Below are 288,358 nucleotides of genomic sequence, written 5' to 3'. Positions count from 1 at the left end.
TGGCCTATGGGGCTGAGATGAACGTCTTAGGGTTTCTTCCCCCTTGAAGGCTGGCGCATTACTCAGCATATCCTGGACATCCAAGTTCTCCTGCACTGGAGAGTCAGCAGGTGAGCTCTGGCTGACCATTTCTGGAGGACCCACCCCATAGACAGACCCTGTGGCCGGGTTAGCCCCGCGGTCCTGGGAGGGTTGCTGTCCAGGTTGATTGGGGTCCTCCTGGTCCTCCTCAGGCTCGGCCGCAGTTGTTTGTTGGTGGTGCTGGTGGGGGGAATGTGAGCTAGCTTGTGTGCCAGCTTGGAAACTCCATGAGGGGTAAATTTCCCCATGGTCACTTGTTGACTGTTCTGGAACTCTTTTCCTTACTTGGTCTATGTGCTGTCTGACACGGCAAACCCCCCCTTCAAAGTTAGGCAGTACAACTTCATAATGGCAACATCAAGCTTTCAACCAAGATTAGGTTAACCACTTTAATGAAGGCTTTCTGGAGAATGCCCAAAACTAAGCTGGTTCAGACCATATTCCAACTACATTCACAAGCTCTTCCATATGTATTATTATCTTCACTTTTATGTTGTTTGTTTTAATTTGGAGTTCTGATTTTATAATTTAGCCATTTGAACCTGTGACCTACCATGACTATTTCAATGTTCTCATATTGTATAAACCGCTGAGAGTCATCAGATGGCAAGAGGATATAAATTTATATTTATATAAATTTATATAAATTTATAAATGAATAAACAAAGGAATTCAATTATGAGGCTGCTGGGATCAAAAGAGCACTCTAATAGCAAAACTGAAGAAAGCTTATCAGAAGAGGCAATGAGAAGCAAAGAGAGGGACATCCCACCTGAGCTCTCATTTTTCATATTCAGACCAGGTACAGATACAATAAATGATATTCTGATATTTTAATGTGTCTAAGATTTAATCAGAGGTCATCTTAGAATCCAAAAGATTCAAGCCACTGGATTTTTTGCAATCAGATAAAGCTATCCTCATAAATAACTGAAGCCAAGTGATGCAAATTAATGTTACGAATTTTGAAGAGATTGGTCCTGTTCTCAGAACGTGATGATCTGGCACTAGGAATCTTCAGCTTCTTTATATTATTCTTAATCAGCCACTGAAAATGCTCAGTTAAAGAGGTTAAGCCGGCCTTGAAGCCACACTTTCTCAAGAAGGTATGTCTACCTGTACTCTGCACTTCTAAATTATACTAACATCACCTCAAAAAAACTGGGCAACCCTTCTTTCTAAGGCCTTCCTTCCTTCCTTCCTTCCTTCCTTCCTTCCTTCCTTCCTTCCTTCCTTCCTTCCCTTTTTTATTTTTGAATCTGTGAAAGGAAGTAAATAGGTGTTTGCCTTCATTTTCAAAGGAAGTAGTCCTTCTATTATGACAGTTCATTTAGTGAACATTCAAAGTTACAACAGCACTGAAAAAATTGACTTATGACCATTTTTCATACTTACGACCATTGCAGAAACCTGATGGTCACGTGATTAAAGTTCAGATACTTGGCAACTGATTCATATTTATGATGGCTGCAGTGTCCCGGGGTCATGTGATCACCTTTTATGGCCTTCAGATCAGCAGAGTCAATGGGGAAGCCAGATTCACTTAACAACCATGTTACTAACTTAACAACTGCGATGATTCTCTTAACAACTGTGGAAAGAAAGGACATAAATGGGACAAAATTCACTTAACAACTATGTCACTTAGCAACACAAATTTTGGGCTCAGTTGTGAACATAAGTCAAGGACTACCTATAGTCTTCATCAAGACTACATATAAAAGAAGGGATCTGTAGTCCCTCAGGAAAAAGGGGTTTTACCTCCTTGTCCACAGTGGTGGTATGCAATTCTCCAACCTTTTCTACACTCCTGCAATCCCCTCCTAGAATATCACCACATTTATTTTTCCAACACTGTACACACACTTCAAATTGCCCATTCATCTTCTCAAAATTCCCAAGGAAGGAAAAATGGGTCTAAAATCCCCTGTGCATTTCAATGCCCCAATACTGCAGCACTTGTTGTTGTTTTTGTTGTTGTTGTTGTTATTGCCCCATTCCAAAAAGCTAACTATTTAATTTAATTTAATTTATTAATATTTCTATACCGCCCTTCTCCCTGAGGACTCAGGGCGGTGTACAGGGCAAGAATAAAACACAGAAATGTACAAAAATTAAAAGATAATTAAATGCATGCCCAATTAAAATACAATTAATACATAGTAAAAACCCCAATAAAAATGATAAAAAACCCCACCAATCCCCCTCATGCCAGGCCGGCTTGCTCGAACAAGTATGTTTTCAGATCGCGGCGAAAGGAGCGCAGATCGGGCGCCGTCTGGAGCTCAACCGGTAACTGGTTCCATAGCTCCGGGGCGCCCACAGAGAAGGATCTCCCCCTGGGGGCCACGAGACGGCATTCTCTGACCGGTGGCACCCTGAGGAGGCCCTCTCTGTGGGAACGCACAGGGCGCAGGGAGCTTGATGCCGGCAGCAGATGTTCCCTGAGGTACTCCGGCCCCATGCCATGGAGGGCTTTGAACACCATTACTAGCACCTTGAATCTCACCCGGAAGACAACTGGCAACCAATGCAGCTCACGGAGCAGAGGTGTCACATGGGAGTATCGGGAGACTCCCAACACAACTCTCGCGGCTGCATTCTGTACCAGCTGGAGCCTCCGGGTGGTCCTCAAGGGAAGCCCCATGTAGAGAGCGTTGCAGTAGTCTAGACGAGAGGTCAGGAGCGCGTGAGTGACCGTGCATAAATCATCCCGGCTTAGATAGGGCCGCAACTGGCGCACCAGGCGAACCTGGGCGAAAGCCCCCCTAGTCACGGCCACCATGTGATCTTCCAAGGTAAGCCGCGAATCTAGGAGGACTCCCAAGTTGCGAGCCCTATCTACGGGGGGTAATAATTCACCCCCCATAGAAAGAGATGGAATATCCGAATGGACCCGGGATGAAGGTATGCAAAGCCACTCGGTCTTGTCGGGGTTGAGTCGAAGTCTGTTCCTCCCCATCCAGACCCGAACCGCCTCCAGGCAACGGGACATCACGTTGAGGGCATCACTGGGGTGGTTTGGGGTAGAAAGAAAAAGCTGGGTATCATCAGCATACTGATGATACCCAACTCCAAAGCCACGAATGATCTCACCCAGCGGTTTCATATAGATGTTGAACAGGAGAGGCGAGAGGACCGACCCCTGAGGAACTCCACAAACGAGAGACCTCGCGGTCGACCTCTGCCCTCCTGTCAACACCGACTGCGAGCGTCCCTGGAGATAGGAGGAGAACCACTGTAATACCGTGCCTCCCACTCCCAATCCCCTGAGACGCCGCAGCAGGATACCATGGTCAATGGTATCGAAAGCCGCTGAGAGGTCTAATAGGACTAGAACAGAGGAATGACCCCTGTCCCGAGCCCTCCAGAGATCATTCACCAGCGCGACCAATGCCGTCTCCGTGCTGTGCCCGGGCCTGAAACCCGATTGGTACGGGTCTAGATAATCCGCTTCATCCAGGACCAAAGGGAGCTGATGCGCCACCACACTCTCAACAACCTTCGCAAGAAAGCGAAGGTTGGAGACCGGACGAAAGTTGTTCAATACATCTGGGTCCAAGGCAGGCTTCTTGAGGAGGGGCCTCACCACCGCCTCTTTCAAGACGGCAGGGAAGCTATCCTCACTCAAAGAAGCTGATATAACTGCCTGGAACCAGCTGCGTGTCCTCTCCCGGGCTGCATAAACCAGCCAGGAAGGGCACGGGTCCAATAAACATGTGGTGGAGCTCAGTCTCCCCATAATCCTGTCCACTTCCTCCGGAGTCACAGAATCAAACTCCTCCCAAATGATATCGACAAGACCACCCGCGTCCTGATCGCCAGACTCTGCCCAGTCGGAGTCCAAACCGGTCCGAATCCGAGTGATTTTGTCCAACAGATAATTGTTAAACTCCTCGGCACGACCCTGCAAGGGTTCCTCCCTCACCTCCTGATTAAGGAGGGAGCGAGTCACCCTAAACAGAGCGGCCGGGCGATTATCTGCGGACGCGATAAGGGTAGCGAAGTGATTGGACCTCGCCACCCTTATCGCAGCGAGATAAGACCTAATATGGGTTCTTAGTCGCAATCGGTCGGATTCGGATCGGCTGGACCTCCAACCGCTCTCTAGGCCCCGTCTCCGGCGCTTCATCTCCCGGAGCTCCGCGGAGAACCATGGAGCTCGACGGGATCTGCATCGGGTCAGGGGCCGCAAGGGTACAACTCGGTCAAGAGCCTCAGTGGCTGCCCTTTCCCAAGCTTCCACTAAGGCATCTGCCGAGCTGTGAGTGGGGGAGGCAGGTGGGGACCCCAGCGCTGCCTGGAATCTCGCGGAATCCATTAAGCGTCACTATTTCACAATCCTAACAATTGCTTTCTCTTCAATAAGCAAGTTCACTGCATTTTGGCTACTTAACCTGAAAAAAAAAATACATACATACATACATACATACATACATACATACATACATACACACATACACTTTTTGTCAATGATTGAAAGAAACTTTCTAAGAAAGATGAAATGACTACCCTGAGTCAGTTACACAAAATTTCATTTTTATTTTATTTTACTTTTGATGGGGGAATGTGACTGAATTTGCACCAGCAGGAGCAGAGGAGGAGATTTTTGGTAACACAGAGCTTTCCCAGAAAAAGACCCAAATTAAGAGACTGCACAATACTGAGCTGGAGGTGGGAGGATGGAAGAGGAGAGAGAGAGAGAGAGAGAGAGAGAGAGAGAGAGAGAGAGAGAGAGAGAGAGAGAGAGAGAGAGAGAGAGAGAGAGAGAGAGAGAGAGAGAGAGAGAGAGAGAGAGAGAGAGAGAGAGAGATTTTAATCTGCCAAAAGAAATAGCACAGCACTGCCTACTTTGAAACACCACTCCCTCATCCCCATAGAGCAGGGGGAGACCTCCCCATAGAACCTTTGAATTTGATCAAGAGGTAGAAGGTTACCTACAATTTTAGCAGAATTTTCCACAGATAGGTACTGGTTTTGAATCTTATCCAGACTTTTTAGCCAAAAAAAAAATAAAGAGCCTAGTGCAATCTTTTCTACTTTCTGGGAAGTTTCCTGATTCTTAAATTGATTGCTAATGACCAGGGTTGTCTGTCTGTATCACTGTGTCGATAGAAAAGATAGTATTGCTGATGGAATACCTCAATACAATTGATATTTGTATTAAACGCTGGCTGTTACATTGTTGTCTTTACAAACAACTCCATCTTTAGGACAGAAATGGACAAAAGCATATTGGAAGCAAAATGTTATATTCAGCAAGTATTCATAGAGTCTTGACAAATATCATTCTTGGTATTTTCATAAATTATTTCAGTCTTGTTCAAGGATACCCATAAGTCATAAGCTTCACTAAGCAAGGATCCTGTCTCACTAATCAACTAGAGTTTTTTGAGGGTGTTAATAAACAGGTAGAATACAAGGGAGCCAGTAAATATCTTCTACTTTGATTTTCAAAACATCTTTGACAAAGTCCCACACCAAAGACTTCACAGTAAGTTTTACAATCATGGAATAACAGAGCAAGTCCTCTTGTACATAAGCAACTGGGTAAAGAAAGGAAAACAAAGAATAACTGTCCACAAATTCTCTACCCAAGTTACTTGTGGATTCAGGATGACTGATGTCACTGAAGCCTAAGCCTTGCAAGAGGTAGGTTTGATAGGGGGGCAGGGATAATGGCAGGTTAAAAAAACATGCCGAGATAACTGGAAATTATTCAATACCAGCAAAATAACTTTATTGCTTTCACAAGATGAGTGATATTGAAAACATTCAAAGGCCTACAACCTTTCCAGCTTGGCAGCCCAGCGGGGTGGGGAGGGAGGGGATGGTTCCATTTGAGTGGTAGGTGCACACGATGCATACACACACATGCAACTCCATTTGCACAAGCAACAGGTACACATGCCCGCTACTCACAAAAATGGAGCTTCACGTGTGAGCATGAGCACCCATCTCTTCCCCAAGTAGAACTGTGCACACAGGCTCAACCACCGCTCGCATGGCCTGGTTCTGAATGGGCTGCGGCCTACTAGTGGTTGGGGACCTCTGGCTTAGATGACTTGAAGCAATGTCTCCCAAAGATCATCATATTCCATATGGATCACATTTAGTACATCTGAGCTACCTCTGCAAAGTCAATGGGGAACTCAGATTCACTGAACAACCATGTTACTAACTTAAAAGCTGCAGTGATTCACTTAACAACCATGGCAAGAAATGTTATAAAATGGGGCAAAGTTCACTTAACAACTGTCTCACTTAGCAACAGAAATTTTGGGCTCAATTGTGGTCGTAAGTCAAGGACTATCCGGAGATATTCATGGAGACAGAGCCTTTCCTGTAATGGCACCTCAGCCTTTTAACGTTGTTTGCACTATAAGTGATGTTTAGCAGAAGGATTTTTTTGTCCCTTTTAATTTTGGGGGATTGTTCTCCATTGTTCTTCTTGGCTTCTAGCCTTCTGCTTTGAAGCAAGATTTTATTTACTGTAACTATTTTTCATTTTGCTTTTGTACTGCAATCTGCTCTAGTCATTTACTCTAAAAAGGCAAATATGAAAGATTTAAAGGAATGGATTAAATTGAGAGCAGAGCTGGACACATTTTCATATACCTGGGCAATTAAAAAATAAAATAAAATTAGCTTCCTTGTTGTTTATCCAACTGTATACTGCTGAATGTTTTTCTTTCAGTTCTGTTCTGTGAAAGGATCAAATGCCTACATTCTCCACACATTTCCTTACTGATTACTGTAAAAGACTGAGATCATTCCTCCCCCCCCTTTTTTTTCTCTTTTACACACACACATGTTCTTTTGTTAAGTGCACTGTTTATATATCTGAACAATAGAAAGTTAATATAGTGAGTTTGTTTAACAGGAAATATCCTTTTTTTTAATGAAGAAAGCTGAAATTTCTCCAACTCCTCCAGCATTTCCGATGATTCTGCAGAAAAAGCCTATAAGTTTGCACCCCAGTCCTGTACACATCTCTTTAAAATACAGATGGGAATGGGATAATCTCAGGAAAGTGAGCATCAAAACATTTTGATGGATTTAATTTTAATTGTCTTGATTTTTAGTCATGTCTAAGAGTATGTTGTCTTTGTATTAAACAAATTTATACAGCTGCCCACTCACACACAGTGCCACTTGACCATTTATGAATTAATTACAGGTAGTCCTCGACTTATGACAGTTCATTTAGTGAACATTCAAAGTTACAACAGCACTGAAAAAAGTGACTTATGACCATTTTTTATACTTATATGACCATTGTAGCATCCCCATTGTCATGTGATCAAAATTTGGATGCTCGGCAACTGACTCATGTTTATGACGGTTGCAGTGTCCTGGGATCATGCCATAATCTTTTGCGACCTTCTGACAAGCAGAGTCAATGGGGAAGCCAGATTCACTTAACAACCGAGTTACTAACTTAACATCTGCATTGACTCACTTAACAGCTGTGGCAACAAAGGTGGTGAAATGGGGCAAAATTCACTTAATGTCTCACTTAACAGCAGAAATTTCAGGCTCAGTTGTGGTCATAAGTTGAGGACTACCTTTATTTCATTAGTTAATTGACACTGTGCTTATTCCCAAGTAAGGTTTTTAGCATGAGGGCACCTGTGGTGGAATGTAGTGAAGAAGAGGGTCCCCAGGAGAGAGGGGGATGCTTCCAGAGGAGTAAGAGGCAACTCAGCCCAGTTATTATGTGTTATAGAAAGAGGGTGAAGAGAAATCCTGTCCAATAGTTCACAGAATATATGGTAGAGGCAGATAGTAAAATCTTCAGTCTGGCAAGATTTTGCCTATGGATGTAGCACAATAAAGAACTCAGCTTGAAGGAATTGCCACATCTCATTCTTGGGCCTGACAGCCCAAAAAAACTTTTCTGATATAGCCACAATGGTGTAAGCTAAGTCATTTCAAAACTGTACAATATCACATTTGTGTTTTTTAAAATTCTTGGTCAACTTTTTTTTCTATTTTTTTCTGAACTTAGAAATAATTATAAAGCATGAAATGATGAGTACTGGGGAAATAATGAAATATTACTCCAATATAGATTTCAAAATGAGTTCAAAACCTAAAAATTTAGCTGTGTTCCTGACATCCATGAAGATTAAGAACTGTGTATGTCCACAAATGGGTACTGAATGCACATATTAATTAAACCTGGAGCAGAGTTTGTAAACACAATCTTTAGCCTGAATTTTTTTTCCTGTATTTATTTATTTATTTGGGGAAGGAATTAGACATTCCTTTCTGACCCAAGACATAATTGATACTATCAGAACAAACAAAATAGAAATAGCAATAGCAATTAGACTTATATACCACTTCACAGTGCTTTACAGCCCTCTCTAAGCAGTTAACAGAGTCGGCCTATTGCCTCCAACAATCTGGGTCCTCATTTTACTGACCTCAGAAGGATGGAAAGCTGAGTTAACCTTCAGTTGGTCAGGATCAAACTCCTGGCAGCGAGCAGAGTTAGCCTGCAATACTGCATTCTACTGTAACCTAGGGGATCTAGGGGAACAATGGGTAGATGGAAGAAGCTGAGGATTTGGCTAGCTCATCAATCAAAAGCATACTATAATAGGATTTATTTGCTTTTAATCTAGCATGATGTTCAAAAGAGTTGTTTTAGTTTATAAACTGTAGTTTGTGGATTAGCAGTAATTTGTGAACCAGGACATTCTGTTTTCTTTAGGAAATCATGGGTAAAACTAGCCACAATATGGTATGACCTAAGAGCCATGGTGCAATTTTATTTGAGTTATTTATTGACATTCTTACTTGGATACAAAGATGTGACTTCAGAGTTCCAATCTTACTGAGAAACATAGGAAGGAATCAGCCAGCTAAAAATATCATTGACAAAAAATCTGTACAGAATGTAATGCTACTGTCATGCATGGGTGAGTTGGATCTAGTGGTGGGATTCAGCCAGTTCTCACCACTTTGGCAGAACCAGTAACTAATTTTTTGTTGCCAAGACGTAGAATGGACTTCCGGAAGTGGCATCCACAGAGAGAACTCGTTGTTCACATATTTGAATCTCACCAATGGTTGGATCCCAGGCACTGTCCTGCTTCAGAAATAAATAAATAAATAAATAAATAAATAAATAAATAAATAAACAAACTTCTCCACAAATCTATTTTGTCTCCCTAAGATCGTTAAACCTTCTGGAAATGAGCCCCTTCTTTCAAATATTGGCAGATTTATTGTTGTGGACTGCCTGCTTTAAGGAAAATATCTCAATTGATAAATCCTAGCTGTACCATTTGTTTTCAAGGTCCCTGCAACATTATCAATATTTGGCACTGTTTTACATCCCTTGATCCTATACAGAACAGAAAGAGTGCTGTAATACTATATTAGCTACTTCTAAGAAGATTCCCCAGTCACCCCAATAAGCTTAGAACTGCATTTAAATTAAAATACTAGGTTTTGTTTTATTTTTGCTTGTCTTGGTCATTTTTGCTGCATATTGAACACTTACAGTATGAGAAAAATAAAGGCTGAAACACACATACTGTATTTCCTATGATTATTCTGAAATTCATTAATCTATTGCCTAAAATGAAAGTAAATCAATGCTTTGAAATTTGTTGAAATTATTTCAGCAAGTTCTCGACTTACAACAATGGACACTTTGTTTAGTGACCATTCAAAGTTACAACGGCACTGAAAAATGTGACTTATGGCCATTTTTCACAGTTATGACCTTTGCAGCATCCTCATGATCATGTGATCAAAATTCAGATGCTTGGCAACAGATTCATATTTATGACTGTCATTGGATCCCAAGGTCATGTGATCCCCTTCTGTGACCTTCTCACAAGCCAAGTCAATGGGGAAGCCAGATTCACTGAACAACTGGATTACTAACTTATCAATTGCAATGATTCACTTAAAAATTGTAGCAAGAAAGGTCATAAAATGAGGCAAAACTCACTTAACAACAGAAATTTTGGGCTCAATTGTGGCCATAAGTTGAAGACTACTTGTAGTCTCCACTACATGAGACTCTAGGATAAATTGCACAACATACAAAAGCTGGCAATTGCTGCCAAACATCTATCATGGCATCATAACACAAGCTTTTATGCTGTGTTATCACACAAGGCATATTTTGCCACTTGTCTTACCCCAAATGGATGGTTCTTTTTTGAAGATGTTTAAAATGTTTTTAAAAGGTTTTATAATTTTGTTCTGTTTCTAAGAGCCTTTAGTAAATGATAGCCTTGGTGATATTTACATTGTTTGTTTTGAGAGTTACACAAGATGATGGCTTTCAGGAAGATATACGTACAGTATTTTATTGTATTTATTTTACTGTATTTATTTTATTGGACAGCTTCTAATGTTCATGAAATCTCATCATGACATATTATCGTATTATAATATTGTTTTGTTTGCTGATGTACATGACTTGCCAACCAACTAGGGTTGGTCTGAGTGAAGCAGTCTAAAAGTTAAAATAAGTAAATAAGAGAGTGAGTACAACTTCTACTCATGCTTATGAACATCACACCACCCCAAAACTGGACACAGTATCCCAACTAGTCTGTTCACTTTACACACCTTGAAAACAACACATAAGAGCTATTCTAAGTTAAGTGTGGTCTTTCCATTTCTCATATAGCCCTTTCATCTCTCTGGTATAATAGGGTTTCTGGGATGATTTCCAAATCATTCTAAAAAAGTAAGTTTAGGACATGCTGTGTCCCAAAGTAATGGAAGCTCATCCTTGCATTATGCTTTCCAAGGAACATTTGGCTGTTTTGTAGATTTTCACTACAAAGAAACAAAGAGAAACATTTTCCCCCCAAAATTGGTATCTGCAGGAAAGCACAACCAGAAAAGATAAACAGGAACAGCCCACACACCTGACATCGGTGAGGAATCCTGGCTCCAAGCACTGCACAATTAGCTGACATTTTTTATGGGATGACAGCTGCATGACTCACTTATACATGGAAGGGTGGGCCGTTTTGTTTTTGTATTAGGTGGGTATTTTGCCTGCCTTAGCAGTAAGAGGACTATGTAAATAGGAAGTGGTGTGGGAAATCAATTCAGAGCGAAGTCTTTTTAATATTATTTTTTTCCTCAAGGATCAAACAGGAAAAGATAGGAAACCCAGAAAGATACTTGACAGATATTTAGCTCAGTGAGAGAAAAAGGAAGTCAGCATGTTGAAGCGCCCGGGTGGTTATTTTTGAGTTGTTGAACGGAAATGGGATGCTGTGCAGAAAGGATATAGACAGCATCACCACCAGATGGACTTGTAACTGGCTGACAAACCATACTCAATGAGTGTCCTTAACTGTACTACATCTACATGTAGGGAAATAAGCAGTGGGGTACCACAAGGTTCTGTCCAGTATTCTTCAATATCTTTATAAAAGACTTAGATGAGGAAATAGAAGGGAATCTCATCAAATCTGCAGATGACACTAAGCTGGCAGGAATAGCCAACACCCCAGAAGATATTTTGCAGACTTAAACAATTGGCCCTAAATAAAATTTAATGTGGAGAAAAGCAAGGTTTTACCCCTGGGCAGAAAAAAACAAAGGTACAGGTACAGATTAGGTAAAACCTGGCTCAAAAACAGTAACAGTGGGAGGAACCTTGGAGTCCTAATGGATGATCACTTAAACATGAGCCAGCAGCGTGCAGCCGCCGCCAAAATAGCTAATACAATCCTTGGTTGTATAAACAGAGGCATAGAATCAAAATCATGTGACATATTAGTACTGCTTTATAAAGCCTTAGTATGACCACACCTGGAACACTGCATGCAGTTTTGATCACCACATTAGAAAAAAGATGTTGAGGCTTTGGGAAAAGTGCAATGAAAACCAATTAAGATGATTAAAGGCCTGGAGACTAAAACATATGAAGAGTGGCTGGAGGATTTGGGTTCTCTAGTCTAGAGAAAAGAAGGACTAGGGGTGGCATGATAGCAGTATTCCAGTATTTAAGAGAAGAGGGCCAGCTTATTTTCCAAAGCAGGACAAGAAACAACGTGTGGAAACTAATCAAGGAGAGAATCAACCTGGAATTAAGGAGAAACCTCCTAACAGTGAGGACAATTAACCAGTGGAACAGCTTGCCTTTGGATGCTGTGGGTGTTTTGTCACTGGAGGTTTTTGAGAAGAGACTGGGCAGTCACTTGTCTGAAATGGTATAGGATCTTCTGCTTGAGCAGGGGGCTGGACTAGAAGACCTCCTTCCAACTCTATTCTGATTCTGATATGGATTTAATGCCTAGGATGGCACAGCAATGGAAAGGAACAGCAGGGCCTGGACAAAGTAAAGAACATCTGTAGGTCTGAACAGGCAGGGAGGAACTTGCAGATCAAAAGGCAGAAAAAGAAGAAATACAATGCTCCTTGAAGCACTGCCCTCAAGTATTTATTGATAAATGATATCCAATCTGACCCATTTTGCCACGAAATGTCACCATGTCTAGGATTTTCCATTTTACCTCCTCTGGGCTTTCCGTAGCAAATGAAGACTATTCTTTCTGTGCCTCTAAAGTAGAGATGTCCAAGCTTGGCAACTTTAAGATTTGTGGATTCAACTTCCATGCTGGCTGGGGAATTCTGGGAGTTGAAGTCCAGGAGGGGGTGCTTTCTAACGAATTGTTATATTTCTTTAAAACATGAGCTTCTCTGCAGGCCTGCCTAATATTCCCTTTTACGTGTGAGGATGATGTTTGATTGATTAGATAAAGTACAGGTAGCGCTCAGCTTACAAGTATTTTTTTGTAACCATTCAAAGTTACAATGGCACTGAAAAAGGTGACATGACCAGTTCCAGCGCCTTAACAACCGTTGCAGCAGCCTCATGGTCATGTGATTAGACTTCAGGCACTTGGCAACCAGCATGTATTTACAACAGTTGCAACATCCCTGGGTTATGTGATCACCATTTGTGACCTTCCCAGTTGCTTCTGACAATCAAAGTTAATGGGGGAAGATGAATTCACTTAACAAGCATGGCAAAAGAGGTTATAAAATCAGACCCGCCTCCGTTAATGACCATCTTGATCAGCAATAGAAATTCTGTCCAATTGGGGTCTTTGCGAGGACTAGCTGCATGCAATGGCTGTCTAAGTCTGGCCATTGAAAATAGAAGGAGTTTAGATCTAATACCAGGATTCTGGTACACACATACTGCAATCCATGCTAGGAACATGCTGGCTACAACCTTCGTTATTCATTGCATGTGATTTGATTTCCCTAAGAGAACAACCAATTACCTTAATGAAAATACCAACTTCTTCCGTATTCATTTATCCTCCAACCAATGCAAAAAAGGTTACCTTCTTCTAATTCCCATCCCTGTGGGGTTGTCACTTAATAGACCTCTTAAGAAAATTTATGTTTTTATGTACAGGTAGTTCTTGACTTACAACCACAATTGAACCCCAAATTTCTGTTGTTAAGTGAGACATTTGTTAAGTGAATTTTGACCCATTCTATGACCTTTCTTGCCATAGTTATTAAGTGAATCACTGCAGTTGATAAGTGAGACACCCAGTTGTTAAGTGAATCTGGCTTCCCCATTGATATGGCTTATGAGAAGGCCGCAAAAGGAGATCACACCACACTGGGACACAGCCACGGTCGTAAATATGAACCTGTTGCCAAGCATCTGAATTTTGATCACATGATCATGGGGATGTTGCAAAGGGCGTCACTGTGAAAAACGGTCATAAGTCACATTTTCCAGTGCTGTTGTAACTGTGAATGGTCACTAAACAAACTGTTGTAAGTCGAGGACTACTTATATATGGGGTTCCCCAATGTTATTTCATTATTATAATATTGTTAATCACCTAGATTCTACAGGAATGGGCAGCATTCAAATACATAAAAGTTTTTGCAAACTCAAAATGTTTCTTCTGTTCAAGAAGATTCACACTTTTCCTGTTAATCACTCTCTGCTCTGGCTTAGCTTCTTCTGGAAAGTAACTAATTATGATGGACGGATCTCTTGGCAGTATAAAGGCTTCAGGTAATCACAACACAATAGTGGAATAATCTACTGCAAGTTTCAGTCCTTCCCGAGTCACTCTTCATCTCTGATTCCTTCAGTAACTACTTCCTGTGAACATGACTCTGTGATGTCATGTCCATTACATGATCCTTGATTGACAGGAAATACTCTAAGGAAGGACTAAGGTAGCATCCAAAAAAATTGTAGTTCCCAAAGTTTGAAAACAGATGTGGCAATGTCATTCAAGGGTTATCCTTCCCCAAATATATTTAGAATGCTGCATTTGATGTAGTTCCAGTTTAATGCTTAAAAACATGACTGAGCAAGATATCATTTAAAACATTTTTCCCAAGGAAACTAGAGTCACTCTAGATTAGATTGGCAGCCCATCAGTCTAATAAACAAAGAAAAACGAAGTAGAATTTTGTTATGGAGTTTGAGAATATCGTAGGTTGTGCCAGATACATTTTTCTACTTTGTTCTTCTTTGAACTGAGGGGACCTTGGTGCACCCTGAACTTGCTTGTTTTCTTGCAGACGTTTCATTACCCAAAATAGGTAACATCATCAGTGCTAGAGATGATGCTAGTGATAGTTCTTTGAACACTTTCTAGTTTAGATCCCTTGCAAGAGCTACTATCTGAAAGCTATAAGAGCTTCTTGCGAATGCTCCTAATTGGACGCACCAGCTTCCTAGTCATTCAAAGAAAGAAGGGGAGAGTGTTGAGGCTAATCAGTGTAAATTAAAAGAAGGATTCAGCTTAAGCCACACAGGCCAAAGCAAAAGCAGTGATACCACTATGGCAAAGATGTGAATAGCTCAATCCATCTTCGGGCTGCAAAAAAAAAAGAGAGAGTGACTCACTGAGTCTCTGTTTGAAAAACAGCTTCTCCAGAGGTTTACCAGGAATCAGCTGGGTCCTCCTCACCACCATTTTCCCCTCCTGTAATTCTAAGTATTCTCTAACTAAAATAACACTGCTTTGATAAGATTTCAACAATCGGACAATACTATATGTGTATAGGAAAAACCGTTTTTTCCCCAAAGGCATAAGCCTAAAACTATTCTTAGGAATGGGCAAGGGACAATTCAGTACATAAACAATTCAGGCACTTGTTGAATGAAAAGAAAGGGCCAAGGTTTCCAAGCCAAATTTTTCCACCTGGAATCCCTATAGTTAGAAAATAAAAACATGCCTGGCACCAGCACAGAGAAATCAAAGCCGCAATGCTGTAAACTTTTTCTGTGTTTTGGATTCAAGTTCAGGACGGCATATTTAGATATCTATTTTTGTAGGTGTCAAAGGAAAAGGATATTAGAAAAACAAATTGAAGATACAAATGCAAAGATTTGGTTCAAACTCCTCATATTACTGTTAATATATAAAAAGGAGTCTTCATACTTTTAATCATAGTTACAATTATTAGTTCTGTAAGCAGAAATTGTTACATCACATTATTTTAGCCTATTCTGATTGTGTGTTCTGAATATTTATAGAGAGGGGGTGGTGGTATAATACTGCAAAATAGCATTCATATCATTCTGATTTTCAAAAATGTTTTTGGGCCCTACAAAGACCTCAGTGGAATTCCAGAGGTTTGGTAGCCATGTCCTAATGTTCTTAAGAAAGTCTGCTTGCTAAACATAGTGCACACTCAAGTGTCTGGTAGGAATTAATAAACTTCTTTAGTTACTGTAATGTATTGGGCTTTCTCTTGTTAAGGGAACATCCGTGGGTTAATTGCTGGTAGGTTGTTTAAGCAGGGAAGCTGGCTAACGGCTCCCAGCTCCTCAGACAACCTGTCTCCAGCGCCACCATTGGCTGCCGCTAGGGTGGCAACTGTTTCTCAGTTCAGTTCCTGCAAGCAATAAACAATGATCTTTGCTGAATTCACTCGCCTCATCTCGTCATTGAAGCAATGAACCCAGTATCTAACAGTTACCATGTTTACTAGAAAGTGAGGAAAGAGTCCCAACTCATTTTTGTAATCACAGTTGTAGATGAAATTTTAGAATTTGTATAGAGTGGTTAAGACTCCATTTTATGCAACCAGGCTGAGTTGTTGATGATGAAGAATGAGGAATGTTTTCTTTGAAAATTATTTTTTATGCTGAGCAGCCAAGATGAGATGAGCAGCCAACTGAAGAAGGAAGAGGAGCAGGGAGGAGACTTTGTCAACCATTATACTGCAATAAAAGGGCAGTTTTGGGTTGTTCAGTTTTTGTGCCAAGGTTCACTTTTGAAATAAGCATTCAGCTTGTTTTAAATGCTGGTGCTTATTATTACCCCTATTTTTAGCTACTTTTAAAAATCTCTCTGATGTTATAATTGGTTGTGGAAATATTTTTACTCTGAAAGATACCTAGAGAGTTCAGTTTTCAGGGGGTACCTCTTCAGCCTATACTGCAAGAGCAGGGCAGAGAAAATGGAAGGGAAAAAAATTCATACAGACATGGAACATATTGATCCAGATAAAGATTGTATTGACTGGGTAAGAGGTACAGTATTACAGAACATACCCCCCCAAAAAAAAGAACCCATTATAGAGAAAGTTTGATTTTAAGAAGAAAAAAGGGGGGATATTTTGTTTTTATTTTCAGAAGCTGCAAAGAATTGGAAAGAAAGACCAGGGGATGTGGGCGAGGGGGGGGCAGAGACAAACTAAAGGATATCCAGCCTGAGGAAAACTTCCTGACCCACAAATTCCATCTCTTTTTCTTCCAATGTGGCATTCTTGAAGGTGAAATCAAGCCAATTGTCCACCTCTTGCCCCTTCCTCCACACCCTCCCCATTTCTTATAAAACAATTTCCAATGAGTGTACAGCTAAGCATAAACAACCAGTATGCAATTATTGAACAGATAACCATAATAAATGTCCCTGCAAATTTATAGCTGCCCATTGTGTTGCACTGAATGGCTCGTAGGTTACGTTAACCAAGTTCCCTCTGATTGCTTTCTTCATCAGACTGTAATGCCCCATGAACAAGAGGTGAAGCTTATCAGACTGATATGTGACACATGCTGTGTCGAGTGCTCCAAGAGCTGTCATTTTTATAACCTTCCTGGTTCTTGTCAGGCAAGTTTAATCAACATAAATTGCTTTCTTCTTCAGCGGCAAAGGGTGCTTTTTATGTTAGGTAAACAGTCACGTGCATGACAACACTTGTAGACAAAGGGAATCCATAGGACTTTTAGTTTAGCATGGTTTAACATGAGTTACAGTAAGATGTTGCTGTATCAGCACATTTTGATCTAATTAGTACAAAAGGGGCCCCAGCAAAGGAAAATTGTGCTTTGGCTCTCCTTCCTTCTACTACAGGGAAATAATTACATGACTGAATCTTTTCCTGAGAAAATGTAGTGTAACAGAAGAACAGAGATGGAAGGGACCTGGGAGGTCTTCTAGCCCAACCTCCTGCTCAGGCAGGAGACCATATACCACTTCAAATGAATGGTTGTCCAATCTTTTCTTAAAATCTTCCAGTATTAGAGCACGCACAACTTCTGGAGGTAAGTCAATCAATTGTTCTGTCAGGAAATTTGCTTCTCTCTTTGATTAGTTTCCATCCATTGCTTCTTGTCCTGCCTTCAGGTGCTTTGGAGAACAACTTGGCTCCCTCTTCTTTGTGGCAACCCCTGAGATATTGGAACACTGCTATCATGTCACCCCTAGCCCTTCTCTTCATTAAACTAGACATATCCAATTCCAGCAACCGTTCCCTATATGTTTTAGCCTCCAGTCCCCCAATCATCTGTGTTGCTCTGCTCTGTACTCTTTCTAGAGTCTCAACATCTTGTTTCCATATACACATGCATATACATACACATCTCTATAAAACAGGACATGTTTTATAGAGCCTTGGTGGAGCAGTGGGCTAATGCCTCCTTAAGTAACATCAGCTGCGTGCAATTAGTGCAGGTTCGCATCCCACCAGGCTCAAGGTTGACTCAGCCTTCCATCCTTCCAAGGTAGGTAAAATGAGGACCCAGATTGTTGGGGGCAATTAAGCTGACTTTGTAATAATGCCGCTTGGGGCGTGTGTGAAAGCCCTAATAAGCAGGCATATACATAGAATGAAGGCTACTGCTAAGCTTGTAAGCCGCCCTGAGTCTTCGGAGAAGGGCGGGATATAAATGGAATTTAAATAAATAAATAAATAAATAAATGTTAAATAACTAACTGAAAATATTTCTCTGTTAACTTACACTTGCTGTATTTGCTTTCTTTTTAATAAAAACATTTAATTATATCATCCTTCCCCTTGGCATCCAAAAGCTAGCCTTAAGGAAAATCTGTGTTCTGCTGCTCCTGCTGACTTTAACAAAGGGATGGGCATGAGACCATAATAAAGCTCCACTGAAATTAATCCAAAGTGGATTTCCCCCATCTACTTCCTTCATCTGGAGCTTTGTGTTCTCTTACACATCATTCATAATCTCTAGTCTTTGGACTCTAATCATAAACAAGCAGATTAGAACAATAAATATCAAATTAAGAACTTTAGCAATATATAATCTGGTCTTTAACATTTACAGCAATTCCACTGAATTCCCTAAAGTGTGCTCTGTTTTCAAGAGCCGTGGTGGTGCAGTAGCTAGAATGCAGTACTGCAGGCTAACTCACTGATCACTCCAGGAGTTTGATTCTGACCGGCTCAAGGTTGACTCAGCCTTCCATCCTTCTGAGGTTGGTAAAATGGGGACCCAGATTGTTGGGGGAAATATGCTGACTCTGTAAACTGCTTAGACAGGGCTTTAAAGCACTGTGAAGTGGTATATAAGTCTAAATGCTATTGCTATTTTGTTGCTGCTGATGTGGACCTTCAAAGCTACTTTGGATTGAATGTAGAAGTAGTAAGCAACACTAACATTTCATGCTACTAATCCTGTTGTATTCTTAGAATGTATAAGATATCTTTTTTAAAAAAAATCAGATCTGCAACAAGATCCCAAAAGGGAGAATCTGGCTCAAGGATGTCAGCCAACCACTTTGTCCTCTTTCAGCAAGGCCATTCATTCCCCCTCTCCCAATCCAAAATTCACATTTTTTCTTTTCCCAAGTTGCAGTTAATATTCTTTGGCTGCTGCATAACCATGGTCTTCATTGGGCGTTATTGTTATTGATTCCTTGAACAATAAAGAGAATATAGCACCACAAATATCAAGATCTCTCAGCCTTGCTTCTCAAGTTTTGCTATTTTGAGTTTGCTATCAGAAAGAATTACATTAAAGGAATTCTATAACAGTTCATGCAATTACTTGCTGGGGAAGGTAAAGAATATATAATTTGAACAAAAAAACCAGTGGTATTATGGAGGAAAGGAAAGAATAAAGAATGCATGTTTTCCAATGCTACTGTGACAGTGTAATATCTAAAGTTATTTTAAATCACAACTAAATGGTGTTGATTGTGCCCATGTTTTTTGATTTGCTACTGATTTGTTGCCCTGGCCCAAAGGAACCATTTTACATTAAAACGTACATAGTATATAAGGTAAGCATTTCTCCACCCTATGACTGCAATGGGACTTTAAATTACGCAGTACTTAAACATAGCCAAGGTGTGTGGGTAAGAAAGAATTGCTCTGATCTATGTAAGTAGCAACACCTGCAAATGTACCAGGATATTAAAAATGGAAGTGGCTAGATTTCCAGCTGCATAAACAAGTATAATCTGATCTGATTGGCATGAGAAACGTTTTTTTACGTTTCTCACAATCTTCAGTTAGAACTTCGGAATAATTCTGCATGCTCCCTCATCCCAAACCATATGGTTATTTTCCATGGACAACAGCATGTAACTGATTCTTTGCCAAGCACTACCTGTTGGAGAGTCAAAACCTCTATACATGTCATCTCTATGTTCCAGTGAATATATAATTCTACCAATCAATTGAATCAGAAAAAGAAAAAATACACGGTCTATTTATTATTATTTATTTATTTATTTATTTATTTATTTATTTATTTATTTAATATTCTGCCTTCATTATTTTTACAAATAACTCAAAGCGACAAACCTGTCCAACACATCTTCCTTCTCCTATTTTCCCTACCACAACAACCCTGTGAGGTGTGGTTGGACTGAGAAAGAGTGATTGGCCCAAAGTCACCCAGCTGGCTTTCATAGCTAAGTCAGGACTTGAAGTCATGGTCTCTTGCTTTCTAGCCTGATGCCTTAACCACTATGCCGAACATGTTCTCCTCCCTATATTACCTGCACTAAAGGATTTAGCCCTTGCTCAATTTTCTGCATAGCACCTTAACAATAGTTTAGCTGTGGAACAAAAGTTGCTTTTAACAAGATTTAACTCATTATTTGTCAACTTGAACTGGCTTAATCCAGTTCGTGGGTGTATGGAGCCAACTAGATGGTACCGCCCCAGGCGCTTAATGGATCCTAATAGGTTCCAGGCAGCGATGGGGTCCCCACCTGCCTCCGTTGCTCACAACTCGGCGGATGCCTTAGTGGAAGCCTGGGAAAAGGCAGCCACGGAGGCACTTGACCAAGTTGTACCCTTGCGGCCCCTGACCCGGTGCAGATCCCAGAGAGCTCCATGGTTCTCCGCGGAGCTTCGGGAGATGAAGCATCAGAGACGGGGCCTGGAGCTGTTGGAGGTCCAGCCGATCCGAATCCGACCGATTGCAACTAAGAACCCACATTAGGTCTTATCTCACGGCGATAAGGGCGGCGAGGTCTAATTACTTCTCCGCCCTTATCGCGTCCGCAGATAACCGCCCGGCCGCCCTGTTTAGGGTGACCTGCTCCCTCCTTAATCAGGAGGTGAGGGAGGAACCCTTGCAGGGTCAGGCCGAGGAGTTTACTCAACATCTGTCGGACAAAATCGCTCGGATTCGGACCAGTCTGGACTCCAACTGGGCAGAGTCTGACGATCAGGACACGGGCGGTCTTGTCGATGTTATCTGGGAGGAGTTTGATTCTGTGACCCCTGAGGAAGTGGACAGGATTATGGGGAGGTTGAGCTCCACCACATGTTTATTGGACCCATGCCCTTCCTGGCTGGTTTATGCAGCTCGGGAGGGGATACAAGGCTGGTTCCAGGCAGTTATATCTGCCTCTTTGAGTGAGGGTAGTTTCCCCGCTGTCTTGAAGGAGGTGGTGGTGAGACCTCTCCTCAAGAAGCCTGCCTTGGACCCAGCTGTGTTAAATAACTTTCGTCCGGTCTCCAACCTTCGCTTTCTTGCAAAGGTTGTTGAGAGTATGGTGGCGCATCAGCTCCCTCTGGTCCTAGATGAAGCGGATTATCTAGACCCGTGCCAATCGGGTTTCAGGCCCGGGTACAGCATGGAGATGGCATTGGTCACTCTGGTGAATGATCTCTGGAGGGCCCGAGACAGGGGATATTCCTCTGTCCTAGTCCTATTAGACCTCTCAGCGGCTTTCGATACCATCGACCATGGTATCCTGCTGCGGCGTCTCAGGGGATTGGGAGTGGGAGGCACAGTTCTTCAGTGGTTCTCCTCCTATCTCCTGGGATGTTCGCAGTCGGTGTTGGCAGGGGGCAGAGGTCGACCGCGAGGTCTCTCGTTTGTGGAGTTCCTCAGGGGTCGGCCCTATCTAGACTGGGATGCCCTGTGTACGGTCACTCATGCGCTCGTGACCTCTCGTCTGGACTACTGCAACGCTCTCTACATGGGGCTTCCCTTGAAGACCACTCGGAGGCTCCAGCTGGTACAGAATGCAGCCACGAGAGTTGTCTTGGGAGTTTCCCGGTACTCCCATGTTACACCTTTGCTCCGCGAGCTGCATTGGCTACCAGTTGTCTTCCGGGTGAGATTCAAGGTTTTGGTAATGGTTTTCAAGGCCCTACATGGCATGGGTCCGGAGTACCTCGGGGATCACCTGCTGCCGGCGTCAACTTCCCTCCGCCCTGTGCGTTCCCACAGAGAGGGCCTCCTCAGGGTGCCACCGGTCAGAGAATGTTGGCTGGTGGCCCCCAGGGGGAGGGCCTTCTCTGTGGGTGCCCCGGCTTTATGGAATCAGCTGCCGGTTGAGCTCTGGATGGCACCTGACCTTCGCTCCTTCTGGCGCGATCTCAAAACCTGAAGACCTATCTATTTGAACAAGCCGGCCTGGCCTGATGGGGGATGTGTTGGGGTTTTTATTGTGGATTTTTATATTACTATCTATTGTTTTAGCTCGGGCTCCTATTTAATTCTTTTTTAATTTTTGTACTCTGTATTTCTATATGTGCCCTGTTCACTGCCCTGAGTCCTTCGGGAGAAGGGCGGTATACAAATATAATAAATAAATAAATAAATAAATAAATAAATAAATAAATAAATAATCCATACATTTTTTGTGTACTGTTCCAAGTGGCAAAGTGAATCTTCTCCCTTTTGCAATATCTTTAATTGTTTTGTTTCCAGATTTTCTATTATATTTTTAGGTATTATTTGATTGCATTTTTTTGTGCTGCTTATTGTTTAATGTTGCTAATCACCGTCACCATGCTTCATACCTTACATGTTAAATTACAATTCCCATATTCTGGGGGTTTAAAAGAATAGTAACCCACTGTTCTTAGAAGGCAGGATGCTGGTCTAAAACAACAAACAACATAAATAATCTTCTTGATGACCAGGGCTGTTAAACTAACACTCCTGGAAGACATTGGATGACTTAGGCTCTTTCTAATATTGATCACTTTGAACTTTTAAAGAAAGTCAGAGAACAAATAAGCAAACTAGTTAATATCTAACCAAAGAGATAACCAGCAATACCAATATGGCATCATTCCCAAAGCAGGGACTATCTCCATAGGAAAGTTAATATCCAAATCTGCAGCATGAAGGAAAAGTTTAAACTTTGTATGGTTAAACTGCATGGAAGAATGGATGAAACATAATATTTCTTCATTTCCCCAAAGGACCCTCCCCCCCCCTCATCCCCACAGATTCACAACTAATAGCTTAAGGGAGAAGAACAATTATCCATTGGTTCCAATGATGATTTCGATTCCAAATGCAGTTAAGAGAATGAAAAAAGCACACAATCGCCCTTCAGATAATGTTGAATTTATAAATAAACTTCAGCTCCCAGCATCCCTTACCATTAGCCAAGATGACAGCAACTACGGTCAGCAACTTTGTACGGTTTTTCTGTATTCCGATTTTGGAATAGGCGCCAGCTCTGTTTCTTGGTTATTCAAACACATACATGCATGTACAGTACTACACAGCCCTACAATGAATTCAACCACAAAAATTACATAGGTGTGAGCACCGGCCCCTAGAGTTGGAAACGACTAGCACGCATTTGCCGGGGAACCTTTACCTTTATTAGAGCTACTTATTTGGGCTTCAGAAATCGGGTAACCACCAGGTGGCAAGAAAAACATACAGAAAACACACTGTGTTACTATCTAGTGCAGGGATAGGGAAGCATGGCCCTTTTATGACTTGTGGACTTCAATTCCCAGAATTCCTGAGTCACTTCCCAGGAATTCTGGAAGTTGAAGTCCAGAAGTCATAAAAGGGCCATGATTCCCTAACCCTGATCTAGTAGATATCTGAATTATTTCAACCCAGGTAGGGAAGAGATGGCACATTTTTATCCTTCATACATGGCACAAAATTGGATACCTTAAGTATCTTAGCTTTGCTTTAAAAAAAATTTGACTCTACTCCTCATGGCTGGAGAGAGATTTAAATGTATGTACGGAAAGAAGTTACTTATTACAGCCCCACAACAGGGCTCAGAGGGAAATTCACTGCTGCTGGCAGAATGAAAGTGGTGTTGTCTGTGCCTGTCTACGTAAAAGGAGCTGGAAAGATATGAGAATGAATTATAGCTCTTCACTTCAGGGTAGAGATTGTAGCTGTCTGCAAAGCATAACATTAGACAAGATTTTAAAAACAAAACATGACCCTATATTTTAAAAAAACAAACAAACCACTATCTACATGTCTGTAAGGTGTGCTATACATCCTTAAACCGTATCAGTGATTTGAAGTGTTGTCTGACCATTACGATCTATTCCATCCATTAGCAGCATCTCGTCCAATCTGAAAGTCAGATAATCTTTTGAGAAGAAAAATCAAGAAAGTCACCCATTTGTTTTGAATAACCTGCACAATCAATATTATGCATGGAAACTCCCTCTCCTATTAAATGCCCTTAAATGTCCTTAGAAATATTATAAATAATTTTATTCTTGAGTTTGATTATTAAAACAGTCATAAAGAAATACTTCAGTGAATGAGGTTTTTTCCATCTTTCCCACCTTCTCCTACTATGCATTTTTATCTTCTTGGGTGATTATGATTGTGTGATTATATTATCTATTATATGCCAGCCTATAAGTATGTTATTGTTTACTATGAATGCCATTGTTACCTGCTTTAGGAATATGAAAAGTAGTCAACAGCGAAGAACAGGTAATGTAAATACATTATAGGTAGAGCATGCACTGATTTGCCCTGCTAGAAACAAAATGTTGGACTAATCAATATTTATTAGATCATTACTATTTTCTGTTGTGCATAACTCAAAACACAAACAATCAGAGAAAATTGGTAAACAGGTAATAAAAGACAGAAATAAAAGGAAGGAAAGACATTAGACTAACAATGAAAAAGCATGGGTTTGTGTTGCAGATTTATACCTTTTATAAATATGTTAATCAATAGTTATCTGGAATGTATTAATATGCTGATCCATATTATATATATTAACATGCTGATCTATACTAGCATAACCTAAGAAGAAATGAGCAGATGATAAATAATGAGATTTATTGACAGCTTTATACAATTTTTGCAATTAGTTCCACCACCCCAAGGATTACCAACTGACCATTATTAATAATGCAGAAAATAATTATTCATTATACAAATACATTATTTTTTAAAAAATTGTATGGAACAGGAATAAAATAGAATAGAATAGCTTAAAAGAAGTCACCATTCTTAAGGAGACTGAGGACTAAAGTTCCCCATGAATTTGGATTTATACTAATTGGGATTAAAACTCATAGCTCATTCCAATTCTGTGACTATAAGAAATTGTGTGCCTCCATCCTCAGAGGAATGAGCAGTGTGATGTTGAGAATTTTGTAATTCCTAGCTTCCCATAGCAACAAGAAATAATTTTTTTCCCTGAGTAAAAACATTAGCATTTACATTAAATCTGAGGTTCTGAAAGTTCACATGCCAAGTTTTCACTCCGGCATCCTTTTTCCCAGCCCAGATAAAAGTTGGGCAGTGTTCTTATTTTCCTCATGTGTGAACTCTCAAAAATACTCAAATCAGAGAAGAAGCTGTTTGGAGAGAAGTGATTTCACAGGTAAGATGGTTTTAAATCCCAGCCCAGAAGAGACATTTGTGACCAAAGATGGAGAACATGAAGATTAAAAAGATGTATATCGTGTATATTTCATTGACAAGTATTTGGATAAGTCCAAACAAATTACAGTTGCCCAATATCTATGGACCTAAAATTAATTATATCAAACATTGGCATCATTTCTTTTCTCTCATGAGAATATGACTAATAAGCTTCTTAATACAAGAGTTAAAAGAATGAGTGGCACAATCTGGGAAATCTCAGATGCTCAGCCAATTTTGCAATAGTCAATACACATTTGCCATGTAAAATCTAAATTAAGCAAGATAAAACCGAGTTCAAAAATCATCAGATTTTTACATGTGTTTGGACAGCTACAGTAGCCAAATTTACCAAGTAGAGGTAAATGTTTAAAACAAAGTAACTTTTTTAATTTTAAATGAATGTTACCAGCTGAATTCACTACACCTTTTAGGAGTGGTGAGTTAATGTTGACGTGGAAGAACTGCTAGTCAATGATTGAAAATTATTTCAGATCAATATATGAACTTTGCTTTCTTTTTCTGCTGCTTTTTTCCTCCCTTCCATCCACTTCAACTTTCTTCTCTCTCCCTTCTAGCTCTCTCTAACCTTATATTTCATCTGAATTAATCTCAAACTTTCTTTTCCTAAACCCATTTTGCATGATTTACCTTTCCAAATTCTTATATTCAACTTTCAAATCCCCCTATTTTTTGTATTCCATTCTCTCCTCCATTGTTTTTTTCTAAAATCTTATATCTTTTATCACCACTGTCATGTAGAAAAATCTCAACTTGTTCCAATTGACTGATACTACAATAACTCAGCCAATCATAATCATTTCCACCACGTTTAATGTTTCACAATCAAAATCTTTAGATGTTCACCAGTGGGACATATGATTTAAATTTTGGAAATAATGATCTTGTTGAGGAAAGCCCCTTTTAAAATAAGTTAATGAGTATTGTGTGTTTAGGGATGTCTGGCTCATTCTAGTGAGTTCTCTAAGTTCATTTCTACTGACTCTTTAGACTTACTACTCTATAGTTTTTAACCAAAGAAAAGAAAATTCTAATGACCTTGTTAAATGCCACAAGCTGATTTTAATCTCATCAAGAAGTAATACATGTACTTCCCTGTGCAGAGAGCAATAACAGAGGAGAAAGTATAGACTTCATAATGCTTTCTCATGCACTAACAAAGCTAGGTGGAACTCATCCCAAACAAACTTGAAGTACAGATGTAATCATACAGTTGATTGATGGTTTTAAAGGAAATAATGCTTTGCCTTCATGGCTTGGTTGTAAAAACATTATTTAGCCACAAATATTCTTAAAGCACCATAAAAAACAATCTACTTGTGTAAATCAAAGAGTAAACCTTGCAGAGCAATAACACTGATGTCTATTATCCCAAAATGATTGATTATTCGCTTATCCAAAGCTCATCTAAACACCAATCTCCAGTGCACAGTGCAAGCAGAGCTGTTTCTATAAATAAATGGAAAATGACTTGGCTGAATTTAGTACCCAGGATGCACTTCAAAAATACACACTGGAACTAGAAAGCTTTTTATTTATACAGCAGACAAGCAGGTTCATATTTAACAATGTTTCTTTAAAAATCAATAATCCCTTGCCCAAAAAAAATGGATCAAGGAAAAGAAGTTAAGTCACACTGAAAACCAACAGGACAACTTCAGCTATTACAACAGAATTTTCCAACCAAGCAGACAATTAAGGCAGCCTGTCTGTTTGTTTGTCTAACATCTCTGCCTACCACTACAATCAAAAGTGAATCTCAGTGGCTCACATAGAAAAATGTAAAGCAAAATTAGTTCTGGTCAGAGGGTTCCAGGTACAACTAATACAAACCTATTGGTCATGCTTGGATCTTTTTAGTCACTCATATCCTGATCATCTCTTGGATGGACTACTTCAGTGCACGCTACATGGGGCTACCTTTAAAGGCTATCTAGAAGATAGCACTGGTGTAGAATGCAGTTGCGTGAGCAGTTCTGGGCACCCCCAGGGTTGCAGATGTAACACTTCCTGATACACAAACTGCACTGGGTGCCAGTTTCTTTCTGGATCCAATTCAAGGTGTTGGTTACCACTTTTAAAGCCCTTCATGGCATGGGAACCCTCTCGTCTCAGTTGCATTGACCCATCCCATCCGATCAGGCAGAGAGGGAGGGCATGCTGCAGATCCCTCTGGGTAAAGAATATCAACTGGCAGGATCTAGGAAGAGAGCTTTCTCTGCCGTTGCCCACACCTTTGGAACACCTTACCCCCACAGCTAAGGTGAGCCCCCACCTCACCTCTGACTTTTCAGAAGAGCATTAAGGTTGACTCTGGCAATTATGCAACACTGGGCGTGGCTCATGGCATGAGGGTGCCCTTCACTTGGTTAACTTTTTAGCCTTAATTTTTATTTTTATTTTTAACTTACAACTTTTATCCTTTTTAACTCTGTTTCTAACCTGGCTTTTTCGTTGTATTTTTTTATTATAGGTAGTCCTTGACTTACAATAGTTTATTTAGTGACTGTTCGAAGTTGCAATGACACTGGGAAAAGCGACATATGACTGTTTTTCACATTTACGACTGTTGCAGCCTCCCTGAGGTCACATGACCAAAATTCGGAGGCTTGGCAACTGGTTCATATTTATGATGGTTACAATGTCCTGGGGTCATGTGACCATCTTTTGCAACCTTCTGACAAGCAAACTCAATGGGAAAGCCATATTCATTTAACAACCATGTTACTAACTGAACAACTGCAGTCATTCACTTAACTGTGGCAAGAAAAGTCATAAAATGGGGCAAAACTCACTAAACAAATGTCTCACTTAGCAACAGAAATTTTGGTGTCAATTGATGTCTTAAGTCAAGGACTACCTGTATTTTAGGATGTTTGTAAATTGCTCAGAGTCACTCAGGTGAGATGGGCTATACAGAAATTTGAAAGACAGACAGACAGACAGAGACACCACTATTATTTCTTCCTTTACATTACATTAATCCAGGGGTGTCAAACTGCTGGCCCACAGGCCAGAGGCATTATGCCAAAACCACTCCCACCCCAGCTCCGGCAATGGGGGAAAAGTCATGATACATTGTGACACATCACGTGACGTGGCAAGTTTGACATCCCTTCATAACCAGATATATATTCTCCAGATGTATTGGATATCAAGTTCCATAATCACCAGATATCACAGTCATTGGTGGTGAGGCTGATAATTATGAGGGCCAACATAAATGGGTGCACCAGTTTGAATAAGGTTGAACTTTCAAATCACAAATTTCAAAATGAACTAAAGCTAGATAAACTATAGCTTTATCAGAGTTCCCAAAACAATAACACTGTGAATAAATAACAAACTGTGGAGTTCACTGAACATTAAACTACATCTTGATCACTGTATCCAGAATTGTGCACCAGCTACAGCAAAAGGCAGAAGGACCTCACAACAATAACTTATGCCTTTGCCCAGTGGTGGGATTCAAATATGTGAACAACCAGTTCTCTGTGTGGACGCCACTTCCGGCAGTCCATTCTGGGCCCGGGCAACAAAAAATTAGCTACTGGGTCTGCTGAAGTTGTGCGAACTGGCTGAATCCCACCACTGCTTTCACCACAATGTGCCTGCACTAGAGCAAGGGACAATGTCCTGAGCGTGCCTGGATGAGGAATTCTGGGAATTGAAGTCCACAAGTCATAAAAGGTCCAAGTTTTAAGACCCCTGCTATAACCCCTGCACTGCTTCTGGTGGCTTCTAATTGCAATTCAAGGTGCTGATAGGTACCCTATTTCCATAATAGAATACAATTTCTGTGACACTACCTATATTTTGGAATAGCTTCCCATTTGAACACTTCTGTGATGTATTTCTAGGATAGATTATTTATTTAGAATTTATAGTTCTATCATTTTGTGATTTTAGGGTTTTTAAAATGTTTCATTACTATAAAATGCTGAGAATATTAGGATTGCAATGGGTAACAAATCTAAAAACAAATTTAAAAAATTTAAACCAATGAATAGATATATTTCTGTCTCACAAATTAAAGAACTATTAAAATAGTACTGATTGTCATGCATACTAAAAGAGCTCCTAAAAATCTGGGGGTTGTTTGAAACACCAAAATCTACATAATATCTTGAATATAATATTCTATTGTATTCCATTTGTTATTTAAAAGTCTTCTTTTTCATAAAAATATCTTATGATAAAAAATAAATATTGTTAAGAGACATCACAGCAATTGTAATTATTGTAAGCCACCGCAGATGTTAGTTTCTGGGGACTCCAGAATGTATTAATCAATTTAAAATATTTTGTTTGTGATTTCTCTCCATTTTGCTTACTGCAGCCTTTCCTTCTGGTCTCTTCAGATGCAACCAGCAATTTTGTTGTCATGATAAATGACCCTCATAGGTAAGTCTCTCCTTTTTACCTAAAAATCACAATTTGCTTCTTCCTTTAGGTCACAGAATGATTCTCCCACCCCTAGCCCCAGGTGATAGATTGATTACTTTCTCACAGGGAAAAAATTGCCCAGCATTGAACAAAGCATCATTTTAAAAAATGTTCAGTTTTAGCCCCAAAAGCCTCACAATGTCAGATTTCTTAAATTAATTTGGACAATTCATTCAGACACATCTAACGTCTTTTCTGAGACATGAAGAAATAGTTAAATCACTTAAGAAAAGTTGTGGCATTCCAATGTTAAATTTCAAAATGAAGGTTTGGAGTAAATTATTATTAAGATTATATATCTTGCTGGGTGTTAACTGAACATAAATAAGTTATTCTATTAAAATCCTTCTAAACCTGGCTTAAAATGGAAGACATTTGGCATCATTAACTAAACTTTCTGGAAGCTAATAATGCAATTCTTGTCCAGAATGGTATAGGGTCTCCTGTTTGGGCAGGAGGTTGGACTAGAAGACCTCCCAGGTCCCTTATAACTCTGTTATTCTATTATTCTTCTATTGCTTCGCTTAAGATTGCAAGAGCCATGGTGGCACAGTGTTTAGAATGGAGTACTGCAGGCTACATCTGCTGACTGCGGGCTGCCAGCAGTTTGGCAGTTTGATTCTCACCAGCTCAAGGTTGGCTCAGCCTTCCATCCTTCCGAAGTCAGTAAAATGAGGACCAACTTTGTTGGGGGCAATAGGCTGACCCTGTAAACTGCTTAGAGAGGGCTGTAAAGCACTATGAAGCAGTATATAAGTCTATTGCTAAGTAGACTTGTTCACTTGATTGACTGATTGATTGATTGATTGATTGATTGATTGATTGATTGGACACTTTTCATTCAGATCCAAAGCAGAGTTAGCTTGGTTCAATTCTTTTTGCTTGTCTATCACCAAAAGGGACCACTCACCACTTCCTGAATGCAGAACCAGTGATATTGTCTTCACTCCCAGCCCATTACAAATGGAGCCTGCACCCATGTTTTCCATCTTCAGGATCTTCAGAGCATGGGGTACCAGGTGCTTCTTCATTTCCCATGCCTGGACACACCTTTAGCAGCTGCTCAATGTCTTATATAATCATTTTTCCCCCATGGCTTGCAAGACTGCTACATCCTTTGCTGATCAGCAGTAGTTATTTATTAATAATCTTGCAGTTGACCCAACAATGGCCTGGTAGGTGTATGAGTTATCTTTGATCTAAGAAGCTCCCAAATAAGCACACTTTTCCATTCTGCCCAAGCTGAGTGAAACATGTTCCCCTTGTTCCTCACCCCCACCCCATTGCTCAAAATATTTGAACACCTCCCTTCTTTTTTCCTTGATTTTTTTTAATGTTTAAATTGCTCTTTAAGAGCATTGCTCCTTTGTTTCTATGAAGTCTGTTTTTCTGCAACATTTCCTTGGACCTATACAGTATAGGAATGAAAGAACAACCTGAACAATATTGTCTTGATTACTGTAGCATTGGAGCTATGACGCACCGTCCAAGGGAAGAACAAGAAAAAAGAAAAAATGCCTCCATTGCTGTCGAAAGCGGTATATGAGGGATAGGAATGTGAAGGCATTCATGGGTGCAAACATCTGGAAAAAGGAAAAGTAAAGGCACAGGAGAGAATAATCCCTAAAAGGGGAAGGGCAGGCATTGGTATCCAGTCCTCACAGGACCCAGCTTGTCTGCAAGGATGGGAAAAACAAGAAGGGGAATGACCAGTCGTGTCCTACAGTGATTGTAGGTAGACTGAGCACCAGCTTTGTCCCTGTTGCCAGCGCACTGCAATCCAGAATTTGGAATTTCAGAAGTTGTCTTAGAAAACAGTCAGAAACAACATGAGAGAAAAGCAGTTTAGACTGCAATGTAGAATTATCCATAGTATCAAAAACTAGCTGGTTTTTCTCCATTGATTTCAATAATAGGAAAGTCATCAAATGCCTATAATTATTTTTATTTGGGGTTGGGGTTGAACGATATTGGCAATTATAGACCCTTTTCCAAAGAATGAAAGGGTCTGTCTCTATAAAAATAGCTGCAGGAATCTGTGGGCAAAGATTTCTTAATATTTATTTGGAAAAACAGAGAATGAATCCAGGTACTGGGCTACCTCACAAAATCTTCCTTGAGGATACCCGAAACATTGCTATGTTCCTGATTAACTTTTTGACCTTAACATTATTATGTTCCTGGAAAATAATTATTGCCATCTTTGAATGCCCATATAGAAATATGCTGAATTAATGTTTGTACAGAAAACTTCATAGAAATTAGACACCAGAGGTTCATGATGCACAAGCCTAGAAGATGTCAAAGCAATGATATTGCACCCAACAGTGGCCCACCAGCAAAATTAAATTTAGAATTAAACACATTTAACCCATTTAAAAAGCCAAAATCTCACTAGATGGTCAAGATTTCAGCCATCTCATGAATTTTCACACAAGAATACCAACAGCACATGAGATCATGCACAGAACTACTGTGCTTTTATTTGAGATCTCATAAGTTCATTGGGTAAGATCACCAAAATCTCGTGAGATTCAAGGGAATGTTTAGGACACTAGATTACACAGATGGTAGCCAGACTGTGGAAATGTTGCAATGTACAAATATTTCTTATCCAGAAAAATAATTATACAACCAAGTCATCAGTCAATATTTGGTTGACTAAGGTTGACATCTCATATCTAACCTTGGCAGGACTATGCTCTATTCAGAACCAGATTTCTCATACAGCAGTGCGGCTTGTTGCCACAGGCAATAAATCAAAGGTGTGGTTAATCAGAACCAGCATACCACACAGATCACTACAAACCTTCCCTCCCATCATCATCATCATCATCTACATTTTCTTTTTCCTTCTCCTTCTCCTCCTCATCATCATCCCACTTACTTCATGCACTTTTCTTACCTAGTTGCAGCTATCTAGGTAGAACATTTACCTGTTATGTCATAATTACAATTTATTGAAAAACAAATAACTTCTATATTCCGTCCCATAAAGCAGTTGTTGATAATGACCTCCAGAATTCCCACCCTGCTAAATATCTTGCTCAGAGACAGAGATCCTTCACTAGGATCTCTTCACTACCCACTATTAATGGGTAAGGTGACCCACCTCACTCATGCTATTATAGGTATAACATCTGAACATCAACAACAAAAGAAATGAAGAAAAAAGGAAGATAAAAAGGGAAATGAGTTAAGAATATACAGTATCTCACATAATGTGGCTACACTGAATACAGTGGACCTATTTCTGAGTCAGAATGCATAGATTTCCTATGTAACATATAATCTTTATGCAATCCTATAAAAACTTCCATATGAGAAAATCCCACAGCAGTGTCTTTGTCATAAACCAACATTCTGAAACCCATGACTGCTCTTTGGAGAACATAAACTGTCTAAAATGCTTTTTTGATAGTCGGCCATTTTGTCGATCTTAAAAAATAAATAAATCTTACTTTGACCAAGCGTCCTCCCCAAATCTAGAAACCAGCACATTATATGCCTTCCTCATACTTGGCTTAGAATAGCTACAGCTGATAGGGAACGGAATGCTTTTCTGCCTTAAGTGAAGAAGCGGGTCAGAGAACAACAAACAAAAACAACAGAAACTTGTCATAGTTAAACCCACAACTGATTAGATTTACAGATTATACAAGCATACACTAAATAACAATGGCTAGGCTTTATTTGCACTCTGTTATTAGGTTAATTCCTCAAATTGTCCCAGATTAGATTAAACAGAAAGATTAGGGTGAATATTAAGATGGAATCTTTTACCTCTGAACACTCCTATCCTGATTTTTCCCCATCAATGCTTAATTGTTCCTCACTAATGTCAAGGAAAGGGAATTTGGGGGAGCTTCTCAGCACAGTGGGAATTAACGTCTCTATGAGGATCATCAGCAAACCAAATGGCAGTCATGAAGGAGCATATCTCTTCCCAACGCGACATGGTTTCCATAAAGGCTCACAGGAACAACATCCAGCCATACTAACCAACTGCCATATTGCAAAAATGATTTAATGGGATTTAAATTGGGTTTAAATAGCTGCTTTTACACATGCATATGCATGGACTTACAATGGATAGCAATCTCCAGCTGTCATCATTCAACTTGCTTTTTTCTCAGATTCACAGAATCATCTGTTTGAACCTCCTATCATTTTAACACAGAGTGGGTTCCCCTTTCTTTTCACAGGAGTTATACAATTGTAAGGAATTTCATAGGTTTACATATATACATGCTTTACATATTTCATAAGAATTGCCTGCCTACGAATGTCCAGCTTTCTTAAGAGCTGCTTATCTTTATTGATTCACAGTGAAGTCTATTTTCTCTAAGATCCTTTCAGGACTGTTGAAAGAAATAGCTTCTCTCTCTCTCTCTCTCTCTCTCTCTCTCTCTCTCTCTCTCTCTCTCTCTCTCTCTCTCTCTCTCTCTCTCTCCCTCACCCTCACCCTCACCCTCACCCTCACCCTCACCCTCTCTCCCTCACCCTCTCCTCCTCTCCCCCTCTCCCCCTCTCCCCCTCTCCCTATCTCCCCATCTCCATCTCTACCTCTCCGTCTCTGTCTCTCTCTCCCCCTCTCCCTCTCCCTCTTCCTCTCCCTCCCTCAGCCCATGATTTGCAAGAAAAGAATATAAGATCGGTGATCATTAGCCAGTTTTTATGTTATTTAGCAAGATAAGGTTTACAGCTCTGCAATGTCCCTCAAACCCCACCCATCTTAAGTCCTGCTAAAACAACTTTTTAACACAAATACCAAAATGCAAGAGGATGATGTCATTTCAGAAAAAGATTCTGCTATTGTTCAGAAATGAAACTGGACTAATGACAAAAGAAAATGTCTGATTTGCCTCTGTTAGGCACCTTCACATAACAGGACACAGGCGTATGAGGCACAGTGATTCACAATATTTTCAGTGAGCTTGTCATTGCTCCAATGCACATATGGAAACCTCACTGCACATAGTCATGAAGCCGTGTCAATTTAAAAAAGATTTCTGTGAAATACAGTGACAGTCAGCCCAGTCTCACTGGAGACCCTCCCTAGGTGGACTCCTCTGCCTATATATTTAGTTGAAGTCAGGTCCCCATAGCAAGAAGCAATAGCACTTAGGCTTATATACTGCTTCACAGTGCTTTACCTCCCTCTCTAAGCAGTTTACAGACTCAGCCTATTGTTCCCAACAATCTGGGTCCTCATTTTACCAATCTCAAAGGGTGGAAGGCCGAGTAAACCTTGAGCCGGTCAGGATAGAACTGCTGGCAGTCAGCAGAATTAGCCTGCAATACTCCATTCTAACCACTGCACCACCACGCAACAAGAGTTGTTTCTGAGTAGCTTATTGTTGTTCACCTACAGACAGAAATCTTGTCAGACTAAAGCAACTATTTGCATAATTATCAATATGTTCTGTGAACTGCTGGGGAGGGTCCATCCTTGCCCTCTTCCTGCCCATCAGACATTCCAGGCTCTTCTCCTCCTTTGCCCTCTGGGAAGCAACCCCTCCCTCCTGGGTCTCCAAAGTACAATCCTCCACACCTGCCCGCACTTATCTAGCTCACAATGTTGTCGCAAACTGGGCACCAGATATTTATGAGAAACCCACAGACAGACCATTGCAATAGCTCTCAGACGTAGGATATAATCTGAATCAAGCATACACCAAAGCAATTTAGGATAAATTTGCATTCACTTTAGATGAGACCACTACCTCTAAACTGCTTTGACTTGATTCAAAAAATCTTTGCAAAGCTCAACCTACAATTTGTCGTTTGGGACTTCTACTCTGCTACACATGATTCGTGCTCTCATACATGTATCCAAATGGAGTGAGAAAAGAATTAAAAACTTAAAAGCATTTGCTTGGATATGATGATAAAAAGGGGGGCAGGAATATTGAACTCTTGCTCCTCTTTATTATTAATTTGCAACCCACCCTTCTGTTCATACTGATACTCAAAGCAGATTTCAATAGCAAATTACAGAATTGAAAACAGAAGAGTAAAACAGATGCAATTAACATCAAAACCAGGAAACTCAAATCAATTTTATTAATATAATTAACAATTAAAGGCTTTTTGTGATTTTCCTATAAGCAAGGAGAATGAGATGCTTTTAACATTTTGGTGAAAGTCTTCCATAGTCTGGAAGCCACAAAAGGGCCCTGATCTTGCATTCCAGATTGCCAAGCTTCTGAAGGGGGTCTGTTTGTGTGTGTGTGTGTGTGTGTGCGTGTGTGTGTGTGTGCGCGTGTGTGTGTGTGTGTGTATCTTAGAAGGACCTATTTTGCTGATCTAAGAAACAAAAAGTTTCCTAGCAGAAGAGAAAGTCTTGCAAATCACCAAATTCTAGGCCCAGCTATTCCATTTCTTGCTCCTCTCTTTTCAATTGCCTTGCCTCCAAGAGAGAGGGAGAATTTCTATTTTTTGTTTCTAATGTTGAATGTTGTTTTTTATTGTCTTGGGGAGCAATGAAGCCACAGAGCATCCTAAGGTTTAGAGACTTCAGGACTGGCAGGAGGGCCACTATTGGAATATGAATTTCCATGAATATTCCATATCAATCCCTAATGTAATCCATGCACACATAGACTGCCTTCATAGTATAAGTTCTCTGGTGAAAATACAGTTAATGGAGGTAGGAGATAATGTACCTTTGATCATCCCTTGATTCACATTCATACTTGCAAAAATGTCTTCTGAATTAAAGATTTCCAATCCACTTACAACTGTAATTAATTTAAGTTTGGCTTTTGCCAAAATAAGAGTCACACCTCAAGACTCAATGGGGACATCAGCGAGAAAGATCTGTGTTTGCATAAAATGCACCCTGGGAAATCTTGATGCAGTTTCTCCTTCTGGTCAAGTTTACCTCAGAAGTGCATGGGTAGGATACAATTTGGGGGAAAACTGATTTATTCTGTCCTGAGCACCTTCCGATGAAGATTGGATACAAACGTAATAATAAATTTCCAAACAGAAAAGGAGGGGGACAACTAACAAATATAATAAAATGAAAGTATTTATCTCTTTGTCGCTAGGCAGAAGCTGATCTCCCTTGGGCAAAACTAGAGAAAGAAATTCGTTTGACAAATGTCCACTTGATTGATCAAGTGAGAAATGTCAAGATCAATATGAAGCCTCTGATGTCATGAACTTACTGATGGGATTCCAGTGGAGATTCCTTTGAAATCAATACAGTCATTTTGACTTTTTGCCCACAATTCTAACAGCAGCCTCCAACCTTTTGGGTATCAGGGACCGGTTCCATGGGGAGAGATTTTTCCGTGGACTGGAGCGGCCGTGGTTTTGCATGTTGCCTGCATCCCACAGATGGGGCTTCTCATGTTTGCGTGGACTGGTTTCCAGCATGCTGCAGCCCACTGCCTGTCCATGGACCAGGGTTTGGGGACGCCTGCTCTATAATGTCTGCTGGCCACTTCTAACAGTTAAAATTTGTCCATCCCAGTCTCATACAACTGCAGAATTTTACCTTGTTGTGGGAAACACCAACTTTCCTTTGCACTCTTGACAATGCAGTTATTAGGACAACACTTAAAGAGCTGAGACCCCATTCGGAAAATTATTGATTGGAGTAAAGTTAAATGAACGATATAAAAGAAGCAGAGAGATAAAGTGGGAGATAGGACTATAAAAGTAACCCGTGGAAAATTTATGTGCATGTGAAATAAGTAGACTCTAAAAAACAGAATTCACCACAATACAGTTGCCTGTATTGGATGGAGTTTATTCATAATTATTTATCCTGCTACCAAAAAAATTGCTGATTTTTATGTGCAAGTTGATTCATACAGTTGAGTAATACAGGCAAGAACTGTGAACTTTCAGCTACTCTCTAAATACAATAATGGGGAAGTAAGCCACATTAGAGAGCCAGTTTGTTGTAGTGGTTAAGGCATCAGGAGTCTGGGAGTTATTGTTCTGTACCAGCCTGCTACCGGCCCTGCAAAAAAGGCAGGGACAACCCCTTTACAAGAAGGCAAGAGGCTGGAACTAAGCCTGCCAAATTTATTAACATAAAACAGCAAACAGAGCAAAGAGAGCAAACACGAACCATGAAACAGGAGCTATTCAAACGGTTGCCTTCAGCAAACCAGCCCTCCCACAAATTCCCCTTTTAAACAGATCAGGGCGTGGCTTCTCTCTGCCTCCTTCTGAGGTGCCCCATTGCCTTCCTCTGTTTACTCCTGATTGACTGCCTCTTGCGTCGGGCGTCCTTGAACAGGGCCAGCTGTGGGTCATCTTCATCCACGCTGTCAGGCTCACACAGCTGGGTCTGCATCGTGACCAGATGGGAGGGGCCTGGCTGAGGGCTCTGTGGAGCCTCAATATTATTCTCAGCAAGCTCTCCAACACCCCCCTCCTCCTCCTCTGAATCATCCGACCCAACTGCCGAACCCACAGGCCTGACCCTGAATCACAACAGTTATAGACCCACCTTAGACACAAAGCCAGCTGGATTACCTTCAGTCGATCACCTTCTCTCAGCTCTAGGAGGGAAGCAATGGCAAACCACTTCTGAAAAACCTTGCCAAGAAAATTGCAGGGAACGTGTCCAAGCAGTCTCTAAAAATCGGACATCACTGGACCAAAGAAAACAACGTATTGAGATCCATGCTTTGGTAAGGCCACACCTGGAATACTGCATCCAGTTTTGGTCACCACGATGTAAAAAAGATGTTGAGACTCTAGAAAGGGTACAGAGAAGAGCAACAAAGATGATTGGGGGACTGGAGGCTAAAACATATAGGGAATGGTTGCTGGAATTGGGTATGTGTAGCTTAACAAAGAGAAGGGTGAGGGGGTGACATGATAGCAGTGTTTCAATATCTCAGGGGCTGCCACAAAGAAGAGGGAGTCAAGCTGTTCTCCAAAGCACCTGAAAGCAGGACAAGAAGCAACGGATGGAAACTAGTCAAGGAGAGAAGCAACCTAGAACTAAGGAGAAACTTCCTGACAGTCAGAACAATTAACCAGTGGAAGAACCTGCCTCCAGAGGTGGTGAATGCTCCAACACTGGAGGTTTTTAAGAAGAGACTGAACAGCCATTTGCCTGAAATGGTATAGGGTTTTCTGCCTGAGCAGGGGGTTGGACTAGATGACCTCCAAGGTCCCATCCAACTTATGATTATGATTATGATTATGATTATGATTATGATTATGATTATGACTATGACTATGACTATGACTATTACTATTATTTCTAGATAGATAGGCTTAAGTTAATTTTACCCATCTGCGGAATGCATATCAACCTATTTTTTTTCATTCATTAATTTTGATCCAAGAAAATTAATGAACATTACAGTTTTGTAAAAGCATTCTTATTTGACCTAACAGTCAATTAATTTTATTTGTAGTTACATTCATCAGTCATATGCTGCCTTTCAAATATACACCATAGCAAACTAAGGTAAGCATTGTTCTCCTTGGTCAAACTGATACACTGGGGACTTGTTAATAAGCAAATTAGCCCTATATAATTGATCAATTGATCTATCAAACACACTCCAGAGGTTAATCAATTACAAATCTTTAATGAGTTACAATTTTGTTAAATATCAAGCTAAGCAAATAAATTAACACATTAACAAAATGACACATTTACTCTCTTTATGGTTTGTTTTTACATTTTTCTCTATGAACTTTAAAGGTCCATTTTGTATTTTTAAATTTATTTTTTTAAAAGAAATAATAAATTGGCCTTTCAGATTTTCAGAGTTCATACACTTGTGAAATGCTAAGTTATATATTTAATTTCTTTCCCTCTTGGAACTATCATTACTAATTGTATATGCCTAGTTGTCTAAGTTATATGACAAATTCATATTAAATGATTGAATATGTTATATTTTTCTTAACATTTTCATTCATGCTATATAACTTACATTCTCCAACTAGGAACTTCCATGTGGTTGGCTTCTAAGGCTTTTCAAATTATAAGAGGTATAATTAACTTGAAACAGAAAAAAATGTTATAATAAAAACTTCAGTCTGAAAAATTAAACTCTTTTTTGGTAGTCGGATTATAGGATTATACAAAGTAGTAGTATATGTAGTATGATATATTTTTTCTGTGACTCATGTTTAAGTGTTTTATTTTAGCCCAAACTATCATCTGATTGAAGCCCACCTATCATCTGATTGAAGCCCAAAGGATCATGGTGTCATGGTTCCGACAGATGAGATCAGAAGAAATAAGAACTCTGAGGCAATTGCTTTCCTCAAAGAATACTTTTAATTGCTACATAGTATTGGCACGATCAAAGGTGAAACCAAGACTGAAAATCCCGCCCCCAAGGTTACATGAGTTGAACTTCCCACCCCTGTAATACGTCATAAATCACGATCCCCAATTAACTATTTTTGTGGGCTTTCTAGCGAAAGTTCCAGCCCACCAAAACTTAGGTAGCTTGACCTTGGTTCCCATAAGAAAGTTATTGTTATGACTAAACCAGAAGAATGCATCTCCTTCTTCCATTGCTGTGGCAACTGAAAACGAAGTGATGATGGCTGTAGCCAGACTTGTTTGAAGGTTTGAGACATGGTTCAAAACAGATGGAGTGAACCAAGCACTTATCCAGTGTTTTAGTCTCCTTCACTGGAAATAACCAGTGGTCCTACAGCACTTCTCCATAAAAGCACCAGTGACAACATAACTGCCTCCTACAATGATCTTAGCTCTGCATTCCTCTACTTCAGTATCATCTTGTACCATTGGAAAACCAATGCAGCTGAGGCTGACAATGTATGACAACCTGCGTCAAGCAAGTCAGTTTTACTGTCCATAACCATAAAGTCATATCTGAGACAGCAAGAACTAAGTCACGGGTATTATGGTCACACTCACCATATCTGTCAGATGAACGAGATTCAGCAGCTTGATGTGAAGCATCACCCACTTATTCTTGACTCTTCTGTCACAGATATGCCCAGTGTGTGCTAAGGAAAATCTATGACACATACACTTCACTTTGATTAGATGGTCAAAGATAAATAAAGTCTTGTGCCAGCCTCAGAATTTCCATGTTGCACTACTGATAGAGGAAGGCAACCCCTGTCTGATGAAGGTGGCACCAAAGCAGTCAGAGGCAACTGGATGAAGAAAGTGCTGAAATCCAACTTCCCTCATGTTGAAAGGTTCATCATCAAAAAGTCTTGTGTCTTCTCTAAGCTGAGTCTTCTGAGAACTGCAGTTCCAGTTTATCTGGAGACATCAAAGTTAGAGGAAATTTGTTGTAGATTTTTTTCTCTGATTGTGTATAATGGCACATTAGGATGCCACTTACTTCTCTTTATGTGTGCACTGAATATACTAAATGAATACACCACTTCTGAAAGATATTCTGGCATGGTTCCAGTTCACTTCTAATATTTTAAAAATGCAGGTTTTAATTTGGTTCAGTTCTGATTCTAGAAGTAAATTAAAGAAGCACTCTATATCCCATGAATTGGGGCTAGCTTCAGAATAATCTTGCATAAAGTGGCATTTAACAGTCCAATCATTATTTACTCAAAAGTATTTTTACCCTAGTCTGTCGGACAAAATGCTCCTGGTAGCTACAGCTCAATACAAAAAGCAAACCAAATTAAGATAAACCCTGCAACCCAGCCTTTCTCTGGGACACTTGGAGATCAGCACCCAGTGCTAACCAGGAAGAAGGGGAATTGAAGTCTGTAGATGGATAACAAAAGCTCTTAAAAAATCCCCTTTATGTTACAATTAGTTATTGGTGAGGTAGGTTTTCTTTTCTGATGTCCAATCTGTTTTTGCCAGACAGAATCCATCCAATACTGTTGAAAATGAATAATAAACCAAAAATTACACGTTTCCATCTTTATGCAATGAAATGGCATGCAATACAATTTAGGTATTATTTGTATTACGTATCTCTACAATGCTCCCCCCAAAGTTTCCATGTTTCCATATTATTCGTATGTGTTGCACCTTCTTATGAAGGGGCTTGTTCCTTGAGGTGATCATACTAAACAATTTTCACCCAGTCTCCTATCTTTTCTTTTTGGAAAATTTTGAAGAAAGTGGTGAGATGGGAACTATAGAACATCCTAGTCCTGTCCAATCAGTACTAATCATATAGTGGATTAAGCTTGGGCCTAAAAAGGAGCGAGTGTGCCCCTTCAGCTCCTGTTAGCCTTTTAAACATTTTCAGTACCATTAAACAAGTTACGTATCCTTCTACACCAGGCATGTCAAACTGCCAGCCCATGGGCTGGATGTGTCACACCAAAACCACGCCTAACCCATTGCTGGCAATGGGGAAAAAGTCATGATACGTTGCGCGATGTCATGTGACATTGCGAGTTTGACATGCCTGTTCTACACCAACTATTGGGGCTTGACAAAAGGGCATGATAGGCCAAATAGGCTCCTAGTCCTATTAGGAGCCTTGGTGGAGCAGTGGGCTAATGCCTCCTTAAGTAACACCAGCTGCCTGCAATTAGTGCAGGTTCGCATCCCACCAGGCTCAAGGTTGACTCAGCCTTCCATCCTTCCCAGGTAGGTAAAATGAGGACCCAGATTGTTGGGGGCAATTAAGCTGACTTTGTAATAATGCCGCTTGGGGGGGGCGAAAGCCCTAATAAGCAGGCATATACATAGAATGAAGGCTACTGCTAAGCTTGTAAGCCGCCCTGAGTCTTCGGAGAAGGGCAGGATATAAATGGAATTAAAAAAAATTAGGATTCTCATCTTTTTTAATACATCACTCAAAGCAGCATAAATTCAGGTAGTCCTCGACTTACATCAGTTCATTTAGTGACCATTCAAAGTTACAACAGCAGTGAAAAAAGTTATTTATGACCATTTTTCACAGTTACAACTTTTGCAGCATCCCCATGGTCGTATCTTTAAAATTCTGATGCCTGGCGACTGACTCATATTTATGACAATTGCAGTGTCCCAGAGTCATGTGATCACTTTTAGCAACCTTCTGACAAATCAGGTCAATGGAGAAGCCAGATTCACTTAACAACTAGGTTACTTTTGGAGATCCAGCCGGTCTGAATCTGACCGATTGCGACTAAGATCTTTTACTAGGTCTTATCTCGCGGGGATGAGGACGACAAAGTCTAATTACTTTGCTGCCCTCAACGCGTCCGCAGATAATCGCCCGGTTTAGGGTGACTTGCTCCCTCCTTAATCAGGAGGTGAGGGAGGAGCCCTTACAGGGTCAGGCCGAGGAGTTTAGTCAGCATCTGGCGGACAAAATTGCTCAGATTCGGGCCGGTTTGGACTCTGACTGGCAGAGTCTGATGTGGAGGAATCAAGCGGTCTTGAGAGTAGCATTATCTGGACTGAATTCAATCCTGTGACTCCCGATGAGGTGGACAGGATTATGGGGAGGCTGAGCTCTACCACCTGTTTATTGGACCCGTGCCCTGGCTGGTTTATTCAGCTCGGGAGGAGACACGAGGCTGGTTCCAGGCAGTGATATCTGCTTCTTTGAGGGAGGGTGTTTTACCTGCCACCTTGAAGGAGGCGGTGGTGAGACCCCTTCTCAAGGAGCCTGCCCTGGACCCGGCTATTCTGAATAACTATCGTCCGGTCTCCAACCTTCGCTTTTTGGCGAAGGTTGTTGAGAGTGTGGTAGTGCATCAGCTCCCTCTGTTCCTGGAGGAACTAAGCTTGTAAGCCGCCCTGAGTCTTCAGAGAAGGGCGGGATATAAATGGATATAAATAGAATTAAAATAAAATAAATAAAATAAATAAATTATCTTGACCCATACCAATCGAGCTTCAGGCCCGGGTACAGCACGGAGACGGCATTGGTCGCGCTGATGAATGATCTCTGGCGGGCTCGGGACAGGGGTTGTTCCTCTGTCCTAGTCCTATTAGACCTCTCAGCAACTTTTGATACCATCGACTATGGTATCCTACTGCGATTGTCTCAGGGGGTTGGGAGTGGGGGACACTGTTTTACGGTGGTTCTCCTCCTACCTCCTGGGCCATTCACAGTCGGTGTTGACGGGAGGGCAGAGGTCCACCCTGAGGCCTCTTGTTTGTGGAGTCCCTCAGGGGTCGGTCCTCTCTCCCCTCCTGTTCAACATCTATATGAAGCCGCTGGGTGAGATCATTCATGGTTTCGGGGTGTGGTATCATCAGTACGCTGATGATACCCAGCTTTTTCTTTCCACCCCGAACCAACTCAGTGATGCCCTCAACGTGATCTCCCGTTGCCTGGAGGCGGTTCGGTTTTGGATGGGGAGAAACAGGCTTCGGCTCAATCCTGCCAAGACTGAGTGGCTGTGCATACTGGCATCTTGAGTGAACCATTTTTCTCCATCATTAACAATGGGGGGTGAGGTGTTACCCCCTGTTGATAGGGCTCGTAACTTGGGCATCCTCCTGGATTCAAGGCTCAGTTTGGAAGATCACATAGGAGCCGTGACCAGGGGGGCTTTCACCCAGGTTCGCCTGGTGCGCCAGTTACAGCTCTATCTAGACCGAGATGCCCTACGCACAGTCACTCATGCACTCGTAACCTCCCAGTTAGACTACTGCAACGCTCTCTACATGGGGCTGCCCTTGAGGACCACTCGGAGGCTTCAGCTGGTGCAGAATGCAGCCGCGTGAGTAGTAATGGGAGTTTCCCAATACTCTCATGTAACACCTCTTCTCCGTGAGCTGCATTGGCTTCCAGTTGCCCTCCGGGTTAGATTCAAGGTGCTGGTGATGACCTATAAAGCCCTAAATGGCATGGGTCCGGATTACCTTAGGGAGCACCTGCTGCCAGCATCAGCTTCCCATCGTCCTGTGCGCACCCACAGGGAGGGCCTCCTTAGGGTTCCGCTGGTTAGGGATTCCCGGCGGGTGAGTCCCAGGGGGAGGGCGTTCTCTGTGGGCACGCCCGCTCTTTGGAACGAACTGCCAATGGAACTTCGGACTGCCCCCGACCTTCGCTCATTTCGCCAGGACCTAAAAACCTGGTTGTTTGAACTGTCTGGCCTGGACTGAGGGGTTTTAAATTAAATTAATTTTAAATTTAAATTTTAACTTTGTCTTAATCCTGTGGGCTAGTATTAATTTAATTCTATTTTATCTTTTCTTTTTCCATTGTTTTAACTTGCCCTGTGAACCACCCTGAGTCCTTCGGGAATAGGGCAGATATACTGCCCTATCAATCAATCAATCAATCAATCAATCAATCAATAAATACTAACTTAACAACTGCAGGGATTCAACTGTGGCAAGAAATGTCATAAAATGGGGCAAAACTCACTTAACAAGAACAGAAAATTTGGGCTCAAATTGTGGTCTTAAGTTGAAGACTACCTGTACCTCATACTCCCACCTCCTATTTTCCACACAACCATGTGGTTGGCTTGGACTGAGAGAGTGACTGGCCCAAAGTCTCCTGACTGGCTTCATGCCTAAGGGAAGCCTAGAACTCCCAGTCTTCTGGTTTCTAGGCCACTACACCAAACTGTCTCTCATTCTCAAATGTTTCCTCTCCTTCCAAAACAGATGGTTCCAGGCAATAATTTGGGGTAGGAAAAATGGTCGTAAATGACTTGCCAAGCTAATGGTTATGGGATGAGCAGTATATAAATAAATATATTTAAACAATTATTTACATGCACAGGTGTGTTGGCACAGTGGTTAAAATGCAGTATTGCAGTCAAACTCTGCCCACAGCCTGGAGGTCAATCCTGATAGGGCTCAAAGTTGACTCAGCCTTCCATTCTTCCGAGGTAGGTAAAATGAGGACTCAGATTTGGGGGTGGGGAAGCGATATGCTGACATTTATAAACTGCTCAGAGACTGCTATAAAGCTCCATGAAACAGTATATAAGCCTAAGTGCTAGTAGTTCTATCTATGCATACAATTGTCACGTAAATACATTTATAGAGAGCAGGTAATCTCTCGGACTGGTTTCAACTGACAAGGTGGAAAAGCATGTTTGTATTTATTATTATTTTTTCTACCTCTTCAAAAAATGCCTAAAATTGATATATGAAGAGAGACTCAGGGCAGAGGGGGCTGCTGGCTGATAATCCAGCAACATTGGTCTTCATGAACTAGCTGAGCAGTAAATGTCCGGTGGGAGAGCCTTGGCTGCTTGGTAGAGTTTAGCCACTGTTGAAAGCTTTATATGTCTCAGTTTGTCTGACTAATATGATGAAATAGCCATCAATGTATCGCAGGTGCTCAGGAAACCCTGCTGCCAAGCTGGTTCCTCCACAGTAAGATTAAATGAGCTCAGTGTCTCCATATGTGCCTTCTATATTTTCTCATGCTACTAACTTGTTTAATAAAAGCAGGGAAAATAGTTGGCAAAAGGCAAAAATAATTCGCACTTGAGCTCCATGGAGATGTTGGCTATTCATAGGGGGAAAAGAACTAGGAAGTCACATATTGAGAAGATATCAAGATTACTCAGGAGATAAATAGTTCTCATTTCCATCACACTGGACATATTATGAATACGTCTGCTTCAGAGAAAGATAAGGAAATGCTTACAAATGGATCTATTCTCTTAATTCCAGTTTTATAGCCCCCAAATTAGGCCTAGCCAAGGTGTTGGTCTTCCCAGGCAGCTAAATTGCTCAGATGAATAGTTATGTTTCAAGAATTTTACAGATGGATTTGACATTAGAACTCTATATGCTGCTTCATTTGCATTGGTTCTGAAAGGGTAAAGAATTTGAAAATTTCCAGATCAACTGCATCTTCCAGCATACCTCACCTTTGGTCATAAGGACTAGGGCAGTAAGGACCTCTGTTGATCACAGGTGCCCATCCCTAAAGCCATTTGCCCAAAACGGTAATTGATAAGGCGAATACCCAGCTTTCCAGGTAAACCAGACAGGAAACATGACCAGATGAGCTAATAGAGTTCTATTGTAAGGCTATATTAACCAACTCTTGCAAGTCTGAAAGGACAAACTTCCCACCTTCCTAAATTTCTTCCTCTGGCCCTTAAGCCACTGGGGGCTCCCCCCTCTCTTATATGATCATTTCCTAGGCAGCATCTCTTTCCCTCCTCTCTCAGGTCATTCTCACATACCATTATAAATGGTACCAACATCTCTTAAAAATATAAATATCTACCATATTTTTCCATCTCTAAGACACACCCTTGTATAAGATGCTTTCGCATGCGAGTTTCCCTGCGCCGATCAGCTGTTCAGCAGAGCGCCAAACATCTGAGCCGGCAAATCCGGAAGTTCAGCCCACCGATGATCTTTCCCCCTCCCCGCTCCCATTAGTAGCAAGCCCACAGAGGCTTGACACCTGCACCAGGTGGCATGGCAACCCACACAGGCATGCCCTGGGCTGCAGAGGTTACCATTATTTTTCCATATATAAGATGCTGCACTTGTATAAGACACACCTGATTTTTGAACAGGGTGTTTGCAGGAAAAATAGTGTCTTATACACGGAAAAATACGGTATATATAAAGTAAAGGTAAATGTAAAGGTTCCCCCACAAATGCGTGCTAGTCGTTTCCAACTCTAGGGGCCGGTGCTCATCTCCGTTTCAAAGCCAACGAGCCAGCGCTTGTCCGAGGACGTCTCCATGGTCATGTGGCCGGCATGACTAGATGCCAAAGGCACACGGAACGCTGTTACCTTCCCACCGTAGTGGTCCCTATTTTTCTACTTGCATTTTTATGTGCTTTCGAACTGCTAGGTTGGCAGAAGCTGGGACGGGTAACAGGCGCTCACTCTGTTATGCGGCACTCGGGATTCGACCCACCAAACTGCCGACCTTCTGATCGACAAGCTCAGCGTCCTAACCCACTGAGCCACCACGTCCCTATATATAAAGTAGCATATATATAAAGTTATATATAGTATATATAAAATTGCAAAAAATCGTAGGATAAATCTAAAATGGCATAGAACCTGAGGACAAGTGGCAGCTCTGCTCCAATCTATACATGTAACTGACTGAAGCCCTTCCACAGTGGCAGGCCTACCTGGTTTGGGTGGTAATAATCAAGATGATAACAGGTTTTCTATACTGTATCGCTTTGCTGCCATCTGATGCTCATCCAGATTTATGCAGCTCAGATCTGGCTGTTCTGAACATTGCCAGTGGGTAAGGCAACGGAACAGCAGATTTGCATAAAGATGTCTTTATGAAAGACCACAAAGTCCAAGGCTTTACTCAGTTACAATTTCCCATGTCTCATCTCCATATAGGTAAGGAAGGGTGGAATCTTAAAGCAGACCATTGTCACCCATTGGAAAGCTATTGGGAATGAGGCCATTAGCAGCATCTACCAAAAAACATGTGCTTTTATATGGGAAGGGGTGCATTTTGGTACTGTTTAATATATCTAGTACAGCATTTAAAAAGCTGTAAAAATTGGACTACCCGCCCCCCTACATTCCCCTATAAGGACAATAAGCAGTTTGTGTATTTTAGGTCTGTAAGCTTAACTTATGCCATCAGTGCATCTCAAAAACACCCTAAACAGCTCATCAAAACAATGGTGTTGAAGCGATAGAGGCTTAAGTCAAAGTACAAAGTACCATCACGTAGCAGCCACTTTCAACATTTTTGACGATCAAATTAAACAAGATAAAGCAGAGAACACCTAAGTCATTATCATATCACACACAGCCCTATTCTTTCAGGGAGATTCCCTAAATCTTTCCTCACTTTCTGTAAACTGAAGACTGCATCATGATCCTAGAGGATGAACACTCAGATTTGTTGCATTCCAAGTGTTGCAGAAAAGGATTGAGACTCACAATGGGCTGGCTACAGAAAAAGATCATTGCAACTCTCTCTCTCTCTCTCTCTCTCTCTCTCTCTCTCTCTCTCTCTCTCTCTCTCTCTCTCTCTCTCTCTCTCTCTCTCTCTCTCTCTCTCTCTCTCTCTCTCTCACACACACACACACACACACACACACACACACACACAAACTTAATATCCCACTGTGGGAACATTGCTGTCTGTAGCATAAATTTATGCCTTTAGGATTATCAGCACAGAGGTATCAACGTTTGTGACTCTTTAGGAAATGATGGTTAGATTCCTTTTTTAAAAAAAATTAAAAGGGCAAATGAACATGTTTAATGGGGTTGAGCACTCTTTAAAATTATGTTGGTCACAAAACTCACACAAGAATTGAACCCGTTTGAAATATTTAGTTTTCCAATCTCAAAGGAATCCTGGGAATTTGAATACTATGAAATCATATGACAGTTTACTAAGTAAATTATCAGACTCATCCAAAATCCCTGGGGCCTTTTACTGATTACACAAATTACTCAGCTGCAATATGTCTAAGTCCCACATTTGAAATTACTAGGGCAAGGCACAAGCATATAAAATGTGCCTGATTGAGCCAAGGGATTTTAGTAAAAGCTGGTGGGATATTAAAACTTATGAATTCTTTATTTCTGTTTCCAACCATCTTACCTCATTGTACTGACATGAAGATTCATGTTGGATGCCTGTAAGCAATCATCTTTTGAAAGACTAGACTAGAAGGATCTAAGAAATATCTGAGCCAGTGACTTTCCTGTCACTCTTTTCTTTGAACCAAAATATGATTCTTTTAGACAAAGTCTCTTAATTCATGAATCTGCAATCACAGAAAAGCTGAAATTTCTTCCCTCCCCACCCCACCCTCCCATCAAGCATTGCTATGAAAAATGAACAACAAGAGAACTCAACATCGTGAAGTTGAGATGCAAGAAAGCCAAGCTACAGTATCCTGAAAGTGCTTCGGTGGATAATTTTTGTTAAATATTCGGTTTTTGAGGCATTAAGTGAGACGAAGTGTTGAAACAGCAACAGAACTACAACAGCAACAGAACAGAAGCAACTAATAGCTGCTGCGCAGCTATTTATATGGTTGGCCTCTAGGTTGCAACCAATAGGTGTAAAGTAGCAGTTTCCCACCCCAAACCTAATTATCAGCCTGGAGACAGCAAGTCTAGCTCTGCAACAGCAACCATTCATAACACACAGAAGTAGGTCAGACATTAAGCAAGCAGTCACACATTAAGCAAGTGAATTAAAACAGATAAGGCCAATACATTACAATTTGTATCTATTTGCTGAATTTATATGGCCAACCATTTCACTTGCACTTGGGGCAGCATACATAATTAAAACAAAAACTAAACCATCAATGTATCTCTACCTCATTATCCCTTGTAGAAATTGCCTTTGAGAAACTATGAATAAGATCATACTGTTAATATGCAATCATATACTACATGACAATAGTAGAACCTATTGCAAGGAAACTTGTAGAGAATCTATCTGGGCAACCACAATTTTGAGTACTAATTAGGTGTCTGTTCTATTGAATCTTAAACCTGGTCAAGATTAAGCTGCTTATCTCATAGAAAATACAGGTCTTAAATTGCAATCTGGTAAATATTCCAAAGTGTATTTACTCAGATATAAGTTGGATTTTGTTTGTTTTTGAGTCATTCTTGAGTCCTGGCTTGGAAATGTCCCTGTAATTTTACTGGCAAGATTTTTAAGAAATTGTTCACTATTGCTGTCTTCATAGGGCTAAGAGAGTGACCGGCCCAGGTTACCCAGCTGACTTTGTGAAAAAGGCTGGTCTACATTACATGAATGTCCTGGTTTCTAATCCGGTACCTAAACACTACATTAAAGTGACTCTTGTCAGATTTACTCTGTATTATATTAGATGAATTTCCTAACAGAAATATGTTGTGATATATCTTTTTTTCTTGGCAATTACAACAATATTCAATTAACTGTTTCTTTCTCTTCCATCATCTTTTAGAGCAGGAATGCACAACTTCAGTTGGTATGCTGGGTCTGCCGCTTAGAAAAGGTCAAGTAGAAAAATATAAGCAAACCCAGGATAAAGACTAAATCTGGTTCCATTTCATTTAAATAAAATTTAATTTAACACCATTAGCTTATTTGTTGGATTAAAACTTCCAATTTAGTGTTTGGTGTCAATACCCAAGGACAGCATGTGTTCTCAAGTTGTATACTTCCATGTAGAAGATTACCCTTCTTGTAGAACATTACATGTAGAACATTCATATCCATAAATGTTCTATGTGATCTTCCGATGGGAGACAATGAGCTTTTAAGCATGTTATCATCAACTTAGTGGTAAGACTCTTTCTGAACCTGCTATGCCAAATGAAGTTCAGTCAATGGGGTATGGAACTAAGGATTCATAGAAATAAGAGACAGAAGGTGGTTTCTTATACCTATGTGTATGCTGCATGTTAATAGACAGAGTAGGATCCTTACCCAAAGAAAGCATTGGGGGGAGGGGGAGGTGTGTTTCTATCCCTTGCCTTCTGATACAGTCATAACCAATGCACCTGTTTTAAAAAACTAATGAAATCATAGCCATTTCACCTTCATTGTCACTTGGGAAGGGGGAAAAGGTACATTTCACTGGGTGAAAATGGAATGTCAGCTACCAACCCAGAGAGAGAATGTCAAGAATGAAAATAAAACAAGCTCCCACTGGAGAAGCTCATTAGCTCAGTACTAAAAGCTCACTCGAGCCCAAGTATACACTTTGCTTTCATTAAACCCACAGCTATTTATTGATTGTACTAAAAAAAAAAAGCAGAGGTGTAATTTCATGAAGCCTTCAGCAGAGTCTTCAGTAAAGGCAAAGGTGTTAAATGAAAGCATTGGAAAAACGAATGCAGTGCTGATTCCACATTTACAATGAGCAGAACCACATTCAGCTTACAATTCCTCTTGCAACTTCCAGAGGAACACCCTGTAAGATTATGCTGTCAAAAGAGTGGCAAAGGGGCAATATTTGGTTACAGCATTAACACTACCAAACAACTCAATATCTTTCTATTTGCAAAGGGAAGGAAAAGAACAGTGGGAAGAAACATATATTTAGGGCATGTGTTGCTTATCATTATCTCATCACTCTTCTAGTGTCAGAGCTTGCTAAACCTCACAGGGTTGTTGTCTGGGAAGAAATTGACCCAGGGGAATGAGTGCCATTTGGAGTTCTTCAGCAAATATTAGGTTGTACATCTAATAAATAGCATGAATGCTTATGTGAGAGTTAACAATTTAACCACAGAACATTGAAACCATTACCTATTTTGTAATGTATATCTCAGTAACACTAGTGATATAGATTTTTTCTGTTATTTTTTTTAAAAAAATATTGATTTCAAAGAGAAGATATAAGATGTAAAAAAAATACATTTCAAAGAGATGCAGCAAAACAGGTAAGGTGGTCCTTGTCCGTGTGTAACGTTCTTTGAAGTCTACAATCTAGAAAAGTACAAGCAGTTCTCGACTTACCAGTTCATTTAGTGACTGTTCAAAGTTACAACGGCACTGAAAAAAATGTCTTATCACCATTTTCCACACTAACAACCATTGCAGCATCTCCATGGTCATATGATCAAAATTCAGATGGCAACTGGTTCATATTTTAAGACAGTTGCAGTGACCTGAGGTCATGTGATCAGCTTTTGTGGCCTTCTGAAGGCAAAGTCAACAGGGAAGCCAAGTTCACTTAACAATCGTGTTACTAACTTAACACCTGCAATGATTCACATAACAACAGTGGCAAGCAAGGTCATAAACTGGGGCAAAACTCACTTAACAAATAAGATTTGTCCCGTGTTTGGGACCTAGCAAGGTATTCTAAATACTTAACAAACACTTAACACATATCTCCCTTGCTTCTCATATTACACAAATATGAGCTGTCACTGCTGTGACTACTGCCTGTGGATGGCCTTGGGTTAGGCTGAAACAGAAAATAAGATCTGTCCCGTGTTTGGGGCCTAGCAAGGTATTCTAAATACTTAACAAACACTTAACATATAATAACAGTATTTAGTGCTTAGTAAACAGCATGTTGTCTGGGTTCACATATTTAAAAAACAATCAATAATAATTAATTTATATAATTCTATAACCAATATATTAATTAATGATATATTTCCTTGATCTTCTCTTCTTACAGTAGTATTCTCCTTTTGTCAACATTAAACAAATATAGTTCTTAATACTTTCAATACATACAAAATTGGATATATACTTTTTTCTTGTATTTGTACAAATAACAATAACATCAGCATATAACATCTTTTCTGATCAGCTTATGTTTCAATTGTATTTGCAAAAGTTATCTTATTGAGTCACTATATGTCCTGTTTTTAGGATTCTTATTTAAGCTTAATTTCCCCTCTGTATTCAAACCATTCTTATCAGTCATGATTTTCTCAAAGTTAATTACCTTTAAATATCCAAACTTCCAATTCACATACACCATCCCAATGTTTTTACATTTCATATATTATATACTACTTGTATATCTTATCCCTCTTACTATAGGGCCCCTTTATATCCATAATTTATCTATTCTTTTAACCATATTCAAACAAGTGTTTAGTCATATAGTACTCCTTCTGATAAGTTGAATCAAATCTCTTCATTCAAACTCTAGCCTTCTTCTTTTGCCAAGTAGCTTCCCGAATCAGTGTGTTCAGCTTGCCAGGGGATTCTTCCTGTATTTTTGTGAATGTTTGGAGTATGAAAGACACGTTAAGTAGGATGTGCATTTTTTGTCTCCCAAATTCTAATGATTTTCCTGGCTGCTCTATAATCATTTTGTTAGATCTTCTTGCTTATCCTCAAGTTTGTTTTGAAGCCCTGAAAAATAAAATATCTTTTTTATTTCCATTGTTGTGGCAAAAATTTGCAAGCTTTCTTTTGCTTATATTAAGCTGTAGTTATCTTCATTTGTAGCTTCCCTCTTGGGGTCACTGTCCTCTAGTTTATGTTCTGATGTCTGGTTTGTTTGTTTATTCCTTGTTGTCGTTTTCTGAGAGTTTTTTAATTGTAAATTTAGATTAAATATGTGCTCATTTATATCATCAAAGTTCTTAATCTCATCATGATTTGAAACATTGTCATTTGAATCTGTTGCAAAATTGCATACATTTCCTCCTGGAAAATATTTGCCTTGTCTTAGAGTATTGCTCCTGTAGATCTCTGATGTTCCAGGCTGGGGCTTTCAGAAGGAAATATTAGGTGTGGTTTCCTGCCACTTTTAGATAGGTATGCAACATCCATTTTATCTCCCCCCTCCAGATAGTCTTTCACCGGTGTCATAATCTCTGTGATTAGCCTTGTGGAACCAGCCAATCTTAAAATCCAAACCACCAAATCTTATATAATTCTTATCTTTATATATGGTTTTTATAATCCATCATTCCGCGATCATTGGGGGGCTCTCCTTCTTCGTCGCCTCTCCATGGCGATTTTACATCCATTTAGGGTCCCCTGGCAGGGCGAAACCAGCCATGAGGTGCGGAGCCCTACAATCTATTAGCTGTGTCGCTACGATGCAAGACCAGAAGTTCCTATATGAGGATATTTTCTTTCCCTGGCAATTATTGGTCCTTCATGGGAAATCATTCAAGGGGCAAGTTTTTCAGACCTCAATGATCTGCCTCTGGGGGCAAACTGATGATATTCTAGTTGCTTCTCAACTTTGGCACTTCAATTCAAGAGTTGATAGCAATGCAGTGTGCTTAAAAAGATTTAAAAAGAAGCACAACAGCAGATGCTATGCTATGTTACACCTTCAAAAATAGGACCAATCTGCCTTGACCAAAGACTCTTAACTTCTGTGGATGCCAGGGTAAATCCAGGTGAAGCAGAACAGCCAAAGGGAAGAAACCTCTTTGACCAGAATAAATAAAATAAAATATAGACTCCTTTTCCCCAAACAGATCTGCTTTGATTAGACACATTCCTAATATCAAGTGTACAACCATAGAATTATAGCATTAGAGTGGGTTTTATATCAAATCACATATAAAGCTCCTATTGTTTATATTCTTGTTCCATGCAGGAATTCAGAGTTAGAACATTTATAATGAATGCCCATCAGCCTCTGGTTAATGATTTTCAGAAAATAGGAGCTTCTAGATTATCCTTCTAACTGGCTGCTTAAATCTGCTGTCCGACAATTTAATTTCTTAGCTCAAGGCTGGGCAGCCTGCAGATTCCAATTTTTGGATGACTGTGACTGTTCCCTCTTTTCTATTTTTCTCTAAAATAAGATTCAGCTATGGTTCTGTAAGCCTTTTGAGTTTTCATATATCAGTTTTACTCCTGATCAACTCTTACATAATCCCACCCCCTACCCTACCCCATTTTTTTTAAAAAAAGCAGTACATTACTATTATTCTGCTTAATGATTAGTATGTTCCAGTTTCTTCCTGGTCAAGATTAGAACTTTGCACAATTGATTATCTTTCATGCCAGGTGCTGAATTTCTCACCATTTCAGGTAAAATGCTCATAAATCTAATTGACATAACTTTCAGATTACCTACACCTCCTCAATATTAGCTACTCTGATATCTCTTCTTGAATAAACTGTTTCCTCATCTGCTCTTCACCAACTATGTTCTGGTATCCCCTTATTCAAATAAACGGCTTATATATGGCAGTAAACCTAACCCACTGGTTAGTGGTAATTCATTGGTTATTGGATACCAATAGGCTTCCAGGCACATTTCATGGTGCAGTGTTTTAACATTTTGCATGGCTTAACACTAAGCAGGATTATTTCTTCTAACCAGAATCAAATTGGCCTGTACATTTAACTTAAGAGGGCCTGCCCAAATTCCCAACTCAAATGAGATAAAAGGGGTGTGAAGACAGAGAGGTAACTTTTTTTTTGGTGACCCTGATTTGATGGAATACTTTTCTCCAAAGTTACTAGGAGCTTTCGTCATGCTTGCATTTCACAAAGCTATGAAAACCATTATCTTCTGACAGACTTTTCTGATAGGCCCTGACAGACCTGGGCTGCAGGGTTAGCTTTTCTGTATTCCATTGAGTTATGATAATGTTCTATTGTATAAAACATCTAGAGTTGTTAAGAAGCAGAGCACTATAAAAAAGGTTGTAATAAATAAATATTTTCCTGCAGCCACAAAGATACTATGGTCTTTCCGTATGACATGCCCATTCAACACATACCTTCTCTCTTCCCAGTTCACTCTGCTGTTCCTCTCAGGTTAGTTCACAAATAAATATGCTTTTAATATCCTTCCTTTCATTTCTAACCAATTGGTAACTTGTCCTTTGACAATGGATAATTCTATGTGTGTGAGCTTTGGGAATGGCTGGCATATAAATTTATAAATAAATACAAACATGGACACACATACATATATACTATGCACATTCTTTATAACTGTATGAATGAAATGCAATCCCAGTAAATGTGTAACAACAGTCATTATTGACTTTTTCAGGTGTTATCCTTAAATTCATGAAAGACCAATATGATGTTAGATGCCAGAGTTGTAAAACAGAGGTAGAAAGACTGTATCCTTCCCAGATATTACAGTGCTATAAACATCAGTAAACTGGCCACAGCTGTCATTGTATTACAAATGTCTGAGAACACCTGGAGGTTGATCATTTTACTCTAGCATAGTTTTAGAATAGGAACTGAAAAAGACATACTAAGACCTGCTCTGCTTTTTGTCATTGTATGTAGATCTGTATTTTATTTTTTGGCTGAATATGGCTTCTTCATTTCCAGCATTCAGACCTACCGAAGGAGAAGGAAGCATCTGTAACTTGTTCCAGAAATGCAGGTTCTTTCCCACCCACCCCCCTGCCTGTTTAATGACTAAAAAAAATCTGGCATTTTCTCACAGTATGATCTGCAATGCTATCATCTCTAGCAAATGAGCCTCCCAGATAAGCCTTAATGTAGCTAATGTAACTCATTAATATCATTTTTCTTAGTGTGCCAATAAGTTAGATTGAGCAGTGGTTGAAAAGGCTTTAGGAGCTGAGGAAGGGGTGCTTGTTGTAGGTTATTTGAGCAATCTTTGTCAACTCAAATTGTCCATTTTCTGGCTAGCTATTCAGGACCTTAAGCCTGTTCATTCCTAAAAGCTGCCAATGCTCTTATCATTAATTATAGGTTAAGTCCTGCCTTTATGAATGAAAAACATAATAGAAATAGTAGTTCTGCTTAAGAATTTATTTCCTGGAAGGATCACGTGGGTTTTCCAGATGTTGTTGAATTCCAGCTCCCACCAGCTAAAGCCAACGTGGATAGGAATGATGGGAATTGTAATTTTACAAAGTCTGGAGAGATTCAGATTGTCCATCTCTAGTCTACGTGGCTGATGTTACCAGCTCCATCAGATAACAACCTATAGTTGGTCAGCAGAAGATAGATTACCACCTAGTAGATGATTTCCATGAGAATCCAACCAGGAATCTGACTTCCAGTTTGTCTAACAATCGCAATAAATATTTCCCCTTCCCACCAGCACCTCCGTGTCTGCTGCTGTGTGTTTAATCTAAGTGCCTCTGTGCTCAATGGGACTTACTTTCAGACAAAAGTACACTTAGGAGACTGAAATTTAGAGGTTGAAGAGAAAATCAGAAACAGATAAGCATGTGACAAAAGTCTGAGGATAGTGCTAGTCCTGAAAACAGCTTCAGCCAAGCATGCACTGAAAAACATTTTTCCTCCATATTTCTTAGGACATTTAAGGGATTTACTGTGAGTCATTTAATTATTTCTTAGAGCATCTTTTTAAACCTGTTAATATCACAGCATCGCCCCAGGCAATAAATCTCCTAACACACCATTCAAAGATTAGAGTGACCCTGATACAATGAAATTGTATTGTCCAAGCATACCCCACTGACTCACAACCATGCATAAGAATACAGATAGTCCCTCAACTTACAACAGTTTGTTTAGTCACCATTCAAAGTCACAACAGCACTGAAAAAAGTGACGTATGACCCTTTTTCACATTTATGACCGTTGCAGCATGCCCATGGTCATGTGATTTTCATTCAGATGCTTGACAACTGGTTCATATTTGACGGTTGCAGTGACCTGGGGCTATGTGATCACCATCAAGCAAAGTCAGTGCGGAAGCCAGATTCACCTAACAACTGTGTTTCTAATTTAACAACTGCAGTGGCAAGAAAAGTCGTAAAATGGGGCAAAACTCACTTAACAAATTTCTCACTTAGCAACAAAAATTGTGGGCTCAATTGTGGTTGTAAGTCAAGGACTACCTGTATAACTTCACCCAGGTGAACTTCACCGCACCTCTAAGAATGTCACTGAAATGTTCTTCTATGGAAAAGCCTAAGACAATTTCTTTTTCCCCCCACAATAAATATGATTAAAAACAATGCAGAATAAATTTTCACCACAGCACCATATTCCAACAAATGGCAGGGGCAGGGGAGTTGTGGCAAGAAAAGATAGCTGGCCAAGATTTATGAATCTTCCCTGGCCAACGTGCAGCTAGAGGAGAGGGCTTCAGTTTGTTGATAGTGGGATTAAGTAGACTCAACCTGTATCCTACTCAAGAAAAAGCACCAGAGATGAGCAGTTTCTCCACAGATGAGTCAGCATCAAAACACCTCAGGAGATGGAAAACATAAAAACCGCTGATAAAAGAATAAAAGAAATAAAAGAAAATGTCACAACAGAGAGAAGAGAGAAGTGGGCCTGAGAAATATGAGAATTATTAAATAATTAATTGTTTAATTATTAATAGTAATTAATTTAATTACTAGTATTAATAATTAAGTAAAGCATCCTAAGAAATTTGCACTGAAGGTCATATTTCTGAAGGTTTCTCAAAATACCTTGCTTTCCTCCAATAAATATGAACCGATCACGTGCAATGTGATTTTACTACATGCAAAATATTTATACAAGAAAGCCTTCAAAGGTATTACTTTCTATCTGCTCCTGAAGTGACTCGAACCTATCGTTCTTGGCACCAATGGTAGTTTTTCTAACTGAGAATTTGTTCACTTGGAGGAAAGGAAGTGTAGGATTAAATCTCTCCTTCCAAGAACTATTTGAGGATGGTACTTTTTTAAAAAAAAATGGAGCTACTTCCTGCACATTGAATGTCAAAAGCAGACTGAATGTCATTTGGCTTGAAAAGTATCGTAAATAATGCTAAATGCTAACTTATGCATTCTAACTTCACACCTTCTAGGTTCAGTTAAAATGTTAAATTGTAATTATTATGATCCCTGCTTTTTATTATTTTTATTACTATGACTACCCTACGTGTTAGAATTACAGCTGATTGGTAAATGAGTCGCAACCAGTCCATGAATGTATTGCCTCATTGGCAGCAATGAATAATCTGGCAACATGCCCTACAGGTATGAAGTGGTAATTTGGGAAAGAAGGATTACTGCATAAGAATCTGCCTTCTAGGCCTGAAAACCCTTATTTATCCAACCCAGTTTTATCTACCTGGGCAGAGTTTTTCTCTAATCCTGTCTGGGCTGATATGAAATTTAGGAAAAGTAAAACAGAACAGAACAACAGAGTTGGAGGGGACCTTGGAAGTCTTCTAGTCCAACCCCTTGCTCAAGCAAGAGACCCTATATCAGGGGTCTTCAAACTTGGCCCTTTTATGACTTGTGGACTTCAATTCCCAGAATTCCTCAGCCAGGTGCCTGGCTGAGGAATTCTGGGAGTTGAAGTCCACAAGTCATAAAAGGGCCAAGTTTGAAGACCCCTGCCCTATATCATTTCAAACAAACAGTTGTCCAACCTGTTCTTAAAAACCTTCAGTGTTGGAGCACCCCTAAACCACAAATGCTGTTGCTGGGATCTCAGTATAATGTTTGAGGTTTGTGAAATAGGGAAACTTATTTCATTCAGCTCAGATAGCCAAACAAAGAGCAAAAGTCAATGCAACTGTGTGGGTGCCATTATTTTCTCTGGAAAATGATATTCAAGCATGCAATAAAGGATTTTAACTTATTGGGGGAGGAAGGAGGAGAGAGTTTGTACATTTAACTGCCGGCCATCAGACAAACAAGCTGGGATTAGTCTCCTGTCTAATGAATAGGTACAATAAAATGTTTGTGTCAGACAGAAAATCACCATAGGTTTACTCCACAGTATAGCTTTGGAATACAGGGCAATAAATGTTGTAGGCCCAAGTTAAGGCAGGAATGTTTGCTCGCTCTGCCTTCCCCAGATATTTACAGAAGCCTAAAAAGCTGAGTGTTGTTGTCCACTCTGTAAAGAAATGATGACATCAAGAGGCCACTCACCAACATGAGTTTATAGGTGTTACCATTTAAATTGGGATGGAAGCGGGGGAGGTTATCCACTCGGTATGATCTTCTGACCCCCCACAGGTTTACAGCCTTCCTCTCTCTGCTTCATAGCACCTCTGCAACACAGAGTTAATCATTTCTCTGCTGCTATCTGCCAAGAGTTCTTATCTCTTTCTTGCTGTCACTTTATAACAGGGTCTGCTTATCAACCTGTTGGGGGGAGGTCATGTGATCAAGCCCAGCCTATCCCAGCTCCTGATTTTCCTGATTAGAGACCATCACGAAATGGGATGGCTGGTTTACAGAGGGTCACTAATGCTGGAAAAAGTACAGAGTCCATTGGAAGCCTGGCCTGTTACTTTCTGAATTATTGGATTTTTCGTTTGCGTGTGTGTGTTTGTGTGTGTGCGCACTGTTGATGGACTGCTTCCTGACTTTCACTGAAGGTTACTGTAGCCGCTCTCCCAAGGCCAGAGAAGTTTACAAGCCTCACCTTTTGCTGTGTTCAATGCTGTATACCTGCAACCCAAGGGCACTATATATTTGGGCTTAATTATGTCTTCTAGTTCGGATACCAGCAACACTCAGGAACCTATAAAACATGGGCTTCTTCCAGGTGGTAAGTCAGACTTTTTCCGACTGTATTGATAAACCCTATCAGACAGAACTGAATCCAAGGCTTACTGGGCATTCCATAATGGAAAATAATCATTGTGTAATATCTTCATAGTTAATAAATTGATGCTTCAAATGTATTCAGTTGCAATAAATATATTTAAAAAGAAACAGCAATTATATCAATGATTAAATTAGCCTGTTTTTCTTCAAATGCAACAGATTTATCAAAAAAAAACCAAAAACCCTTGAAGTCCCGGTTATTTCAGCAAAGGAGTTGAACATATGCTGAAATCTCTTGTCATTTAGTAAATAGATACACATGTTTTAAACCAAAGTTCAGAGATTTTTAGTGAGATGAAGTAGAAAGAAAAACATGTATATACTGGATATGCTGCATTTATATATAAAGTTCTAAGCCTATAGCAAAATAGTTTCACAGCAATTTGAAAGTCAAGCAGACCTTTGAAAAAATGCACTAGACAAAATCTAAGTTTGAATGATTTTGTCTTTAAAGTACAACATTGTAAAATAACATAAACCAATCAAATACTAAACGGGAATGAGGAAGCACCCCAAAAAGATTGTATAGTATCATTTTAGATTGTCATATTGCTGTATGTTATTTTTTATCTTTCATGTGCAATTTACAACCCACTTTTAGTTCTTGCTAAACATTCTATGCTTACAATTTATTTATCAGTTTAATCAAGGGAAAAGCTCTGTATACTTTCAATTCAAGTTGGGTATATTTGAAAGGAACATGGATAAATATTTTCTAGATTCATTTCATTGAAGTGAAATAGTACTTTCATGTAGTGACAGTTTATCATATCATGGTCTTTGGCTGGAAATGTGTGTGTTTGTGTGTGTGCATTTGATTGCAATGCTTTTGGGTTTGTGGTCCAAAAATTTGCTTTGTGTCAGTTTCCTATATATGTAAATTACAGATGAGCTGCAATATAACAAAATTAAGCACAATAGATTTATCTTGATATTTATTCCTCTCAAAAAAATTTACGATTTCAATACTAAACATGCTTTCAAGTAACATATAAAGAACTGCATTCTTTGCCAGCTAATGCAAGATATTTGATTATTACCGGTAATTTGTGCCTCAGTACAGGAATGATCTTTACACAGTTGGATTTACTTTGAGTAAACAAGCATAACACTGCTCTGATAGGGAAACTGTTTAAGTCATAGGTTTTCTTCTTGCAATGAAAATCAAGGCACGTAATTGTTCAATGTAATATATATGTAATACTTTGGAAACAAAACAAATGGAATCATTCTCTTTTATTTCAATGAAAAACAAGTATTTAGGATTTATTTTGGACATGGATATTTACAAGAAGGCTATTACACTCTCCTAATCAGGCCCAATCTTCCAAATTTTAAAACTGAAATTCCAATCTTGTTTTAAAAGTCTTTTTTTTCATATTTTTTTGCAGTCTGTAAACATTGGCATTTTTATTCACCAGTCTTTTGCACCATCCTCTAACAGAGTTGCAAGCAATTGTCCTAATTGTAGCGTATACTTATTGGTGGACACCTTATGTTTAATTTCTACAAAGATTCCACCATCACTGTTGCATCAGCTGGAGATATGTTACAATGAAAAATGGGTTGTAACAAAATGAGCAGGAACACAGATATGCCGCTCAGTCTGTGAATGCTATGTGGAAATAAACCTGAATGATCAATATATGATCAAGGGTTTTTTATAAATAATTTATCACTCTCTCTCATTCTGAATGAAGCCTATTGCAACCATATTATGCACTGTAGTTGAATTTACATATATAGATTTGAATAATGACTATTACAAATAATGGCTATTTATAAATTATGTCAGCATATGTTATTTACAAATTTCAGTTGACATTACTCTGGGAAGTTCTGAAACACCCTCTAGCCACGCTTTTGATGGCAATTGAAATGCACAATATTATTGACCAACTTTATTCGAATTGGATACCAGGTTTGGATTTCAATCTTGTGAAATCTTAGAAAATAGTCATGCCAGGGAATTCTGGGACTCAGACATCCGTAGGCCACCCAGGCTGGGAGGTTGCTCTTAATTGTCAGTTTATTTAGCCACCTGTTTTTTGAATACAGATCAGATTCTCAGTGGAGTGTAGGCATGGGTGTGGGTGTGTGTATTGCAGTAATAATGTACAATCAGTAGCCATTTCACCTCCACCCAAATACCTTCATTGGAACCTGAAAAAGTTCTTCAAATGTTGTCAATGAGTTATAATTTTAAATGAGTCAGGATGGGAAGATTGAATAGAAACAGATTAATTTTATTTGATTTATTAGATTATATCACATTTAGTTTTTATCATTTTGCCCACTTTCTGGAGTTATTAACCCATTAATTGCAGACCAATTGTAACCTTGGACCAAAGATTTGACTTCTCATTCCAGATATAGAAAATAATTCAGCAATTTGTTTGGGGGCAGAATGATACAAGTGAAGAAAATACAGATTGACTATTTTCTCATTACCCTTGAAGTTTTAAAGTGATAAATTTAGTTAAATTAAATTCTATATTAAACCAACTGATATAAAACTTGGATGTTCTTTTATCACAACAAAAGAATGGAAGAAAATATGGAGTAAATAGAATGAGTTTTATTTTAATTGTCTTAATGTACATTCTCATAATTATTTTTATTTTTTATTTTTATTTTAATCCCATTTATATCCCGCCCTTCTCCGAAGACTCAGGGCAGCTTACACTCTAAGCACAAATCAATGTGCTTAGCAATAGCCTTCATTCTATGTATATGCCTGCTTATTAGGGCTTTTGGGGGCTCCCCAAGCGGCATTATTACAAAGTCAGCTTATTGCCCCCAACAATCTGGGTCCTCATTTTACCTACCTCGGAAGGATGGAAGGCTGAGTCAACCTTGAGCCTGGTGGGATGCGAACCTGCACTAATTGCAGGCAGCTGGTGTTACTTAAGGAGGCATTAGCCCACTGCTCCACCAAGGAGCAATAGAACTTAGACTTATATACCACATCATTGTGGTTTACAGCACTCTCTAAGTGGTTTACAAAATCAGAATATTGCCCGCACCAATCTGGGTCCTCATTTTTCTGACCTCGGAAGGATGGAAGGCTAAGTCAATCTTGAGCCCTGTCAGGATTGAATTCCAGGCTGTGGGCAGACTGCATTCTAAACCACTGGGCACCAGGGCTTTCTCTTATTTATATATCTCAACAATATCATTTTTATTAGATTTAGACCTTCATAGGAAGTGGCGTTAGAATTAACTAATGGATTTTTTGCAGTTTCAAATAGAATTGCTATTGCCACTACTTAACATATATCTAATTTCTGCACTATGCAAGATGTGGCAAAAATCGTAATCATTCTACAAACTGACTTTGATTGGGGTTGTCCAACAAATTTTCACTATGGGTTTGGCAGGTACACGAAAATTATATGATTTTGTTCATGGGATAAGAATTTAAGAGTTCAATCGGATCAAAGTCCACCTAATTTAGAATTCCAATTCTAATACTGAGCTCTAAAACAATAGAGCAAGTTTCCCAACTTTGACAACTTCAGGACACGTGGACTTCAACTCCTAGAATTACCCAGCAACACACCTCTAGTGGGAACTTCTAAAACATTGAATCTATTATTTGTTCTTTTATTTCCTCAACCCTTATAAAATCACATGCTTTCTGGTAAAATATTTGTAATATTAAGGAATGCTGACTGTTTGGCTAACAGGGTAAACCCCAGCACTGTCAAAGGAGGAGGAAAGAAAATCAGGTAGCAATAAAGTCAGCTAGCTAGGGAAAGAAAACAAACCAGAGTCACTTTTGCTGTGAAATTCTACAGCTTGCATAAAGTTTATGGCCACCCAGTCAATACAAATGGCCGCTTAAAGCATTTGCCTGTTGCCAGGAGACTTTCCAAACAAGTCCACTTAAATAGTAAGTGCTTGAGAGGTAGTGCTTGAGCAAGGATTTGACTTCATTTATGTATTTGCTTTAAATCACATGCATTGCATTTCTCCCAGAAATGATTTAAAGTGTGGTGATATAGACGAGGTGCAACATTATTAATTTTTTATCCTAAAACTGCTTGCCACTGATAGGCAGGTTCTAGGCTACCTTTGTAAACAAAGGGTTGATGATTAGCACTAAATATAACTCAGTCATATAAATAAGAGAATTATTAATTATACTAATAAATGTCAGGTCTTGCTGAAGTTGTGGACATGTCAAAACATGTCTAAATCAATGACAGGATTCGTGCTCCATGCTAAACTGTAATGTGGCTTGCACGCAGTATTAAAATCATAACCTTTCCTACCAAGATAAAGGTTGTACTAAGGATCCAAGGTAGTTTCAAGAGCTGTGCCTTCCAATAAGTGTGATGTAAAAGATGTTTCCCAAACTTCTCACTCACTATGCTTATTGCCCATATATACTGCTTCGTTGCAGCAATTTGAAGATGGATAGGTTAAAATTCCTTACGATTTTCCAGTCTCATCAAGGCATATTATATCTGGGTTGTAAAAATTCATACAACCAACAGAGAGCAGGAAAGAGATACAGGAAACTGATCTTTATTGTTATGGAAAGCTCAATCTTATGAATAAAGGTGCATTTTCAATGGGACTTCCTTGCAAATAAAAATGCACAGGATTGTAGTTGGGCATTTCCACATCAACTGTGTTTGGCTGCTTCCAAATCAACTTCACACAAGTTACCCCTTCCTTATATTATTCCTTTTCAGAAGCCAAGCTAATTTACTTTTGGATCAATGGAAGCACAAACACTTACAGATGCTAGAGCAGCTGGAACTCAAGTGTTTGGAGATGGGTTGTTGCCATTGGAGAAAGGTTTCCCTACCCACCAGGTCCTAATTCTAGCAGATCCTTAAGGGGACTGCTCTAATTGCTGGCATCCCCCACCAGTGGTCCAAAGAGACCTGACTGACAAGATTCCTTCTCTTGGGGAAAATCTTTCCTTCCCTTCCCGTCACATCCTGTAACTTCACAGATTTTCACAGCTTCTGTTTAATCACAGCTCGGTTTTCCTACTGCTTTTAAGGATCGCACTGGAAATAACTTAAGTTGCAAAGGAGAAGGGAGAGAGAACTTGAAAATAAGTTTGCAAAGCCAGCGCTAACACCCACTCTTAGGTCTTCAACTGCCTTTGCCTCCACGTTTCAGGCTTCATAACTCTTCCCGATTATCCAAGGAACAAGTGCCTTGAACACTCTGTGCCCGAACCACCCTTTGCCCCTCTGCCCGATAGCAAGTTTTCCACACTGCCAACGGGGCTCAGGCTCATTTCTGAGGAGACATACCCTCATTTTAGGATTGCTTTTGGAGCTTGCGCGTTTTTAGGCTGGAGCCAGGGAACAGAACTGTTTCCCTGACAAACCGACTTGGGTGCAGTTAAACGCAAGTTTCAAAGGACCAGCTTGTCTTTGCATTTGCACCGGAGAAGCAACTGGGCGATCGGGCAAGGTGTGGTGCAGGATCTTAGGCGGCGGCGGAACAAAAAAACCAAAGACCCCGTAGTAGTGGCGGGCGACCGCCTTTGCGCTTTCCCCGGCTTTGTTTCGCTTTCTTAAGGCGCCGGCGTGCTTACGCGCCTCGGCGGTTTCGCTTCGCGCCGGCGTTTACGTGGCCGCTCAGAGCAGGTCAGCTCCGAGTGGAATGGCTGGTTGTTGTTGTTTTGCTTCTTTTTGAGAGAGGCGGACTTTCAACCAGGCGGGGAGGGGCGGTGGAAGGGAGGGGAAAAAAAAACCCTTCCACAATCGGAGGCGGGGCCTTTGAGGAGCCGAAGTTACTCGGAGCTCCTAGTTCAGGGGTCTTCAAACTTGGCCCTTTTGTGACTTGTGGACTTCAACTCCCAGAATTCCTCAGCCAGCCATGCTGGCTGAGGAATTCTGGGAGTTGAAGTCCACAAGTCACAAAAGGGCCAAGTTTGAAGACCCCTGTCCTAGTTTTTTTTTTTTTTTTTTTTTTTTGCTGGGCTGCCGTGTGCTTCCCCAAGCCTTCTCCGGACCCGAGCGCCGGTTTTCTTGAAGGAGCGCCGGGGAACGGAGCAACGGAGTAGGGCTTCCCCGCACGCGCCTGGCCGACGAAAAAGGCGATCTTCTCTACTCCACCCGCCGCGCGTGTTTTGTGTGCTAATGTGATCTTTGAGTCTTCTTCGGGGAAATTTAGCGGACTCCGATCAATTTGGCAAGCCGATTGTTTGCGGTATGCCCGAAATGCCCGATGGAGGTTGGGGGGGGGGCGAGAAATGCCTAGTGATTCAGGAGAGAAGGAAGGAAGGAAGGAAGGCGCGCGCGAGAGAGATTCTACTTGTAGGGGGAAAGGTTGAATAAGGCTGCAGTCCTAAGTATTATTTTTTTTATACCCATATATGTCTTACTGAATTCTGTAGTGGAACTTTGAAGTAAAGAATAGATAACGCATTTTTGCTTATTTAAAGGGAGTAGATAGATGGGTTGTCAAAACTGTTTTAGAAAGCCGCAGCCGCACTTCTTTCGGTCTGAAATGTTGTGCTTCTAATGTGGCGCCTTTTTACAAAAGCCCTGGGAAGATAAGTCACCAGTATCCAAGTGGACAGCAGAGGTTGAGAGATAAGGTGACATAGCCAAGGCTGGTTAGTAAATCCAGAACTCGAAAATGCTAGGATGCCATCACAGATCTAATGAGTTCCGATGAAACTCACCGAAATTTTCTTTCTGAGAACTGTTTACTATTTATTTTTGATTAAATAAAATGTCTTTCTTCCACTTTGCAATAATGCTCTACTCAGAAGGAAAAATGCTGTCCCCTGCAGTTTCTCATTTATGCCCATCTTTGTTGATGTAATAAAGAAACCAGGGGAAATGGTTGCTTATTTCACATCTGAGTAATATCAAACCTGATCAGTTTATGAAACAAACTCATAGGTGGAAACCAAACTCGGCACTATTCAGAGTTGACCACTGAATTCAATGGAACTTGATCTAAGTAAACTTATAGACAATTAGGGGAAATGAGGATTATAAATTCCTTGGGAGCAGAGAATAAAATGCAGACATTACCTGGATTGAGTATATCTATTATATTCAAGAACATTGAAGTATTCAATGTTTTCATAGGCTACTTTCCATAGAATTATCTAGTTTTCATCCTCCTGTCCATGTACTGTATGTTTACCCAGAAGTAAAGCACACACTGACCAAATCCAGTCATGTTTCTTTTCATGGAAACACTATGTGCTCAGGAGCAGTGCTTTAGCCAGGAAATTGCCCTCCCTGGACTTAATGATTTTATAACACCTCCTCTCTGAGCATATAGTACATATCAAACTCGCTTGAGTCATCACGGGCCAAACCCCCCCCCCCATGATTTGGCAGCTCTTCTCTGATGCTGAACCCTCTTACTTGAGAATCACCTGACATTCAATATAAGCATGGTTTAATTTAAAGATTAATACAATAGAGTATTTGTCACCATAAATAGTCAATAGGGGAGGAGGCATCTTGCCACCCCTTCCCCCCTCCCCCCTTTCTAAAATAAGAGAAATTTTAAAATGATATGCTGAGTGGGGTCCTGATGCTGATGCTGCCAGTGCCTCTTCTTGCTGACATTTGGTGTGGGGCAGGGGTCTTCAAACCTGGCCCTTTTATGACTTGTGGACTTCAACTCCCAGAATTCCTCATCCAGGCATGCCAGCTGAGGGATTCTGGGAGTTGAAGTCCACAAGTCATAAAAGAGCCAAGTTTGAAGACCCCTGGTGTGGGGAAAGAGGTTTATTTGGGGCCATCTTAGGCTCTCATCTACTAAAGTCCAGTCCTGGCTGTTCCATTGCTTGAAAATGGGCATCAGTTCCATAATTTCTTAATGAATGTAGCGGGACATTGCTGAATAATTACATGGGGGGGAGGTGCAGAGCTACAAAGGGTGGCCATTTGGTTACTGAATCACAATTTCTACAACAACCGGACAGCAAACTCTTAAAACATTTGGAGGCATAGGGATGCTTGCTTCCTCTTGCAACAGCCCAATCAGGTGAATGGGGTAGGGAGTGAGCCTGAAACTGGATCACCCCACTTACGGTTGGGCATCTGTTCTAGCATGCTGATAGCACAATCAGCTATAAGCTGAGTTTCAGGACTTTGGTAAATAACAAAATTTGGAAACTCTTAGGAGGTGGGAGTGTTTATAAGTTCACTGCTTCCACTAAAAGGCACCCCAAAGCAAAAGAACTCAGTTTACAAGTAGAATGCATATTATTCACTTCAAGAGGGATCTTTACTTTTAGTTGGGGGTTTTCTGCCTAGAGAGGAAAGGAGAATGGATCCCTACTTTCTCTTCCTGGTAAAAGGCTTTCCAGCCTTCATTTTTTGATCTGCCATACAGCATTTTTTTTTTGAGTCAGGAGTCAACCAACCAAGTCACAACAGGAAGAAAAATTTGAAGAGGTGGGTGAGGAAAGAAGCACCTTTGCAAGAATAATAATAAATATTGCTTGAATTGTAGAAGTTGTGGGAAAGTTCTGGGTTTCAGTTAAGGCAGCTTTGAAAGACCCTCGTGCTGCAAAACATCTTTGCACTAATGCATCTGGATAAGCTGGTGCATAAAGTGTGTGGTCTCCTTTCCTTTGAGGCCTGAAAGTTGGGTAGCTATCCCCCTCCTCATCTTCCTCACTCCCAGTTAGTTAGCTATTGGATTAAATAAGGTGCCCCATATAAGTCTTAAGTACTTTGAAAAGATTAACAATGATATTGGAGTGCGGTTCTCATTATCATCTCTTGCCATTGGACATGCCAGGCTGATGGATTAGGAGTTCACACCTTATCCATTCAATCTGTGCCTGTTTCATGATGCCTGAAAAACAGGGTGTGTGTGTGTGTGTGTGTGTGTGTGAACAGATAGTTGTAGCTCACTGCAAAGGTTGGGAAAAGTTGAAGAAATGATTTTGGGGATGAGTGAAACCTCATGCTGTGGACCTTAGTTCAAAGCTCTTTAGAATGGCAGCCATCCAAAAAAGGTAACCAAAGCTACTCAGCCACCCCTAGCCTTTTCTCCCAGGAAATCTTCTTAATCTGTGGGAAAGATGCCATTGTTAACTGTGTTAAACCTAGCTGATCAATGCAAGTCCCACTGTGCCTGTTGGTGCAAATTCCCAAATTAACATGTACGGGGCTGTTCACTGAGAAACTCAGTGCTCTTCTTTCTTGGCACTGGGCACAAAGGTTTTACAAAATTGTATCAGCGTGTCCCTGGGAAAAGTAAGAGAGAGGTACTAATTGTGGGCCTGAAATCACCCAGGAGAGAACGCTAGACATTTAGAAGATTAAAGTCTCCACCATCCTGTAGAGTCTGTGATTTTTTCTGGTTGTCTAGAGCTATGCTTCTGTCTACAATCCTACAGATTTTGCCTGCTAGGGAAAGTCTTTATGACCTCTGTTCTGGAGCCTCTCGGCAGAAACAGAGAAACACCTCCCGTTGGATGACCTAGAAATAAGGTTGACTGTCAAATATACTCACCCCACAGATGGTGCCACTGCCCCTTTGTGAAGGGAGAGGAGGTAACAAGATCACCGTCTTTCTCCAAAGATTTAGGATTTAGCTTGTGTAGAGGTTCTGCACACATGTTCTGAAGATTCCTTGTAACCTTTAGGAGCTGACTGTCTACACACTGCCATAGTTCAAGCCTGATGTATGCAGTGATCACCAGCCATACTGTTCCAAAGATGAGGATTTAAACCTTTTTGATTCAGGCCAGGTGATTCGGTATGCAAAACGTGATAAAAGTCTTGTTGGTGTAGCATGAGAGTGTATTTTCCAGTTGGTGTATCCACAGCCCCCTGTGGCATTTTTTTCTGCTGTGACCCAATTTTTAAAGATTTATTTGAAGCAAGGCGGGGGAGGATGTTATAAACTGGATCCATGCTTGTTAGCCCTGCAATGGCCAAAGAAAAAAATGCTCTTAGGGAGAAAGGCCATTTAACACAAATACACCCGAATTGGGGCAATGCTGAATAGTATTTCTCTGTATGTACTTATGCTGCAACCATAGCCAGTTTGGCCTAGTAATTAAGGTGCTGGTCTAGAAAGCAGGAGACAGTGAGTTCAAGTTCTGCCTTAGGCATGAAAGTCAGCTGGGTGACTTTGGGCCAGTCAGTCTCTTTCAGCTCAACCCAAAGGGTTGTTGTTATGGGGAAAATAAGAGAAGGAAGGAGTATTATATATACTTGCTGCCTTCAGTTATTTATAAAGTAATAAAAACAGAACAAAAGTCTGAAAAAAGAAAGAAAGAAAGAAAGAAAGATAGAAAGAAAGAAAGAAAGAAAGAAAGAAAGAAAGAAAGAAAGAAAGAAAAAGAAGAAAGGCAGGAAGGAAGAAAGAAAGAAAGAAAGAAAAAGAAAGAAAGAAAGAAAGAAAGAAAGAAAGAAAGATAGAAAGAAAGAAAGAAAGAAAGAAAGAAAGAAAGAAAGAAAGAAAGAAAGAAAGAAAGAAAGAGAAAGAAAGAAAGGCAGGAAGAAAGAAAGAAAGAAAAGAAAGAAAGAAAGAAAGAAAGAAAGAAAGAAAGAAAGAAAGAAAGAAAGAAAGACAGGAAGGAAGGAAGGAAAGAAAGAGAAAGAAAAAGAAAGAAAGAAAGAAAGAAAGAAAGAAAGAAAGAAAGAAAGAAAGAGAAAGAAAAGAAAGAAAAAGAAAAGAAAGAGAAAGTATGATGCCAAGGATAACCACAAGGCATAGAGGTTAGAGTCACACAACATGCTGGACCAAGATAAAATACACCTGGCTAAGTTGTGGTTCAGCCTGGTCTTTGTCTAAAACATGTTGTGTGAATCAGGCCAGCACTCAAAACCACTGAAAGGGTTGGGCATAGCATAACATACACTGTAATGGGGAAACAGTATTGGTGCTTGACTTTGAATCTGAGCTTCTCTGGTTCTGTGGGACTAAGAGATTGCTGAACACAGTAGGAAAGCAGGAAAGGAGGAAGGAGCATCCTTTGAAGAAAAGACTGAGCAAGGTGTTTTGTTTTTTTGCTAATTGGCGGTCTTAATTTGCCCTTAATTTGCCAGTCTTAATTTGCAGTATGAGCCACCATCCGGAGGTCTGCTGCATAGCTGGTTCCTCTCACTTCTAGGAGAGTAACAAGAGGACAGATGGAGGGAAGTCCTTTATGGAAAATAAAGAGTCTCTTCCCACTGAGTAAAGAACCAAAGATCAGGACCTTAAGTGAATTTCCTTGTAGAAGCCAAGAAGGTTTTTCTAGCCAGTATGAAAAATTCATACCAGGGGATTTATTGGAAAGTTCTATTGGAAACAATGACAATTTTTTTAAAAAAATAGTCACAATATTCTGTGTAAACGTCACCAGCTCTCTGGGGGCTCTTTTCAAGGAAGATGAGATGGAGCTTAGAAGCCATGAAATTTGGGCATAGCTAGCTACTTCTCTGCCTCCCCTTACTTTTTTTTTAACCTCTCAGCTAAGAAAGAGCCTTAGAGAAGAACCCCAAAGTTTGCAAGCAGGTTGGAGTCCTATAGTTATTAGTCTGCCCTGATCTGGTTTTGTTAGTTATATCAATTTAGGAGAACATCAGTACCTGCTTGGCTGATATTTAGAAATTGGTTTCCAACAACTCAGTGCAATAAATTCTGGGGTTTAAATACCATGATAGGAAGATTGCTTTGTCTGAAGGGGTATGCGTTTCAGCAACATGGATTTTATCTGTGTATGCTTGCGGGACGAACTTGTTTGTCGGTAAACCTAAAAATGTATCCCTAATTCGCCAGCACGGTTCATTTTTCTAGAGTGGGGTGTGTTATTGTTCAGATCTGAACGGTGGGAGAAGTCTTAAAAGTGTTAGGAAAAATAAGAATGACAGTCAAGCGTTGGAAGTTGCTCGGAGCCTCCCAAAGTTGGGTCCCAAATAAGAACAAACGTTTTCCTCGCCCGAAGAAAGTGCGCACACTGCCTGAGAGTGCAGGATATAAAGGCTAAACGGATTCTTTGGCGACCTGAGCCATTTCAGGAGAACGTAGCAAAGTTTTGCTTTGGCTGGCCAATTGGTGCTCTTCTCCTATTGCTTTTGTTTTTCTGCACCTTATTGGGCCAAGGGCTAGCTAGCATCTTTAAGTCCCATTGATTTTCATTGGAACTAAGCGACTAAGCTCGTTTGCCCGTGTAGAAGCTATCGAAAGCACAAACGCGTTTTACCCGGGCTGTGCAGGCAGAATTCTAGAGGAAGATGCCTACGGACCGAACTCCTACGTTTTCTTAAAACCGAGTCCTGGAAACATTAAGAGGTGGATAAGAAGAACGTGGAAACGAAAATCTTTGGGCGCGTTAAGATCAGTTTTGCAGCATCCCGGGACGTAACGAGAATGTCAAACTTCCGCATCAGAGTAAGAACCCAAAAGAGACGGAGAGGCTTTGAGAAAGGGTAGGGTTAGATCTCTCTCTCCTTCTCTCTCTCTCTCTCTCTCTCTCTCTCTCTCTCTCTCTCTCTCTCTCTCTCCCTCCCTCCCTCCCTCCCTCCCTCCCTCCCTCCCTCCCTCTCTCTCTCTCTCTCTCTCTCTCTCTCTCTCTCTCCCTCTCCCTCTCCCTCTCCCTCTCCCTCTCCCTCTCCCTCTCCCTCTCCCTCTCTCTGTCCCCCTCTCACTCTCTCTCTTGGAGGTGGTCCGAGTAGACCGCGGTTCAGAAAAGGATCCCCCTCCGTAGGTTTCTTCCGAACGACATAGGGTCTCTGAGTTCGCGTTCGGGAACGCCTTCCCAGCAAACGCGGACCAGGGCAGTAGCCTTCCCTCGCCACTCCTTCGACGGTGGGAAAGCAGAGGACCAACTCGTGGGGGCTGGGGTTAAAATCAATGAAAGAGTCACCCTCGGGGAAGGACCTGTTCGCGTTCCCGACGGACTTTTACCCTTAGACCTCCCTAGCAGAATAAGACGGACGGAAATGCTGCGGGAGGAGGGGAGCTAAGGAAAGGGGGAAAAAAAACTCCGCCGTCGCGGACCGGGCAGAATCCCGGCGCGCGCGCGCGCGTTTCTCCCCATTCCCTGGGAAGCGGACCGTCCGTCCGTCCGTCCGTCCGTCCAGTTTAACAACCTTGTTTGATTGGGCGTCTTTCTCATTGGCTGCAACCGGGCGGTGTCAGCGCTCCCCTTCCCCACCCCCTGGACACACAAACGCTCACACGTTCACACGCTCGGCCCGAGCCCTCCCCGCCTCCTCTTCCCTCGGCTGGGAAGCGCCCCTTCCTTTTTGTCCAAGGGGAGCCCATCCGCCGAGCAGAACTGAACGACTCCGGAGTAAGGGAGGCTTGGAAGTTCGCGATGCCCCTGCGGCGCTCGGGACAGGGCGAGGTGGCCCGGCTGGCCAGGTCGCGCCTCTCCCCGCTGGCTTCCGCCCGCTCCTCCCAACCTCTTTAAGCCGAACCGAGGGAAAAGCTGAGCGGCCGAGCCCGAGCGCTCCTTTCCCACCTGGGATCGGAGCGCTCCGAGCCTTCCCCGCCGCGGTTTGCCGAGCCACCGGCTGCCAGGACTGGCCGAGAGCTGCAACGGCCGAGCGGACTCTCCCGTTGACGGCTTCCCCGGTTTCCCGCCGCTTTGCCTCGCCAGCCCGCCTCCAGGTGCTGCTCTGCCTCCGGACCGACAGAGCCGGCGCGCCGCCTCGCCCTGCCCGCGGCCGCCTTGACATGCTGCCCAAAGTGGAGACGGAAGCCCCGGGACTGGTCCGATCGAATGGGGAACGGGGCCACATGCCGGAAAACATGCAAGGTAAGAGGGGCCGAGCGGACTGCCCTGCCGGCCGGCTGGCCGGCGAGGGAGCTGACGTGTGCCCAGGCGAAAGAGCGGGCGAGAGCAAGCCAAGCCCCCAGCCTCCTCTTTCTCCTGCCTGCCGGGTAGGGCTGGCTCGCAAGCAAGCAAGCAAGCAAGCGGCTCCTTGAGCGCCTCGGGAGAGGCAGCCCCGCTTTCCAGGGATTTCGGGTTTGCGATCCTCGGCTCTCAGCCGGGGGGGGGGAAATCCTCGCCCTCCCTCCCCCCTACACGTGGGACTCGCTTCTCTCTCGGTAGCCTCGGTCTCAGCGTCTTATTGGCGGGGCTGCTGTCAAAGCCGCCGGGTGCTCAACCCTCTTTCCCGCCCGCGCCCCCCCCCCACCCAGCTCCCCTTTTAAGTACTGCGAAGTAAACGAAAAGTAAAATGCCTGGAAAGTCGGGCTGAGGGACTTTTCAAGTCTGACGCGCGGATGGTGCAGCGGCCGCCGGAGGCGCACTTGGAAAGAAGTTCCTCCCTGAACAGGCCTGGGGGGCTTTTCTCTCCCTGGGAGGTGTAGGGCGGGGGAGGAGGGGACCAGAGGCGGCGGCCCGAAGGAAAGAACTTAGGAGCCGGCGTTCTCGTGTGAGGAAGGCTGACAAGCGACCCGAGCGGTTGGCATCTCTTCCGGCGGGAGGGGGGGGCGACGAGAAATAAATGCGATCCGGGCGATGCTTTCTCGGGGGTCGGCGTCCTTCAAGGAGGGCGGGGTGGGAGACTGCAGAAATCCATCAACTGCCACACTGCAGACTAATTCTGGGATTTGTTTTCCTAGTTACGGAGGTGTTAAAATCGTGGGGGGGTTTTTTTTGGGGGGGGGAGATTCCGCTTTCCAAACAATATCAGAAGGGTCAGTCATCCCAACAGTGTCGCTCCCAATCATTCGCTTTAGTATGATTGATATGGGGAAGGGGAGGGCGGCGGAAGGAAGGAAGGAAGGAAGGAAGGAAGGAAGGAAGGAAGGAAGGAAGGAAGGAAGGAAGGAAGGAAAAAAGGCAACGTCTAAACGTTTATGGGGAAATTCTCCTGCCTTTGTGGGCAGGGATTTTTTTTAAATGGGAGTTTGACTGATTAAACTAGGGAACTTCCCCAACAGAAAGCAAGAGGATGGGTGTGCGCACACGCCTTTCCCCCCAAACAGTGTCTGAAGGCTGCTAACCGCGTGCCCTTCACACGCCTCACAAGATAGAGACTGTAGCCTTAGCAAACCTCTACTTATGGGCCAGGCGGCGGAGGAATGACTCTCAGCTCTCTTCATTGGGTCAGAAGTGGGTATTCCTTACCAGGATCAGACGAGGCTAAGATGCCGAAGGAGGAAATCACTAAAGATCTCTAAGCTTGTGAAGGATGGAAAAAGAGACTTCAGGTTCGGGAGAGGTGGGAATCTAGTTGATCCTGCGCCGTCCTTCTCGGATCCCAACGACCACTGGGAGCGAGGGAAGCAGGCAGGGAATGAAAGGGCGGAAACATCGCGCGGAGTTTTGTAAGTTTCTTTCCTCTAGAGCGAAACTCCCCTAGCAGATGGCGGAGGACGGACCCGGAGTGCTCCGTGCAAGGATGCAGGCTCTTAATTTCTTTCCGTCTTCTCCCGTCCCCCACCCTCACCCCCGTGACTTGGGGTCTGAGCCTGTTGCTGTGCTTGAAGCCACATTTACTTTTCGCCGGGACCGCGGGGCTTAGGTTGCTATCCCGGAAGTCCTGAACGCGGGGAACAAAAAACCTTGGGGACAGTGGGTTGGCTTCTACTTTTAATATTTGTGAGAAATCAGTACTAACGCCTTAAGGGACTTCGCTTCTTTCAGAAAGGATTTGCCATAGTCCCTGGGGAACTTTACAAAAGACAGGGCAAAAAGAATTGCTAAGGTGCTTTTTCTTACAGATGGGCCGGGAAGAAAGTAAGTAGGGTTGGGATGGGGGGGGCGGCTAATTTCTACGGGAAATTACTACGGGAGCGCCTCTGTTCACTTTCTTAGCCGGCAATCTCTTCAGGCACACCGCCCCCTTAGGTTTCCTTAATGGAAATTCAAAGGGCGAGTTTAATATCTATTTTAAGATCCTCCCCAGTTCTTATCGAGGGCGGCTGATCAGTTAAAAATGTAGGAGCCTTCGGGTAAGGGGTGGGGGGAGGGAAGGAAAGATCCCCTGGCTGTCGATACTTAGGAAAGGCTGTTAGGGGCAAAAGTCCGTGGTGCTAACTCCGTATTCAGGATGGAAACTTCGACCCGTTGTTTTTTTTTAATTTAAAAAGTTTTACAATACATTTTGACTTTAATCCCCCCCTCCCCCACCCCTATCCAACCCTCCCTATCCCTCTCCCCCACTCCCTCCCCCCCCCGACTTCCCAGAGCTAAATACAGGGCATAAAATCAAAAAACAAACATAAACACCCCTATGTTATCAACAATAAACTATAAATTCTATCTCTCTCTAGCTCATATAAAATGTTTTTAATCGGGTTTCCCCTTAACTTGATCCCGAAGGCACATCAGGCTAAGCTCTTAATCGTGATTATTTAATTCGAAAGGGGGGGGGGACTGGAAGTCCCAGTAGTGTTGTCGACAAAAGGAATCGGCATGTTTCTGAAGGGTCTGAGCGAACACACCGCGCGTAGCTCCTCCAAACATCGCGCCATCCGGAAGGGCTTGGCCAAGTAATTCGCGGAAGCCTCTGAATGGCATGGAAGCCGTACCGGTTTCAAATCGGATGGAGGGGGAAGCTCCCATTATGCAAAGCGAAGGCTGACCAGTGGGATCGGAACAGGGCGGAAAACAGCGAGCATCGTTTATCAGCCAGGAGAAGTGAAATGGGATTAAAACCAACCAACCCACTTTAGTCTCAATGTCTCAAAATAACTTGGTGCCACGGCTTTTTTTGACTGGGGGGGGGGAGGAAGGAATAGATAATGTGATTTGCTGCTGAGGTAGATAACATAAGTGGCTGTATTCCTCCCCCACTTCCTCCCCCCCCCATAAAGCGCCAGAAGCTGAGGTAGAGATTTAGTGCGTGCATTCGCAGAACGCGTCGAGTTTGATGTTCAGTTTGGTTAAGCTTTTGGGGAAGGGGGTCCATAAGTACTGTGCAAACATTAGCCCTTTGGGTTAGTTTCTGCTTCAAGGGGTTATGCCAACCCAGAACATGAATTTAATTGAGAAACGTGGCGAAGCGGATGCCTTGTGAAAATGAAGTCGTGTCCCGAAATGCCCGTTCCTCTCGTCACCTTAGGAAACACAACTGTCCGATCACAGAGTGACTGTTTTGTAAGGAGATGTCAGCGGGAATTGCCGACGGCGCTTTTATTTCGGCGTTAAGAAGGACGCGGAGAGTTGGGTCCAGCGTGGGTAGCAGCAGTGAAGGGGCAGGTCACTTCTCTCCTGTGCAAGTCTGAACCAGGCAATTATAAATCCTGGCCTGTCCCCAATAATTGCTTATGGCGTCTTCTAGAAGGCATCCAACCAGCCTGGTGCGGACAACTTCGACGACGGCTGGAGCAGGCTAGAAGATGCTGGCAGGTAAATGAGCTTAAGGCTGTAACCCTGCCTTCTTTTTTTACTTCCTCTGTGGCAAGCCTTAGGGGAGGTCCTGTTCACTTCTCCGGGGCGGTTGGCAGTTGAAGTTCTTGCCTTGACGGCTCTAGTTAGAAGGGGTGGACGAGCTGAGGTGGTGCGCACCAGCTCAGAGGGGCCTCTTTGATGGAGCGGGCAGAATTGGAGGCGCCCATCCCCGGATGCAGAGGCGAAGCCCCTTGGCCTCTCTCGTTTCTTGGACGGCTCCTTCAGCCGCTTCTGCCCAGATCCCTCCCTCCATCTCTCGATTCGGACCTTTCTCCCGTTTCGGGAACGCCCGAAGAAAGGGCGCGGGGTCGTACGAAGCCTCCTCGGGGATTCGCGTGGGTGCCACAGCGGCAAACGGGGAGGGCAGGTGGGTAGTTTTAGATTTCGAAACGTGTCTTAAGGCGGTGGTGGGACGGTGCCGCTTCCCCCCCCCTCTCTCTCTCTCTCTCTCTCTTCCGTCCTTCGTTTCCTCCAGAAATGAAGCCCCTTTGGGAATCGGAAACTGCCTCGCTTCCACTTACAAATCGGGCAATATCTGTGTGTGTGAGAAAGAGAATCTCCGACTCTTGCCTAAATGGAAGACCCGAAATTAAAACTGGACCCGATGCTACCCAGCCAACCTCATCTTTACTCCTCCCAGATTAAGTATCTTGGGGTACCGAACAATTTGGGGTCGCGCGCTGCATTGGTCCCGTCTATTCCTCCGTCCGAAAGAGGAAGAAGAAAAGAAACGCGAAGTTCCGCGTATAAGTGGAAGATCCCGGGCTGGACGCACGGCGTCTTCCTAGGTCCCACCTAAAATTCCCGCCCCAAAAGTCCACGGCCGACTGACTAGTCAGTGCCTCCGATAGTAGTAGTAGGCATGTCCGGTCAATGGTCTTCCTGCGCTGCTCCGGTGTGCCTGAAGTCCGGGAAGGGCTTTAGGAGGGAACGTCTCCGTAGCATTTCCCGCTTCTCTCGCAACTAGTTTGTAGTATGTAGAAATTGTGAAACTACGCCTCACGTTCCCATTTCTCGACGGTTCGGCGGAGGGGGGAGGGCAGGGGTCCGGGTTCAGGTTTTAGCTATTTCTCTCCCTGGCCAAAAGTCTTCCCAGAATTTCCCTCTCCTTCCCCCCCCCCGCCCTCTCAAACACACACTTTCCCACCCACCCCCTCTCTCTTTCCTATGGGGTCGCTGGGACACCGATTCCCTCGCTCCCCCGACAGGAACCGGATTCTTTCTGGAGGATCTCGCTCCTAAATCAGTTGGGACTTTCCATCTCATTGAATTAATTCTTAGGATCGCGCCAAGAGGTTTCTCTCTGCTCTCTCAAGTAAAGATCTGTGTTCCCCACGGAAGGAAGGAAGGAAGGAAGGAAGGAAGGAAGGAAGGAAGGAAGGAAGGAAGGAAGGAAGGAAGGAAGGAAGGAAGGAAGGATGTCGTAAGACTTTCTTCTTTGTTTTTAGTTACCAGCATCTGAAGAAGTTTGCAAGAGAAATCCAAAGCTCAGCCTTCAGAGTCTCTGTAAATCCTTGAACAGTTTTATGTATTTTCTCTGGTCGGTTGAGACAGCAAGGAAAAACAGTTAAGGTAGAAGAATGATTTAAAAAAATAAAATAAAAAAGACAAGTTTGATGGATATGTAAAAATTGCAGTTCCTTCCCTTCCCCCTTCTCTTCATCTCCTTTTCTAAAATTCTGTTTTAAGTTGTTGATTTTTTTTTCCCCACTCAGACTACTAGTTTTGTAAATTTGAAATGAGGGTTAGGTAAACATTTTTTAAGGTGACTTGTTATAGCCGAACTTTCAAAGTACAGAGAAAAGTTACTTTTCCACTTAGTCATCTGATTTTTAAATTTTAAATGCAATTACATTTTAAATATATTACCGATAAATGGTGATCTTTATCCCAAGAATAATAAACTGAAGAAAAGTAAGACTGCAGCCTCAGGCATGTAAACTTCAGAGTAGGATGTCTTGAACTAGTCCTTCCTACTTATGTGTAAGCACAAATAGGAGTGAACTAAGAGTTTAAATTTTGGAAAACCCAGTTTGGGGGCTTATTACATTAAAATGCTTGCTGTATTTAGAACTGTGGGTAGTTTTAACAGGTTTTATTCTGAATTTGGAGAGAATAATTCTGGTTACTAAAATAATCTGTTGTTTCAAAATTGTGTTTTCCTGTTTTGAGGATTTAAAGGGAAATTAAAACCCCCTGGACGTCCTGGAATTGTTTCCCCAGTGAAGAAATAATGCATCAAATGTTTTGTATACTTTCTCTTAGGGTTTAATTCCTCCCCTATTTTTCTTCTTTTTTTCCCCCCCCCCAGTGTCTCAGTTTAAAATGGTGAATTACTCTTATGATGAAGATCTTGAAGAACTTTGTCCTGTCTGTGGAGATAAAGTGTCTGGTTATCACTATGGACTCCTTACCTGTGAAAGTTGCAAGGTTTTGTACAATTTATTTTCATGGAAAAAGTGGGGGGAGGGAGCTGAAAAATCAGATCAAGAAAAATGCTAGATAATCATACTTCTGTTATTCTTTTAATGGAAAATGAATATTGTGAAGATGTGCAGTAGCATTCTCGGAAGGCAGAAGTTATGGAAAGAGTAAAGAGTAAGAAGGGTTTCTTTCAATGGAAAGAAAAACTTGCCCACAGTATTCTGTACAGGGTGGCTATATTTAATGCCTTTAAATATTTGGTTGTCGTGAAGTGATGTAGTTGTAGAGAGACTTTCATTCCCAGCTGTCCTCAATATTGATTTTAGCTGATTTATATACATTGAGTATTATTGTTGCTGCATCTTGTTCCTGATAAATTTCAGGGCTACAATATTGAAGGCAACTGTTTCAAGTTTTTCATCTTTCACGATGCAAATGTAAATTACTCTTGACATTCTTTTTATGCTTGCACATGCTTATAAATGTGCATACACCCTCATACATACACAGCATTTTATGTCCATATTTATCTGCAAGGTGATTAAGTGGAAATCAATTAAATGGTTTTAAAATGCTGTTCATCACTATGAAGAATATTTTTTGCTCATGCATTCTATTTTATATCAGCCGGAGTCTCAAAATTATAGAGGAATGCCATGCAACCATCTAGTAAAATGAGACTTGCCTTAGATCTGGACTACATTGATTGCAATTGTGTAAAATATTTCTGTATTGGGAAAGAAACCAAGCAAATCAGTACTAAAGCAATGTCATTTTAACACTGCTTTCTGGAATAACACATATATAATTTTAGGACTCTATAGAAATATTTATGCAGTAAAAACCTGTATCTGTTAAAGTTACATGAGTCACATTTGGTAAGGGAACTTTTGAGCAAGTCAGTATTCATGCTGAAGCAAAAGTTAATCACATTATAATACTACCCCCATGTATTTACGTAAGAACTATAATATCTGTTATTTAGTACATGATTTTAATCATCATGGTCACCAGAAGTCTTTTATGCAGCTGTACTTAGTGTTGAGGGAAGGGAGAAGAAAGAAGCCTGGCAAATAACTTTTTAAAATCCCAAAGAGTTTAAAATTCAGCTTAAAATTTAGTTTTAAATATCAGAGAAGTAAGGTGACAGCAGTAATGATGGATGATAAAGTGAAGAATAGTACACCAGCAGAGGCAGGAGAAACCAGAGTAACAAGTGGTAGATTGGGGAAACATACTTAGGCACTCTTTCATTTGAGATTTAGAACTGAGTTAGGATTCCTATTGGTGAAGTCTAAAAAAAAAGGCAAATACAAGTTTGATTTGTCTTAAAATTCTGCATTAGGTGATTTTGAAAGGCCACTTTCAAAATTAGGATCATTTGAAAGAATTTTAATTCACTCAAATTGCTACTGGTAGGTAGATGATGGCTAGGGAAACAATAAAGATGCCTTGCCAGGATCTGATTAAATCAATACCAGCACAGACTAGCCTCAGAAAAATTCTGCCTGTGGCCTAGTGGGTTTCCTCCAAGGAAAACTGGAACCAAACCAGCCATTTCATAAATGCTGAATTAGCAGGATGAAAGTAGAAGAGAGGATTTGGTGAATGTTTTCATAATCTGAAGTCAATTCCTGGTTCGAGCCGTTTGTGCCAAATTTGTAAACCTGTTCTATCTATTTTACAGGGCTTCTTTAAGCGAACAGTCCAGAATAACAAAAGGTACACATGCATAGAAAATCAAAGCTGCCAAATTGACAAAACTCAAAGAAAACGCTGTCCTTATTGTCGGTTTCAAAAATGTCTAAGTGTTGGGATGAAGTTGGAAGGTAAGGTCTACAGTTGTTCCTACATAACAATAAAAAATAATAATTACATATTAAATACAAGTCCTTCTACGTGCATTACTTAGACTGCTTTCATTTGAGGTTTATTATTTCAAAGAATGATTGCTTATGATGGATCATAAAGAATTGAAGCTTACGATTAACTATAAGAAGCTTATTTCAAAGAGATTTGAAGACTCCCTTGTTCCGTTTGCTGATGTGGTACCTAGAAGCTCATTTCAGATGTAAGCATTAGCACATGCAAGGTCAATATGTATAATTGTACAGTTTTGGTATTTCCAAAGAGTGCAGTCTATCTGGAATTAAACATAAATACTTAGAACAAATAACACTGATTTCTTTAGGCAAACAAAATTCAATCAGAGTAGGCAAAATAAATAATCGAAGAAAAATTGATACTGTAGTGATTTCTAAAATGAAAACATTTCAGGCATATCTGAGAGTTATAAATACAATACAGTATATCGGACATTTTTCCCCTCTCAGGGACAACTGATCATTATTGTTTATCAGTGGAATTCCTTGTAGGGAGGGATTATGCAGCTGGGCTAATCATTAACTAAAGAATGATTGGTTTTCTTAAAAAACAACAACAACAAAACCCCCACATTACTCATCCAGCACAAATAGTTTTCAGTTTTTAGGAAATTATTAAGGCATATTATAATGCTCCATAGCCAACTGATAAAATATGGGTACATCTTGTCACATTATTGTGTTCAGATTAAATTACTATTACAGAATCTGAAACAAGGAAACAAAAGGTAGCTTAATATATATATATATTGTAACCATGAATCTTGCTGTCAAAAAGTTTTGAAACTTTTCTGATAAATCCTTGCCTAATGTAGACAATAAGTTGTATTTTTTAACAGCGATTATTGATGAAATTCCATTTTGTCATTTTTTTTGTAACTACAAATTCAACAGTCTATGTAGTTCCACCTCTGTTAGGTTAAATCATTGCTAGTTTGAAATGCTGAATGTATGCTGAATAAGAATTCAAATATCAGTGATGGGAGAGAAAATTCTTATGCCAAGTATTTGTATTAATATATATATGACCCAAGTTATGGAAACTGTCTTATTCTTCATTAATTCTCCTCACTGATATTTAATAGACCATTATGAACACAGTATTGGGAACATCCCATTGATAGCTATTGGTCTTACTTTTAACATTTAGTACTGTGCTGCTTATTAGTTGTAATTTTCATATATTTTTTTAAAGATGTGGAACTATAATTATTAATAATTTCAATCTTTAGACAGATAATGAGTAACTTAAATTTTATTGGTAAAGACATTTGGTGTTTTTTTAAGTTGCTTTAATTCTGAAATAATGTAAAATACTTGTCTGAAAATGAGTTAGTGATTATTATTTAATTATAATTATAAACATTCTTACAGTTTAGTTCCATTTCAAAAAGTCACTAGCGTTGGTTCAGTTCATTAATTCTCGAGCTCAAGTCTGCAACTCAGCTAAGTTTCTCATTAGAACTTCTCTATTTTCTTATGGGCATATGTAGAAATTATGAACAGCTTAGCCCATAGAGTTTATGATGCATAAAATTCTCATTCCAGAATAATTCTGCTTATGCCAATTAAACCTAAATTTAGAGCTGTTCAAGTCCCCCTTGAACTACAGCAATCTAGACAGGAATCAACAGATAATATCAGGGTGGAGATAAAAGTTATTTCATCAAATGTATGTTTTGAAATCTGCATTTCCCAAAATAATAATAATACAATCAATGGGAACGGAGAGGTAGTAGGAAAGAATTCTCAAAAAATTCTACATTTTTTACTCTTTTGCAAATGCATCTTACAAGGTCAGTCTCACACACACATATACTTGTTTGCTTCTTGTTTAGGAGCAAATAATATTTAGAACATTTGGAACGGGAGCAAGAACTCAAGATGTAAGCACTTATTTGCAAATTCTTTTCAAAAGTGCTTTCTCTGTCTATACTGGCATTGCCTAGAAATGTTTTGATAATTTGTACCTCTGTTTTATCCAGAGAAGCTATGATGTCTACTACTGACTTAATATTCTTTCCATTAAAAAAAATCAGTAAGAAACACAAGAGTATGACAGAAGAATGTGACAGATTATATCACCGAAAACATGAATATTGTGAAACAAAGTTAAATGTTAGGAGGATGCAGGTACATAAAGTCTTCTGTGAATGAGGGTTTCCTTGGTGCTCTCTGAGCTTGGTTGTATTCTTGCAGACGTCTCATTACCCAAACTAGGTAACATCATCAGTGCTTTCCCAAAAGTGCTTTTTCAAAAGGCAACGGGACTTTGTTTTTTGTTGAAGATGTTTCTGAAGAAGCTTCTTGGATAAGAAGGGAAATATCATCAAGATAAAACAAAGTCCCGTTGCCTTTTGAAAAAGCACCTTTAGGACAACCATGACCTGGATGACTGACAGTCTCCATAGACATCCTCTGTGCTAGTCATTAGCATTGATGATATTATCTAGTTTGGGTAATAAAAACATCTGCAAGAAAACAACCAAGCTCAGAGAACACCCAGGACCCCTCAGATCAACCCTGAGCCACAAATATTCTCCTTTATTCTTCTGTGAATATACTGAAGAATCCCATTTATCATTTTACATACTGTATACTGTAGCCCTAACCTTTCACAAGCTGTTCAATGAGATATACAGAGGTGAAGCATACCAAATGTGCTCAGACTTTTAATGCTAGTTTTTTTTTTAAAAAAAAATGACTTCTTTGCCAAATGGGTTGTTACAGCTCTTGTATGGAGACGATAATTAAGAAAAGAGGTCTGTGTATCTTCTTCGAATGTGTTACATGCCTCTTTTATCTTGGAAAATCCATAATCGGAGGAGGTTGAATTAACCTCTTTCCTAAAAAAAAAGCAATAAAAAAATTAATGCCAGAATGTGGCATTATTGAGTAGTGAAGATAAAACTATTTAACTATAATTTGTTAGGCATTTCTATTTACTTTTTTCTTTTCCAGCAGCAAAATAAGAGTGGATGTTTTTCTGTCCAATATTGTTTTCTTATTTATTTATTAAAGATTACTTAGCAATATTCTCCTATATAAACAGACTTCCTCTTTGTTATCAGCAGGATGGGAAGGAACTCCTGCTTTCAGCTATATAAACATTTCTAATATTTATATTCATGTTTTCTTGATTATGATACATAGTCTACATTCTAGTTCATAAATTACATTTTAGGATCAAATCATTAATTGTTAACATCTTTATGATAGTTTTATAGGTCTCTGTATACCTAGGATTTCTAATACATTTTTAATGGCATGCTAATCTATGAGATAAAAGCTTAGTAACATAACCTCCAGCTATCTCAGCATGTCACCAAGCTGTCAAAGGCCCTTCTTATTGTCTGAATACCTTTGGGAAGGTATTGGTCTTGGTGAAATACTGCTGCTTTTAAAACATGTTCTAGCAACATAGTACTGTAACCCAGACTAACATTTTTTTCTCCACAACCTTAATTCTGATATGATTTGAACGGCATTGGAAGTTGCAAAATCCTTTCATTTTGGTGACACTTTGCTCTTTAACATAGGCAATCAACTTGAGGAAATAACAACAGTGCAATTTATTACCTCTCTCCAAAATTGGCAAGCTTCCTATTTTCAGAGTAAGGGCCAATGTGAAGAGCATTAAATTGCCTTTAAATAACATCTACTCAATGGGTTAAGTCAAAAGAGTTTAACAATTAGGAAAAAAATGATAAGCCTTTTGAAAAGCTGTTATTAAAACCTCTTGCCCAGTCCCAAAATGCAATTTTGAGTCCTTTAGAAGAATTTATTACACCTATCCTGTTAGATTTACTAGAAAATGTAATACACTAAGTTTGAATTATGCTCTTTTAGATTCCTCACCAGTATGCTTTCATCCAGTAAATGCTTGCAAATTAATACAATATGTTTATTCACAATATTAGATCTTCTCTGGTGGTTCAACAAAAGTGAAATTACAATAAATAGCAATAGCGCTTAGACTATTATATACCATTTCATAGTTCCTCACAGTACTCTCTGAGCAGTTTACAGAGTCATCATATTGTCCCTAACAATCTAGGTCCTCATTTTACCGACTTTAGAACTATGGAAACCTGAGTTAACCTTGAGCCAATCAGGATTGAACTCCCAGTAGTAGGCAGAGTTAGATTGCAATACTTCATTCCAATCACTGCGCCACCACAGCACACTAAATAAAATAAAATAAAAACCCTTAAAACAGCTACTGTGTATTCGACATAAAGTTGTGCTACAAGTTGATCAAGGACTAAAAATGATAAGATTCCTGTCAATATTTGTATGTGTATCATGTCTGCAATGTGATACCTATAATTTTCTTTTTTCACCACTATATTCAACAGCCGTGAGAGCTGACCGAATGCGTGGAGGTCGGAACAAATTTGGACCCATGTACAAGAGGGACAGGGCACTGAAGCAGCAGAAGAAAGCTCTCATTCGAGCAAATGGACTCAAATTAGAAGCCATGACTCAGGTGATTCAAGCGATGCCCACTGATCTCACAATATCTTCTGCCATCCAGAACATCCATTCTGCTTCCAAGGGCCTACCTCTGAACCATACAGCCTTGCCTCCCACAGACTATGACCGAAGTCCTTTTGTCACCTCTCCAATTAGTATGACAATGCCACCACATGGTAGCCTGCAAGGTTATCAGAGCTACAGTCACTTTCCAAGCCGTGCTATCAAATCTGAGTACCCTGATCCTTATACTAGTTCTCCAGAGTCGATAATGGGCTACTCTTACATGGATGGTTACCATCAGACCAGCTCACCAGCAAGTATTCCTCATCTGATTTTGGAACTCTTGAAGTGTGAGCCAGATGAGCCGCAAGTCCAAGCTAAGATTATGGCCTACTTGCAGCAAGAGCAGGCCAACAGAAGCAAGCATGAAAAGCTCAACACGTTTGGGCTTATGTGCAAAATGGCTGACCAAACCCTCTTCTCTATTGTCGAGTGGGCTAGGAGTAGCATATTCTTCAGAGAACTTAAGGTATGTCATGCAAATCTTTCATGGGCTGTGGTCACTCTGAGAGTGAGATGGGCGGTAACTAAATTGGACAAATAAGTGAACAAGCAAAATAAGAGTTTTTGGTATAAGAAAACGTGATTAACGTTTGATTCATACAACTTATATTTGTGTATTGTTCTTTGAGAAAAAGCTGTTGAGAGAAGCATTTCAAAATGTTATGACCATTTTGGTTTCAATAATTATCAGTGGAAAAGCTGAATTGGATGTTTAAGTCAAGATTTTTATCTAAACCTAAAAAACTCGGGGGTGGGGGAACTCTGAGATCTTGTCTGGCTAACTTAATTATGATTATAGGCTACTGTTGAATAACAGTATTAGTAGAAATAGACCAGAACAGTTGCAGCAGTGAGTATGAAAAGCCACCCCTTTGCTACCTTATTTCCCATTGGCTTCTTTCTCGAGAGGTAGAAAAAGAGGGCTATTGATAGAGAAACAGACAAAAAAGCCCTTGGTAAAATATTTTGGAAGCAACATTGGGGAAAAAAATATTTATAGCTCCTAGTATATGACTGAAAGAAAGAATTACTGGAAGAAAGGATTAAAAATATGAACTAGAATGAAGAACTTATGGCATCCAGATGTTGCTAGAGCTTCACTGGCCAACTTGACTTGGGCTTCCAGAAATTGGAGTCCAGAATATTTGGAGATTTTCCAGGTTCCCAGAAGTGGACTCCAATTTCTGGAAGCCCAAGTCAAGTTGGCCAGTGACGCTCTAGCAACATCTGGACACCATAAGTTCTCCACTGATTATCCTTTAAGCTATTATCAATGAGTCATAAATTCAGAAAAAAATGATATGGATCCATGAACATTCAACTATACTGCCTAAATACTATGTGTACATGTTACATAAAGTAACAAATGTCTAAGTCTAAGCCTAGTTCTGTGATCAGGTACATTATGATATAAGAGTTATTCTTCTACTTGCTGGATTCAGTAAGATTCACTGAGCAAAAAAACTCTAGAAAAAAAGCAACTGTTAGATTGGAGAATAGTAACAGTTCTATTACTGAAAATAATTGTATTTTTAGGGCTCCATATACGCAGTATATTCAAGATGAAATTCAGGATTGACAAGTATTATATATGTTTTGGATATATAAAGACATATCCAGTTAGCTTGTAGCCACTCCAGAGTCTTCTAAAACAGTGTTTCCCAACCTTAGGAACTTGAAGATGCGTGGACTTCAACTCCCAGAATTCCCCAGCCAGCATAGCTGGCTGGGGAATTCTGGGAGTTGAAGTCCACGCATCTTCAAGTTCCTAAGGTTGGGAAACACTGTTCTAAAAGGACTAGAACCAACAGCCTTTTAGAACACGAGGCAACTGGACTTTCTTTTTACTCTTTGAAGAGTAAAGTGAAGGAGTTTCACTTCTCATTCAAGAAGCTTCTTCAGCTCTGACTGGATGGTGGGGAATGGAAGAAGCTTCTTGGATGAGAAGCAAAACGTCTTCAAAAAGAAAAAAGTTGCCTCGTGGAAAAGCACCCTTGGGACAACTGTGACCTGGATGACTGAGAATCGCCATAGGCAGCCTTTTAGGACCCTTTATTTTTAAGTCTTCTGCTCCCAAAGCTGGAGGAAAGGCAGAAGCAGACAAACCTTGGTCAGTATCTGAGGGAGGTGGACAGTTTAGAACTATGAAATATAAATAAATAAAAATAAACAAAAGCAGTTAAATTAGAGGTGCACTTTTGTAGCACCTCACATCTTTTAGAGAGGCTTACTTTCTCTTTTTCCTAAAATTTATAACATTCTCTGTCCCAAGAGTTATTTTCCACTACGTGTCACATTTTGTGTACATATTTATTTTATGCATTATAGTTATTTTTACTACCTCAAAAGAGCTGAAGAAGATTTTTTAAGTATATATATGTATGTATATATATATATAATGTGGAGTTTAATAATTCAAATGGAAGCATATGGGAAAAGAAAGCAAGATGTTAAAAACCAGGTTAAACGGAGAACTTAAGATGCTACATTAAAGCTGTGGAAAATATAAAGACCCAGCACTGCAAAGAGAGTTTTTAGAAATAGTATTTTGTAACTGGGATGCCACCACAGAAGATTCTCTCCATTCATCTGGGGAATAGGATACCCGCATTGCTCCTTTTAAAGTTGTTGATGTACACACACTGATGTACACATTCCTTTGTCAGAAAAGACACAGTGTAGAAGCAGATTACGATCAGAATATCCAATGCACATAATTTACCCATTTAATTTTGATTTAGCACTTTTTTTGAAAACTATTTTTAAGGAAATCTTCCCAAAACATTTGTAGTCATCGAACCCAGAAATTCCCAATGTATGGTTTCCAAAGCTATAGGCTATCTATGTCACAACCTTCTGGAATGTATCTCGGAAGGTATAAAGTTTTGCATAATTAGCAGTTGCTGTGTGATAATAAATTACCACATTATGGAGTACAGCTATATTTTTTCCTCTTATTAGCCTTCTATGCGCTTGGAAGGTTTACAGATAATCTTTTACTTTTTATATGAAAGAACATTAGAGTTGATTAAAGTCATAGACACACCGTTCATAAAAAAATGTTCAAGAGGTAGGGCCCAAATATTGATGCGAGAATGGAGTGTTCAAATTTCACTATATGCATTAGATAGAAGCCATAATGTCACATGCATTCATTGTGGCTTCATCAAACAAATAATGCAGAGGATCTAATCTGCACCGATTGCATCATGATGTAAAATACAGTGCATTCTTTGCATAATGTACTCAGTGCTATCATGCATGATGTTAATCCTCTCTTTACTTTGTCTACAAAGAAACTGCCATAGGTGTCTTCACAGGGGCAAGTGCCTAAATATGCAGTATAAGGTTGTGACAGAAATTCTGCCCCTTATGCAGTGGTGAGATTCAAATATGTGAACAACTTGTTCACTGTGTGGACGCTGTTTCCGGAAGTCCACTCTGGGCCTGGGCAACAAAAAATTAGCTACCAGTTCTGCTGAAATGGTACGAACTGGCTGAATCCCACCATTGCCCTTATGTACCAGTATGTGACATCATGACACAAGTATGAAACGGCAGGTCTTGCATTGCAACATTGCAATACACATTTCATCATCTGGGTTAGGAATAGACCTTGTGAGCATGACTTTACCTTTATTTTGGAAAGATATCTTAGAAGATATCTTGAACCCAAATGTTCCAAGTGGGAACATTTTGTTACAGAATGCTCCCATGTTCATTTTTTATTCCCAGTCATCAATTAAATTCAAAGCAGCACATACATGATCCAGAGAGATCAGTGGCCGAATTTGCTTAGTTGCAGCAGGATTGTGGTGTCATCTACTCTCAAACCATCTTGGGGACATTTCTAAATCTCACACACATCTCTGGTATTCTTTTCCACTGGTTTCCCATCTATTTATGTTAACTGACGTAATAAATTTTGTAAGAGATTGTTCGTGAAACATCATCTTCTTTTATATAAATGCCATGGAAAATTTTGAAGCTGCTGTTCCAGATAGATCTTCAGCTTCCTTCCTTAATTTTAGGAAAACTGCTTTTTTTAGTTTAACGAGCAGATCTGGAATATTAAGGGCACAAGACACCTTCTTAATCAATTGTCATGGAAAGAATTTTCATATTCACAAAATGGTTTCTATGATGGGTGTGGTCAGTGATAAAACAACCATTTATGATGAGATTGCATATGTCTGCTTTTTAATTAAATAAATCTTTTAAAAATATTAAAACCTGGAAGGTGCTTTGGGGTGTATCTACAAGTCTAATGGTGCAAGGAGACAGAAGAAAGCAGAAGCCCATTTCCTTCTGTCTCTTGAATTACTTTTATAAAAGACCAGCTTTGTGAGTTGGTAGAATTACAAATTTTAGGTTTCTTTTAGCCTTAGCCATTATTGTTTCTGAGGTAACCTGCAAATGGGATTCAGTGATGATAAATGCATATTAACCTGACTGCTAAATGTGGTAGGTAGGACTTCTCATTCTGTTTAATAGCACAATGATTACTTCTCTGCAGTGCTTTTTTTGTAAAAGAAAAAGGTGCCGGAACTCACACATGTCATACAACCTGCCTTACCTTCCCTACAAGGTTCCATCCAAAAAAGGTGCCGGAACTCCATTCTGAGCGTTGTATGAGAAAAAAGCCCTGCTTCTCTAGCATATGGATGGCAATCCTAACCTAAGAGTCACATTTATGATGTTGATTTATGCATCACACCAAGCTTGTTTTTTTTTCAAATATAGTGTGAAGTGGGAATGTAGTCATGTAACTTACTGTAGGTTGCAGAACAGTACATTTACAACTCAACCAAGTTTTTAAGGACTTAGAGCCGGGTTTACCAATCTTAACAGAATAACAAAGTTGGAAGGAATTTTGGATGTCTTCTAGTCCAACCCCCTGCTCAAGCAGGAACTCTTATGCCATTTCAGACAAATGCTTGTCCAATCTTTTCTACAAAACCCCCAGTGATGGAGTACCCACAATTTCTGAAAGCAAGCCATTACACTGGTTAATTGTTCTAACTGTCAGGAAATTTCTCCTTAGTTCTAGGTTGCTTCTCTCTTGATTAGTTTTCATTCATTGTTTCTTGTTCTGCCTTCAGGTGCTTTGGAGAATAAGTTGACTGCCCCACTTCTTGGTGGCAGCCCCTCAGATATTGGAACACTGCTACTCTGTAACCCCTAATCCTTCTTTTCATTAAACTAGACATATCTAACTCCTGCAACCCTTCTTCATATGTTTTAGCCTCCAGTCCCCTAATCATCTTTATTGCTCTTCTCTGCCCTCTTTTAGGATCTCAATTTCTTTATATATCATGGCCACCAAAACTGCATGCAATATTCCAAGTGTGGTCTTACCAAGGCATTATAAAGTACTAATATTTCATATGATTTTGATTCTAAAATTTCCAAGGTTAGGAAACCCTGACTTAGAGTGAAGTGCTTAGGATCTTGACTGCTTTGCTAGACTCTTTTTGCCCTGCCACAATTTAAAATTGTGTTGGTAAAATAGAAATCAAACTGAATAATGTAGCAAATTAGTATCTATGGAAAAAGTTAGTGAGGTGAACAGAAAGCTTTTAGCAAAACTCTTTCCTTGTTGCCGCAAGTTCTAGTTCTGCTCTTAGCAACTGGGAAGAAACAGAAAGCTATCTTCCTTGACATGAAAGTGATACCCACATTTTTTCTCAGGGGACATTCTAACAAAACACTCATAGGCTGTGTCTACCGGAGAGTGAAGTTAAAGGCTTTGACCAAATCTGGCTTGCTTGCTCGTTGGAGAATGGAAAGGTCTCTGTGAAAATGAGTTGCTAAATAAAAATCTTGGATCAGAAACATCTTAATGATGATTTTTTTAAAAAAATGTTGAGGTAACAATAAACAAAGGAAATATGCATGAATAAAGTGTTCTGAAAAGGCAGGCAACAAGTCTTTAAAGGCTATAAATACCACCTAAGCTAGATCACTATTATTAGCAAAGGTTGAACAAAAGAAGACATCCAGAAATAGATACGGTGGCCTGAGTAAGGGATAGCATGAAATGTCTTGTTTAACCTTACGCAGATATTGTTGCCATAGCATAGGAAATGGTTTTAGCTGGCTCATGAGTTCTGTGGGGTTGAAGGATGTTTCCATGTTGTCTGTTTGCCAAGGAAATTCCTTAACAGGCCTGTTTGCCTAACAGAGGAAATATCAGCCTCCGGGAGTGTCATTGGATGAGATGGCAACATCCATCTTCATTCTGTGGTTGCTGCATTGTTGATTTGCTGACTTGGAAGGGTCTCCTAAAATTTATAGGGATATTTCGCCTTGATGTTGCACTTTTTGAGTGCCAAAGGTTAGTAGGTTTAAATAGTAGAAAAGATTGATTCAAACATCATAATATAATATAGCAAAAAGCTCCTTCCAACTTGTTCTTGTCCGATTCTTGTTTAATTGTCACATGTTGTGTCGCAATAACACATCTGTAGCCATTTTGCTGTTGTCTTCAAAAGGCATTATGTGATACGGTAAAGAAGGGTGAAGTTATGTAGGTAGTCCTTGACTTACGATCACAACTGAGCCCAGAACTTATGTTGCTAAGTGAGAAATTTGTTAAAGTGAGTTTTGCCCCATTTTACAACTTTTCTTGTCACATTTGTTAAGTGAATCACTGCAGTTGTTAAATTAGCAACACGGCTGTTAAGCAAATCTGGCTTCCCCGTTGATTTTGCTCATCAGGAGGTTGCAAAAGATGATTGTGTGACCCCGGGATGCTGCAAACATCATAAATATGAATCGGTTACCAAGCATCCGAATGCAAATCTCTTGACCCTGGAGAAGCTGCAACGGTCATAAGTGTGAAAAATGGTCATTGTACAGTCACTAAATGAGTGTCCATCTCATCTTGAGCTTTCCTTACAATGTTTGCCACTGTAAAAATTAGGTGGCGTGATAAACTAATGTAAAATAAGATTTATGCTATATTTGTATCCAAATTCCTTCAAGGATGGTAGAAGCAATCTTCCACTAGGCAAACATGCTTAATATAACCCCAGCTCTTAGTCTTTGAGAAAGATACAGAACATCCCAGCACGCTGATAAAGCTTTCCTGTGTTCCAATAATAAAGCCTATCCCTTTTGTAGCAGCAGTTTCCAGTTCCTTTGTAGTTGGACAACTTGTGAAGACAAAGTCACTCCTCAGTAACCAACCTGCAGTATCAGTGAGGGAGCCGGGAAACAGATGTTCACCAGGCTATACAATTTGTTGTCACTGTCAATATTACATGGCCCTGTTCCCAACGGAAATTGTTTGTGGATGGAAAAGAATGTGAGGGTGGGGGCATGAGGGGGGAGAATCATATCACAAAGGGGTTTATATTTCTTTCTCTCTGGGTGCAGAGCCCGTTCTGAAGAAGTAATTGTAACTCTGGAGCGGCCTTAGCAATCATAATGAAGTGCATTGGCAACTTAGATTTGATTAGCATATTATAAATACTTTGCCAAGTTTACCTGTGTGTTTGTTTCGAGCTTTCTCTGCTCCCAGAATTCTTACGAAACCAAATAATCCATCCAAATTTCAACTTTGTTTATTCTAGTTGATTTTAGTTGGGGGAGGTGTGGACATACAGTAAATTTAACCACAGGGGAAGATTTAGCAAGCCTGCAGAGGCATATCATTTAAAAGCAGGAAGGCTTTCATTTAAAAAAAAAAGATTGTGATCTAAATGTTGGCTATGGTAAAAAATAATCTATCTTGTTCGGTCTCAATGGAATAAAAAAATTGCATTGAGAAATCCAAATACATACAGATTTTTATGTTCTTTCAAAGCTTTTTTTTTTTAATCCTCCAGATCACGTCACTCTCAGAAACTAATTGTTGTATTTAACTCTGGAGAAAATGCAGAAAACAGTCTCAAAATCTGGCATAATTTTCCCTAGTCATAAGTATTTATGTTTAAAAAATATACAGTATCATTTACAATATACTGTAAATGTTAGGTATAGTTTTTATTTCATTCACAGAACCGAGTTATAATTCTCATTTTATGTGATTCTGTTTATACAAGAGTGTATAAACTTTAATTTTTTAAAAAAATGATTTAAAATACTAATCAGCTGATAAAAGATAAATGCCAAGCAATCACAACACTCGCTTTGATATAAAGGTAGTCCTCGACGTATGACCACAATTGAGCCCAAAATTTCTGTAGCTAAGTGGGAAATTTGTTAAGTGAGTTTTGCCCCATTTTACGACTTTTCTTGCCATATTTATTAAGTGAATAACTACAGTTGTTAAGTTAGTAACATGGTTGTTACATGAATCTGGCTCCCCCATTGACTTTGCTTGTCAGAAGGTCACAAAAAGGGATCATATGACCTTGAGATGCTGCCACCGACATAAATATGAGTCAGTTACCAAGCGTCTGAATTTTGATCATTATGACCATGGGGACGCTGCAATGGTCATAAGTGTGAAAAATGGTCATAAGTCACTTTTTTCAGTGCTGTTGTAACTTTGAACAGTCACTAAATGAACTGTTGTAAGTCAAGGACTACCCGTACACAATAGATATTTTAGTCTAACATTCATCTGTTGTTAAAGCTCAGATATGGGTAGAAACTTACAACGCCGGGAAAATAAGAATTTACTATTTTCTTTTATTAAAAGGGCATTTATGTTTATTGGCTTCATTGAAGCATTCTAAGCCAGATATATTAATGTATATCATTTATTAATGTTTGCTACAGAATACAAGAAATGCTTTTTGTCTGAAGAAAGTGAACTTCAGAGTATATTATATTTATCTGCCACATCATCCTTTTCAAAGATTGTTCAGGTTTCCAGAAATCTTCATAATGATGGACATAATCTCAGAGTGTATTGTTGACAGTAAACGATGGTTTCATTAAATGATTTCCGTTAGATGGGCAGCTTCCCTCCTTCACTTTCTATTTTCATTTGTAGTAAGAACAAAATAAATAAACACACGACTTAGATAATGGAAGGCATAGATCTGAAAGGATGTCTGTTTGCAGTGTGTGAATGTTGTCTAACGCAGTTATTAATCTGGCTTATTTTAAATCAGGCTTTGGAAATCAACACTGGAGTCTTGGAGAATGTGGCTTCTTTTCTCCTCTCATTGATAAGTCAAAAAATTTCTTTCTCCTTCTCCTTCTCCTTCTCCTTCTCCTTCTCTCCTTCTCCCTTTATCCTTCTCCTTCTCCTTCCCCTTTCTCCTTTTGTATTACACATGTACTGACACAAGGAATGATTAACACAAACCTAGACCGTTAACCATCATTTGAAAATTAACTTTAAACCTTAGCTTCAGCAAACTTAGATATCATGTCCAGACATGATTGTTAACTTCCTGGAGGAAATGGCAAAATATTTTTTTTGTGGTAAATGGGAGAGCAAGGGAAATGATTTTCAGTGAATTAATATTATGTTTGTATTGAAACTCAATCTTTTTCAAATTGGCAAAATCAAAACAAGCTTCTGATTATCTTGGATATGGAATATGTGACAATCATATTCTTCCAGAACTACAACAACCTTTGTATATTATAATACAGCATCAGGTGACCCTGTGTGTGATTGCCATTCTCAGCAACTTTTGGAACAGTATTTAATTTCAATTTTTAAAAATGTTTTTATTAATTTATTAAATTTATTATATCTGCCCACTCCAATAGACTCCTTAAGAGTAACTTAGATTTTAAGCTGGAGACAACCTTAGTTCCCACTGTTATTGTACTCTTATTTCTTCTCTAATTGAACAAATAATATAATGAGAAATAGTATAAAGCATACCAGTCAGGTTTCTTGGGTCATGCAAATAGAAAAAAAATCTAATGTAGGTATATGTACATCTTTCTTTTAAATTTCAGCTGACTATTCAGCCATGCCATACCTCCCATCGCTATTTTACTGATAATCTTGTTCTTAAAAAGGATTTTGAGCAAGGTATTGTTGTTGTTGTTGTTGTTGTTATAAAATTTTCTATGCTGCTGAATCTTTGAGAATCATGGCAAGGTACCATGGCATATTAAAGATAGAATAAGGAGACACAATTTGGTCTAGTGGTTAAGGGTAGAAACCAGGAAACTCTGGTTTCTAGTCATGTCTTTGGTGTGAAAGCTGGCTGGATGATTCTGGACCAGTAACTCTCTCTCAAGCCCTGGGACAAGTCAGTCAATTAATTCCTGTCACAACCAGTGAATCAAGACTCATTCTATCCCTAAAAAATGGACTCTGAATTTGTGGAAAAACATTATGAATAATAAAAAAAATTAAGATAGAATAACAATTTAGAATAAGAAATAACACAACACAGAGACAAAAGGAAAAAATAGTTATCAGCCAGTCACTTCTCAGCTTTTTGGCTAAGATCAAGTGTAATTTATCAACCTGATAACAAGTGAACAATCATGTCATAATGGCAACAATTACCCACTAATGTCCCTCTGGAAAAGTTTCAGTTGTAAAGGCTTCCACAATGCCACCACTGCATCAAAAGCAGTCTATAGAGAAGGAATAAATGTTAATTAGAACAAGATTTATGTAAGAGGAAGGAATGTATGAATTCGGGCATATGAGCATATTTTGATTGCAATGATTCCTCAATTTAAGCTAAAACTAAGAAAAAAATCAATAAATCCTGAATTGTGTTAATTCCTAAAAAAATGGGATAGAAAGAAATTTGAAATATAGCCTTGTGAATAGAGAAAGTACATTCTTTCAATTCTTTTCTTTTCCTTTTCCTTTTTAAATTATTTTTCTCACAGCAGAGTTAATTCTAATGGAACCCACAACAGAAGAAAACAAGAGGGAAGGACTACAAATTAATTTTCTCTCCCAAATCCCCAGTTTACTACAACAGTCCAACCTCTGCTGTACTTTATATTTTCTTCCTGTCTGACAACATAGCTTTGACTCTTAGGAATACTTTCATCGTATATAAATTTTGCTGTTCAGGTTTTCAGATCGGTCTTCTTCAGCATTGACACTTTGAGGAATGTTTAGACCAGGGGTGTTGTTGTGATTCCTTGCTAGCCAGTGGATCCAGCAGCTGAGTCTGAGGAATCAGATGAGGAGGAGGGGCCTGGAGGACATTACAGTTAAAGGAAGGCTCTGAGGAGTTCTAAGACTTACTGTCGGACGAGGAGCCTGGCCCCTCTACTCGTGCTCAGGCTGAGACACAGCTGTGCTGGGAGCCTGAGTTGGACAATGATGAAGAACAGCTGGGAAAAATCCCAGATGCACAAATGCACAGGCAAGAGAAGCGAGTAGGACAGAGGGATGCAATGGGGTTGCTCCAAAGGCAAAGGAGAAGGCATTAGGAAGCCACGCCTTGGCTGAATTATAAAAGGAGGTGCTGGTTGCTCTAAGGCAACCATTCGTGTTGAGGATTGAGTTTCTGTGGACTGTGTTTGTTTGCCTTGGACATTGACTCAGGTCTGTGAGAATAAAAGGGGTTGTTTTTTTCTTGTGGTTCCTGCCTGTTTCTTGGAAGAGGGGTTTCTCCTTGTGGGCATAACAAGGACTCAGGCAGTCTGTGACAGAACAGGTGTCAAACTTGCCGCATCATGTAACATGTCACAACATATGATGACTTTTTCCCCCTTGCTGGAGCTGGGGTGGGTGTGGCTTGTACATGACGCATCCAGCCCATGGGCCAGCAGTTTGACACCCCTGGTTTAGATTAAACCTTCCAGTGGTTGTCAGCCTGTGGTTCATGGAAGAAATGTTATGATTTAAGTGTTGGAGGTCCATGGCCATGGTCTATGGTCACAAAAGGTATTTAAAGGGGGTCTGTGGTGAAGAAAAGGGTGAGAACCACTGCCATAGACCAATGTTTCACACTTTAAGATGCATAGACTTTTTCTGGTGAATTCTCAGAGTGAAAGTCCATGAATCTTAGACATGTCAAAGTTGAACAACATTGCTGTAAACCAAGAGATACTGAAAAGAGGTGATGACCACAACCATCTCAAAGGTGCTATTTAGCTCAATGCTATGCTAGATGTCTCAAACTTCAGTGTGTTTTTAAAACTCAACCATTTTATCTCTATCACTTTTTAGAGAAAGAATGAAGTCCCGTCATTGCTGTGTAAAGATACATCTTCAGAAATTGCCCTTTAATATTTCACTTTAGACACATTTTCTAGAATATAATAAATAATAATTTTATGCAGAAATAAGGACAATCCAGAAAGGGGTCACATTGCTGCCTCATAGATACACTGTTGTTAAAATCCACAGCAAAAGATCCATTGAGCAGTTTTGGAAGGGTTGATTAAGTATTTTATTAAATTACTATGTCAATGAAGATTCTCCGTAATTCAGGTACAGTTATCCAGAAGTTGAGTCATAGCAACTAAACTTCTTTTCTTTTTCTTTTTTTTTAAATTTAAAATCTTTCGCTGCTTATCCAAGTAGCTTCTTCAGTCTGAGCAAGTTGGTTAGAGGGACCCCATAAATGTCCTGCAGGATAAATGTCTGTGGAGATTCTCAGTCATCCAAGTCATGGTTGTCCCAAAGGTGCTTTTTTCAAAAGGCAACTGGACTTTGATTTTCCTTGAAGATGTTTCGCTTCTCATCCAAGAAGCTTCTTCAGTTCCGACTTCTTCACTCAGAACTGAAAAAGCTTCTTAATGAGAAGTGAAACGTCTTCAGGGAAAAATCAAACTCCAGTTGCCTTTTGAAACAGAAGCACTTTGGGGTCCTCCAGGATAGTAGTTTCATTTCAGATTAAGTGAGAAATGAAATCACCCTGAAGCTCTTACCTGGGATCCCTCTAGCCAACTTGCTCAGACTGAAGAAGCTACTTGGGTATGCATTGTTAAGTTACTTTTCAAACATTTTGGAATCCAGCTTACTGTCAACTATATTATGGTGTTTCTGAAAACTGAAACTCTCTGTAAGTGGATTCTGAAGAGTGGTACCAATAGACTAGGCTTTTGCTGTTGTGTCATTGAAGATGGCTATTGGGCAAAGGTGAAAGGGTCATAGATGCACCTCTCAAGTTTTCTTTTTTTTTTAAAAAAAAAGCAGAAGTACAATCCTACTCCACCTTTAGTTTTCTGCTCCTCTAAAACCAAAGAATGCAAAATGACAATCACAAATATAGATATTCTCATCCACACTCAATGTTTTAAAATTGAGAGAAGAAAACATTCCTGTGCTTTTACCTAGTGTGGAAAAATGAGAGGAAATGAAAGAACAAAAAGAGAAAGGAGGGTAAAGGGAGGAAAGAAAGGAAAGGAAAGGAAGAGTCAGGAAAAACCTATAGTAATTGTGGGATAATTTAATTTAATTAATCTATACAATTTAGACCCTGCCCAGCTCTCAACCACCTTTGGGGGCTATATTAAAGGTAAAAGTTTCCACTGCCCAGTTGTGAATGAGTGTAGGGGATGGTACTCATCTCTGTTTCTTAGCCAAGGGAGCCAGCATTGTCCAAAGACACTGGTGGTCATATGGCCAGCAGAACTATACACAGAAGATTGTTACCTTTCCGCTGAAGTGGTACCTATTTATCTACTTGCATTTGCGTACAATAAAAAATAATACACTATGAAAATAATAAATTAATACAAAAACTGATGCTAAATGTGACTACTCACAGAAGAGACTGGACAACCGTTTATTATAATAATAATAATAATAATAATAATAATAATAATAATAATAACAACAACAACAACAACAACAACAACAACAATAATAATAATAATAATAATAAACCTTTATTGTCAAAGTACAACATGTGTACATTGAGATTAGCTGAGCCTCCCCCCCGTGCTCTCTCCCCACAACACACAGTGACAACAAACCCTCCATCCCACCACACCATGTGAACCAACTACACCACACACAGGCCTCCCAAGTCAATTCTGCATAAGATTATGTCCCATTTAAAAGCCTAACAGCCCACGGATAAAAGCTATTTTTCAGCCTGTTGGTACGGCTGGCTATATTCCTATATCTCCTACCGGATGGTAGGAGAGTAAAGAGATACCGTCCAGGGTGTGAGAATCTTCCTCACTCTTCCAAGGCAACGAGCCCTGGCAATATCATCCAGTGGTGTCAGGGAACAGCCCACAATGTCTTGTGCTGTGCTCACTACCCTCTGTAATACTTTCCTGTCCGCGGCTGTCAGACCAGCATACCAAACCACAATACCATACGAGAGGACGCTCTCTATAGTAGACTGGTAAAAGAGGGTCATTAGCTGTTGTTCTACCCTGTTCTTCCGCAAGACCCTAAGAAAGTAAAGCCTCTGTTGGGCCTTTCTAGCCACCTGGGTTGTATTGACTTTCCAGGTCAGATCTTCACAGAGGTAGACTCCCAGAAATTTAAAGGAGGAAACTCTCTCTACACAGTCCTCCCCGATGTAAAGTGGGGCAGGTTCCTCCTTTTTTCTCCGGAAGTCTAACACCATCTCTTTCGTCTTGCCGATGTTTAGGTGCAAGTTGTTGTTACTACACCATATGGATAGTTTTTGTACCTCCGCCCTATATGCTGTCTCATCCCCACCTGTAATAAGACCCACCACTGTTGTATCATCTGCGAACTTGATTATCGCAATGGATGGGTCAGATGATACACAATCATAAGTGACCGGGAGCTCAGAGCCGCTGCGTGTGAACGCGCCACCATCTTGTGGGAAAAAAACACTATAGGGTTTCCTACTTGAGCGGTTGGGGGGGAGGTGGACTAGAAGATCTCCAAGGTCCCTTCCAACTCTGTTATTCTGTTAAACAATTCTGCAGGGACCCCAACGCTTTAACCCAAGGCCTGGGAGAACAGTTAGATCTTCCTGGCTTTTCAAAATGCCATCAGGTTAGGAGCCTTGTGGCTATCAGGGAGATCCTTATTTCAGAGAATAGGCATTCAACAGAGAAGGCACGTATCCTGGGTACCAATAGATAATATTGCTTAATTGAAGAGAACTGGAATATGGCTACCCTATTGGACTGAATCGGTTGGCTACTACCACAGGAGACAGAAAGTCCTTCATGTATCCAGGTCTTATGTCATGTATAGCATTATAGGTCACAACCAGCATCTGGAAACATTCCCGGAGCTAGTGCAACTTGCAAAGCTGAAGTGTTACACAGGCACACTAAGGCAGGTCCATCGCTGCCCATACTGCTGTTTCTGGACTAATTGAAGCTTCCAAGTGGTTAAGCTATGAGGTGACCAGGATATGAGTGACTATGATATTGGGAAATGGAAAACTCAACAATATGTAAGAATCTCCCCCAGACAACCTCTTGGTGGCGGTCCATTAACCCTGGTTTTTGAGGCAGGCAGATGACTCCATCCATTAGGAAAATAAATGTGGTGGCCCAAAATGGCAATAGGACCAAGTTTACCTTTTTGAAGTTAAATGCGTTGATGTAAATCATCATCTAAAGTGTCTATCACTACAGCCGTGGGACAAATCCTCTGTCATTTAAGATTCTATGAATTAATTCCAGAATCAAGGACCAACGCTATCCTAATACTTTTTTTCTGGGTCAAGGGAGAAAGGAGGCGGTTGGTCTCTTTGGTTTAACTGATTGCATAACAGAATAACAACATTCAACACTGAAAGCACTTTTGTCGACAGAATTAGGTCTGTTAGAAAGTGTCACTTTTCGTTATCTGCCAGTTCGTGGATCACTTACACCTAAAATGAGTTTTTGACCTTTTTAACCATAGACCTGTAGACCTGCAAAATTTAGGGTAGCGTGATCTGCAAAATAAAATTGTAATATGAGCAATAGTAACAGTAATAGGTAAATCTGCCTTATTAGACAAGATGTAGAAAACCGCGAAGTCTTCTATCACATTAATATTTACCTTTAAAAAAAATCTGGAAGAGACCATTTAGAAAGACCTAAAGGAACATTCTTATAATTGGCATCTTCCTTAGATACTGTTTGTTCCATTAGAGAAAATGTGTAAGTGCAATTCAGCACACATTTCCTAACATTTTATTTTGTGAAAAAGCAAATTAAAATAAAGAATCAAACAGTTTTTGCAATGCCACAGTTCCATCTCCAACTGGTGATGCACCGTAAAATGGACATTTTATTTCTCTGATATCTAATCTAACTGGACTTTCACTATTTAAAGAACTGGAGTGTCTGAGCAGGAACTGCAATAACATTTACATGTAAATTTCATCATCACCATAACTGGGATCATAATGGCAGATAATAATTTATGAAAAAGAAAAAAAAATGTCCATACCAGACAAGCCATTAAAGTCACAGCAGGGGTGAGGGAAGGTTATATAAGAACTTTCCTTTCAACCGCATCCAGCAGAGAAATTCTTCGATGTATATAACAGCTGGGAAATTTAATATATTGTACAACTTGAATTGTTGAATTGAAAGTAGAAATTAATTTTGATTAAGCCTTGTTCCTTTCTGGATAACCATTTCCTGAAAATCAGGACCATAGGTTTACCCGGCTTACATGTATAAAACAGGATTTTGTCTTTCGGTAGCCTGATTAAAGTTTCTGCTGCCTGCAAATCCCTTTGTAAAATATTCCTTGAAATGCCTTTAACTTAATCTTAAGAATGCATGTGTGTGTGTATTTGTGTGTGTACATACACACACACACACACACACACACACACACACATATACACAAAAACTCTTGACAGGTTTATAAGGTTGAGAACATTTTGAAAATAAGATCATACCGTTTCATAATTTGTAATATTTCATAATTATGTTTATCTTGTCATTTGACAAGATAGAAAGACATATACACAGAAAGAATCTGTATGTCAATTTCCCAGTTTTGTATATATAACTTTAAAATTACATATTGTTGTAGCACTGATGACGTTACCTAGCTGAGTAATAAAACGTCTGCAAGAAAACAACCTAGCTCAGAGATCACCGCGGACCCCATAATTTTATACTTGAATCACCATTAAAAAAAAGCTAATGTTTGTAAGGATGAGAAACTACACATTGTGAATTTATTAATTAATTAACTCTTTCCTTCTTCATCACACTAGTTGCACCATATTCGTAACAGAAGATAGACCATTCTGCAACCGTATTTTTAATTTTAAAATTAAAAGCAAGAGTCACCCATTTTTCTTTTCCTAAGCATACCAATGAAGTGTGTTGCTAATCAGAATTCAAATGATTTTAGAATGATTTCCTTTAATGGCTCCTGTACCACCACACTATAAGTAGACTTACTACATTTCACAGAGCACAGAAAAAGGGAGGGAATCTGGTTCATGGCACATTTTGCATATCTGTACCGGTCCGTGTGTTTATTCTGTACATTTGTGTATATGTATGTACATACGGTATCTGTATGTGTGTTGTTGTTATCAGCTTGAATCAATCCACTGCAAGATGAAGGCCACTTCACTGAAAATGATGGATTATCTAACACACTAGTCCAGAAAGGGTTGTTATATCTATCTCCCAGTTCAGGGCTGACAGAGTGAGTGGTCTAAAATTGTCCAACTAACGTCTGTGCCTAAAGAAGGAACAGAACCAGAGTTTCCCCAGTCCTAATTGAGCACCTTAGCATTACACTACACTATCTTGTCTGTCACGTAGGGTGTGTGTGTGTAAGTGTGTTCTGCGAGAGCTATCCCTTCTCTCTGCCTCTTGGAGCAAGTACGGTGGCACTACTTTTTCAAACCATCGTCAGGCTTAGTTTTTGTCTGATTACAATCTCCACCTCCTGGTCTCTAGAAATATAAATCTCCAAATGATGAGAAACATCTTGAGAAACAGAGGTACATCTAGCACATATTCATAGAACCGTGTACCTCGACTTATGTCCGGTTGCTTAGCCACAGTTCAGACTGAAGACAGACCTTACTGGAGTACTCACAACCTGGTTCCAATGGCTGTGTCCCAGCATGGTCACTTGAATTGGCCTGAAGTTACAGCCATTCACAATGTCTGGTGGTTATCTGACCACGTTTTATGATGTTTATGACAAAAAGTCATAAGATTGGATAGGTCATGTGGGTGACCTGTTTTACGACCATCAAAACTCACTACTCTGATGGGCAGCCCCTATTTTGGTCATAAGTCAAGGACTACCTGCATATGCATTGACTCGTAACACCAACATGCTCTTTCCTCCTGACTCTTATATTCAGTATAGCAAAAGCTGCTGGCTGTATTTCAGATGCCTCTATGTTAGAACTATAAGCAGGTCTATTACACTGAGATTTAATATTGTAGGAAGCCTGAATGATCCAGGCTGCTTCCTAGAGGCTATTAGCAACAGCAGTAGGTTATTGCTGTATAAAACACACACACACTCACACACACATGGAGCTGACTAAGAGCCCTCTATAATGCTGTCTATTTCTATAGGCATATATATGTCCCTCAGGTAATTATCTTCATTATAAGAATATGGAGATGTTAAAAAGTATTGTAAACAAGATTTCCATTTGTGAATTGTTGTAGGGATATCAGACTGAATTGGGGAGAGGGGGAAAATCACCCTAAATACTTGGACAAGTCATTTTCTCCCTCTCTAAATAGAAAAATATCTGCAGTTAAGGGCACTTTTGCTTCCCTTATCAAGGGAGGGAGGGGGAGTTTTCAGAAAGGGGGACAATTCATATATTGTTTAATACCACTTTGCAAGCTACCCCCCCCTCCCGAAGTTAGCTATGGCGCTCCGTGTCTCCTTTTTTGATCTCTGACCATATTTTTCTCTGTTATGTCATAGAGGTCACCTGGCTCATGTGTGACAAACTGCCTGCATAAGTCACAGTGCCAGTGGCAGAGATTTGTAACCATGTCCCTGGTCCATTGCCTTTGAATTATTTCGCAGGCCCTTTGCTTTACATTTGCACTCTGTCGGAAGATGAACAAGGGAAGGGAGTAAAATCAAGGGCAGGGTCTCCTCCTGAAGGACAAGGGGAAACAGGTGGAAGGTTAATGGCCGTAGAGCGTATCCACAAGCCTCTCTGGCTTGATATATGGGCCACAGGCCTAAAACAGGCATTGGCTTTCAAAGATATATTATTTCATTTGAGGAGAGACATTCTGGAGATCCTGCATTTGTCTGCTGATAGATGATACTCTGTCCACAATTGGTTATGGCGTGTGAGTTTTCCTTGGGCCGGCTCCCGTACATAAAAATTTTCGCTGAGCTCTTCAACCTTTCACATGCCTTAAGGACGGGATGTGTGCAGGTTCTTCTGGCAGGCTGTAGGCTGGATTTGATGCTATTTTAGTCATTCCTTTTGAAACACCAAGGCAAGTTTGCATGAGGGGGGGTGGGGGGGATGAAAGGCCCTTCTGTTCATTCATACATAACTTGATAAGGGGTGGCCTTGCAAAAGGAAAACAAGAAACAATGTTAGAAATCAATTGTGCCTGCGTCTCCCTGTGCTGGGAAGAAGGAATCTTTAATGAAAGGCTTTATAAAGCCCGTTGCGTGCATCAAAATGCTTGGAAAAAAACATTTTAGATTTACAAGAATAAGCCAGCCTTCTGTATTTCTGACAATTGCTGTGGCTTCTGTGTGAGATCTTAGTTCCTTGTTTTTCAGCATGACTGAACAAATAACCCTGATCCAGAAATTAGTTAATAGGAAGTATCATTTCTTTTTCTTTCTTTTTTAAAAAGCTTATTAAAAAGGGCATGTTTGGAAACAAATCTCACCGATACTAATACATCTTAGCACTCTGATAATGCTAAGCAGTCTGGTTCTTTCTTCCCTTTGTAATATTAAGCAATAACTCATTGCATATTTATTTATTTTATTGGATTTGTATACCGCCCTATTCCCGTAGGACTCAGGGCAGTTTACAGGGCGGTTAAAACCATGAATACAAAAAATTAAAAACAAATAAAACAATTAAATTAAATTCAAGCCCCAAGAGTAATTCAAGCATAACCTCATTACTAGAAAAAAAAGTGTGTTATTGTTTTTTTTTATTGAAAAGTGTTATCATACATTTTATCTTTAACAGTCCCCCCTACCCCTCCCCTATCCCTCCCTCCTTACCCCTCCCTCCCTCCCCTCCCCCCCCCCGACTTCCCAGAGCTAAGTACAAGGTATAAAAAACAAAAAAAAACAATCATAAACATCCGTATGCTAACAACCATAAACTCTAAAATCTATCACTCTCTAGCTCATATAGGATAACTACAAACACTATTAATATACAATATATAAAAAAACAGAAAAAAAAGGAAAAAAGAAAGGAAGACTTATTTAAATGCTACATGAAACTTCTTAGTCCCATATTTGTTCTGGATATACTCAATCCATTTTCTCCACTCCATAACATAACGTTCTTGCGAATGATCTTTCAAATAAGCCGATATCTTTGCCATCTCTGCCAGGTCAGAAACCTTTAAAGTCCATTCTTCTATAGTCGGCAGTTCCTCCTTCTTCCAATACTGACCTATTAAGAGTCTTGCTGCCGTAATTAAATTCAACGTCAACTTAGTGTCCACAACTGTAGCATCTGTAATTATTCCCAAAAGTGTGTTATTGTTTTGTACATGTTTTATATTTCTGGATTTTTAAAAGTCCTGTATAATGAAATAATAATTCTGCTAACCAAAGTGCAAGAGAGAAATATGATTCAGATTGAATAACATAATGGGACAACTCAGCTCAATTATCTGCATTTTGTTTCATCAGTTTCTATCATTACTTCAATGAAGTTCCAGCATGGCTATTTTTAAGAAAAAAGAGTTTTAAAGCAATGCATGGTGACCGTAGAGATAGCCTGTGGTTTATCACCGTAATTGGGAACTGGAATTACAATCATAAGTCGTTGAGGTCATAGGTTTTTGAAGTCATAAGTTGTGGCATCACATGACTGGATCCAATGTTTCAACGTTTTTGTAGTGGTCGTTAAGTGATCACCGGGGTCATTAACTGGAAGTAAATGCTGGAAACCAGCAAACACGTCCCAAACCACAGTCACAGTCATGGGATATTGCAAACGTTCATAAAGGTGGGTCTGTTCACAAGCACACAAAATGTGGTCACATGACTGGAGGGGTAGGGCTATCATAGCTTAGAAAACAGGTCATAAGTAGTTCTGGGGAGGTCCATCATGTCTTCAAACAGTCATTAAGTGACCAGGGTTAAGTCAAAGACTACCTGTAGTTAACATTTGAGCAGAGCCCAATGAATTTAGCTATCTATCAATTTACCAGGCAGAACCCAAGCTTAGTGACACAAGAGTAGACCCAGTATAATCAATGATATTTGAGGAAGCCATCCTGATAATTTCAGTGAATTTACTCTAAGTATAATTAAATCCACTAATTCTTAAACCATCTCCTTCAAGATTCAAATCTAGTCATCGCTCATGCAGTAGTAAAATTTTGTGTTGTTTCTTAATAAACACCTAAAGAACTAACGATCCTTATTGATATTAATTCTTTGCTTATTTTTGTTGCATACTTATATTGTATTGATTTTGTTGGTGTTGGATGGGTGGACAGGGTGTTGTTTGATTTATTTTTGTGGTTGCTGGTATGTGACTGCACCTTCTTTTGATCCTTCTTGTGTTTTCTGCTTTTTATCGCTCGTTTTGTCATTTGATGTTGCTGGTCATTGACCGAATAAATAAATTTCAAACATATTTCATCCATTCAGAATTGGAGATAGACTAGCCTTAGAGTACATACTAGGAAAATATACCCAGATTGCATCCAGCCTCTGGAAAGACTACAGCCTGAAACCTAGAGTATCAAGATTGGTTTGAAATTGTGGACTGGGTGGATAACTGAGTTTGAATAGTTCTTTGCACAATAGATCTTTTCACTTTCTATTATCAAAAGACACTTGACAGTGAATAACTTGTAGAAAGTAAATTTCATGAGCTCTTCTTGAAGCACGAACATCACCCTAGCAATATTCTGATTCTCAAAGGCCACACCATTCATTTCATGGTACTGCACAAACTTCTCTTTTGAGACCAGCAAGCCCTCCTTTTAGGATCCATGTGCAGGGCAGATCAAATTAATGAGTTGCTATAACAAGGGTTACCGTGCAAAGCACAGCTCTTTTGCAGCAATATTTCATGCAAGTTTAAAAGAAAGGACAACCCTTCATCCACCACCTCGTCACATTTGACACCTCCCTTCTTCACAGAACTTGCTGCTTGCATCTTAATGACTGCATCAGACTTTCTTTAGGAAATTAGATGCATAGTTCATCCTATACCAAGATTAATGAAGATCCGCTGAACCAAGATTGATACAATAGAGGATCCCTTGATACAATATAGAATTCCACTTTGTACTGTTGTGTACCCTATTGGTATAGCTTGCATCTCTATGTTGGTTATATCTGCCATCTGTCAGGCTGCAAGGTAGTGAAACTCCATAGCCGTACCAGTATGATTCCCCATATGGTAGGTAGCCCCATAGACTGGAATGGTCAGCGTATGAATGTTATTGTGGGGTTGGGTTTAGAAACCAGGTATACATCACTAAAATTGGCTTGGATTATTTTATATTAACAAAGCTGTGTTTGAAGAAAACTCCAGTTTATGTACAGGGAGTCCTCAACTTACAACCACAATTGAGCCCAAAATTTATATTGATAAATGAGACATTTGTTAAGTGAATTTTGTGCCATTTTACGGCCTTTCTAGAAATTTGCACTGTATTAATTCCTTCCCCTCCTACTTTAGAACATATTATCCTAACTGTATTGGCTAGGGAATATATTTCTGTGCAGTATTTCGGCACTTACTACAAGAATAGCTGCTGTAAAAATAACTGTTCACCGTTCTTAATATAAGTAAAACATGATGACCTAGGACGACACCTACTGAAAATGTGAGGAGAATTTATGCTGCATGTTTATGTTTATGCTGCAAAAAAACATGCCTTTGAGCAAACGTCTTAATGCAAACATCGCAACAGTTGGAAAGTGTTGCCTTCCGAAATGTTTTACTGTTTAATTTCATTTTTTAGTTTGCCCAATAACAGGAGTTCCCAAGCCAATTTAAACAAATTAAAAACAGAAAAATGCTAAAAACATAAAACATTTTAATAAACAAAAGATCAAATGCATAATTATTGCTGCCAGTATATAAAATAAATTGTCCCAATTACAACGAGAGTCATCGAATCGAAGCTCCGCTATTACAACTTAGGAAAACAAGGCAAGGTTGGGGCAATGCTATAGGAAAACCTTATGAGTATAAAATTTTGGCGGCATTGTTTTTCTTTCTTCCAACTTCATTGCTGTATTTCCCAAACAGTAAATTGAAGATATACAACTTGAAATCCATGTTCAGCGCAGCCTATGAAAATCTTCCAAAGTTGTCACAAACTCTTATTTCTAATGTGACACATGAAGAAGATCATACTAAATATATTCAATTAATGTAATCTGGCTTTAATTAAATTTAAATTTAAATTAATTAAATTTAATTAATTAGACAGTTGGTTTTTTCCCCTGTTCCCTATGACTTTTTGAGTATAGCCCCCATCAAAGCCCAGTCTTCTAGTCCAAACAGGTTGCTTACTTTTGAACTAAAAAACACTGAATAATTCATACAGCTTGAAGCTGTTCTATAATGAATATAAGCAGATACCTTTTGAGTGTGAATTAAAGATGCTTTAATGTTCTGAATTATAATGGTCAGTTCACTACGATGCTTCTGTTCAGAATTAAGAGTATGGAAGATTGTGGCATTTGTAGCCTTGTCAGTTTTGCACTAGAGCAATCTAAGCAATAGTACAGCAACCTCTTCTAGAGCAATGCCCTTTCTGATATTTTCTGTTTGCTCTGTTCTACATTGGTTGTTAAGAGATATTAAATTCTGATAAGATGAGGCCAGCCCAGCCATAAACCTCAAAGAGATATACTGCTATGTACAATTTTACCTATCCCCGTTTCAGGGTACACTCCTTTTTCTACTACAATCACTGGGAAAACACACCACAGTTTCAGGAGGGGCAGGGTGATCTCTTACTTTTCCCTCTCCCACTCCCTCTTTCTAGATAAAATACAGTCATAAAAACAAATGATTCTCCATTCCCATGGAAGTCTGCTGCATTTAGGTTAGACGAGCAAGCTAAAGACTGGAGAGAATCTTTAGAGCAGAGAGCAGCACAGATGGAAATCCGAGGGCTTGTTAACAGGAAGATATAGCATCCAACTCTACAGAGAAAACCGAAGAGAGAGAGCATTGGAGATCAGGAGAATCTGCTTTTCTATTTGTGGCTTTGATAGTGGATAAAAGGCCGTCATGAAATATAAGTTACCAGCTGGGAATGAATAGTATAATCTCAGCAGAAAAAGCTGGTTGCTCAGTACTATAAAAAACAACTTTCATATCAACCTTATCTATTGTGGAGAATACAAAGGAGTTGTTTATATCACAGACATCCTCCCTAATTGGAGAAGGGGACGGGAGGAAACCATCTTCCCTTCCCGTAGAGGAAGCCTTACAGGTTTTCTTTCAATTAATTTTTCAATGACCCTACTTTGCTCTTTGACCAAGCACTCCACTGAATGAAGATTCCCATAATTCCACAGCATCAGGTGAAATATAGAGTCATCTCTGATAGATTTCAGGAGGTTGATCTGTACAAAACGATAAAGGGCCGGAATGCTTAAGGAATTATAACTGCAACTGAGTCTCCTGGGCATTTCTTTGTTTGATTCTTAATTGTGGCAAATGGTTCTCACTCCACAATAACATCAGGTTGACTTTCCCCACCCTCCCCCCCAAAAAAAACCCACATAAGAAATACCGTACTATACAATAAAGCAAACAGCAATAAAACAACGATAAGAAACTGCTGATAAAACAATAATCGTAAGCCAGGTCAAGGGGTGGGATTCCTATTTAAAAGCTATCAAAGCTTCATGAGAACACAACAGAGTGCCTGCTATTTGAAAGATAACAATATATGAGTGGGTATAAGGAAAATATGTCTAGAAATGTAATATAGTGACTTGAAAAGTCCTCTCTAGAATATCTCTAATTTCCAAACATAGAAGTTATTAGAGAAGGGCATCAAAGGGAGATCTTAATTGAAGAAGAAATAATAATAGCAATAACAATGGCCACATAGGTGTTTTGTAACAGTAGAGCTTTTTACTGCTAAGACAGCAATGGTATCTGCTGTGCTGCCCCATTTAATGAACTAATCCCTGTGCGCTGCATCAGATGAAGTTTCTGAGCATTTTTCACAGTTAGTCTATGTATAATACCTTAGAACAATCTAGCAAAGGCTTATTAATCTGTTCAGAGCGCCCTCCTCTCTTTTAGTGGTTGATTTAGGTGATTTATATGGCTGCCTATCACTCAGCAGTGAGTCTTCAAATAGTGAAGCCATTTGTGAGCAAGTAACATTGGTGAAAGGCCATTAAAGTTAACGGCATGTCCAGTAGCTCTGATGAATCTTAGATTCTTCTCTAGCTTCCTTAAACTGAAAGGGCAGTGCTGAAATACCATGTTATTGGTTTGGCAACATAATAGCATCTCTCGATGCCTAGAATGAGTTTCAGTTTATTCTTTTTCTTGCATTTAGTGCTGAATTCAAGAAATAATTCACAATGTTAACAGTGGCAATGTAAAGCAGAGATATTTCTTTCCACTGAGACTTCCACAGAGTAACGACATTCATGGAACTTTTGAAGGGTTTCTCCATAATTTCTTTTATATATTTTTTTCCCTGAAAAAAGAGAGAAGCTGGAAAAGTTGCACAAGGCCTTTTTGATTGATAGCACTGGGTTCCCTTCATCTTTTTACATCCAGGGATTAGAATAGCTGAAGTTCATCAACCACCAGACAAATTTAAATAGTATGCTGCCTTACATAGAAACTAAGACAGATTAGATATAAGAATATCTGATATAAATCAGATATGTTTTGCAGATAAGGCTTAGGAAAGCAGGCTTTCTCAAATTTGGAGAATGACATGAGCTCTGATAGGCCGGTCCAGTCCAAATTTACTCTATTCATCATCCACTATATCGTCCAGCTCTATGATTGGCCCAATGACATAATTTATTCCCATTCTAGCTCCCAAAGGAGAGGAAATGCTGGAATGCAAAGAATTGCTTTGTTTGGCCCGTTTCAAATTACAGACATTTCAAAGATCAAATATTGTTACAATTTAGAAGCCATATTTGAGTAATATTGAATTGGTTTGAGATGAGAATATAGTGCAGGGGTCCCCAACCCCCGGTCCGTAGACCAGTACCAGGCCATGGCATGCCAGCAACCGGTCCACACAATCAAAGCCCCATCCACGGGATGCAGGCAGCACACAAAACTATGCATCCTCTAGTCCGCGGAAAAACGTCTCTCCATGGAACAGGTCCCTGGTGCCCAAAAGGTTGGGGACCTCTGATATAGTGCACAAAAACTGCTTTCAGTTTTGAAATGTAACGATGTTCAAATGCCCCAGTGCCCCATCTCTACTTTTCTCCAGTTCTTATCAATCTACAGATAAGGGTCTCCAAGCCGCACTTCACATGTTTTGCAGTGCTGTGTTTACTGAAAACTGTCACTGTTTGCTGCACTAAAGCTGCGAAAGTGAGAAACATTGCTCTCACCATGCTGCCATATATATGTGGGCCATTTTCATGTGCGTGTGGTGACTCCTTACTACTACTGAAAGCTGCAGTAGATGTTTATATGACTCTTCCATGCTAAAATGAGCTGAACATCAGAACAAAAAGTTTAAGGCTAATTATTTATTTATTTATTTATTTGTTTGTTTGTTTGTTTATTTATTTATTTATTTTTGCGTGTGAGATACCAGCTTCCCATGTATAAGAATTTTCTTCCAAGGAAGGAGTAGTCTGTCATATGATCTTGATATGATGATACGGAAAATGCAGGTTTGCTGACCTCATCTACTCTTTGTAAAAACCAGGATAGAGTAAAGATTCTATGAAGCTATGATTGATTGTGGTTCTCTTTTGAACTTAATTGTGTATTAGAAGAGATTTGCTACCATACTAAAGTTTAATGAAATGTCAATGTCCTTATAACACAACTGATTTGTAAAATATGAATCAGCTCTCATTGGGAGGTTTTACATAAATTGATAATTCTAATCAATCTCATAGGATTGGTATGCCTGTTACATGAGTTTTGGGAGATTAGAAATAAAAATGTGATGAATTGTTAAATCAGTTCATTTCTTACTTGAACATTCATATCCCTGTAGTCTGAATATTTAAAATAGAAATTACCACTGTGATTATTAAATTAGATTAGAGATTCTAACTTCCATAGTGTAATATAAATGTGCTTGGGATAAATTAATTCTGGTTGCACTTGTAGTATACTGGCCAAAATGTGTCAAAACTGAATGGTAGGTTGTTACCAATTTTAAGTTGCTTCATGTGGCACTAGACTAGTTACATAAGCCATTTTAATCAATGTGTTGTATGAAACCTTTAATATTCATCTCACCTATCAGCTGCCATTAACCAAGGAGAACTAAGGGTTAGAAGAGCAATAGTAGCCCATTTTCTGGAAGGTGTGTACCTCTCTTTCTTGAAAACAATGTATGTAAAATTGTTAAAATCCAAACAATTGCTCAGCAATACTGGCAATTAGTATCATAAAGAATATACAGCAACATTTTAAACATAAAAACTCTGTGTGTTACATTTATATAATAACAATGTGCTTTATGGTTAGAAACAAGTTGATAACGACATACTCAGATTCTCTTTGGGAAAATTCCCAGAGATACTGAATGAATTTTAATCTTGAAACGCTACAAAACTAGCTAGCTTGAAATGCAAATGCTTTGTGAAAACTGGGCCACTAGAAACTTGCATTCTTCATTTTAATGACGTATTTAGAGCCTTGCCTTACTTTATATTCTTAGGTGTAATTACCCATATTAAAAAGAAAGAGAACCACTCATTAGTGTTCTGTTCCACTGACTTAATTATATCCTTAATTAAATCTTGACAAACTGGGGGTCATGGTTGTGTCAGTGGAATTTGTCACCGTATATCAGCAGGTGGCTAGTCATGTCTATTTCTGATGTCCTTTTAAAAGCTTTTTGTACAGATTGCAGGATAAATGATAAACAAATGCAGATAGCTCTTTCTTCAAAGTTTCTCTCTTTCTGATAAATGCGAAAAGCAGCCCCAGACTTGATTGGAAGTATTACTCAAGTAGTTAACAGACATTGTATGCATAGATCTTATCTCCTCTCCTTACTTTGAACAAATTATCAGCCACCTCTATCCTTGATGTAATCAGAACTGGCTGCAGGGATACATGCATCGATTAATCTAGATTGGGTTGTTGCAATAGTGCTTTACTTGGGGCCACATTTTAAAAATATTTGGGAAATGCAATTAGTCCAGATGGAGGTGAATGCATGATTGAATGCTTTGATCAAGATGCATACTGCAAGCTCTTCACCTCTCATAGAGGCATAACTTATCACAACATACCTACAAAAGGGGCAGAGTGTAGGGCAGGACACTACTTTTGTGTTCATTATTCACACACAAACACATGCTGTGGGTCCAGAATGCAGCTGCAAGAATGTCAGTGATACTTGCTGTCAGAAACATAGTAACTCATTTGTGTAAGGGCTGCTAAGGTTACTACTTTGTTTCTGGTACAAATCAAATTGTGGATCATTATTTTTATAATACTAAAACAATACCTCTGCTGCCTATCATGGCATCGGTCAATCAAGGTTTACAGGATCCAATGTAGGTCGGTCACCAGGGTTTTAGTCTTCCAAGTTTTTGGAATGTGCTGGAGCCCATCCGCAGGGAACACCTCTCTCTCTCTCTCTATGTTCCTGTCTCTCTAAATCTCTGGTCCTGGTGACCGACCCAGATTGGATCCTGCAACAAATTTATCCTAGGACATGTTTATTCGCCTTCATTTGTTATCAAGGTTTACATATAACAGCCTTAGTAAAATAGTAAAATAGAGAAGATATAAGCTAGTTACCAGCCTTAGTTTTACAATGCCACCTATACATCATGGTAAAAATAGCACTGGTTAGTTTGATCACATTTTAGCGGTTACACCACAAGCGTAGCCCTGTTTTAATCCAAGCAAGCTGACCCTATTCTATGCAGGCTAGGTTCTCTAACCTACTGTAGATAAAATTTTGCATCACATAGAATGAGGGTATATGCTGTATACACCCAGGATGCAAAAGGGATGGATGGATAGTTTAATATAGAAAAATGATTAAGGACAGAGCTTTTACTCAAAAAGAGTAGGGGAAAGTGAAGAATGCCAGTGGCATGTATTTAGCTTTCTTCAGAGGTGATGGTGGTGATGATGACTATTATTATTTTTATCTTCTTGAAATGTTGGCGAGGAAGGTAAACTTCACTTTTATTGATCATTGTGGAAGTTGCCTGTAGAAAAGTGGTAAGCAAACTTTGGTAAGTCATGGTATTTAACATTTGGGAGTGGGACACAGGACACAATAGGTTGGTGCAGCTACATGATGCTTGTTAGCAGGATCAAGATGGGGTGGAGGAGGAATGAGAGGGTTAAGTCTATTTGGGGTGTATTCTGCATTTTTTGTGGCTTTCCTGATTCAAAATCACTTGACTCCATACCATCCATTTTTGATAAGCACCATGGGAGAGGACTCCAGAGCTATCCATGGACCATGAGGCTAGAGATTGCTCATAGCTGCTTTAAGGTATGGATTTGCACCTTTGCAGCCTAATAATTTATCCCCATTGCACTGCAGAGTTTTTGGTACTTTTGGTACTTTGTTTACCAATATGTAGTGTTTTGCAGTATTTTAATTTGTTTCAGTGGCTACATTGAGTCTTTGTTTCTTATGCTCTACCCATCAGCTTGAATGGTGCAGACTGAAACTCCAAATTAACACAAAGTATAGCATGTGAGCTTGTCGATCAGAAGGTCGGCAGTTTGCCGGGTCAAATCCCGAGTGCCGCGTAACAGAGTGAGCGCCTGTTACTCGTCCCAGCTTCTGCCAACCTAGCAGTTCGAAAGCACGTAAAAATGGAAGTAGAAAAATAGGAACCACTATGGTTGGGAAGGTAACAGCGTTCCATGCACTTTTGGCGTCTAGTCATGCCGGCCACATGACCACAGAGACGTCCTCGGACAAGCGCTGGCTCTTCGGCTTTGAAACGGAGATGAGCACCGGCCCCTAGAGTCGGAAACGACTAGCACGCATGTGCGGGGGAACCTTTACCTTTACCTTTACTATAGCATGTGACTCAGTCCACCATAGACAGTAGTGACTAAAATTATGGAAACCTTTTGGGGAAAGTGTTTTGTTGTTGTTGTTGTTGTTGGTTTTTTTGTAGTACCATAAAATTATATATCAATGGAAAGATGATTTAATTAAGAATGTAATGCAACAAAGTTTGTTCAATTATCTGTACTGTATTCTATGAAAAGTTATAGCCAAATAACCAGAAAAAGGAAGCACAACTTCCTTAGGTTGATATCAGGTAGCTTTCCTTCATCTGAATGTAGCCAATGAGGATGAGTGTTTAGAGAGCAAGTGTCATCTTGTTTTGGCAATGAGCCAATCAGATCACAGTAGGATTCAGTTATTGATGTTATGTATTGAAGCTGAGAGGAGGACATTTGTCAGTGTGTTATGTGATCGCTATCGAGTTGGTTGGATTTTTTTTCCCTTTCATTTAGTGAGCTTGTAAAACATAATAAAATTAAAGTAATGGTGCAAAGAGTTGACTGGTTGCCCAGAAAGCAATGTAAAATATAATTATTAAGTGAACAGGGCTACAGTTATAAAGAAATTAGAAGAAAAATTGGTGGAAACTTAACCAAAGGTGGCATTTCTACTGTACACTTTTCCCAAAAGGTTTCCACAATTTTGGCCACTACTGTACATGCTCTGACATACTTCCAATGGCACCAGTTTGAACGATAATCTTAAACTACCAGTAAAATCCAAGGATTATTGGGTTCTTGTAGACCAGTGGGCAATGTTTACTTGCTGTCTGATATTAAGTTCACCCTTCTAAGGCATGTGATAGCATGAAAAGGCATCCATCTGCTTCTTTCTGAGACTCATTCACTCCTTGCTGGATCTAGGACATAACCAAACCCTTAGGTTTCGATCTATTAATCCACTTGGTAAAACATTTGTCATGAACAAATGTTTATTATCAAAAATGCATACATTTCTAGTAGAAAAAGAAAAGAAATCTCCATTTAAAGAATGTATTCAGGCAATTCTTGAAGAAGTATTTTTAATTCACATTTTTAATGTTTTGTTTCTATTTAATGTCTTTTCTTTTGCATTTTGCATTTTAATCTTTTGAATAAAATAAAAAAAATGTAAAAAAGGGCACAAGAAACATGGAACTCACAAAACAATTTTTAATAACACCCTAAACATTTATAGTCCATTTCAAAATACTAGCACTTACTTAAAACAGACCTAAATTTCTTATGGTGGGGGAAACTAATAACCTTTCATCTCACACTGACAATGTATTAAGGTTGCTAGAAGAAGCCCATCTTCACATTTGTACTTCAAAAGATCTTCCTGAGGGATGGCATGCTTGATCCTTACCTTATAATTTTTAGCACAAAGTTCACTCTCTCTTATTTGCCCAGGCATATTAAATGCAAACATTTTCAATGGGATGAATTATTACTCTTTTCAGTTTTACTGCAGTTTTACTGCATTGTTATGTATTGCTCTAGGTACTGCTGTTTAATTGTAGTCACAGATGTTTGTTGTCATTGTTATACAGTATATAAAGTTATATACTGTAATTCTTTTCTTTATAATAAAGTTATAAACTTTGTGTGTGTGTGTGTGTGTGTGTGTGTGTGTGTGTGTAGGGGGGTAGAGACAGGTTACAACAGTAGCAGTTTTAGTGCAGAATATTATGTAATGTTAAAATGACTGTTTCTAAGTTAGGTGACATGAATGAAATCCAAACAAATACCATGCCTGGTTGTTTCATATAGAAAGACACTTTGTAATTCACAATGTATATTCAGGCAAACTATGCACAGAGAAATTGTCAATGAGTTTTGTGGAGTACACTATTTTCTCTTTCAATCAAGTCATAGGCTTCCATACAGCTGAACTGGCAAATTTTCATTGTTGTATCCACGCAAAATAGCACTGTAATGTGAGATGAGATCAGTTCTTTTTTTCCTCTCAGCTTCTAACAGATGTACTACAGAAAGAATCTGAATGTTTCATAAATGGTTGGTTGAATTAATGTATATGGTCTCCCACTCAACATGAAAATCAAGGTAGTAGATACATGAAAAATATAATGATGATGATGATGACAACAACGACAACAACAATTTTGTACCTGAGGTGACCTCACCCAACCAAGGAGAATTCAAGATCAAGACAGGGACAAAATCTCTGACCTCCTACTTAGGGAGATCTGAAAGGTGACCAGGACTCTCCTGAGTCCCAGCAGAGGACCATGCTTAATTGATGGAAACTGGAACAGGTCCCTCCTATTAGAATTTATTGGATAGGCAGAAGTAATCAGAAACCCGTAGTGCCTTAAATAACTAGCCCTTGTACAATGAATGTCTTTGTAGGTCACAACAATCATCATAACATCATAGTAATAGTTGGCTACAGCATTCTGATCTTCAAGGCTTGCATTAGTCAGTAAAATAAAATAAAATAAAATAAAATAAAATAAAATAAAATAAAATAAAATAAAATAAAATAAAATAAATAAAATAAATAAAATAAAATAAAATAAAATAAAATAAAATAAAATAAATAAAATAAAATAAAATAAAATAAAATAAAATAAAATAATAAAATAAAATAAAATAATAAAATAAAATAATAAAATAAAATAAAGAGATTTGTACTGAATAGGTCAAGGCAAGGAGGAATCAGAATCCTGCACAAATTGAAATATTTTTCATTGTTACAGCACATTATCTTAGGTAATATAACCCCAAAGTGCAGGTACAAATCCCTATGGTGTGGTCTGAGCATTTCAGCACTTACATCCTGTTTCTGTAAGAATATCTTAAAATGCATATTATTAAAGGGAATCAATAATGTATATTTATTAAACAAATTTTCATCTCTTTGTTTAGCTTCTGAAGTGGTTGCAAGTTAGAAGGAAACTCATATAAATAAACAATGAATCAGAAAGTAAATGGGATGTCTACAGCTCCTTCTCCCCCACCCCCACTCCCAGTTATAGCTAAATGAGAGCCATTATGAAGCTTTCAGATAAACTTACCCAGCTCTTATCTGTACAAACCTGATAGATCTGCCATTATTCTTAGTGAATAACAGAAGTTATATCATTCTCTATCATTAAAAATGCATTAATCCTTTTTTTCAGTAACCTTCCTCTAATTCATTGATTCAATTATACTCTGAAGGGTAAAGTATGGTAAAAACAGAGTATTAAAAACTATGTTTTATAAATTTGAGGTCTTTTTAGAGATGTTAATGGGAAAACTTTAATGGGAATACTTTAAACCACTGCTCAATCAACAGTCATAAAAGTTTGTATCAACACAGTTCTACAGTGAGTTTTAAATTTGGGATTATATAAGTGAGGATTCTGTCCATAGTCCACAATCTTTGTGACCGCTAGAGTCAGAAAAATCACAAAAACCAAGAAAATTCTTTGTACCAATTAGTCATAAAATTTAAATAATATTCTGTATTGCCCATATTAAATTTCTGACACATACAGTATTGATTTACCAATAAAAAGAACTAAATGGCAGACCCACACCTGTTGAGTACAAAATATTGTCATTCCCAAATGTAAAGTTGTATCATAAATATTTTATGACTAGAGAATTAAAGCTGGCTTTTAAAAAATGCTTAATTTTAGGTGGATTGCAACTGACAGTTTTGAAGGGACAGTTCCATGCTCCCCCTTGAACAAATGATTAATCTATTTAAAGTTAAAAATATTGAATGATACCTTGCATAAGAGTTATTAACTGCTGCAATTGTTTAATTATGGGAAAACAAGCTGGGTATGGATATGCAGGGTTTTAGCTATCAGTCTGCTATAGAAGCTGTATTTACAATGAAGTAGGCTGTCTTCCTATCCAGAATAGCTTCAAAGGGAGTTAGTTCTATGTTTTGCTGCCAGTTTAGATCAGGGCTCGTTAGAAAGCTAAATCTAGAATTTCTGTTGCTAGCAGGGTAGATGTTGAGTGATTATATGAACTTTTTGGCCATTGTTGTTAAGCAAATCACTGCAGCTGTTATGTGAATCAGGAAGTCGTTAAATAAATCCAGCTTCCCCCATTGACTTTGATTGTCAGAAGTCAGCTAGGAAAGTCACAAACGGTTACTTTGGGATGCTGTAACCATCATGCTGGTTGCCAAGTGCTCAAATTCTGACCACGTGACTGTGCGGATGCTGTGACCGTTGTAAATGTGAGGACCGGTTGTAAGGAACTTTTTTTCAGTGCCATTGTAACTGCAGACAGTCACTAAATGAATGTGGAAGACTACCTATAGCCGTTAACATGACCCTCCAGGGAGCAGGTATTTGGGAGCGTCTTCCTTAGGTGAGCTCAGTGGAGTCGAAGAAAAAGCACTCATTATTTGACATCACAGTTATAGCCACTTAGGACTTGGGAGGAGCTTTTTCTTTTCAATTCCCTTTTTCAGCATATGATTTCTCTCCTCATTAACAGTGGGACTGTAGAGTAGCAAGTATTGCACTAGCTATGTAGAAAACCTTGAAATTTACCCACACGTAAACTCATTTACATAGGGGTGAATTTCAGGGTAAAATTGAATGCCTGGGTCTAGTAAATAATCTCTCTGAGACCCACTTATTTTGCTTTTAACTTTGGCTTCAGTTATATTGCCTAACCATGAAAAGTATTTATTAAAAGTACAATACTCTGAGGCCTTTGTTCAGATATGCGGTTTGCAGAACTGAAGATAATTTGCACTGCAGGTGAGAGGTCATTCTCTTACTGGTCGGTTAATGGAGTTGGGTTGGGATCAGATCAATTTCCATGCTTCATCATATTGATCTAATACCTCATTGGCACTTCGCTTCATGGACTGGTTAGCTCAAGTGTGAAAAATGATTGATAGATCTCTGACCCCGAGGATTTTGTTTCGGATGAGATTAGGATAGACTTTTGCATGTGAATGACGTGTAAGATACGGCACCCTTGGATTTCATTTAATTTGCTTAAACTGGATCCAGTTAAGTTAAGGTATCTCATGTTTTAAAATTTAAATTCTGATCAATTCTGCAAGAATTAACAATATCTGAAGCAGTAAACTTACGAATACTAGTTATTCAATATCAATAGTAAGTCAAAGTTATTTGTTTTAATTACAAATCAGTTTAAAAATTTATACCTAAGGCTGCCTTTGGTTGTTTTCTCAATGTACAAGCAGGATAGAAGTTCAAGTAACACTAACAGCAACAGTAGCAACCACATTGGCACAGTGATGGCACAGTACTGCAGCTACTTCTGCTGATTGCCGGTTGCCAGCAGTTCAGCAGTTCGATCTTGACTGGCTCGAGGTTGACTCAGCCTTCCATCCTTCCGAGGTCGATAAAATGAGGATCCAGATTGTTGGGGGGCAATAGGCTGACTCTGTAAACTGCTTAGAGAGGGCTGTAAAGCATTATGAAGCGGTATATAAGCCTAAGTGCTATTGCTAAGTGCTATTGTGGTTTTCATTAGCATTACTGATGCCATAACAGTACTGGTGATATTCCTGACACACTCATTCACATCCCCTGGTTTCACACATATAATTTCCCAGAATTCCTATGACTACTTACTAACAGAGACAAGTATTGTTTTAAGTGGCCATTTAAGTTCTCAAGGAAACACTGAAATTAGGGATCTATTTACTCTCTCATTTCCTACCTATTCTACCTCTCATTTCCTACCTATTCTACCTCTCATGCCCACATCCAAAACTACACACTATAGCCACTTCTGGGATGAATATTGTAGTTATTTTGTGCAGTTTAATCTGCTGCTATAGAGTGCTCTAGTTCAGAATACAGGAAGAATCATAATATCATGAAGGTGAAAGTCCTATATGTCCTTGACTTAAAACTGATCATTTAGCAACCCTTCACAGTTACAACAGCATTGAAAAAAGTGACTTACACTTACAATAGTCACACATCCCCAGGGTCACGTGATCAAAATTCGGGCACTTTGCAACATGATGGCAGTTGCAGTATCTTGGGGTCAGCCAATGGCTATTGAGACCTTTCAGTTGGCTTCCAACAGCAAAGTCAATGGAGAAAGCTGGATTTACTGAACAACCACATGATTCCCTTAAAAATTGCAGTGTTTCACTTAATGATCATGGCAAAAAAGGTCATAAAATCAGGAATGACTCATATAACAACTGCCCTGCTTATCATAAGTCAAGGACTACCTGTAGTCCAAAGTCTACTCACTCTTTTAAAAGCAATGTATGGCTGTTAGTTTGGAATCTATTTTTAAATGGATGTAGCTTTGTTTAGATCAGGGCTTTTCAACTATTTCACCCATTGTACCACTTTTAGGATATGGCAACATCCGAGTACCACCAGTTGCCTAGCAAGGTGTCGAAAGCTTGATGACCAAAAAAAAAAGGAAAAAAGTGATGAAGTACAGGTAGTCCTCGACTTACAACAGTTCGCTTAGTGACTGTTCAAAGTTACACTGGCACTGAAAAAAGTGCCCCCCAAGCCACAGCCGAGCAAGACACCTGCTTGCCTGCCCGGTGGTGCTCTTCCTCCTGTCCGAGGTTTTCATTGTTGTGAGCATTTCTGTTGAGGACTGGCAGTGGGGGTGGGGATTTGTTTTTATTCCCCCCCATCTGTTGGGTGGTTGCAGCAGGTTTTGGTCACTTCACATGACCCTGAGACACTGTGACCATCATAAATATGAATCAGTTGCAAAGCATCTGAATGTAAATCACAAGACTCTGGGGATGCTGCAACATTCCAGCTGATCGGCGCTTCTTCTGGGCTCAGCAGAAGCGCGAGGATCAGCGCCATGCTCCAGCTGGAGCCTGGCACTGATCCTGGCACTTCCACTGAGCCCTGACAGCCCTGCACCTCCAGCCATCTCTCGCTCAGGCTTGTGCGGTGCTGCCACTGGTTCAGCTCATTTTCCTCCCCCGCTACCACTTTTCTAGGATGGTCGTAACCCAGCAAATTGGTTAATGTTAATTATGATTTGATTGAAACATGAGGATTTTTTAAAAAAATTTAAAAAGTCTCTACAGGTGGGAAACCTTAGGGTAGCAGAGAGTTCTAGAGTGCATGTGTGAGCTCTTAAGCTTTCCTAGATTTATAATCACTTTTTCCAAATAAGGAAACTCTCCTAGATCAGGAACAGCCCTTGTGAAAGTAGACAAGGCTTCAGCTAGCCAAAGGATACAAATGTAATCTTTTTTTACCTTAGAGTATATTTGCATTTGTATCAACATGTTTTTGAAATTCTTACTCTTTACAGAAATTTGTTCTGCAAATATCATTCACATCTTTCTCAACAAACCTTATATAAGTAACATCCTAAGCAATCACAGTGCAAAATACCTAAATTCCACAAAGATTCTGACAGGGTCTTTTGAAGTGGAGAAGCTATGCAAAGAACAATTGAGTATTGTTTCCTTTTTAACAGAGGCCGAAATCAATAAGGTCAGCTGATCAGAAATGAAACAACATGGTTAACCTAGGCATTAATTTATAAACCTGCCAGACATAATGCTTCATATATAATGTATTGATGATATTTAAGCAAATAAACATTACATATGCAGTATCAGTGTTTATTTATGGAAACCCACATATAATAAATATTTTATTAAACATTAAAATTCTTCTTTTTCCTGCAGTGTGAATAACTGCTGCTGTGCTTAGCAATCTCCATACTTTTTGCTTTGTCAGATATAAGCATGTAATGTGTAAAAGATGGCATAGCACGCAGAGGGTAGCGCTGATAAAGAATAACTTTAAAAGAACTTCACGTGATGATTTCTGACTTCTAAAGCTCTAAAATAAAATAACATTCTCGGCTGAGAAAAAAACCCGTAAATTTTGCAATTGGTTTCAGTTATTTGATTTGGGGTTGTATTAATTATTTTATTTTGCATAACTGACTCCTAAGCCTGATTTGTCTACTTTTTACTAGCTTTTTAGTAAGGCAATATGGGTTAATGTCTAAGGGCCCGGGTTAGAAACTGGAGACTGTGAACTGTAGTTTTGCTTTAGCCATAAAGCCCATTGGATAAACTTGGGCCACTCATTCTCTCTCAGCCCTCAGAAAGCAAAGACAAATCACTTCTGGAAAACTGTAGGGACTTGTCCAGACTGTCATCAGGATTCCGTACTGACTCTAAGACAAGAAAACAACACATTTTATGTATTATCTTCTGAAATATAAGGGGATAAACACATTCTTCAAAATAATAATGACATTGAGAAATCAGAAGAAGTTGAATTTCTCATGGTGCATTGGTTAGAACATAGTATTGCAGGCAAACTCTGCCCACAGCCTGGAGTTCAGTCCTGATGGGGCTCAAGGTTGATGCAGCCTTCCATCCTTCTGAGGTCGATAAAATGAGGACCCAGATTGTAGGAGGTGATTTGCTGACATTGTAAACTGCCCACAGAATGCTGTAAAGCACTATAGGGGAGTATACAAATCTATGTGCTATTATGTCTATTTCAGTCTTAGACTAAAAACAAAGAAAGACATATTTTGCCAAAGGACGACTTGCTTTAGGCTACATTATACAAGTTCTTTGGTTTGGTTCAAAAAAAGTACTGAAACGTGGGGGTGGGGAGATGAAATAGCCTTTGAAAGAATGCAATGCTTAATTGCTAAAAAATAGTACTTTTCTAAGTGACACACACTGATTATGTATTTGTTCTGTTAAAAATATTTCTCCTGTGCTCCTCATTACAAAGAAACTAAAGCAAGGAAAATTGTATTACCTCCAGAGATGTCACAGGTGCTTAACAGTAGTGCCCTTATCACTCAGGCAACCTTTATAAAAACCAGGGCAGTGCATTGGTTCAGCTGGAAAAGCAAAAAAGGGTCCTTACAACAGACATGCCACTTCAAACAGGTACTAACATTTTGCCTCTGCAATTTATTTTGAGAGACCTGTAATTCATCCTCAGTAGGTGGGCTAGTTAGAAATGAAGAGATGTTGAAAAGTTTGGAATTGCTACTCTGAAAAAAAAGTGCCATTTGTTTTACCCAATAAATCAAACGTTTAGGAAGGCTGTAAGATTTTGGTTGCTTTGTTTTCTAAAATATGTGGTGGAAAGCTTTGCATATAATTTATTGAAACCTATTCCAGTTGAAAAATGGCTGTGGAAAACAGTGAGAGCATTACATTGAAAAACGGGGGGGGGGAATAAAATCAGAAGCATTTGTAATATGGCCTGTTGCTAATTTTGATCCAATATACTTAAAATATATTGACTACTGATTTTTTTATTCTTTTCATTCATTTCCAGTCTGTTTTCTTGTAATCGTTTGTAGAATTTATTCTGTTCTAGCCTGATGCTCTTCAGATTATTTGCAATTATTAGACAACATGCCAGCAACTAGAAATTCTGGGAATTCTTACATAACTGGAGGCTAACAGGGTAGCAAAGGTTTTTTTTTTTCAAATCCATTTCTCCTCTGGTATTACTCCCCTTTTCCTGAGCAGCACAACTAAGCCAAATCATGCCATTCTGGCTGAAGTTACTAGATATAAAGAAGAAGAAAGCATTACAGGGAAAGTTCACCATTAAGCATTTTTCTTTACTTGGGAGCATTACAGGTAAGAGACCCATGGAGAATGCACATGCTATCAAGCACAGGCCATGTCCAAGGTTACCTTAGAGCAGAGTTCCCCTACCTTTTGGGCACCACAGACCGGTTCCATGGACAAAGGTTTTTCTGTGGCCTGGAGAGTGCATGGTTTTGTGTGCTGCCTGCATCCCACAGATGGGGCTTTTCTTGTTTGTGTGGACCAGTTGCTGGCATGCTGTAGCCCAGTACTGGTCCACGGACTGGGGATTGGAGACCCCTGCCTTAGAGGATGGCACTGGTGTAACTTGTCTCTCTGGAAGGCCTCTCTGAGACCTTATTCTGAGGGATACACTGCAGTCCAGAAACCTGCCTTGTTCTGAGGATTAATCAACGTTTGGTATCAGTGGCGACATGATCTGGTAGATAAATGGCAGCAGCCACAATCTACTGGAGAAATGCAGTGGTGGTAGTTATCTGTCACCACAGCTCACTTATTTGCCTCACAAGGGCCTCAAGAGAAGAAGCAGTCAACACTATTCATAATAATTCTTAACACTCTGTCCTTCATTAACTATTTGCTGATTATGCCATCAACTGCAGGCTGCAGCAGCTCTTCAAACATCTCAAGAAATAGAATGCCAATTTGTCTAGTGGTTAAGATGCCAGGCTAGAAACTAGGAGACTGTGAGTTCTAGTCCCACCTTAGCTATGAAAGTTGACTGGGTGACTTTGGGACAGCCCAACTCACCTCCCAGGATTGTTATTGTACAGAAAATGGGAGAAAGGGGTATTAGGCATGAGTTATTTGTTTAAAATAAATAATATGGGATATAAATAAATTTAGGAATAGGAATATATTCCAAAAGCACTAATTTGGCCACTTATTCAGGTACTCCAAAAATGCAAAAAGTGGGATTATATGTTAGGCCTTACCTACTAAGAGGGCTCTAAAACTTATAAAAGGGATACTGGTGGGCTGTGTGTGGCTCAAAAGCCACCTTTTTATACTTCTGCTCTAGACAAATCATAATTAATTTCTTTTGCAAAGAAAACTAGTACAGAAAAAGAAATACAAGCTACTTTTTTCTTAAAATGGTGGATCTTATCATGTAAAAGAGTTCTGGTTTTATACTTTTTCATAGGGCAACATTCAAGTCTATGATTATTCTGAATGCTAAAAATCTCTTTCTTGTGTTGTTCAAGTATAATCCTATTGAAATGCTAATAAATCTGTTTCATAAGAAATATTTAAATAATCACCAGATGACTGCAAAGAAGTGCCAAAAACTCTGCACTGCCATTCATGGTATTCTGGATTTTTGCAGCCTACATCCTGTAATCTTAATTTAGGTTTCAATAATCTCATTGGAATTACTGCCAAGATAACAATAAAAGAATAATAATAATAATAATAATAATAATAATAATAATAATAATAATAATAAATAGAGTAGGAACTCTAAATATTCTTTGTTTCAAGACTGTTAGCAAAGCACTTTGTATACCAAATAGCACAAATAATCTGCAGAGTTTTCAATGGGATTTTCTTTTTAAAAATTCTCTTTTTAAAAAAAAAGAGGAAAGAAAAGAAACTGTTAAAATTATATTTATAATTCATCATAAGTAATGCTGAGTGTCATACATGAATAACCTACATTCAGTCTAGCAAGCAAAGCATAAACAAATCAAACAGCCCACAAAAGCACTTTTTAAATGCCAGGAGCTACATCTGATGCTTTGCTTGATCCAAATTCCTGCGGATGGATGGATGGATGGATGGATGGATGGATGGATGGATGATAGACAGACAGACAGACAGACAGACAGACAGAATACATACATATGCACAGATATACACACACACAAACATACATACATTTTAAAAAATCTATGGCCTTTTATGCTCAGTATTTGTATGAATTTCTATTGAAAATCAGCATCATGCATAAAGAAGAGCATGGAAAGAAAAGCAGGTTATATTGGTATAAGATTGTTTTACTCAATATTTCTCCAAACGTTTAGAGGGATGTTTAGTACTCGTGCGCAATCCATCAGCCTGGAAGCAAATCTCCATATAGATTAGCTTTACTCAAACAGACCTTTTTAATGTGCATATATTACAATTCCTATTACAATTCCCCAAACAACAGGGTCATTATTTGCAGAACATTTTGATGAATCTTGGATGGTCTCCTCTGGCCAGCTTAACTTAAATGCCATAGTACCTTCTGTTGCTTTGATGATGGCTAGGATTATTTAATAAACATCTGGAGACTTCCAGGCTAGAGGTCCTGGCTGCTATTGGCTGGTTTTTGCACAACTTAAGAACCTAGTTTTTTATTTTTCTTTGATTTTACTCTTGCTGAATCTAACTCTGACGTACAGGTCTTGGTCAGAAGGAATGATTCACATGGAACTAGTAAATGAGCTCCTGGCGCTAAAGAAATAGACAGTGACACTCAAAAGAATATGCATCAGATTGCTGAATGACATGCTTTGTTATAGGCATGATTGGTGCACTGTAACATAGGGTCCAGGTCAGCCAAATAAGAGACATCTCCCATCTAACATGGTTGATTCAATTCCCTGTTGTTTTTCTACTACTTTAGGCTTTCAAAATCATATTTCAAAGCATCAATTTCTGGTAGCCTAGTGAGTGCTACAACAAGGCCTTCTATGATTCATTGAGGGTGTCAACTATCCATTTGGAATAAATTGCCTGAGTACATTCAGAATGCACTGAGTACATCCAATATGTTCCTAGTCATATTAGGAAATTTGAAGAGCAAGGCTTTGTCTTCTGGTATTTTCTTCCCCTCTTTTTTTTAAAAAAAAATCACATGACTCTTGACATACTGTGGATTATTGTTTTGCTTCCAATGGTCCAACCAGACTTATAGCAAAACTGCCAAATCACACTTAACATGATTAAATAACATCTTAGTGTTAATAAGAGCTGAAAGGGAATCTCTACAAGCTGCACAGCACTGAGAGAGGAAGAAATAACTTTCCCTCCACAGTTTTCCAAATGCTCTTTGCCCCAAAGAGGAAATTAAACAAAAGGTCCATTTGCCTAAAATGATTTATCCTACAAGGCAAAGCATAATTTCAAAAGTACATTGTAAATTGTGAAAATAATATAGAAAATTATCAGTGATTTCCCTCTATATGTCTAGTGTTCCTTTAGTTTTTTTACCGTGGGGTAATATGCCCTATATTTATATGTAATCAATACATGTGAATGGTATTGATTTTATTAAAAAAAATTGACACCAATCTTTAGTACATCAGTCTGTGGTAGTTTCAGAGTTGACATCATCTCAAGCAAGAGACAGAGCATTTTTGTCTTCAGCCTCCTGTTCTGTTTTTTGTTTATCTGTTTTATGTAATTCCTTCCTTCCTTCCTTCCTTCCTTCCTTCCTTCCTTCCTTCCTTCCTTCTTTCCTTCCTTCCAACTAAAAACCACCAGGAACTGCTGGTTGCCACCATTATTGTGCTGTTTTCTCTACCCAAGCTGGAGAAAAAGGGCTGTTAAGTTCTGTTGTCTTATGCTAGAGTGAGACATAGTCAAGCAGTCCCTCACTTCTGTATTTGCCCTAAAATGCCTTTCAATTTGAGCTAAGCATTCCTTCTATTGGCATAATCACACTTGGTTACAGTTATCTCTTCTTTGTCCTGGAGGAAAGGAGTATTCACACTGAGTTTTAAGAACATAAAGATCTTCTGGATCTGGCCAAGAGTCTATCAAATACTGCTGGTGAACCAAATGCAAGTAAAAAGCTCACAAAAAGCATGGAAAGGAATCAACAGTTATTGGCAACTGCATCTAAGATATACTGCCTTGAAGCCAGAGACAGCTATCAAAACCAGCACCCATCAAGAAGCCTAGCAGCCAATGATCTCTTGTGCATGTGGAAGGAGGAATCCTTCAGACATAGCCCATTTATCTCTATCTATCTATCTATCTATCTATCTATCTATCTATCTATCTATCTATCTATCTATCTATCATCTATCTATCTATCTATCTATCTATCTATCTATCTATCTATCTATCTATCTCTATCTATCTATCTATCTATCTATCTATCTATCTCTATACGCATACACACATTACTAAAACTATCATGTATGTTTGTAACCTTCATTTTGTGGAAACTGTATCATAGAACAATTTTTGAGCCAAGGTATTTCAGATGAGCTACAGAATGTGTCCAAACTCTGGGACACATTACTCTTGTGGAATTGGAATTTGGCAAAGTTATGGCACCTGGATGACTTTGGGCCAGTCACTCTATTTTAGCTCACCTCACCTCACAGGGTTGTTGTTGTGGGGAAAACAGGAAGAGAAGGTGTATTATGTATGTTTACCACCTTGAGTTAATTATAAAGTAAATGATATTGCTGCTTATCAAAGCAAAACAGTAGTGATATTGCAGCAACAGTAACCTTCAGTTTTAAAAAAGTAGAAATCCATCTCTTTTAAAAACTATCCCTCATACACAAATGTTAACATAGATAAGATTGTTTCAAATATGATTGACAAATAATTGGGATGGACTTTGGTGGAGGTAAGGAAAGGATTTATTTTTTATTTTATTTAATTTTTGCTGCAGTATGCCTTAACTTTCTAGGGATCAAGAAAATCAAACTTTCTTGTACTGCCCAGGATGCTAATACTTATCAGTTACAATGAATGACACTATAATGAAACTTAAGGTTCTCATTTGAATTTCCGTCAATTTTCTTCTTTACTACCTCCGTTCTATTAAAATCTTTGCCCTTCTTCTGCCTCTCCTATGCAAGATGGTTGGGAGAAGAGAAACTTGCTCATTCGTGGTTCCCATCCAAGTGCTCCAAAGGATAACCATCAAACTTGGCTTGTATCAGAGCCAATCTTGGCTGCTTTGAATCACTTCCCTTTCAAGGCTGCAAAAGCAGTGGCATGTTAAAAATAAAATAAACAGGGTACAAGCAGGGGGTTGGACTAGAAGACCTCCAAGGTCCCTCCCAGCATCAATGTGATTGTGATTGTGATGATGATTATGATGATTATGATGTTCCTACAGAATAATCAGCTAAGGTAGGCTTAGAGCACTACAGGAGAAAAAGCAATAGCTGTCTCAGTCTTTATTGCATAAGAGTCTGATCATAGGTCACAATTTATTAATGTCAAAGTTCATTTTGGAATAAAGATTTTCTCAATTGATAGGAAGCTATTTAGGTTGCCAGATTTTATCTGTTAATTAATGAAATGCATGTTCTGTGTTTCCTCACACATTTAATCCATGTAACTAGATATTTAAAAAAACAGTTGTTTTCCTCTGTCCAAACCCACAAATTAGAATTACTGTTCATCAATAAATAGCATTATAATAAATAATTTGACTTCTATCCAACAATGTTTGAATTTCTCTGTTCACTCTCTGCCTCTTTTTATCTATTAATCTGCTACTTTGATCAACTTCTGATGCTTTCTCTCCCTACATTTCCCCAGGAAAAGAAATCCATGATGCTGAGAAACTATTTAATACTGGCCTACATTACAGGGAAATTATATGCTACTTTAACCTCCCCACCTATAGATAAATAGGTACTGTATAGGTATGAAACAGCCCAGTTCCTATCTTACTAATTGGTGCTCTTCAGACGTGCTACACTATATCTTCCATAATTCACACTCAGATTCTGTTACTATGGCTGTTTCAATAAAAGTACCCCTAGCCAATATGGCATAGGTTTCTTAATCTGATCTACATGTAGAGCTGACATTAGCCTGGTAACATTGATTGTTAAGATTTGAAGAGGTGCACAAGAGAGAGTGAGAGAAAGAAAATAGCTGTGCAGTGGTCTGAATAGAGTTGTGCAGCTGTCCTCTACAACTGACACACAATCCTGGGAAACACATTTTGTTTTAGGCATTCCAAACAGGCAATAATCAAATACCAGGCTGTTGTAATCGTATTTTACCTTTTAAAACGTGATTGCTGTACAACACACTGTGTATGTGTGCGTTAGTGTGTGTGTATGTTTGTGTGTGCGCGTGTGCTGCATTTTGTTGCAAGATATATTTTGGAACATGCTGTAGATAAACAGCTCTGTTTATTCCTAGCCTGTCAACTATCAGTCTTAAATATGGTTATAATTTATCTTCACCCTTCAATAAAAAGGCACAGAAAAGTGTTCTAAACTAAAATTGAGAGGACATTTGGGGAAGAGAGGTTGAAGACCTGGGATTCATCCTTTTTTGACAAGGCCTGATTGCAGTCTTCCCTTCCAGATAGCCGGTGGCTTTGTTAAGACAGGCACAAGAGATAGAGAGAGAGAAAAATGCAACTGGACAGAGCAAAACAAATGTTGTCTTTGAAAAATATACGGTAGATTCAGCCTTGTTCTGTTCTCTATGTAGAAATGAATTATTGTGATATTCATATAGTTTGGGGGAAGACCAAGGTTGTTCCTGTGATAGCACAGGCTACACTTTGACTTATCATAGATCCATCTGCTATCTCCCACTCCTCTTTCTTTCATCCAACTGTATTGTCAAAGTGGGATGTGACTGGTATGCAACAGTGGAGGGTAGAGTAATGAAAATAAATTCCTGTGCTGGAAACTATACTACTGTATATGCTGTTGAAAACTCATGTGATCCTTTGACAGTTACTGCATGGTGCTGCTAAGCCCGGCATGATAATTAACACTTATTTTACTTTTATTTTTCCATTCAGTCATGTACAGACAAATGAGATTCTCAGTCATGGTTGTCCCAGAGGTGCTTTTTCAAAAGGCAACTGAGCTTTTTTTGTTTGTTTTCCTTCAAGACGTTTCACTTCTCATCCAAGAAGCTTTTTCAGTTCTGAAAGTCTTTAAGGAAAACAAAGGAAGTCCAGTTGCCTTTTGGAAATGCACCTTTGGGACATGTCCAGACAGGTCCCTACAGTTTTCTTCACAAGGTTTTTCAGAAGTGGTTTGCCATTGCCTCCTTCCTAGGGCTGAGAGAAAGTGACTGTTTCCCCGTTTCTAATCTGATACCTTAATCACTACACCAAGCAGATTCTTCTTTACTTAGGCTAAATTAAATAATAATTTTCAACGTATATCTTCATCAAAAAGAAGTCTTCAGCTTCTATGCCGTTCCTGTAATTTCCGGAACAAATCACATTGGGTTGCTATGATGTCATGGACTTTTGACTTGCTTTCTTATCTCCCAAAAGTAACAACTATAATACGTAGTCTCAGTACAGAAGCATAGAAAGTGATTTTATAAAAGGATTGTTCTGTTGATAGAATCTTGAAAAGGGTAGGGTGTGCATCTCCCATTTTGTACTCAGATAGAAATCAAAAGAAAATCTGCCACGCATTATGTGTATATGTTCATGTTTAAATATTGGCTCTACCAGAAATGCAGACAGAATACAAGTAGATGCATATAGAGACAATAAATTACCAAGTTCCAAAGGGCATCATAATGCAGTCCTAGTTATTCACATTTTGCAATCTCTTTCAATTTAAATCCACAACTTACACCATTCATTTAGTGACCGTTCAATGTTACAATAGCACTGAAAAAGTGACTTATGACCATTTTTCACACTTACGACTGTTACAGCATCCCCATGGTCATGTGATCAAACTTTGGACAAATGGAACTGCTTCAAATTTGTAACGGTTGCTAATTTAATAATTGCAATGATTCATTTAACAACTGTGGCAAGAAAGTTCATAAAATGGGGCAAAACTCACTTAACAACTGTCTTGCTTACCAATGGAAATATTAGGCTTTTTGTGATGATAAGTCGAAGGCTACATGTAATTTATTCTATTAAATGCGAGAAGAATCATGTAAATAGATGTTTGAATTTCAGATCATATTTTATTACAATGGCTGTTAGAACTGTTGCTATTGTTGTTACTGTTGCCATTATTACTGTTGTTTTAGTTATTGTCAAATTTTTAATATTTTCCACAGCCTTCGCCAAAAATGACTTCAAATATAAACTATAGAATTCAATATTAATATAACATGTCTGGAAAATAATAAACCACCTTTAACAAAGAAATCCGTTCTTCCTTGTCATTATGAGTTATTTTAAAATAAATGCTCATACAAAATGAAAGTTTTTGGACGTTGCTATGAATTTTTCCCTCTGACTTACTAACGTTGGAAACCATTTCCTTGATTATTTACATCAAATGAAATTACTAATTCCTAATTTAATTCTAATTAGTTTTGTTTATTAAAATATACAGTCACAGACCAAACAGATAAATGCAGGCACCTGGAAAATGGATTGAGCCCAATAACTTTTAATTTCTGTAGTACAATTTTAGCTACAATTCTTGAGACTGCCTGATCCTGTTCATTTAATAAATGGTGTTTGTGAGAACTATCTTAAGTATTTTGTAATCAAAGGAGAGATTAACTCTACTGTCAAAGAGTGGCAAATGGGGCAATTCAGATATATATACATTAATGTTTCAATTTCAGAATCTCAGCAGATACATAAATGTTCTTTATAAAACACCATTGAATCTACCCAACAGTACCATTTAGGAGAGGGCATTCAGATGTGCCAATGTAAAAGCCAGAATGAATAAATGATATAAATGTTAGGGAATAATGATTCTATCTCTTTTTAAAATGAGAATTCTTTACCTGAACAGTCTCCTGACTTTATTCAAGCCTAGCACAGATAAAGAGTGAGCCCACAGTGAGCCAGACATATCCTTTATTTCTTTCTTCCAGGGAGGCAGTATCTGCTTACAAAAACTAATAAGGGATTGCATTAGCTACAATGCAGGGAGCTTGAAGTAGAGACTTGAAGAAGTTAGGCTGAACAGCTTCCAACATATAAGTAGCCTTGTAAGCAGTGGTGGGATTCAAATATGTGAACAACCGGTTCTCTGTGTGGATGCCACTTCCGGAAGTCCATTCTGGGCCTGGGCAACAAAAAATTAGCTACCGGTTCTGCGGAAGTGATGCGAACCGGCCGAATCCCACCACTGTTTGTAAGCATAACATTACACAGCATACAGCAAGAGCCTTGGCACTTTAGCTTTAAAAGTTTTAAATGCTGTGGACACAAAATTGTTCTTTGTACAATTGATTGGGTAGTTCAAGAAAGAATTCCAGGAATGGAAGAAGCTAGCTTCAGATCACAGTTTTCCATTACTTGCCAATATATCACTTTGCACCACCTCTCTTCATAGTACACTAAGTCTCCTGGAGGTGCTTTTCACACCATTTTTATAGATCTAGAAGCAGTGTTTGATTCAATCCTTCATGAGAGGCTAAGGCAGCTTCCTCTATTGACTGCCACCTCCTGCAATTAATTATGAGGTTGCATTAAAGTGCCGCAAGGCAGATCCAGTTCTTAAATAGTGGAGAGTTGACTGACCTTATTCTGAATCTTAGGTTTATTATTATAGTAACCATTCCCAAAACTCTACTTAAAGGTACCAGATGATACTTCTGCACTGCATAAAAAGATACACATTCCACCAGGATAAATATACATATTCAAATACCTACAGGAATATTTATAATAGATGTTCTACATGCCTGGAAAAAAATATATTCCTGGTATTTAATAAATTCCCTTGGGAAAAGGTTGGTAATACTGTGAATCTCTAAAATGGTAAATAACATTATGGCACCTTTCTCTGAAAATAAATGCGTACACACACAAAGATAATACTACAACTTTGAAGACTGAACTACTGAAGTTCACTACTATGACAAATGACTAATATTTATTTTTTAAACTGTTCAATCTCAGCAGCTACCCACTTGTACAAAACACTGTGCTACTTACAAATATTAAGTCTAACGATAAAAACAATTTGAAGCAACAATAAAGATATTTTAATCATTTCAGAAAATAGCTATGTGATTATAAAGCACATTACAAAATAACAATTTATAAGTTAAATTTTTAAAAATAAAATATTGGTGGCATCCCCTTCATGGATTACTGCCTTGTCGTGGCGAAGGGGCTTGCGTAATTCAATGAAGCATTTTTATGTCTCTACTAAAATTTTATATGTCTGACAAATATGGTTGCTTTTTATCAGTCAATTATGTTACTTATGTTTTAATTGATTTATCTTTTTACTTATTTCATTGGTTGAGCCAAACTAACTCATTCATAAAATGCCAAGCAGCAATTTCACTTTTAATGTTCATATGAAAATTTTCACATAGGTTTACACATCGTTCCTTAAGTTCTCTTTTTTAATTATTATTACACAAAGTTCATCCTGAAGTCAGTTCTTAAAGAGGTTTACAAAACTATGAAATACTGCTCATTAAATAGATCGTCCTCTGAACCACAAATTATGTTACATACAAACCTATAAAAAAGTACTTTAGTAAAACAAGTTGCCTTTTTTCTGAAACTAATACTTAATTGACACAACTTGTTTACATTTAGCAGGCATGCAAGAATAACTGAGTCATTAAAGGAAATTCAACTTGTCCTGTCTGTTTTGAAATGTTACTGGTTGGCAAAGTCTGTTTATTTTTCAGGATGGTCTTTGATTTATAAGATAAAAAGCTGAAGCTTGTAATGAAAATACTGGGAATTTATCGATGCTCCTTTTTATTGATCTTTTAACATATTAATTTACATTCATTCTTCCTTTCAGTGTTATTTTTGCAGCAGGGGTGTCAAACTCGCAACGTCACGTGACATGTCATGACATATCGCGAGTTTTTTTTCCATTGCCAGTAATGGGGTGGGCTTGGTTTCGCCCTGATGCATCTGGCCTGCAGGCCGGCAGTTTGACACCCCTGTTTTACAGCATATCATTTATTTCTGTTTTGTGCCATGTCCCTCTGCAATTGAACCATTTTTGTGGTTTTCATTATTGATCTTACTAGCTACCTTGAACTAATTCTAAGATCGGTTTATGTTCAAAGAAAAAAAAGATAATTCCTTTTGGCATTGCTTCCATAGTGCATCTTTGCACAAGAGAAGAGACTAAGCATACTCAACTGGATGCCAAAGTTTGTTCAGTGGGGGAAAATACAAAAATAACACACTGAAAATTGGTAAAAAGCAGGAGGATGTAGACTGGAAATATGAACTCTCATGAAAACTTAGTATCCATTCATCTCATGATCCCGCAATAGAAGTCTGTATCTTCTCAGGAAAAAAAACACCTATTAAATTCAATAGGACTTATCCCAATTGGGAAAATGATTTCAGCTTTAAAGTGTTACCTCAATTTCAGTGCCCTTTCCTAGAAAATAAATGCTTTTGCAGAATGGGCAGTTGCAGTAAAACTTATTAATACAGTCGCAAGGTATTACAGCAGCAGCACAAGAGAATTTATGTGAAAGTATCTCCCAATGGGTTTTTGTTTTTGTACTCTTTAAATGGTGGCTGAAATGCATGATTTTTTTTTAAAAAAAAGATCAAAAGAGAGCAACAGCAATAACCCCAAGGTATTCTTTTGTTTGTTTCTTTGTTTTGGTACATAGGTTGATGACCAAATGAAGCTCCTTCAAAACTGCTGGAGTGAACTCTTAATTCTAGATCATATTTATCGGCAAGTGGTACATGGGAAGGAAGGCTCCATTCTTCTAGTCACTGGGCAACAAGTGAGTTTGCATAATAAAATTGTTGAGTTTTTTGTATTAACGACCTTGCAAATACTCAGATTTTAGATAGATCAGAAGCACTGCTGGGCCACACTGAAAACACTTTCCACTGAACTGAGATGTAGGTTCTAGCAGAATATTAGTAAAATGAAAAGGGTTCTCTGTGCCAGTCTCAATGACAAATTTTACACTATATGTGTGTGTGTGTGTGTGTGTGTGTGTGTGTGTATGTATGTATATGCCTGGAAGAAACAACATCAAGATAAATGGTCATGTCCCTTTATTTCTACGAATTTATGTCAAGTAAAACATGGATCAGGCTAACCCTTTGCCTTTGTACATCTTTTGAAGGAAAAAAAAAGTTCAGCTGAATTTAAAGCAGATAATATGCTCCCCTGGGGAAACAACATTCAATGCAGACAAGGCTAGATTAGATCATTTGTGGTAATAAGTACTGAAGGAAAACCTTCAGAAAGTGTTTAACTTATATAACTTACAGCTTAGGAATCTTTATACTTTCTTCAAGATTCCTTCTTGTATCCCCGCTCTACAAATATAGAATTTTGAACGGAATACAGAGTTCCGTTCAAATACAAAAAATGTCTAAAGCATGAAGAGGGAGAAAACACACTGAAAATCAAACATGCAGCCCTGACACAAATCCTGCAATTAGAGATGAGACTGAGCAGAAGGTCTGGTGGTCAGAGTAAAGCTGTCAGCACCACGGACGGCTCTTCTCCACGGCTTTCGAAACACTGGATAAATCAGGAGAAGTTAACTGTATTTACCCATCTGTTCAGCATGCACAACCACATAGGTAAGATAAATCATAGAGCATTCACAGTATTTGTATTTACTTAACTAATCGCTTTAAATGTGAGGTGCATGCAACCCATCCACATTATTTTACTCTATTGTACTATTATCTCAAGCATCACAATTGAAGCATAGTCGGGTGCCCGAACAAAGTTAGGGCATTCGTGTTGTCAGAAATCGAGGACTTGTTTGAGTATGGGAGAGAAAAGCAGACCCAATTAGGGAATCAGAAACAGCTTTAAAAGTGAAAAATTCCCTATAGGATCTATTCCTTTAGGAAGTTCCCTAGCACTATTCTGAATAAAATGAACGCAGCCTGCTTCAGAGCACTATAGCTTGATAGGTTGTCACAAGAGAACATCCTTGTGTCGTGGCCATACTCGTTTGTAATTTTCAAGTAAAATAAATGAGAGTGACAAGGCAAATTAAATCAAAACCTTGCCCTTTGAACATTTATTACAGCTCTAATGGAAAAGAATGTACAGTGTCATGGGAAGGCAGAGTGCATTTTGTGCATTTTATTTCTGATTCAAAGTGAAACCAAATGATGGTCCACTGGCATTTAAGTAGCTGAAACCTAAACTGCCTCAATTTAAATACATATGAGGAAACAGTTGCTTGTTTTGACTGTCATCCACATTATTCAATTGCTCTCCAAAATTTACATAGAGAGTCTTAGCCCTAATTTAAACCATGTAAGCCATTCGTTTGCATTTATATGGATTGTTGTATGTGCTCTACATTAGGTAAAGGAGACATACATTATATATGAAGCAGGTGAGTTCAACCCTTTGATCGCAGCTTCATTAACTATGGCCATGGTCAAAATTAAGCTGTTTAAAAACTCATTGATGTCAATAAACAACATGCTTCAGTGCACACCTGAAAATGTGGACTCTTTTGTGGAGGGAGAAATTTAAGGGATAAGAGAGTCAGTAGGTCTAGCAGTTAAGGCACCAGGCTAGAAGCCAGGAGACTGTGAATTCTAGTCCCACCTTAGGGATGAGTCACTTGGGCCACTCGTTCTCTCTCTCTCTCCCATTGCTTTTTTACAGATTTACTCATAGTCATTCTGTTTGTCTGTTTCTGTAAGGAAACATCTCTGAAAGGATGACCCAATGGGGCTTGGGTGTCTAGTCAAAGTTCTAAAGTTCAAATACAATAAGAAATATTGATATAATGCAAATCTCAAACAAAGCTTAAAAGATACCAGGTGGGAAAGAAAAGCAAGAGAGGTAGACATGAACACAAAATTTGCTTGGATTTTAAAAACCATGATTAGTAATATCAAAGAAATAATAAATTAAATTAAGCTTTTCTGTCTGTACACTCACTGGTGCTCATTAGAGCCTGGATTGAAGAGGAAAAAGGCCCAAAGCAATAGCCAAGTTTTGAATTATTTTATTCAATTAAGATTCTGCAGCAACTCTACCCAGTGACTTCTGCATCCTTTTTTGACTAGAGAAATAACTATTTTAAAAGTTTGTCCATAGAGAACCTGTTTGGTGTAGTGGTGAAGGTGCCAGCCTAGAAACCAGGAGACTGTGAATTCTAGTGCTGCCTTAGCCGTGAAAGCCAGCTGGATGACCTCAGCCTCTCTCTCTCTCTTAGTCTAACCCACTTAACAGAGTTGTTGTTGTGAGGAATATAGGATGAGAAAGGACTATTTGTTTGCTGCGTTGAGGTATTTATAAAAATAATAAGGACGCGGAAAAAAAATCTTTAAAAATGAAATGGGTCCTTAGATCCTTAAGGCAACATGTTACCCATTCCCAAAATGGTAAGTAATCTTTGGAGTTTTGGAGTGCAATGCCAAATGTTGCACAGAAAGCAAGCTATGGTGCTGGCGGAAGCTGAACACCTCTTTCTTAGGAAAAAAAATGTTTATTTGTTTGATTTCTATAGTCAACCATTTTAGCAAACAACCCTGGGCAGCTATAGAAATCAAATCAATCAATAAATAAATAAAGTTTTATAACTTTCCCAACCAGGTACTCTCTAGATATGATGCAATTATAATGCCTCAAATTCAGTTCTGCTTGGGAATTCTGGGTAATGTATTCCCAACCCAGCTGGAATCTATAAAACCAAAAATGACAGTCTCAGGAATTGTATCGAATAGAACAATTTTTCAAGAGCTATGAAGTTTTTTATTCAAATAAAATACATGGCCAGTTATTTCCACAAATCACTTTCAAAGCCATTAATAAAGGAGTACGGATTGCTAAAATGTCATACAGTAAAGCATTTAGTCACATTTAAATAATAGGCACAAGCACTGATTGTAAACTCAAGAGATCTTTAGAAATGTTTGTTTCTTTTATTCCTAGACCTAGACGGAGATACAGTCTCCAGTTAAATCAAAATCATGTCTAAATTGGACTAGCTTCACTTTTGGCCCTGCTTCGTCAAACTTATTTTCAACCCAACATCACATATGTTTCTGATGGCATTCATCACAGTAACCTTGAAGGCTGCGCAGATTTCATTTTCAATTTTAGTCATCCTATAATCTCTTTCATAAACTTAAAATTTAATTATAAATACGAATGGAAAGAAGGATGGGAATGGAAGAGGAAATAAGCAAATTTAATATACTAATTTTGACATTAAGAATTATGACCTTTCAGGTGTTCCTTGAAATCAAATTTTGCATCCCTTACCCCATCCCAATCTGACATTAAATTAGGGACACGCAACATTTATGCAGTGACGTGGATTTTCTATTTTATTTTATTTTTGGTGGGGGGAAGACTAAAAACACATTGGATTTGTGGTGGTGACACGGTGTGGTTTTCACCAGATGGGCAAGATCAAAATGATTAAAGTCCCACTTTTCATTTTCCTACTCATATTTCAGAGTTTTAATAAGAATATCCATTTTATTTGTTTAAAGAATTCTTTAAAAATACATTTTATTTTTTTCTTTAAAGATAGTTTTGGCAATGCTATCTTGAGAATCTTCCAGGGATTGAAGAACAGGAATGTGGGTCTACATATGGACCACTCTCCCTCATTACCACTGCTACAATAAACACTGCCATTTGCAGTTACCATTTCTGAAATTCAAAAAGAGGTTCTGTTCTTTGTAAAATACACATTACTCATTCATATTGGAGTGAGCTTTCAACTTTCATGATCCTTCAAAACTGTTCTCCAGATTGCAGAGTATAATGCCAGTACAGTTGTCAAAATGGCAATCTTCTATTAACATTTCGCTATTATCAGCTATGGCCATCCCACAAATGTTGAATCAGCAGATGCCACATTTACTACACAGTTGCTACTCTTATTACTCTGAGAGGGATCCCAGCTCAATTTATTTTGTTTTCATCCCTGTTATTTTTCTATCAAAATTCTATAATGTGCAGAAATCTGGGAATAAAGATCCTCGCTCTTTAAAAATGCCTAGCATTCCTCTAACATCACAATCAGATATTCCAATAGTAATTTGTGCACAGAAAACAAAAATCACATACATACAATCCTAACTTTGAAGAATACATTAAAAAACTTCGCCATGTTCCATCTTTTCTTTGCACCATCCTAGGTTGTTGGAGGTTCTACAGAATGCTCTACTGCGCATTAGACCAGATCTTAACTCTTAAATTTTATTCCTGAGCTAATCCGCAAACAAATGCATCCATGAATGGTCTCTTTAGTTCAGGGGTCTTCAAACGTGGCCCTTTTATGACTCGTGAACTTCAACTCCCAGAATTCCTCAGTCAGCCATGCTTGCTGAGGAATTCTGGGAGTTGAAGTCCACAAGTCAAAAGGGCCAAGTTTGAAGACCCCTGCTTTAGTTAAACTGGATGGTAAATTGGCCCGCATGCCATTGTGAGTGTGTAAATGCTTTTTCTTCTTGCAAAGTGGTACCAGCTGACATTGTGCTGGTACAGCAGCCTCCAATATCCTTTGCCAGTGTCTTATGGCCATAAATCTCTTCAAACTATAGTGCATGTAGTATGCTTGACTTTCTCATTACCTTTAGTAAGATAGATATTGCACTTGTCCCATATTAAAGCTATACTTCACAGCATAACTTAGTTCAACCACTGTTACAACTGAAACTGGTAGTTTCAAGAATAAAGCTCCTCATTTATACCACCTCTGGCAGGGCCAGCCTTCAAACAAATGGTCACCAAGAGAGATAATTTCCTTCCTTTTGTTCCATAGCTTATTTCTTACTACCCTTGTTACCCCCATGTTTCTAGGTGTGCAAGATTTATCTCTGCCATATGATATGGTGTGCATGGATCTGATCACATGTGTGCCATTTTGGAATAGCCACCGATGCTCTAAATGTCCCCCAGAGGTAACAAGCATCGCAACAAATGTTCACACAAGGCTGACCATATATTGCTGACAGCTTTTGAATGATGATGAACTGTTCACACTGTTTGTTTCAGCTGTCCAGCCCATAATCAAGCAGATAACACCAGCAGGCAAAGCCCCCAAACCCAGTTTCACAGCACTGCTGTCTCTCAATCTAGCCCTAGCACCTGGCATGAACAATCATTGGCCTTCCTCACAATGGCAAGCTTTATTTTGTTTAGATATTAGAAATGAGTTGCAGAATGCAACCCACAGTACTTGGTGTCTGCATCTGAGGGATTTTTGCAATCAGTTTTCTTATGTGGCTGGTAAGATAAAGTTTGCTTGATGGGCCACAACTTTACCAAATTGACACCACAAACAAAACAGCTTTATGTAAAGAGTTGGGGTTAACTTTAATGACTCACCCATTTGATGAATGAGCCAGACTCATAGCTGCCCTTAGTCATGGAAGTATACTAGATAACCTCAAATTAGTCACTTCTCCTCAACTCAGCTGTCCTTGTGCAGCTGAAATGAAAAAAAGTTCTATGAGAAAAGGAGAGATTTAAAATTGTTAAATAAATCAAAATAGGAGCTATGTCCACCTAGTTACATATAAATAAAGTAAACTTACACACAGATTAGCAATTGTATACTAATCTCCATTTCATGAGATAGAATACAAGTGAATATAGTAGGGGCTAGGTTTCTTTTTTAATTTCTCTCTTGATGTAATCACAGTCCATAAACGTACTAGATGTTTTATATCACTTTGAAGAGTTATCAGTTTTACTATTTGCATATTAGAACTAATTAGCAACCTCTCTAACACCATCCGGAGGGAGAGGTCTGCGCAGAATTTAATTCATTATCTTCTGTTATTGGCATATCATGTTAAAATGACAGGCATCGTATATTGTACAAGTCATCAAAATTTTAATTAATTTAATGAAAGCTGATTTCATTCTGCCTGCTGTCTCTGTGTAGGATGTATCCCTGTATAGACTGAACTTTTTTTCACACACACACCCCAAAAAATGGTTTGAAAAGACTCTGCTTGGTTCCCCCAAAATGACTTGCTAGAAATATTTTTGTAAATAAAATGTATTTTTTTAAAATATATATATTTCTTGAAAAAAAATATTTTTGTATAGTTTAAAATAATCTGCATAATGTGTTCTTGAAATGCAGGTTTGACTTTATTGAATAATGAATTAATTTCATTGATCAATATAATCTTTTGGATTGAAATTATATGTCAAAAGGAGAAAGCCTCCAAGAATGCTGTACTCCAAACTGCTTTTGGGTAAAAGAAACAAAACAAAACAAAAACCTACGCATCTTTAAAGTGAACAAAAAATACACTAAGTAATCAAGCACATGAAATTATTTATGAAATAAATATTCCATATTCCAAACCCTGGTATTGGTCAAAGTGTTAAGAAGCTGATTATTTTATAAATATGTAACCCTAAGAAACCAAATCACAGATAAAAATGGTGAAATAAGCACAGACACGGATGTGTCTCAAGGCACTTCTTATTTTTATTACTGGAAATATATGGAAAGCAATATATAGGTAGGTTCAAAAAAATAATTAAATAAATTACTACTTTCTCATTAACTAAATGGATCATTAATTTTAACTTCCAATTCCCACTTCTGTTTATTCTAGGGAAATAATTTTCTAACAGCGTATCAGTATAATCATTATCATCCTTCAATTAAACGCTTACAATTAGAGGCCTGCTTCTTCTGCCCATAGAAACTTTATAAACCCTTGTTTTGTGATGGGATTTGGGAAGGGATAAGATAGCTGAACTTTGTAATTACCTGTTCCTCACCTAGCTGGTATCATACTCCTTTGAAATTTTCATAATACACCCTAACAACTGGGAGATACTATCATTTAAGATGAGTGCATCTTATGAGATAGTAAGATGAATACAGTTTTTCCAGCCAGTGGCAGTCCAGTTATATTGCACTGCAACTCCTATAAATCCCAACTATTTTTAGTGGTGCATTTCCACTCTGAGGTTGTCATTCCTCTTGGATCTCAAAGGGAAATATCTGAATTATCCTATAGCTTTTACAACCTTGTCTCGGGGGTCCCAGAACAGCAATCCAAACCTCTTTTTTTTCTGTTAATGGCAATATAATAACATACAAATCATCTCATAGAGGTTGTTCTATAAGGAATTGTTCAGTGAACACTGTTAAGGATAAGTCTTAAATACCTGAGTAAAATTCCTCTCTAGATCAACATCAGGATTCAGCCTGCATTCCCCCCCCCCCCGATTTTCAATCATACATTCTGAGGTAAATATTAGCTCCAAAGGATTTGGTTTCTTTCATAGACAAATAGGCCATTGACTAGCTAGCAGAAATCATATTCTCTTTAACAGGAACACTCTCTCCTACCCCCACTCCAAGAGACATTAACTGGGGCTTTTCATGCACCGTTGAGTTTATATAAACTGATTGACACCTTTGGGGGGTCATCTTTCCACTGAGTCATAATTTTGCTCACTCGTGGAAAAAAATATTTTCTTGGCTCTCCGTAGTCTCTAGCTAAAGCTGAAAATTCAACTCATCATATTTACACAATAAAAAAAATCCATTCTGCCTTGTTTTTAATTGCAAATCTGACCCAGGGGACCAATTCTCCTGCTTAGGAGGCATCCCCGTGCCTTCTACTAGGGAACCAAGTGCAGTCAATTATGGTAATGAAATGTCAATAAATATAAAAATTTAATACAGTCGGCTTTGGCTGAGTGGCAGATGAAGACTTGCCTCCCAGACAAAATTGCTGGTTCGGCAAATATTAAATGCATCTCAAAGTGGAGTTAGTGCCTAAGAGTCCACTAGAAGCAGTAGGTAAGAGAATCTATCTGTTGGGGTTTCCCTTTACATTATCATTGGAAGAGTATAGCTCCAGTATTCATGAGTTTAATTGGAAAATCTTGATTTATTATTAGAAAGAGAAGACAATAGTTCTCTTAAAGCTGCCTGGGTGATTTTGGCTAGTCACTCTCTCTTACCCCAACCCACTTCACAGGGTGGAAGGGAAAATAGAAGGAGGAAGGAGAATTAGATAAGTCTACCATCTTGACCCCAAGGTGGGTATTTTGAAGACATTTTGTTTCTCACCCAAGAAGCTTCTTCTGGGTGTAACAATATCATAGCTTATGCTGCAAGTCTTGATATTGTAGCTAGAACATTAGGAGCTGCTAGTTTGTTTGATCATAGAAGAAGCTTTCTTGGATGAGAAGAGAAAAATTTTCAGTGAAAAACAAAGAAAATCCATTGCCTCTTGAAAAAGCACCTTTGGGACAACCATGACCTGGATGACTGAGAATCTCCGTAGACATCTACCACCTTGAGTTGTTTGTGAAAATAATAATAAAGATGGGATATAAATAAAGCAAGCAAGCAAGAGAGTACAATTGGGCACCTTATCAAGGTACAATCTCTTTCCAATATATTTTCCCAACAAATTGCAAAGAGGAAATTGGTAGCATATACGCCTGCCTTTGCAGCAGTCCTAGATTTGCTAGTTACAGCTGACAAACAGGGTATTAAATGACCATGGTATTTAGGGTCATTTATTTATGCTGGAAATGAACTTGTGAACCTTTATATATTCAAATCTGATTTCATCCATAGTTCATGAGCAAGAACAAGGGAGAAGAAAGGCACCTCAACATAAACTTAACTTAAAACATTGAGTTTGCTTTCATTCCCCACCTAAAGGTGATTATCTTGGTTTTCTAACTTGTGAAAAAAAGACCATACTTTCTATTGTCTTAAGATAAGACAGACAATCACATTGAAGCCAGGTAAATTTAAACAGTAGCTTTGAGAACTGTCATGAAGATAATTTAAACAGACCATCCAAATAAACAAATCTTCTGTTAATATACAATTACTTCTTATTTCTGAAAGTTGAACTCCAGCACATTTGTTACTCATTAAGTTGTAGAAGTTGACTTAAATAAGTCATTCTGCAATAAAATGTTGTAGTTCAAAATACTTCTGTTCACTACCTGGTCATTCAGCTATGCATTCCTCTTAAAAAAACCTCAGTCCTATCTATCCCTACACCTCCCTGCTGATTTTAAAATTGCCAATTCCTTTATTGTTTTTTCCCCACCTTTATTGATTTTTAATATTTAGTCTTGCTTTAGGATACTCTGTACCTTGTTCATACTTTGCTTTTGAGTTGGGATGATATAATCTGGCTACATAAATAATAGTATTCATATCACAGTTTTAAAAATAAATCCCAAATGGTGTACATAAACAAAACAATACATGAACAGATAAAAAGTGCAGTTAAAAAAACACTGTATAACAGTCAAAGGCGTGTATATGTGTATACAGTATGCTTATCTAGAAAGGTCAAGATTTAATTTCAGTCTGCCTCTTGAGAACTGAAAGAGTAGATAACATAGGATGAGATACATGTTTAATTGCTCTTATCCTCACAATAACCTCACAAAAACAAGGCAGATGTTATCTAGATAATATGATCTTTTTTCTGTGAACTGACAATTAAATCCCATTACATTTTGGGAAGACAACTGGATGGATGGATGGATGAATGAACAGAGAGAGAGAGAGAGAGAAAGCTCTCTATATATTGCTGCCTAAATTAGATAAAATATCAGAAACAAAGTACTGAATGTGTGATAATGATTCTCATCAAAATTGAAAGGTGTGGTGCAGAATTCTTCAGACGAGGAACAGATCAGAACTGAAAACTATTTGCAGATGTATATTTTTATCCTCGTCCTCCTTGTGTCTCAGCACTTCACTGGTAAAAGGAATCCATTTACAAATGTATGAACTAAAAAACAATGTACCTGGTTAACTATAGCCAATAAAATTCTGATGCCCTTTTACAGGTGGATTATTCCGTAATCGCATCTCAAGCAGGTACCACCCTCAACAGTCTCATGAGCCATGCACAGGAGCTGGTAGCTAAACTACGATCTCTACAGTTTGACCTACGAGAATTTGTATGTCTCAAATTTTTGGTGCTATTCAGTTTAGGTATGTACCCTTATTATTTGATTTTTTATTTAAATGAAAATAGATTGACTTTATTTTGCTATTTAATCCTTTCCCAACTGTGTACACGGTTCTTTTTATTATTTACAGCTCAGCAAAATATTAGAAACCAATTTTATAAAAGAGCTCAAAACTCTGTCTTTCTTCTTCTCTTTCTCTCCCTTTCCCATTCTCCCCCTCTCACTCTTCCCATCAGCAAGATTACTCTCTGAAAATTGAACAGAATAGGATCATGTCTTTTCCCTTGGACATATATTAGCTCTCAGTGGCAGCATGAGTCAATATATTATGAAGTTTTCCATTATGCAACAGAATGAGATGAGAATAGAATCTCTAAAGAGAGTTCTGGTTCATTCCTTTGTTGATGTTCTATTTCACAGGATTATATAGGAGAGGATGAAATATGCCATTCAACACTCATCCACAGATGAGGCACACTCAAAGCTCATCTACAGATATTTCTAACTGTACTTGAAAATACCTAATGTTAAAATGTTTTTAAGGACACGGTCTTAAAATGACTTGGCTTTCATCTCATTCTTAGTCCATAGCTGAGATCTGATAGTGATCTTTTTCTCACAACCACAGATTTATTTTATGCATGACAATTGTGTTAATAGTGCAGCAGGGACTGGAGTCTGCCCAGCAACTATTGGTTATGTCTGACTACATAACGCTCCTCTCTAACTACTGGTGGCTTCCTTCCATGACTATTTTAGCTTGAGTATCATAAAATATCAGGAACAGGCATGTAATGCATAGTATGCCAATTTCTTTTCTTTTTTAAAAAAAATCTTCTATTTCATAGAAACCATGCTCAGTGTTTGATTGATTTTCCCCAGAAAGTGAAAAATGGACAAAATTGGGTATTGAGCACAGAAAATTTGGTATATACATACTGTCACAATCATGTTTTCAAAATTGATAGCAAGTCAACCTTTCAAGATGTTCTAATATTCCAAATATGCACAGGCTTTCCATTTGTTATGTACAGAACCCAATTGATCTTTCTCTGTAATACTTTAAAGTCCAGATAATATCACAAATCTTCACTGAAAATAATTTTTCCAAAAATGTGTAAACATCCCACACATATAGCATACATTTCTTTTTATATATATATAAATATTTTATTAATTTTCTAGTTTTACATTCATCAGTACTTAACAAACAGCGTGTTCTCTGGGTCAATTAGTAAATCAGTGGTATATATTAACTTCCTCAATCTAGATCAGGCATGTCAAACTTGCGATGTCACGTGACGTCGCGCAACATATTGCAACTTTTTCCCCATTGCTGGCAATGAGGAGGGCGCAGTTTTGTCGTGATGCATCCGGTACGCGGGGCAGCAGTTTAACATGCCTGATCTAGATCCAATACTACACCATCCAGTGCTTCCTCTTTCTCCCAGTGGTATAAACTAGGCAAATACAATTCTTATTGCTGTTAATACATATACAATTGAATATCAACTTCTCTATCACATTTCTCTAATATTACATATAATATCAATAGTGTCAGTTTAAAATATCTTTTCTAACCAAAACATATCTCAATTGCATTTGCACTTAAAATCCATTTGTTCAATCAATATCCTGTTTTTCTCGCTTTTTAAAAATTTTTTGATTTCCCATCAATGTTCAAAGTGTCTCTATCACTTATAGTTTTCTCATAATAAATTATATTTGGGTAACCAAAAGCTTCCCTTGGTCAGTCCCTTTTAGCATTTTCATATTTCCCTTCTCATACCAAAATATAGTATTCTAGTTTAAGATCCTATCTTTCTATTTATAATAATATTTTTATTCCTAACAATTATCTATTTACTTAGCCATGTTCAAACATCTATTTAATAGTATAATATCCAATCTAATGGGTCAAAATCTCTATTTTCTTCAGTCTAGCTTTCTTCCTTTGCCAACTAACTTTCCAAGTCAATGCATTTGAATCATCAAGTAGTTCTTCCTCTATTTTTGTGTATATTGTTTGATTAAAGTATTTTTGGAAGAACGCTCAGCCCATTTATATCCCTCCTTCTCCAATTTTCCACCATTCTCCTAACAGCTTTATCTTCCGTTCGATCAGCTCTTCTTCCTTATCCTCAAATGTGTTCTGAGATCTTGATAAGATATCTTTTCCATTTTTAGTATTATCACTACGTCTTCTAATTCTTCATTTGTCTGAGTCTGTCTGTTGATTCCTTCCTTTAAGTCCTGCATCTTTGGATCTGCTTCCTCTAATTTTCCTTTTATTTTCTGGGTTACTAGTTCCTTCTTTGTAGTCATTTTCTGAATTTGTAGGTTTAGATTAGAAAATTGTTCTTTTATCTACTTTGCATTGTTTTTAGTCTCATCATGAGCTAAGGCAATTGTCTCTTGTATTGATTTCAACATAAAATTTCCTTCTGAGATTCATCAACATTTTCTTGTTGGTATGTCAAGTTGGGGGCTTTGAAGACAGGTGTCAGGGGTGGTTTTTTACCATTTCAGGCTAAGTATGGAACATCTGTTTTGTTTTTGTATGTGGTCTTTATAGTCCAATCTATTTAGTGATTTAAAAAGTTTCAGTCAATTGTCATTTGAACTCCAAATTATCCAGCCAGATCAGCAGTCCATCCTTAAGTCTCCCCTAAACTAATATAAGCAAAATTCAAGTTTTTCTGTCCAATGAAAAACATATCCTTTCTGCCCAGAGAGAAAAAAGCAATTAAAAGTTGTTCATCAATCAAAGGTTTATAATCCAAAGTATTCCATCATCTCAATCAGTAATGCATGTTTCTTCTACAGGGAAATAGCTCCATGACACAGCTCTAAAGATCAGTTAGTATTTGTATTCAAAATCCAGGCAGGTCAGTTTTATAATAGTGTATCATCTCTGCCACATAGATAAGCAACCCAAGAGTTGTTGTTGTTGTTTTTTACTTTTCCCAGCTGCAGTCTTCAAAAGTAAAAGTTTCCAAGGACAACAAAAATCTTATCTGAGTCTGGGCTTCAAGCAAAGTTTCCTTTAAGGATAATAAATTGTAGTGCTGTGGTTCACCACTAGATGCCATTGACACCATCTTCCAGCGTTTTAAATCCAAACTTATATTGCAAGCTTTTCAAGTCTCTTTTCTAAAAATAGTCTCAAAAGCACTTTTAGTCCCACAATTTCAAAGCTATATATTTGTACTGTTTCCAAATTAATCTTGTAATTTTCTCTGTTTTCCCCAAGCAATTAGTTCACCGCTTTTCTTTTCCTGAGGGAATGGGGTGGAAATTCCCCTTCCCTCTCTTGTCAGGGAGGATTCTTTGCTTTGGGCATTTTTTTCCAGGAAAAAGTCTTAAAGTCATAAAGAGAGGATAAAGTTCCATCCACATTGCTCAAAAGTTGCTCATTAGTACTTATTTTCTTCAGTTGTCAGAGCTTATGACTGGCCACACAAATGTAGCTAGTCTTTCCCCCGCCAGATCAAATGGAAGGGCTGCCATCCCTCCGCGATCAACAAGGGTCCTCTCCTTCTTTGTCACCTCTCCAGGGTCTTTCGATCCTTTTTAGGGTCCCCAGTGGGGCAAAATCGAACGTGGAAGATGGAGCCCCATCTTCCTGCATCCATCATGCTGCGACACCTAACCAAAAGCTCCATATGCCAACTTTTTATATTTATAGACAAATCATTGCCCGTTCCCATTCCATTGGTATACCAATGGAATAAATCTGAAGTGCCAGAACCCTCCCACAAGCTCATCCCAACAGTCTCCCTAAAGGTGTTTTCAAAAAGAGCAATGGAAGCAGCAAATGAGAGGGAAAACAAGAAAGAGAGCAATAGAGAAGCAAGACAGTACAGCAAAGGACAGAAATAAGAGAAAGGTGGACAAAAGAGAGGAGCAAGAAATATAGAGCAGCAAATTGATAATAGAAGAGAGAGGCATGACAATAAAAGAACATGAAGGACATATGAGCTGAAGCAAGAGAGATAATCCACAAATTATCCACAGGGTTGGTCAGGTGCGCTACCTTGAGTGCAGGTTCCCAATAAAGTAAGAGAAGCAGGAAACCTCCAGTCATCCTTGAGTTCTGACAGGCAGTTGAAACCAATGGTCCAAAGTTCCACCTTGCCTTATAGGGTTGGAATTATGGAACCACGGAACATCTTGCCCATGGAGGTAAAGTGGGGCCCCACTCTCTGAGCAATGCCAACTGGCATGGTGGCCTAAGAGTGTCATGCAACCTTGGGGAGGGTCCCTTTTTACTTTTCAATTGTTCTTTTTCATTCTGTTTTTAACTTTGTTTATAAGTATGGCTTTTCTATGATGTTATTGTTTTATTTGTAAACCACCAGAGTCATGCAAATGGGATGGCAATATAGAAATTAGATAGATAGATAGATAGATAGATAGATAGATAGATAGATAGATAGATAGATAGATAGATAGATAGATAGATAGATAGTAAGGACAAATGAATGGTATTCTTCTCACCAGCAAGAGATCCATCAATCACGTTCCTTAATTTGTTTCCCATAAAAGCTGCCAGTACAGTGTCACTAACTGATTTTGTTACCAATGCAAAACTGAGTTTAGCTGCTGGGACAGACAAAATTATGCTGGCATATTTTGTGTCACCTCATGAACTGCAGGAAAACAGGTTAAACAGATATTTGGGCATACTCTCAGTCTGAAGAATTGCAGTCTTGTTCTGTTAGTCCTCCCCATTCAGCTTCCGTATATAGAATAGACGTAAGATTTCTCTGTATGCAACATGGGAGCACAGTGGAAAGAAAGCTACACATATTTTCTTTTCAGTATTTAGAGTCTGAAGACGTTGCCTTTGTGCCTTAGATATTTTACGTATTACATACAATTTTGTTTTATAATTTTGCTTTTTATTCTTTCTCTTGGCAAAATGACAGTTTGTTGATATATTTGAAAGCAAGGTAGGATTTAAACAGTTTTTAAAGTAAAAAAAATCCTAAATTAATGTATTTTTAAAGGTATTGATTGATTATATACACCATTTGATTGATTCTTTGTTTAGCACTTGATGATACATAATTAGTATCCATTTTGATGGGTTCTTCCAAAAGAGAGGAAAACCCATGTCAAATGTTGGATGAACATCCGATAGGCATTCTTACAAAACGCCTATATTTGCAAGGTTCTGATGTTCCTTTCTAACCAGCATGCTTCCACTTCATTTTCCCAAAAGCATAGATACCTTCCTGGAACTTCAGACAATGCCTGAGGCTGCTGCTCTGCTTTGCAATGTGTGAAGTTCTTTTTTTTTTAAAGCAATGGCACTGTGGCATACAAAACTGCCATGTTCAAGATTCAGGTTTTATATGTTATATAGGTTTATAGGTTATGCACAAAATAAGTTTATTTGTTTGCTTGCTTGTTTGTTTTGTGCATTAGTATGACAAACAAGGCAACTAAGTTTTATTTGCTGCTGGCCAGGAGGTCTTCCACAGCAAAGCAACTGATGCCAATGATCTATGCAATGCACTTTGTCCTGCTTTAAAAAGTCTAGCCTCAGACTTTTACTTATTTTTAATCCTGCCTGAAATACAATGACAAAACTGCAAAAACTCTGGCTTACACTTCAGACTTTCCTTTTACAACTCATTTTTCCTTGTGGCAAGCATGACCGAATACATTGTCTGTGTTCATATTATAAACCATGGTAGGCAGATTCAGCTGAGATGTTGCTAAACTTACAACTCCCTGCATCCCTCACCATGACCCTTTATGGCTGGGACTGCTGGAAATAAAGTTCAGCAACTTCTGAAAAATCTTGCCTGCCTCTGATTTAGCCAACCCATCTGAAAGTACATGCAATGCTACACTCATAGAAGCATGCTGATGTGTCTATAATCAGTGCTGATTTTTTATTTATTTTTATTTCTACCCTACCTTTATTATTTTAAAAAATAACTCAAGGCGGTAAATGTATCCAACACAACTTCTTCCTCCTATTTTCCCCACAACAACAACCCTATGAGGTGGGTTGGGCTGAGAGAGAGTGACCATCCCAAAGTCACCCAGCTGGTTTTCATGGTAACACAGAACTTGAACTCATGATCTTCTGATTTCTAGACTGGCACCTTAACCACTGGGCTAAACTGGCTATTTAGAGGAGAGCAAGACCATTGCTAGGTATAAAGGAGTCTTCACATTTAATCAGTGGATAAACACAGTGGTTCTATCCTTTGAGTCAATTAACTACTGTGACTGCAAATGCTGGAAGGTAGTGGCAAGTAATCGGATACAAGCAGTGGTGGGATTCGGCCGGTTCGCATCACTTCGGCAGAACCGGTAGCTAATTTTTTGTTGCCCAGGCCCAGAATGGACTTCCAGAAGCAGCATCCACACTGAGAACCCGTTGTTCACATATTTGAATCCCACCATTGGATGCAAGGCGGATCTTGCTAGAATTGTCCCCACTGCTTTCTGCTGGTTTTTCACCTCTCTAAGAATGGAATTAATTTTTCCATTTCAAAGGCAGTGTAATTTCAGTCCAGAGAATTTAGGAATCCTGGAAAATCTGTTGGGTATCTTAATGTTGCATCTATATTGTTAAATATAATACCATATAGATTTGGTATTTAAAAATCTGTTTTGTTAATTATATGCATCAACTTCGTACAATCACAAATCTTTAAAAAAAAATAGAACAAAGTTAAACATCAGCTAATCTTAAAACTCAGAAATGCTGACTCTTTCCAGATGTTGATGACTGGGGAATAAAAACAGTACTGTTATAGAGGAATTATTATTTTCTTATAAATTAACTAGCTGGATAGCGCAACACCACTTGCCATAGTTTTGCATGTAAGATATTTTCACACATGTTAGGCAATGCAGCAGAAATGTCTCAGGAGTTATGTAGCTTGCTCTGTGATGAAATATTTAAAGCAAGTCTTCATACTTCAGTGATATTCTAAACAGCTGAACATCTGAATTATATCTGAAAAATGCTCACATTTATTTTAAGTAATTATTATGTGTTGTCATTTTCATCGGCCACTTCAGGTACGTTCATTCATTTAGAATGAATGTTATTATTCATTGCTCTTATTTTTTTAAACTACCTGGCTTCGTGTTAATTGAGGAACAAAATGTGAATTATAAATACCACTTTGTTCTCTTAGATGTTTATTTTTCTAAAATATAATGTTTTATAAAAGTTAAGCAAAATGAACTGAAAACAATATAAAAAAACAAAGGGGGATAAAACAATAACAATACAAATGTTAAAAATATACTCATAGATAAGCCAAGAATTTTACATGCCAAAATACACCCCTCAAAGCAAGTTTGTCTTATCCACAAATGGGAGTATATGGGGTAAAACTTTTTAAAAGTACCTGTATATCCCCTATATACTTGAGGACAGGGCTTTTTTTGTCATAGAATGCTCAGAACGGAGTTCCGGCACCTTTTTTGGATGGAACCTTGTAGGGTAGGCAAGGTGGGTTGCATGACATGTGTGAGTTCACAATTAGCTTTACAAAAAAAGCACTGCTTGAGGATAATCCCATCTGTGGATAAAAGCAGGCTCTCACATTTTCAACCAAAATATGATGAGAAATATGGATAAGCTAATTGTGAAAAAAAAATGAGGGTCAGCTTATCCACAGATGGATTTATATGCAAATATACATGATATAACTACAGTATTACCTACATTTTGATAGGCACAGAAGGGAAATTCCCTCTCAGGAATGTATCTACCTTGAGTGTGGCATCAGCCATGACTCTAGAGCAGGAGTGCAGGAGTTGGTCTTGCTATCCTAGAAATGCCTTCCACTTTCAGAGGCCTATTCCACTATCTGATATGAGATCCTGTTTGGGAAGTTGGGCTGTAGGGAACAAATAGGGAACAAATGCACAGTCTGAGATGTGTTATCTGAGAAGAATTTGAACCTGTTGATCCCAAGGAAGGGGAAGTGTGCTTGAGGCTGTAAGCACAGCCACCTCTTCATTAGATCCATGTTCCCACCTGGCTCCGTCCTTGTGTGATGGGTGGGTCTTGTTGTCTTAAGGAAATGTTGATTTGCCACTTTCTCAAAAATTCATCATTGGATCCCCAGCATTGGAAAATTCCTGGCCCATCTCCAACTTTCCTTTTCTGTGGATATTTGTTGAGAAGATGGTTTGGTTATAGAGCAAATGAACTAGCTTGATCCTTTCCATTGGATTTCAGGCATGGGCAATTATTGTTCTGAGATTGTATTAATCGTGCTTGTGGATGTCAGATTGGGACAAGAACGATTCATCCTTCCTGGCTCTCCTTGATAGCTTGGTGCCCTTCAATAACACTTATGTAATGTTATTAATCTAAAATGGCTCCAGGGCAGATAGGGGCAGGCTTGTAGTGGTTCTCCTTCCTTCAGGGCTGGTTCCATTTGGTGTTCATGGGGGAGAGGACTTGCCCTCAACCTTGCTGGCTCGAGGCTGGCTCAGGGTTCAATTTTCTCTATAATATTACTATGAGGTGGCCATTGGGTAAGGTCATATATCAGCATAGCTTTTCCCCCAAGACAGGACAGGAGATTTGATGAACTCATCTTCATTTATTATTCTTGATTATCTAAACCATCTATGGTACAATATGTTTTATTATATTTTATGGATATTTTATTGCTATTTGATTTTAATTATTCAGTTATGTCACATGTCAAGCAGACAGCTATATAAATTGGATAAACAAAAAAACCCTAAATCCTGCAAAGTTATTAATAATATCCAACTGCTCTATTTTGAAAAAAATGCTCCAGAATGATATTTTAGCTTGGTGACTAGATGTGAAACATGAGGAAACCAAATAAATTTCTCTCAGATAGCAATTGCCCAGATTCCATATCATGGCTGAAATATCACATGTCAAGAATATACGCATCGAGCAGTTATCTACAATTGATAGCTGAGAAGTGGCATCCCCTAATCCCATGGTGGCGAACCTATGGCACGTGTGCCACAGGTGGCATGCAGAGCCCTCTCTGTGGGCACGCGCACCATCGCCGCAGTCCTAGGCCTTCAGTTGGGTTTTATAAAACCTTTTCACTGTAGGCCTCCGCCGCCATGTGCCCCCCCCCAAAAAAGGTTCAATCAATCAATTTCAACTTCTCGCGGGGGGAAAAAATCTTGCAAAGTTGGAATTGATTGATTGAACTTTTTAGTCCCACCCAGTCTGCCATTGCCACCGCAGCCACGCCCACCCAATGGGCCACACCCACATGGCACCCGACAATACTTAAGTGGGTTTTGGGTTGCAGTTTGGGCACTCGGTCTCTAAACGTTTCGCCATCAAAGCTGGCCTAATCTAATCCAGAACATTTATGACAGCAGTGCACATCCAAAGGGCCTGTGCTACATATAGCCTGCTGGGAAGGCAGAAAGGGCAGATGGTCCTTGATTTACAACCATTCATTTAGCAACTGTTTGAAATCACAAAAACATTCAAAAAATGATTTATGACCAGTCCTTGCACTTACAACCATCATGTCCCCACAAACATGAGATCAATATTCAGACACTTGGCAACAGTCCCAAGGTCATGTGATCACCATTTATGGCCTTTCCAGCTGGTACCTGACAAGCAAAGTTAGTGGAGGGGGAGTTGTATTCACTTAATGACTTCATGATTTATTTAACAACCGCAGTGATTTGTTTAATAGCCAAAGCCAGAAAACTCATAAAATTGGGCAGAACTCACTTAAGAACCACCTTGCTTAGCAACATGAATTCTGTTCCCCACCCATTGTGGTCATAAGTTGGGGATTATCTGTATTAAATATCTGGAGAACAATCATATGACTTAGCCTAATTTAATTTAATTGCATTTTTCCCTTGGCAAACATAAAATTTCAGCTCAAAATTAAGTATTCTTGTGGGGAACAGAGTAAATCAGACCTCACGCAAGTAAAGCGTAGCTCCTTCCTGCTCTTCATTAAAGCAGCTGCATTTCCTTAGGGATCCACAAAGCCCACAAAACGTTGAAGGTGCTTTAAAAAGCAGCATTAACTTCAAAGAGTAGCTTTTTTCCCCCCAGACTTGCACAAAAGCCTGAAAACATTGTGTGCGGTGCTCAAACTCCAACTAAATCATTTCAAAAGCATAGACACCCCTAGGGAATAAATCTGGGAGACACAGTCATTCAGCCACTGCAAACCTCTATAGGTAGTCCTTGACTTACGACCCCCAAATTTCTCTTGTTAAGTGAGACATTTGTTAGGTGAATTTTGCTCCATTTTATAACCTTAAATGAGTCATTGCAGTTGTTAAGTTAGTTAAACGGTTGTGAAGTGAATCTGGCTTCCCCATTGAATTTGCTTGTCAGAAGGTCGCAAAAGGGGATCGCAGAATCCCGGGACACTGGAACCGACATAGAGATGAGTCAGTTGCAGCTGTTATGGTCATAAGTATGAAAAACTCTCATAGGTCACTTTTTTTCACTGCCATTGTAACTTTGAATTGTCACTAAATGAACAAGCCGAGGACCACTTGTAATGTGTTCTTTTAAGCAGTTAAGAAAAAATAAAAACATTTTTCCTTTGCACTGTTCTTGCTTAGGCATGCCTGACCTTTTCTCTTATTAGCTTGTCCTCTTTCCGGCAGCCACAGCCATGTCCGCAGGAATCCAGTCCTTATTTTCTTTTCCCCAAAATTTTCCATTTGTCCTTCTAGCTTTCCTTACTTGAAGTCAGCCTGGATGATTTGTCAGAGGCTGCATTGGAACAGCTTGTAAAGTGAAATGCCAATACAAGGAAAGTTAGACATTTTTTGACCCATGTCCGGTCACTTAATGCTAGGATAGGTAACGGAGTGATGTGTACTGTTTTCTTATCACTGTCAAGACTACAGATAAATGTACTTCATTTAAGAAATGAAGGCTTTATCAATGAGCAAATAATTGCAGAGCAACTATTGATCCATGTCTCACTTAACAAGAGACAACTGGAACTTGTACAGATGATAAACATTTAATCATTATGTATGGTAAACAACAGGCTCTTACTAAACACAGAAAATGTCTCAGTGTTCATATAGCAAAATTTGTTGGTAGTTTGTGCAAACAAATTTAAACCACCATCACCTACACTGTTTGAATACTGTGAATACAGAATTATATCACTTGTTAAATTACACAGTCGAACCAAAGTAGAATGAGATTTTTTTCATCTTTTTTTCCTCTACTTGTCTAAAAAGATGTTGTAATTCTTCTGTGTGGCTTCGTTTTTGAAAGCTTTGCTCATGTTGTTTTTATTCTGAATAGTTTATCCCCTTTTGTGTTTATTCCCATTCCATAATTAGAAAATCTTCTGTCTCTGACTTTAATGATTTCTTCTCAAAACACATTGATTTTTCTGCTATTATAGGATAGTGGGGCTAATCTGGTAAGCTTAATTTTTATTTTGTGGTGGGAAATGGTTCACATAATTATTTACCATAAAGTATTTAAAAGTTATTTTGCTGAGTATATCTTATATAAGTTTTTAATGGCAACAAAGTTGAAACGATGGCAGATTTAAAAATAAATTATGGCAAACTGTGTAACCACAGTTACACAGTCCTGTGTAACCACAGAAAAAGATTTTTACCACATTTTTTTCTAAACTACTACTGCATGACTACATGATATTCTAATCAGAAATGCCATTCTTGCTAGTCATATCTGTTACCCAATGTCAATTCCATTTGTATGTAGATATTTTTTTCATTTAAAATAAATAAATGAATAATATCCCATGAGATCACTGGCAAATTTCCAGTGAATGTTTATTAAAAGAATCCAACACAGTCTTTTGCAAGCGAGGTTTAATTCCTGTTTAACTCCAGGTTTTCAGCCTAACTCTTCACGGGCAGGTTGGTGCATGAAATGACATGTAGGAGAAACACAGAATATTGAAGCATTTTATTAAGCATTTTTAATAGAGCATGGATTACATATGTAAAATTTTAAATACTGTGAATTATAAATAACACATACTTTAGTCTGCTTTAAGTGTTCATTCATTACAAGTAGGAGATATGCAATTCTACTGTGTATTGACTGACATTCTGTATATTTACCTACTAACTGCATGAAAGTCTTGGAAGTCTTGGAAAGCAAACAGTGAATTAGGACAACCGGGAGATAAAATACTGATAGATGAGAAGTTCCACATTTCATTTGTTTAGAAGATTTCTCCACAACATTCACTGGTTTCTAATGACCAACATAGCCACTTATCATCAGATTTTCTCAAGCTTTACCTAGAAATGAAGCTTCTAAAGCCAGAAATCAAGCTCTCGCTTTTAGTACACAGCATACAATATACAAATATGGCAGCAAGTGAGCTTCTAATTTTTGTAACCCAGAGATCAGCTTCCCCTTCTTCCTGTTCACTTGCTGCCAGATCAGAATTAAGAAGGGATCAAATATTCCATATCTGGTTACTCAAACTGGGAGAAGCTCTGTTGACATGTGCCCATGTAGAAAAGCTATGGTGGTTAGAAAATTATGGTTAGTGTTTTCTAATAGCTCCTCAGAGACCTGCAAGCTGCAATGAATGAATGAATGAATGAATGAATGAATGAATGAATGAATGAATGAATGAATGAATTTGGTTGCCTTAAAGATCTTAAAATCTCTTTTAATTTGCACCAGTAATTAAGAGAGAAAAACTTTTGGAATGCCCTTGTCACATATGCCTCACATTTTGTCAGCTTTTGCTTTCTAAAAATCAATACTTTTTGAATTTATTAGGTTTAAATTCTGTTGACTTCAATAGGTCAATTTACACAAAAGGAGAAATAGTAAAATACTGGCAAGTTGAAGACATGACTCATTGATACTTTTGAATGGTCTTGGAAATTTCCTAACAATATACCATGATAAAGCCACAACCCAATAAGTTTTAATATTCACATATTCAAAAATATTCAGACATTTTAATACCAACTAATATAGCTGTAGAACAACGGCTAATGACCCTCTTTTACCGGTCTACTATAGAGAGCGTCCTCTCGTATGGTATTGTGGTTTGGTATGCTTGTCTGACAGCCGTGGATAAGAAAGTATTACAGAGGGTGGTGAGTATAGCACAAGACATTGTGGGCTGTCCCCTGACACCACTGGATGACATCGCCAGGGCTTGTTGCCTTGGAAGAGTGAGGAAAATTCTCAGGGATGACTCACACCCTGGACGGTATCTCTTTACTCTCCTACCATCGGGTAGGAGATATAGGAGTATAGCCAGCCGTACCAACAGGCTGAAAAACAGCTTTTATCTGTGGGCTGTTAGGCTTTTGAATGAGAAATAACTTTTGTGAACTTTTGTGAATTTTATGCAGAATTGACTTGGGAGGCTGGTGTGTGGTGTAGTTGGTTCACATGGTGTAGTAAGATGGAGGGTTTGTTGTCACTGTGTGTTGGGGGGTGGGAGCACAAAGGGAGGCTCAGCTAATCTCAATGTACACATAGTTGTACTTTGACAATAAAGGTTCATTTCATAATTAATATTAATTAATATAACCCCCTGTATGGCTTAAAAGCTGCCATATTAATAAGTCAGAGGCCAAACTCAACGACACAATGAAGATTATAAGCGGATGTATTAACATCACTCCGACTTGCTGGCTTCCTGTTCCGAGCCATATAGCACCACCAGGTTTATGAAGGCAAGTTGCACTAGTGAAAGAATACAGAAAAATTACAAACAACTCACTCCTACCGATGCATGCCAACCTTCCTCATTTATCAATAGGAAAATTCAACTCCAGGAAGCCCCTACTGGCACTTGCACAACATCAGCCCAACAACTTTAACATCGATTCTCAATGGGAAGCCAAATGGGTCACTGAACACCCAGACATAGAAAGACATACACATGGAAAAAAAAGTGCCAGGCTTTGAATTATGTCAGCAATGGATATTCTGAATAGGTGTCAAACCTCAGATGGCATCTGCCTGGATCCTCTGTATAAATGAAGCTTAGTATCCTCCCCTCAATGTGAGTGAGGGGTCCCATGTCAAACTGTAGATCATGTCGTAACCTGAGGGCATATACCAGTCCAATGTCTGATTTTTTTAAAAAATAAATGATGCTGCACTTCAATGGTTAGATGGCCTGGATATTGGTATTTGAACATAGATCTTTTTAACATTTATATTTTATTGTGTTTTATAATCCAGATGAAAGGTTAATGTATATATTGCTAGTCCATATATGGTATACCATATGCTAAATAAATAAATATCAGCGGAACTTGTATGAATGTCCTGTAATTCTCTTTGGCTAATTTAAAGCCACGGAATGTTTACTGAACGTAAATATTCCTCAGTCTTTGCTTCTGGGATTTCTTTACAAGGAAACAAACAAAACCAAATCTTATGTCAAATGTCAAATCTTATATGCTATACCTATCAACAGGAAAAGCATAATATAAAATGAGAAGTAATTCCTAAAGCTGTTAAAACCCTAGTTATGTAAATTTGACTATGCTTTAGTATTCTTGCTTGGAAAAGAGAGGACTAAGGAGGCTAAACACACACAACCTCTTTTTCTAAGGGGTGCAATTTCATTTTTTCCTGGCAATATAGAAAAACATGGTTTAGTTTCCCTTAAAATGATTACACTTTGTGTCTACAGTCTGCAGAACCAAAGGTGGTCCATTGTTGACCAGCTGAAGAGAGCATCACATTCTGAGAATTTCGCTTGTGTAAGATTGTGATGGGGAGGGGGTGTGGAGGAATGGAAATGATGCATGTTGTATGGGTTGCTATAAATCCTGCTTTTTTAAAAAAAATTTGAAAACTGAAGATGCCAAGAAGCCTAGAATCTTCTATATGTATGCAACCACTGAATAATGTTTTTCACTTCATCATTTCTAAAGTTAAAGATCAAATACTTCATTCTAGATTTCTGTTGTTGCTTGCAACAGTGAAGTATAATTAATAATATGATAATATAAAATAAAATTTATTGCTAAAGGGACAAAATCTCCAGCAAAATAATTTGTATAAAGCACAAATGCATAAACCCTAACTATGATCAAAAAGCCAACATGTAGCTAAATAGTGGCTGAAACACAAATTTATATTAGTGTTAAATGAACCGAATGTTAATGGTTTCATATTATGCTAATTAATTATTAGAAGGAGCTTCAATACGTTTTTAGGATTATTGAAATTCTAATTTTAGGATTGGGCATATTTTATTTTTTTAAATAAACTGCTCTGGAGAGTCTTAATCTAGATTACAGCCGTGGTAAGAAATTCTGCTTTTCTACTGCAGAAATCAATTCAGTAGATTTATGTATCCGTAGATTTGCAACCATAGACCTATCTTCTCTGTTGAATCAAAATGTATTTCTTTATATATAAGGCAGATATGTGCCTTCAATTTAAAAAATGATTCTGTCTGTAACATATACTCTAAAGTGCATTGATTAGATTTAAAAAGTACAATTTTTAAGATTTAAATAGTACAATTCAGGTCACAATCAAGTTCTCAGTCAAAGAAAATAAAATAAAATAACCAAAACTCTCCTAATTACCAATAATCTTCATTATTACTAGACTTCATTATTACTTTCATGTTATCCCCAGAGACCACAAAAGAGCCACTTCCCATTTCCCCCCATCCTTATGTCTGGGGATACCATTGAATACTTAGAGTTCTATATCAACTCTAGAGGAACATCAAACCTCATCTACTCATATTGTGTAGTGGGTCCGACACAAGAGAGACGCCAGCCGGTGTGTGAGTTCAGCTCTTTATTGGAAGGGGAAGTGAACTGAGGAATGAGGGCTACCTGGCCTCCTTATATACCTGGCCAGGTAAGCTAACAGCCAATGGGGTTGGCCCTAGGTTTCCCGCCGAAACTGTCCAGGCCAACGCCCCCTGAGGGCTGTTGCTATGCAGATGCCTGCATACATAACAACTCAGTTTTACTGGCTAGGCATATTCCAGCCAGAGAACCAATTCTGCACATACCCAGGCCCCGAGTCATAAACAATTTTAAAGATAATAACCAATACCTTAACTGCACTCAGAAGCCTACTGGAAATCAGTGCAACTCCCAAATCTTGTAGTGGTGTCATGAGCAAACAACCTGTTCCCACTTACTAAATAATAATAATGATAATGATAATGATAATGATGATGATGATGTTGGAAGGGACCTTGGAGGTCATCTAGTCCAACCCCCTGCTCAGGCAGGAAACCCTATACCATTTCAAACAAATGGCTGTCCAGTCTCTTCTTAAAAACTTTCAGTGTTGAAGCATTCACAGCTTCTGGAGGCAGATTGTTCCACTGGTTAATTGTTCTGTCAGGAAGTTTCTCCTTAGTTCTAGGTTGCTTCTCTTCTTGATTAGTTTCCATCCATTGCTTGGACTGTTGTATTCTGGATCAGCAAATTTAGATAGATAAATTCTAGATCAGCTTGTAGGTAAAGACAGGCACATCATGTAGAGTGTATTGCAGTTGTCCTTATATAAGGTTACAAGCCATGAGTGACCATCAAAAAAGTTTTCCAATCCAAGAAAGGCTATAATTGGCATAACCTGTTCATCTAAGCCAAGGCTCTTTTGCTTCACCTGGCCTTGGAACAAGAGTCATGGGTCCCAGAGAATCTCCATATTGTGGACCACCTCTGTTCAGGGAACACAACTCTGCTCAAGAAGAAAGAGTAGTAGAATCCATAACTTTCTGAACCTATAATTACTCCGTCCTGCCCATTTTGCTGGGTGGAAAAAATTATCTTCTAAATGAATGCCTTTAAACAGGACATATTCAGATTCATGAAGAAACATCCAGATCTAAACAAATTTGTAAATTTCAGGAGCATTTAATCCACCAATAATTTCTTCTGATTAATTTAATTTTGCCTTCCTATTTGGGCAGCAAGATATAAAACCATAGCATAGTGAGTTGATTTCTCCTATATAAAGTAGACAAAGTTTGGCAATCTAAACACACACACGCACACACACACAATGAATGATTGTGTTATGTCCTTTGGTGCTATTATGGGCACTCAGTCTGTTAGGACATATTGGGTGATTATAGGCCAGTCTTTTCAGAAAAAGCCATGGGTTTCAAGTTAGCGGTAACCATCTATCAATTCTAGAGATTATGGCATGATTTACAGTCTCAGCATGGTGTATCCTCTGATTTTCTGCCTCCCTATGAAACATTGTGCTTTCCTTTTCTATTGATGTATCAACTATAATAGTTACAAGCAGCTACAGAAAAATCAATAGTGGACTTTCATTACTGAGAACATAAAGTAAGAGGACCAAGCTGTGAGAGTCTTGCTGTTAAATAGTCACTTGACTGCAAGGTACACAATAAATGTCTGTTATTTTGGTGTAAATGAAAGATGTCTGAATTTGAAACATCAACCATCTCCAGTTCTGGAGACAACCAAAGCTAGGTCAGGTTAGCTTAGCTAGCAGTTCTTCCCTGAGTCAAGGAGCAAAACTAATCTGTCTTTCCCACAATGAAACTTAGATTAAAGAGAAAACAAAAAAAGCTAAATAAGAACGGCAGATGGTGTTTTTTCTGTAAATTGTGTTGCAGTCTTTCTGGCCACACTTACCTGGCCTGAACTGGACACTTTAATTGTAGGGAGGCTCACTGATCTCAAAAGGGTGCTTTATTCTAGTAAGAGCAGAGCAATCATCTCAGTCTTGTGTACTTTGACAAGAAAGAGTTAGGAGAAACTAAGTCAAAGATTCATTTTAAAATGTCTTAATGTAAGGGTGGAAATTGCATTTGGCATCAATGCCTTGGGAAAGACTTTGGGAATGCCTTGGGAAAGACTTTGGGCTACCGATGCTCTCTGTGGGTGTTTTATCTATTTTCCATATTTCCTGGTCATGGACTTAATATGTTTTAATACAGTATATTGTGTAGGGAAAGACTGCTTTGTCTCTGTGGTGATTGCTGAATTGCTAATTCTCATCCATGTTTCAGAATTACTCCACACTTATTGAGATTACATTCAAGAACACCTTATCATTCCTAAAGACTTAAAGTAGTTGGAGACACCAGGGAAATTTCTCTTGCTATTTCAGTGTTCAAAGTCAGATAATTCCTTAGGAATCGTTATCTGTATAGACATTTGTTTTTCTATGATTAATATTTTAAAGCGATAACATCACTTCAAGGGGCCACTCTCACCATTAATTTTTAAGTGGAGACTCATTCATAAAATTAAAATGTAAGAATGTGAAGCTCTGTTTTGGGTATTAACCCTGCCCCATAAATCCTTGACAGTGGCATTGTAGCAGTAGTAAAAATAATGTAAAAGGCAACGCAGCACCAAAGACTCTCCAATATGTTACTGTTGCTCAGTCTTTCAGTTGCCTCCAAGATTTTGTGAGCTGATGGACATCATCTTACATGTAGATGCTAAATATAGAAATCTAGGTGTCCTGAACTGGTATTGCTCTGCTAACATCACTCATTTGATGGAAGCAAGAGAAAGATTATATTTTATCTGACAATATCATAAGGAGTGTAGCAGAATTTCTGAATTTGGAATAGGATATGGAAAAAACTGGTTATTTCTAGCTCTTTTTTTTAAATGACTCGTTTTGTTGAACCCAGTCCCAAATAACTCACCATTTAAGTGTCAGCTTTCTGTGGTTAGTCCACATGTTTTGCTGTGTATAGGGCAAATTTATATATTTCCCATGGCAATTAGATACATTTTTAATTTACATAGGCCAAGATCCAAAGGCTTATATGTGTTCTGCACATACTATGAACCTCCTCCAGCCTACAAGCTCCTCGCTGGGGCCCCTTTCTGCTTTAGAAGATTAGACAACCTTCTGCAAAAGCTGTTCATGTATCAGAAGCAAATGGAGTAACAAAATTGGTGACCTTTGTATGCCTTACTTGCACACATGCACACACACAAAAACAAACTCAGTAAACATTCTTTTTGCTCTTAACGTCTGGGTCCGAAGTTATGCAGCTGCATTCCACCCTGCATTTTGCAGTCAGGCCTTTCCAGAAGGCCTAAGCAGCTGAGTGCCAAGCTATGGATTCAACCCACAGCTCGTTTCTTGGCTGCACAGGCCTTCAGGAAAGCCCTGTGACTGAGAAATGCAGGCCTGGCTGCAGAAGAGGCTCCAGAAAAAGAAGTGGGTCGGCAAGGAGGGGCCTGGCTGCAAGGTAAGTGGGTGCAGGGCAGGTGGGGCAGCTCCACATCCCCACCCCTACCCTAGCTTCAATTTTAGGTCTGTGCCTTGCCCCAAAACTAGGGCTTATTTTTGGGATAGGGCTTATATTAGGCCCACCCGCAAAATGAAGCTAAGGCTTATTGTTGGTGTAGGCCTTACTTTCTGGGAAACACAGTACTTGGTGTTAATGGCTTCTTTAGGCTATCAAGACAATAGCTGAATTCTTCTCCTTGTAGCTATTTGCTTAGAATGAAAATGATAGTCAATTCCCAAATTGCTTTTCCTTTTTTTTTGCTTATAGGCTTATTCCTTCAAGGAAGAGGAACCACATAATTCCTGAAGCATAATCATTGTTGGCTTAATGCAAACTGGGGTTACAAATAATGAAACATTTTCTTCCAATTCTGTAACAGGATTAAAGGTAGCTTAGGCAATTGATAGATAAAAGACCCTTGTTCTATATGGCTTGTTGAATTTTAGAAGAAACTGAAGCAACAGTAAATGATTTTTTTTAATTTACTGATGTTATGCTTTTTATCACCTTGATATCACTGTAGTGTAATATGGATAGGCTTCCTTTCTTAATCCTCCCAAACGTCTCCAAAGGTTTTTAAAGTATACATGCTGTTTGAAACTGTTTTAAAAACTTTGTGAATGCTTTGACAGGAATGTTTGCTTTCATGACGTCACCTCCTCATCCTCCTCAAAGCAGATCTTAAATGTGGGGAAAGAATTAAAATAATAATTTCCCCAAAAAAAGTGGTCTAGGGGGTACATAAGAGTTTTAAAACAAACCCAAGAAAGAACCAAGAAACCAGCATGCAATTTTCATTTGAGAAAAAAAAATGGATATAAACTTTCCTTTCACTCATTTTGACATGTCCTGCATTCAGCATGTAACACCTGTGGCTTCTCAAATTTGTCTTATGAAACATCTCGTATTGTTTGGTAAAGTCACTAGCAGGGTAAAATTCCCAGGCCCGTAAAATAATTATCTAAGCCAATGTATTTAGCCAAGTTCATAAAAGCTTGAATGCCATAATGATATGCAAATATCATTCTCTTCCCAAGAACCAGAAGAATGCCTTTAAGCTAATATTTATAACAAGAAGTGTTTGACTGAAAACTCTTGTAATTTTTATCATACCGGAGGCTGTTTTCCTCATTCAATTAGCTGAATTTTTCCTGAGGCAAGCCAGACATCTAGTGCCTGCTAAATTCAGAAACTAGAGCTTGTATTTTGGCTTAATATATCCCCACTTGGATCTGCCTATTTAAATTCTCTTTTATGTGAGAATGTCAGTTTATTCATAGTCTGGACTACCTGAACAAACCAAACTTTATATCTTATTCCAAGAGCATAAAAAAAATTGGAGGCAGGGGGAAAGAGAGAGAAAAGGGAAACAAACAAGAGTTCATCAATGAAAATGAAAGGAAAATTGATATTTGGTTTATTTTCCAATCTGCTAAGATAGGAAAAGCTGTTTCTGTGTTCTTCAGTTCCACCCCTCCCCCAATTTAATAGATATAGATTTTATAAACGCACACAGTGTACTAAAAAGAGGCTTTGCTTTAATGTAAGAAAAATGCATCTAGAGAAAAGACTTCAGAAAGTAAATGGAAATCCTTGCATTTCTTCTTAGATATTCATCAGAATAATTCAAAATAATTAAAAGTTACAATTCCAGTTAAAAGTAACTACAGCAGAGGTAAAAAAAAATCAGGATGGCTTTTGCAACTTCACAATCATAGCCATGCCCCTTTTCTTACTGCTGTTCAGTTGCACAATCCAGACAAGCTTCAATGGATGCTCTGAGCCAGGGGTTCCCAACCTCTGTAACTTTTAAACTGTGTGGACTTCAACTCCCAGAATTCCTCAGCCAGCATGGGTGGCTCGGAAATTCTGGGATTTGAAGTCCAGGTGTCTTTAAAATTGCCAAGATTGGGACCCTCTGCTCTAAGCAATCTTTCTAAGGTCTATATGAGACAAAAGCTCTATGTTTTCTTTAGGGAACACTATTCTGCTAGGGGAGCAGAAAGAATTTTTGCATATTATTCATTATTTCAAAGAGGGATCACCAACCCCTGGTCATTGGGCCACGGCATGCCAGCAACTGGGCCGTGCAAACAAGCAAAGCCCCATCCATGGGATGCAAGCAGCATGTGAAGCCATGCCCGCAGGTCCGCAGAAAAATCTTTCTCCACGGAAACCAGTCCCTGATGCCCAAAAGGTTGGGGCATGCTTTAAAAGGCAAATGCTATCAGATAGATCTAAGAGGCTTATCAAACAAGGAAGACAGGATGATGAGGGAGAAGGGGGAAAAAAACAAGTATGGTTTCCAGTCCTACTTTCCAATCCTACCAACTGTTTGAATAGTTTCACTAACATCCTGGGGAGGGAGGACAATGAAATCCTCCCATTTCTTATCCTCCCATTTCTCTTCTCTCCTTTATATCTTCTCTGACCATGGTCAAAATGCTGCTAGGGAAAACCTGTTCTAGGGGTGAATGAAAGAGAAACTCTCATCCTTTGACCTCAAAAGACATTTTCCTGGTTCATAGCATTTCCAATTTAGCAAAGGAAAGGTGGCGTAGCTGATCTGTCGTGTAGAAAAATACCATTTCCCATGCTTTTTAAAAAAGAAAAAAAGAAGGAAAGAAAAATGAAATATAATTTTAAATAATACACCTGGCAGCTTGATGCCATAAAGTGTTGTAAAGTGTGCTTTTATTTGACTTGTGAAGTGGTCTGTAACAAATTGTGGCTCTAACTATCCTTAATAGTTGGAAGTTAAATAGGATTCAGCCCAATAATTCCAGCATTTCCTTACTGTGTAAGCATCTTATTCTGCATCTCAGAGAAACTATCATTGAATCCAGCCTATTATTTCTGCTTGAATGGAAACTCATGAGTTGTTGTAAAGCACTTTAAAAAGGCAAAACTCTAAAAACAATGTAAGCATTATTTAACATTTCATTGAACTTCAAAAATATTTTATGGCCACAATAAAGAGATAGTGTCCAAAGCTTGCTCAGGCAGGTAATAAACATATTAAGTATCTGTACTTTCTTTGGCCAGCTTGTTCACCTTGCGTGTTCGCTCTTCTTGGTGAGTGACTCTGAATAAATCTTAAAGGCCATCATCCTTGTTTCTTACTTAGTGTAACTCAGTGGTTCTCAACCTTTTCTTTACCATGGACTCTTTTTAAATACCTTTTGTGCCACGGACCCCCAAAACATATGAAGAACAGTTGCAGGAATTAGGTATGGCTATTGTAGAGAAAAGAAGGACTAGGCATGATAGTAGTATTCCAGTATTTGAGGGACTGCCACAAAGAAGACAGGTTCAACTTACAGTATTTTCCAAAGTACCAGAAGGCAAGACAAGAAACAATGGAGGGAAACTAATCAAGGAGAGAAGCAACCTGGAATTAAGGAGAAACTTCCTAACAGTGAGAACAATTAACCAGTGGTACAGCTTGCCTTCAGAAGTTGTAGGTGTTTCTTCAGTGGAGGCTTTTAAGAAGAGACTGGACAGTGACCTATCTGAAATGGTATAGTCTCCTGCTTGAGCAGGGGGTTGACTAGAAGACCTCCAAGATCCCTTCCAGCTCTCTTCTGATTGATTGACTCAACTCAAGATTAAAATCACATTTCTTCAAGCCTTCTGTGATGACATCATGGACCCCCCAGGGGTCTGCAGACCACATGCCGAGAACCACTGGCATAATTTATAAGTTGCACATTGGTCAAAGCTTCCTGCTTACTTTCTGGGAGTTTGACTCTCTTTTCCTCTTGAAACATAATTAATGTATTTACATTTATGTTACATTTTTCATAAAGAACATAATTGCCTTAGACCAATATATCATCATAATCATGTCTTTTTCATTGATCTTTTCCTGAAGAGCTGCTAATAGCTTTCCGGATAATCTGTTATGTTCCATTTCCATTGCTCCACTCTTTCTACCTTATGTTGTATATGAAACTATTGTCCACCATTGAGTTTTCCTTACTCAGAATTTTGAGAAATAGTTAATATCCACTCAAGGGACAAAATCTGTATAGCAGATGAATGTGGATTGTGTTTTCCATGTTGCTATTGCTGTTACCACTCCTAGCAACTTTAGTTAGCTTGATGAATATTACTAGGAACTACAGCTAAGCAACATTTCAAGGTGAATTTGGATTCTTATTCCTTGCATGGTACAACAATCAACAACCCAACATACAGAAAAATAGGAATTAAATAAGGGCATGTTTTGGAAATATGGACTCCAGGGGATGGTATCTCATAAGGGTTTTAGGAGCTCATCAGTCACAGAATCTTTTTTGTTGCAGGTTATATCTATGAATATTTATGATGTTAGAAATTAAATGGAATAATTTTTACATTATTGACTTTGTGGACTTCCTGAAAGATCACACTTTGACATCTGCTGAACTAGAAGATATCCTTTGAAGCAGTTAATTAATAGTACACAGTCCATAAGAAGCAACATATACATTTTATATGTGATGCATTACAAATAGTCGATCAGTGGAACAGCTTGCCTCCCAAAACTGTGGATTCTCTATAGTTGGAGGTTTTCAAGAAAATTTTGGACAACCATTTGTCTCAGATAGTGTAAGGTCTGCCTTGGGAAGTGAGTTGGACTAGAAGACCTCCAAGGTCCCTTTCAGCCTTATGATTCTATGGTTATTTGAGTCTAGTCCTGGCTAGCAATTATGTTGTGGCAGGGAGCTATGGTCACATGATCATCATTTACAACCTTTCTACTAGCTTCTCGCAGTGTCAATGGGAAAGCCAGAAGGGAAGGTAACGCCAGTAAGTTGTCTTAGTTTTTCTCCGATCACAGCACACAGATACCACATCCGTGCTCAGTCGCACCGGCCCTCCCAGGGCCTCCCCCAACCTCTCACAACTGGCACAGGCCCCCTGCAACTCACCCAAGGCCCGCACCAGCTCTCCCTCACCTGGCTCTCCCATAACTCACATGAGGCCGCTGCTGGGCTTCCCAGACCCTGCCTGCACTTCCCCCTGCAGTCCTTCCCTGAGATTCTCACTTTTCCCACTTAATTACCTGCAAATCTTGGGGTTACAAAGGCAATTGGGATTGCCCAAGATTGCCATCATGAGGTGATGCGATTACCTGACATTACCTTTTATGCCTGCATCACTTAGCAACAGCCATCACATCCCTATTCCCATCATAATGCTACCTGTATCTGAAGTATAACCAACCGGTATGAAAGTTGTTCATTTGTGTCAACTTTCCACTCTTTTATGTGGGAACTATCTCATAGGAACAACAGCAGCAACATACAGGAGAACTGTGTGTCCCAGTTTCCAGAGGATCAAACCTCTATTTGAAGCAAATGCCCTACATTTAGGGCCTTTACAATTTTAAAGGTGCTTAGGAGGAAGAACGGGGCCCTTGAAGCTGCACATCAAAAATTGTATTTGGACAGCCAGCTGACTGAGTACCATATCATGGTGTGAATATTTAAATATTCTCTAAATCTGCACCATGCGCATGAGTTATCCATGCAAATATTATACATAATCATAGTGGTGTGGTGGGGGGTTTGGTTTTTTGTTTTGTTTGTTTGTTTATTGTGCTCTGGGGTGGTGCATTTGCTGTCAGGGGAAAGACCAGATTACACCAGAACATCCTTTATGATCGTAGTGTCTTTCCTGAAGGCGTTGTTCTGAAATATTTGGCTATATTTTGACCATGTAATATCAGTAGTGGAGTGTTTTTATCAATTTGGTTGATAAAACACAGAGATATCCCTACCCCAAAAAGAGGTCTGGGTTTGACATTTATGTGCTGAATAGTCATGTGTTGGTAACCTCAGAGCTCAGAACTGGTTATTCATTTGCTGCCATTCTAAGACTGAGAAGAGCATAGAACAATTTTTAAAGGTAATCTAGAAGTTGCAAATGTTCCAGAATGTGGCAGCAATATAGTTTAGTAGGGTTTCTTTGAGGTTCCACACTTCCCCATGTTGAAACAGCTTCATGGTTGCCCTCCACCCCCAATTCTTTATGTTCATAAAAGCTTTACAGGTTCATATGTTACTATATGGTCCACCCCACATTCTTGGCTCATTAGCAGGACATGCATGTATATATGTTTATACCTTTGAGTTGGTGTGGTCACTGCTGACTGCCTGATTTAATTCCTGCACTTTTCTTGACAAGATTTTCCAAAAGTGATTTGCCATTGCCTCCTTCCTATGGGCTGAAAGAGAGTGACTGGCCCAAGGTCAGTCTTATCTTTGTGCCTAAAGTGAAATTGGAACTCATAATCTCCTGGTTTTTATGTTGCATCTTAGCCACTACATCAAACTGGCCTTCAGTATAGGTTCATGTTGCGTCAATGGTAATTTCTACTTTCCTTTGGTAGGGCCCATAGTAAGCAACCAACTCCTTCCTCAATTAGAAAAAAGTCTTCTCCTAATTATAGTTTAAGAGGAGATTTGAAACCTTTTTTCCCTCAGGTTTGTTTTTTTTAGTGCTTGTTTTAGTCTTGTGCTTTGTTAACAGGCATTCCCCCCCCCCCCGATTTTAATTTAGCTTTTTTAAGTTGTGCCAATCTTTTAAGAAGATGGTGGCACCCTTCTAAATAAAGATATAAAACAAGACATCAATTTCTTAGAGGCCATTAGCATTTCAGCTATAAACCAACATAAGTGAGTATGGATAACCTTAGGTTCCTTGACAATAGCAGTTCGATATCTAATTTGTACAATAAGTATAGTTATTTTTCTTGCAACTACTCATCAACTTTTGCACAGCAACCACTTTTCAAACTATAACTTGCCATTCACTTTTAATTTTCCTTTTCAGAATTTGCAAACTACATGAGTTTTTTATCAATTAATTCCGCACTGAATTTCAGCGCTTCAAATATGAGGAAAGGAAGCTTCTGTGAAACCTAAATATTTTTCTTCTCTGAAGGCTAAGACCTATTGTGTTTTTACAAAAAAAAATGGGATCATAGTCTTTTTCTAGTCTTATTTAATATGCAGACTTTGAGCTAAGCATCTTTATTTGGTGAGGAAGGGATAAACTGTCAGAAATAGGAGTTTTAAGGAGATGCTGACAGACTTTTAGAGTGACTGCATAAGTGAGAATGGCATTTTAATTTTTGTTTTAAAAAAATCCTGATCTTTAGAAGTAAATTATAGAACGAATATATTCTGTGTTTGACAAAAGTACTATTGCAAGTGCTTGCAAAAATGCAATATATTTTACAAGACTTCAGGGTTTACTCTCATGTAAGGATGGGAAAAGAGATGTGTCCGACTGTGAACATTCAGTGAGACGTTTCATATTAAAAATCAGTAATTAGTCCCTGAGTGAATAAAGTGGAAGAGATAAGAGGTTGATACTATTTTTTCCTTTCTTGTACTTTGAATTGAAAGTGCATACAGCAAGAAAGACAGTATTTCTCCCTTTTTTGTCACAAGCCTTTCAGAACTTGAAATGCTGATTTCTTAGATTATGCATAACTCATGAAAAAAACTTTTAAGTTTCAAAGATTACTTTGTTAAAGTAACAGATCTGATTTCCTGGCAGTGCTGACACCAAGAGTCCTATTGCCAATGCATTGTATTTCCCCAAGACTGCCTTTATGTTTTCACAGAGACTTTTTTCTTCCAGAAGGTGAATCATTTTCTGTAAATAAATCAAAGCTCTTTTTGCAGCTTTGACATTTTAAAGCCTCAATTAAACAAGTATTTTTTCGTGTATCCAAATTTTTTGCTCTTTATCACATAATCACACTGTTTAATTGTAGATCAGTTAATCTACAATTTAAGGCATAGCAGGGTTAGAGTTAGAGTATTCAAGTAGTTTAATAACTCATCTTAGTCTGAGTTTTGGGTTAAAGGTAATCTGGGTAAGAGCCACCAAATGTTCTTTCAGAAACACAGTTTATTCAATATTTTCCTTTCAGTGAGTCTTACCAAACTGTTGTTTTCATTATGTTGCTTTTAAAAAAGAGAGAGAGAGAAAGCAGAAGGCATTTTTAAAAAAGAAAAGCCATATATTTTTCAGTGGAAAATTATGGCTAAATTCCAATATAAAATAGGATCATGAGTCATTGCAATTGAGTGCTCATCAAGTATTTGAGTGCGTGATCAGTCTAGGATAAAAGGTTACCGGTACTTTTTTTTCTTAGAGTTGATTTTGCCTTTATTACCAATAGCTATAGAGCAAACATGTTTAGCCTGAAGTCTAGTAACGTGACCTTCAAGGGCTAGAATACTTTACAAATGAAGGACCCTTCGAGATTTGCCATCTGTATACATGCAGATTTCATTGTTTTGCTGTGCGCAGAAGCGCATATAGGCATTGGCTGTTAAATTTATGAACGCATCATCTTGTACAGTCAGCACATAATAAAAGAAATACGGTTCTATTGATTTGAGGAAGAAACTGGCGAACATTCACAAGAATTCACATGCAATGGAAAAATACTTGATGCCTTTTTGGTAACCCTAACCCTGACACCCAAAGAGGGAGATTTGTCCACAGTGACTTTCTTTAGCACGCAGTCAAAAAATAAATACCTGGTTATTTATTTATTTACATGGATCTGTACAATCCTGCAGATGTATAAAAATGTTTCAATCGTATACCTCTTTATTATTATTTTATGTCTCCAAGTTAGCATTGTCTGCTCTAGTCCTTGAAGTTTTCTTAACATTTTCAGAAGTGGTTTGCCACTGCCTCCTTTCTAGGGCTAAGAGAGAGTAACTGGGCCAAAATTACCTAACTGACTTCCAGGTCTAAGACAGAGCTAGAATTCACAGTCTTCTGATTTCTAGCCTGGTGCATAAACCACTACATCAAACCGACTCTTGCTTTCCCTCTACTAAAATGTTATTAAAGGATGGATTTACCTGTCATTTCATGGCCAGAAAGTAAAGGAGACAGTGCTGAGTCTAAAAGGAAAATTTGAGAGAGGTTTGTGTCCCAAAGAAATTAAACATATAGGTGAGAATCCATTGTACATAAGACTGTCAGTCTTACTTGGTATCCTGGCTGGCATAACTTTTATTAGACAAAGATTATGCCTGAGTGAGTTCCAGAATTCTATTTCAGGTTACTATAAGAAATTCTGGACTGAAGACAGTTTAGAAGAGCTGTAAGCTTTGTACCAAGAATTTAGAGTAAGTTGATAGTGAAGTAAAGGAATAAATATAATAAATGAAAATATTTGCAAACTATGTTAGGTTCTGAGTGTGAAGTATTTACAACCATCCAGTAGAGAGGAAGATTTTATCAATATTCAAAAAAACACTAAAAAAAAATTCTCAGTTTGTCTAAAGGGCAATAGTTCTGGAATTCAGAAACCGACACACGCACACTCATTTGTGGGTCAGGCAGGTTATTTTGGCAATCACTGGAATGTTCCAGATGGCTCATTAGCATCAGGATGGACAAGTCAAAGTCTTTCAGAATAATTTAGAAAAATGTCAAAAAAGAAACAAGAAGCCTGTCATTTTTTATTAGAATTAACTACAGTATGCCCTGGACACAGATTTCACCTTGGATCAGAAGAATTAATACAGAATTATATGAATTGTTTAATATATTGGGTTAAAGATACGCCTTCCTCCCAGGGGACTCATTTGCCAACTATATATTACAATTCTGAATGTTAGGCATCTTCAACCTTTTTCTCCAAAAGATACATGGAAAAGAAAGAGATGACCTTGTACAAAATCCATTGATGTCTCAACAATCTAAGCTTTATGCAGAATTTCAGCATGACATTCCAAAGTTAGACTGTGGTGAGGTTTGTGCGTTTTTGGAGTCTTCAAAAAACTTGGCAGAGGGATTCAACTAATATTCAGGGGCATGGAAAACATTTGTTTATGCTGAGGAAAACATATTAGTGAAATATCATTTTAATAATTAAGTACAGGTAGTCCCCAACTTACAAGCACGATTGAACCCAACATTTGTTAAGTTAAACATTTGATAAGTGAATTTTGCCCCATTTTTACAACCTTTCTTGACACAGTTGTTAAGTGAATCACTGCAGTTGTTAAATCAGTAACACGGTTGTTAAGTGAATCTGGCTTCCCCATTGACTTTGCTTGTCAGGAGGTCGTAAAAGTTGATCACGTGACCCGAGGACACTGCGGCCATCATAAATACAAACCAGTTGCCAAGCATCCGAATTTTGATCACATGACCACAGGGCTGCTGCAATGATCATAAGTATGAAAATAGTCCTAAGTCACTTTTTTTCCAGTGCCGAAGTAACTTTCAACGGTCACTATATGAACTGTTGTAAGTTGAGCGCTACCTGTTTTAACACCATGATTATTACCGTGTTCCTAATCTTTTTTATTATTATTTTTTTATTCAGATGTCAAAAACCTAGAGAACTTCCAGCTGGTAGAAGGTGTTCAAGAGCAAGTGAACGCTGCTTTGCTGGACTATACCATGTGCAACTATCCACAGCAGACAGACAAATTTGGGCAGCTTCTGCTGAGACTCCCAGAAATCCGGGCAATCAGCATGCAGGCCGAAGAGTACCTCTACTACAAACACCTGAACGGGGATGTGCCATGTAATAACCTTCTCATTGAAATGCTGCATGCAAAGAGAGCATAAATTATAGCCTTTGATACAGCTCCTGCTTTTCCAGAAAGAAAACTACTCTAAAAGTTCTCCCGAGTGACACTAATTGAAATAACTCGGTTTAAAGAAACTTTGCAAAATAAATAAATAAATAATGTTATAATAATCAAATACTGAATGGTAAATAAGTGATGTATCAGGGTATTTTCATTGCCAACTGTGAATGAAATGCTACACCATTTCCCCGAAGGAACTTGTATAGGACTTTTATCACTCGAATGAAAGGAGATTTGCAAGCGGAAAGGCTACCAACCTCCATGTCAATGAAGGCAAAAAAAATTAAAAATAAAAATAAAAATGGAAAGAACAATGCTTATATATTTAAACTTTGCCCGTTACCAATATGAATACATGTAGGAGCAAGTTTTATCTGTGTTATTCAGCTAACAGATCAAGGGGATCTGCATGCACTACAACCCTTCACTGGTTAGCAAGACTGAAAACACCTCTAAAGGATGCAAGACTGCAGTTTCCCTGTGTCGTCTTTCCAAAGACTGAATTCTTACTTCTCCTTCCAAGAGGAATCTCTATATCTACACTACATTAAAAATCTGGAGTGAGCCACACACTCACACGTGCACATGCATACAGAATAGTGTTGCAAGCAAGCAAATAAATACAGCCTGGATTTTCGTCTGTGAGTCCGACCTGCAGATATCGAACATGAGAAAAAATATTATTATGAGAAAATGATTTTATTCATAAAATTGGTGTGACATTCTTAATGTTTTCTCAGTTTACTTTTGTCATTGGGTTCATGTTGTTCAGCCAAGCAGTATCTCTCTTCTACCCCTGATCAAATTTTGGAAGAAAGCTGCTCCAAAGCAATTGGTAGTGGACTTTAATTCCAGGCTCAAATTAAACATTATTGGAATGACTTCTCAAAGCTTTTAGTGCCAGATCAGCTTGTGGCTACTCTTTAACCACAGCCTAAAATAAAACATCAAGCAGTAGCATCTCTTTACTTGAACTCCAATCTAGTACCTGGATTTGAGAGAATTCCAGATTAGTGAATTCAGTTAATATCCCACTGCCTTGTCTTCACTGTGATTTTTTTCTTTTCCCACATATCCCTCAGCTAGGGGTTCCTCGTGAACCATGTGCACATGCAGTTCAAGAGCAGGCTAGCATAACTTTGGAGTCTTCAGATCATTATTGTAGCCCTTACATCCTAGTTTTCCTGTTTGGCCTATGGAGCAAAAAAACTTAAGGTGTCTAGATGGCCATACTAGACAGTAGGCTGAATTCATATCTAAAACCAGATAATCGGAACTGGAGCTGGGGTGGGGGGAATGAATATCTGATAAAGGCATTTTCAGATTGAAGAAAACCCATCTTCCGATTGTTTTTCTGGGACTCTTGTTTTGCCGGGTCCTTGGCTCAAAGCTTAACTCTTGCCAATGGAAGGGGCACGATATTAAATTTCAGTAAACTTGTAGGAGGAATAGGAGACCAGAGGCATTTAAATGAGAAATTTAAAATACCCTGAACCTTCTGAAACATTGAGAACTGGAAGATGATTGAGGATGACAAGTGCGGAAACTAGTCATGGCTTCTCAGCTGGTCCAGCCAATGTTTGGTTTTAACACACTTTTGTCAGAATTTGGTCCTAACAGGGATCCATTTATGCCCTTGCTCTAAACTAATTCCTTCATTCTGCTTTGATTGCCTGTCCAGATCTCTGTGTCTCCTTTTTAATCTCACATTCTTGATGTATTTTTGAAAGGTCCAGAACTTCCCTTATGCGAGGGGGCACAATACACCAAGTACCGTAATATTCTCTTGTCCTCAAAGGTGCTTGCTTCTTCGCAAGGCAACTGGACTGTTTTTTCCTTGAGGAAGAAGAAGAAAACATTTCACTTCTTATCGAAAATGTTTCTTCTTCCTCAAGGAAAAAACAGTCCAGTTGCCTTTCGAAGAAAAAAAGCACCTTTCAAGCAACTATGTCCTGGATGACTAAGAATCTCCACAATGTTCATTTCACTTTATCCATTCAGAAAACTGAGTTCTTCAGCTTTATCTTACTTTGGGGGTCAACATTTTTTTGAAAGTCAGTAACAAGTTAGTCCTATTGATACAAATAGATCAACTGATGAAATCCAGCAATTGGTTCTTATTAGTGGTAGTTTGAAAAATCTGCATCCTTTTTGTATATCCTTTGGAACCGAAAACACATTTTAAAAACAAGAATTAAAGCAAAAAATCTTTGGTGTGCTAAATGAAGAGTGATACTGCCAAATCTATGTAAAACCAAAGTCCGCTGCAGAACAAATATCAGAAAAGGACAAATAATTCTATCCAACGTGAAGTTATCAGTATTATGAAATGTGCCACCATAATGAAAGCTTTGCCTTATTTCAGAATTTTGAATGGTAACTGTACAAATGTGGATTGAATATGTTTAGGGTGGAAGTATTAATACTTTACAGTTTTTAAGAAAATAAAGTTTATTGTGTTTACATTTGTGAGGTCCTGGGGGGGAGGGGGAAATCCCATGATAATATTGCAAAAACCATGATTTCCTTAATGTTGCTTTCTAGATTGGTAACTAGCTTTACCAGTACTTAATTACTGTATGTCGTGAGACACTAAAATCAAAAGGGGAATCTCATGTATATGTTAATTACTTTATTTTTCTGTTTGGGTTATTGGCTGTACAATCACTTGTAGAAATTGTATCAAACTTCTAATCCACAAGCCTTGTTTATTTGTCCATTTGTTTTCATGAAGATTGCTGGCTTTTAAATAGTTTATTTATATTGTATAACACCATTTTCATTGTAGCCAATTGTGATGCTAATTTATTGTTCCTCAGTTTCACCTTTATATAAAAAATATAGGCAGAATAAAGAAACCAAATATATATGTTTATTACAGCATGTCTTCAACTCATAGTTCATAGTTCAGGGACATTCAAAGGACTTTTCAGTTTAAAATCAGGTTTTTGATTAAATGTTTATACATTTTCATAATCCTAAATGTTGTTTATTTAAAATCTTACTGTAAATTTTGTGATTAGCACTTCTCTCTGTTTCATGTGAACAGAGAGAGGTGCACTCTTATCTGGATATTATTTTTAAGCAGTGGACATTGTATACCAAAGACAACACTTATGTCTGTAGTATTAGCTTTAGGCCACTTTATCACCACGTGAATTTGGTTGTTTTTAAAATGCCAGTCTTTTAATGGAGAATGGTCAGAAGAAACAAAGGAGAAATCATCTTTGCTTATACTGTATAAAAGGATATTTCTTTGATGTATAGTTACTCCTACCTTATTTCTGCAATTACCTGCTATTAATAAGATGGATAATTCAGTTGTACTGAGAGGCTACGTCAGTAGAAGTAGAAATCAAAGTAGTAGCCTAATAGTCAAGTCCCAGCTCATTCAGTTCATTCTACAGATATGAATAGGTTGGACTTTGGTATATCCATGCCAAATTAAAAAGTTATAAAGTGGTTAAAGGGGCTTCAAGATAAGCAAAAAACAGAAGTTTTCACAAGGTAAGCCCAAGCTATTGGCCGCATACTTCTTGGTATCCAGGCCCATGGTATATTAAATAAACTTTGTTAATATACTATCTTGGTACCAAAAAGTCAAATGTGTTCATTTTTCAAAGGTTTTAAATATCTCCATCTTTGGTGACCTACATATGTTAATATGGTTGAAGTAATATTGACAATTATTTTCTAATTAGAGCCTAGAATTCTTGTACATGCCATTAAATTAGGGATGTGAAGCTGAGAAATTTGATAAAGCCCAGTACTCTGGAATTCTCCTATGATTCTCCAGTGGCAACTACTAACGGCTCCATCTTAGGGAACTTATGTTAATAGTTCTCTTTATATTTCCGATGAAAACAAAGAAGATTCCTTTAAAAATTAAATATCTGTGATATTTAAGGCTAATTAGAAAATTATTTAATTCAGACTTTTCACACGGATGTCTTGTAAAATCCTTTTTTTTTTGTTAAAACACCATGGCAGATGTCATTTTAAAGCTGAAAACAAACTAAAACCACTAACAGAGCACAATTTTCAGTGGACACAACCAGATCATTCACGTGGATGTTAAGAGCCAAGAATAATTATTGGACAAACTCACAAATAAATTATCACACATGTTAGCCAACATCTGAGATTCCAGGAATTCATCTGATTGCCCAAGTTTGCAAAATAAATGTTAATTTTTAACCACTTTGTAACAAGACAGTTAACTTACAGTTGCTTTATTGATTACATATTAGTAAAAGCAGACTAAAATGCAAAGGTTTTGGCTTTGGCTGGTTTCTTACTGTTGTTTCAGTGTTTGTAATCAGACAACTGTAGTGTCTGAATATTTGTATTACCATTATGTTCTGCAGCTACCTGGCATTTGAATCCATGCAACTCTTTAAACTGTGCAGTTAGTTACTTGTTCTCTGAATGTATCTGTGAAGTTCATGTTGTCTCATGTCAGTCCTTGCCAGGAATTTTCTCAACACTAATGGATTTTTATTTCCAGAATTTCAATAAATATTGATATGGCCATTCTGATTACTTTAAAATTGTTTTTCTGATATCACTAAAACGTAAGAGCAGAAAACCCATGGATGTAAGATACGTGGTAAAACCAGGGCTTTTTTTCTCATAGAACGCTCAGAACGGAGTTCCGGCACCTTTTTTGGATGGAACCTTGTAGGGTAGGCAAGGCGGGTTGTATGACATGTATGAGTTCCGGCACCTTTTCTTTTACAAAAAAAGCACTGGGTAAAACGTTCTCTCCAAAGCTTCAGGTGATGTCATTACAATGATATTATATATTGGAAAAATCCCTGTGAACTCTACCAATAATGTGGCATGCAGATAGCCTAAGTCCCTAACAAGTTTAATTAAAAAGATGGTAACACTGACAAAACTCCTCGGACCGAGATCTGGGATGCCTGCTGCTGGACAAGAGTAGCAACAAATTTGACTAAGTAGACCAATGTTTTGGGGCTTATTTATTATAAAGCAGTTGAAGAAGGAGAAGCTGGATTAGAGTTCTCAGAAAAGAAATGTGTTGCTGATTTGATTCCTGGCAATATCCTCTTGGTGCCTTTGTACCAGACCATTGCAAGCTTTGATCAATCAAGCAATGCCAGTCATCAATCAGGCATTTTAGATCAGAAGGTAAGTTCTTATTCCCTTGTCTTTTGATTCTTGGCAGCAAAGCACAGTTTACCAAAACCAGGAGAAGGAAATAAGTATTGAAAGCTGGAGGCATATGACTCAAGTAGTTCTAACTTACCTGGTTTTCTCACACTGATCAACATGTTTGCTCTTGAATCATAAATAAATTTTGATTGATTGATATTGATCAACCTTATAACATTGACTGCTTCCAGTAGAGTCTTTTATGTGCAAGGATTCTATACTACTAATGGACTCTTAAGCTCCATATGGGATGTTATAACTTGCTTGTGTTCATTCCACTGCCCTTTATATATTCTCTCCAGGAAAGAAGAAAATAAATTCATTAAAGGAAGAAAGATATAAAAGCTTTATGCCGTATTTTGATTGATTTTGCTAGGAGCCTTCCATATGGGAGCCAAGCCCTTGCCAGTAGTGACTAGAACAGAGAAAATGAACCATTACTGTTAGACCTATTTGGGCAAGAAGGACTTATAAATGCTATCAGAAATTTACTTCTTGGAGAGGAAATAGTTTGCAACAATCCAACTTGGTAATGATTAGCAACCATGGAATATTATCAGCATCTGGAGAGCTACAGTACATATTTGTCCCTCAGGCAATGTTAAGCAGAGTAATAATAGGAGTAGAACAACTGTAGCAAAAGAAAGAAAAGATAGCACCAATAGTAATAGGTATCTTGTGTGCAATCCTAAAGCATCATTTGAACACCATTAACACTGACAAAATCACCATCAGTCCCATCAGTCAAATGCAAAAGGCAGCTTTGTTTGAAACAGCTAACATCCTGCAATGATACCTTAAATATCATCAGACAATATCTGCCTATCCCAGGTCCTTGAGAAGGACTCATTAGGTGAATAAACATGCCAAATCCAGTCTAAACATCTGGCTGACTGCAACAAACCATAATAATCCAGATACATTATGACATCCTCGGTTCTTGGGAAGAAATCAGATGTGACCTCACATTGTTGTGAATAATAATGACAACAACAAAAAAATTCCTTTATAATTTCTTTAAAAAGTAAGAAATTAAAGTCCCATCATTGCCTTTTCAAATAGATCATAACATGACTCAGAGCCAACAGTCACATTCAACAGGCTCACAAGGTACAAGCGTTGTTGTTCAGCCACTGACAGAGGGAAATTGTTCTTGTTTGTACATAAGTTTCTGAGTTTAAAAACCAGAAACTCAAGAACATCATTTTCTTATGTTTATATGGAGGAAGAGGTGTACTTATGTATTCCTATGGAGGTGCCTTTCAATATGGAAGTTATTCAAACATTTAATTCTCCCTTCGCTCGATTGAAGCCGTATTATGCAGTCTATAGAACGGATTAAATAATGTGAGATCCTTGGTGTTCCCTGCACTTGGTTGTTTTTTTGCAGCTGTATCATTACCCAAACTAGATAACATTATTGGTGCTAGAGTTAACCCCATTCCCTACTAGCACTGATGATGTTACCTAGTTTGGATAATGAAACAAACCAAGCTCAGAGAGAACCAAGGACCCCTTATCTTGACCCTGAACTACATTCTCTTCTATCAGAGATAAATAATGTGTCTGTTGTTTATGTAGCTCTTTTGTAATTGTTACCTCTTCAGTTATTCCAAATAAACTCTGGTTACATATCTAATTTTCATTGAAAACTTTTGCATGAATAAAGGATAAATATAAAACCATATATAAAGGAGAGTTAAGAAAAAGTGTGAGAGACACATAAAGAAGAAAAATATAAAGTAGTTACTTCCAATCTTTTTTACAGCAGTTACAAAACAATTTATTATTTCTCCTTCCTCTCTATTACATCAGACGACACTTTCTGTCCCATATTAAACCCTTTTAATCAATAAATTCAAAAATCACCATTTCTTTTTTTTTCTACTTTCAGCAAGAAGTCCATTAAAGTTTTCTAGTCTGTTATAAAAATACCTGTTCTTTTATCCCTGATCGAACTAGTCATCGTTGCCATTTCTGCAAGCTCCGCCATCTTCAAAATCCATTCCTCTATTATAGATCCAAGTAAACTCTGGATTACAAATGAGACTGAGATCACACCATGTTTGCAAGGAGGTGTCCCTTGCTGTTCTCTCCAAATTCCTAGCTCCTAAGAACTATTCTCAAACTCTTCTAGAAGCTATGTAGCAGCCCCTATTTGTAAAACAGGCCTGTTTAATTTCTAATTTTGTCAGATTAAGAAGTATGCCTTGGGGATCTTTCCTGGTAAGAAGAGATTGCTGCTTTTAGAAGAAAAACAAGACAAAAATGCAAAACCTAAATTAAGGGTAATTATTATTGTCTATGGATAATCTCTGGATAAAATCTGTGTGGTTACTAAATATTGACATCCACTTGATGCCATTTTAATCAATCAAATCAAAATCAATCAAAAATCAATCAATGACTTGGTATGTTTACCAGAAAGCAAACAAAAAGCAGTGATAAAGGTAGGAATCTACACTATACTATAGTGTTTATAATTCAGATCTTTTTAAAACTCTGCATTTGAATTCAGACTTTGAAAATTGGTGACTTTCCTGCTACTAAATATTTTTTAAATGCTTGCAAAGAGTCCAAAGGTCCTCATGGTCACACATGTACCTTGCAAAAGAAAAGACAGTCATTAAAAGACCCATGTTGTGTCATTTCTACAACTTAAACCAAATTCTGGAAAGCAGCTGTCAATGTAGACAATATTACGTTGTATGAACTAATGGCCTAACTAAAGCAATTTCCTGTGTTCCTATTTTAGGAGCCTTTTCCTGCAACATCATGTGAAGCTGTCAAAAAGTTGGAACGAGGGGGTCGCAGATTAAAGTTACATTTTACACATTTTACACTGAACGTTTCTGGAGACTCTGTGAACCACATAACATTATCATTTTTTAAAAAATAGTTATGTTGTAATAATTCAGCATGCTTGTTCACAAACAGACTATTATATTATGCCTGGATATTTGTAAATCAAACTGCAGTGTGAATAATAATGTAATGTTGCTCACGATGCATAAGTAGTACATGAGCCGAGATTGCATTACTTTCCAGTAGCCCAGGAATGGCCTGCGGTGTGCCATAGGTTAGGGACCATTAAACTGAACCGTAATATAGTTTGTTTAGTTTGGACTTTGTATGGTTTATGAATCAGATCATAATGGTTTGTAAAGCCATAGTTTCTGAATTACCATATGGTGTATTTATTAAAGGTTGATTAAACAAATCATGCTCAATGCACAGTCTAAAGCTTGGAATCAGATATCCACTTATCTGAGAAAGAACTTCTGGAGAATTACTTTGGAGTGTGTGTGTATTACAAATGCTTAAGGTTCCATTGTAAATATAACTCAAAAGCCTATTCTCAGTTTTCCCTGTGGGACATGACCAACAGTAGGAGGGAGAAAGAAATGACTAGATAAATGAAGTTTCAAATAACCTCCTAGCAATATGAATCCCTGGCAGAGCCAAGGACATTACTTGAGCTTTCTAAACAATTGTCCAGAGAGACTGCCAGATAGACAGATGGGGCTGGTGCCAGGAACTCCAACTTGCTATCTGAAGCTAAGCCCCCAGAAGCAGTTTCATTGTAAGGGGCATCTGCCAGCAATCAGCATCACCACTCTATTGGGTCTCTGAGCAGGAAGCTATCTGCACGACCATCCGATTGCAAGTTTTAAGAAGTATCTCAAAATGTAGGTAGGACTAGCATAAAGAAATATGAGGTGCAAAGCAAAAGAAAATCATATTTAATGTTGGAGTTATTAAACATGTCTATCAATTGCTTTTTTGACCTCGCAACTCTGTTCATAAGATCATTGGAGGAATAAAGGATGAAATCGTCCCAAAAAAAACCCCTGTAACAATATCCCAGATTAAAAGCATTCATCCGGATGGCCTAAACTTTTCAATCATCTTATTGGTTACTCTGTTTTAACATAACATGGAGAAAAGACAAAGAAAATGTACAAAATCTTCAAGCACAACGTTCATTAGATGCGTTAACATTGTATTTAATCTGATTCTCTTTTCATCTCCAAGAAATACAAACAATACAGCAAACTGTATTATGACTGTGCTGAAATATTAGCAAAAATATGTGTCTATGTTTTAAAGAGCTGTATATCATGTCACAGTTATTAATCTGTTTTACTTGGCATATTCAACTTTGAGGAAGAAGACGTTAGAATGATTAATTATTCCACTCCTACTTTTTTGCAGAATGAAGTTCAAAAAGACTCTTTATACCCATTGAATGAACATAGCATTCCAAAACAGAATTCCATTTTTCTTGAACATACTGCCTACATCTGAAGCTGTGGTATTCATGTGCTTCACAGTATGGAAGCAATTTAGAAGTCGTTGTCTTCTTCTGTATGAACACAAGGTTGCATAATCCAGGTTTGTTGAAACTCTGACCTAGTGAAATGCATGCTCCTCCTGGTGAAGAGTCTCATTGACATGAAAGGATAGGTAATGGAGTACTGAGGGTTGCAGGTACTCGACTTACGACAACTGTTAAGCCCAAAATGTCTGTTGCTAACTGAGACAGTTTTGCCTCATTTTACGACCTTTCTTGCCACAGTTGTTAAGTGAATACGGCAATTGTTAAGTGCATCTGGCTTCCACATTGATTTTGTTTGTCAGCAGGAGGCAAAAGGTGACCCTGCAACCAATCATAAATATAACTCAGTTGCTAAGCATCTGAATTTTGCATCATATGACCATGGGGATGCTGCAACAATTGTAAGTGTGAAAAATGGTCATAAGTCACTTTTCCCAGTGCTGTTTGAACTGTTGTAAGTTAAGGATTACCTGTAGTACTGATGAAGTGTTTAAGGCATCATGCTATGAACTGAGAGACCATGACTTCTAGTCCTAGTTTAGGCACAAAACCAGCTGAGTGACTCAAGAAGGCAATAATAAACAACTTCTGAAACATGCCAAGAATACTGCAACACTTGTTCATGCAGTCTCCGAGAAATGAACATGGTTAAATGGAAGGGTTTGGGTTTTTTTTAATGGGATAATGGTTCAAGGTTAACAGATAATCTAGAGCAGAGGTCCCCAACCTTTTGGGCACCAGGGACCGGTTCTGTGGTGAAAGTTTTTCCTGCGGACCGGAGAATGCGTGGCTTTGTGTGCTGACTGCATCCCATGGATGGAGCTTTGCTTATTTGTGTGGACCGGTTGCTGGCATGCCATGGACCGGTACTGGTCCACACACTGGGGGTTGGAGACCCCTGATCTAGAGCAGCCTTTCCAAATCTTGTCTCCTCCAGATGTGTTAGACTGCAGCAACTTCCATCACTCCAGCCAGCATTGTCATACTAGAAGGCAGCAAATCAGAGAAGTTTATCTTAGATAAAGAGTTCCAGGAACTGATTATTTATTTTATTTTATTTGATTTGATTTGTATACCGCCCTTCTCCCGAAGGACTCAGGGCGGTGAACAGGGACATAAATACCATAAATACCCAAAATAAAGAAATTAAAAACAAATTAAACCCTAGTGCCCAAATGCAGAAAATAAATTACATTAAAACAATAATTAAAACAAAACCCATCAGACCAGGCCGGATTGTTCAAACAAATAGGTTTTTAGGTCGTGTCAGAAGGAGCGAAGGTCAGGAGCCATCCGGAGCTCAACCGGTAAACGGTTCCACAGGTCAGGCGCACCCACAGAGAACACCCTCCCCCTGGGGGTCACCAGACGGCATTCTCCGAACGGCGGCACCCTGAGGAGGCCCTCTCTGTGGGAGCGCACTGGGCGGAGGGAAGTTAATGCCGGCCGCAGGTGCTCCCTAAGGTACTCCGGACCCATGGCATGTAGGGCTTTGTAGGTCATAACCAGTACCTTGAATCTCACCTGGAAGGCAACCGGAAGCCAATGCAGCTCACAGAACAGAGGTGTAATATGGGAGTATCGGGAGACCCCCGACACAACTCGCGCAGCTGCATTCTGCACCAGTTGGAGCCTCCGAGTGGTCCTCAATGGCAGCCCCATGTACAGCCCCATTATAACTGAATCATATTACCAAACCTGAATATTGGTAGAATTATATGCTACTTTTTAAATTTTGAAATCTGTGGTGTCAGAATTAGTATTGGTGTGGTATGCTCACACCAATAGAGATGCTCAGTATGGAGATGCTCAGTCATCCAAGTCATGATTGTCCCAAAGGTGCTTTTGCTTATTCTTTAAGGGCGCATGGTTTGCACATGGTGTGTAGAACTGAAGAAGCTTCTTGGATGAGGACCAAAATGTCTTCAAGCAAAAAACAGTCCAGTTGCCTTTTGAAGAAAAGCACCCTTGGGACAGAATTAGTGTTCTGACAATATTTGATATGCATGCGAATTTAGAAATGGATAATATTTGCTATTTAGTATTAAATGATTTATCTACAACTGCATTTCATTTCTAATAGTAATTGGAAGTACTTTCTTCTCAAAGAAACAAAGAAGAGGAATTAAAATATTAGTTAAATTTTTCACTTTTACAGTATATAATCTCCAGGACTTGTTTTTTTCTTCTATCTGATTTTATTTTTTCCTTAATTTAAGTGTTACATCTACTTGTGGACTTAATTATTTGTACGAGTGCCTGATAAATTATTGATTCAATATTTTTATTTTAAAAAGTTGGTTAAAAGCTTGTGAAATTTTACATAATTTCCAAAAATTAAAGAAAGCTGTAGATATTAACAAGCTTACAACATTTGTTTTTGAGTTTTCCCATGTTGATTTCCACATTTAGAGCTCCAATTATGAAATGTCCCATCAGGACCGCAAAACTAGAATTTTGCCATTTCTGGAATCTTGGCATAAAATGTGCTTGCGTTCTAAATTTATGTTTCTGTTATTCAGTTGTTTTAAGTTTTATTTTTAATTGCTCTGTTTTATTGTAGGCTGTCCAGGGTTGCAGTTATAAGATGAGCAGCTATATAAATTTTATAAATAAATAATAAATAAAATTATTTTCTCTTTTTGGTTTTCTTCTGCATCCTCTCCCCAATATTTTAAATAGAGCCCCATAAAACTTTCCTGTTCTCACCCTCTTCAGATTCATCTTTGTGATTCCTTCTTCCTAGAAGACATTCTCTTCCCCTTCCTTCTTAAAACATGTTCTGTCTCTTTCTCTCTCTGTGTGTGTGTCTCTCTCTCTTTTGGACACAAATCACTTGTATGAATGATCTTGAGTACAAGCGGAAGGTACCATTATACATACTTACACCCAACAAAGAGACTCAAGAATGAAAAGGGGAAACTTGCTCTGGAATCACAAATAAAGAAATCACCATAAAATGTCAAAACAGGAAAAACAACACATAAACGTTATCAGGCTAGGTGGATGACTAATCTGGCCAAAAAACAAGGCAGGGTCATTGGTCAGGATGACAGCATTTCGCCTGGGAAATTACTACTTTTCCTTCTAATATTTAAGAAGGGGGGGTCGACAAGAGGGAGAGGCAGCCTCACATGTGCAAGTTTCTTCATAATCTTGTGCAAAAGTCTTCATAAACTGGATCCAACCTATGAAAGAAAAGGCCTGAAAATTAGAATGGATCCCTCTGAAGATCAATTTCAGTAGAACCGGTATTGCTATATGCTGGCTTTTTCCAGCAAAAAAGAGATAAGTATTTTTTATAACATTTTGCCTTTTAATATAGCTTGGAATCCAAATGCCCAATATAGAGTTAGCAGTTACGATCTGAAATGGAGAGAGCTAGGTTCAAGGTCTATGTGATTAATTTGCATCTTTTAATCTAAGATCCACAAATTTGGAAAAGAGAAATCTGGCCTTCCACTAAGAATACTTGCTGGTATGTTTATTTGTTAGCCTAACTTCAAGAGGTCCTTCACATTCTCCCAAAGAGGTTGCATTTTGCTAATCCCTTCTCATTTTTCAATGTAAACATTCCATCAGAAACAGGGTAGAGGGAATTCTGTATTATGTCTATCACATGCCCGAAGGACACGCCTTCTTCCTGTGGAAAACGGCCCACTCTTTCAGTCCCAGAGGTGGTCACTTGATATCAGAAATCATCCACCTCTTTAATGAAAATGACACACTTACATCAGCAGGACCTCTTACGCAGCCATGTAGTGATCAAAGAGAATAGCGGAACAGCATCTGTTAGGCCAAAGGAACTGCTTCACATCATTACATGTGCCAAACTGTCAAAGCTGTCTGTGACCTATCACAGCTACTTGTAACTATCACCCTACTCAAGTTGCTGTCAAAACCAAACACCCCCCCCAAAAAGGCTCTCAAGAACCATCACACATATGTTGAGTAGAGTTATGTGGAGAAGGACTACTTTGAACCACTGTGTTATCTACAAGGATGTACCATGGGGGGGGAAGTACCTATGAAACTTAAAAGCAACAGTTTTTTCCCGTTGTTTTTTTTTGTCTTTTGAATGGCAGTCTTGTCTCTTTCTTTGTGATTAAAAGTTGTGAGTACTCTGTAGAGCATTGTCTTTGTCCCCTAGCTAAGCTACAGAAGCTAAACATGGGGAAAGAGAGAAATCATGTGCAAAGTAGAGCAACATAACATAATTTGAGTGATTAGAATCATCTTTTCTCTCGCACACTCTTTCTTCTTTTTTTCATATTCCAAAGGGAAGCAGCTCAGGTGTGACTAACATGCTATCATAGAAACTTACTGACAAAGCTATTTTAGAAGCAGAAAATTTGCGCACTCTGTGCAAACCATGCGTCTTTAAAGAATCAGCAAAAGAGAATCAGGTATGAGTTACAGTAGTGGTTTCAATCAGAATAACATGGACAGAGATGTTACAGCTAACTCTGCGGCTATTGCTTCAGATGCAGTAGAGAACCTATGAGTAGCACCAATGGCCTTCTCCTGCTAAACAGGCAAAGTGTCTTACAAATACACATCATAGGTTGAACTTAACTGGGGAAATGCATAGGCAACTTATTGTGTAGTGGGTTGAGGACCACATGGCAATGAAGAGGCAGATGAGTACCGCATGTCAGCTCTTTATTGTGGTAGGCACGTACTGAACAAAGGGGGTTACCTGGACGCCTTATATACCTAGCCAGGTGACACTCTGGCCAATCCATCCGTTCGTATCTCCCGCCGAAACCCTTCCAGCCAATCCGGCCAAAGCACAGTGCCACCTGGTGGTAGCTGCAGAGCGGCTGTTCACACCCCCATACATAACACAACTATCGGAGGCACAACAAAGCTGCAGGTTTCCTTGAGGAAAGTAGTCCAGCAGAGAAGGGAGAAGATCCAAGACAGAAGCATCGCCAGAGCCTAATTCCCAGCCAGGCTCATATTATTGTTGTTGCTGCTGCTGCTGCCAAAGTTTCTCCTTCCTAGTCCTCCTCTTCTGCCTTGTTATTTTTGATCCATTGTTCTCCCTTTCTGGCAGATCTAGACAAGCTTCTCATCCCATAACAGTGAGGTTTCGCAGCAGATCCTTAGTGATTTACCTCTCTGCAGACAAAGCAGAAAATGATTGGGATCCTGGAATCTTTTCCCAGGAATCCTCAGATTGCAATTTTATCATAACCTGATATTTTTTTCCTAAAGGGTCAAGCAATTAAAAATATTCACCCACTCAAGAAAACAAGCAATATTTAAATCATTTTAACAATTTTAAAAAGTAACCAATTTAGGAATAGCACAGCAGATTAATTAAAGCATTTGGCTCAAAACACCACAATGAATGGAAAGATGAGATTGGTAATACAAACAGCAGCCATAAAACAGCTTCATTTCTGTTGACTGAGAAATTTTAAAAAAAGAAGCCAAATAACGGGTTGGAGGGGGTGTTTCTAGAAAAGTTTATGTCTACAAATCCCAACTAAGTTAGTATCCACCCAAAGGGCAATGCAAAAACGGGATTCAAGTCCTCCTTGATATTTTATTAGGCATGTGAGATGAAATGGGAATTTGGAACCATTTATTTAGAGTTGTAGTAATACCCAGAAATGGGCATAGTACATAGGCTCATGCAGCTATGTACCAAGCAGAACTACTAGGGCTGCATCCTGGAGAAGTGGAAATTTCTGAAGGTCATTTCAAAGCAGCTTACATAGAATGGAGTTCTTAGTGCTCTCTGTTTGCTTGCAGACATTTCATTACCCAGCTAGGTAGCGTCATCAGTGCTAGTGAATGTGAGGCTTGCTCTGTATTTATATACAGTAGATTAATCAAGGAACTACCAAGGAAAAAACCACACCCCCACCTCCCTGAGTGAACACCAGACTCATCAGCATTGCTGTTCTTTTCTGGTGGGTAATGAAATATCTACAATCAAACAACCAAGCTTAGAGAGTACCAAGGATTCCACAGTAGGAAGTAGCTGAACATATTCTCTTCTACTAGATTATTATAGAGCTCATTACAATACCCTGATACAACGGAGGCACAAGTCTAAAGATATTAATTCAACTTCAAATATTACTCTGAACTACTGGTGGTATTTAGAAAGGATGCTTTCGATTCTCTCTCGATCATATAAAGGGCAAGTGGTATCTTGCATATTCTGACAGTATTAGCATACTTGTCACAAGAGGATAATGACTAGGGTTTTACAATTCCTGTAAAACTGTAGCAGCAGCAACCTCAGCAAAAGCTAAAGAACCTTACAGGATGGGAGGGGATAATTAGATACCTTTTCATGTAAAATTCTCCGAGTAAGAATTCCTGTTTCTGTCTCAAGTTTCTACTGTATTTTACCCACAGGAGACTATTCAGATATCGTGTATCTTTGTGGAAAACTTTATAAGATATGCACTGCTGATTAGGAAACAGAATTTTATTTTGCATCTCTTTTGTTTGTTTTCAGGCAGGCATTCTAAGTTTAGTTCTAGCTTTTTAATTCTCATTTTATGAAAGTCATGTATGGTTTTAGTTCCTCCACACCAATCTGATTTAACTATATTTGTGCATCTCCTTTACAGAAAAAAAAATCACTTACCTTGCCAGGTCTATCAAAACTAGATGCTCTAGGTATGCCACTTAACCCTATTTGAGCTATATGTCAAAAGAGCATAGTGCTTTAATGATGTATAATATTAATATATCTTCAGAGCTATGGCATACTTATGAAGTATGAGTTTAATACATCCTAGGAATGCCATAGGTTTGACACCATATTACTCAAATACTTAGCAATACTTAGAAAGTTCAGAATAAATTGTGGGGGGGGGGGTCTTAGTTTCTCAAAATGTTAGTGTGTCTTCTTTTAGTAGCTAACATTAAAATGGTTATTCAAGAAAAAATATTTTTTTAAAAAGACGAGTACATCTTAACAGGAACAAAGCTCTATAGAAAATCTAATTTACCAAGTGAATTAGGGAAGGCATCACCACCTGTTTACATAATGTTCCAAAGACATAAATTTTTGTGGCAGATTCTATGCAATATTATGCATTCCACTGAATTCTGACAAATGGGATTTTTTCCCCAACCTGAGTCTACTTCCATTACAATCTGTATATAGCCAATGAAAAAGCTCCATTGAAAGCAATATACTTTGTGTGGCAAATCTGCACTCCCTATTTTCTACCCCACATATCAAAGTTTGCAATTACGGCATGTATTGCAAAAATACTCCTTCATCAATAATATGTTTATACTGATGTAATTTTACATATCTGATATTTTAAACTCTCTTAAGAAAACACACATACAAACCCACACACATAAAATAGAATCATTTTCCCAAATCCGCAGTAGAAATGTTAACATTGTCAAGTAAACCAGGTTACTACTTGGCAATGCTGAGGACAAAAACCCCTGAATAATGTGGCAAAGATTAAAATAGAAATTATGAGAATTACTTCATTTTATCATTGCTGTTCTATAGTTAATAAGCATCTAATGTCATACCCACTAATTATCTCTTTATGTGTTACATTACATTTGAAATTACTTTTTCCCCAAAATATTAGGTGGACCTTTGAAGAAAAATAGATTTAAGAAAAAAATTCAGATGTAATTCAACAGTAGAACTGTAACATGTGCCTATTTGGGAGATTAAGTAAGGCAGGGTACTTTATTATTCCCAAATGTTTTGAACTCCCAGCATGGCCAAAAATATTATGTGAGTTGTTGGGGCCTAAAACATTTGAAGATTCTCACTCACTTTTTTTTTAAAATCAGACCATTACTCCAGCAGTCATTCTCACTATAAGCTGCTTTACTGTGTTTCTTCAAATGCTTCAGATGCACGAACTGTTATATCAGCGTGGGAAAAATTGCTATTATTACTGTTATGTAGCAACGGGGGACTTAGCTTGATAAGAAAATGAATGTGCTGGGCAATCACTAATATAATGACTTCACTTTGTGTCATTGGTAACTTGGTAGAGCTGAGTCTGAATTAGGATCGTGGACTTCATTATGTCAATCTACTGTGTGCAGTCAGGATAAGAAGACAGAGGCATTGTGAGACCTATGCTAACTGTACCTTACTTGATTTGTCTGGCTGAGATCATACTTTGACGGTATTGGTTGCTTTTTCTCTTATCTCCTATATTTTTTATTTGTTTATCTTTACCTTGCTTTTAATTTTGTTTTAGGCACCTAGAGACATATGTTTGAGAGAGGTGACTGTATAAATTGAATTAATAGTTAATTGATAGCATTTAAAATATCAGTATAAATATGGTATAAATCCAGTCCAGCCTGGACCTATTCAATCATTCCTCTAGAGGTGAACAGTAAGACTCACCATCAGTGTAAATGGGAACAAGGCGAAAGTGAATTCTTTAAATAAACTCTTGAGCAATTTGTCTTATTATTTAAATCAGTTTGACAGTCTATGCAATCTAAGCTGCTCTGACTAAGATGCTTCCTTGTATTGTTTCATTGGCAGTCCAATCAACAGGCTGATGGATGGATACAGCAGTAGGAAGTTGGATGAAGTATTACAGTATATGCAAGCATATTTAGAGTATGGATACCCCTTTTATATTTGAAAAAACATCCAAGAGGGAGGAAATGAAGAATTGCTGAAATGTAGAATTTTTAAAAATTAAGACAGTCTAACCAAGAACACAAATGTAAGGCTGAAAAAGAGATAACCAGATTATATGACAGGAAGATTTTGTTACAGACACTAAATAGATACAGTGTGTTACAAACACATAATTAACTCAATAAACTATATGCAATCCACCTTCTCTTTCTTAGGATTATGCAGTTCTTCATTTAAAGATAGAAAATCTAGAAAATCTCAATTTAAACAAAAACCCAAAACAATAGTTAATGTTATGCAGCAATACCAAATCAAGCTAGAATTGATATGAGATGTTTGGGAATTGAATTTCAATCTGAAAAACTCCCAATGTGCCAATTCTATGATTGATACTCCATTGTGGTGTGAAACTCTCTTTTAATCCCACATCTACATTTTAGCCCCAGATTAACACCAGCTAATCTCTAAAATTTTTCTATGTTGCAGAAGAATCGAGTTATATACTTAAAAGCTAATATAGTAGAATTAGAAGATGAGAGAGAAACCCAGGCATTTTTTAAGGTAACCCTAATACATTCTCATAAATTGAGTACCATGCTTATATATATTGTATCAGGATTTACATCTTTAAACTCTTCTTGAGAGCATAACCAAGGAGACTCTAATATTGTTACCATACATGATCTACATTGCTGCCCAGGAGATAAGCAATGCTTGCCCAAACTCATGTCTTTTAGATGTGCTGGACTTCCATCTGCCACAGAGCCTAGTCAAGCAGGCTGGGGATTACCGGAGTTAATGTCCCACACCAGACTGGGGCGGGTCGAATCCCGAGTGTCGCGTAACAGAGTGAACACCTGTTACTCATCCCAGCTTCTGCCAACCTAGCAGTTCAAAAGCACGTAAAATGCAAGTAGAAAAATAGGGACCACTACGGTGGGAAGGTAACAGTGTTCCGTGTGCCTTTGGCGTCTAGTCATGCCAGCCACATGACCACGGAGACGTCCTCAGACAAGCGCTGGCTCTTTGGCTTTGAAACGGAGATGAGCACCGGCCCCTAGAGTCAGAAACGATTAGCACACATGTGCAGGGGAACCTTTACCTTTACCTTAGTTTAACAATAGTCTTATACAGAGAAATATCTTTATAAAGCAGGAGACAAATCAGCCATTGCACCTTCTCCCCATTCAATGTCTTCTCACCCCACCACCATCACCTTTCCCAACCGCAATCATGAGCAGAAATCCAATCAATATAGGGAAAAGCCAATGAGATGAAGGAAAGAAGAAGGACTCAGAGAAACCATGGCTAATGTATCATCTCTGTCATTGGCTCTAGAGCTTTATTGAATAGGTTTAGGTTTTATTTAGGTTTTATTTAATTTGTATACCGCCCTTCTCCCTAGGGACTCAGGGCGGTTCAAATAGCTGCTAAGTCCTTTAGTCAGAGGCATTGCTTGAAGATAAATCCATTGTGAAAGACACATTCCTACCACTCAGAGAAGCTGGATATCCTCTCCCTGTTTTCTCCCATAATTTTTTCAGCCAAACTTTAGCTTGAATTGTGGGAGTTGCATCTAGAAGGCACCCAGTTTGGAAAAGGCTGCCATAATCATGCTATAAGCCAGGGGTCTTCAAACTCGGCCCTTTTATGACTCGTGGACTTCAACTCCCAGAATTCCTCAGCCAGGCATGCTGGCTGAGGAATTCTGGGAGTTGAAGTCCACGAGTCATAAAAGGGCCTAGTTTGAAGATCTCTGCTATAAGCCATCTCCATAAAATTTAATTCATGTGATGTTTCAAGGCCATTTCCCATCTCTCCTCCTCCTCCTCCTCCTTGCAAAACATAAACCAAGTTTGCAAACATAATTGGAGTTTCCCAGTGAAACTGTTTCCTTTTTGTCTGTTCTTAGCCTTCCTTCCTGCTGGTGTTAGCATCCTCTGCTTGTTTGTGGGTTGTTTTCGGCAACACACAAGTTTCAGCAAAGACATGCCTTCCGGATAGATGTTGGAAAGGGACATCACGCCAGCATCGCTGTTATCAGTAAGCCAAAAGTTCCTACTATCTCCAGCTGTAGTTGTTTGGCAACCCATTCAGGAAGTTGAGAGTTGGCATAGCACACTGCTCATGAAGACTAAGGACCAATTCAAATACTTTGCCCTGTTTAAAGTCTGAATCCTATTTCTTGGCCCATTCCAACAACCTGCTTTAGAACAAGATTTATTAAACTTTTTTCCTTTCAGGACCTCTTCCCACTTTTATATATTATACAGACCAAAAATGCTTTGGTCTATATGGGTTATATTTATCAATATTTAGCATGTGGAAAATTAAAATTGACACATTTACTACCCCTGTTGTTTCTCATGATTGCTTGATAGGATTTTAATATTCTATTATTTTTTTGACCCTTGACCCCAGGCATCCTAGGACTGTACTTTAGGAAACACTGCTTTAGAAATGACTTTAACTTGGAAACCACTGTTGGATCTCCTTCTAGAAACTGAAAGATATGAACATTTAATTTTAGGATTTGACGATTATAACTGCTTATGATGATAGAAATACTGGGTATTGTTCATTTTGGAGTAAGAAGTTAATGTATTTCATATCTGTTTCTGTATCAAAAAAAGTCGGAGGTCATTCTTCTCTTTTCCCATTTTTCCCTATGCTTGATCTTGCTGTCTTCCTCAACTCCAGATGCTGACAATAACAAAATATAGTTCATAGATCCTTATCCAGCAATGAACAGTCTATATGCCATACTAAGAATACTAAGGGCATGAAGGCCTCAGCCCAAAATATAGGTAGTCCTCAGTTTATGACTACAACTGAGCCCAAAATTTCCATTGCTTAAAGAGACAGCCATTAAATAATTTTTGCCCCATTTTACGATCTTTTTTTACCATAATTGTTAACTGGTGAAGCAGGCACAGCAGCGCCTGCACTTTCTGCGTCGCATGAGAAAAGCTCATCTTCCTTCCCCTGTCCTGACCACCTTCTACAGGGGGACGATCGAGAGCATCCTGTCATACAACATCACAGTCTGGTTTGGAAACATCACTGCTTCAGACAGGAAGGCGGTGCAGAGAGTGGTGAGAATGGCTGAAAAGATCATTGGCAGTTCCCTCCCTCCCATCCAGGACATAGCACAGAAGTGTTGTTTGAACAGGGTCCGTAAGATTATCTGGGACACTACACATCCTCTTCACGACCTGTTTTCCTTGTTACCTTCTGGGAGGAGGGGGCTTCGTGGTATCCATAGCAAAACATCCAGATTCAACCATAGTTTCATTCCGTACAGTATTAACCTTGTGAACTCTCAAGCTTCCTCCTTCCGTTATATATTCAAGATGGACAGCATTTAATATTTTATTGTTATGTATATGTAGGGGTGTGGGTCTATACATATGTTGTATGTAGTATGTTTTAGGTGTGTGTCATGTATGTGTTTCACTCTGAGAGCGGGCAACTAAATTTCATTTTTGATGTGTGCCGTTGTGCCCACAGTAAAAAAAATGACAATAAAGATTATCTTATTATCTTATCTTATTATCTGAATCAGTGCAGTTAAGTTAGTGACACAGTTGTTAAGTGAATCTGGCTTCCCCACTGACTTTGTCAGAAGGTCACAAAAGGTGATCACATGACACCAGGACACTGCAAATGTCATAAATATGAACCAGTTGCCAAGCATCCAAATTTTGATCACATGACCATGGGGATGGATGCTGGAACAGTTGTGTGAAAAATGGTCCTAAGTCATTTTTTTTAGTGCCGTTGTAACTTTGAACGGTCATTAAAAATGGTTGTAAGACAAGGACTACCTCTATACACTGCTAGGACACATCCAGGAAACTGAAAGATTTCCACTATACCCCAACTTTTCTAATGTTTTATGTCAAAAGAAATTAATTTCATATTCCCTAAAGTAATCTTCTACAGGTTTACAGAAAAAGAACGGTGAAGTTCATTATTACAGAATTCATGTAAATGTCTAATTCAATTTCATAAACTGTCTTCACTGACATTGAGGCCTGAAATGATTGCTCCAAGACCTGGCATCAGAATGAAATACCCAAGCAAATGCACACAAATAAACTATCAAGAAGTGCTGTTAGGTAACCCTATCTTTTAAAAGTTTCTATAAAGATGTTATACAGGTAGTCCTTGACTTACAGCAGTTCATTTAGTGACCACCCAAAGTTACAACAGCACTGAAAAAAGTGACTTATGACCATTTTTCACACTTACGACCTTTATGGCATCCCCAGGGTCATGTGATCAAAATTCAGATGCTTGACAGCTGGATCATATTTATGATGGTTGTTGTTCTCAGGGTCACGTGATCACCTTTTGCAACCTTTTTGACAAGCAAAGTCAATGGGGGAAGCCAGATTCACTTAACAAACCGTGTTACCAACTTGTCAACTGCAGTGATTCACATAACAACTGCGGAAAGAGGTTGTAAAAGGGGGCAAAACTCACTTAACAACCATTTTGCTTAACAACAGACATTTTGGGCTCAATTGTGGTCGTACATCAAGGACTACCTGTAATTACCTACATTATAACTAAATCTAAAGTACTAATAATCCAATTTTCCACAAAAAAAACTGGCAGATTTGTCAGCTATTTTTAATATACTGTATATCTCATAAGGCCAGATCCTGAAGTTGAAACTCAAACACTTTGGCCACCTAATGAGAAGGAAGGACTCACTGGAGAAGAGCCTAATGCTGGGAAAGGTTGAGGGCAAGAGAAGAAGGGGACGACAGAGAATGAGATGGCTGGATGGAGTCACTGAAGCAGTAGGCATGAGCCTAAATGAAGTCCAGAAGATGGTAGAGGACAGGAAGGCCTGAAGGAACGTTGTCCATAGGGTCGCAATGGGTCGGACACGTCTTCGCAACTAACAACAACAACATATCTCGTAAAATAAACTTTTCATGGGTAAAAAGGATTAAAGTGTTCAGCCCAACATTTTCTATATATGTAAGTGCAGGTTTCTGAACAAAATAAGGTACCTCACCAATTAGAGAACCAAGGCATCCCTAAGCTCTGCAGAGTCCTTCCAGACTGTTCATTGATTATAGGTGCTGTATAAATTTTAAATGTTAAATAAATTTCATTAAAGATTAGATTTCTTTCAATTTCAAGTAAACCAGCAAGAACCTGAAATAAGAATAATTCTACTCTCCAACAGAAGATAGTGATCGGAACAGTTTTGGCTGAACAGCCTCCAAGATACAACATCCTAAGCCTGAAGATATAAGTATCCATTTAGCCATTAGATTTCTTGGGTACTTAGAGGCAGTTGCTATTCCTTAGCTCCCCTAGGTGATTCTTCTGAAAACAAAAAGAAGAAAGTCTCTTCATTATTGTAGCTCCTAGAGGAAAGAGAAGGCATAACTGTAATAAAGAACAAATAAACGTTGTAAACAAAAATACCTTTGGGGCCATCTGCAGCACTCTGAGGAAGATGCCTTTATAATAGAGATGATTGGATAAAAGAATCTATTATCCAGAGGATGAAATCTCAATACAGAAGAATTTTATTTGATGAGAGACCATGTCAATGTAATGGACTTTTTAAAGCAAGGATCAAACATTTCAGAGTACTAGCTACTACTACTATTCTTATATCAGCTTTCCCAGAGAAGTTGGGTTCAAATGGCCACCAAAATTTATTGCAAATTTTGCAAAGCTTTTGACCTGTATCATCTTATTAAACTTTTATGAAAAATCAATGGAGTTCAATCACGTTATGGGCTGTTCCTCACACATGTGTCAGTGGTAAATGGAGAAGTCTATTTATCCCTCTGGGGGAGGGAACATTTCAAATTACAAAGGGTCTGCCTGTGAGTATATATTTTGTTATTCTTATGAATTTAACTTTTTAGGAAAATCATATCAAAAAATCAACAGGAAAGGCTGGAGTAGAGAATAAACCACATACTTAGAACAAACCATTCTTGTAACAGTACAACCCCAAGGACTTTTGTTTCCAAATAAGTGAATATAGGACAGCATTTTAAAATTATTCACTTTAGATTATTTTCTAGCTATTTGGAATACTTACTCAATACAAGAACTTTGTTGTAAACAGAAATTTCTGAATGAGTTAGCATATTTCGTGCTCACTTAGAAAACAAACTGGATGTTGAACTTACGCACATTTAGACAACACTATACATATTGAACTATAGAAATGCACCGCATTTCTCAAGAAATAGATTTTAGCAAAGCATTTTTTTTAAAAAAATGGAAAATGCATTTGTATCAGTCACAAGCTACTGAAATTAATACACAAAATGCAAGGAACATGAATGAATTTTATGAGCAAATTTAAAAAATAAAATCAGTTGAAAACATAATACATAAGAATGTAAAGCACTATACCATGCTGTATTTTATCTTAACAGTATCAATGATAGTATTTTATCAACCCCTACCAACTCTCTAAAAATATTGAATCAAGAATAATTAATGATAGTGATAGATACCTTTAAATGGTCCGCAAGATTGGAATTGAAGCCAGTATAAAAATAAATTTTAACGCTATGACTACGATGGAAGTCAGTAAGACATTGTGGATAGGAACCTTGAGATAATACAGGGTTTATCCCTAATCATTAAAGGAACAACAGTTGGTTGGCACAAAGGCTGAAGCTTCATCTTGCAAGAGGGATATTTGGTGGGATACCACTTGAGAAGTACCAGACAGAGAATGGGCTCAGCTTTTATTACTTGACAGTATTAATATTTCTTGTTTATCTCATCTAACCTGATTCCAAACCATCAGGAGGAAAGGGAAATAAACAGGAGAACTTTGTTTTTCTGGGCCACCAAATAAAATATATTCTTGTCCCCACCCACTTTGTGACCAGAGATTCCCTTGTAAACAAATTGACAGCAAACCCCTGAATGTTCCTGACACTGTCCATCAACTTGCTCATTCAACGATAAAAACGGAAATCAGATTTTCCCAGCCTCCTTTTCTATCCTACCATTGATGAAAGAAGAAGCCTTTGAAACTCATAACAAATTGTTCATCTGCCTGCCAAACTTGGTAGATATGTTTGTTTTCATTCCAGCTGCTTTTAAAAAAGACTTTACACATTTTTATTATAAAAGAAATATAAGCATTGTGACAAATGGCTAGAAGAACAAAGGGGTACTTGTGATCAGCACTAATTATTAAGAGAAAATCGAGCCCAGCCTTCCCCAGCTGGAACTCTCCAAACAAGTTACATATAATCATCCAGAATTAATAATAATAATAATAATAATAATAATAATAATAATAATAATAATAATAATAATAATAATAATGTAGTTGGAAGGGACCTTGGAGGTCATCTAGTCCAACCCCCTGCTCAGGCAGGAAACCCTATACCATTTCAAAAAAAATAGCTGTCCAGTCTCTTCTTAAAAACTTCCAGTGTTGGAGCAATCACAGCTTCTGGAGGCAGGTTGTTCCACTGATTAATTGTTCTAACTGTCAGGAAATTTCTCCTTAGTTCTAGGTTGCTTCTCTCCTTGATTAGTTTCCATCCATTGTTTGTGGCCATGCTGGCTGAGAATTTTGGACCTTGAACTCCCAATCTGCATTAGATGTGAGAAATCTAGTCTAGACTCAGACTTTAAAACAAATAACCTAAAAGTATTTTTCTAAAGCACACTATTTTTAGGAAAAAGTTTCCATCAATTGCTTCTTGTACTCCCTTCTGGTGGTTTGGAAAATAAGTTGACCCCTCTTCTTTGTGGCAGTCCCTCAAATATTGCAACACTGCTATCTTGTCATCCCAGTCCTTCTTTTCAGTAGATTAGGCATATTCCATCCCTGCAACTGTTCTCCATATGTTTTAGCCTCCAGCCCCCTAATCATTTTGGTTGCTCTTCTCTGCACTCTTTCCAGAGTCTGAACATCTTTTTTTATATTGTGGTGATGAAAACTGGATGTAGTATTCCAAATGTGGTCTTACCAAGGCTTCATAAAGCAGTATTAACACTTCACGTGATTTTGATTTTATCGCTCCATTAATGCAGCCTAGGATTGCCTGGGCTTTTTTGGTGGCTGATGTTGTGATTCAGGGTCAGCCTGTGGGTTCGGCAGTTGGGTCGGATGACTCAGAGGAGAAGGGGGGTGTTGAAGACCTTGCTGAGGGGGTTGAAGATCTTGCTGATGATAGCCCTCAGGCAGGCCCCTCCCACTTGGTCACCATGGAGACCCAGCTGTGTGAGCCTGACAGTGTGGATGAAGATGACCCACAGCTGGCCCTGTTCAAGGACGCCCGATGCAGGAGGCAGTCAAGTAGGAGAAAACAGAGGAAGGCTGTGGGGCTTCTCGGAAGGAGGCAGAGAGAGGCCACGCCCTGAACTCTTTATAAAGGGAATGTGTGGGGAGGGCTGGTTTGCTGAAAGCAACCGCTCAGATAGTGTTTCAAAGCTCCTGTATCTTGGTTCGTGTCTTGTTTGTTTTTTGTAGTCATAAATTTGGCAGACGTAATTCCAGCCTCTTGCCGTTTGTAAAGGGGTTGCCTTTTCTGCAGGGCCGGTAGCAGGCTGGTACAGAACAGCTGAACACATTGCTGGCTGATATGTAAATGATTGTCCATTAGGATTCCAAGATCCCTCTGCTACTGAACCAAGTTTCACCTAATCTGTAGTTGTAACATTGGTTTTTCTTGCCTAAGCATTTGTCAAAATGCTCGAGATATGACAATTGAAGAAGTCACTATGTTAGTTTCAAAATAGTTTGCAGAAAATATAAGTGATGACTCTGTCCAGGGCTGATTGAAACTGTGGTAGAAAAAAATCAAATAACCTACGGCACCCACTGACACCCTTCCTTTCTGCCTGCCACTGGGGCACTACCTCCCTTTTGACCAAGAATGTTGTATGCTGACAAAGGGTCTTGTTATTATGTTATCTTTCAGTGCAATGCAATGCAATATTTTCTGGTGTTTCTAATTCTCATAGTAAATTTTTTGTAATTTTTAATACCAACGGTTACAATTTCTCTATTCTGCTTTATTGTAACTGCATTTCAATGACAGGGTTTGGAATCACCTGGAAACTTTTATTTAATTGAAGTAGAAGATTCTTTCAAACATGACATATGACTCTTTCAAACAGCTAAATATGAAATCTGGGGTCACAATTTATGAAGGAAGGAAGAGGTGTGTGGATTTTTTTCAATCTCTGTGTGCCCACATTACCTTGCCCTTTTTATTACATAGTCTCTGGGCAGATACCAGGTGTCAATTATATTTGGTGGAATACTGCTGTTCAACTAATAAAATCCTTCAAACTTTAATCTTCTCTTTTTATAAATCAAAATGCCATCTCAGAGAGATTTCAACCTTAATTGTAGCAGCCCAAGAAAAGTTATAGTTATATCTTAAAGAAATTAATCCCATATGTCTAGAATCATCTAATTTTCTTTCTGGATTAATGAGAGGATGTATCATTACTTGATTTATTAATGAGAACACATCTTTAATCAGGGTAGATGAGAATTAGTTATACTGATTTTGTTGCTTAGTTTTTAGACTGTTTGGGAACTGGGAAGTAAAAAAGAAAACATTAAAAAATAATCTCATTTTTTTCTACTTATGTAATTCTCAAAAGGAAACTTTCTTTGTATATTACCTTTTCCTGTAACTGACAAATGTGATTTAGAGTATATGATGGTTTTCCTATGTAAGAAAGATGCACCTACCCCTTTATAAGTAATTTTTTAATGCAAAATAGCCATGATTGGCTATTTTAATGCAAAATAGCCATGACTAAAATGTATTCTATGTCTGAACAAGTACATAGTTGACAAATATTTTCAAAAGCACTGCTATGTTTTGCTTATAAAGCTAATCCTTGATTTAGGATCACAATTGAGCCCAAAATTTTATGTTGCTAAGTGAAACAGTGGTTAAGTGAGTTTTGCACCATTGTATATTTACACAAAATATATGAAGGACAATTAGGCTCAAAGATGTAACTTATGTTATATGCTTTCAAAAGAATCTTTATGGTATACCCTCCATCCCCAAATTAAAAGAGATGCTGAGATACTTGAGGAAATACATTCTAGGATTGAGATATAGAACCTATTTTCAGACAATGGGTCACACTTCATATTTGAAGGATATGCCAGGAATTATGCTCCAAAAAATTGATTGGGCCTGGACAAGAATCAAATTTTATTTTGTTTCACTGAAATGGAATTAATATTAAATCCAATGAAATGCGCTTAATATTATTATTCCCTATATATTTAACTTTATTTTGTCATTTTATAATTGTATATCAATAACAGTTTTTTGAATGATGCTGTACACAACTAAGCCTGCTTGTGGTCTGCAAGCCTCAGCTCCTGGAAGTTACGAGTAAAATCAATAAGCTCTTATAGACTAGAGTCCACATCCCTTAATCAAGGAACTAATAAGGAGACAAACAATTAACCTGATAAACAGTACTCTAATCAAAGAAAAATCACACCACCAACATTGGCAGGGCAAGGCATTGTATAGGAACAGAAAGCAACCACCCCGCTCAGACAGATGATGTTACCTAGTTAGGTAATGAAACATCTGCAAGCAAACAACCAAACTCAGAGAGCACCAAGGACTCCTCACTTCCACCCTGAGCTACAGATATTCTCTTCTAGAGTCTACATGGTTTACCGCATCAACATCTGAAGTAGGAATTTCTTTTATCACTTAGCTGAAAACTTTGATGCCCATGTGTAGGATGGGATATACTAACTGAGGAATGCACACAGATCTTAAAATAGTCAGGGGATGTCAGCAAAACATAAAGTTGAAGCAGTAAGGATTGTATAATCAACCTTTTTAAGGAAGCTGCCATTTATAAAACAGTGAATATTCTTCATCTACATCTAAAGCTTCAACTTGCACCTAATTTCTACTTTCAGGAAGTATTACAGAGAAGTAATAAATTCCAAGTAAAAATACTTCTTTTAACATCTTTTCCGCTGATACAAGCAGTTGACCTATCCTTTTGTAGTGCAATATAGTTTGAGTGAATTCAATAATTAGCATGTGTGAAGTAAAACAGGATTCAGCAAACTTCCAGCAGCTTACTTAAGAAACCATTATAAGAAAGTGATCTCCTAAGGAGTATGGAAAAACCTGCAGCTGAAGACAAGCAAGTCCGGATATGTAACTCAGCAGCAGCATAAACAGGAAGTAGAGCAGCTTGCATTTGGTTTGACAATTTGGCTCCAAGGACTCATTGAAAGACCCAGGCTTTGACCTCTGTCAAGCAAGAATATATGGAGGCTATGCCAGCGTCTGATAAGCTGACACCTTGAAGACACAGGACATATAGAAAACACATCCTGGGAAGAAAAGTGGACAGCTCTATGCCAAGACAACCTGCTTTCTTCAGAAGAGCTCAGGTGATGGAGAAGAAACAAAGTCACACCTTCTATCATGCATCAAGACCATTCTGTTCGTCTGAGGACGTCTCCGTGGTCATGTGGCCGGCACGACTAGATGCCAAAGGCGCATGGAATGCTGTTACCTTCCCACCGTATTGGTCCCTATTTTTCTACTTGAATTTTTTACGTGCTTTCGAACTGCTAGGTTGACAGAAGCTGGGACGAGTAACAGGCGCTCACTCTGTTACACGGCACTCGGGATTCGACCCGCCAAACTGCCGACCTTCTGATCTACAAGCTCAGCGTCCTAACCCACTGAGCCACCGCGTCCCTATTAAAGAATAGATTATGTTTAATAAAAGAACATTAACAGATAGGTATAAATAATGAACAGCTACAACAGCAAACATAAAATCAAGCATTTAGTGATCATTAACCTTCCCCAGACTGGTGCTTTTATGTATTTTTGTATACAATTTTCAGTAGTCCTAACTAGCTGCCAATATTGGGTGAAAATACTGGGAGAAGTAACCCTGGAGGGCATCCATTTGGGAAACACAGATAATACAACCATTAATGACTCCTGGATATCACACAGGGGTATTTCCCAGTTTTATCTGGGATGCTTATTTTTTTGAACCCAATCCTTCTGCATTCAAACCATATATTCCACCACTGAATTGCAGCCCTTTCCCCAAGGAAATCAATTAGATCAATGTTTTTCAACCTTGCAAACTTTTAAGTTATGTGGAATTCAATTCCCAGAATTCCCAGCATAATTCTGGGAATTGAAGTCCATATATCTTAAAGTTGCTGAGGTTGTGATACACTGGGTTAGCTAACAGGAAGAGAAACCACGGATATCTATTCATATTTTAAAAAGACAGAAAAAGAATAACATCTGGCTGTCTACATCTGAGATGTTCCAATAAGGATGAAACCAGCCATATGGTGCCTCCTAGCAGTCAATATAACCGAAAATTCCTATCTCCTACCCTCCCCATCTTTTAATTAGGCTGCTGTGTGTAGTATTTTATTTATGCTTTTATCTTTGTACAGTTCTTATTTTTTATGATTGTAAGCTGCCCAGAATTACCCTGAGGTAAGATGGGTGGCCAACAAATTTAGCAAACAAACAAACAAAATACCACACGGCTATTTTTACAGTGTATAAAACAGAGGAATTCCCTCTCCAACAAGAGAAAGATGGAAATTATACAAAACCCCATACAGGAAGCATTACATAATATAACATACATATATATATATATATATATATATATATATATATATATATATATATATATATATATATATATATATATATATATATATATATATATATATATATATATATATATATATATATATATGGATCCTTGGTTTTTCGGGTTTTTCCCCGCGTAGAATTAAAGGTGTAGGCGCAACGTTTCGATGGAATCCCATCCATCATCATCAGGCTTCTGTTTCCTTCTTCTGGGAGAAGCATGTGGCTGTTTGTTCCTCTTTTTTAAACTGCCAGAGGGGGTGTGTTCTGTGGAGGTGTGCTCTGATTGGGTAGGGGACCAAGTGTGTTCTGATTGGGTGGGAGTGTGTTTTGAATGGTGGGGGTGTTCTGATTGGGTGGGGGTGTGTTCTGAGTGGATGGGCTGGTCTCAGCTGCCAGCTCCAGACCTGAGCTGGTGAGTTGTGCTGCTTTTGTTCGGCTTCGTGTTTGTGGTGGTGCCATGTTTTTATAGTGGGTGTCAGTTTGCTTATTGTGTGGTTTGGAGGGGTTTAAAGTGGCTGATGTTGCAGCTGTAGTTAGGTTTCTGTTTTGTGGTTGTGTGTCTTTATCGTTGTGGGTTCGGATTTGCTTTTTGAATGGTTGTGTGGTGGTGATGTCATGTGATGTTATCATGAGTTTGGGTCTGGTATCATTCTTGGTGGTTGGGCTTCGTCTGTCAATCAAGGCGGGTTTCCAAATGGCTGGTAGACGAGAGGTATCATCTCGTTTATTCATGCTGTGGGGGCGTTTTTCTATCTCAATGGCTTCTCTGATTATTCTGTTGTTAAAATGTTCAATTTTGGCAATAGTTTTGGTTTTTTTAAAATCAATTTCATGTCCCGTGGCTTCAAAGTGTTGGACCAGGGATGAAGTTTGTTCTCCCTTTCTGAGTGAGTTTTTGTGCTCTTCAATGCGTGCACTTATTCTTCTGTTGGTCTGTCCGATGTATGTGGTGGGGCAGGTGGTGCATGGGATTTCGTATACTCCTTGGTTTTCTAACCCAATTATGTCCTTGGGGTTTCTTAGGATGGTGGATATTTTTCTGTCTGTGTAGAATGCTGTTTTGATGTTGTGTTTTTGGAGGACCTTGCTGATTCTGTCTGTGGTCCCTTTTAAGTATGGGAGGAGGGCTTTGCCATTTTCTTGTTCTCTGTCTTGGGTTTTTGTGGGTGTCTCTCTTCGGATTAAGTTGGTAATCGTATTTCTTTGGAATCCATTGGCTGTTAGTACATTAGTGAGAGTGTGTAGTTCGGTTTTTAGGTGTTGTTCGTCAGCTAGGTGTTTTGTTCTGGAGATGAGTGTCTTGGCTACGGAGTTGATCTGTGCTGGGTGGTGGTGTGAGAGTGCGTTCAGATAGCGGTTTGTGTGTGTTTTTTTATGGTAGATAGTGTGTCCTAGGGAGCCGTTGGATTTCTTGTAGACTAAGACATCAAGGAAGGGAAGTTGATTGTTAGCTTCTGTTTCCATGGTGAATTGTATTTTGGGGTGTAGGCTATTGAGGTGTATGAGGAAGTCATCCAGTTTTTCTTTGCCGTGTGGCCAGATTACGAAGGTGTCATCTACGTATCTGAGCCAGAGTTTGGGTTTGTGGTTGGATTTTTCTAGAGCGAGGGTTTCAAAGTGTTCCATGTAGAGGTTTGCGATGACAGGTGAGAGGGGTGATCCCATGGGTGCTCCTTCCATTTGTTTGTATCTTTGTCCATTGTAGATGAAGTATGTGTTAGATAGGCAGTGGTTGGTCAGATCTAGGATGTGTTTTGGGGGGTTGTATTTATTTAGGATAGCTGTCAAGGCTTCTTTGATTGGCACTTGGGTGAAGAGGGATACGACATCGAAGCTCACAAGTAGGTCCCAGGGCTGTAAGTTTAGTTTACTTATGATCTCTATGAATTGGAATGAATCTTGTACGTGTGAGGTGATGGAATTTGCGTAAGGCTGTAGTTGTTTGGCAAGAAATTTGGCTAGATTTTGTAGAGGTGAGCCTATGGAGCTGACTATGGGTCTGAGTGGAGTTCCTTCTTTGTGTATCTTGGGCAGACCATAGAGCTTAGGACATCTGGATGATTTTTCTCTGGGAATGATTGTTTTCTGGATCTCTTCACTGATGGGGGTGGCTTTTATTTTTGATTTTGTGGTTTTTTTCCAGGTAGGTGGTGGGATCTGTCTTGAGGAGTTTGTATGTGGAGTCTCGGAGTAGGTTGGATAATTTGGTATGGTAGTCAGATGAGTTCATTACCACCGTGGCGTTGCCTTTGTCTGCTGGCAGAATGATTATGCTGGTGTCATTTTTTAGGTTAAGTAGTGCTGTCTGTTCCTCTTTGGGTAAGTTGCTTTTGGGTGGTTTGCTGGTGCAGAGGATGTTGGTCACTTCGAGTCTGATTTTGTTGGCGTCATCAGGGTTGATTTTGGTCAGGCTGGATTCGACTCCGCATATAATGGTTTCCGTGGGAATGTGTTTGGGAGCGACTGCAAAATTAAATCCTTTAGACAGGACGTTGGTTTCGGCTTTGGTGAGAATCCTATCTGAGATGTTGTGCACAGTTTGTTTCATGTGTTGCTGTGGGAGAGGAGGGGTTTGTTTCTGGCGTTCCTTTAGTCTTCGGAGTTTATTGGTGTGTGTGTCTGTTTTGTAGGCAGTCTCTGTTTCAGCTCTCCAGACAGCAATTTGTTTGAATTTGTCCCAAAGTGTGGGGTGGATCTTGTTGCTGAGTTTGAGGTGAAGTGTGAGGAGGTCTCTGTTGATTCGGTCCAGGAGGAATCTTTTTGTGTGGAGTTCGTTTCTGATTAGGGCCAGTTCAGTTCTTATCAGGATGCGTTTGATGGCTGCAGAGTTGGAGTGGAATTTCAATTGGAAGGATGTGGGGATTAAATTTTGATCTCGGCAGTTGCGTAGGAATGTGAGGTCACACAGAATGGAAGCTCTTCGTACTTCGAGTTTTTCGTAGGTCCTAGTTAGCTGGTGGATTTCCTCCCCGTAGAGGTAAGATATTTGTTTTCTGAGGTTTTCGCGGGTGCCTGTATGTGGATCCTTGGTTTTTCGGGTTTTTCCCCGCGTAGAATTAAAGGTGTAGGCGCAACGTTTCGATGGAATCCCATCCATCATCATCAGGCTTCTGTTTCCTTCTTCTGGGAGAAGCATGTGGCTGTTTGTTCCTCTTTTTTAAACTGCCAGAGGGGGTGTGTTCTGTGGAGGTGTGCTCTGATTGGGTAGGGGACCAAGTGTGTTCTGATTGGGTGGGAGTGTGTTTTGAATGGTGGGGGTGTTCTGATTGGGTGGGGGTGTGTTCTGAGTGGATGGGCTGGTCTCAGCTGCCAGCTCCAGACCTGAGCTGGTGAGTTGTGCTGCTTTTGTTCGGCTTCGTGTTTGTGGTGGTGCCATGTTTTTATAGTGGGTGTCAGTTTGCTTATTGTGTGGTTTGGAGGGGTTTAAAGTGGCTGATGTTGCAGCTGTAGTTAGGTTTCTGTTTTGTGGTTGTGTGTCTTTATCGTTGTGGGTTCGGATTTGCTTTTTGAATGGTTGTGTGGTGGTGATGTCATGTGATGTTATCATGAGTTTGGGTCTGGTATCATTCTTGGTGGTTGGGCTTCGTCTGTCAATCAAGGCGGGTTTCCAAATGGCTGGTAGACGAGAGGTATCATCTCGTTTATTCATGCTGTGGGGGCGTTTTTCTATCTCATCCCTGGTCCAACACTTTGAAGCCACGGGACATGAAATTGATTTTAAAAAAACCAAAACTATTGCCAAAATTGAACATTTTAACAACAGAATAATCAGAGAAGCCATTGAGATAGAAAAACGCCCCCACAGCATGAATAAACGAGATGATACCTCTCGTCTACCAGCCATTTGGAAACCCGCCTTGATTGACAGACGAAGCCCAACCACCAAGAATGATACCAGACCCAAACTCATGATAACATCACATGACATCACCACCACACAACCATTCAAAAAGCAAATCCGAACCCACAACGATAAAGACACACAACCACAAAACAGAAACCTAACTACAGCTGCAACATCAGCCACTTTAAACCCCTCCAAACCACACAATAAGCAAACTGACACCCACTATAAAAACATGGCACCACCACAAACACGAAGCCGAACAAAAGCAGCACAACTCACCAGCTCAGGTCTGGAGCTGGCAGCTGAGACCAGCCCATCCACTCAGAACACACCCCCACCCAATCAGAACACCCCCACCATTCAAAACACACTCCCACCCAATCAGAACACACTTGGTCCCCTACCCAATCAGAGCACACCTCCACAGAACACACCCCCTCTGGCAGTTTAAAAAAGAGGAACAAACAGCCACATGCTTCTCCCAGAAGAAGGAAACAGAAGCCTGATGATGATGGATGGGATTCCATCGAAACGTTGCGCCTACACCTTTAATTCTACGCGGGGAAAAACCCGAAAAACCAAGGATCCACATACAGGCACCCGCGAAAACCTCAGAAAACATATATATATATATATATATATATATATATATATATATATATATATATATATATATATATATATATATATATATATATATATATACAGTATATATATCTATATCTATATCTATATCTATATCTATATCTATATCTATATCTATATCTATATCTATATCTATCTATCTATCTATCTATCTATCTATCTATCTATATATATATATATATATATATATATATATGGTGGACTGCATACATTATTCTGAAAGAGATCGTACATTTAGTCCTTCCTGGGACTACTAGGAGCCATGGTGGCACAGTGGTTAGAATGCAGTATTGCAGGCTAACTCTGTCCACAGTGTGGCGTTCAACCCTGATTGGCTCAAGGTTGACTCAGCTTTCCATCATTTCAAGGTTGCTAAAATGAAGACCCAGATTGTTGGGGACAATATGCTGATGTTGCAAACTGTCCAGAGAGTGCTGTAAAGCACTATGGAGCAATATATAAGTCTAAGTGTTATTGCTATTGCTACTAAGCCCAGGACCTAAATGATACTTATATGTAGTCATCTGAAGTTAAAAGATCTATAAGTTCAATTCCTGGAAGAGGGTTTGAACCCCATAAAAAGAATCCCAGTAAAGATGAATGGTCATGGGATGCTTCTAGATAGTTGGTGTAATGTATTTTCCACCATAAACTTTAAATAACTGTCTTCAGTCCAACTCTCCAGCTTCCAAATCTAGCTTGGCTAAGTATGTGAGTTAAGACTGTGGTTGTCTCCATTTGACTTTATAGCTCCTGCTTGGGATATTTTGGCTGACCCTGGGAAGGCAAAATCCTAGAAAAGCCTAGCCATACAACATACAGTACTCCAGGAAACCTTCTGATCTTATCCTCTTGGTGGTTCCCCACAAACGACAATAACAAAACCTGTTGATGACTCATTCACTCCAAATCCAGCTTCAAAATAATAATTTGGGGAAAAAATTGGGAGGCACTATGCCATCTGCTGACCCCTTAAAATTAACACCTCATAATATTCTTGAAGCCTCTCAATTTCATTATCGGCATTGTTTTGAGTTTTTCCCCTTGTTTTATCCCAGGCTTTGTTTTTGCTTGGGCTCATACCTCAGCTAAGCAACCCTAGCTTACACTTTACAAGGGCATTCCATGCAGGAGTAGGCTATCAATGACTATGTTGTCTCCAATGAGAACTCTTAATAACAGATGCTAGGAGCACAAGTGCCAATGTGTTCATCTACTCATATGTAGACTTCCCATTGGCTACTGTGGAAATACAATAGAATAATGTTTTGGTCTGACCTAACCCATATTCCTGCTTGCCTTAAGATAAAACCATAAGATAAATATGTTCCATGTTGGTGCTTGCAAGTTTGAAGAGTGATGAAATGGGAGACTCATTTGCAAAAGGATCGATTCAGTGGAAATGGAAGAAAAAGCTCCCTGAGCATATTCAAAAGTGAGCAATTAGCATACAATGCCCCATTTCCTGCTGTTTTTAATGCAGCTGAGCACGTAGAGCTGAAACATTTTCATGCCGCTATTTTAACACATAAGCAACAATAGTTTACAAAAGTGATCTGCAAGGAAAGGATGGGGCTGAAAGAGGTGACACAATATAAACTTTACCACATGAAATACTGGAAGTTGATGTAAACAGCTTTTAATAGAACTGAACATTTGTTCACTTTGTTTAGCCCATCTGGATGTTCCATTGTGTGCAGTCCAACACTGCCTGCTGTGGGGTGGTGGTTGATGTATGTTAAGTACAAGCAAAACCCCACAGCCCGCCTCAAGGACCCTCGGGAGAACTGTTTTGTAAAATATTCTGTCAGGCTGCTACTGGATCGCCTGCGTCCTTATTGGGTCCCTGCCAAAGTCCTATGGTATTGTTATTATTTTGAATTAAAGATATTATTATTTTGAATCAAAGGCAAATATACAATAGAGTTAACTGTTTGTAAGGTTGGGACAATGCTGCCAAAGTTCTTTCAAGGAACTCTGAGACTATCAACTGACAGAGATGGTTTCCAAGAGGGCTCAACAGATAACACAAGAGAGTTACTCCTTCTGAGAGGTTTTGGCCTTTATGGCATATGTTCAGTTACTGTAATGAAAGAAGAGAGGGAAGCGATATATTAAACCAGGTGTCCCCATCCCCCAATCCATGGACTGACACCAAGCCTCGGCATGCCATAAACCGGGCCACACAAACAAGCAGGATGCAGGCAGCATGCAAAGCCACGCCCCCTCCAATCCATGGAAAAACCTCTCTCCACAGAACTGGTCCCTGCTGCCCACAAAGGTTAGGGGCCTCTGTATTAGACTATGCAATCTAGACTTTCCCAGATCTCTTGAGGCTGCCAGTCACAAGATCTCCAGCTGGATGGTTTGGGCAATAAAGGGAGTCCTTGACTTACGACCACAATTGAGCCCAAAGTTTTTATTGCTAAGCGAGACAGTTGTTAAGTGAATTTTGCCCCATTGTAGGACCTTTCTTGCCACAGTTGTTAAATGAACAACAGTAGTTGTTAAGTTAGTAACATGGTTGTTAAGTGAATCTGGCTTCCCAATTGACTTTGTTATCAGAAGGTCACAAAAGGTGATCACATGACCCCGGGACACTACAACCATCATAAATATGAGTCAGTTGCCATGCATCTGAATTTTGAACTCTGGAATTCATAATCTCAAGACAGATGGATGGGGACAAATTGGGGGAGGCTCTTCCAATATTAGAAAACAATAGTTTGCACTTTATAACAATGACCATCTAAACTATATGGAACCCCAGAAATTAATTTACAGGAAAGGGCTTACTTCAGCAATTTTAATAATAATAATAATAATAATAATAATAATAATAATAATAATAATAATAATAATAATAATGATGATGATGATGATGATGATGATGATGATGATGATGATAATGATGTTGGAAGGGATCTTGGAGGTCATCTAGTCTAACCTGCTAGATGACCTAGGAAGGTCATCAGGCAGGAAACCCTACACCATTTCAGACAAATGGCTGCCCAGGCTCTTCTTAAAAATTTCCAGTGTTGGAGCATTCATTCATAGGTTGTTCTGGAGGCAGGTTGTTCCACTGGTTAATTGTTCTAACTGTCAGGAAGTTTCTCCTTAGTTCTAGGTTGCTTTTCTCTTTGGTTAGTTGCCATCCATTGCTTCTTGTCCTGCTTTCAGGTACTTTGGAGAATAGCTTGACTCCCTCTTCTTTGTGGCAGCCCCTGAGATATTGGAACACTGCTATCATGTCCCCCCTCGTCCTTCTCTTCATTAAACTAGACATACCCAATTCCAGCGACCGTTCCTTATATGCTTTAGCCTCCAGTCCCTAATCATCTTTGTTGCTCTTCTCTGTACTCTTTCTAGAGTCTAAACATCTTTTTTACATCATGGTGACCAAAACTGGATGCAGTATTCCAAATCTGGCCTTACCAAGGCATTGTAAAGTGGTATTAATACTTCACGTGATCTTGATTCTATCCCTCTGTTAATGCAGCCTAGCACTGTATTGGATTTTTGGCAGCTGCAGCACACTGCTGGCTTATATTTAAGTGATTGTCCACTAGGACTCTGAGATCTCTCACACAGTTACTACTATTGAGCAAGGTAGCCCCTATACTATACCTGTACATTTGGTTTTTCTTGCCTAAATGTAGAACCTTACTTTTTTCACCAACTGAATTTCATTTTGTTAGATAGCTCCCAGTATTCAAGTCTGTCCAGATCTTCCTATATCTTAAGCCTATCTTCTGGAGTGTTGGCTATCCCTGCTAGCTTGGTGCCGTCTGCACATTTGATGAGTTTCCCATCTATCCCCTCGTCCAAATCGTTGATGAAGATGTTGAAGGGCACTGGGCCTAGAACAACCTGGGGCACCCCACTACACACTTCCCTCCATGTAGATGCAGTTCCATTGAGGATTACATGCTGAGTACAGCTGGTCAACCAGCTATAAATCCATCTGGTGGTGATGCTGTCTAACCCACATTTTTCTATCTTATCAAGTAGTAGGTTGTGATCTACTTTATCAAATTCCTTACTGAAGTCCAAGTAAATTGTATCCACAGCATTTCCCTGGTCCACTAATTTTGTCACCTTGTCAAAGAATGCTATAAGATTTGTCTGGCATGATCTGTTTTTGACAAACCCATGTTGGCTTTTAGTAATGACTTTGTTTGTCTTTAGGTGTTCGCTGTTTCGTTGTTTGATTATCTTTTCCAGAATCTTCCCAAGTATTGAGGTCAGGCTGATAGGACTATAATTTCCTGGATCCATTTTTTTCCTTTTTTGAAGATGGGAACTATAACAGCTCTTTTCCAGTCCTCTGGTAGTTCCCCAGTGCTCCAGGACCTTTGAAAAATATAGTTCAGTGGTTCTGAGATCACATCTGCCAGTTCCTTGAGAACCTTGGGGTGTAATCCATCTGGTCCTGGTGATTTGAACTCATCTAGGCTGGACAGGTGCTCACTTACCATTTTCTTGCCTTAATTTGTGTTTCTGTTCTGTTTTTTATGGCACTGTTTTTGATAGGTTGGACTGTTTTTCCCTTTGTGTAAAGACAGGTGCAAAAAATGAGTTAAATAGTTCTGCTTTCTCCCTGTTGCTTGTCACCTTCTTGCCACTTTCCCCCACTAATGGACCAATCATTTCCTTAACTTTTTTTGTTTTGTTTTTTACATGTTGAAAGAAGCTTTTGTTTTGTTATTTTTGACTTTGGTCGCAAGCCTTAGTTCATTTTGAGCCTTAGCTTTCCTCACTTCAATTTTGCAGGTTCAGGATATTTGCTGATATTCTGCCTTAGTTGTGTGCCCCTCTTTCCACTTTTTATACTTGTCCCTTTTATCTTTCAATTTATCAGAGAGTTCTTTATGCAGCCATGCTGGTTTCTTTTGAGAGCTGTTATTTTTCTTCTTTGTTGGTATTGTGCTGGACTGGGCTTTTATTATCTCACTTTTCAAAAATTTCCCAAGCTTCTTGAGTTGTTTTCCCCTTGAGGATTCTAATCTATGGAATTCTTCCCAAGGTTTCTCTAAGTTTATTGAAATTAGCTCTCTTAAGTCCAAGACTCTAGTTTGACTGTGTTCTATTGCTTGCACTTCCATAATGTTGTATTCCAATATTGCATGATCACTTCCCCCACCCCAAGGTTCCTGTGGCTTCAACACCTTCTATCATTTCATCTTTGTTAGTGAGAATTCGATCCAATATGATTAATCCCCTAGTTCCTTTCTCTACTTTTTGGGAGACAAAGTTGTCTGCTAGGTTTGTTAGGAATCTGTTTGATCTTCCACTAAGTGCAGAGTTTGTCTCCCAGTTGATGTCAGGGTAATTAAAGTTGCCCATTACTATTGTGATGTGCTTCCTACATACCTTAGTTAGCTGACTAGCAAACAGTTCATCTATTTCTTCTGTTTGGTTGGGTGGCCTATAGTATATACCTATGGCAATGTCATTTTCCCCCCTTTTATATTGACCCAAATGCATTCAAGACAGTTTTCATCATTGTTGTGCTCTATTTCTGTAGAGATGTAGTTAATTCTTATATAGAGAGCAACTCCACCTGCTCTTTTATTTGGACTGTTTCTTTTAAATCAGACAGGTCAAACACAAGGCCTGGAGGCCGGATCCGGCCCACAAAGTGGTTTCATGTGGCCCATGAACCCATCCTGGAAACAGTGAGGGAACAGCCCCTACTGCCTTGGCCCTGGCCTAGGCTGGCCAGGAAACAATGTACAATTTCATGGTGGCCATCTATGCTGAAACACATTCAGTATTAGCTCCACAAGGCCGTCTGGAAACAGCGAGGGACCAGTCCCTGCCGTGTTGGGCCCGCCCACTGGGCGCGCACTGGGTAGGTATCACCCTTTGTGAGGAATGAAGCAATGCACCATTGTCTGGAAGTGGCCAGCACATGGCCCTCCCTACTTCAGGCAGGCTAGGGGCTGGGCAGCATTGCGCAGGTAACATTGACTCTCATGCTGCTCATGGCATTCCCTCCCCCAGAGCCCACCAAGCCAGATATGTGAAGTAGGTGAGGGCCATGTGCTGGCCACTTCCAGACAATGGTGCATTTCTTCATTCCTCATGAAGGATGACACTTCCCCAGCTGCATTTCTTGCCTGTTTTTCCCCCTTATCTCAAATATTTTCCCACCACTCTTAGGAAGGAAGGAAGGAAGGTAGGAAGGAAGGAGAGGGAGGGTCTGAGGGAAGTCCTGCCTTAGTCCTTCCCTGCTGTCCTTTCACCATCCCCTTGCCCCATCCTCCTGGCCTGTCCTGGGGGGGTCTCCCATCCTATTGCTAAGGAAGCTTTGGATACAAAGCCAGGTCTCCTCACATGGAGAGGGAGTGGGCCTCCCTCTTGACTTTGCCCTTGTACCCATCATAAGCAACCTGGCTAAGGAGAGCAAGCACATCAGCAGCAGCCTTGAGGAGGTAAGTGCAGCTAGGTGTCCCCTTGGGGAAGTGAGGCAGGGCTTAGTGCTGTGGGTGCTTGAGGGCTAGGCTGGGCATTTGACCTCCATGCCACCATCCAGCCCCACCCCCCCTGGCATGGCCTGAGAGGAACAGTGAGGATCCTCCAGTGGACCATGCCTTGGCACTTGCCCAGGTCCCATCTCCTTCTGCCAGAGACCCTCAGATCTGTCCCACTCCTGCCCAGGCCCCCATAGGCACCCTTGATGCAAATTATGTACAGCTGGCCATGCCCACCCAGTAGGCCACACACACTCCAACCACGCCCACCAGTAGGCTGCGCCCCCCCTGACCACACCCACCCATCCCCCCGAGGGCAATTCTGATGTGGCCCTCAATGAAATTGAGTTTGACACCCCTGTTTAAAATAATTTAAATACCTCTAGCTGTGTGTTCCATTTGTGGGTATCATCCCACTATGTTTCCGTAATGGCAACAATATCATATCTGTCCTCATTAACCTGAATTTCTAGTTCACCCTGTTTACTGTTCATACTCTGTGCATTGTTGTATAGACATATGAGTCCTTTATGACTGACCCTGTGTTTACTTTCTACGTAATCTGTGTGGTGCCAGAGTTCCCCTATTTTCTTACCATGTGTTTGGTTAGTGCACTTTGTATGGCACTCGCTGTTAAAAGCTTGATTTTGCTTGACAGCAAGATTGATATTCTTGTCCACACACACATCTATGTTACATGCACTGATAGCCCTATAATTTTTAGGTTGCCAGGGACAGGGATGTTCTGTATCAATTAACTCACTGTTCCCGTTGTTTAGTTTAAATATTTCTCCAGAAAATCTGTGAATTTATTGCCAAGTAACTCAATCCCTTTCTTTGATGGATGCAAACCATCTCTTTTCTACATTTTTTCATTGGACCAGCTACAGACATCGTGACTAATAGAAGCAAAGCCTTCTCCTTTACACCACTCCTTTAGCCACATATTAAATTCTGCTATACGCTGGCCTTTTCCATTTTGCTCCTTATACACTGGTAAAACCTCTGAAAAGGTAAGCTTACAGCCTATCCTGCTAAGTTCCTGCCTCAAGCTCTGGAAATCATTTTGCACAGAGAGTACATCTTTTTGGGACAGATCGTTAGTGCCAAGATGTACAATAGCCTCCACATCACAGTCCTTGCTGGCATTCTTGACTATTTTAAAAATATGCTTCTTGTCCCTACTGGTAGTAACACCTGGAAGACACCTGACCTCTTTCGAAACCTCTGTGTCCTTTCCTAAATTTACATCCCTTATAACTGAATCACCAACCAGAAGTGGCTTCTCTTTTTGGATGCCTTTCTCTTCTTGCATGACTGATGTGTAATACCTGATTCACACGTCTCCCTATCAAAAACAAGTTCTTCATCTCAGACCACAATCCCCTGCTTATTTGAATTATCATCACAACTACCTTGACCTGTCTCCTTAATGTCCCTATTAAGGTCAGCAAGGGCACTGTATCTGTTATGCAGGGACACAGCAAAAGCTTTGTATTTATTGTTCACAGCTCTCACCCTGCCAGATCCCACGGTTGTCCACACTGCCCTTCTCCTGCAGGATCTTTGGGGTAGAGGGGACTGATAGTGCAGAGGCTCAATAGAGTAGTAGATGGATTGAACTGGATACCTAATTTCTGCCTGAAGAGCACAGATTACAGACCCTAGATAAATAATCTGTCCTTGTAGACTAGTGATTTCTTCAGAGATAGGACAGTTTCCAAGTTTGAAAAGAGTACTGCGAAAGGCAGCTGCAAAACAAGTGTTGCACTGAACTAAGCCAGACATTCTGAGATAAAAGGAATCTCAGATGCACTTGCCCTGAATGTACTGCTGCTGTTTTTGATTTTTAGTTATATGATTCATGCACTGTTTTCTCCTCCACCCTCCTCTGGGCAGTTTAAATGCAATGGAGGTCCAATCAGCAGGGGCTCAGCTACTTTCCTCCCCCTATTTAAACATCATTGTCTTTAATCAAATCGGGAAAGATAGCTTTGCATTATTTCTCCAAATGGATCTATAGAAAGGTCCTTATGGGATCATTTGACAAACCTTTGACAAGACACATCACAATGAAGTTTGTTTTTCTCTCAACAACTCTATGAGGTAGTGTAGGCTAAAGTTTACTTATCACTACCAATGACCATGATGAAGAAAAGACAACACTGTGGTCTTTTTGGTTCAAGTTCAATATCATATTAGCATTATATCAGAGTAATATTAAAGGATTGATAGTCAAGAAGACAGTTATTTGAAGGATGCTTAGCACAATCTATTTTATAATCATAACCCTACCTTATATATACATTTATCTCTCCCTCTGTGTGTTTTTTTGCTTAGTTTCTCAAAGTGGAAGGTTTGCTAATATAGTATATTATTTAAAACCTTAACAAATGTATATTGTAAGAAAATGCATGATGTTCTATGTAAAACTAAAATATATCACTGCAATTTTGAAACTACAATAAATTATTCTGGTATTTTAACAAAACTCAAATACCATGGCTGATTCAATCACCTTTATTTGTTCTGAGCATATAAACAAGGTATCTCCCACACCTCTCTTGATTATTTTAAGGTGAAATTTCCAGCATCAATTCTGAATGCTTCTACTAAGACAAATATACCAAAGTGGAATTTCATGCTTCTTTGTTTCTTATCTGGACTGCTGATAGTGTAAATTAGGGTTTTATTTTAAAAAAGCAAACAATTCCAACTTATCTATTGAAATGTAGCCTAGGATGAAGTAAAGACCATCACAGAGGATTTAGTTACTGCTGACTAAACCTCACCAATCAAATTAATGAAACCTGAAGATTTCCATTTAATTACAAGGCAGGTATTTTGTAAACAGATGTTTTATCCACTTTGATCAGTCTGAGATTCAATGTGGTGCCTGAAATTCTACTGCCTCATTTACTTTCTCCTTTTATACTTCTTCCATTTCATTTTGTCTAAATGCCACCACCTCTCTCTGCTTATCCTTTATTACTAATGCCTTAATTCCAATTAGCATACAATTAAATAACCAGAGAAAAGAAATTGAGAAGATACCTGTCAAAATATTTCTGCTGGTAAAAAGATATTGTATTTTTACATAAATTAAAGTATTTGATTAATGGCTTTATCAAAGCTAAGTTTGTCTGCCAACAATCTCTTCCCTTTCTAGCATGCTCTAATAGGTCTATGCTTTAAAAATAAAAGGGACTCATCTTGTCCTTTGAAACAAATTACTATTATACAAGAGGAAGTGTATTTGGTGACACTGAATGTCTCCAGCAGCTGATAGATGTCAGGGCTGTAAAACTGAATGCCACCTACTTGTGGGGACTAGTGGGGGCAGGGAGGGTTGAGGGAAGATGCTAATTCTGCTGATTAAGATATTGTTTTACCCCTCTTGTGCCCTATTCATTATGCAAGGCTGCAGAATATGAAGTGTGGTGTGTGATCCGGGCAATCTAATGATCTCCCACACCTGCTCATCTGGTTCAATTTTAATTAACACTCCAAGGAGGTTTGTCAAGAGTAATCAAAAACATTGTCGCTTATAAAGCTGTGGCAAGAAATCAATAGTTTTCATCAGAAAAAGGTAAGGTCTAGCATAACTGAACCATTTAATTGCTTCATTCCAATAAATAAATAAAAAAAACCAGCACATTTTAATGACTTGATTCGGGAGATCAATATCAAGCTGCATATTGCATTAAACAGCAACATGTGGTGGGATGTTCGCCGTCATTTCCATTCAGAAGGCAGCATTCTTCTTTTTTATTTTCATCCCGAATGGCAATGGTTGCTGAGCCTATGCAAGGCTATGATTTATATCAAATGCGTGACCTCTAGGGCTGTAAGACTCCAACGGGTGACTAGCTCTCAATGGTAAGCTACTGGCACTTGACAAAGTGCCTGGAGCAGAATGAATTTACTTCTCTTTTCCTCAATCATCAACAGGCTCTGCCCTGACCCCCCATCCTGACTTCTATAACAAGATCCCCTGTCTGGGGCTGAGAAATTTACTGCCCGTCTCCTTCTTATGGAGCTCAAGTGAGTACTTCTGTCACCTTCAGTGAACTGAGCCTGTAAAAGATTTAACTAAACACCAGTCGCACTTTAAAAGCGAAATGAGTACATCTCTCATACAACAAAGATAACCTCTGAGCACATCACTTTTCCAAAGGCACTTTGTAGCCACTGGTTTTTGGGGGTTTTTTAATATCAGAATGTCATTTGGACACTATAAGGGCATAAATAACCCAGGATTAATTATTTACTATACTTTAATTATTTAGCAGGAAATGGGGGCCGATCCAGAATAAGAGGATTTGTAACAGCCCCTGTATCACTACTTTAAAATGGTACAGGTGCTATACAGTAATAAGAAAACCCAGTTAAGATCTCAATGCTAGGACAAGGGTAAGGTTTATTTAAAGCCTTTTATTCACAGAGACTCTGTAGCAGTTCTTACCATTTTTACCTTCAGAAGAGAAGTCTAATATTTTACTGTCCTTCTTGAAATCGTGCATACAAGTTAGCAAATGCAGAAATTCAGGACTTGTATCTTAAATAAACTGTAATTAGGTAACCAGTGTAGAAACCTTTCTAATAAATAACTCAGGCAACCATTAAAATATACGTAGAATTTATTCTGAACATAAGAGGATGCTCAAATCTATGCACCAAAAGAGAAAATATCCTGTATGAAGTTCAAAGTAATATATGCAATAACTCCTAAAATGGTTACCTATCATTTCCTGCTACTTCAACAATTAGTGGAAAGAATTTAACATAGATACACTCTGTCTGTGTGTGTGTGTGTGTGTGTGTGTGTGTGTGTGTGTGTGTGTGTGAGAGAGAGAGAGAGAGAGAGAGAGAGAGAGAGAGAGAGAGAGCTGACCTACAACAAACACAAAATGTGCTATTTAATCATTTTAACTGGGCTGTTTAAAATCGTAAAAATTAAATTTTCACATCCACCCCACCCCCCCATATGAACAATAAGACAATTAAATAAGTGACATTTGATGTTTTATTCCGGCCTCTCAGAAAAGCCTTACACCAAATTTTCTCTCCCTCTTTAATTTTCAATTCTTCTGCCCTCACTGCTTCATAGCTCCTAGCTATTGGCTTTTACAATCTGTCCCTAGAGAGCTAGGAGTTATTACCCCTGTCGATGGAAGAGAAAGGGATGTTATTCCCTTGTCACCCTCTCCGGTTCCAGCAGATTCCTGCCTCTGATCTATAGCCTTCATTGGAGAAAAGCCTCTGACACGCTGTTAGTTCTCAGCCCTGTCAGATCCATCTACCTGTGCTGCTGGTATTACATATGGAAGCTGGAATGACACTCGAGACTTTCTGCAGTCAGGCCGAAGGGTTTTCAGGCAGAAAACCGCATACTGGCGGTTGGTAGAATATCAGTCCTGCAACAAATCAACTATGCCAACCATGTACATTAAAGATAAACAAATCTCATTTTGGGAAACTCGGTTTTGAACAGCTAGGAATCTATCTGAGTAGTTATTTTTAGAGTCCTAAAAATGCTAGGGTTTGTAGTGTTTCTTTCCCCAGCTCAGAGCAGTTCACAAGAGTTTTAGATAAAAAAAACTGGCAGCGTTTTTCTTTCTTTTAAGAATACTCTGGATGTGATGAAATAAACATGAAGAATTTGAAGAATGGCAACATTTGCCTATGAATATGGCCATCCCTATTGAATTTCATGAAGCCAAAGAGACAGAAGAACTCCCAAGTTTTCAAACATATGCAGGTTACCCACATCAACATAACTTAGTGTCAGACACTCACAAAATTCAAACGAGATGGTCGATATTCACAAATAAAAGGAGGAGAGCAAATATGAACTCTGGCTATAACTTTTATAGTACAAAGGTTTACAGATATTTCAGTGGGAATCCAGTTTTTTGTTGTTGTTTTTAAATCCCATTTATATCCCGCCCTTTTCCGAAGACTCAGGGCGGCTTACAATCTAAAGCACAAATCAATGTGCTTAGCAATAGCCTTCATTCTATGTATATACCTGCTTATTAGGGCTTTTGCCCCCCCCCCCAAGCGGCATTATTACAAAGTCAGCTTATTGCCCCCAACAATCTGGGTCCTCATTTTACCTACCTCGGAAGGATGGAAGGCTGAGTCAACCTTGAGCCTGGTGGGATGCGAACCTGCACTAATTGCAGGCAGCTGGTGTTACTTAAGGAGGCATCAGACCACTGCTCCACCAAGGCTCTTGGTTTACCAACCATAGTGGGGCTTCCTTCTGAACAACCATGCATAGGGCTGAACTATTTTATTAACTGTTTATTATTGTCTCAATGTAACTAATATTCAAAGTAATCTGAATGATACACAGATAAATTAAATTTAAAGCATGAAACATAAAATAATGAAACCAAGATTAAAGACCACAAAGTGAAACACGCTAACAACTCCTCAATAAACCAAACCATCCAGAGTCTTAAAACATTTTTACATTTAATCTCCATTTTAGATGGTTAATTAATTCCTGACTATTTGCTTAATGCTACTAACTAAAACTCAATTAGGAAGCCTTGTGATCTTTCTGGAGAGCACAGAAGATGCTTGCTCTTAGACAGGGTCTCTTGGAAAGATATTTCACTAGCAGAAGCAAATATCAAGCAGGCCTTCCAATATTCTACTCTCTCACCTGGCAGAATACAGTAGCTCTCTTGGCTGAGTAGCCCTGTTACTCTTCATATTCCAAACTGCTCACTTCATTTTGCTTGTCAGGCATTGGCAATTGGAAGTGTCAAAAGAAGCTTCTGTTCACATCAAGATATAGAGTGAGGCAAAGCACTTGGATAAGGCTCTGCAGTTCAGTTCCAATTGTATCAATTCAGGGATGCCAAATCCATTGTCTCCATGCTACAAAAAGCCTTGCAGACAGGAAGAAAGGCTGTCACCAGTGCTCCAAAAGACTATTGTAGAGTTGGCAAGGAAAAAAAGGATAATTGAACAAATTAGTGGATTAGAGAAGTCCACCTGTAAGTAAAGAGGGTAAAACCAGAAGCTTCAAAAAGTAGGATTGGGAATTGCAGAGGTTGCCAATCCCTGGTACACAAGTTACAATTAATTTCATAAATTGCTTCTTTTGGAATTTTGCCTCTTTTTTCCACCAGTGTCTAATTATAAAGCCTAGTGTACTGAGCTATAATCCTTTTTTGTTCTTATTTTCATACATATAGAATAATTTTTTAAAAAATTGAAGAACAAATGTTATCATTTTTAGATGTTTCCAGATTATTCCCAAGTCTGGATATTGAGGGATGCTTATTCCTGTATTATGACACACAGTGGAGCTCAGAACGTAGGACAAAATGTGAAATGCACATATTAAAGAAGAAAGAAGGACAATATAGGAAGGGCATATATTAAAGTTGTAGGAAGGACAATATGAAAAGGGTGTATATTAAAAAGCAGTCTAACACAAAAGTCAAAACAGAAATTCTATTTCCACGTTAATCTACACTAACTAATTACAGCTAACTGGAAATCAGTTGCAGGAGACACCTAAATACATCAACCATGTCTTGGGACCCCCCAGCAATAACCCACTAATCCCCAGTTGTTGAACGTTGTGTCCAACCAAAGCAACATTTCTACTTAAGTACAGTCCTGTTTCTAATGATCAGTTACTTGTAGTTAGTCCAACACCTCTGACAGAAAGTTGACAAAGAGACAAAGTCAGATGCTGGAATTAATTTGTTATTTTATGATTCCAGAAGGAATCAGGCTTTAAAAGTCGATACATATTATTAAAAATAAACAGCTTTCAGTAACAACAAAAAAATCTATTTCTGGAAATGGTTTGCAGAAATAAAATATTTATTCCCTTGGGCAGTATTAAAAACTATAATGATAAGTGGCAATTGTTCCTAAAAAGATAAATCATGAAATGCATCAGAAAAGACATGACGAGCAGACTTTTTTATTGGGTAAGTAACTACAACAGCTTTCTCCCATCTGGTACCCGTTAGATGAGTTGAAAGTAAAGCTATCAGAATTCACTATTTGATGGGCTCCCTGGCAATTTTGGATCTGCATTCCTAATATCACCGAAGGGTATCAGGTTGGTGAAGACTGGACTAGGATATTATGCCTTTCACAGACATTTTCCCATTTTGATCACCAAAAACAGATATGCTTTCAAGTTTTCTCTAAAATATATATCATACAGTAACAGAAGTAGAAATACAGATGCCAGAAACTCTCTTTCCCAACTTATACTGGCTTTTGATGCAGCACAGGACCACCATTCCTTCAGAAGATATTAAACTCATATTTAAAGAAGAGCCTAAGACCTGACAAACATTATGGAAGTGCTATGGAAAGCATCAATCATGTATTATCATGCAGATAAGTCTGTGGAAGCCAAGCACCCAGTTTCTCAGGAAGAGTTTGGGAATCATTTTGGGGTAAAACTTGGGAGTCAGTTTGGTGTAATAGTAAAAGTGCTGGCCTAGAAATCAAGAGACATGAGTTCTAGTGCTGGCTGGAGTCACTCAACCAGCCTCAAAGAGTTCTTGATGTTGGGAAAACAGGAGGAGGAAGAAATATTAGGTATGTTCACCATCTTGAGTTACTTCTACAAAGTAATAAAGGCAGGATAAAAATCTAATAAATAAATAAAGTGCCCAGTGACCAGAAAGAAGGATATACACACCTAGCAATTTAACATTTTCAGAGAAACTTTAGCACAACCCAAACTTTGACTGTGTCAGCAATCAAATGGTCAATGAAGTATGCTTTATCACATCCACAATAAAAAGGAAGATAAGAAAAAGAATGTATTTTAAAATGGAACATTTAGGGGAAAATTTACCTCAGACATAGATTGGCAGAAAAAAAAGGCTACCAGGACTAGTTTGTGTCATGTTTAGGGGCAAATGAGGAAGAATATGTCTTGATGAACATATAAGAAAATGGAAATGTTTGTGTATAACTTTGTTAATGTTGTAATCAGCCCTCACTATCTACAAGTGCTATTGTATTAGAAACTGCTCTGTGCTATTAGAGAAGACAAATTCACTTCAGAATTAATAATTTAAAGTAGGAAATGCAGGAAATTAATATTTACTTAATTGTAACAATTACCTATAGTGAATTTATGCCTCAAACTGAGAGGAGTGGTAAAATGAGGTCTAATTAGTGACATATCAGTACATTATAGGGTAAAGGACAATGCAGTGGTAAGAAAGAGAAATCATAACCGGGAGTTAGCCGGGGATTGAAGCAGGGGAAGGACTGCAAACAGTTCATATATTTTAGTTATTACTACATAGGTTTATCTGAAAGTCTTGGGTCTGCTATAAAGAACAAACACCCTTTCTTTTTACAAGCTTATACTTTGTGAAGGAAAAATTGTTGTTGTTGTTTAATCTAGAGAGGAAAAGTATGCCATGAGGAATTTGACAGTCTCTGTTTTGCCCATTGATAAAGAAATAATGGGGGGAGGGGAATGATCAAAACCAGCTAGCTTATCATAAGAAAAAAAAACCACTGCTTGCCATTCTTCTGACAAAAAATTAAAGAGCCGGGCTTGAAGAAAAGAACACAAGGTTTAGGGGAGATTTCCAAGTATGTGAAAGGCAATCATACAGAGGTTAAAGGTAAGGTAAAGGTTCCCCCGCACATGCGTGCTAGTCGTTTCCGACTCTAGGGGCCGGTGCTCATCTCCGTTTCAAAGCCAAAGAGCCAGCGCTTGTCCGAGGACGTCTCCGTGGTCATGTGGCCGGCATGACTGGACGCCAAAGGCGCACAGAACGCTGTTACCTTCCCACCGTAGTGGTCCCTATTTTCCTACTTGCATTTTTACGTGCTTTCGAACTGCTAGGTTGGCAGAAGCTGGGACAAGTAACAGGCGCTCACTCTGTTACACGTTAGCCAGGGCTAAAGCCATTGGGTGAAAAGAGAACCATCCTAGGTTCCAATACTGTAGAGATTGTCTTGACAGCATTCATTTTTTCTGAAGGTACCTAACAAGGCTGATTTGCCTTCTATTTGGGATAGGATAGAGTACAGTAGTCCCTGACATACAGCAGAGAGAGTTCGAAGTTACAACAGCATTGAAAAAAGTTATTTATGACCATTTTTCACACTTACGACAGTTGCAGTATTCCCACGGTCACATGATCAAAAATCAGATGCTTGGCAACTGACTCATATTTACAATGGTTGCAGTGTCCTGGTGTCATGTGATAATTTGTGCGACCTTCTGACAAGCCAAGTCAATGGATAACCCAGACTCACTTAACAACAGTTTTACTAATTCAACTACTGCAGTGATTCACTTAACAACTGTGGCAAGAAAGCTTACAAAATGGGGCAAAGCTCACTTAACAACTGCCTCGCTTAGCAACAGAATTTTTTGGCTTAATAGCAGTTGTAAGTTGAGGAATTACCTGTAGTTTATATGTTACATTGAAGTAGATGAGAGCTGGACCAGACTAGATTTTTATGAAGTTGCAGTTAGCTCCAAATTTCTTTGATTCACCCTATTGTTGCCCAGGTCATCTAAAGAAAACTCTTCCTTTCTTTGCCCCTCTACCAGAACTACCATATTTGTCATATTGCTGGCTAGCACTCATCTCATGATAAAAATGGAAGGTTTAAGGAACACAGAGAGAACTATTTGCAAGTGCAAACGTTTAGTACCTTCCACATCATGAGCTTTTGATGTTCTTATTTCCTACTCCTCACTAATACCTGCATAAAAATTGGAGATGGGATGGAGTGTGAAGGGTGTTTGTCACCCTTACTGTCAAGAAAGTCAAAGGGAGATATGTAGAAGAAAGATTATCATGTTAGGCATAGGAGAAGAAAAATTACTGTAACTTATGAGAACTACGAAAGCAGAAAAAATGAGTGAACCGTAAGAGTCTGGGTGACTTCGGGAGATTGGTTATGGGTTAGGAAAGCTTTTTGCCTCTGGATCATTGGTTCTAAGCCAGCCTAGTTTAGCAATGAATGAACACCATTAGCGTTTGATGGACTCCAGATGCCCTCTAAAAAAAAAAAGAATGGTGATTTCAATCCAGGTTACTGCAGAACTTTGTTAGAAGCAGAGTTCACTTAATGCAGAATAGTACACAGAAACAGCTAGACCACTTTTGATATTCCATTTTTTCCCTGCCATGTGTGTTAATCATTTATTTATCATGAAGGTCCCTAATGCTTATGTGTGATTTTAATCGTTATTTTAATGTGTGGGGTGAGGGACAGAGATTGTAGGAAGGCATTTGATCCTACAAAATCCTACAGAATAGAAAAGTCACAATACATGCCTAAAGACCAAACCAGTCAAGCTTCAATTGTTGTTGTTGTTGTTGTTGTTGTTAGTTGCAAAGTCATGTCTGACCCATTGCGACCCCATGGACAACGTTCCTTCAGGCCTTCCTGTCCTCTACCATCTTCCGGAGTCCATTTAAACACACACCTACTGTTTCAATTATATATCTCTATTTCTAGCTATCTAAGCTATTTAGCTACATATCTATTGTCTCTTCAAGGAACTTTTTTCTGAAAGACGTATACACACATACAACTAAATGCCTCTTTATGTTTTCCAGTATTAAAACTGTAATGCTCTTTCTACAGAATCACCAAAACACCAACACAATATCTAGAATCATTAATTAATATAAATAGTAATGCTGGTGACTTATATAACTTTGAATGGGCAGAACGATTATCTCTTTTATTGACAACTAAAAGGAAGACTGGGAAAATGAAGATTTTGCATATGATTTCAATTTGACTCTTACTAAACACAAATATATCATACTATTTGACAATGTCAGTGACAATATGAATTTCCAATATTATTTAATGTATGCATTGTTAGCCACCCAAAAGAATTACTTCATTAAATCTGTCAATATAGTAATCTGCATGAAATATCAAGGGCAATATACATGTTCCACTTACAAAGTAAAGACTCCTTGAGACAAGGGCACTTTCTTGGAACTTTATGAATTTTGGTCTGTGAATTTTTCCTGATAGCAAAATGAAAATGGCTTGCTATTGCCTTCTTCTGGACGAGATTATTTGACTTCTTAGTGCAGACACCATTTTCTGTCACCCAAATACTGATCCAAAGAGGAAGGAAGGAAGGAAGGAAGGAAGGAAGGAAGGAAGGAAGGAAGGAAGGAAGGAAGGAAGGAAGGAAGAGTTGCAATTTTGAGGATATCTCAAATTATGGTTAGATTCCCTCTCTAGCACAAAATAATGCCTGCCTTACATATGATTCCTGCAATAAAATTCAGTGAATTATGGCTTTTCACTATGCATTATATACACTTTACATTTATAAAAATCAGACATGGATTATGGTTGCTGTTACATTTCATTTAGCCCTAATAAATGGCATTTCACATCATCCTTCTGGTGTTCTTTGCACATACAGAAGTGAGCCTAATTCTGGACAAGAATCAATAATATCTTATCCATAACAGTGGAATTATAGCACTTATGGGGATAAGCTGAACTATCTCTTCCCTTAACATCGTCTCTAGATATATGATATGTGATATGTGACATGTGATAATAAATACATATACTATGCTATGCTATGCTATATGACAAGATAACTATTATTGTCATCTACCTGTACACACAATGGTACACATTGAAATAAAATTCCAATGCCCTGCTCTCGAAGGAACACCACCTACCGAACAATGTCACCATACCAAGGATAACAATAGTAATAACAGCAACAGAGCCAAAAATGCCACGTTACACAAAAATGACACCAGAGGAATGTGATTCAAACTATGTAATTTCTACATCTTTCACTGTAAACTAACAGAACCTGGAATCTACTGAGCAGCTTCTCCTTCCTTCCTTACATTTGGAAGATTGGTTCAAATAGAAATAGAAGAGCTTCATGAAACTATTTGGAAAACCAAACTCAGCATCAGAACTCAACTAAGCAGGATGAGTGCCAGACCTCATGTACCCAACCCACCTATTTAAACCCAATTATGATGATAATGTGGTTGTTATACAAGCTAACAAGTTAATTCTTGGAAGAATTAGTATGGGCGTCAGGAACTACCACTATTTTCATGTCTCCAGAGGAAAAAGGGCACAGAAAGATTTTGGGAAAATAAAGATATAGGTAACTACTGCAACCATCTTGCCCAGGGCTCCTCTTCTCAGTACTATCTCACCATTACTATTAAATTTACTTAAAGACTCCATTAGATTGTCAGGGGTTGCACAAGTCACCTAGCTCAAAAGTTACAGAAACCAAAGTTACCACTTCTCTGAAAGATTGACATAGATGGCTACTAAGCTCTCAAGCAATTAATAACTTGTCTTGATGCTCATCTGATTTGAATCTAAAAGGGGCTATACTGAAATAGTAAACCACATAGGAATGGTCCTAGGTTCAAGCTGAAAAGCCACTGCCATACAACACTGATTACATGGATCATAGAGTGTATTGTCACTTTCTGCCAAAACAAGCACATCAATTGAAAAAAATGCTGCTATGATTGCAGTGTTCCAGTTTGGGATATAGGGCAATATCAGTCACTGGCAATGAAGTACTTTTAGTAGTGCCACATTAATTTAAAATATGAATAATGCCATCATCTGTCCCATACCTCTTTATAAGTAGCATTATTTGTCTTCCTATCCTATAGTCTAGCCAACAGCTCACTCACTTACTATGAATATTATTTACTCCAAAGAAAATCCACTCACAAACATTTCATTTGAATTTTTTTTAATAAAGCAGCAATTATAACTAATTCTATGATGTGCCTTTTCTTCCTTCCTTGAATTGTGTATTGTATTCAAAGGGCCAGGGAGAAATACAGAGAATATTTTTGCTTCTCTAGGACCCTTTATAAAACTTCCAAAACTGTTTTTGTTGTTGTTGTTCTATCAACAAAAGAGATCTTTCCACATGGCAAATCTTCAATTATTTGTACACTTTTTCACATTCTTCTATATCTATATACCTCTGTATCAAAGAAATCTCATGCATATCAATCTCATGTTAATCAAGGAGAAAAGCAACCTAGAACTAAGGAGAAATTTCCTGACAGTTAGAACAATTAATCAGTGGAACAACTTGCCTCCAGAAGTTGTAAATGCTCCAACACTGGAAGTTTTTAAGAAGAGACTGGACAACCATTTGTCTGAAATGGTATAGGGTTTCCTGCCTGAGCAGGGGGTTGGACTAGATGACCTCCAAGGTCCCTTCCAACTTCATTATTATTCCAACTCTGTTCTTCCCTTTCATGTATTTGGAGAATTAATAGATAATTAATTAATAATAATGACATTTTAAAAAGACAAAATAATAGCATAAAATGTCAGCTGTCCCCATTTTTTTCCTCAAATGAAAATTCATCTCAGTCCCAAAATTCAGCTGAATAAAAGAGCTTGTTTTAAAGTGGGCAAAACAGTGGAAAAATGGCTGCGTTTGGCATAGCCGCAGATTCCTCTGATCTTTACCTCATTTTTGCCATTGACTCTGCACTGATATAAAAATCTTCTCCTTGAGACTGGTATTAAATTGCAGATTTCATGGCTAAAATTCCTGACCTAATTTTGGAAAAATTCCTTACATGCCATCCCATTTGCCTGTGTTCTGGAATTATTCTGTTGCACAGTACCAATGCCATTTTTTATTGGATCTCATAAAGGAATTACTCACCCTAAAATCCTATATATGATTCTAAATTAAAGCTATAAGTATGTTGTAGAAGAGCATTCAAGTGTATAAAAGAGGATAAAACTGCACAGCCACAAGAATCTTTTTGGACTATTTAGGAATTCTTATCCTAATATGCCTCACTTCATTTGATCAAATATTTGATCAGTGCCCTGAATGTCTATGGAGATTCGCAGTCATCCAGGTCATGGTGTCCCAAAGGGGCTTTTTCAAGTTAACTGGATTTCCTTGGTTTTTCTTTGAAGATCTTTCGTTTCTCATCCAAGAAGCTTCTTCAGTTCTTCAGTTTCAGTTCAGAAGAACAAAGAAAATCCAGTTGCCTTTTGAAAAAGCACCTTTGGGACCACCTTAAATTTTTTGAAAGAAGGATGAGATAGCATTATGGGGGGGGGGAAGCCAAATGTACTAAATGTGTCCTAAAGTAGTAAATACCTTTTCAAATATTTTGTGGGAAATTTATTATTTTATATATTCTTGCACAGATGGAGGGATTTGAAATATCTGTTTCTGATTCCTTCTGACAATATTGAGAGTACTTTTGCTTTTTAATGAAAAAGACAGGATTCTTTTGCAATGGAATGATATCATTTCTCATCTAGACCTGGCCTAGAATAAAAAATAATTATTTCGTTATCATTTATTTACCTGTTTAAAAATCTAAGTGACCAAAATTTGAAGACTAGGGTGCAATCCTGTATGCACTTACTGAACACAATACATTTTATCTCTACATTTGTACTGAATTCCCAGATTAGAGGTGGGGGGGGGGAACCCTACACTTTAACATGATGCTACTACAGATAATAAATAGCAATGAACAAACATTGCCACACTCAACTATCTCTGGGATTTAAACTCTGGAGAGGCTTATCGTATTCTCTGTTTGTTACACTGAGATTCCAACCAGCCATGTGATTGCTGCAGTAAAACAAGATAATGAAAGTGAACTGTTGTTTGAGCTAAGTGTCTTATCTCAACGGCAAACAACAAATATACTCTTAAGAAGATGGATTTGGCATGGAGGTAGGAACCTACATGAATGAGCTTGCTGAGTGGACTTTTGTATATCAAACAACTATGTAATTATGAACATGGAATCATTTCAAAAGCATTTTGAAGATGGTTAATCATTTACCACTAAGAGGTTTCTCTGCTCCAGCTTATTTGTTCATTGTGGTAAAGTATGAGTATGCAGGATGGCTGTTGAATCATGATGATTTTGCCTTGTTCTAAGTTACCTTAATTAAATAAACCTGATGATTTGATCTTTGGGATTTTCTGATACACGAGCTCCCAAAAAGTAATGATGGGCAACCCTGCTTTCATCACAGTTTTATCATCTGAGCTTTGAAGGCATCTGCATGGGTGTCGGGACCATACTTACACATGTAAGGGATAACACTTATTTTCAGACAGCTATCTGCAGGCACTCTGGAAATGTTCAGGAAGCATGAGTTCTCCTGCCACACATTTGTTGTCCATCACTTATAATACATTTTTTAAAAAATAGAACAAAAGAGAATGATCAACATGATGCTAATAAGAAACATGCTGTGGATGTTTGCATCACAGAGTAACAGATCAGCCTGCCGGATCCAAATTATTGCTGATTTTTCTTTAGCATTGTTGTTTCTTTGTGAAATAATTAGGTGTAACTGACAATTTTGTTCCTTTTTTTATAATCAAATCAAAAGATTAAAATGACAATGTATGAAAAGGTGAAATTACCAGCTTTACCTATGTATAAGAATGCCATAGGCACTTCCAATTCTGGCTTTCAATATTGAAATTTAGGTGTGGAAAGTTAACCTAAATAGAAACTTATATGACCCCAAGAGAAAATAAAATTCAGATCCGTAAATGTGGAAATACTTTGCATCACACAAGTTTGATGGCAGCGAAGGAAAAATTTCAGACAAAGTTGCAAAGACAGAAGAATCTGCTGGTTGAAATGCTGATAATTCATCCATGAACTTCTAGCTGTTTCTTAATGGTAGCAACCTGTGGAAAAGAAAACAGGCTCACCATGAATGATACCAGAGAGGGTAGTTGGTTAAAGGTGTGGAAAAATGAATGTAGCGTGAGAAATGTACAGGTTACAGTGAGAGTGGGAGTGAAGGCCAAAAATAAGAAGAGGGTAGAAGGGCTTCGTCTGGAGACTTATTGCTAGTCAAAAAGTTGCTGAGCTGCCTACAGTTTTGCCAGAGCTCTTTGTTGACCTAATGGAGGTGCCAAGGTCGCTGGAGCTGTTGGAGATGCTATTGGGGCCACATGAGAAGTTACCAACTTGTGTGTGATCAATAGCTGGAAGGAGTTACCAGTCTCAAGTGGCAATAAAGCAGCAGTAATGGTTGCAAATTGCTGTAGGGTGGTGACAAGAGTATGGGCTAAGCTATTCCAGGAGAGGAGAGATCTATGTATTAACTAGTTTTGCTTAATGGGAGCACATTACATCAATGCTGTGCCTCCAGTGTAATTTATAAGGACTAGTACTAACCTCTAGAGTTTTATATAACTTTCTTAGAATTGTTCCAACCAGTTTGATCTATCTTGGAGAAGCTACTAGAGGCTCCTCACTTTAGGTGGTGAGAAGGTCTATGGTGCTGCTTTTCAGTGATGATATCGGACATTTGGAACAGCCTCCCAGTGGACATTCAGTTGGCTCCCATTTGGACTATCCTCCAGAAGCAGCTCAAAATGGAGTTATTCCAGAGGATAGTTAGACCTTGATGTTATTTTGTTTGGGGTCACAGTTTTGTTTATATAATTTGTATATTATGCTTATTTAATTGGCATTAACTGTGCTTTTGTCATGTGCGCTGTGTTTGTGAATTGACAAGTCATATGGAATGGTCTGTAAATGTGATATAACAATTATACATAATAGTATTCATTTAAGAAGTAAAAACGACGATGATAATAATGACAACAATGACAACGATGATGATGATGATGATATCCAGGGGACTGGAGGCTAAAATATATAAGGAACGGTCGCTGGAATTGGGTAACTCTAGTTTAATGAAGAGAAGGGTGAGGGGTGACATGATAGTAGTATTCCAATGTCTCAGGGGCTGCCAGAAAGAAGAGGGAGTCAAGCTATTCTCCAAAGCGCCTGAAGGCAGGACAAGAAGCAACGGATGGAAACTAATCAAGGAGAGAAGCAACCTAAAACTAAGGAGAAATTTCCTGACAGTGAGAACAACATTAGTGAAAGTTTTTAAGAGTCTGGATAGCCATTTGTCTGAAATGGTGTAGGTTTCCAACCTGAGCAAGGGGTTGGACTAGATGACCTCCAAGGTCCCTTCCAACACCACCATCATCATCATCATTACTACTATTATTATTATTATTATTATTTATCATTGCACAGTCAGCCAGATGTTCAGACTGGATTTGGCATTTTTGTCTATCTATCGAGTCCTTACCAAGGAGCTGGGATAGGCAGATGTGGATGTTTGAGGGTATTACAGATATCGTCACAGGATGGAAGCAGTTCCTAGTAAGGCCACCTTTTGCAATTGACTAATGGCAAATTTGTCAATGCCAATGGTGTTCAAGTGGTGGTCCAGTTGTTTTGGGATTGCACCCAAGGCACCTATTACTATTGGCACTACCCTTGCTTGCCCTTGCCACAGTTTTTCTATTTCTATTTGTAGGTCTTTATATTTTGTTATCTTCTCCAGTTCTTTCTCGTCTATTCTGCTGTCTCCAGGCACTGCTACGTCCACTATCCAGACTTTTTTGTCTTTCTTATCAACAATTGTTAGACAAAAAAAGTTGTTGTTGTTGTTACTGTTGTTGTTGTTGTTGTTATTATTATTATTATTATTATTATTATTATTATTATTATTATTATTATTATTATTAAGTCCATTCTATGGACCAGGTCTCCCCAAATCTTCCAATCTTGCACTGCTTGAGTTTTTCTACACTCTAGCTAATGTCAGCTTTGAGGATGTTGAGCTCTGGATGGCTCCTGACCTTTGCTCTTTCCGCCATGATCTGAAAACTCACCTATTTGAACAAGCCGGACTGGTCTGATGGGTTTGGGGTATTTTAATTGTAATTTTTAATTAACCTTTATTGCAATTGGGCTTTTTTATTTAATTCTTATCTTAACTTTTGTATATTGTATTTTTATTGTATTTTATTGCTCTGTACACCACCCTGAGTCCTTCGGGAGAAGGGCGGTATAGAAATTAAATTACTAAATAAATAATAAATAAATAAAACCACCGTGTCCTTTGATGGCCTGGTTTCCTTTTGCCAACTCTTCCAAACATAATTGCTTTCTTCAGTGAATTCCCCTGCATGATATGGCCAAAGGAAGTGGGACGCAGTTTCGTGATTTTGCTTCCAGTGACATGTCTGGTGTTATGTACTCTGCTACTTGCTTGTTAGTCACCTAATAAGGAATTAGGAATACGCAGGAAGCTTCTCCAGCATCACAGCTCAACTGAGTAGATTTTTTTTCCTGTCTTTCTTTTTTAAGCTCCAATTTTCCCAACCTTAGGTAGCTTTCTGTACTGCATTCACCACTCTGAGTGATCTGCGATCCTGCGAAAGTGAATTTTTCCACACATTCTATATCTTCACCTTTTGTTTGTATTTTGATGCTTCCCTTCCTTGCAGTAGCATTTTGATGTTCAAAAAGAGATGAAAATTCTCACTCTCTTCTTTGATTTTCTCGATCAGAGGTTTCAGGCCTTCTCTAGATTCTGAGAGGAGAGTTGTATCATCAGCATATCAAAAGATTGTTGACATTTCTTCCACCAATCTTTACCCTAATTTTTGATTCTTCAACATCTAGCTTCCTTGTGATCATTTCAGCATACCTGAATAAGAAAGAGGAGAGAATGCAACTTTGTTGCACTCCTTTCTCTATCTTAAACCAATCAGTGTTTCTATATGGTCCTCGAATAGTGGCTTCCTGATCTGTATACAGTGATTGTACCAACTTGACCAGGTTTGCTGATACCTCCAGGTGTTGCAGGGTTCTCCATAATTTTGCATGATCAACACAATTGAAGGCTTTCTCCTAGCCAATGAAGCATATGTAAATGATCTTGTGATATTCACGAGATTCTCTTCCATGATCCAGCACAGATTTGCAATGTGGTCACAGCTGTCATAAGAACTGCATAAATGTTTATTTTATCTACCCTAAATTAAAAAAAGAAGATGGCAAGTAAAAAATAATGGCTTACTGAGGCCCAACAAACAAGATTTTTAATGAGGGACTTTGTTTCTCACCAAGCATTTGCTTGATTATATTTTCTCTTCCCAAATGATACAATGATGGAATAGACTTTACTGATACTATTATTCTCTTTCAGGCTTTTCTTAAAAAGTGCACTTTTTATGTTATCTATGCTGTCATTCTCTCTCTCTCTCTCTCTCTCTCTCTCTCTCTCTCTCTCTCTCTCTCTCACACACACACACACACACACACACACACACACACACAGAGAGAGAGAGAGAGAGAGAGAGAGAGAGAGAGAGAGAGAGAGAGGAATGTGGATGGATGTGAATGAGGATAGGATTTAAAGTAAAACTCTGCCTTAAGAATAGTTAGCTTGGATTTTCTGAGCCCATCTTACATTCTCCACAGCAGCTTTGCTCCAGTACCTACAATTTTTTCCCTTACTTTTTTTTGTTGTTGTTAGATTAGATTTCAGGAACTGGTTTTCTGTAATTTCAACAAAGTGAACCTAATAGACCATGCTCAGTCACCTGGAAACTTTTCTTCAGATGTGATGCCCCTTGGGAATCCTCTCTGTGCCTTCAGCCCAGCCTGTTTATTTGGTGCAGTATGACAAGATCCAGAGACCAGGCCCCCAATTAAAGTTCCTTGCTACCACGGTGCAAAGTCCATTAAATTCCTGTAAAGAACAGCGAGCGGGCAGGTTGCAAGACCCATGATTTAGAGAGCTGAGCGATGATGAACCAGGAAGCTTCTTGCTAAACCATGACTCCTGCAAGGACCTTAGATGAGCTACCATGCCTCAGTCTTCCATTTTCAAAGAAGGATACCAGTAACAACAAGAAGGGTAGCATCTCCTTTCCAAACATGAGAGGCAAAATTGGAACTCCTGACTGCTGTATGTTTGCTAATCATTGTCAGAGCATTGCTTATATACGGTATCCTTCAATGTCACTTTAGAAGCCCATCTAAAACTGGCATCCTGTTATGTTGTTGCTGTGGTGTTAACCTTTCTGAAACATGAACAAAAAAAAAACAAATTAAATTTATTTCTGATCTGATAATTGTTAGGAATATTTTTTACCATTTCTGAACAGCTTGTTAAAATAATCTGTAAATATGTAGGGAGTATATATTTAAAAACCTGGGATAAATCCATTCTAAAAAAACCCCACCCCTTCCCTTTCTCCATTCTCTTGATTAGCTACTGTACAAGTAGTCCTTGACATATGACCACAATTAGGACTGAAATTTCCATTGCTAAGCAAGGCAGTTGCTAAGCGAGATATGCCCAATTTTGCAAAAAAAAACCCACCCCTTTTTACTACAGTTGTTATCATTGCAGTTGTTAAGTGAATCATGAGGTGGCTAAACAAATCCAGCTTCTCCCATTGACTTTGCTTGCCCCCTGGGAAAGTCACAAAAGGTGATTCCATGACTAAGGATGCTGCAATCATCACAAAAAAAACCCCTGCCAGTTGCATAGCACCCAAATTTTGATCATGGGATGCTGAGATAGTTGTAACAGGGAGGACCAAACGAAAAGTCACTTTATTTGGTGCCGTTGTAATTTTGAACGGTCATTCAATGAATGATTATACTGTAAGTCGAGGGCTACGTGTAAGGAAACTAAAATTGCCACCAAGTATAGGAAGATTTTAGACAAGATGTCACTTGCTCCAGGACCAACCTGATGAGTTCCTTTCATACCTTTCCCAAGCAGCAGGCAGAAAGAAGACATAAACATTCATTTTTGATCTTAAGGGGGAAGAAGCACTAACATCTTCATTCCCCATAAACAATTCTACATTCTGCAACAGCAGTGACTATGCTTTCATTTTTTTTTTCAAAAGGGAATGCCATCACTCACAGCCAGGATTTGGTCTATCATGGTGATGGACATACAGGTAATGGATTCATTAGGACTAATATATTGAAAGCAAACGAGACAGAAAATACAATCTGCTGTTCCAGGGCCAAAACAAAATCTGCTTAAGCATACATTGGCCTTTTCATTAGTGACAAAGTGCTCAGCCTTCAGAGGTTCATCTCTAGCCATAGGTGCCCTATAATTCCACAGACTATTTTACATTTTTACCCTTGTACTTTACTACTGGCTTTTTTTTTTAAAAAAACTATTCTTCTATTTTTCTTTGACTTCTATTCACTTGAATTTGCTCATCTCATTTATTGGCTGGCTATAGACCAGGGGTCCCCATGACCTGGTCCATGGACCGGTACCGGTCCGCGGCATGCCAGAAGCCAGTCCATGGAAACATCTGCAGGATGCAGGCAACACACAAAACCACGCCTCCTCCAGTCCGTGAAAAAACCCTCTCTCCGCGGAACCGGCCCCTGGTGCCTAAAAGGCTGGGAACCTCTGCTGAAGACCAGGAGGCTTTCTGATATTATTACTGAGAAATGCAAAAACAGGACACTATAGGTAGTCCCTAACGTATGACCAAAATGTAGCCCAAAATTTCCACTGCTAAGTGAAACAGTTGATAAGTGAGCTTTGCCCCATTTTACGACCTTTCTTGCCACAGTTGTTAAGTGAATCGCTGCAGTTGTTAAATTAGTAACACGGCTGTTAAGTGAATCTGGCTTCCCCATTCACTTTGCTTGTCAGAAGGTTGCAAAAGGGGATCACATGATCCTGGGACACTGCAACCGTCATTAGTATGAACCAAATGCCAAGCCTCTGAATTTTGAACACTTGACCTTGGGGATGCTGCAACAGTCGTAACTGAGAAAAATGGTCATGTCACTTTTTTCAGTGCCGTTGTAACTTCAAGTGGTCACTAAATGAACGGTTGTAAGTCAAGGACCACCTGCACTCCTAATAATGCATTCCTATGATTGGTGAAGCCAACATGGTCCCTTGTGCTTATTGCTATGACATACAACTGTAGCCATACAGATAGTGACTATATGTACAAAGGGTCAGCATGAATGAGCAGACCAGAATCGGTCCATCCTATTTAACATCCTGTTTTCAGGGACAGATTTCTAGCCTGGAAAATTTTCAGACTGTTTTTTTTTTCCCTTATAAATCTATATTGGGTCTGGTGAGGGATTTTCTACACTTATCTAGAAAAACAAGCAAAATTCTATGCCTCTTTAGTTTTTAGTTTTTTTTAATAGAGGCTTGTTTCTTGATGTTTCCTGGAATGGCAGATGATTTACTAAACATTTTTTCAACTCTACCCTTTTAGAGGTGGAACTCTCCTTTTTTTGTCCAGGGTAGAGAGGGTCTAAGGATCTAAGGACTGCAGAAAAAAAAGTCATTGAGCAAAAAAAAAAGGGGGGGATCCCCTTCTGTAGGTATTCTGGCATTACTGTAAATATAATTCCATAATATATAGAATGGTCCAAATTCATATCTCGGCATATCTGAGCTTTTTCATAAACTATTGTATATATTTAGAATGCATCACTGAAATACCTGAAAAACTCAGGGACAGATCGCCATGAAGAAAAGCTATCCATTTGGTCATTAGGAATCAACATCAACTTAATGTCACATGATCAATTAATTAATTATAATATATTTCTGAAATGGCAATTTTTTTGCAGTATGCTGACATATCTTGGAGATTTTTGTAGTTGAATCAATCTGATACTAAAGAAACAATATTCTTCCCCTACCATATCCTCCTCCTCCTCCTCCTCCTCCTTCTTCTTCTTCTTCTTCTTCAGAAAAATTTAGATCTTTTGACTTTAGCTACTTGAGGTATCTTCAGTTCTGGAGTACAGTCATCATTATACATTTTGCCATTTCTCTAACAACTCAGCACATTATACTGTGCACCAACTATTTTTAACCTTCTCCTTGACAAGAACTAACCCAGTCTTCCAAAATAATATAATCATTAATTCACGGGCCTTCCATTACTGTTTTCTCTTACTTTTAAGAAATGAAACTGGAACTCTGGAAAAAATACCTAGTGCTGATAAGATATATGCCTTTAGCTTATCACTTCTTGATAACATCAGGGCTTTTTTTCTCATAGAACACTCAGAACGGAGTTCCGGCACCTTTTGGGGATGGAAACTTATAGGGTAGGCAAGGCGGGTTGTATGACATGTGTGAGTTCCGGCACCTTTTTCTTTTACAAAAAAAGCACTGGATAACATTAAATGTATTTAAAAGAAGAAAAGTAGGAGAAAGAAAACAGAGCTATGAAAGAATGATATCTTTAGAGATGCTCTTTAGAATTCCAGGTATAGGCTAATTCTACTTGATGCCTCTACCATGTTGCACTGCCATTTAAGAAACTAATATCCATCCATCCATCATGAGGCCTTTGCTCCCAGGTCATGTGAGGTTGATGCTTGAAAAAAAATAAACCTTTTTAAGGAAAGTGAGGTAGCAATACTTTATACAATTTGCTTCCCTGTGCCTTTCTGTTTATCTTGTAAAATATGCAGGAAATGTCATTCTTTCCTTTACTGGAGTGGAGAAACCCTGTGTTCATTTGCATTTCATTACAGGTTATCAAGGAAAGCAGACATATTTGATAAATGTGCTTGTAAAACGTGGTCCCCACTAGGTATCTGGCAGGAGCTCTGTAGCAACAAAAGCCTTCCTTGATCATGCTCCCTGGCCCAAGTATATTTTTAAAGCATCATATCAATTTTTAAAAAGCATTGGAAAGCGTATCATCAGCTACTTTTATGTTTCTGGACCCCAAATAAATGCATAAACTTTTTTGAGAAAACAGAAACCTTGTGTGGAAGTTTGATCGGAAATGGATAAAGGTAACGAGTGATATTAGACAGCATCCAGCACAGGATAGAGATGAGAATGGTCCAACCAATAGGTGCTTTGTATCTCATAATATTATCATTATAATTACCATTTGATGAATAAGCAAGACCTTACTCCTGCACCCATGGTTATAAATGTGCCTACACTTAAAACCAGTGCTTTTTTTTTGCAAAAGAAAAAAGTACCAGAACTCACACATGTCATACAACCCACCTTGCCTACCCTACAAGGTTCCATCCAAAAAAAGGTGCCGGAACTGAGCATTCTATGACAAAAAAAGGCCTGCTTAAAACCATTCATTTAGCAACCATTGGAAGTTACAACATTATTGAAAAATTTTGACCACTGCAGCATCCCCATGGTCAGGTGATCAAACTTCGGGTGCTTGGAAAATGGGATATATTTACAATGGTTGCAGGATCTCGTGGTCACATGATTGACAGGGGGCTTTCAACAAGCAACAAGCAAAGTGAATGGGAGAAGGTGGGTTGGCTTAATGACCAAATGATTCACTTAACAACTACAGTGATTTGCTTAACAACCCATGGCAAAAAGGTCATAAAATTGGCCATGACTCACTTAACGATGGCATTGCTTAACCGTGGAAATTCTGGTCCCAATTGTGGTGGTAAACCAAGGATTGTATCTGTTAATAGAATCTTACCATTCCAAATGTTATCGCCCCACTGAAAAAGATTAGATGGTCTCAGGGATTCTGTTGATTTTTTTTTTAACTCAAGAGTCATGAAGGCAAATCAAACTGGCTCAACTGAGCCTCTTGTGTATTGCGAAATCATCTGCATGCCTGTCACTAATTCCAAATACATCTTTCATCGTACATTCACACAATCAGCGATTAAAGAAAATAGGGGCATTGTTATTGTTTGTCTAATCAGCAGTTTACAAGAAAACGTTGTGAACAATTGAAATTCACAACCCACAACACTACTGAGCCTTTGTCTTACGGCTGGCCACAGATGGATAGTTTGTTTTAGCAGCCTTCTTGAAAAGTCAGAGCGGGCAAAGAGAGCGGAGATAGTGCTGCCATCTCTTGGTCGTTTGTATTAAGAGGGCGACCGAGAAAGAGAGCTCCAAGTACACATTTTATTACTATATGAAGCATGTAAAATTAATTAACTAATCATGTCAAACAAATCAGGAAATTTCAATATCGGGGGTTAAGAAGATGAAGAGAATGCTGCAGCTGGAAACAGAGAGATATACTGGTTAAGGTTATCTACTAAAATGATTTTACATCTGGCTAAAAAATAAGGAAGCATTCTTTCAACCAGATTAATTCAAAGATGCCTCTCTATTGTTTGATCTCATGTCACACGGTTACAGAAGTCTAAAATATGAATATTATCTCCACTGAAAATAATTAAATTAGAAACGGGTGAGATATGAGATGTCATTCATTGGTTTATTCAAGTGGTGTAATAATTCAACATGTTTGTTTGTTAAAAAGCGTATTATGGTTTAGTTTTTCATGAAAATAAAATGGGGTGGATTTGGGAAATGAAAATGAATCATTGTCGTGCATCACAGCAGTTGTCATCTTCTTTTTTTTAAAAAAATCTATCTACTGAGTTATTTACAGGGTTGGTCTATATTAGAATAAAGCATGTGTTCCATGTCAAGATGTATCCTTCCCTCTCAATTTCTCTTTAAATTTTGCCTGCTGTACCTTAAGCTATGTTCTGACAAACAGATCAGGAGATACTCCCCTGTGGCACAATTTTGATGTTCTGAATCAAAATGGATAAACACATTGTTATTACCCCTAAGCTGATTTAGGCCAAAGAAGGATGGCCCAAAGAGGAGTCTGCTGTTACCATTGTTGTCGCCAACATGATCATCATCATCATCATCTCTGATTATGTGTCATTATCATCATACACATATATGTAGCAAATATGTAAGAATATTCTAATATTATATTATGTAACATTTTATTTTATGGTATGAAAAAAATAAGAAGATATCCTGATCATTGCTTGGGGGTAATTAGTTTGTTCAGGAACTTGTAAATGAAACATAGAGTAAAAGCCTTGTACTGGCCTTCTTGCTTGCCATCTAAATTAAACCAAACGACAGCATAATTTGTTAAAGCAGCATAGATTATGAAGCAGAGTATTAATATTTAGGATTAAAGTGCTTCATCGTCACTTATATACTCTCTAATAAAATGGATTAAGTAACATCATTGAGGCCATCCTGCCCCTGTTAATTCTTTCATTTCTCCTTCTATTTTAAAACTCTATTTTAGCAGAAGCACAGTTTATCACTCTGCAAGCAGTGTATTATATTTATGATGAATAGAATTGTTTAACAAAAGATCTGGGAAATACATTGTGAGGAGTATCTACGTATAATCTGTAATCACTTAAGCCTTTAACTTAATGTGTAGAGTAAACAAGTAGCAACATACATGATATAGAAATAAGGTAAGAAACCATTCTTTTCACCATAGGCTGCTATACCTATGCACCAAAACTAAGAATGAAAGGTTCTTGCTCTCCATATGCACTTCACTTTCATTCAAAAATCTGGATACAACAGGGAGCAAATGTCTTTCTCAGAGCCTACAGATGGAAAATCCTACTGTCCTCCCTGTTCCTCTTGATTGACACCACCCATTACTGCTTATTTATGCCCAGACATTTCAGGATAATTTTTCTTTCCAGCATAGCTGCCTGTTCCTAACTCAAACTGCATGTATCAGGGTATCACAACATGTTCCACCTTTTTATTATTTATACTTGCGTATGTCCATAAGGAGTGGAATTTGCATTACAGTGTATAATGCATTTTTGGTAAATCTCCCCTACCCTCCAGACAATTATGCTTCTTGATTAGAAAGAACCTCGGTGCTACTAATCTCTTTGGGGAAATCCAAACATCTTTTTTTCTTTCTTTTTTTTGTAATATTGTAAGAAAATCATTTGGATGTAGCAGCATAGACACTGAATAAATAAAATCCAGGAATTCTGGAAATGGTAGTCCAATACATCTCAATAGTCCCAGAATCAGGGAGGCTGGTATAAATATTACTTTACATTCAAGGGAAACTGGGCTCACCAATTTTAATTACAATAAATGACATCCAAATCCCATGGATGAAACCATTTTAAAAAGAGTCAATTTTGTTAATGTCCTTGATCTGACTGTTCAGATCAACCTGAGGAAATCCTTCAAGTGCTGTGGGGCAACAGCATTTAAAACATCATGCTTTCAGACAAGCAGTGAGGATCTAAATAATGTCTATTGTAAATGCATGCATTTGCAAATGTTTCTAACACTGCAAATTCACTTCCATTTCCCCCTAAGAACATAATCCAGTCAAGCCCTTTTATCCCATTGTTTCAGATCTAAGATCTTTCTCAGAGTAAGCAGAAAATATGCAAAAAAAAATCTTACTTGCTTAGAATGCTTTACCTGTTCTGTGCAATTTAAAAATATGTAGCTTATTAGGAATTGATTTTTCAAGATTCTCAATAAGGTTGTTGCTATCGCCATCATCATGGTAGAAGCATTAGTATGAATGCCACACAATTTCATTCTGCCTGTGTATGGACTCTTTGTGTTGTTTAATATAAAAGAAGATAGACCAGTATTTATATCCCTCACAATAAGAGAATGGATTGTTTTAAGGTTATACAGTCCATCTGTGATAAAGAAAGGAACCTTACAAAATGATAAATATTTTCATTAAAAAACTTTAAAACTAAAAGTTCAAAGATATGTTCGCTTCTCTTATATCTTGTCAAAACATGACTTAGGGCCCAAAACTAATCTTCTTTCAATTTTATTCCATATTTCAGTGCTGTCATAGTACTCAGCAGAGAGTATTGGAATACGATCATTTTTTATTTTGTTGATGTTACCGACAGCTTTATTTCACAAAGCAATCTTATACTATGTCTACCAGTGGCAGGTCACAGAGGTCAAATAGTCTATCCTTACAGGTAGAGAGCTTATTAAATGGCACGTCTATTAAAGGCAATGGACAGCATAAAGAAACATTCCAGCAAAATATTTTTAACATAGTTCAATGAAAATATGAGCAGAAGGAGTAGTAAATAATTTTAAATGATGCCTGCATGGAAGTCAGATCCCCGCATTTTTAGAAAAGGAAAAAAAATCCGGCAACAAATATTTAGAATTAAATGAATAATAATGACAAGTTTGAAATCATTCAGAAAAAATCAGTGTAGCTGTCTGATGCTGGTAATAGCTATGGTAACTCATACATTATTTTGTTTTGTTTTTTGCACTCCTTTCAAGGTAAGCCAATACTTGATTGTTTAACACCACATTTCAGAATAAAAACATCACAATCAGATATGGTTCTAGGAGCTCTTTTTCTGATTATACTTTCCCTGTCTTGTTCCATCTCTAATGGCTTCTAGTTTCTTTCCAGGCATGGTTCAAAATGCTGGTTTCTCTTAACCATAACAAGGTTTGGGGATAAGACTGTTTGAAGGGATGTCTTCCACTATGCCTCCCTCCCCCATTTTTTTCCCCAAGGAAATTGACTGGATGGTAAAAGACAGAGTCTTTTCAATTGCCAAGGTTGAGACACATTGCCTTAGAGAAATTCAGCAGGCTTTAAGAAAACACTAAGTGCTTTTTATTTTTCAAAGCTTTGACATTGGTATATTCTGCCCCTGGGTGTTTTTCATTGCTTTGTTTCATTTAATTATTTTGTTTTATCTACTCTTTGCTTTAACAGGCACATTTTGTATAGGTTAGAATGGTGATTTGCCACTTGAACTGCTAGATTATTTCTGCTTTGCTCTTCCCTTACACTTTAAAAATATTTTCATAACAAATAATTCTATTGTAAACAAACATATTACACTTGATTTGAACAGCTGAAGTGGTGCCAGATTTCAAACAAAATAATGATGATAATTTAAAAAAAATCATATCACAAGGGTACTTATATTGCCATATAAAACCCTATATGCTATATATCTGGAAACCTGACTGGTTAGCTTCTTCTTATATACTGTAGAAGTTCCATTATTTAAATCACATCAGGATGCTTCCTTGATGGTGCTGCATTTTTTCAAATTTTCTTATTAGCAGCTTAAAGTAATATTGGTGATGTTTGGAATAATAGAGATGTTCTTTTCCAGAGGTGAAATAAATACTAGAATGTTATATTCTTTACCATGGTATTCTAATCTTTTTCCAAAATAGCTGGATCCTCCCCAGAATGGTTACATCACCTCAAAATGGCCAGATTGGTATAGCCTGGAGGAAGAACAGAATATATCATATCTGGAAATGCAATTTTTTGTACAATTGCATTCCTGTTCAGCTGCAGCTTGAACTAAAAGGTGTAAGATTTGCTTATTTAATTGAATCTATATCCAGATATATCACTTGCAAGGCTTGTTCTTCAGATTTTAAGACATTGTCATTCTTTATGGGGAGGTGAGGATTTTAAAACAAGTTTTAAATCTGCTTTGTATCCCTGTTATGGGATTGAGCTCTAATGCAAAGTGGACAACAAGTTTCATAAATTTGTTCTGTCCTGGATCCCAAATGTGCCTTGATAGTCAGCCATGCATTCTCTGCTACAGTAATTTCATAAAAATTGAAGATATTCGCAGATATGCTCACTGCCCACAAGATGATGATGATGATGATGATGATGATGATGATGATGATGATGATGATGATGATGATTAACAACAATAATAATGTTGGAAGGAACCTTGGAGGTCATCTAGTACAACCCCCTGCTCAGGCAGGAAACCCTATACCATTTCAGACAAATGGATGGCCAGTCTCTTCTTAAAAACTTCCAGTGTTGGACTATTCACCGCTTCTGGAGGCAGGTTGTTCCACTGGTTAATTGTTCTAACTGTCAGGAAGTTTCTCCTTAGTTCTAGGTTGCTTTTCTCTTTGGTTAGTTTCCATCCATTGCTTCTTGTCCTGCCTTCAGGCGCTTTGGAGAATAGCTTGACTCCCTCTTCTTTGTGGCAGCCACTGAGATATTGGAACACTGCTATCATGTCCCCCCTCGTCCTTCTCATTAAACTAGACATACCCAATTCCAGCAACTGTTCCTCATGTTTTAGCCTCCAGTCCCCTAATCATCTTTGTTGCTTTTCTCTGTACTCTTTCTAGAGTCTCAACATCTTTTTTACATCTTGGTAATCAAAATTGGATGCAGTATTCCAAGTGTGGCCTTACCAAGGCATTATAAACTGGTATTAACACTTCACGTGATCTTGATTCTATCCCTCTGTTAATGCAGCCTAGCACTGTGTTGGCTTTTTTGGCAGCTGCAGCACACTGCTGGCTCGTATTTAAGTGATTGTCCACTAGGACTCCAAGATCCCTCTCACAGTTACTACTATACTATACCTGTGCATTTGGTTTTTCTTGCCTAAATGTAGAACCTTACTTTTTTCACCATTGACTTTCATTTTGTTAGATAGCGGCCAGTGTTCAAGTCTGTCCATATCCTCCTGTATCATAAACCTGTCTTCTGGAATGTTGGCTACTGCTGCCACCTTGGTGTCATCTGCAAATTTGATGAGTTCCCCATCTATCCCCTCGTCCAAATTGTTGATGAAGATGTTAAAGAGCACTGGGCCCAGAACAGAGCCTGGGGCATCCCACTACACACTTCCCTCCATGTAGATGTGGTTCCATTGAGGACCATTTGGAGATCTGTGTTCAAGGATATAGCAACAATCACTTTTTGTTCCATTGTGAGGTGTCTCTTGCATCTCCTCTTATTCTCCATTATTATATCCAAGATTTTTAGAATAATGTACTCAAGAGATAATGACAGTAATTCTTCATTAAGGCATAGACGTTTCATGCTGACACCAGCAAAAATGCAACATTCCTTCCGAATATGGTAGTAAACCCCCAGGGCATAACAAACCTCATTTCAAAGCAGTCTTGCATTTATTTTCCACTTTAAAAAATATCACTTTTAATATTATGTTTATAATATTTTCATTGGCAAAATTCAGCCAGCTGCTTCCATTCTGCATTTTTCCATTTTTCTGATCCAGAGATTGCAAAAAGGAAGCAAACAGTATTTCAACTGCACTGAAATGAACAGGCTTTAACTTAGTCCTATAGATACTGATTTCAATGAGACTAAGTGTGAATCATTTATTATGAATCTAGCTCAGTAATTTTACAATGCTTCTACCAAGCCATTCATCTGAATAAAGCATTTCTAGGTTGTATAAGTAGCTGTTAAGAAAGTCAAGTTTGTCCTTTGCTATATAACATTAACTTCACTTCTAGACAGAGAAATTGAACTGAAAATATCTGACAGTGGAGTGGGACAACTTGCCACTGGGAACTAGCCATGGCCAACTCATCATAGCCACTTTGCCACAGCCAACTCACCATGGCCAACTTGCCTCGGCCAACTCACCAGGGGACAACTCTCTGTGCCCAGCTTGCCAGGGGACTACTTGCCGTGGGACAATTAAAAATTCAATTTAATTTAATTTTGTCATTCATATTTCATTTTGTCCCTCCTTTGGCATCCTTTCTTTAATGATTCTGTTCCATCATTTCTCTGATATTAGTGTAACTCTTGTCCCATGGTGAGTTATCCTGTGGTGAGTTGGCCGGGGTGAGTTGGCCATGGTGAGTTGTCCCATGGTGAGTTAGTTATGGTGAGTTGGCTGTGGCAAGTTGGCCATGGTAAATTGGCTGTAGCAAGTTAGCCGTAATGAGTTGGCTGTGGTGAGTTGTCCCATGGCAAGTTGTCCCATGTGAGTTGGCCGTGGTGAGTTGTCCCATGGTGAGTTGGCCATGGCAAGCTGTCATAGACCCTCAGACAGGGAGCTGTTTGTGAAGTTAATAAGGACTTAAGAATTGTCCGTTTCAGTCTCTATTGACTTCTCCAATCTGGTATTCTTAATACAGGCTGGAAGCAATTCTCCACATCTTCAGGCAAAACTTTTTCCAGTCCTACTGAAGATGCCAAGATAGGAATTGCAGCCCTCTACATACACAGTGTGTGTGTGTATGTGTGTGTTCATGCCCCCCCCGGCTATTTTTAATCAGCTGCAATAAATATTTTTTGTCTGTAGCAGAGGTTTCTTGTTGTCATTATTGCTGTTTCTGGCATTGTTCTCTGGGAATACATATTCAGTGTTCCTTTATCGGATGTTTGTGAAAGCATTTCGAGAAGGCGAACTTAAAAGTGAGTCAGAGCTGGGAATTCATAGTTTTTCAAAGAGCAACTCACACTACATTATCTTGAGACTTAACCCTTTCTTTTCAGTTTTCTGCCATTGTAACTGACCAAATGCCATAGGCTTCAACAGGATTGCCACAGTGGGAAGAGGCATTTAATGGTCACACAGTTCTTTGTTAACCGATCACCCAAACTGAAATCTCTCAAATGGTGGCTACTGACATTGCACTCTATCTACTTCTTATCAGTGGATTCATCTGGTCAAATAGTTAATGAAATACAGAAAACATAAAACATGAGTTGTTAAAGTTCACAATTACCTTCCTGTCGAGCTTCGCTCTGGATGCACTGTCCTTGCTTTAACATGTGGTAAATCATCTACCTAAATGTATTTGCACCCAATCATTTTTTAAAGCCACAATCTTTGTAGTGTCAACTTATCAAGGGTCAAAGGGAAGAACAGGCAAGATTCCCAAATCAATCTGCTTGTAGAAACTGTCTCATTTCATTTCAAATTACCTGCTTGGGCTGAAGCAGCGGGCTACGGACAAGCTGCCTTCCTCCATAAACCATGACAGCACAGGTCGAACTTATGTGATCATTCATAAGGGACAAGTCAAGCTGGAGCTGTCATTAACTACTTTTAAACTGCTGTGCAGGGTTAAGTGATCTTGCAAGGCAGACCTAGATATAAATACTATTTGGACAGTTTAATGTCAAGAGACAACTCCTCTGGGATTAAAACTGTGTATAACCCAATAGTGTAGTTGTAGAAGGAAGGGTTAAGGTAGTTGGGTCGCTTTCTTGGAATTTCAACTCTGCATTAATTCGAAATGTGTTCTGATGACAAAGGTAGCACATTATAAACCCTAATTCTCTTGCCTGCTTGGTGCTCTTGAACCACTTCTTCTCTTGTTTAAGAAGGAAACATCTTCAGGCCTAGTTAACAACTTTAAATGGGAGAAATTAAACATGGTTATGTGATGATTTGACCACAGGCTCATCCAGAGGGTTGTGTTAACAGTCTATCCTCCATCTGTGAGCCAGTAGAAATGTATGCCAGCATAAACTATACTGCATAAACTATATTACAGTACAGAAACGTATGCCACCATAAACTACACTGCTTTCAATCCTTAACCCGTCTCAGTAACAAGGCCAAGACATGATTCTATTTTTACTATTTTAATGAAGGACAAGTTAAGGAAAGCAATGGTGGTGGTGGAGATAACCCTGGTTACAATTTCTGTTACCCTAAATATCAACACAGAGAGAGAGAGAGAGAGAGAGAGACCAATCACTCTACTAAACATATGTGAGGTGAGGTGGAGCTAGTGTAAAATGTTGGTTAATCTACACGTCAAGTTTTTTCACAAATGGAATGTAGTGACCAAGGTGCTCTATCTCTGTTACCTGTCAGTCAAGACTATTTCAGTCTACATGTCCCGGGTGTTAAAACTGTATCCAAAAACTGCCTGGCTGACAGATCACAGATGCATACAAACAGTGGAAAATGAAATGGGGAGAAAACAATCCATAAGAAGCAAACTCTGTCCTTGACAACAGTTACAAAAATAGTGCTAGCTAGTAAGTGGCCATGGTTAGCAGCACCGTAGCCAAAATGGCTACAAAACAGGAAAAAATATGAGCATCAACCAGAAGCTGCAGTAACCCTCTAATTCATGTATTGATAGAACGAACAAGATACAAATGGCATGATTTAATATTCTTTCCAGGTTTAAGTCAACTCTGTGTGCATCACAAGACTTTTTAACCTAAGTCTAGCACTAGTTCAGAAGCGTGCCAAAGCCATGATTTTAAAAAATGAGAATTCTTTTAAACCTGTGTATATAAGAAGCAGGTGGCATTAGTTAACAATCCATCAGCTGGCTTCACTGCTAGTGTCATGCTGTGTTGCTAGCCACAGAACCCAGCAGTGGGCTAGTTATCATGGCTCAGCTTTTCTCTCAAACAGCTTGCAAAATTTCAGAATAATTAATAATCAGCTTTCATGACCCGGCGAAAGCTGGTTCCACCACACCGCTTAAGAAGCCCATCTTGGAAAGCACAAGTCATACTTGAGATGGACGAATGCTGTGGAAGCCAGATTTTTAGTTTCTCTCAGCCCAACCCAAAATGTCCATAGAGGCAGTGCCCAGCAGCCAGAGGGGGAAAAAGCAATTCTGCTAGAGCAATCCTGAGTGTACCGGTATGCATATCATTAACAAACTATATCAGAACATTTTCATAGCAAAAAAAAAATGTCTCGGGAGAAGAGGGAAAACACTGTTTTAAAAGTGGAATAGCTGAAGACAACTTTGACCTGTTTTACGCTTTTGGGCTGAAGAGGAGACAAAGGTAATGTCATGAAGACATTACAGAAAAAAAAACAGTCAGAGGCATATTTGTAACATGATTGGAGAGATAGCTCTACAGTATCTTATTTGTACATCTTGAATATTTGGCTTGAAACAATTTGGGCAAGAGGAAAAATATCAATTTTATAATAACAGATTATAAAATGTTATGCAACGGAATGTCCCTGCAATAGTTCTAAAATGTATTTGTAAAAATGCATTAGTGGCTCAATGGAAAATTATTCTCATGATGAGATGCAGTAAAGTTATTTTTAAACATGCAATAAATATTTAAAAATTCAACTCCAAAAATACAAAGGAACAAAATAATCGCTTAAAACAGAGACTAAACTAAAACAGGCAACCAGCACATGCAGTTCTAAAATATTTCAGTTTAAAATGATTTAGTACTGTACAGCATAAGCAGGAAAATTATAGGAAGAATTTTAAAGCCTCTAATGGAGTTATAACTACAGTACTATTCACGTAGGAACAACACCAAGCAGCTCCTAATGTGAAAGTAAGTCTATAAAAGTCACTTTAAGAAGATTTGAGCATCTGATATTTTTAAAACAGATACTGTCCTTCAAACTGCAGGCAGGACACAAGGGAATTACTTCAAGAAATTATAACTCATAGAAATGTAATACATTAGGGAGACTAAATAAAACCTCTGTTTCTGATATTTTAGCTTTCCAATCACCCAAGAGTTTATTGTGGTGATAATAGTTTTTCTTTTTTCTTTTTTTCTTTTTCCTTTTTAGTTGGGAACACTCAGTTGGGATTTTCTAATCTGAAACTACATGATTTCCTTACTTTCTGTTGCTGCTATCCACAAATCTGGCTCTCTGCATAGACAATGACATGCAACATGGATGATACCAGGCACGTCCAACCCATGGCGCGTGAGCCACATGCAGCCCTGGACAGCTAGTAACGCAGCCCCATAAAATTTATAAAAAAATAAAGTTTGTTATTCATATACATGAACTATATTATGTATTTTACATGCGGCACAAGACAATTCTTCTTCACTCTATGCACCTAAGACAAGTCTTGGATAATGGTATAATGGATCATATCATTCACATTCAACAAGAGTATTTTCAAATGTACGTACATAGACTGTAAATCAAAGCATGCCACTTTTTCAAGGAGTTGATTATATGCTCAAATTTAGATATAAAGCAGAAATTCTATGCGCTATGTTTGCATATACATTCCTTATTAGTATGAGGCTCAAGAGGCTGCAGTAATATTTAAAAATCTAATTATGCATGCTAAAATACATTAAGTTAAACACAGTGATTGATCTCAGTAGAATGTCCTTCTGAGATTTAATTTTCCCATTTTTAAAAATGTTCCCCTGACTTCTGTTTAAAAATCTACGTGCGCTGTAAAGCTCTGTAACCCACAGTAATCTATGTAGCCTAGTAGTTAAAGAAAAAATGTTTTGCACATAGAGAATACTAAGTTCAGTGCACATCTTCTCCAGTAACAAGAAACTGAAACATACGAACTCAGGAAATTTTGGTCTCATATTTGCAAAATATTAGTTTGCTGGACCAATTTGCCTCATTCAAAAATCATCCAAATGGTGCACTTTTTATGTTCCAATTCTTGTCAAAGTATACCTGATCTGGGCTATTCTGATTATTTATGGATCTAGTTGTATAACAAGATATTATGGGCCCAACCATATCTAATGGTGAGTCTAAAATATGCAGCTGATGTTTGCTCATTCTGGTGAGTAACTGAATCTAGAGCACTGATCACCAAATCTGGGCCTAAATAACCATTTCTTTCCTCATCTACCAAAATAAAAAGCAAATCCCAACATCCTTTGGCTCTTATATGCCATCTATTTCCACCCATGTGTCTGTGAATATTTGCATACTGTTATGCCAAAATCCCAGCCGTACCAACAGGCTGAAAAATAGCTTTTATCCGTGGGCTGTTAGGCTTTTAAATGGTACATAATCTCTGTGAACCTATGCAGAATTGACTTGGGAGGCCGGTGTGTGGTGTAGTTGGTTCACATGGTGTGGTAGGATGGAGGATTTGTTGTCTCTGTGTGTTGGGGGGGGTGAGAGCACGGGGGGGGGGGAGGCTCAGCTAATCTCAATGTACACATGTTGTACTTTGACAATAAAGGTTTTTTTATTTATTTATTTAAGAGCAGCTGTGGGGGAGGGAGGCTGATATTCCCAGCTGAGGTGCAGCCCCTCAGAAGCTTTCCACTCACCAAGACAAACTCTTATAATTTTCTAAGCCTTGGCAATTTGGAGCCCTGGCATACCTGTCCAAGGGAGCAAATTAACCAGGACAAAAGCAAAGGAGGTGGGGCAAGATGAGGCAAGGCAAGCACAACCACTAACAGATGCCTAGTATCTGATCCCTAACATAGATTGCCATTTATTTGTGAAAGGCATTCCCTGCCTTGAAAGAATATTTCTCTCGGCAAGACCTGAAAAAATATATATTGAACTTTGATGTTATGTATATTAACAGCAGCAAGATTACTCTACGCTCAGAAAAGGAAGACTGTATTGACTCCCACAAGGGAGGAATGGTTACAAAAGCTGATGGAGCAAGCAGAGATGGCTAAACTGACTGTACTGATTGAAGAAAAGAATACGAACACTTTTACTGCCATGTGGAAACCGCTTCTAGACTTTGTGCCTGAGGTGGAAAAGAATGAAATTTTGATTTTGGGTATTACCAATTAGACTTGATGTTATCGAAATGGCTAGTTTATATTATTTTGTAAAAGTAAAAAGTTGAGGTTTGAAGTTGATACTCTACTTTGCTGCACCAAAGAAATTCGGAAGTCAATGCCTTTTCTTTCTTTTTCCTTCCTTACCTCACTTCTCTATTCCCTTTTCCCTTCCTCATCTTTTCCACTATTTACTTTTGTATTTTCATTGTATCATATGATATAAACCAAGGGTGTCAAACTGCCAGCCCACAGGCCGGACGCATCACGATGAAACTGCACCCACCGCATTGCTGGCAATGGGGAAAAAGCTTCGATATGTCACATGACGTCACAAGTTTGACATGTCTCCTATAAATTAATGAAACTTTTAAATGCAAAAAAAAAAATTCTCTCTGCAAGGGAAACAGCACTGACAGTAGTAACAAGTTGCAACTGCAACCTCACAGTGATCAGCAGAAGAGCAAGCTATCCCACTGTCAGAACTAGACCATTGCCTAGAAAGCCTTGTACTCCTTGTTTTGTGGAACAACAGGGGGTTGGGATTAACAGTTTATTGCCCTGGGGCTGAAGAGGATATTTCTGTTCCCAGCCCTGCTGCTTTATTGCACAAAACATTGATGGGCAGTAATACTTCTAAAGAAGTTCAGTTCCTCAGACACTTGCCATCTCAGATCATCCTAAAACGCAATGCCTAAGTTGACAAGAAGCATTACATCTGAAGTCCTCAAAAATGGAAAGTGGCTGATAAAAAAAAATACAGCTTCCATTCAGAATTTCTACCGTCTGCTACTCACCTCACCAGACCAATCTTGAATATGTTCTTGGGATGGGTTGTGGTGCTATTGCATGGGACTCACCATTCAAGAGAGCCACTGGTTCTCACCCAGGAAAAGACCATTTTAATTGGTGGACGGTGTGGTAAAGGGCAGGAACAGAACTTCAATTCGGAAAGAAGAGAGGAGCAGAGGTCGGATGAGACAGATGGCAACTTTAGAGGAGTCCAGAGTTTAGCATCAGCAGGTCATCATCAATATAATGTCTCAAAGGTCTGATAGCAATCATCTCTCTCATCATAAACTATTGCCACAAGCTGACTATTTTGAGACCGAAGGCCATTATTGCCTCACTATTTGGGATTGCACACTTACTGGTTTCCCTTTGTGTGGTGAAAAAAAAATCCAGCATCTTCTGGTGTCCGTCACCTAACATTGTGCTGGAATCCAATCGTCATCCTTGAAGAAACAGAGACAGTATGTGGGAAGAAGCCTTATTATTGGCTCAAACTCCAGTGTAACACAGAAAGGTTATACAGTATGCTGGGCTAATTCTTATAGTCACTAAACCAACTATCTCTTAGTACAAGGGTTTCAAACCTGTGGCCCTCAGGCATCACACAATGTTCCAGCAAATCCAACATGGGCAAAGCTAACTTAAAAATCTCTGAAATATCCCCCCAAATAGACCAATTTTCCTGGAGGGTGGTTAAAACTCCAATTTCAATCCTTAAAACCTTTTAAAGAGTCCAAAGTTTGTTTGTTTGTTTTTTTAAAAAAAGAGGGGTGAGGGATTGAATATTTCAAACTTAACTCCAGGGTCATCATAATACCCTTAGTTACATCTCTGCAACTCCTAGAGAATAAACATGGCTCTAAGGCTAAAATTTTCCCTATTACGGCCTTAGTAGGAAAGGGAATTCTTTGTGTGTATAACGTGCAGTGTGAAGCTTCTTCTTTCTATGTAACGTTAGAAGGGAGTAAATGCATCCTTTGTGTGTGAATTACAATGGCAGTGCAACATAAATACATGGTCAGAGGCTAAAGATAGTCATCTGGCCAACGCTGGGCAGGTGACATTGGCTATTAAGTATCTACTATGTGAATCATCTGCATTCACTCTGGAGCTGTAAAGTAATAGTAGTTTTCCAGTAATTAGAAAGAGAGATGCCATCAGTAACTTTTCATACCACAACATGTTTAAGAGTCCAAACATGCCGGTTTCACATAGCAACTGCATGAAATTAATGCCCTTGCTAATTAAGGATGAACAGACTGCTCAGATTTGCATGGTATCAATGATTCATTCCCTTGTGGAATATGGGGCAGCAAGTTGCCCTGATAAAGTACATTTAACTTCCTGCTGCAGAGAAAAGACACACAATCAAAACTCCTGCATTATATTTCAATGAACCCCTACTGCTTGGGTTTCAAAAAGCAGCTGCCATTGTTTTATATTCAAAGCTTGATGGATTGCCTCTCTGGAAAGAACATTTCAGCAAGGCACTGGCTATATCTTGAGTGAACCTGAAAAAGTTGAAGTCCGATTTGGTACTAATAATAATCAGATGTGTGGCCTCCGAATGATGTCCGCCAAGAACGTCAGAAAAGTTGAAGACTTTTATTTGCATTTTTCTAACTATTTCGTGAGTCAATTTGCAAATAGAAAAGAACACCTTAGAACACAGTGAGTTCCTAAGGCTCTGAGAAGAAACGTGTACCTTTGTTTCAGGTGAACAAATGAAAGCTCTTCTTTTATCATCAAGAGTATTTTGTGGCTGGAATTTTTGTTTCTTTTCATTGTGGATTACAAGTACATCCTATCTCATTTAAGAGAACTGATGGAAAATATCATGATACATAATGAAAAAGTGAGGGGGAAAAACAGCACTCCATGCATTAAGATAAATAAATGCCTCTGTTTCCTATTATACTGATTTAATTATATAGTATTTATTATAAGGTAAAGGTAAAGGTTCCCCCGCACATGCGTGCTAGTCGTTTCCGACTCTAGGGGCCGGTGCTCATCTCCGTTTCAAAGCCGAAGAGCCTGCGCTTGTCCGAGGACGTCTCTGTGGTCATGTGATTGGCATGACTAGACGCCGAAGGCGCACGGAACGCTGTTACCTTCCCACCGTAGTGGTCCCTATTTTTCTACTTGCATTTTTACGTGCTTTCGAACTGCTAGGTTGGCAGAAGCTGGGACGAGTAACAGGCACTCATTCTGTTATGCGGCACTCGGGATTCGACACACCAAACTGCCAACCTTCTGATCGACAAGCTCAGCGTCCCAACCCACTGAGCCACCGCGTCCCTATTTATTATAGATAAGAGCATTTTGTGCATTCAGAACAATTACATACATACAGACACAAACACATAAATACACATACACACGCACACACATATACACACTCTGTGTATAATTGTGTGTATAATTGTTCATTGTTCCAATTCATATACAGGTAGTCCTTGACTTACAACAGTTCAGTTAGTAACCGTTCAGTTACATCAGCACTGAATAAAGTGACTTATGACTGGTTTTCACACTTACGACCATTGCAGTATCCTCATGGTCACATGATTAAAATTCAGACCCTTGGCAACTGACGTATTTATGACGGTCGCAGTGTCTCGGGGTCATGTGATCACTTTTTGCAACCTTCTGACAAGCCAAGTCAATGGGGAAGCCAGATTCACTTAACAACCATGTTACTAACTTAACAACTGCAGTGATTCACTTAACAACTGTGGCAAGAAAGATGGTAAAATGGGGCAAAACTCACTCTACAACTGTCTTGCTTCGCAACATAAATTCTTGGTTCAATTGTGGTCTTAAGCAGAGGACTACATCTATAACATATACTTAAATCATAAGGGTAAAACCTGAAGGGTTGGAATATCAGAAATACTTTTTTCCCACTTCACCATATTCATGGTCTCTTTTATGCTATGACCTATCAAATGAACTATTGCTAGACAAAGGCTTAGTTCTCTCTCAAACAAGTGCTGGATTCATGTTGGAAATAAGCCAACAGGTTGCAGGCACAAAACACTTCTGCACCTTCAATCTTTCACTTGGGCAGTGTGAAAGATGGTTAAAGTCTCTGTTCTAGCTATTTCCAACATTTGCCCAACCCTGCCTGCCTGAGTGTCCCACTAGTGGGTGATGGTAGTTGGGAATGGAGGCCAAGCCAGGAGAATCCAACTATGCTTTCCTTAACTTCTCTAAGAACGGAAAAGACAACACTGTGCAGTGGTTTTGTTCCTGTGGTAGCCCAGTTTATGCCACATACTTTTCTGTCAATTCAAGGACTACTGTAGAGGAAAGCATATTAATGTGACCATGAGGGAGACCCCAAAGAGGACAAAGTGCATTTTAGTAAGGTCTATTTTTGTCCCCCCCCCCGCCCACGTTAGGTTTCTGAAGAGGCATCAAAATCATCTCTGAAGAAAGTTTGTATTAATTTTGATGGAGTTAACAGGCTAACATGCATAAGAGTGCAGCTGGATTTTAATTTACATGTTACAATTCCATTACAATTCATAGCTCCAGCAAGGTATGTTACTTGCCTGGGGAGGAAATGCTTTGAAAGAGATCTTACATTACAAAGCAACTAAGGAATAAATAACAGGCATAGCATTACATAACACACATTGTACATAGAGCACAATAGGTTGGTTCCAATGACAGGAGAAACTAATGAGAATAGCTGCTCGGGATGGGTGGGAGTTCCTGAAGGTGATGTTGAAAGCACAATTCCAAATAATTACAACTGGAAGGGGAATGAAGAACACAAAACATTTAGTGAAGATGTAAAAAAAAAAAAAACAAGGCGATATAAAAAAAAATAGAAAGAAATCAGTCCTTAAGAAAGACTACAGAAAGGGTAGCTGGTGTTTGGAAAGCAAAAGTTCAAAATGAGCTGAGATGATTGAAGTCTGTTAAAAATAACAAATTATTTAGGTATATTCAAGATAAAATGATAATGATGTAATCTTCTAAAAGATTAAAAAAAAGAAAAGGCAATGCCACACCATTCCAATTTTGTTTCCTGTTCTCGAACAAAACTCTTTTGCCTTTCATCAGCAAACTGAATAAAGTAGAACTGAAGTTTAAGATTGTTATAATGGTCGCAATGCCTTTTTCCTCTGAATGGGTTTCCAGGACCAGATGAAATGCATCCTCCAGTAGAGAAAGAACCAGCTATTTGTCTGCCTGCACCATTACCTACTGTCTTTGAGACAACCTGAAGAAGTGATGAGTTGCCAGATGACTGGAAATGTTGTCCTTTCCTCAAACATGGGAAGAAGGAAGATCCAACGAACTACAGATCAGCCTGACACTGATAACCTGGGAAAATTCTAGTGCAAATTATAAAGAGATTAATTCAAAGATAAAAGGATAAAGAGATTAACTTCTTTAACAGCCTGTTGGAATATTGCAACTATAACTTGACTGTATCCTTTGCTGAAAGGATTCTTATATCTTTCCCACGACAAGCAGATACCCAGCAGGCAAGGCTGTGTCCAACACTGCATCCTCTTTGTCTTTGGGTGAATCAAAAACTGACACAAAAGCAGTTAAAAACCTGAGAAATTCCATCGGATTATAGTGCACATATGAAAGCTTTGGTTAATATCTGTATCTCAAATTGCAGTTAAAGCAAAGGAGGAACCTAGTTAATAAACACGTGATATTGTAAGGGAATATAAACCTCAGTGTTCTCTTCATGTTTGGGGGGCGGGGGAAGAACATTGGAAAAATCAATACTTGCAACACAGATACACAGAGAGATTTTGTGTTTCTCAGTCATTCCATTTCTTCAAGTGTGTTGCAGCTTCTCCTGTATCCTTAACAAATGCAGGGAAAGCTTTATTTTTTCGTATTTGACAGAGAATGATCAGCGGCCAGGCCACAGCTAGAACATGGTTGTTCCTTTTTAAGCACGTAAAAGAACTGAATATTTTTTCTTATCTAGACTATTCCAAAGTATTCACTATTAAATATCCACAACTTCTAGTAGCCACAGTAACTCAGCCTAGCCATTTATGGTATGGCTGTTTGAATATGCTCTACTTTTAGGAGACTGTTTATGACTAAACTGGTTCTCAAAGGGGCAAAAAAAAACCAGAAACGTAACTCTGGATCTAATGATTAGATCAGCCCTCTGTGCCATTTATGCTAGAATTCACTAAAGTAATCAGGAGATAAGAACAGAGACTGCCTGAACAGATAAACTAGTCTGATAGCATAACAATGGCCTCACCTATAAAATATATTAAATCAGAGGAAGAGAATAAGAAAAGAGTCCCAACAAGGGACAAATTGTACTAATTCATCTATAGTCATTTCCAGGAATCCTGCATATATTGTCTATGTTTTATTAAGTCTTACAAATATCAATCCTATTAAAAAAATTAAACATTTTATAACACACTAAACATTGTCTACAGTTTGTAAATATGACACATTTAAACAAACAAACTTATGTAAAGCTATCCAAACGAAGCTGGAATTGTAAATGAGAACCAGTAAGCAAAAAAAAAAATCTATTGCAATAAGCTCTATATTAATGGCATACAGCAACAGAAAAATCTAAAAAACAAAATAATCAGATAATATATTAATGAGTCATTATAGTATTATTGTGTTGTTATTATTATTTGCTCTGGTTGTATTGCTTCCAATTATATGTTCACCAGCCATGTCAGTTGCAAGAATCTTTATAAATCAGCTACATAAAATAATGTAAGTTTAATATAATCAGATTTCCCACTTAACCTGAAAAGGAAAGCCTCTGCTGAATGATATTTTTTTTTTTGCTGAAACTTTGGGATATGTTCACCCGAAATCTGAAACATTGCAAAACATAAAATACCATTGTAACAATACTTCTCATATCTACCTTCAGATTTCACTACCAAGAAAAGAAAGAAATGTGAAAGTAAAAATATTTTTTCCAGACATAGTATTGTTATTTCTAAGACACAGCACCGTTCTTAAACTACCTTTAATGAACTATTTTGTCCCATAGATAGGGAGACTGAAGGAAAAGCAATGCACTTTGTAGACTTTCCATTCTCACATAGCAACATCTGAAGAAAAGTAGAAGACTCTCTCTTTAGTCATATTTTTCCCCCCTGAATTTGAAAGTACACATAATCCTCTAGCAATGCAAATGATGCAACAGCAACACGATGACCTAAAAGGCACTAGGCCACATCTAGAGTCCTTTTGGCTTTTTTTGTTTTTCCATTTCACTAATCTGTACAAATCTGGTCATTGCAAAATCATTGCAAAAGCCTGACTCATCAGAAGTCAGTGCATCTCATTTAACTTTTCTGGGTGGGAGGGAGCAAGCCCAGTATTTCAGGACAACTCTTCGCTAAGGGCTTTCAGGCGTCCCACCTCAATCTCTCTAGAGAACAGCAATTTGAACATGGCATTGAGCAACCCCCATGTTGTTTTTCAAAGGGGTTTACAGTCGGGGAGATGGAATACATTCTTTCCCTCACCAAGAATGAAGATCAGCTGCTCTGCAAGGAAGAGAAACAGCAGCTAACTGCAAGAAAAGGCCACCTCTGTTTGTTACTACAAATGGCTCGAGCTCTTCCTCATAGAGGCCACTGGATCAACTCTCATGGGAAGAAGAGTGGCAGAACTATAGATTCCGGAGGTAGCTCCCAGAAATTCATTTCCATCCAGGTTTACAGAAACAATAAACCAAAAACTGGTGCTTTGCATTTTTTTTTCTTCCTCGCTCTCCATCCCTCTCTTCCTTTTACAATGTCTTCTAATGATATGAACTAGGGGGGGATCTTTAGTGCTCTCTGAACTTGGTTGTTTTCTTGCAGATGTTTCATTACCCAAACTAGGTAACATCATAGTTCTGACTGATGATGTTACCTAGTTTGGGTAATGAAATGTCTGAAAGAAAACAACCAAGCTCAGAGAGAACCAAGAACCCCTCATTTCAACCCTGAGCTACAAATATTTACTGATATAAACTTAAGAGCCATGACTTTTATTGTTTTGAAAGCTGGGTTTAGAACTTTTGAATTTGAAGAGTATAACTGTTGTAAATCAGGGGTGTCAAACTGCTGGCCCGTGGGCCGGTTGCATCTTACGGAGGCTGCGCCCACCCCAGCTCTGGCAATACAAAAAAAAGTTGCAATACATGGCAACACGTCACGTGACGTGGTGAGTTTGACACCCATGCTGTAAATCAATGAATAATTCAAATGGAAGAAGAGAATAAGCTAGAAAAAAAAATATTATTTCCCACACACACACCAAACAATTTTATCACATTAGTCATTGGTTTCAGTATGGTCACTGGTTTACAAGTATTTTTACCTTGCAGATTGAATGGGGTCTTAAGGTTGGACTGGGAATCTGAGAGATATTAGAAAAATCATAGGCATGCTCCCTTGGATACAGTATATAACTGTTCCTCTTTGAGATCTTCCTTTGTTGGCATTTTATTTCTAAAACTCATGATTTTGTTCTTTATTTTTACAGCTGAAGATACATAAAGAAAAGGGAATCATGCAATAAAAGCTGCCACCTATATATACAGATTACAGGCAACCCTTGATTTACAACAGTTCATTTAATGACCGTTCAAAGTTACAGCACTGAAAAAAGTGACTTATGACCATTTTTGACACTTATGAGCACTGTAGCATCCCCAGTGTCACGTGATTAAAATTCAGACCCTTGGCACCTGACTCATATGTATGACTGTTGCAGTGTCCCAGGGTCATGTGATCACCTTTTGTGACCTTCTGACAAGCAAAATCAATGGGGAAGCCAGATGCACTTAACAACTGGGTTACTAAACTTAGCAACTGCAGTGATTCACTTAAAAACTGTAGCAAGAAAGGTCATAAAATGGGGGCAAAATTCACTTATGTCTCACTTAGCAACAGAAATTTTGGGCTCAATTGTGGTCATAAGTTGAGGACTACCTATAAGGGATAAATCCCATGGAAGTTAGACATCTCTAAGAGTGAATAATACTTTGCAATGATTTTTCCTGAAACAAAAATTACAAAGAGAAATCTTCAGTTTTTTCAGCTCTACTAAAGTGAAACAAAACTAGATAGTTTATTTTCCTAACTCATTTAAACCTGAAATACAATGATAAAAATAAGCATTGTTCTTTCTCAGATAAATTTGACCAAAATGTTTCTACATCCACATATTTGCTTTGTAATTTTGAAAGGAAATAAGGGATATTATATAGTACTGTATATTTATTAGTTAAGCTAAAGGAGCAGATTTATAACTTCCTCAAATAGAAAAACAATAATCTCAATTACAGCCATCTTATACTTTAAAGTCATCTTCTGGTTTTGCAATTTAATTAAATTTTATGTGGAGCACTGTAACAGGAGACATGGTTTTGTATCCCTGTCTATATTTCTGAGTATTTTGAAACTTTTGTATTTAGGAGAGGTAGGTGTCTTGAAATGATTTCCTGCTAAATGGGAAAAAAATCTTACACAATTGTAAATGGCACTAAGAGTTTCCAAATAAGCCCCTCCCAGAATTTTTTTTCCTCTACCAGCTAGGCAATCCTACATACTCATAGTTTCCCAGAGGAATATTCATGAATTTTACCTTCTGCAGTCAGTTTTCTTCTAAGATAAAATAACTAGATATTAGTGACTTTTCTGTAACTTCTATTCATGGATATGCAGCACTTAAACAGAAGAGCAGGCCAACAGTTTGATATACAACACTAATATTTAAAACAGCTCTAGACTGAAGTCTCCCAAAGCAAGCAGGACATGCTTACACACAAGTACAAAACTTCAAACCTCTGCTAGATAAATACCCTAAATTTTCGCTTTCAACTCCAACAAATCAACAAAAGAAAAAGCCTCTACTCTTAGGATGCCCAGTTGACCCCAGATATAACCCACTGAATACACATCCAGTAATCATTGTTCATTAAGAAGGATCTCTATGGCTCTACCAGTCTTTTATTTTTTACTAGATAATCAGCTTTTAAGATTTTTTTCAACAGAACAGAAACCTTTGGCAGTATAGGCCTGTGTCATCTCTAATTTTTGTACAGTGTCTATCAATTATAGGTGGGAGTAGTAACTGAAAATTAAGATTCAAATTCAAATAAGTTGAGTAACTTTCTGCAAATTTGATATATGAGTATATTACCATATTACACACCTTAGTGTTTTTATCTCTCCAAGCAAGAAATTGTAAAGATTCTTTTCCATTTCCCTAAAAGGTAAAGGTTCCCCCGCACACGCGTGCTAGTCGTTTCCGACTCTAGGGGCCGGTGCTCATCTCCGTTTCAAAGCCGAAGAGCCAGCGCTTGTCCGAGGACGTCTCCGTGGTCATGTGGCCAGCATGACTAGGCGCCAAAGGCGCACAGAACGCTGTTACCTTCCCACCGTAGTGATCCCTATTTTTCTACTTGCATTTTTACATGCTTTCGAACTGCTAGGTTGGCAGAAGCTGGGACGAGTAACAGGCGCTCACTCTGTTACGCGGCACTCGGGATTTGACCCGCCAAACTGCCAACCTTCTGATTGACAAGCTCAGCGTCCTAACCCACTGAGCCACCGCGTCCCTATTCCCTTTCCCTAAGGGAGTAGAAAAAGGGAAATCTTATGCAGAACTCAACAATACAGAATAGTTATTCCTTTCTTGCTTTATTTGTTTAATTTATATGCCACCTCTTCCTGCCACAAGGATGTGTGTGTATAATGTATATTTTTTTTACTTGTGGTTTTTATTTGTGTGTAGTGTGCACTGTGGACTGCACTTAATTTTGTTGTGGGATACTCAATGACAATAAAGATATTCTAATAAAGATATTCTATTCTGGCGGCTTACAATGTAATTTTAAAAGAAATAAAAAATAATTATAAATATAAAAACAATCAAATTCCAGAAGATTAAATACAAACTAAAAAGGCTCAAGCAGAGCAGAGGTGGCGTCTTCTCTGTTACTGTACCAACCACCTCCAGCTGACAGTGTCTCCATTGAATCATGGAATCACAGAAATTTTTGTCTGTCAAAGTATCCTTTTAAAAATGCTTATATTCATTTTCTAAATTCATCACATTTACATATTTTACTTATATTTTGTCACTCTTTTTCTAGTTAACCTATATTGCTAAAAAAATGGGTCAAGGAAATCTCAGTATTAGGTCTCAGTAGCAAATCTTCTCATACTCTAAAACAGCCACTTAAGCAAGAATGCAGAAATGATTTATTTGAAGCTAAATCCTTGCCTCGACTGTCACAACTGCACAATCATTCATTAAAAGACAGATACACTTTTCATTCAAAGAAAAAAATACAGATGAACAAACCCATTGTGTGTATTTTTAAAGAAAGTTTTACACTGAGGAGGGAAGAAACAACCAGAAACACCTATTTAAGGCACTGCAGAGAGATTGATTATCTTTCACAGCAATCAACAGGCCACCAAATCTTTCTTCAGCACAAAGTATAGTCTGGTTAAAAATTATCATCAGTGGAAGCCATTTTATTCAGTTTTACTTGCCATTTTGCCTTTTCTTTTCTAAAAAAAGAAAAAAATACACTCCTATAAAAGTATAATTCACCTTGGAAATAGCTCTCGGCTTCAAGAATCCAACTTGACAATCTTCTGAGTATTTTACCCTTTAACACCATATTGAGTTTAGCATGTCCTGTTAAAAATATTGATTTGAATAGGAGCCCAGATAGAAATAAAACAGAAATATTTCCAAAGACTTGCCCTGGTCTCTGCAAAAGACAGATTTGAACTCATCATTTCAGAAATTGATTGTAATGTCATAAAAATGAGAGGTTCTAACCTTTCAGGGCATGAGTAACTGAGTTAAAATCCCCCTAGACTAATATCGAGAAGAATTTATATTAAAGCCAATTTTTTAAATTAAGAATACTCCAGTGAAACATTTTTATACATATCATAGAAAGCAGGTAGAAAGAAGAAAAAATGACAAGGAAAAACCCACCTTATCTCTTACTTAGAACTGTCATCTGAACCTCTTGGTAATTACTAGTTCAAACTGTAACAGATATTCACAGTCTATCATTAATGTACTTCTCAGCCTACTGAATATTCCTATTTAGTTCATGCTCTTTAGAACATGCAAATAAGAAACCCTTTGCATCTTATGGAGAAAATGATACCCAAGGGCACAATATGCACCCACATTTGAAATATTGTACAATCACATTTAATATGTTAATTTGGTAACATTGTATTTATTTATTTTTCTCATTTCTAACCTGCTGCAGTCAAAGGCACTGAAAATCTGCCTTGTAATGAAACCTGCTAACTGAAAAAGGTAGGACATAGTTATTGACAGGCTCTCCAACAGACCTACCCAAAAAGGTCCTATGTCACTGACACAAATTTGTAAGTACAGTAGTAGAATTAAGATCAGAAATTCATTTTTGCCGCATGCCTGCTGCTGCTGTTATGCTTGTCTATCACTGTAATGAAGATGTATTTGATCTGAAATTGCCACTGCCACTGTTTCCCAACACACACGCATATCCTGTGAAAGTTTAAAGTGGTTTTCACTGTCGCCATCCTCCTATCACCCAGCTGACCAGAGTGCAAAACATGGCACTCTATCAGTGTCCTAACCTAGTCTTCAATAAAATGACTGGTTTGTCACTTTTTATAAACCACAGTGCTCTCACTAGGAAGATGTGACAAGACCTTTTGAGCTATTAAAATTGGCCAAGCAGTAATACTTGATTACTTGATGGAGTGGCAGGACAGTGGAATGAAATGAGTTTCTACCAAAGGAAGTTTCATCTCAAAAAATAAACCGGCACCATAGGTCAGCTATTCAAAACAAATCAACTGGGTGGAAATGCAGGAATGTACCACTGAACCAAATTAACACTAAATCCCCATGTGAAAGTGCCAACCAGCATATAGAATGTTCAAAAAAAGACTAGAGGAAAACAGGGGTGATAGTATGTAGTCATCTTCCACCTCCATTTTAGCCCCAACTGATACAATTTGGTTCCTAAAGTTGTGCCCACGCTAGCATCCTCCAGATCTCCTGGTCCACAATTTGCATTATATCTAACTAGTCAAGGATAATAGGAATTGTAATCCAAAGTAATACATATGAAATTGGGAATGCCTACAATATCTAAACTAGCTGAGTGCTAATTAATATAGAGTTTAACTATATTAACCCTGGGCCTTGTCAAAGGAGGTGCAAAATCAAAATGAACATTGGTCAGTCCAAGCATGCTTTCTCAAGTAAATGAACATGGGGGAGAGGGCCAAAAGGATTCTGTCCAAACTGAAAAATGTTTCCCAATTTTTTTGAATATGCATGATGCAAGCTTCCAGAAAATTCAGGTGCTTTTTTAAAAAATGACATTATAGATTCTCTTAAAGAATAGGAATAAAATAAGACAGAAATAGAAAAGCAAAACTTGCATGACCCATTCAAACAATGTGAATTAAAGTATGTATTTTTAAAATTAAGTGATTAAAAAGTAATAAGTAACCCAGGTAGAAAAAGAAATGGAATAAAATAAAAGCTATAATGCAATCAAATATATTTTTCTAGAATATTGGTTATGTCTTTATACAAAATTAGATACATGATCCATTGTGTCATCCTTTCAGAGATATTTACTTACCTATCATTTGGGCACTCCTGCACTCTCCCCAATCTACATCACGTTGTTCTACAATCTGCCTGACCCATGCACACCTCTCACACACTCCCATGCATTCTCCCCAACCCACACTGACCCTCTTGCACATCAACATGTACGTTCACACGCCCTCCCTAAACCTCTCACCTCCCTCGCATCCTTTCACCCCTCTAGCACCCATACACAACTTCCCTGAACACATTGCCTCTTCTGCACCCCTTTGCACTGTCATGTATCCTCCCTGACCCACAGGTTGCCTACTGCAGACACTCACTCTAGCATATCCTCCCTGACCTATGCGGTGCCTCCCAGGCATCTTCCCTAACCTATGTAGTGTCTCCTCTGCACTTCCATACACCACCTCACTCTCTGTCCCACCTGGCAACAGTCATTTACCTGCCTGCCAGCCTGGGACTTCCAACATCCTGCCAGCTTCTACACTCGCCTTCCTTCTGGAAAACTGGCAGGGAGCACTGGAAATGACAATCATATGACTGCAGTTGACTACAGCAATGTTGAAGCAGCCAGTGATTTTCCAAATTTCAATTCCCTGGGAATAATGGGGCCCAGATTTTAGATGCATTCTGTAAATTAGTTCATTTGAGTACCTTGATTCAAAAATTGTTGCTCTATGATGCCCTGTTTTGCCCAATTGAAAGCTACAGAAAGAGGTTTTTTTAATAGTACATACAGTAGATACATGTCAACTTTAAAATGAATTGCACTTCAATTCAAAGTCCAAGAATGGATGTGTTTTCCATTAAGCTCAACTTCAGAGTCCAATACACAACGAGAGTTGACATAGTCATCTTTTCTGCAAGAGATTAAGTGTAATATATCCAAAGTGTACTTGCTCTAGGTTGCCTTGAAAGACCCATAAAATGGTTTGTGAGCTGTGTGGCTTTGCCTTATAGCAAAACAAGGTATTGGCCAGAATCATGTAACATGTTAAGTTAATAAACTAAGCCTTTTTGCAGAACTGCAGGGGAAGAATAAAAAAAGAACATTTCTATTTTTCTCCCAAATTTCAACACATCATGTATACAAGAATTTTAGAAAGAGGATGAAGTTTAATATTGTATGTCTCAGAAAATAGGTAAATTCTTAGTATGCTATTAGTATTCTTACTAATAATGTGCAGTGGGAGGGATTTTTCTTTTTTACTGCTCAATTAGCTATCTATAGATAACACAGATCAAAATAACCGCTTTGTTAAAACAGCATTTGTAAAATCCAAGGAAACTTTGCCCAGCAAAACACACAGGCACTTGCAGTTGTGGCATGTGCATCTTGGAAGGACTATTTCCAATTATTTATTGTCCACTACATCTGACAGTATTTTATCAAGTGGAATATTTAAAGATGTACATCCTGCTACCTTAGTTCCAGATTTCCTTGAGGCCTTCATGCCTATCTCTACTGTCACAAAGCTTTTGAGGATCACTACATCAGCTAGGATTTAGCAACATGGTCCATATGGGCATCACAACACATGGAGCCCTTCAGTTAATTTTATTTATTTGTTCAATTTCTATAGCTAGTTGACTCTGGGCAACAATGTCACAATAATTAAAACCAAAAAAGACAACAAATTACAAATTATACATTTAGGCAGCTGAAAATTATAATTACATAAAAATTAATGTGCAGTCAGGTAACAGCCTCTAACACTTTCAGGACTCCAGGCTTGGGCACATCTTTAAAGCCTTAGGATAGGTTAACAGGGTTGAGGCCATTTTAAGCTTTGAAAGAAGAATGTCCCAAAGGGCAAGGGCTACTGCCAAGAAGGTACTTCTCTTCCGTCCCCAAAGGCCGATGTCCCTTGGCTGACAGGAGTGCAGCACCCCACCCCAGTATACTAGGCCAAAATGGACAGGTACTGTAGAAACTATTGAGAGAAGTCAGCCCTTTTTAATTTAAAAGCTTGGGAATTCACCCAGTTTAACAAGATTTGGGTATTTTCAAGTGCAATATTACACGTTAGGATCAAAATCCAATTTTTTAAAAAAATTCTTAATTATGTGAGATACTGGCCATCATCTATCTATATTATTATTATTATTATTATTATTATTATTATTATTATTATTATTATTATTATTATTATTATTATTTTGCTGCTGCTGCTGCTGCTACTATCATCACCAGAGTATCAATAGTTCTTCAATCATTTGTTAGGTTATTTGTCCTAAAGCAACTGAAGAAAAGATGGGCGGGTACAGGTAATCATCAGAAGTCGAACTCAGCCTGGTGAGCATCAACAATGTTTTTCAGAGGTCCTCAGATATCTATGCCCTTAAACACTTCCACATACCAGTGTTATGAAGATCAGACTTTCATAGTGAATACCCACAATTCTCTTCTTTAAATAAGACATCACCCTCACACCTATCATCCCACTGACTGAAACATAATTTCTCCTATAAATGAATCGATAAGCACATACTTTTGCCACACAAATATGGAACTTTAGATCATTTTCCTCAATAAATAAATGAACAAATATAACGCTTTTAACTTATTTAATTGGGTTTTTATCCAGTTTTAGGACTGTGGAGAACAATCACATTTTAGGTCATATTGTGTAAAAATGTTGAAAACCCAAAAGGGTTCACCAACATTTAAACACTATTTACTACAAAGGTAGAATAAAATTAGAAAATGGGACTAAAAAGATAAGTTATCTTAAATTCCATGATTAGGTTCTCATGCTTCCTCTTCTGAAGCTTATTCTTCTTCTACTTATTATCTCAGTCTAACAACTGAAAGATCTTCCCTGGGAAATCTTTCTTTCCCTTGCTTTCAACAGCCAATTTACCATCATATTTGGTCCAAGATTCTAATAATAGATCTACCTTTATATTGGTTCTAGAGGGCATTTCCCCTACTGGTTATTTGGAAACCATAAAGAATTAAACTTTTGGGTTTCAGTGCATTAACATTTTGCTAGTTACACAAAGTTACATAATATAAAAGGTGTTCTCTTTCAAAAATATGTCTTAAACAACTGTTGCAAGGATTATACGATAGCATAGTATATATGAGCTATTAGAACAAAAATGTATCATGTATCATACAGTAACTTTTGGGCCCCTCCCCATAGTTTCCTATTAATCTCCACCTCTGAAAGCTATCCTTACCAAATTTGGAAAACAAAACTTGCTCATATTCATGACTAGTTCATTGAGCTCATTAGCAGAATTGTGTCAGATTTCAAAGCAGCACTTCATTTTGAAAACCGTTCAAAGGAAGCATTGAGTATCCCTAACATGTTATGTTGGCATCGATGCAGCACAACTAAACCCTACCTAGGTTAGGTCTAGAGTTTAATCCCGTCATCTGGATATTAAAATATTTGCCCTTGAATTCAGTGGAAAGATCCTGACTGCATGCCTGGAAGCTCTCTTTTAAGAGCCATAATCTTTCAATTTTCTGGTGGGTCTAGGAAATCAGGTGAAAATGAATTTAGCCTTCTGGTTCTATACTAAATATCTGATCATAATTCAACAATTAATGGTTAAAATAAACCTTGGTTTAACCTAGCATATAAAACCGTGCTTCCTTTCAATTTCAAGGAGTCCTATTAATTACTCCCAAATACATAAAATGATGAGGCAATGCAATACTCTAATTTATCCAACTGACATCCTATCCTTCTAACAGAATTCCAAGGCCACTAAACTAAAACCAAATCACTGCTAACACTTCTCAGTATTATAAATATGTCAAATTGTATCCTTTACTGTAAGTAATCTAATATTACCAATCACTCATTTGAAAAGCATCTCCAAAGAAATAAGCCCTAAGGCATATAAAGTAAGATAAATAATTTAAAGCTCAAAATAACAAAAAAAACTGTGTTTTTATTGTTCACCTAAAGAAGTTTTACAATAAAAATACCTTTTAAAAGCAAGCAAGATGTTCCTCTTTTGTTCCAGCAGTTTCAAGCATTTTATGTAATTGTTTTGACAAAGCCAGAGGTGTAACTGGATAGATAATACAATGGCATCTTCTTTCCTTAGTTGTGTGAACAGCATTTTTATTGGTCACAGTCTAAAGCAAACAATCCCTATTCACACTATCCAGTACACACAAAATAAAGAAAAGAAATAACTGCACTGGAACAAAATACCCCAAAAGACAAAGAAAAACCCATAGCAGAACTACACAGTGGTTAAGATATATTCCATCCTTTGATGATAAAAGTGTGCTCTATAACTAGATGGCACAGGAAATTAACAGCACTAATTTGAAGGACAGGAAATACATACATTAATATATATATATATATATATATATATATATATATATATATATATATATATATATATATATATATATATATATGAGATTTAATTAATTACTCATTAGTAATAAGGTGATGTCTCATTTGGTGAAGTGTTCAAGTTGATTTGGTAGGTAGGAAGAAGAGAAAAAATGGGTATATTTAGCATTCTGTAACAATTTAAGAATTTATAGTTTTTGTGTAAACATCTTCATTGCTGAAGTGTTTTACACTTGCACAATGTTAATCACTTTATTAGACATGAACACCTGAAACGGGCCAATTACACAATAAGACTGCAAACAACCACTGGTATTTTTCTGCCTTCTGAAAGCCCCTAAGGCAGAAGTATCACCAAAAGTACATTTAAAAAATCTGCAAAAACATCACGAAAATTACATTTAAAAACTATTTTTTAAAAAAAAAATCTGCAAAAAAAGTGGTTCTGGACAGTGCAACTGCTTTTTAGCAGTTTTAAAATAGCCACTAGGTTCTTTAGGTTTTTGTGGCTTCACAGGCTTTAATCAAGAGTCACATGTCATAAATAAGTACCACAAAATATACATTAATTTGAGCAAAAAATTCATTAGGAAGATTCTGGCTACAAGAAACCAAATAGGTACCTGTCACATGGTTCATATGTCGAGGCCAATCTCTGAATCCAAGTGTAGTCTCATGACTCAAGCCTGCAAAGTCTTCTACACATCCTTAAAACCCACACGTAATCTGCACCCCACCCCATCCCAAAATGCAAGAGTATTTGTGGATGCAAATCCCAATGCACACTGGGAGACTTCTCTATGTACAACTAATTGTTCTTTACGGTATCTTATATAGAAAACTTTATAGACTTCTAAAATAAAAGGAGTATTCCATTGCTTTAACTCCTGATATCACGAGACATCTGAAAGTACATAATGTCATGTAATCTTCTGGAATGTACATCTTCTAAAATTCCAGCTGTTAAGCTAAGGGACAAGAAAAAAAATCACAATCTTGGCAAACAAACTTGGTATAGAAAACAGATGATTAAAAAAGACAGCTTAAGATGATTTTAAAAAATGAGCAAAGGTTGGAGGCCAACTGAGCACATTTTTTAAAATATATAATAAATAATGCATTCCAAAGTGTATATAAATTATTATTGTAATTTGAATTTGGGGCTATAATGACATCAAGTTACTACTTCAAAATCCTCTTGTAGATTATACCATTAATATCTCTTTACAGAATTATAATTTTCTAAGGGCAGGGGGGAAGGGAGATGGACATTATTTTTCTTAAAGCTATTCCAGGAAACATAGCAAGGATCTGAGAGTAGCTATCCTAAAAATATGGAATGGGCATTATCCTCTGGAAAAAGAAATAAAATAGTATGTTAAAAACTATAAACAAGCTTTAGGCAGCTAAATTCTCAGAATTTTATATCACCCAGATACGACAGCAATTTGCAAAGTCTTAGAACCCTTAGTTAAATGGCAGAATAGTTACCACTTATTTGTAAATTCAAATCTCCAATACACCAACAGTGTACAGAGTCGCCTTGCTTCATTACATTTTCCTGAGAGTAAAGCAATTAAACATAATCTTAATCCTAAAACAAAAGTGATTTTTTTAATATTTTTTTCTTTTTTGCAGATGTAATTTTTGGGCTATTCCCTGACAAACTAAGTTAAGTAAGTTTGATTGCTAAACACTGTCCCATAAAGACAAAAAATGCAAACTATAATGTCTATTGATCTGATTAAAAATGATAATACAAACCAATCTAAAATTACATTAACAAAACTAAGTATGAAAAGTTGCATTGAAAGGGCGTGTTACATTATTTGTATTAGGATCGTGTAGAAACATTCCGATGGCAGTGTTATCAAAATAAAACTAACACATTAAGACCATCCCCCTAAGCCTAGTCATACTTGAGACTCTACCTATAACTTTGGCTAGTTTGGGTCTTTACTCTCGTACTACATGGCTCACTAACATCAGACATAATATTTGAATACCCTGAGAAATCTGATACTGAAGTCCTTACTCTATGGTCCACTTCTCCATTAGAGTTAGCAATAAAAGTCATTGGCACCCTGCTGCCCGTCTTAAACTGAGAACCAAATGCTTGTGCAAAGGTCTCTATCTGATATGTTGCTCGATGTTCTAGGTCCTTCTGAGGATCTATCTGGTTAGCTAGCTCCTGAGAGGGAATGGGAAAGCTTGTTGAAGTTTCTAGGGTTTTTTGTTCCTTCTGGCTATTCAGTTTTTGAGGTGTAGAATGATAGCCTGATGACGTGTCAATGCTTTTTTGAGAGTCTATCAGGTCATCTAGTTCTTGTGAAGGAGTCAACTGTTGATGGGTTGCCTCCAAAGCAGACAAATAAAAACCCGGCTGAGATCCAAGCAACATCCCAAAGGGAGGCTTTGACAATGCAGTTGGCAACACTGAGGTAACGGATTGGCTGAAACCACACTCAAGTGGGGACGTAGTGTACACTTGTTTGTCTGGAAACAAACTATGGTTATGAAGGCTTGAAGATAAACTTACAAATTGGAAACTGGGACCAAAAGCAAAACCAGTGCTATTGGTTGTTCTTTCAAAAGCATGTTGGAGGTATTTTGAGTATTCTTGCAACATGCTTGCTTTGTCATTTGAAGTTGCCTGGGAACTGGGACTCAGGTTCTCCTCTTGAACCATCTCTGTATGTTCTCCTGAAGCTTGTAAGTCCACACGCTGTTCAGCGATGCTGAAGGGATCTTCTTTCTGGCCTTCTGATTTGTGAGAGTACTGATCTAGAAGACTTTGCAAGACTTCATCAGGAATGCCAGACTTATCGTGACAAGATTTGATGTCAGCATTAAGAGTCGCTGGGTCAATAAGAGATAATGGGGTCTCACTGTCCATAACACTTACCCCTGCGGACTGAATAACAGACGGCTGGGAGGCCATATGCCCAACATTTATAGAAAAGGCACTGTTACTGCTGGCGGTTTGCAAATATCTTCTTTTCTTTGAAAACTGCATGGCATCATCATAATTGCTACTTATTTGACCCGATTTGCCACTTGCCGCTTGGAGAAGGCCAATAGCATCTACACTGGTATTTGCGACTAGGCCAAGAGAGCTACTTGGTTTTCCAGAAAATTGCTTCTGACCAAGGAGGTCTGGTAATGGTGACATAAAATTAAGAAAGCTCTTATCTGCACTTTTCCGGTTTCCTTTTTTAAATATTAGTTTTGGCACCTTTTTCTGTAGCTCTTCCAACCCAGTGCCAATCAAGCCACCACTGGAAGACACTATTGGAATCTCTACTGAGTAATTCTGCAAGGACATATTAGATGCAATTTGAGATTCGGATATTTTATGACTAGGTTTGTGTTCTTTGTTTTCAGTGGGTATACATTTTGCTTTGCTTTTTCTCTTTGATGAACCTGTATTTCCCTGAGACAACATAGACAAGTTGCCCATGCTATGATTTGATGGCCCAGGATCCATTCCAGCACCTGCTTTCCCTATGGCTTCTCCACATGTACGTCTGTGCTTCAAAAGTCTATCAGTTCTTGAAAAATACTGCTGACAGGTTTCACATTTGTATGGCTTTTCTCCGCTGTGCGTTCTCTTGTGCCTCTCCATGTGATACTTCTGGATGAACTTCATACTGCATTGGTCACATCCAAACGGCTTCTCCCTGCTATGGATTTTTTCATGCCGTTGAAGCAAATACTTCTGAATGAAACCCATGTTGCACTGACTGCACTGGAAAGGCCTCTCACCAGTATGGATGAGCACATGCCTACGCAGATGATAAGAGCTCCTGAAGGCAGCATTACAGTGTTCACAGACATGAGGTTTCTGGCTAGGGGACAGCACGGCAGCTTCTCCATCTCCTGCCACAAGGGCCTTGGCTGAAGCGTTCAGCTTCTTCTTGGCTTTGTTTCCCTGAGATTCTGACTTTGGCCTCTTCACCTTCTTGGTCTGGGCATCCTGTTTAGGCTCATCTGAGCCAGAAGCACTTACTTCACCACTGCTTCTGAAGCCCAGTAACAAATCTCCTCTATGGGGATGATGATGCAGATGGTGAAAAAGACTGAGGTCCTGGATCACACTCTGGTTGGCCCCTTCCACTCCACCTCCTCCACCACCAAGGGTGGGATGCCTCTCCTCCCCAGCTATACCAAAGAGACCCCCATAATGGTGGTGGTGGTGGTGGTGATGGTGCTGCTGCTGCTGCTCTTCATCCTCTTGATCGCTGGGCTTCTCCTGTTTGATGTTCACCAAGGAATGGAAGAAACCCCACGAGCTCCTCTGGGACGAGGACGAGGAGGTGAGAGGAAAGCCTCCCGTCGTCGGCTCTTTCTTGAAAGTCATGCCCTGAGGGTGGGGAGGAGGCGGAGGAGCCGGCGTCTCAACGGCCGAGGCAGTGGTGGCGGTGGCAGAGGAGGAAGACGAAGAGGACGAGGATGAAGAAGAGGCGGCGGCGGTAGCAGAGACAGAAGTCAGCCCACAATGCTGCGGAGGCGCGGCCGGGCGAGTGAAACTGGTGACTGGCGGCAGCCGGTGATTGAACATGACCATGCTGGGGGGGAAGGTGGGCTCCATCGCCGTCCTCTTGGAAGAGCCGCCGCCGCTGCTCAGGAAGCCGCTGCCGAGTTTCATGTTCCGCTCGCAGGCAGGAAGGGAAGCCGCAAAGCCGGGGGAAGAGAAAACCGGGAGGAGGCGCGGCCCGTAGGGGCTGCTTCTGCTGCCGGACCCCGCAGCTGCGCCGCTCGCTCCCTCGCTCGCTTTTGACTCAACTCACCCGCCGGCTGGCCGGCCGGCCCGGTCTCTTTCGCGCTCCGTGCTTTTTAACACTCGCTAGCTCGCCAGTGGCGGCCGCCGACAGCCGGGCGCATCCTTCGTCGCCGCTCGGCCCCACCCGGCCCAACCTCGTCCCGCCGCCTCCGCCGCCGCTGATTCCTCCTGACGGCCGCCGCCTCCGGTTAAAAATATCGCCACAATGGAATTAGCAGAGCCTCCTGGAAGGCCTTTACTGCACATGCGCCACGCGCGGCATGCTGGGAAGGATTGCCCAGTCAGGAGGGCACTAATGTTGGGGAGGCAGGAAGGCGCAGGCGCGGGTTGACCCCCTGCATCTCCCCCTCGCGCGCCCCCTCCCCCCTGGTTCGTTCCCGCGAGCCCATTACCTCACTGTCAACGCGATCGAGCTCTCGTCGGTCGCTCCCGGTAGGGCACTTGCCCCTGGCTCCACAAAGGGGCACCGGTGGCCGCGTTAAGGGCCACTCGGCCTCGTGCATGTTCCATACTTCTCTCTCTCGCACACACACACACGTATGCAGTTAACACGCGTGTCTGCATAGTTTCTAGATGTCTGGAGGGGAGCAGCAATCTTAACCCAGCTTACAGGCGGCCCAGGCGTTACAAACGTTCTTTTTGGATTTTGAAAAACTCGATGCGTGTTCCTCAAGTGTAAATGGCACTAAACGCGAACGGGCTTCCTCCCCACGAAAGCATGCATGAAGCGTGGGAGAAACGCTATCACTTGTGTTTCCTGCAGCTAATCACTGAAGTCCCATTACATGACCAGTGCTTTTTTTTTTCTTCTTTTTTTTGCCAAATAAGGTTTAGAGGTTGAAACGACTACTATATAGTTTCGAATTAGGGGAAATACTTCCTGACAAAACCAGTACTGTGCAACAGATCGCATTGACAACAGAAATTTTGAAAACCCTTCTGTCAATAGCGTTTTTCAGTTATTGACGAGGTATCCAATTCAAATTTTATGCGGTCTGTAATTGTGGACTTAAACTTAAGGAATCTCTAGTTCCTGCCATATTTCCTGCCTCGTGTTCCTTCCCTGTTTACTAAAAGGGAGATGGAGATATGATATCTAACCATCAGACCTATTTTAACTGCCCACAAATCGTGCCTGAGAGGCAATTTTATATAGTAGGTCACATCCACTTTGAAACCGTAAAGCCTTTAGGGAAAGGTGCCAGATGTAAAGAATACTAAAAGAAAACACTTATCCTACATTCTGCATTTCTATCTGCTCTGCAGCTTTAAAACAATGTTAGTCTAATGACTATCCTAGAAAAGGGGAGTCACCGTCAACAAAGCTTCAGGATATATTTCTTTGTTCTGTCAACTGCCTGAGAAAAGCTAAGAGGTGTGCAAACAACTTTAAGTTCCTTCACAAATTAAAAGGCAACCTCTATAAAATAAAGTAAAATAATATCAAGAGCTATAATTAGCATGAAGCAAATTTGTAATGAAATATACCAAATCCCAGTACAAGCGAGCAGAAATATGTTTCAACAGTTATTAAAATAATGTTGGTACAAGTGTAAATTGAGAAATGTGGAAAGAATAAAAAAATCATCACAAAATAACTGCTTTAAATACGTCCTAATACAAGCCAATGTAGAAAGCAGCACTTCTCATTATTGTATTGATGTTCAATAGCCTCTGACTGCCTTTGCTGATACTCTTCTAATTCAACATATCCATGCTCTAATTATTTGATCAGCTAAACATACCTCACCTGTTTTTGCTTTTGCAGCCTAAAATTTTATAAAGATTAAGATCATATATGAAAAAAGGATGCAGAGCTGGAGTATATATTATCTATATTGATTACAAAGGGCCATCAAATCAGTCCAAACTCAGTTCATTTCTGTTTAGTTCAGATAATATTCCAATGCTCTATTTGTCATAGGAATCTACCATATTATAAACTTAGGGATAATACGTACCCTCCAATATACTGCAGGCCCTTCCTTAAATTTTCAGTGATCCTCTCCTTATGTTGACTTAAAAGTGGAAGCAATATTCTGTACAATTTGTTAATAAGATGCAGCTACATGCAGCTTTCCATGTTTCAACAGCAAGTGCAATGGCACTTACATTAATCACATTATTTATACAGAGGACATTTCCTCTGGCTTCTATCACTCAATCTTACCAAAATCTGTTCCTGTAAAATTAATTGCTTTGAAAATCAAAACTACAATATGAAATTATTCAATTAAATATATTTATAGGTAAATTCATGGGGACAAATGTGCTGTAAATTGTTTTTTCAGATAAAAGAGCAAACCCAAATTCAGAATTATTGAGCAAATATAAGGTGAACCTCAAAATATTCTTCAGTACAGCCAGCTAAAAGAAAGAATTACTCTAATTAAATTCTCTGTACATATTTACTTGGGAGTAAGTCCCACTAAACCAATTGGGATCTACTAAAAAAAAATGATTAAACTGAAAGTGACATTATTTTTCCTCTCCCTTCTTCCTTTCCTTTTTTGGTTTTGCTATTAGATTACCAGTCAGAGTATAATAAAATTAGAAATGATTTTCTCCAACAGTTTATAACATATGCTCATCCATCTATGTAAATCACATCAGAATCTTTTAGGCAAATCAAACGTAACTTCTGCAGCTGATTACCAAGGAAAGATTAAACATTTATCTACAGTATTTCTGTCCTATCTTCAAGCCAAGAGATCAAATTTTCTGGCACAAGATTGCCTGATATACTCACAAAAGAATGACATGGGTATGTACATGCAGCCATGAAAATATATCTCTAGCATATGCAAAGAAGGCAATCCAAAGTGTCAGTGATCCAACTGAATTTGCATGCTGTATCATGCTACCAAAGCCTAGAAGCAGCGGTGTCAAACTGCCGGCCCACGGGCCGGTTGCATCACACGGAGGCTGTGACCACCCCAGCTCTGACAATGCAAACAAAGTCACAGTATGTCGCAACATATCACATGGCATGGCGAGTTTGACACCCGTGGCCTAGAGCATTTACGTATACACATTCTGAACCAGTGTGAGACTTCATGACAATATTTGTGCCATCCCTCTTCTACATAAATAATGTGGGAAAGTTCATCTACTGGATATAACCTGTACTCTAAGTTTGAGAAGTTTTAAGACTGCCAAGTGTAGTGAAGTGTTAAAAAGACTGAGAATTCAAAAACTTAAAGCAGCAGTAAAATATTAGTCAATGTCTATGAGAAATGAGTCTGTCCCTTCATTCAGGGTGTATGTATTTAATGGTAAGCTGGGATGCATATAAGCTAGTCCAAGCATGAAGGGCAGTAGGACACCCATATGGGAAGCCAAGTTTGTCCCTCAGTTATCAAGATAAGAAACCTGTCATTTCTCTCATTCACTCTGTCAGCCTTGAGATACTCTGAGCAGACTTACCTCTGTGTTGTACACCCCATATATCAGGAAGATGAAGAGACCCTGTAAAATAAAATGGAGGGAAAAAGCTGTTAACTCTAATCATTTCAGCAGTAGAAATACCTGAAATAAACTTTCCTGGGAACAGACAAAAGAAGACACAGTTCATCAAGGTCAATTTATTTTTCTATTTTTCAACATTATAAAGTGCACCTTGAGCATTTATTTGATAACATGGGGGTGAACTGTGTACTGTAGTTGTGCTGTTGAACAATTTGGCATAAAAGAGATCAAAGATCTAAAATATTCATTAGAGAAATGCACACAATATCTAAATAATGCATCATAAAATGAGTAATACTTAATGTTTAACAAAAAGCTTAATAAAATTTTGCAACTGTAGCTCAGGAGACACAATATATGCATTATTAAATTATGCTTGAAAAATACACAGTATTGACTACTGCCTAAAACATATTTCAGTAGCTTTAAAAACTAAAAATTGAGACCAAATTGGCTCATTTTTTACTTCAACAAATCTTATTGTCAGGCTTAATCAACTAATAGATTTGTAACCAAAGTATCATTCACAAAAAAAGATTACAATATTTTAGTCAAGAGAACCCATTTTCTTAGACTAAAGAAACATATATTTACAAATACAAAAGAGAACTGAGTTGAATTATGAATTTGTTTAAATATTTGCTCAAATTTCTGCACTTTCAAAATTAAGTCCTCAAACTATGCAAAACTACTAAATTCACCTAAATTTTAAGCAAAACATAATATAAATAATGTACACAGTGTTTTTATAGCAAGAATCACTTCTGATTTTCCATATAATTGTCTGAAAAAATATGTGAAAGCTGACATAATGTCATGGATACAAGGGTTTGTCACAAATTGCATGACTATCTTCCATATTGTGGCTTTTAAAAATTATTTTCTCCAAATATAAACACTAAAGTGTTCACAGATAAAGAAGAAATAGCTAGTAAAATGTATTCAAAAACCTGTATACAGTTTTATAGGTTTGAAAATTACTTCAACATCAAGAAGCAGTAATCTGCAGGATTCTGCACAAGTGATCTACTTCAAATACTCTAAGACAGGAATTTTTGTCTTGCAGAAATAATTCCAGTTGTTCTGTGAGAAAAACAGTGAATTCTGACAAAAAGGCTCAACTTATTGGAAAGTTTTAAAGGTGCCACAATACTCTACAGTTTAAATTTAATGCTAGCCTCTTTTAAAACACTAAACATCAGCAAAGTAGTTTTTGCTGTTCAGTTGAAACAGGTGCATTGAAGTTTGGGTGACACAAGTTTACATTCTGTGGTAATTTTTATTTTGCACGCAACATCTTTCTGTTAGCAAGCAAGGTGGTATTTCAATTATTGTATAAAGAGGCTTCTCTCCTCAAAAGAGGATTTAAACCAAATTCTCTTGCTCTCAATGTAAACAACAAATCATAATTTAAGCTACAATGTTCCTGGGATTCTTGTTGAAAAGTGTATTAATTTTCAAATAAATACAAAATTACACTGTTAATTTCGCAGAAGTAGATCAAGGAATGTCTATTAAGATTCTCAATCATCCAGGTTGTCCCCAAAGTGTTTTTTTTCCAAGAAGCAACTGGACTTTTTTGTTTTGTTTTGTTTTTCATTTCTCATCCAAGAAGCTTCTTCGGTTCTGACTGGAGGGGAAATTCCCAACCAGGAATTTATGCTAGGTATGTTTGGCTGTTATAAATGCCAGCCTAAATATAACAGAGGTTCTTTTATGTTTATAAATTATGCCAAAAGATTACATATACTTGATGCAGCTTTTCAGGATATTGCAGACCTCATTTGTAAAATCCATGTTAAAGAGGACATTGATTCATCTCATATTGTCTACTTTGGGAGAACCTTTGTTATACAGGGATTCAGATAAGGATGCTTCCAGAACCACAGATATGTCCAGGACCATTCCTAAGGAAAGTAGAAGTCCTAATATTGAACGCCAGCCTTTAGTAACTATATTATGATTTGATATTTTATCGTAATGTTTCTCAACCTCAGCAACTTTAAGTTACTTGGATTTCAACTCCCAGACTTCCTCAGCCTGCATATTGGCTGAAGTATTTTGGGAAGTGAAGTTCACACATCTTAAAGTTGCTGAGGTTGAGAAACACTCTTTATATTTTACAGTTGGGTATTTCAGGATCTGGTATATTAGAATGATGGTTAATGCATCCTCTCAGTGTTTTCACATCAGCTTATGCTTTAGGTGCATCAAAATGATTTCCTAATTAGCTGGTATATGGTGTGAGCTGGGTTAAATTGCATGATAAATGACTTGAAACATCTAGAACTGTTAAAACAATTGATGATGTGATACAGTTTTAAATTACTGTATTTCAGGAGTACTGTAGACTATACCAGCTTCACAATGTTTCTGATTCATGAATATTACAGTTGGAACTTGAAGATAGAATCTTTAGTGTCAAATTTAGTGTACCTTGCAGTGATCTTAAATGATTTCCATGTTTACAAAGTAAAAGAAAAAATCAATGATCTGTTACCCTACAGTTTTGAGCAATATTAATAGTGACACTTCTTCTCTGACAATTTGCAGTAACTGTTTTACCTATGGGCTTAAGCAATATACCATTGATACTTCTGACAATGCCTTAAATTTGTAGTCAGTTAATACATTTTATTATGCACTGAATAGAGGTTGATGCAAATATGGATGGGACGATGATGATGAAGATACAAATATGAATAGGATAATGATGCAAATGTGAATAGGATAATACAAATATGATTTGATAGATTAGTGAGAAAAGTTGTTACTGTATAAAACAATGCTTCTCATCCAAGGAACAAAGGCAGGGAGATAGAAAGAAGGCAAGGAAAATTTTTCAAAGAGAAGCCATTGGCACCAAATAGTTGATTTAACAGTGTGATGTACTTTAATTACATAGCAGAGGCTTTATTTCAAATATATATGTGCAGGACAAATGACCCCCATTTCTATAAGATCATTTTGGCATACACATTAAAAGAAAATGCACAATTAACCATAGTTCTGAATCTCTGTAGATACACAAAGATTTCATAGATTTTTTTTAAAGAAAAACAGCTGATATTTAGCCTGGTTGGTCCTTTCACAGAGCCATTCCTACAGCTCAAAATAAAAAAGTAAAGTGACTGTCCACTACCAGACTGGAAGACTGGAACCACTACCAGTAGTAAAATACCCCAAAATGTTTTCATGCTGCAGTCGCTATCACAAGATCACACAATCAAGGACAAAAAAAAGAACTATCATGGACAAAAAGGGTTTTAAAATAGTAGAATAAGAACCAAAAAATATTCAAAGCTGATTGGCAATCCATGACATCCTCAGTTAATGAGCTAGAGGTTACAGCATGAAATAACACATTAGTACTTGGCTCAAAGCCAATTTAATCTTTAAAGTCCAGATCTTAGTAGGTCCTAAAAGCAAATAGCAAAATAAGGGAATTAGAATATGACCGAGTACGATATTTAAAACTGCAAATACTGAACAAAAGTAGAGCTACCACATTTTGTATAAATGGAAGCTTTCAAGCTGTTGTCAAATGCCCTTTCATCATTTGCCATGAACTTCAACACCAGAATATCCTAGTAACCTCAATACTCCTAGATTACTTAATACTTGTCTTACTTTCCTTCCCACAACTTTATATATAAACACTTTTTGCTGGATTTTCCCTCTAGAAAATAATTGGTTGATCCCCACTTCAGTCAGGGCAGGGCTGTGCTGTATATTCCCCACCATTTTTCAGAGAAATATGTTTATTGGTCAGATACTATTATAAACACTCACTGGTAGATCCCCAGAGAGGTGCCTCTATCTTTTGTGAACAATATGTCATTGGCTATTTATCAGCCAATCGGCACCCTTAAGTTATTCTTCTCCCATCAATGAAGACAATACATTACGTTAGCCAGGAAGGACAGTAACCATGACAACATTTCTCTGTCCCAGTAAACCATTAATTTTATATGGAAGATCTGAATAATTCAAAGAATTCCAATGAGAAAAGACAAAACTTTAACTAAAATGCTTTGCTATAATCCTATTTGAAGATAACTAAAAGCAAAGTAGAGTAAAATTGCTTTCTCCCAGTGCATACAAGTGGTGTATCATAGACTTCTTTCAGATTCCAAAAATGAGTCTTGGAGAATGTATCAGAGACCATACAAACAAGGGAAAAGTGTCACAAAATAGGAAAAATAAGAGTTAAAAAACCACTTTTGGATTAGAATTGAAAAGACTCAAATTCCCCTTTGTCATGGGAACCCACAAGGTGACTTTGAATCATGATCTATCAAGATCACCTGCGTCTACTTATTTTTCCAGAAATAAAATGAAGAGAGATATCATTGGAGGAAACAGCAGAATGTTGATTAAGT

At 38.7% G+C, this 288,358-nt stretch overlaps 2 protein-coding genes across 3 annotated transcripts; one reads left to right on the top strand and one right to left on the bottom strand.

Moving 5' to 3' along the window:
• Nucleotides 1-60,603: 60,603 nt before the first annotated feature.
• NR5A2 (nuclear receptor subfamily 5 group A member 2) lies at nucleotides 60,604-178,873 on the top strand (the record flags this gene model as incomplete). 2 transcript variants are annotated; one of them, XM_083359480.1, is made up of 7 exons in its annotated part: nucleotides 60,604-60,667; nucleotides 80,340-80,458; nucleotides 82,140-82,281; nucleotides 86,694-87,343; nucleotides 138,085-138,204; nucleotides 148,245-148,392; nucleotides 177,966-178,873. In XM_083359480.1, the coding sequence occupies 7 exons, from the start codon at nucleotides 60,604-60,606 to the stop codon at nucleotides 178,211-178,213; spliced, it is 1,491 nt and encodes a 496-aa protein (XP_083215606.1). In that variant the 3' UTR covers nucleotides 178,214-178,873. The 2 variants fall into 2 exon arrangements, with proteins under 2 accessions (XP_083215606.1, XP_083215607.1); XM_083359481.1 differs by lacking the exon at nucleotides 60,604-60,667 and adding an exon at nucleotides 74,344-74,440.
• A 97,799-nt stretch (nucleotides 178,874-276,672) lies between these two features.
• Nucleotides 276,673-280,640, bottom strand: ZNF281 (zinc finger protein 281). The gene has a single exon (XM_083357987.1). The coding sequence runs from the start codon at nucleotides 280,371-280,373 to the stop codon at nucleotides 277,653-277,655; it is 2,721 nt and encodes a 906-aa protein (XP_083214113.1). The 5' UTR covers nucleotides 280,374-280,640; the 3' UTR covers nucleotides 276,673-277,652.
• Between the last annotated feature and the right edge of the window lie 7,718 nt (nucleotides 280,641-288,358).

This window comes from Vipera ursinii (genome assembly GCF_947247035.1).
Source record: "Vipera ursinii genome assembly, chromosome: 3".
Lineage (NCBI taxonomy): Eukaryota > Metazoa > Chordata > Lepidosauria > Squamata > Viperidae > Vipera > Vipera ursinii.
Note: the sequence above shows the minus strand (reverse complement) of the source record. Positions and strands in the feature narration are given on the sequence as shown.

Bases quoted from the DNA above. Each gene is read 5' to 3' on its own strand.
- ZNF281 (XM_083357987.1), bottom strand. From the start codon at position 280,373: ATGAAACTCGGCAGCGGCTTCCTGAGCAGCGGCGGCGGCTCTTCCAAG.